This window comes from Labeo rohita, chromosome 2, assembly GCF_022985175.1.
Source record: "Labeo rohita strain BAU-BD-2019 chromosome 2, IGBB_LRoh.1.0, whole genome shotgun sequence".
NCBI lineage: Eukaryota > Metazoa > Chordata > Actinopteri > Cypriniformes > Cyprinidae > Labeo > Labeo rohita.
Window position 1 is genome coordinate 23,868,473 of NC_066870.1, and position 288,358 is coordinate 24,156,830.

General features: G+C 35.8%; 3 protein-coding genes across 6 annotated transcripts; 2 read left to right on the top strand and 1 right to left on the bottom strand.

Moving 5' to 3' along the window:
• The first annotated feature begins 39,820 nt into the window (after window positions 1-39,820).
• tnr (tenascin R (restrictin, janusin)) lies at window positions 39,821-218,478 on the top strand. The gene is given in 25 exon segments (XM_051134409.1): window positions 39,821-40,175; window positions 87,784-87,816; window positions 128,231-128,287; window positions 157,465-158,002; window positions 162,356-162,829; window positions 167,273-167,536; window positions 170,554-170,669; window positions 172,326-172,476; window positions 179,548-179,817; window positions 180,034-180,219; window positions 181,936-182,025; window positions 182,258-182,521; window positions 185,554-185,820; window positions 191,594-191,713; window positions 191,795-191,938; window positions 195,374-195,441; window positions 195,443-195,494; window positions 197,757-197,900; window positions 204,236-204,366; window positions 205,850-205,982; window positions 206,284-206,435; window positions 208,918-209,014; window positions 213,515-213,676; window positions 213,795-213,958; window positions 216,930-218,478. Coding segments are annotated over 22 exon segments (4,047 nt in total). The 5' UTR covers window positions 39,821-40,175; window positions 87,784-87,816; window positions 128,231-128,287; window positions 157,465-157,521; the 3' UTR covers window positions 217,047-218,478.
• A 13,625-nt stretch (window positions 218,479-232,103) lies between these two features.
• LOC127180813 (uncharacterized protein KIAA0040) lies at window positions 232,104-241,826 on the top strand. The gene is made up of 2 exons (XM_051135120.1): window positions 232,104-232,343; window positions 237,025-241,826. Exon 2 carries the CDS (start codon window positions 237,570-237,572, stop codon window positions 237,900-237,902), a length of 333 nt encoding a protein of 110 aa, XP_050991077.1. The 5' UTR covers window positions 232,104-232,343; window positions 237,025-237,569; the 3' UTR covers window positions 237,903-241,826.
• Window positions 241,827-244,417: 2,591 nt separating this feature from the next.
• On the bottom strand, window positions 244,418-283,150 carry tnn (tenascin N). Of its 4 annotated transcripts, XM_051096265.1 has the most exons (16): window positions 283,014-283,150; window positions 274,845-275,234; window positions 273,297-273,671; window positions 267,927-268,190; window positions 266,538-266,720; window positions 266,341-266,430; window positions 256,777-257,040; window positions 252,714-252,977; window positions 250,323-250,586; window positions 249,857-249,987; window positions 248,435-248,573; window positions 248,166-248,317; window positions 247,964-248,060; window positions 247,674-247,838; window positions 247,430-247,593; window positions 244,419-245,457 (listed from the first exon to the last, which is right to left on the bottom strand). In XM_051096265.1, the coding sequence occupies exons 2-16, from the start codon at window positions 275,227-275,229 to the stop codon at window positions 245,332-245,334; spliced, it is 3,063 nt and encodes a 1,020-aa protein (XP_050952222.1). In that variant the 5' UTR covers window positions 275,230-275,234; window positions 283,014-283,150; the 3' UTR covers window positions 244,419-245,331. The 4 variants fall into 4 exon arrangements, with proteins under 4 accessions (XP_050952240.1, XP_050952222.1, XP_050952249.1 ...); XM_051096283.1 differs by lacking the exon at window positions 252,714-252,977 and having other exon boundaries at window positions 244,418-245,457; XM_051096275.1 differs by lacking the exon at window positions 250,323-250,586 and having other exon boundaries at window positions 244,420-245,457.
• Window positions 283,151-288,358: the final 5,208 nt, after the last annotated feature.

A 288,358-nucleotide genomic window follows, 5' to 3' on the forward strand; every position in this document is an offset into this window, starting at 1 on the left:
AAATAATGTCAAAGGTACACTACAGTGGCTTTCTCATTTAGTTCTTTATCAGAAATGATTTACTGAGCCAGTATATAAAAGATATGTATCTTACATAATGTTTAAAAGTACATTTTTGTATGGATATATGTTTGTTTGGATATACTGTACACTTAATCATAAAACATATATTGACAACATCTAAACATAAGAGTTTAACAAAAAAGAAAAAGCTTTATAAATGTAACTAATACTTTATAAATGTAGTTTGATAACTACATTTTATTCTTTATTAATGTATATAATATATATAGTTGCATTAAATATAAAATTAATAATAAAATGTATATCTGTCCTGTACATGTACATTTTAGATTCATGATTTTTTTCTTTATAAATGCTTTTTTAAATGTAAAAATCTTATTAATACTCCATAGGTAGACAGGCAGACATAGATTTTATTAATTTATGTATTATTGTATTATATTTAACTCTCTGTCTTTATTATATAGATTTTATTATTAAAAAACTATTATATTAAATATGTATAGATTATGTGTAGATTACATGTAAGAAGTTTTATTAATTTACTGAATTATTTTTCATAAAATCTTGAATTTTGCTTTAAAAAGCTCAATTATTTTCCATCAAGTCATACAGCCTTTGTTTTCGGTACCATTAAGAACATCTTAAGATTCCTAAGTGGATAAAAAAGGGGAGAAAAATAGAAGTCTTCGGTACAAATCAAAGTCATGGGTCTGCATGCTTGCTGGCCAGGTGTGTTGGGAATCGGTAAGCCTTTCATTTGCTGATGAACCTAGTGGCACTAGATCCATCAAGCTAGAAGAAAAAAGAAAGAAAAAAAAACACTGTCTCATCCACTTTGATCACTGGGGGCCAGATGATAGATGACTGTGAGTGTGGTGAGAGTGGTAAGACCAAAGTAATATAATGGAGGGAAAAAGCCTCGAGCCTCATTCCACTCAATACTGGAAGCACAAGTTCTTCTGAACACTGCACATTTCGGTAAAAATGCATCACCAGTATTGCTAAACCATTCACTTGCTTTGTGTTGTTTAACATTACATGTGTAGCTTGACATTGTAACATTTTTCCTTCAAAAACACTGTTTAACAATGAGGTTTTGGGGCAGTGCTGCACTTGTCACCCACCCTATAGAGAATAAATGATGACCTTACTTACGGATCACAGCAATCATGGCACTGCTGTCTCCCAGCAGGGTGTGTCATGGTGGCAATGTTCCTCAAGGGCAAAAACCCAGAACAGCACACTGACACCACCACATCGTCCCAGTGGCCACATTAATTACCATCCATGTGATTCAAATGAGATGAGCGACCATGTGGCCTCCCTTACTCTGCCCTTACAGAACCCAGCTCACCATCTCTCTCACTTTGAGCCTTTATCTATTATAGACTGTGATTAATGTTGTCATCGTCTCTGAACACCAACTTTATCAGCCTCGCTTCTGTTAGACTGCTGCTATTATTTTCAAGGGTGCAATCAAATCCTTTCTGAAAATCCTTTTTAGTAGGCTACAGGACTAAATATGAACTGAAATATGTATTAATAATGTATTATACGTTGAAATTGCTTTTGGATGTGCGCTGGCTTTTTACTTTCACTTTCAAGATTTGCGATCACACTTACTCTGTGTATACTAGGAGAGGCAGTACTTACCACACATTTTACGAGATTAGATGTTTGTCAATGATGCACAGCATCTGCAAATCATTCACCACCATCCTATCAGTCAACTCCCCTTACTCTGTTTATGCGGTAAATGAAATCTTATGCACTGTAATGTATAGAGCTGCCCCCTAATAGTCAATGAGAAGAGGCTTGGTCAACCAAAATTTTATAAGTCGCAGGAAAAAAACCCCAACAGGAAGTGGTGAAGTCACGCAGTCCATGACGGACAGATTGTTACAGCTGGTCTATGTGGTACACATCTGGCAGGACTTCCAAACGGACTTCACTTATCACTCCTATCACTCCACGTTTATTTGTGTGCATTCACAATAACAACAAAACACGCTTTCTGCTGTGTCAAACAGCTAACATTGTCCCTTTAGTGGCTCATGTTGACATAGAACACATTATTTGTTTACTGTGCCTTTCCGAAATTCACACAAATTCACACTTCGGCCACACCCCTTGTGCCAGATTCATGATGACTGCATCCGAAAACATAGGCAGCTGACTTGTTGCCTCACTGCCTTATCCTGCAATGACTTATAACTGATAACTAAGCGAATATTTAATTACTATAATATACTGATTCCTTGCTAGAAATAACAGAAAGTGCAAAAAGTTGGTCAGAAATACACACAAACTGACCACCAAACGCAACTTTCAGATGCCATCTTTATTTTTTGCTTAACCGTCACGGTATGGAATGCACAAGATTAAGGGATATCAAAGGCAGCAAAGTATACATCTGTGTTGCCTTCAGAAATCACCCATTTTAATGCAAGTTCATATTTAGTTCTGTAGTCTACTAAACAGGATTTTCAATGGAGGCTTACTGTTGTAATTTAGTGGAGAATGGGTTTAATCTGTTTCTGAAAAGGGCTCTGAATAATTACGCATTCACAACTGATGTGGCATTACAAATTAAATGACAATTACGCTTAAACGTGTTATACATATAATTATGCAGCCTTCATTCTTTAAACATTCTTAAATTCTCGTCCTTGTAGACCTGATTTGGATGAGTAGGCTGTTCTAATTTACATCATTAGCCATTCCACTTTAAATATACCAAGTATAGTGAGTAACTTTGGGGCTATCTTAAGAAAAAGTTGTTCAGCTAGACTGCGAAAGTGCCCTGAATCAGCATCAGCGCTTTTCAGGAACAGGCAGTGAGGGAAATGGTGAAGCAATCTCATTGAAATAATTTTTTCCTCCCTTATTGGTCATTTAAGCCTACTTAAAGATGATACAAATTACATTTTAGCAGTGAGGAAACAATTTTACATCACAGTTGGGATAATGAACAAATCATTGTCAGTGTACTATGACTATCTTGAACCCTTGATGTAAGGAGAATGTCTAAGAATTCAAAATTAGGTCTGGACTGTCTATAGCTATAGTAAAGTGCTGTATTATTTCTCTATTTCAGACATTTCTGCAGAATCAGATTAGCTTCCAAACAAAAAAGAAATCCAATATTTAAACAGACGCTGGAGGCAGGTTTTGCATGTCATAAGACTAAACTTAGAAGCCCATATAGTAATTTATTCTCAGTCTGGGCAAGGATGATGTTTTCTCACCACAGGCAGGCAGCTAATTCCACTTAAGCTCTATTAACCAGACATTTCTGCCACAGACATCAATAATAACCACATGTGAAAGTAGATCTGTTCAGCTTTCATTGCTCCTGATGCACACCATATCAAAAAAACGAATTTTCATATGGTTATTGTATATATATATATATATATATATACATACATATATACACACACATAGTCAGTGTCTTGCAAAAGTATTCATACCCCTTCATTTTTTTTCACGTTTTATGTTGCAGCCTCATGATAAATTGCTTTACTTTTTTTTCCCCTCATCCATTTACACTCTATACATCATAATGACAAAGCAAAAAACTGATTTGTTAGGTGCTTTTTTTTGCAAATTCCAAGTGTGTTTTCATGTGTCTTCACTGAGGAGAGGATTGAGTTTGGCCACACCGCCATAAAGACTGGATCGGTGGAGTGTTGCAGTGATGTTTGTCCTTCTGTAAGTTTCTTCCATTTGTATATATGATTATGGAGCTCAACTAGAGTGACCATCAGCTTCTTGGTCACCAGTATAACCAAGCCCTTTCTCCATCAATTGCTTAGTTTGGCCACGAGGCAGCTCTAGGAAGAGTCCTAGATGTCTTCCATTATGGATAATGGAGGCTACATGCTTCTGTGAATCTTCAATGCGGCAGAATTTTTTTCGGAATTCTTCCCCAGATCTGTGCCTTCACGCAAGTTTCTGAGCACTACAGGCAATTATTTTGACCTCAGGGCTTGGTTTTTGCTCTCATATGCATTTTCAGCTGTTAGACCTTTTCTAAGAGGTGAGTGCCTTTCCAAATCATACTCATTCATATGAATTTGCCACAGTTTAACTCCATTCGAAGTGTAGTAACATCTACAAGTGATATAAGTGCTCCTGAGCTAAATTTGAAGTGTCCCAGAAAAGGGTATGAATACTTATGCAATGGAATCATTTCAGTTTATTTATTCCTAATAAATTTGCAAACTTTTTACAAAACTGTTTTATGCTTTGTCATTATGGTGTATGGAATGTAGATTGTGTAACGAAGCGGAGATGAGACGAGGATCTATGTGCAAGAGTTTATTGTACATCCAAAGAAAACAACAAATTATCCAGAACGGGGAACCCTTAGAATCCAGGCAAGAACAGGGAGCAACCATCACAGACATTAAACAACTGACAAAATACAGGGGAAAGACAAGGACTATTTATACACAGGGTGAGGTAATGATCTAATTGGTAACCGGGGTAACTGATGAGGGAGTGGGTGTGGTTCAATGAAGATCCATGGCAACAAACAAGGGAACAGAGGTACAGGGAAGCAGGGAACAATAAGACACAAAAACTACAAAATAAAAGTCCTTAAACACGAATACAGAAGACAAAGACCAAGCACATGACATAACCCCCCCTCAAAAGAGTGGCTTCCAGACGCTCCAAACAGAAATACCAGTCCAGGAAGGGGGAGGAGCTCAGGCAGAACTGGGGAAGGGATGGAGGGCCAGGTCCATGTAAGGGGAGATAAACAAGGGACTGAAGCAGAGCAAGAGGCCAGGGTGGAGTCGGCCAGATGGGAGGAGCTGAGGACCACCAGATCATGAGAGAAGACCTCCACGGCGGAGCAGGCGGTACCCAGCAGGGCGGAGCAGGAGGCTCAGGAGCCCTCCAGGGCGGAGCCGGAGGCAGAGCAGGTGGCACTAGAGCCCTCCAGGGTGGAGCCGGAGGCAGAGCAGGCGGCGCTAGAGCCCTCCAGGGCGGAGCCGGAGGCAGAACAGGTGGCACTAGAGCCCTCCAGGGCGGAGCCGGAGGCAGAACAGACGGCGCTACAGCCCTCCAGGTCGGAGCCGGAGGCAGAGCCAGCGACACTAGAGCCCCCAAGGGCAGAGCCGGAGGCACAACAGCCCTCCCAGGCGGAACAGGAGGCGGAACAGGAGGCGGAGCAGGAGGCGGAGCAGCCCTGCGGGCGGAACAGGAATCTGCATCACGCTCTGGGACCTGGGGAGAGCAGGGACAGAGGAGGCAGACAGAATAGAGGGAGAAGGCGCAGCAGCCCTCCAGGGCGGAACAGGAGGCGGAGCAACCCTCCGGGCGGAACAGGAGGCGGAGCAGCCCTCCGGGCGGAACAGGAGGCGGAGCAGCCCTCCGGGCGGAACAGGAGGCGGAGCAGCCCTCCGGGGCGGAACAGGAGGCTGCGTCATCGACTGGGACCTGGGGAGAACAGTGACAGAGGATGTAGACAGGGAAAGGGAGAAGCAGAGAGTTTGGTGGTTAACGCCCCCTCCGTAAGAGGTTCTACGGCTGGCGCCGACACCTCTGGAGGCATTGGCGCAGCTTCTCCGACGGGGAAGGCCTCTGGAGCAGACTTGAGACCAGACGAGAGCTCTGGTGCAGGCTTGTGATCAAACGAGAGCCCAGAGGCTGACCTGTGAACAGGCGTGACCTCAGGAGCACAGTGTGTAGCCCACACACACCACATGGCCACTGCCATTAAGGGAAGAGCAGCAGCGATAACGTCACTTGGCTTGTGAAGATCTGCTGTAACGTGGCTTGACTCGGGAACAACATGGCTTGACTCGGGAACAACATGGCTTGACTCGGGAACAACCGCTGTAGCTTGACTCGGCCCTGTAGCTTGACTTGAATCAGGGGTAGCTGCCGCAACAAGAGGGAGCGCCATCTTAGCTGTCCGTACAGCCATTAGGGGTGAGTCCAACACGTGGGTCATCATGTGGCGTGACTTGGAGACAGCGACCATCTTGTGGACTGGCTTTGGCGTGGCGGCCATCTTTGCGACAGGCTCTGGCGTGGCGGCCATCTTTGCGACAGGCTCTGGCGTGGCGGCCATCTTTGCGACAGGCTCTGGCGTGGCGGCCATCTTTGCGACAGGCTCTGGCGTGGCGGCCATCTTTGCGACAGGCTCTGGCGTGGCGGCCATCTTTGCGACTGGCTCTGGCGTGGCGGCCATCTTTGCGACTGGCTCTGGCGTGGCGGCCATCTTTGCGACTGGCTCTGGCGTGGCGGCCATCTTTGCGACTGGCTCTGGCGTGGCGGCCATCTTTGCGACTGGCTCTGGCGTGGCGGCCGTCTTGTGCAGTGGGTCTGGGCTGGCGGCCATCTTGCAAGGAGACTCAGGAGTGGCGACCATGCTGTGAATTACCCTTTCTACTTCCTTAACAGAAAAAGGGGATTCACAGAACAGCAAAACAAAGTCTATATACTGTGACAGGGTCCAGCTGGGGTCCTCATCCGGTAAGTTTAAACTAACCTCTGGATCGAGTCCACTCCAAAAACAGTCCTTTATTTTGGTGTCATCTCCAGGCACTAGCTGGCTGTAATAAAGGAACTCCTCCACATAATATTCGATCGGTCGGCCGTTTTGAAAAATTGAGCAAAGAGTGCTCAGAGGGTCGCGATAAACTCCTGCTAGATCCATAGTTGGTCAGTTGTTCTGTAACGAAGCGGAGATGAGACGAGGATCTATGTGCAAGAGTTTATTGTACATCCAAAGAAAACAACAAATTATCCAGAACGGGGAACCCTTAGAATCCAGGCAAGAACAGGGAGCAACCATCACAGACATTAAACAACTGACAAAATACAGGGGAAAGACAAGGACTATTTATACACAGGGTGAGGTAATGATCTAATTGGTAACCGGGGTAACTGATGAGGGAGTGGGTGTGGTTCAATGAAGATCCATGGCAACAAACAAGGGAACAGAGGTACAGGGAAGCAGGGAACAATAAGACACAAAAACTACAAAATAAAAGTCCTTAAACACGAATACAGAAGACAAAGACCAAGCACATGACAGATTGATGTGGGAAAAAAGTAATTTAAAGCAGTTTAACATAAGGCTACAACATAAAACGTGAAAAGAATGAAGGGGTATGAATACTTTTGCAAAGTACTGTATATATAGGCCTATATATATGTAGATTGATGTGGGGAAAAAGTAATTTAAAGCAGTTTAACATAAGGCTACAACATAAAACGTGAAAAGAATGAAGGGGTATGAATACTTTTGCAAAGTACTGTATATATAGGCCTATATATATATATATATATATATATATATATATATATATATATATATAGACAGAGAGTGAGAGAGAGATTTGTACAATTAATGTATTAAATAATTAATAGAATTTTGCATAACTTATTTAAATTTAAATAAAGGGTTAAGCTTTTTGAATTTAATTTTTTCCCAAATACTGTTATATTCAGGCACATTTGACAAGTAAAGATTTTACTTCTGACGTCAAAACAACTTATGTGATCAAACAAAAGATGTAAAGCAAAAGGAACAGCTGAAGAGAAAATGTGAGCAAATAAAGAGGAACAACACCTCTGTATAAACAAGTGTCAAAACACAAATAAAAGGAATATGATCTGTATGCAAATGATCTAAATACATCAGAATAAACTGACGATATCAGGACATCGCTGAGTTAAACATTTCCCCAAGCAACTATTGCATCCTCTTACAAACCATTAGAGTGGATGAGCAATGCTGCACTGGTTAGATCCAGAGGGAATATTTAAAACCATTTATTATTCAAAGGCTAAAAGACTTAAATGTAAATAAAAATATATATATATATATATATATATATATATATCTCCACAGAGCTGACAATGAGAAGCTTTGATTAAGAATGTCCATGTACATAAACACTGGGATTTTAACTTGACCTCTTGACCATCTTGATTCATCACAGCATATACCCCTAGACCCTTGTCTTTGTGTAACCATAGAAACCTACATGCTGACAACACTGCCTGAGGTAGGCCTACATGCTTAAGTGAACCACAAAAACTAAATTTTCATGACAGCTTTCGATTGCTTTCATCTCTGTGTGTTTATGTGGCATGTGATTCTCTCTGGCGACCATGAAGAACGATCTAAAAGCCTGAACCGCTCCATCCTTTTGTCTCTTCATATGTATAGCCTCAATAGAATTCCCCACAGGAGGCTGAGAGCACCACTGCAGCCACGCTGAGATGATGCATCCCTTATTCTTATGCCAAAACAATTTCCAATTAGTTTACCTTTTTTCCTTTAAGCCAATGAGCTCCTACTGCTCTGAAATTATATTGCTTTTTTTCCTCATGGGTATGAAAGACAAGTACAAGGTTATAAAGAGGGGAGCTGTGAACCTATGAACCAGTGGCATTTGTGGCTCACTGAGTGATTTAGGAGAGATATCCCTGCTGAAAAACGTAATAGAAACCATCACAGAAATTTGAATGGTTTCCACTACAAATGCCATTACAAACATTACGAACCATCAGCCAGTACAATTCCCATTATAACCAGTAAAACCACAAATTATATGACAGTTTCCACTGATTTTTTCAGCAGGAAAGACATGACAGTTTAGTGGTTCTCTGTATACTGTATATATAAGATGTGTTTGACTAGAAACTTATTCTCATTTAGCTCATTTAGGGTCTTGGTTAAAATCTAATGCATTTTATAAATGAAACCTAAAAAATGTCGACCTGAACTTGACAGCTAGTGATAAACATACATTTACATGGACAGGCACTGCTTGTTATAAATACACAGTATGGATATACTACAAACATTTGTGTCAGTAAGATTTCCCACCATTTGATGGCGACAACAGACTGTTTTTACGAGTGAGTAAAGACTTTTATATTAAAAGAGAATGAAATAGGGTCGTAAACAAGGATGTTATTTTTTTTTCAACACAACACTTTGTACGATACAGCCAACAAATGCACTGAGCAGCGCTGTCATCAGAAAGGATAATAGGACAAAGATATCGCTTTCCTCAGCAGACAGTCAAACTAATGTTTTATTGTGAATATGAAACTGACCTGAAGAGTGAATGCTGTATCAGATACAAGTAAACACACTCGCTCAGTCAATCTCTTTCTCATAATACTCTAAATAATACAGTGAGCTTTAATACAGTACAATAAGCTTTCAATAAAGCAACTCAACATTCCTTCGTTACTAGTTCTAAACTGGAAGTTTTTTAATTAGTAACGGAGGCTTGGGCTCAGCTGTTAAACTGTCAAGATGAGATTTTAATCTGTGGTGAAAGCAAGTAGTTCTGCACAAAAAAGGGTTTTTAAAGACACTCAATTGTTGTTTCTTATGTATTTACACTCGTGCTGTTTAACTGTTGTATAAACACAACATCACACTCGTAGCCGTGAGATATGGCTGTATATCGATACTCTGTTATTACCTACGGCACTCGGGTATAGAGGGTTTGCACTTAGGTCACGATTTGGTCTCGGATGTAAACAACAGCGTGGACTGCATGGTTAATGTACTATTGAATATGCTTCTCTATCATATAGAGAAGGACTTTGTAAGCAGGAAAGAGAGCATAATGATAAGAACAAACATGAATGTTGTCAAGATTCTTGCCCTGGAAAACCTGGTTCAGTTTGGTCAATCACAAATGCCGCATTTCCTCAGACAGTTTTTTGCATTCTTCTCCTTAATTGGTTATAACTTTTGGCAGTCTATAGTACACCAAATGTTTTTTTTCTGGTCCAACCAATTAGTACAGCCCAAAACATGACAAAAACGGATCATTTTCAGCAGCAATAATCAGCAAAATATGCAAGTTTCATTCGGTTCAGTAGCATTTACGTTCAGTGCCACCAATATGGCCAATTGATGATGCGTTGTGAATGCACAAAACTGCATTTATAGGGTGTACTTACAATAATAACAATATGGAAATTATAACTAAAAAGAACATTCTAACAATATGAATCACGTTTTTAAAATAAAACTCTTTCAGCGAGTCTATCTGTGTCTCTTTTAGTGCACCACAAATTCCTGCAAGACTCAATTATACAAGAAATACATTTCTATAGCATGATAGAATGATGCTGAGTGACATTGAGATTAATTCAATAGAGCCACAACACATTACGGCGTAACCACTTCCCCTGAGCCGCGGATCTCTTCAAGCCCAGAAACATTTGTAATGAAACGGTTTGTATTGATCGAAGGACATTTAGTGGGACAAAGGTGCCTAGTATCGATCCACCTCTTTTGGGGCATCCAGTCAACGTGACTATAACGTGGCTGGCTATTTAGTGAGCATGCAGAGAGGCAGGAGGAAGCTTCTCAGATGTCTGCTGGGACAGTGCCAGTTATAGAGGGCTGAAGAGATAATGAACTTAATGCTGCCGGGCATCATGGGGAGTTTAAGTGAGGTTTTCTGCAGCACAGCCAGCTGGACTATGGTGACTGTGGCATGGAACATTAATCAGTGGTGCCATTCAATTCAAAAGGGTTCATTTATGTCCTGGTTTCTGGTGGGATAATAATAAAATAAGGATACAATGATTTTAGGTGGAGTGAAATTTGTGACAGTTTAATTAGTTCAGCCAGCAGTCTGGCAAGAGATGGTGGATATTTTAACAGCAGGTGGTACTTTCTACCCATTGGCATCCCTGACATGAATGTTTTCTAACTGGTATGGTGTTCTGATTTAGCTAGTAGGCCAAACCTTGTAGTCACACCACCATCCCATGACTGGCATCCAAAATGGTAACTAGTTGGTCTTTCAACAGGGATAAATACTCTCTACAAGCAGTGACACTCTTCACATGTTTGATCCAGTTGCCTTAACTTATTTTTTAATGCATTTGCTACAGATAAATGACAGAATTTGTAATCTGATGACGGTAAAAACATTTGCTTTTCAATGACTTTCAATAGTTAGCAATTTTGTGTTATGTATGGGTAATGTATGAATACAGAAGCAATCTACATCAAGCCGAAAATACATATTATTTTCACTATTTTCAGAGTCTTTAACCTTGATGCAATGGCATAAGCAAAGCAAACAAAACATTAACGCAGCAAAAGCATAAATCGTTTCTCACATTCAACTCCCAGTAGTTCAGAGCACTTCTGTTGTTAGCAACTTTAAATGCAGTGTTTTGTTGTCATATAATGTGGTGAGGTGTGATAAGTGTTTGATTGTTTCTCCAAGAAATGTGTCATTTCATGATTATTCATGCTGTTGATGTTGAACATTTATGGAATTTTGCTAGAACGAACAATGTTTTGCTCCCTAGGGCCAGTAGACTGAACCCTGCAATTCACCTAAAAGCATGTTTTATGCACTTTTGATTTTAAAGCTGACTGTTGAAACCTTTTTTTAGAACTTTTCTTTGGTTGCCAGTGCTTTTAATCCTTTGGACTTCAAATCTTTTTATATGATGATTTTGGTAAGCTTTAGGTCCATAAGATGGGCTGGTAATTAAAATGATTAACAGTTAAAGGCCACAGACATCATCCATGTTGAGCTGTTCTAAGTAACTACACTACAAGTGTTTCTTTTTTCTTTCTTTTCTTTCTTTAAATGACATGACTTCAAAACACACCAACTACAAAGAGGTTCACACAAGACTGTTGCCAAGAACTGAACGGCAAAGCAAACGGCTTTCTATAGGGAATTTCTTATGAAAGTCTTAATCAAAATAAAGAACAGCTCTTTTCCCCATATAACCCAGAGGCCAACACAAAGTTGCTGTCAGGTTTTTGTACTGACACTGGGGAATGTTTGAAGAATGTTCAAGTAAGCCTTTTGGCATGTTAGCTCAAACAAACTGACTTCAAAGGTCTTTAGACAACCCAATCTTTTATATGAGTGGTCCTGATGGCCTAAAGCTCTTGAGCGATTTGTGAGCTTAATATTGCATCATGAAGGATCACTTTCTCCTAATGTAATTGAATGCAATTACCAGACATCAAGTTGGAGTAATGTTTATTTAACCACCAACCATTTTAAAATGACCACAAAGTGCCTACAGTATATTTGCTTTTACTGAATGACCAGTGGAAATAAAATCAATAACTAGCACTTACGACTTAACCCATTCACTGTTAATTTTTTGGTAAATAGGGCTGGCTATCAATATGGATTTCCCAATTCGACTTGGGTACTTTGATATGGATTCTCTCTATGTTAATATATAGGCAGAACAAAATACAATTGTCATTTTGACTTTATTTTGCAATTCCAAGTTAACATATCGCAATTCTGCCTCTTTTTTTTTCTGCCCTTTTCTGGCTTTTTCTGCCAATTCTGCCTCAATTTCTTCTCTTCTGTGTCAATCTTTGCCACCCATTCATGAGAGTGCCATGACGCATGGGTGTGGTGCTGCTGAAGAAAGAGAAGAAATTGTTAGACAAAGTCATTAGGTCCCAAGCATCAATGGTTGCTTTGATTCTTCTTCTTTTCCAAAATGAATTGCATTTTTGAGGGCATAAACATGCTCGAAAACTCACAAAACTTTGCACACATGCCAAAAGTGGTGAAAATTTACATCTGATATGTGTTTAAGAAGTGGGCGTGACAAAATGGCTTGATAGCGCCACCTATAAAATTTCAACGAAGCGCCCCTCAAGCTATGTTTCACATACATGTACGAAATTCAGTAGACACATATAACAAACCAATACATACAAAAATGTCCCTGGTACGAAGTCTGAAACCCAACAGGAAGTCTGTTAATTTAAAGTTCCTCCGCAAATTTTGCGCCATTTTTGCAATTTTTTTGGCGTTGTATTTAAACAAACTCCTACTAGAAATTTAAATAGATCAGCACCAAATTTGGTCAGTATTATCTAAAGCTCTTTGTGACATTAAATTGCGAAGATCTTGAGTTTTTGTTGAAGGGCGTGTCCGTGATAAACTGTCCGTGACATGGCCTGACAAACTTCGATGTTTCACCATGAAAAAGGGATACAATGTCCGATCTGCACTAAAATTTACATGTTTGATAAGAGCCCTGTCCTGAATACATGCCCATGACCATATTCAGTTATAGCCATAGCGCCACTTGCTGGCAACAGGAAGTGGCATAGTTTACACTATAACACCTCATACTATAACTCCTCATACAGATTTAATGTCATCAACATTATATTTGGTCAGTCTACTCTACAGGCTTTTGCGATGTTAAACTGTGAAGATGTTGAGTTTTTGTTTTCTATGTCCGATCCTCCCCAAACTTCACCCGTTTGATAAGAGTCTTGGCATAAACACATCTAAAGCCCAACATCCTGTTATAATCATAGCGCCACCTGCTGGCAACACGAAATGACTTGTTTTACACTAACTTCATCGGATGCCCATTTTGCACAAAGTTCATAATATACTTCGGTCAAAAATTCTCAATGGTAGTATAAAACAACACCCTTTTTACCTTGTCAAAATGAACTTGCCCCGCCCCTCTCTTCTCTCTGTGGAGTGATGAGCCTGCTTACATTAACCCCATTTAGCCGCGTTTAGTCGCTAAACTTGCTAACTAGCACATTATTAGGAAAGGTGAATGCAGAGATTCATTATATATAATAATAAACCTCTTATACTCACTTCTGCTGTAGGTGAAGCTGGATCACGAATAATTTGTGCAAACATAGATACGTTTATGTAGATCGAAAGGTGCATTCCCTTCACAAAAAAACCTAATTCACTGCATCTTCAGTGGTTCAGATGTCGGGAGTAAGTGACGATCACTTTGTTCATTATTACATCCAGCAACACAACATCTCAATCGATTAATGTGAGATATTCTTGTCTAACTTACATCCCTGCTCTGGCAACAGCTGATGTAGGGCGGTCTGATGTAAGATTCACATGTTGGTAAGAGTCATGGCCTGAAGACATCTAAAGGCCAATATTCAGTTATAATCATAGCGCCACCTGTTGGCAACAGGATATGTCATGTTTTACACTAACTGAAACATATGTTCAATCTGCACCAAACGTCATATGTTTGATCAAAATCCTGGCTTGAAGACATCTTCATGCCAATATTTAGTTATAGTCATAGAGCCACCAGCTGGCAGCAGGAAGTTTGGCACATATAAATGACTTTGACATATTCTTCTTATGTTTACCACTTAAATGCACGTTGCTCACCGTTCACTGTTTTCCTAAAGCCACAGGGTGGTGGTGAGCCCAGGTGCGACTGGGCCCTTTCAACACTGCTTGCAGCTTTAATTATTTTTGTTTTCTTTGTGGACAAAAAGTATTCTCGTAGCTTGATAATATTATGATTGATCCACTGATGTCACGTTGGCTATTTTTTGATGTCCTCACTGCCTTTCTGGGCCTTCATCGTGTCAGTTGCATTGCAGTCTATGCAGGGTCAGAAAGCTCTCGGATTTCATCAGAAATGTCTTAATTTGTGTTCTGAAGATGAACAAAGGTCTTACAGGTTTGAAACGACATGAGGGTTTTAATTAATAAAGTAATTAATAAAAGATCATAAAATATCAATGCTGGGATTTTAAGAATCAATCAGTCCAAAGAAGATTGTGATTAATTAATAATTTACTCAGCGCTTTAGGGTTAAATATAATTTTCAACTATTAAAGAGAATAAGCTACTAAAACAGAACATATTCTCAATTGAATTTATGTGTGTCATGTTTAAACCAGGAGAAAAACACCTGATCGTCAAAAGAAGTATGATGAACATCCAGTGCAGAGAAACGCTTGGCAGCTGGACAGCCTGAGGGAAGATGTTACATCAGGCAAAGGTTTTGCTTTTTTTGTAAATGGCAAGCAACAGTAACGATACAAAAACAGTATTTGTTTATATTGTTTATTTGTTCAGGTGAAAAGTGCATTCTGCTATTATGTCTATTATTTCCGTGTTCAGCAAACAGAGTCATATTGTTGAGGCAAAATTTATACAGTAACTTAATAAGAAAAATGCTTTTAGTAGATTGCAGCAAGGAAACACTCAAATAAATTAGCTGGCATCAGCGAACAATAGTTATCCTCAGAATAGCAGGGATAATTGTAATGTATGGTAATAACTTAATGCACAATGCGCTCACCATAGTCCTATCAGGCATGTGAAGGTAAATGTGTATTACTTCCTTGTGTATTTTTCCCTCATGCATTTTTTGGTTTGGAATAAATTAAATCATACATCATTCGATTTTTTTCCCCCAATCTGTTAATAATACAATATGGATGATGCCACAATTTTAAATTGCTAATATATTTTACATTTAAAAAGTGCTTTTTATATGTCGTTTATCAGCTTGTCTGTATAACTTGCTCTAAGTAACCACAGCCTGATAATATGACTAAGGCCTGTGCATTGTAACCTGTGGATATTTGATTTGAAATTTTAGTGTCATAAAATTACCGGTAGGCTGAACGTTTTCTGAAAAGATCAGCAAAAATCAAAGTGTTACTTTTCATGCTTTTCCTAACCAATTTATATAAATATATACCTGAATGCATTTTCCACTTCAAGAGAGTAATATACAAAAGCAAGTGAATCAGCACTGGTATTTTGCTACATTAACAATCCACTTGCACATTGCGGGAGATGCATTTGCATATCCATATGCGGGTAATTATAAGTGGGTAGTGAGTAGCAATTTTCAGTTGTAGGTCAGAGAGATTGACTGCAACAAGAACAGCACAGTAAGTTCATGAATATGGGCGTCTTGGGTTAATTGTACACTTTGAATTGTGTAATATTTCTAAGTATAAGATTCATGTGCAATATCTTGCATAAAGGACAATGAGCTAGGTGCAATCTATGCGGTACGTGTCTATACATGTAGACTCTGCGTGAAGCATGTACTCTGACTCAAAGACCTACCCTTTCTCATTTAAATTTTTTTTCTAGTGGGTGTTCCTGGAAAGAAGTGCAGTGTTGACAGTAATCTTGTGCAGAACCAAAGAGCTTTCAAGTTTGAATGGCACTTGGTGACGTAAGAGCCATGCAGCATTCACAAATGGCCTCTGGAAGACAACAGATAGCAAAATGTATAACAACAGCCATGTGATTTCATCAGCTTGAGCACACTTTTGTACCGCAATATGGGTGGTTTTATGGAAAGGCTCATAATATTACCTGGGCTGTGCACATTGCCTTTCTCTCTGAAAAATTGCAGGCTCTCAATCAAATGTTCCGTCTGTTGAGTAGCGACACCCACACTGCCAGTCTGTAGCTCATTTACCTGATCGCCTCTTTGTGCAGAACTCTCCTACTCAGCAAGAATTTTCCCAGGAATGCTGTTGACTACAGTGTTGGAGTAGGGTAAACCTAAAGAAATACTCCTCTAAGTATACTTTGAAAATGTGTAACGGACAAAGAAAAACCTGCCTAGCGATCAAATACTTTGTAGGTGTAAGCAATGTTGAATTTAAGCAACTTTTGACTTGTGAAAGATTATGCATAAAACATGGTCTAGAATAAGAAAATAACGAATGTACCCATTTTTCATTGATTGAAATGCGGCCGTAAATTTGTAATGTAATGTAATGTTCAAATAACTGTTTTTTGTTAATATATTTTAAAAAAGTACCTTATTCTTTTCATAAAAAGCTGAATTTTCTGCAGCTAGTAAGTCCTCAGTTTCACATGGTCCTTCAGAAATCATTCTAATATGCTGATTTTATGAAACATTATAGAAACATTTATTATTATCGATGTTGAAAACAGTTTAATATTTTTGTGGAAACTGTGATTTTTTTATTTTTGGGGGGGATTCTTTGATGAATAATAAATATTTTGTAACATTATAAATGTCTACTGTCACTTTTAATCAATTTAATGCATCCTTGCTGAATAAAAGTACAAATTTATTTTTATTTAAAAAGTTATTGACTCCCAAACTTTTGAAAAGTATCTAGTTTTTAATGTTATAAAAAGTCTCTTCTGCCCACCAATCCTGTATTTATTTGATCCAAAGTATAACAAAAATAGTACAATTTTGAAATATTTTTACTATTCAAATGAACCGTTTTCTAATTGAATATATTTTAAATTGTAATTTATTCCTGTGATTTCAAAACTTCTAATATTCTGATTTGCTGCTCAAAAAACATTTATTATCATTATGTTGAAAACAGCTCAGTAGAATTTTTTTAGGTTTCTTTGATGAATAGAAAGTTCAGAAGAGCCACTTTTGATTTAAAGCATCCTTGCTAAATAAAAGTATTAATCTCTATAATCTCTATCCCCAAAATAAATTATACTGACTCCAGGCTTTTGAATGATACAGTGTATAATGTTACAAAAGCTTTTTCTTTCAGATAAATGCTGATCTTTGGATCTTTCTATTCATCAAAAAATCCTGAAAAAAATATATTCAACTGTTTTAAATATTAATAATAATAAAATGTTTCTTGAACAGCAAATCAGCATATTAGAATGATTTCTGAAGGATCATATATATCTATATCTATATCTATCTATATATATATATATATATATATATATATATATTTTTTTTTTTTTTTTTTTTTTTTTTTTTTACTACTGACATTCAGGGCAGAAGAAAAGGTCAAAGGTCTGGATAGCAAATTTATATTCCCTCAGCATCCAGCTCTGGGTTCTCTGTCGACCTTAAAGAAATTACCGGCTGTTTGCTGTCATGATTTAATTGAGAGACTGTAAGAATAGCATCTGAGCTGCATTACAATCACCTTTATATTAACTGGCGAAGAATCTCTTTGCATGTTCTGCAAAGAACATTGTGTTAAAGGTAATACTTTAATGAGTGTCCAACTATACCAGACATGCCAAAAATCCTGCTGCTGGAGATCGACCATCCTGCAGAGTTTAATTCCAGCTCTAATCAAACACACCTGAAGCAGCTAATCAAAACCTGTGGGTTCACATGAAAATCACACCCAGGTGTGTAGAGCAGGGTTGAGACTGAAATCTGCAAGAAGGTAGATATCCAAGAGTGTGACTGCACACCTTTACTTTACAACACATTCTATGTGTGTGTGCTCCAGTTGTCCAAACTGTGGACTTCACAGGCTGTTTGACTCTCATGAGATTTTAAATCACATGGAGCATATGATGAGTCTGAAGGGCACTGCAAACAGCATAGGGAATTTAAAAATATCACTTCAGAACAAGTGGTAAAATTTATGCATGCTGCCATGCTATGGCTCATTACTTTTGCTAAACCGTATGTGCAATACACAGCCAGGTATTGCACACCATAACATTTGGTTAAAATACACTCTGTAAAAAGCAGCCAAACCTCTGGTATTTATATTTGCAATGCATTGTTGTTTCTAGCAGTTGTCTGCTATAAAGCAGAAAAGTTACGTGGTGTATTTATCATCTTCATGCGTTAAGTAATGGTTAAGAAGGCACAGTTGTTTTATGTATACAATTCATTTTTTTTTTCATAAACATCACAACAGTCATTTATCACTGATTATAGGAGTTTTAAGTACGAGTTTAACCATTCATACATTTTCCAAACAGTTCATCCTATGTAGGGTTGCAGGAATGATGGATTCACTGAAGTATCCCAGATGCATGAATGAAAATTAAAGTGCCCCATTATGCCATTTTTAAGGTTGTTATTATTTTGGGAGTCTCCTACAGGTTTACATGTATGTTCTCTCAAAATATGCACTGAACATCAACTAATTTTCCAGCGATTCTTAAACGATTCGTTCAAAGCAGTTAAAAGATTCAGTCTCTCTAAACCCTTCCTTTCCGTCTGGTCCAGTCTGTTGTGATTGGTCTACCACGTACAACTCATGTCATAAACGATATGCCCATTGTCATAATTGTTTTAGGCTTCTGCTTATTTTAATATTTTAGACATCCACCAGCTATGATGATGAAAAAACATCTGTGCCAGTGGAAACAACACAGGACTTCACTTTCGCTTTCACTTTCGAGGCCGGCTCGGAAGGCATTTAGTGTCTCAGTCAGCAGCTAGCGCTCCTTTAGCGCAGCTGGAACAGTTCCACGTTCAAGTGCACGCAATAGGCTAAAGCTTGCCCCAAAGCACAGGCACAAAATGTGTTGTGGGAAATAGCAAGGAGATTTTTTAATTATTTATTAATAAACTAGTGGTTTCTGAGTCAGTGTCGCAAGGATGAAGCTGCCGAAAGCGCATCATGTTTGTTTTCTTTATTTTATAAAAGCACCGTTTACAACGTTTTGTTGATATTGTGAGTGCACACAAATATAAGTAGACACTTGACAGTTCTGAATGATGTATTACTCTTACCTTTATGGGGAAAAATGACGGAATATTTAAAATTGTTTCCAACGAAATAATGAAAGTGATTGCGCTCCGCACAAATGAATGGAGATGCTCCTAATAGCGCACATTTATCTAGGTTTTAAACCTGAACTGTTTTATATATATTGATTTTATTTTAGGCAAGTTGTGATGATTCGAGAATGCAAAATTGATCTAACAGATTATTATCAGTCTTCCGCTGGCCATTTGGTCCTTATTTTAAAAAAACAAAAACTTATGTTTAACGAACAAAAAACATTTTTCTAAATTAACTTAATTAAAAAAACGAAACAAAATATAATCACTTTGCCATTACATACAAAACTGAACTATTTTAATAACTGAAACAGTAGCATAAGCTGTTTTGGGAGAAGGGGGGAAAAAGACAGGCTCGGGTCGGACTCGGGCCAAGAATTCTGATAAGCTATCAGACAAGGGCCGGGCTAGGGCCTAAATTTGAGGCCCGTGCACGGCTCTAGTATTTTTATCGCTCGATAGAAAATATAAATATCTATTATTTATCATACTTACAGACTGTGATTCAGTGGAGTCAGATGGTCCAAATAAACTGGATATTGAGCCATCTTTCAAGAGCAAGCATTTTGTGAACTCCCCGAGATAGAAGTTGGTAAAATTACGTGTTTGAGAGCGGGTTGTTTGTGGCCGGCCAACGTAGAACATAGGCAAGAATTATGCCAATGTGTTACACCGTGACATATAGACGTCACGGAAGTGGGATTCAAATTACTAACGACTCGTTTAGTCTGTACAGAACCGATTTTTTATTTTGGGAGACAATAACTTTATTTATCAAGCATTTTCGGCTTTATAACTTTGCAGATCGTTTATAATACACACTGCATGAAAAACAATATTGGAAATGGCATAATAGGGGCACTTTAAACATATTTTTATGTAAATACACACTATGTTGCCATAACTCTCAAAAGCTTTAATCTGAGTGTTATCTCATAAGGCTGCTTATGTCTGGATTTTCATAAAAGAAAAAATAGATCTATCTATCTGTGAACTCAATAGTATAGTCTTTTGTCATCCATTGCAAAACTTCAGCACAGTCCTCTTGAACATTAGATGGCAGTAATTGCATTTTTTTCACTGTACAATTGCCATAATGAATTTTTTACCATAAGCAAGGGCATTTCTTCATTGATGGCCATTTAAAATATTATATAATAGTATGTTTTACTAATACTCAGTTTTTTTGAATGTGTTGAATGAATTTTCTTTTCTCCTGTCTGCCTTTAATATCACAGCTCAGTAACAAGTGCCATTGAGATGAATGGGAATACTAATTGATTGCTTCTTCCATGTATTCTAGACCTCTTTGAGGGAGATCAGTTCCAACCTGGCACAGACAGAATGAGTAATTGACTTTTTATTAATGTTTTTTAAAGATCTTATAGTCTTTTGTCTCTGTTGAATGTAATAGCATCTTCGCTCAAGTCGCTTTCACATGATTGGAGTCGATGATTGGTGGCTGGCCTCTATTCGGCACTCTCTCTCAAAACACTGAATTACAGATTTTTATCAACTCTGTTGACTTACAAAGGATTAGAATTCTTGCCCTATCAAGACACGGATTTCCCTGGGACTTTAAAGATGCTTCCTAGGCATTTTGCATGTTTTCTTTAAAGAAACGGTCATTCAGCCATTGTTGAATCTTTAAAGACATTTTGAGTTTCAGTTCGGAAGGACGTATTGATTCTACATTACCAGACCTGTGATGAAACCGAGGTGTTAATTAATCGGACTCTGTCAAAGCCCATATGCGAGTTAAGTTAGTGTGACACTCTCTCCCACTCAGTTTCTCTCTGGCTATTTTCCTTTGTCAAAGTGTATCTGTGACTGCAGCCTGTAATTGGATTATTGGCATTGGCAGAACTGCATGTGAAACAATGAGAAAAGTGTATTGATCACGGTCTGCCTGTACCTTCAGTCAGCATGACATTGGCTAATTTAAAACTCTTCTCTGAAACGAGGCTTGTTGAGATCCATGCATTTTCCCAAGAATTGCCGCAGGACTTACAGATTAGATTCAGTATCTAGTTTGGTGGGATTGCAAGCTTAAAGGTTAAAATGTGCTTTATTTTATTTTGTACTGCTGTGTGAGCCTGCAGGATGTTTTTAGATTTTTTAGAAGCTCAGTTTGTGATCTGAATATATTTAAAATATTTAAAAACTTAATATGCAGAGACAAGTATAAGCAGGCCATTCACGGACTGATTTCCACAAAAATGTAAACACTGTGGCTCTGTGGTTTGGTTTGTTTGAATAAAGACTGGAATTCACTACATGAAATTTGCCCAGATTTTTGTCCCAGTTTGCAGTCTGGATGTGTTGACGATGTTAGTTGTCAAAAGACTGAGACGGTCTGCAGGCTTTGAGCAGTCAGTTTCATAGAAAATTCACATAGCTTCAGACTATGATTTGATTCTTTACAAGTACAAGGGAAATCCTGTCTTAAAGTAGAAGTTCACTTCCAGAACATTTACTCACCCCCTTGTCATTCAAGATGTTCATGTCTTTCTTTCTTCAGTCGTAAAGAAATTATGTTTTTTTTGAGGAACACATTTCAGGATTTCTCTAAATATATAGGGGCTTCTATGGTGCCCATGAGTTTGAACTTCCAAAATGCAGTTTAAATGCAGCTTCAAAGGGCTATAAACGATACCAGCCGAGGAAAAAGGGTCTTACCTAGCAAAAGACCCTGTAAATTTTTATTCTGGAAGTGAACTTCTCGTTTAACATGTCACTTTTTATGCATTCAGATTTTAAAAGTCTTGTAGTTTATTTCAGTTGTAACTCTGGCTCAACCAGTCATATGAGTTTGGGGGCGGGACTAACTGTTTGTGTAATCAATGGCAGATGCATGGCTCTATCCATCCAATTTTTACCAAATTATGTTAATATCAAAGGCATCTCTAATTAAATGATTTTATACAAAATTAATTGATTATTATTACTATTAGTATTTTCACAAATGTATTGTGTATTTTTTTTTCTGATAAATATTTTTTTCTGGAAAATATTCCTTTTAAAAAAAAACAATGTTTTAATAACAATTTTATAATTAATAGTAGTACTATCATTACATTAAGTAATATATTTCTGTCACAGGTTCTTCAAATTAAACCAAACTTTTATTTTGATGGGTTGCTGTGAAGATGGGTTGCTGTTTCATTTTATATATGATATGACAAATTTTCCCAAAATAAAGGATAAAATGCTCATGAATTGACTCTCAGTGCAGTTATAGAGATAATGTTTATGTGTTCATGTACTCATATATTGAGGGCGCAGAGGCTAAAAAAAAACTGCAAGCATTACGTGCACTTCAGTATGTGTGTAGTAAATGAATCAGCGCATCTGCGCCATTCATTCACACAGAAACACACAGAACATGCAGAATTCATATTTAAATAGTATTTTGCAGCTTAATATTCACAGACACTAGTCCTTATTGCATTTTGATTTAAGTGTACTGACCAACTTTTGATTTGTTCATCCAAAATTTGCCAATTTCCATGACATTCCGCGTTATACAGTAAATTCCATTTTTATGACTGGATTCTGTGATTTTGTCTGTGTTTTCCGCATCGCGGAAATCATAGAGCCCAATAGATAGGGTAATCTTCAGGAAACCTATTTAAAAACAGTCATTATCTTTGCAGTTCCATTTGGTGACAGCCTTAAGGTGGAATTTTAATAAGAATCCCCAAGATGCATTGGAAGTGATGTCATTCAGTGTAAGCTGTGCCATAGCATTTCCATAAAGAATTACTTTATTGCTTAATAAAATCATTACTACTGACCTTGAGCACAGTATAACTGCACATATTCTGCTGGAGAAGTGCTATAGTATCCACGTAGCTGCATTTTTCAAAGCAGTGTCATAAATGTGCTCTTGACCTAATGCTACCATTTAGGTTGGGGTCAGCATTCTTTAAAAACTGCTGTTTTTCTTCTTAATCACTGTGGAGAGCAAAAATGCATCACTGTTGTGAGTGGCAATGGTAGCTAGCAGGATAGTAACGAATAGTTTCATCCATGCCGAGTAGTTCAGCTGACCTATAGGTAAGCCCCGCCCCCTTTAGTTGCTCACTCAGACAAACAAACAAACAAAGTTGCTAACTGTCAATGTAAGTGGGAGAAGCCTCATGTTGCAGTTGTCACAATCCCAGAATACAACATCTAACATCAACACTGTTCATGTAACACAGAGTAAGATTAAATTACACCTAACCAGTTTAATATTGAGAGCTAGTTAGCTAGTTTTACCCAGAGGTACCTAGCTGAAGCACAAGATGACATTAACGTTCTGCTTGAGCAGATAAAAACTGTAACTTAATGAAAGTAGTACAACAAGAAAATCAATTTTGAATAATTAAATACATTTCAAATTCCATTCCTCTCAGGATACCTAGAATCAGTGTTACAAGTAGCCCAGGCATATCATTTTACCATTTTTACAGCATAAACACTATCAAACCCATGAGAGCTTTGGATTTCAAGTGTATCTCTATGGTGCTGAAACCTAAAGATATCAGATTTCCGGTCCCATTGCAACTGATACTCAACTGCCATTGGCTCATATGCATTCGAGGGGAGGGGCTTACCGATAGGTCAATAGGTATAACAAATAACTCCTAATATTAATCGCCCTCATTCTTATTGTCCAAGGTGATTTAGGTTACGTGGAGGGCAGGAGACTCGCTGGTGAAGGGTGCTTACTCAGAGTCTTCTGTCTCTAAGCAAGGCCACACAAGGACTTAAGCAAGGACAACCACCCATCCCCACCTGCTGCCAATGAATGCGATGCTCTCAGTGACTGTGGGTTGCTTGGAAATTAGTGTCAACACTGAAAAGGAACAGTGTGGAAAGAAATAAGAGGACACACAGGAGAGATTACAAAGGCTTTTTGCCAACAATTTGTAGTTAGAGGAAAGTTTTCTAAAAAAAAAAAAAAAAAAAAAAAGTACTGCAATTTCGTCTGAATGTGCAATGGATTTTAAAACAGTGCATTTTAATGCATGCTAGTGTTTGGTGTTCGCTGAGGCCAATGGAAAATTGGTGTTATTAGTCAAAGCAATATTATTAAACAGTTTTCACTTAAATTCTCTTGCCAGTGATGTGAAAATTTTATATTAAAGCACTACTATTATATGAATCACTGACAATTGCAACCCAGGCTGAGTGGGAAAATGTACCTGTGGTGACATTTCAGCAAAATTACATTACATTGCATTTGCATGTTTTGCATTTTCAAAGTGAAATATCCAGTGAGTGGCCCTAAAAGTTTTATCCAAAACTAGGGATGGGACAATACATAGATTTGTGGATAAGTTCTGAGATCTTCCGAATGCATCGCCATTCTCTTTGTAATCGATTCTGAGCTTAGATTTTTAACAGTTGATGGCGCTCTAATCTAGTTTTTATCTGCACACTCAAATGCTCATGAAGAAAAAGTGCTGAAGAGAACTTGTGCATTCCACTGAGTCATGTAATTTCACCTCGGCTCAGAATGCTTTTATGACGCAAGATTATTGTAAACACAGCCCACTGTGAACACCCTTGTAATTTGCTTCAAACTTTTCAAATTGTATAAATGATTATTTTAGGTTCAAGTGCGTGTAAGGATTTGGAAACAAGCAGAGCATGGCTGTTTCTAAAGCAAGCAGTGCCATCTGCTGTTCAAAACTAAGCTCAGAATCGATTTGAGAAAGCATCGCGATGTGTTTGGAAAATCTCGAATCGATGCCGAATCATTTCTCGATTCGTGTTGCAACGATTTATCGTCCCATCCCATAGTGAAATGATCTGTCATTTTCCAAAAAATAACAATTTATGTACTTTTTATCCACAAATGTTCATCTTGCACCAGCTCTGCAACATCACGCATTATATAATTATGTTGGAAAGGTCACGTGTGGTTAGTTCTTTGTCTGTGTACTTCGGTTCAAAAAAGTAGGGTAGGGCAAAAAACTCCATCACATTTTCTCCTCCAACTTCAAAATCATCTGACATAATTATTATACCTGTAAAGCGTGTTTGAGTTTCTTTGCATTTTCACTTTGTAAACACTGGGTTGGTACTTCCACCTCCATCACACGTGTCCTTTCCAACGTGACTACATATTGTGTGAAGTTGAGCTAGTGCAAAACGAGCATTTGCAGTTAAAAAGTATATCAATTTTATTTATGTATTTTTTTTTTAGAAATCGCAGATCGTTTTAGTAGATAAGGGAGCCAGCGGTGTGTCAACTGCAGGAAAAAGTGACCCAAAGATGTTTTGAACAGCATAAGCACCACTGCTCCAAATGTACCAGCAGATGGAGGCGTAAAAATGAGGTGACGTGACAATGGAGTCAAAAGTTCAGAATGTTTATTCCCAGGAGTGCCAAAATGAAGGTTACCCACTGCTGTGTTAAAGGTATTTACAATGAAAGTTCAAAAACACACACACAAAAAAAAAAACTGTTGACCCAAAAGACAGCAATTCTGCTGTAAAGCCATCCCACAACTCACTCTACAAGTCCTCCAACAAATCTGAAAGGCCATCTTAAAAAGACTAAGCCCCTCCCACTTGGACTAAACCATTTGGTAACTAAAGGTAATAAAGGAAACTTAAGAAAGTCAAATAAATGAGCTTTAACAGTAACAAAAAGGTAAAGTGTTATAACAATATCTAAAAACATCTAAAAATTGGGAAGGTTTTCCTCAAAAACCTTTTATTTATTTATTTATTTATTTTTTCGACTGAAGAAAGAAAGACATGAACATCTTGGATGACATGGTGGTAAATTATTAGGAAATTTTTATTCTGGAAGTGAGCTAATCCTTTAATGCTTTATCGCATTTTAATTTATTGCACTAAATCTAACTGACAGAGTTAACTAAAGCAAGTGTGAGATAAAAACAGAGCTGCTAACGCAACCATGCCATTTTAGCTTGCTTTTACAAGTCTTTGGACTGTTTTATCATGAATAATGATTCACAGCGCTCTGCATTACAAGTGATGCGCTGTACCGGGTGAGCTACTGAGCAAGTTTACTACATAAGAAAAGCTATACACATGGAGCTGATTATGTATTGGCAATGTCAAATTGTATTTGTTTGCAAATCATGCAGTATGGTTAAGTGTTTTAATGTCATAACATATTGTGCAAGGAACTGCATGAGAATTTATTAATGGATAATCTGTCCCGTAATCATAACTTGCTTGAAAAGGAATATAAGTTCATACATTAAAGTATGCACATAGAAGTATGTTTTGCAATGAACCTAGATTGGACAATTACATAAAAGACTGTCAGGAACTTGGCCTTATCCTGTTGGAATGGACAGTTGCTACTTAGAATAGGCTTTGCAAAGTGAAGGGAGCTTACAAAACTTTAACATAAATGTCATCTTATGACGTTAAAATGCATGAATTTTTGTGACTTTAAATTCATTCACCATGTAGGAATATAGAAAGCTTTGTTGTTTTGCCCTTCATGAACCAATGCACAGCTTACAAAACAAAAGACTCTCTTGAGGGTGCTTTTTATGAGCACTTGTTTATGAAAACCATTAAGAATACTGGTTTACTTAGAAAAAAAAATTGAGATACAATCACAGTAACCGTTATCCTCTTGTAGCATTGTAGCTATGTTTCTTTCAACTCATTAATACTAAGTCACACAATAGAAAGGCTGTTTCCAGCACCAGCCAATAGTTTTGCAAGCATCTTTGCAGTGTGAAGAGCTTAGCTAAATGTTACGTGAGTGGGAGTGATTGTGTCCTTAGCGCTTATGCATGATTAATTGCATTTACACAGTACTCTTGCTAACCCTTGACACGCTTAGAGCAGCCCAAGGGATCTTTATCCTAAAGAAAAGCACTTGCATTTATTTTAACAACACTGCAGATGGAAGCTGTTTATTTGTAGCATTCGAACATCTGCTGTTCTCTCAGGGTGTTAATATTCTGTCGATAAAAAATGCTAATTATGATTAGATTAAAAGAAAGTTCTCAGGAACGCAAGTGATGCTTTACTTAAAATGTTTTCGTTTCACTTCATATGGTTTGCAATATATTCAGTAAGTGCTTGACTAAACACTGCCGTTTCAATGAGAAGTGCATAGAATTAGAATGAGAAGATCAGGCCACTGTACCATGGCAATTTGGAGTGGTAGATCAAAGATGGCTGCTACAGAATTGCTATGATACCAGATATATCTCTATGGTGACTGTGCAAGCGCCTACTGTGCCACTGTAAATCGTACAAATGGTAAGCAGACTAAGCTTCGGGGGAAGTACTGCTTTCAGCTAAAAACAGTGAGACTGAATGAATAAAAAATGATTTTGCCTTGTTTCTAGATGTTTTTGAAAGCAAAATAACATCACTGACAAGACCTGCTGCAGTTGTTTTGAACTGCTGGGTCATTATCCAAAAATGGGTAACAGCTGTTTTGATCACTCAGTGTCTAAGCAAACTCTGTATACTATAGTATATACTATAGTATTTTGCCACATTTTTTGAGCTGTGAATCAGATCTGCATCCTTACTGTGCATCCTTTTTTTACATTTAGAAAACATAGCATCTATTTACAATAAGTGCAAATAGCCTGCCTTGTTGGCAGAGGCTATTTACACTAACTCCGCCCACAAATGTGTGGTTGAGCTAGTCAACATTACAAAAGACGCTTACTAAACAGCAGCTGCAATAGTGTAAGTGGTAAAGCTCACAACAGTGGCCTTTTGACGCAACTGACTAGAGTTTGAATCTGCCAAACTCGTTCTTCTCCCTTTTCACATCACATATCAAATTGGAAAGGCATTTATTTTCAATAAAATGAAGGAAATAATCGAAAAGTGTAATATTGTAACATTTGGAGTAAAGGCGACTGCGATGTGGATCCAAGTGCAGAACTTTATTAAAAGCGTAGTCAAAACAGGCAGGGTCAACAACAGCAAACAGAAACATCCAAGGTAATCAAAAAGGGTGATCCGAAGGACAAGCTGAGGTCAGGGCCGGTGGCGAAGAATCACAAAAAACAGAAAACAATCTGAGTCAAAGCAAATAGGCAGGGCAAGAAAACTAGGAACAAAGGAAAACAAAGGAAAACAAAGGAAAACAAAGGCTAACACAGAACACGTTACAGGCTAACAACAATCAGCAAACTTGAAGAGAGAGAGAGCAACTTATATACTAAACAGGGAAACCACATGACAAAACAAACCAATGAGCGCAGACACAAGTAACCAAGGAACCAATCAGGAGATGACACAAGCAACTGAGGAACCAATCAGAATATAACACACAGACAAGGGCGACACATGACCAGATAACATGAGAGGCAACATAGTCCTGACAAATATAAAGTGACTCACGGGTGTTTATCGGTTAGGGTTAGGTGTAAGGAGGGCTTTATTTTGCCAATAAGGCAGCATCCATTTAATAATTGTTAATAAAAATGACAATTTACACTCAGTATGTTATTATAGAATACAGTTTTATGATGTACTACAATACTGAGGTGCAAACATCTGCCACTTGCACTAAATAGCATATCACTAAGAAAATATGCAATTTTCTCTTATTGTAAATAGCATCTGTTGCTATTGCTATCTATTGCTATCTAAATAGCCACTGTCATAATATAATTATGTATGTTATATAATTTCTATGTCCGACTGAAAAAAAATTATTTTTATTTTATAGAGCAGGTGTTCTTTCTAAATATTGTATTTGTTATGCATTTAAATAACTTCTAAAGTTGTCTTGTGATTTTTCTAAATTCATCTTTAATTTCTATCTACTGTATATGTAGATTTATATGCAATGATAACTATACAACACTTAAAGCTTAGGTGTTGGTAAAATTTTTTAAAATGCTCATTAAGTCTGGATTTGTTTAATAAAAAAAGCAGAATATTCTTAAATATTATTACAATTACAATAACTGTCTTCTTTTTAAATATATTATAAAATGTAATTTTTTATGACAAAGCTAAATTTTCAGCATCCATTACTTCAGTCTTCAGTGTCACATGATCCTTCAGAAATTATTCTAATATGCTGATTTGGTCAACCTGATCTAATGACGAAAACGTAATTTTATGTTGGGCACAACACCGGTACAAAATATGTACCGGTGTTGTGCCCAATTCTGACCCCCGCCAGATTACTAATCATTACTGTTTTTCCGGGAACAGATGAACGTACATATAGCACGTTTTATATGACGTTGGTTTTGTATGTGTCACTGCAGTTCTGACTTGAAATATCCATTGAGTGGTGCTATAGCAAGCTCCGTGACGTTTTAAAATAATGTATGGTTCATCATGAGTCATGTTTTTCACAGGATTCATATAGACTAGCGTTTCTCAACGGGGGCGTTCGGACAGCATCGGGGGGCGCTGAAAGCAATATTTTTGAAAGGGGGGCATTGAGCTGTTCCTGGGGGGGCGTTTGGTCAAGACGAGTTTACACCAAAGATGTATGAGCTGAAACTTGTAAAAGAAAATGGTCTGCCACATCCTTACGCTGTCTTTACTGGATACGTAAAAACGCACTTTCTATCTATTTTTCAACTTGTCGGTAGCGCAGGCGCGTGGAATCCCGCAGCAGAAATAGAACGCGGGATCCGCGGGAACTTTTTATTTGAATATATTTTAAAATATGTTCTCTTGTCATGCTAAGCTACAGTATATTACTACAGCTTTCAGTGTCACATGATCTTTCAGAAATTATGCTGACTGTTGCTTAAGAAACGTTTCTTATTATTATTATAGCTGGCACAACACACTGACAAAAAAGCAAGATTTGAAATTTAATTGACTATAACAAATCCAACGTTTTCACTGGCCAAATTAGTTTTATTTTGTTAATATAAACAAATTTTGAGCCATGATCCAGCTTTGCTTGCGAAGACTGAGAAGCTCCATTTATAGCCAAACATGATTCCCTCAGCTATTACCAATTTACCTGCTTGCTGTGTTTCAAAGCAGTTTATTTGGTTATTCTATAACCTTTTCACTTTTATTTTGCCTCTGTCCCAACTTTTTTGGAGTGGGATGCATACTTCAAATAAATAAATAAATAAACATTTTATAAATAAATATGTTTATATTTACAAAATACATTTAAGTTGGTCAGTGAAAACTTTGGAAATCTTTTCTTTGTACTCTTGTCAATTAAATAAAAGTTAAATAGAATGAACAAATTACAGATTTTATCATTTTACAAAATGTCCCAACTTTTCTAGAATTAGGGTTGTACTTAGTATTTTTAAAGTAAACTTTGAAATATTCTCACAAAATCTATGAAATATAGTAAAGTAGTAAATATAAAGTAAAGTAAAGTAAAGCTTGAGTAAATGTGGTATTTACTCACCAAAATAACAATGTCCACTGTGTCATTTTTATTTAGTCTTTTTAAATTTGGGGCAACAAGATAGATCCACATCTCAACAACACTGAAGCTGTAGCAATGAAAACCACCAACATGCTTAAAAACTCTGTAAATGAATGTTATTACACTTATTTTAAAATAATTTACTCTAAAAAAAGTACTTCACTGTCTCTTTTGATCAATTCTATGCATTCTTGAAATAAAGTAATTTCCTAAAAATCATAATGACCCCATACATTTGAATTACTGTAAATATAATAATAGTCCTTATTATAAACACAAAATAATAATAATCAACTTTAATATTCAGTGAGGACAGTTAGACTACGATTTATTTGATGGGGGGCGGTGAGGGACCTGGATAATGGGTAGGGGGGCACTGACCCAAAAAAGGTTGAGAACCACTGATATAGACCATTTCGCTAGATGTAAACAACACTGGTCCAGAAGCACTTCCTGTTTTTTTTTTTTTTTCACATATACAAATACATCTTAAAGGTGCTAATGTAACATTTTCATCCAGTCAAATGTTATGTTGGTTGTATTTTTTTGTGATGTTAGTGTAAAGAAAAAAAAAAGAAAGAAAAAAAGAAACAGGAAGTGTATCGGGACCAGTATGTTTACATCTAGTGAAATGGTCTATAGGATTTTACATCCTAAGTCCAATTCCATACAGGTTGAACTACAGAGCAAGCTTGTTAGCTCCGGAAAGTTAAAGATATGGAGCTGTAATCATAACTGTGTACAAATGGTTACATTTACAAGTGTTCACTGTTTAACAAATGTCTATTTCTGTTGGAAACTAAAGTGATATTTACTTACTGGTATGCATTTCACGTCTTGTGAAAATATTTCCCACAGGTACATTTTCGTCATGAGATCAGGTAGGATTTGGTGCTCAAGAAACACTTACTAATTTTGTGGAAACTGGATTTTTAAAAATATAAATAGAAAAGCATTTACTTTGAAAAAAGAATAAAAAACTTTAGTCATGTAAATGTCTACTGTTACCTTTGATCAACATTAGTATTCTATTTTTCATAGCCATACAAGCTATACCGACAGTAAAGGCCCGTTCACGCCAAGAGCGATAACGATATAAATAAAAACTATAAATAAAACGATAACTATATTTGCGTCCACATCCATAACTGTCTGTTTTTGTTGCATTATACAACTTTAACCAGTAGATGTCCTCAGCATGCTCGTTTCGAGCGCATCTAAACAGCGAATCTAGCGTAAACTATCTGATCTCTTACGTTGTCAACGTAGTGGAATCAAAACAATATGTACTCTTTTCTACTGCAACTTCAAAGGAGGCAAGGCAATGTTGTCGAAACTAGCGCTGAATTTCTGAGGTAATTTTATGTTTCTCTGTTTGCTGTGTAATGTTTGCTTCTCCACAATGTCGCCTGCTATTTCAAATGTGCAAGCCCTTTTAATTTGAATGAAGTCTGATTAGCTGTCAGTGTTTTAACACTCCTCAGGTGTAAAAAAAAATCGTTCTGAAAGTGATCCCAACGATATCGTTCCTCTGTATGCTTATCGTTATAGTCGTGGTGTGAACTCTGTTATTCTCTTAAATTTGAAATGATTTTTAGAACGTTATTAAGTTGGCTTGAGAAAGCCAACTTACTGAAATGCTATTTAAACTTAAAGTTATTATTCTTCTTAGACTAAAATTTCTGACTGCTACTCCTCCTAGAGCTTTAACTTTACAAACTCCAAACTCAGCGCAGATCTTCAGACTGGTCTGACTTGAGTTGCCATATCTTTTCAGACTGATCGGACTTACGATTTTCCTAAAAATGAGATTAAATTTGGGGAAAATCCCATAGACTTACATTGACGGAATGTTCAAATGAGCCAGCACTTTTTAAACTCCAACTGTCAAAACTCCCAGAATCCTTTGAGACTCAATCAAACTTCCCTTCTATGTACTGTATTTCTAATCCATTTAAACTCATTCAAACTCATCTATCTATCTATCTATGGCTAACAACTGGAATCATGCTAGTAACTTGTTAATCATGCTAGAAATATGCTAACAACTTGCTAATTATGTTAGAAACATGCTAGCAACATGCTAATCATGCTAGAAACATGCTAGCAACCTGCTAATCATGGTAAATACATGCTAGCACCTACTAATCATGCTTAAAACATGCTAGTAACTTGCTAATTATGTTAGAAACATGGTAGCAACATGCTAATCATGCTAGAAACATGATAGCAACCTGTTAATCATGGTAAATACATGCTAGCACCTACTAATCATGCTTAAAACATGCTAGTAACTTGCTAATCATGCTAGCAACATGCTATTAACATGTTAATAATGCTAGAATCATGCTAGTAACTTGCTAATCCTGCTAGAGACATGTTAGCAACATCCTAATCATACTAGAATCACGCTAGACACATGCTAGCACCTGCTAATCATGCTAGAAACATGCTAGCAACCTGATAATCATGCTAGAAACATGCTAGCAACTTACTAATCATGTTAAAAACATGCTAGCAACTTGCTAATCATACTATAATCATGCTAATAACATGTTAGCACCTGCTAATCATGCTAGAAACATGCTAGCAACTTGCTAATCATGCTAGAAACATGCTAACAACTTAAAAACATGTTAACAACTTGCTAATCATGTTAAAACATGCTAGCAACTTTCTAATTATGTTAGAAACATGGTAGCAACTTGCTAATCATGCTAGAAACGTGCTAGCAACCTGCTAATAATGGTAAAAACATGCTAGCACCTGCTAATCATGCTAGAAACATGCTAGTAACTTGCTAATCATGCTAGAAACATGCTATTAACATGTTAATAATGCTAGAATCATGCTAGTAACTTGCTAATCCTGCTAGAGACATGTTAGCAACATGCTAATCATGCTAGAAACATGCTAGCAGCCTGATAATCATGCTAGAAACATGCTAGCAACATGCTAATCATGCTAGAAACATGCTAGCAACTTACTAATCATGTTAAAAACATGCTAGCAACTTGCTAATCATACTATAATCATGCTAAAAACATGTTAGCATCTGCTAATCATGCTAGAAACATGCTAGCAACTTGCTAATCATGCTAGAAACGTGCTAGCATCCTGGTAATCATGCTAGAAACATGCTAGCAACATGCTAACATCTTGTTAATCAGGCTAAAAACATGATAACAACTTGCTAATCATGCTAGAAACATGCTAGTAACTATCTGAGACTATCTATCTATCTAAGACTGTATTGCTTTCAAAACATGCAAACTTTAACCTTTTGAAACTATTTTAAACTTCAACCTATTTCAGACTGAAAACCATCGAACTTAAAACTGTTTTTCTTCTTTACACTTTAATTTTTTTTTTTTTTTTACTTTTTCAATCTTTCTGGTCCGGCTTTCTCAAGCCAACTTAAAGTTTGTCCTGACAAACTTTTTTATCTAGTTTTTATAGTTATCGTTATCGTACTTGATGTGCACGGGCCTTAGCAGTGTAAGAAAATGTTGAGAACAAAACTTTCTGGGCTAATAAACTTGCTCCATACGAGTGTGAAAGTGGGAACACTGTATCCAGCAAAAGATTAGAGGCATAACACCATTTAAACAGTTTTATTAACCAAGTTTTCAAGCTTTAAGTTACCTTGGTTACTTAGATTGCCAGCTTGTACACACTTGCACTTGTAACTGAAAATGAGTTTCAGCTGACCCACAGAAGGGTGCTGATTAGTCTATGATTTCCGCCCACGAATTTCAGTGTTTAGGTGCCGAAAATTGCAGGTTTTATTTTTGTAATCACCGCAATTTCCTGACTTGGGTATGCAGCAGGATAGTTGATGGCCCTGCCCATTCATAACATGAAGAGTATGAATGAGGGTATATGACAAAACCAGCTAATCATATCTTTATACAAGACAGGCACGAACAATGCCAGGTAATCATGAAACTCTCGTGAATACATCAAAAGATGATTTCGAGGACATATAATGTCCTGCTCTTTTCATGATTGTATTAATGAATGGATGGATGATGGAAAACAGAGTACATTTGAGATCAGCAAAAAGAAAAAAAATATATATCAGAAGCAACACAGATAAACTAAAGAGGACTAATGATTTAGCGTTACATGAAAGTTAGAAATATAATGCTTGTTTTTCCAGATCAAACTTGACACACCCTTATCTTGAACAGTATGTTCAAGGTTGAATAATCATTATTTAGTGTATGATTCATTGAATAATGATGCATTCATTCTTAATTATAATAATTATAATCAACACTGTGCTGTGATTTCTGATTGATACTCTCAGGAATCAGAAATAATACAAGCGCATAATTATTATTTAGGTGAAAATAATCCACAGTCATTGACTGAGTAACACTAAGAGCCTTTTGGAAACACAGAAGATATTATGAAGAACCATTGTAGCCGTAAAATGAAATTAAATGGGGTCCAAAACAGCACTGACCACTGACAAAAAAAAAAAAAAAAAAAAAAAAAAGAGAGAGAGACTGAGACTCTTTGGAAAAGAAGAAAATCAAAGTGTTTAATGCTGTGTTCCAGACAGCTCGGATGTGGGATATTTCCCACAACAAACCCGGAAGTAACATCTGGATTTAGTAACATTAAAAGTGTTTGGTAACATTAAAATATTAATGCTACTAATGATTTAGTAGCATTAAAAGGTTACAAGTATCTGTTAACATTAAAAAAAGAGCCGTTCCATAAATTATTTCCTGGGTTGAAGTGGGAAATATCCTATATCCGAGTTGTCTGGAACACAGCATAAGACTGACATGAGGGTCAGTAAATTATGATTTTTGGGTGAATTACTCAAATGAGGCAGGGAGTTTAGTATTTTTTAAGACAAAACTGTGTATTTAGGGCCCTATGAAATTGGTTTTATTTTTTTCCCAAATTCCATTTTATTTTCCCAATTCTTTTTTTTTTTTTCTGTTTTATTTTTTCTGGATTTTTTTTTTTTTTTTCAAGACTCTGTTTTAGTGGTTAAATTAAATATATACATATTATTCGAAAAGCACATCTAAAATTAATTGAAATCATGAAACATACACAATTTAACAGCATTTTTTATTTTATGATTTTATTATTTGTTTTTTTTTTTTTTTTTTTTTTTTTTTTTTCCAGAAATCCTGTGTTGTGTATTTACATTTTTCTGGTATATAAATTTCTGCATGTTAAACCAAACTTTTATTTTGATGGATTGCTGTGAACACCTTTAAGTTTCAGTTTGTATATGATAAGACACTAGTTTTTCTAAAAAGAAATGGTAAAATACTCATGAAGTGACTCGCAGAGCAGTTCTAGATAGTCATACATACAGTTCATGTACTCATATATTGAGGCGGTAGAGGCTGAGAACACTGTGCACTGCAGTATGTGTGTAGTGAACAAAACCGCACATCTGCGCCATTCATTCACACAGAGAAACACGGAACATGCAGTATTCATATTTAAATAGTATTTTCCAGCTTAATATTCACAGATACTAGTCTGTATTGCGTTTTGAGTCAAGTGTATTGACCTACTTTTGATTTATTCATCCAAAATTTAGCAAATTCCGTGACATTCTGCGTTATACAGTAAATTCCAATTTTATGACTGGATTCCACCCTCATTTGTCACATCACAGAAATCATAGGGCCCTAGGTACCTCACATAACACTTACAGTGCCTCTAAAGTACCACGCTCACTTTCAGCATAGTCTTGAAGTGTTCTAAGGAGCTGAGTCGGTGCTGTGAAAGCTGTCAACTCTCCTAACCTTTGACTCTAGCAGAGCAACGACCAATACATGAAGCACAATCACTATTCCATTGCTGTCTTTAAGCTTTGCCCTCTATTTGTGCTGACAACCCATTTAACACTCTTAATGTAGCTGGTGGTCTACTGTACAGGAACCGCAGGCTCTGGGAATTCCGAAAAACTATGAGCGCTCTCAATTATTCATCATGGTAGTGCAGGTTTTTCCAGACGCCTGTTATTGTTAGAAACAACCCACTCTTTAACACAGCGAAGACTTTCTCACAGCTTAAATTGATAGTTCACACTAAAATGAAAATTATGTCATCATTTACTCATTGGTCCAACTCTGCAGGGGTTTGTTTTTTTCTGTGACTTTTATTGTTTATATAATGATAGTCCTTACAGTAAAAGACTTTTAATAGACAAAAAAACACTATTTTTTTATTTGTATTATTATTATTATGTTTCACAGATGAAAGAAATGGTTTAAAATGACATAAGGATGAGTGAATGCTGAAAGAATTTTTATATAGTGTACAATACAAGTATGTTTTACAAGAAAATACCTATTTTTTTCAGTGTAACTAGTCACTAGTCTGTGGAAAAGCCCCAGATAATAGCTGACTTCCAGAGGAATTAAAGGAATTTCCCAACTAATAATAATGACTATGAGAATGAGGTTTCTTTTTCTGTGTTGTGGGAAAACCGTGGCTCGGAAGAAAACTGCATTGTTTAATCTCGGTGTAATTTACCTTGCGTGTCAAGCCACAGGCGTGTTGATTTATTGACAGATTGTTACATCACAGCCGCTCAGCTGCAAGCACTAATGCTGATTGTGCAAAATTTTCCCTGAAAGGCAAGTTGAACACTGTCGCCATGACAATATGACAAAATCTTATCAACTAATAATAGTCTAACATCCTCCTGGGAGGTGCTATAAAGGTTCTTTTCCAATTTTGATTTGTAAAGACCAGCGCAGCAGGGATATGACTTCACCTTCTCTGTTTGTATTCATTTGCTTCAGACTGCCTGCTGAAACATTAATGCCTGTCTCAGTTTCACTGTTTCTCACTGAGGCAGGGGTCCGGCTGCCCAGCTGACAGCACAGATTGCACTTTGCCTGAGAGAAGGAGAGACAAGTGAGACTGAAAGAGTGAAAAATATTTGAAATATTTGGAACAAAACATGCAAATCAAAATTGTAAAACTGCAAAATTGTATGCAAATTACTATTATTTTGGATGGTTGAATTATCAACTTGAAAATCTACAGTATATGCTGTAGTCAACAAGACAATGCATATAAACAAAGTTTTGTTTTTATGTGGTTTTCTATTTTACCGATTTTTGGCGATTATGAGCAGAGTAAGATATACTATAGTTTAATTTTCCTCTAACACTCTTTTCTCTAACATTGAATGCTTATGCTTTTATTAATCTGGGGGTAGGGGATTTGTGGACATAGTAATTTATTTTGACTTGTAGGGTAACAAATACTTTATTACTTTTTAAAATTAGTTTTATTATATTTAGAAGTGAAATTGATCGATCGATCAATCTATATATATATATATATATATATATATATATATATATATATATATACACACACATACATTTATTACAACAAAACAAAAAAATCACCAAAAAAGACATAAGATGTCATTTATATATTCAGGGGGAAAAAAATCTGATGACAGATGAGATAAATGTACCCCAAATAATAATAAATGCAATAATAAAAATTTTAATAAAAATAAACAACCAAATTACTAAATGTTTTCTTTTATTACCTTATAAAAGAATATTGAATATGTGGAATAATGTATCATCATCATGTAAATGCTAAAGTCATAGTGTAAAAAAACCCTGTAAAATAGGGCATAATGTACTTTTTTTAACAGGTGTTTTACCTGTATTTTGAATTTTGCACATTATTGTGTTGTGTTTTAGGGTTAATGTAAATTTTTGTAAAATTAATGGATAATGTCCTGGTAAAAAATGACCAGTAGTTTTTAAATTATTTTTAAACAGTGTAACAAAGCTAATTTTATTTTATTTTATTTTATTTTATTTTATTTTATTTTATTTTATTTTATTTTATTTTATTTTATTTTATTTTATTTTATTTTATTTTTCTTTATTTTTTGCATGCAGGTATACAGTGTTGGAAAGGTTACTTTGGCAATGTAATAGGTTACAGATTACAAACTACCATTTAAAATGTAATAAGCAGTGTAACTATTTCAGTTACTTTATTTAAGTAACTGATTACTTTTTTTTTTTTTTTGGAAAATTTTCTAATCTGTTAATCATTCTGAAACATTTAAAACAGGCAGGGTTAAACCTTACAGAAGTACTCAACACTGATTACTGTCAGACTTTCAAAATCCTTCAATTACGATCCACTTGAATTAAGATTATAATAATTTATAATCACCACAGAATCAGACTTTAGCGCCTCTTTTTTTGAGATGAGGTTGAAAACAGATTTAAAATCATAAGATGTAATATAATAGCTGTGATACTGTTTTTGAAATCAAATCTTTGCATGGACAGGAAGCTGCCTTAGAAAAAACATTTAATAAAAAAAAACATATAGATACACCCAAATAAAACGGTTGTCAAATAAACATGTCCAATGCTGTGTTTTTAACTCCTGTAACATTGGTGTTTCATATTTTACAGCAGTCAATGCAATTTTGGAAGAAATCAACCAAATCTGTATGTGTGTGAAAATATTCAGATGTAACCTACTTTGTAATTGTTAACATTTTCATAAGTAACTGTAATTTAGCAACACATTTTTCTCTTAGTAACAATTACAGTTACATTTATTTTGTAATTAAATTACATAACTCTTACATGTAACTAGTTACTCCCCAACACTGCTGGTGTATTAATATCCTATCAGATATATACTGTAATGAACTGTAACATACAGGCACCAAAATGCCTCCCATAATGCCTGAAATGTTGTCACTGTATTTTCCCAGTGAACTTGTGCCAACAAAAGCTGCCAGCTTTTACTGTAAATTTACCAGGCTTTTTATCTAGTGTGTGAGAGAGAATCCACACCTCATCCTTTTGTTTCTCTCTCTCGCTCTCCTTTCTCTCCAGCTTTCTCTTTCAGAGCGAAGCTGAACTGAAGCTAGTGGGATTAGTTCTGGACCGGCTACTGTCGGCTATTGGAACACCCTCTAGAGGCTGCAGAAGGAGAACGCCAGCGCTGGCAGATCAATACAATGGGAGAGAGAGAGAGCAAGACAGGGGGGTAGAGAGGCATAGGGAGGGTAGGAGAAGGAAAGAGAACGAGAACAAGAACGGGGGGTGTCGCCGGGTGAGGGAGGGAGACACAGAGATAGCGTGCATGTGCGTGTGCGAGAGGGAGAGAGGAGGGTGCGAAAGACGGATAGACAGAGAGAGACCGAGTTAGAGCGAGAGCAAGGTGCACACGTTGCTCAGCCTCCTCATTGCAGCCGCGACAGGCAGCCAGAGAGGAGCTCCAATCTAACCGGTGGCAACAATAGACTACTAAAAACACAGCTTGACCGATCAATAGACCTTTGCCAGAAACATTGTGAGAGGGAGAAAGCTGCTCAAGGACCAGGGAGGGACAGATAAGGTGAACATCTCAAGGCAATTACAGCACCGGCTTCCAAAACTAGGTAAGTTGAGCAGCTGCTGTTTAATAAGTCTTCTCTTCTCATAGCGGCTGTGCTGTACTTGAGGGGTCTGACTGGGGAATGGGAGGGGGCTCAGGTAATGAATTGGTTTGTGGGTTGTGCATCAATCAAAACATTATCATTCAGAGCTTCAGAACGATTGTCAGGTTACCCGAGTCACATCAGGGAGCAGACCGGGTCTGGTGTAACCAAACCTGTATTCTTCTTCGGTTACATCATTTACATGCATTTGAATATGCACTGAGTAGCTTTCATTAAAACAGTACTCCAGAAGTAGGATCAGTTTAATGCCTTCACATTGTTCTTTTTAATAATTCACAAGTGCAAGTGCAGAGAGGAAAAACATTGCATGGATGGTTTTATAGAAGTTGCTTTTTTGATGCTATGTTATGATTGCAGAACTTTACTTTCAGTAATATTTGCCAATATTTGCTAATATTTTTGAATAATATAGAATATGGTTATGAGTATAATACTTAACACTGTAGAAAGAGGTGATATAAATAAAATATTTGATGCTTTAGAAATTATATGGAACTGTAGTAACTATACAGAAAAATAAATATAAAAATGGCATAACTTTGTTACTGAAATCTGATTATCACAATAATTTGTCATAACATATCGCTGTGGTATATATTGGTATATTTTTTTTATTTATTGAAAATTGTATTTTTTAAAATGTATTATTTTTAAATATTATATATCATGGTTGATATTACTGTACATACAGTATGTACAATATATTTATTCCACAAAATTTCTCTGAATTTTGAATATCAAACAAAAATGGAACATGTATGCAAAAGTAACTTAAAGTACAGTAAAATATGTAAAATAAGTTTAAAAAATGGTATGTGTGTGCAGAATTTTACATTTTACGATTTATTTGCCATTTTGATAATAATACAGAATATGGTTATGAGTATAATACTTTAAATATTAAAAAGAGGTGATATATGTAGATATAAAATGTTCTATATGATGCTTCAGAAATGATATGGAACTATATTCACTATACAAAAATTATATGTAATAACATTGTAACTAATCTGAATATTACAATAATTTTTCATAAATGACTTCAGTATAAATCTTTATATATATGCAAATAAATGTATAAAATCAATTTTATACATTTATTTGCATATATATAAAGATTTATACTGAAGTCATTTATGAAAAATTATTGTAATATTCAGATTAGTTACAATGTATTATATATATTATATATATCATATATATTATATATATATAATTGATTTTATACATTTATTTGTATTTTTCGATTTATTGACATTTATTTGTATTTTTTAAATGTATTATTTTAGGTATTATAAGTATTATATATATATATATAGAGAGAGAGAGAGAGAGAGAGATAGATATATAGATATAGATATAGATAGATTGATACATAGATTTATTTAATGCATTTTTAGATGTTATATATCATGGTCGATAATAATGTCCAATATTTATTACCATTTTTTTATTATTATTATTAATAGAAAAATGTCACAACGTCTGAAATTTGAATATCAGAAAAATATTTACATACATAATTGTATACAGTAAAATAGACATAAACATAGACATAGACATAAACATAAACATATTTTTCAAAACTTTTGTGCTGTTCAGAAATAGAATTTATAGATTATAATTTGAAATATATATTCAGTAGATTTTGGGTCAGCTCTATTACTTCAAAGTTTGACATACAGCAGCAATTTCCTTCAAATCTAGATGTTGTTTGTTTTAGGAATCGATCAAGAATGCTCTGATTGCTCTGTGCAGTTGTTTTACATATATGTTTTCTGAAAGCCAGCCTCACTGTACCCCAGAGTGAGCAATTATTCTGTGCAGTGGGTAAACTTTCCATCCAAATAGTTGGGGATGCTGTTATGGGCAGATAATGATGTCACCATCCATCCTGTGGATAAACTGTCTGTTTATTTCTTCCACTCCATCCTGTGGCACCTTTTTCAGAGAAATATTCTCACACTTGCTGTCGTGCATCCATTCCTCCTCCCTGCCGGGCTGCACGGCGAGGGATATTGTCGTATTTCTTAAGTGTTTGATTTGTCAAAGTCAGTTGAACATATTGTCCATGGGCAGAGAGTGTCGGTATCGGCATGATATTAAAAATCTGGTGTGGGGGATCCTTTCTACAGATTTATAGCTGGAGTATAAATCTTAACACCTCAGCGACGAGACCTTTTCTTCACCGCGCTGCCATGTGAACGAACGATACCGCACGCCTCCCCACACAGTGTAAGATGAGAGCCCAGGGGTACATGGTAATCTCTCCGTAGGTAGATCACACCTCTCCGCGGCTCATTCCTTCCTTCCTCCTGCTCCTCTTTCATTAGTCTTAGGCATGATTTCAAAGCTTTCCCTGAGTCTGAGAATTCAGATAACGCACTCTGCTCCCACTAGCACGCAGGCCTATCTATTAAACATGCAGCCATCAGAAGGCTCATTCTCTCAACCAACAGGCAAATTTATGGAAATGTAAATCAATAATGTGGATAAACAAACATTCAACTTTAAAATGTTTGCTTCTGCTCAAATGATGGCAAGTGGCACGCTCACTGCCAGGACAAAGGTACTGTGGGAATAGCGTGTGATTGTATATTTAGGCAAATTCAAATGATGTAACCACACAATAAGAAGATATATTGAAAAATGATTTTTTTCTATACAGTGGAAGTCAGTGTCCTTTGGAACCACAATGACTTTCGTTCAGTGGGTAAAACTGTTGAAACATTCCTTAAAATATCTTCATTTGTGCTTCACAGAAGAAATTAAGTCATTCAGACATGAGGCTGAGTAGATTATCCATCTTTTAAAGATTATGTAACACAAGAATGTAATGATAAATCATGACTTTCTTTCTGTGCTAATTATTGGTCTGAAGAGCTGTTGTCTTTCCAACTTAAAATTCGGAAATTTGCCATGTGACGAATGTTCTGACCAATGAGGGGACGATTTGTTGTAAAATGTTGCCATGTAAAAGCGAAAATAAACCAGACAGAAAATATCCCATTAGTATATGTTTTAGAACTATGGAAGGTCGTTTCTGCCACTGAATAATAATAATAAAAAAGGTCATTTTTATCTCACAATTTGATAAGACATTTTTTCTGACTTTTTTTGGAATTGTGAGATATAAAGTCGCAGTTGTGAGTAATAAAGCCAGAATTGCAAAATATAAACTAGCAATGCAGAGAAATTACGTCAGAATTGCGAGACATAAACTGTGAGTTATGAAGTCCAGTTCTGAGGGTTTATATTTCACAATTCTGACTTATTAACTCACAACTCAGATTTTTTTTCTCAGAATTGCATGACATAAAGTCAGAATTGCATGATATAAACTCGAAATTGCGACAAATATTTAGAATTATGAAATATTCTCAATTATGACTTCTTTTCTTAGTGAGTTTATATCTTGCAATTCTGACTTTATAACTCACAATTCTGTGAAAAAAGTCAGAATTATGAGTTTGTTACCTTTTTTATTTTTTATTCAGTGGCGGAAATGGCAGAACAAAGCAAACAGATTCCAAATCTGAAAGTAATCTAAAAGTAATTGTTTCAATAAAACCGTCATAACATGCATGTCATTTTATTGTATAGTAATATTAAAAAAATGGGGGAAAAGATGGCATATACCATATGTGAACCTGGACTACAAAACCAGTCATAAGGGTCAAATTTTCAAAATTGAGATTTATACATCATCTGAAAGCTGAAAAAATAATCTTTTTATTGATGTATGGTTTGTTAGAATAGGACAATATTTGGCCGAGATACAACTATTTGATTATGTGACCCTGGACCACAAAACCAGTCTTAAGTCGCTGGGGTATATTTGTAGAAATAGCCAAAAATACATTGTACGGGTCAAAATTATAAATTTTTCTTTTATGGCAAAAATCATTAGGAAATTACATAAAGATCATGTTCCATGAAGATATTTTGTAAAATTCCTACTGTAAATATATAAAAACTTAATTTTTGATTAGTAATATACATTGTTAAGAACTTTATTTGGATGACTTTAAAGGTGCAAACACCAGAACCACACACCAAATCTGCAAAACCATACACTAAACTAAAAAAATCTAGCAGGAATTAATATTATGGCACAGGTGTATGCAGATGTTTGCTTTTGAGATTTGTTTGAAATTTTGAATACAGTGCTTCATTTTGTGTGTAAAGTTTTGAAAAAAAAGAGGCAAAGTTGAAAATATGTAGAAACCATTCATGCTAGCATTGCTAGTAAATTTCACAAAACAAAAGAAATGGCACTGAATTAAATCAAATGTTTTTGAAGTAGAAAAACTGATATGGTATTTTTTTACAGTGCGCTTTTACAGTAAAATATTAGTAAAATGTGTTTTTTTTTTTTTGGAAGTACAAAACATGAGTCACGTCATAATTTAATATAAGATAAACGCACCTGAGCACCAATATCTTGCGTTAATCATGATTGCATAATAAAATTAGATTTTTCTGATACTTTCCCCTCTCAGTGAGATTAATTAACATGTAGTGGCACGCCTGTGGGTAACCACATAGCACAACTGTGTTAGTCTATGAGGAAATTAATAATTTACATAATATTTCAGTCCAGGGGCTTTGCCTCTGCACAATGCCCAACAGTGACTGTGTTGCAGAAGTTTCCTCTACTCTTGCTATTAGACTGCTAAATGGTAATTAAGCCAGGGCCCCATTTGCATGCACTCCGCGGAAGAACATGAGCGTTTAAAAAAGAAATCGGGCCGCATATATTGGACCACCCGAGGATCATTGTCCAAAATGAAAGCAGGTTGAGGTGGCTGCTCTGTTTGGACTCCTGTTCAACAGCCCATAAATGGCTTTCAAGTGACTATTCTTTTTTGTCATTGACTTAAATACAGCTTAGCTGATGGATCCGTTTACCATAACGCTATGTTATTGCAGTTTGTGTGCGTTTTTAATGCGCTCCTGCTGTTGAAATGACCCTTTTGAGCACTATTGTTCTCAATTTAATTACCAACCTTCAATGTTCAGCATAAGCCAAGGACACGTTAGTCGACAAAAAACGTTGTCGCTGAAGAAAATGATACCATACAAAGGAGGGATTTCTCGCTCACCCCCCTCAAACATGAAACCGTGGTCCGTTCTGTCATAGGTTCAATCTGTTTGATAAATGCTTCACCGGCTCTGAGCCGTTCACCTTCTGAAAGCTAGCTTTAAATAATACCAGGGTATGAAGAAAGCAAGTGATGGAGAAAGAAAATTACTTGAACCCTTGCCCAATGCACATGCACCTGGGTTTTACCTCTCCCGCCACCCTTTTCTGCCTACAAACGGGTTCGAATCTTCCTGCATATGATTCCCAGGCTTAAAAGCAGTCAGTAGGGGGAGCCAGTGAGCTCTTGCTTTGATTTGAAAATGTGCTCATGGCTTGATGACACATCAGACAATGACTGAACTGCAGTGTGATGCTTTAAATTAATGGGATTAATGTTTATTTGGCTAATCTGATTAGTGAGTTAATCGGATTGAACTGCTTCAGAGTGTGCAAGAAATCCTGTGAGTAAAAAACACATTCATCAACAATATTTAAAGACGCAGTGTGCCATTCCCACCCAGAATTTTTAACATTATGAATGTATTCAAACATGTTTTAAGCACTTACTTCGTCAAACGTTGTTCAGAGAACATGTACCCCCACATCCCCAATTTATGTTGTTGACTAAGAAAATAGCATGTTTGTCTCAGTCGGTACGCTCAAACAAACATATTGCACTTTTGTTTAGTGCTGTGAAATTGCACTTTCCTTTAAATGTGCTGTGAAAAAAACTTCGGCCACAATTAGCTAATGAATTAGATTGCATACTGTCATAAAAACCCCACCAACCACAGACATGTTAGCAAGCTGAAAGCACAGAATGATTTACGTTTTTTGCTGCCAGGTAGGAAGTTGGAACATTTTGTGGTTGGTATTCAAGAAAAAAAAAATTGCAACAAGTCAGCATTTTGGGATTTTGTATGTTTTTATATGTATTTACATGTAGCCTGACAGTTTTAGATAAATTTCCAACTACTGGCATATTGAAAGGCTTTGCTGAGCCAAAGAAAATCAGCAATCAATATAGGCCCAAAAAAGCACTGTTATATAGTGCTCAGTGACAAAAAACATTTGACTTATCAGCTCACATTCGATCAGGGCCAGCTAACAGGGCGATTGATTGCTCTGTAAAGCTCTGGAGGAAATGGAAGAAATGAATAAATCAGGAGTGATTTACAAACACACAGATAAGAGCCAGGTATTTCTTAAGTCCTATCAGGAGCGGACAAGTGCATGGATCTATTGTGTGTGTATTGTAAAAGGAGAAGCATCTAAGGCCCTTTCCACATGAACGTGTATTTTCAAAACCGCAGCTCTTTCTATGCGCTTTAAGCCGTTCATCCACACGCGAGCGCAGTATCAGGTCACTGAAACCGAAACTCCTGCTACGCTGAAGATTTTCTGAAACTCTGGTTGCAGCTGGTGTTGTGTTTGCTGGTGAGACCGGAAATTTTGGCTTTTTGACATTGCAAGTGTGGCCTGCTAAACAAAAACAATAGAAAACATCACAGAATTTGTAATGGTTTTACTGGTCATAATGTGGATCGTACTGGTTTTAATGGAAACTGTAATGGTGCCTGTTGGTCTCTACTGGTAATTGGTTGCCTTTTATTGGTAGCTTGTTAAAATATGTCCCAAATCTCACTACAGGAAACCATTGTTAATGGTTTTAATGGTTAAAAGTTGATTTATAATGTTTGTGGTATTTTTTCTCTGACTGTTATTTCTGTGACGGTTTCTACTGTTTTTTTCAGCAGGGTGGTAAGGGTCATATTGCCACCTGTTGGTTTGGCATCATCTTGACAGCGCTTCATAACATGTTTTTGCGTTTTCATGTTGACATGTTTTTTTAATTTATTCCTCCAAAGGAGGAAAAACTCCTTTATTAAAATACCAGAGTATGTGTGGACTAGGCCTAAAAGAGGACAGAAAGTGAGAAGACAGGCAGTCGACACCCAGTTCATCAATACTCAGTAACAAATAAGACACATTTAATTTGTCATGTGTTTGTTGATCAAGCTGAATTGGAATTAATTATTGTGAGTTTACATTATGGCTGGTAATTTAACATGCTAATTTAAGGCAATTCATCATTTTAAATAATAAATAAATAATTCAATTAAAAAGTCAGTGTGGACTTTCTCTGTAGGACTCATCAGGTCATCAGGTAGAGAAGAAAAATATATTTGTTGGGTAGTTACCTTGCTAAGATAGGTACGCAATTAAAGAACACTACAGTTTCTGAATAAAATGCATAATTACTAAACAGATTAAATTAAATCAACCTGATCTCATGACGAAAACGTACCTCTGGCAACTTTTCCGCAAAAAAATGTATGTTTCGTGACATATTCGATGAGAAATGTCCACTGAGTGGCACTAAAAGTGTGTTAGGTTTTTTTTCCCCAGAACAGATGAACGTACATATGGTATGTTTTATGTGGCGTTGGTTTTGTACGTGTCACCGCAGTTCTGACTTGAAATGTCTGCTGAATGGTGCTATAACTCTAAAGCTCTGTGACGTTTTAAAATAACGTACCATCTGCACTGTACCTAAACCTATCCGATAGTATGGACAAAAGTGAATGTAACATAAAAACGCAATCGCAAGCATGTCGTTTTAGCTTGTTTTTCAATCTCTCATCAGCTCTTTCATCGTGAGTCATGTTTTTCACAGGATTCGTACCCAAGGTCCAAGGATTCAATTATTATAAGTGCTCGCTGTTTTAAAGCCTCTATTGTTCATTTCTGTTGGTAACTGCAGTGATATGTACTTATTGGTATGTAATTTGCATCTCGCAAAAAGTTCCCACAGGTACGTTTTTATCATGAGATCAGGTAGAATTAAATGCATGTCAAATTCCCAAATTAAAATAAATAAATTAAAAAATAATAATAATTATTATTAATGTAAATTTTCTTCCAGTTCTCAAATAAATATTATTTTGGCACCTCCTTTGAAATTGCGCCTTTATTGCACGAACTACATGTTATGCCCCTTTATGTGATTATTTGCCATTATTTAACTTAAATATCACGCAGTTACTTTAAAATGTCTTAGTTATTTTCTTAGTCTCTCACATTAATTTTGACGGCCAGACAGGGTTGCCAGGTTTTCACAACAAAACCTGCCCAACTGCTACTCAAAACTAGCCCAAATGCGTTTCGAGGGAGGTCTCCCCGGGTAAAATCGCATTCCTGAGGGTAAAATTTTGTTGGGGTCACTTCAACCCACGTGAAAAACAACTCACGTAATACAACAACTGTGTTAAAGAAGCCCAATTCCCCAGGAAAACCGTGGACTTGGCAACACAGTGGCCAGACTGCTTGGTAGACCTTATTTTAAAATGTTTATTTCTGTACAGTTTTGGTATCTTAAACAGCTGCAATTTGCTTGTTTAAAGACCACGGTCCATGTGGTTTCTGCACTGAAACTGTGATTAAAAGTCCACGCTTTGATCTGATCTGTGGCAGAGTTCAAGGGAAAAAAATGTTTTCTCATTTTTAAATTGTTTGTTTGTTTATCTCACACTAAAGATACTGATAAACAGAACGTCTTGCAGAAATCTGCCAAAACTGGCTAATTTGTCTTTTTGCTAAGCACCCAGTTCACACCTTTCTCTTTTTCCTTTTTAAATGCATTACCTCTCCAGTCAGAGCATTTTTTGATTTGCAGTGTGGGTGAGGTCACATTTATTTCAGCCAATCAGGTTTCCTCCAGATCTTGCACTTGTTAATTGACATGTGATTAAGGAGTAAAACAATTATTTGCTCCAGTGAAGATTCCATCTGTCTTCAATTAGTTCGAATTGTATCATTAACTTAATATGTTATCTGCTCGCAAATTTCCTCTGCTAAACGTTGGGAATGGAAATGTTTCCACCCGTGCTCGCATTTTATTTGCAGCTCTCTAAACGCACACCCTCGGAGACACAGATGTGAACAAAAGTGCAATGTAATATTAATCTCTTTGATACAATGTCATTTTCAATTATTCCTGGTATTCCGACGCTTCGGCTGGATTCGGGAAGCGACATGGTCAATGACTGCTGTCACAAGAAATCATTGACAAAGTGTCAAATCTATATCGCTAAAGGACACAGGGAACAGCAGCTGTGCAAACTAAAGCTTGCCATGGGAGAGAGAAAAAACCTTTTTAAATAAACATTTATCGTCTTTTATTCAGTAACATTCCTTGCCAAAATTGCTTGTATTCATTATTTCAGCCCGAGATGACATAAAACAAATGATTTTATAATGACTTCTAGGCAGTGCTAGTAATTACAGCAGTGGAACTGATTAAGTTCATCCAATAATTAAACAAATATCATTGATTTCCCGCAGAGAGACAGCCCAGCTCCCAGCCACCCATCATCCGCCATCCGCGCCTGCTTCCTGTTCTCCCTGAAGCAATAGGCCAATCAAATGACTGCGATTTGAGAAGTGCAATAAAAGTCAGACACATTGATATTCTGCGCAACAGTCTTTCCTGTCCCTTTGTCAATAGAAAAAGATTGAAAAGAGGTGGTTTGTTGAAAAATAGATATATATCGCAGACAGCCCCTTCTGTTGTACAGGCATCAGCAGATCTGTTATGTGGATATTTGCTCTGACCTACTGTTTGTAGTTGTGTGGCTGGCTCATGTTGGTCTTTCACTCGCTAGTTCTCCCCATCTGTGCGGGCAGATGGATGAACACTCCCACATAAAGTTTTCTTTGCCAATTGCCATCCTTCCTGCTTTGTAGTTAAAAGAGAAAATTGAAGCATTTTTGGATCCATTGTATTTTCGCTAAGCGCTTCAGCTATCATTTCATTGCCTCTTTCATGGATGTTTCCGGCTAACTAATAAAGTCTTGATTTGTCAGCTGAATGCATGCGGAATGATATCAGCCTGTGTCTTATTTGAATGGACAAGTGCATTCAAGTGATCGTCTGGGAGACTTGATCTTTAAACAAAAGCCCACACAATTGCTGACGAGTGTAATATTTAAATAGATTGTGCCTGCTGAGACAGGGAAGAATTGCGAGCAGACTCAGAGATTTACATTCAAATACGCCGCAGCAGGGCTATGTTGTCATTTGATGTAAATTCCTTTGGTCAACATTGTGTTCGTCGTAGAAAGAGCCGTTTGGAGATGCCTCTAGGCATTTCAAAGAAACTTTCAGGATGGTCTTTAAATTGATTAAAGGGATAGTTCAGACAAATATGAATATTCTGTCATCATTTACTCACCCTCATGTTGTTGCAAACTGGTTTGACTTTTTCTTTTGGAGACTATAAAAGGAATTGGATATTCATGCTGCTTTTTCAATACAGTGAAAGTGAATGGTAACTAGGGGCTGGAAAAAAAAATACATTTCAATATATCAAGTTTGACATGTTGTGATTGATTAAGAGAACCACATTTAACATCACTAACGTCAAACACGTTGGAAAGATGACAAAAAGAGTTAAATAATGTAATAGGGCTGCACAATTCCTCGATTCAATTTGAGTATTCGACTTTAAAAAATCAGTGTTGAGTAACAGGCAAAATACCGGAAGTGGCGCATTTCACTGACGAGAATCCATAAAACTATTGGACTGTTTTCCACAGCTGCATGATATGTTAAACCCATTTAAAAATCATAATAAAGCATAATGCTACTGTGAATTTACAAACACTATGATTCAGTTAAATAAATATATGCGATGCAGGTTTAATATATGCGCTTTCATTATTTACATGTGTGAGGGTTACGTACCTTACGGAACAGCTCCATTCACAGTATATGCTGCTCCACATAAATAATCATTATTTACATGTGTGGAGCGTCTCGAACTTCATCTCTGCATATTGCTTTAAGTCTGGTTTTATTATAACGTTTATCTGGGAATGCAACATGCGCCATTTCATCAGATTTGTATGGTGAATCATTTATAAACCTACACAAACACAGGAGAATACATCAGTCCCTGGTGAAAAAAACAGCATATGCTGGTAGGTATGTTTTGATGCTGGTTAGGTAGGTTTTGATGCTGGTTTAAGCTGGTCCTTTGCTGGTTTATGCTGGTCCTGGTTTATGCTGGTCCTTTGCTGGTTCATGCTGGTCCTTGACCAGCAACATGAGCAGCAAGAACCAGCAAAGGACCAACTTAAACCAGCTAAGGACCATCAAAACCTAGGCATCAAAAAGGCATCAAAACCTACCTAACCAGCATTCCAGCATCAAAACATACCTACCAGCATATGCTGGTTTTTTCACCAGGGGTATCTTTCTCAAAGCTAACTGTTCATTGCGAACAGTTAGCATTGCGAAAAATAAAAGCTCAAATCCACACTCGTGGAGTTTACACGTTTTGGTGTCCACATATTCAAGAAAGTACAATGGCTGTAGCATTTCTGTAGTAAAGAAATGGCCAAATGTTAGAGATTAAGTGAACATTTGAATTAAATGACGTTTAGTCAATATTAAACAAGCCAAGGATTAAAGTGCGCAGTAAAGTGTAAAAACAATGCCCAGGTCGTGGCGTCCTCTGCAGGCATTTTTTATAATACATAACGTACATTAGTTCTAATGTTTATAATACATTATGTATTTTAACAGTTTTGTTCAATAAAACCATATAATTATTTGCTTTTGATACTTCATTTAAAGTAATTATTATTGCCTCATTACTATTATATACATACTTTAAGTTATTTTATGGCTATTGTTTACATAGGTCTATTTGAATTACCACCACCCCCCCCCCACCCCCCCAAAAAAAAAATCAGAATTATCCGATTACTCGATAAATTGTCAGAATAATCGAACGATTGCTAAAATAACTGTTAGTGACAGTCCTGTAATGTAATGTTTCAATATTTCACTCACACAAAGATTAAATAAATACACTTTTATTATGTTTATTTAACAAATAAATACAATTTTTGGTGCCTTTTTGCATTTTTGGTTTTTGGTTTACTTTCATTGTATGGAAAGGTGCTGCTTAAAATCTTCTGTTTAACCTGTCATCTTGCCATTCACTGAAGAAAGAAAATCTTACTGGTTTGGACAACATGTACAGATTTTTTTATTTTTTTTTTTTCTGGGGAGGTGAACTATCTTCATTCTCTAAAAAAAAATTAAAAAATAAATGTAGTACTAGAATTTCTGGTACAGTATAATTGCTCAAGTGTTCAACCAGCACACAGTGGGTTCTTAATTCACCCCAGTACTTCCAATATCTAAAAGTATAATGTGATTTTTTTTTTTTTCTTTGCACATCACAAGTGTCATCGTACTATTCACAGGTTTTTTTTCCTGTCAGGTTTTTATCTCATAAACAAGCTAGACACGTTTCCTTCTCCCAACTGCCATGAAGCCGAAATGGGTTGTGCATGATTTTAAGCGGTGTTAATGTGTGCTGGCCTATGGAACACACATCCTTGGAGAAAACATCTCCAGTCTGATTAGTGTTTATAAAATCCAGCCACGGTCTGCACAGTCTGACTTCATATTTCACATTACATTAACCCACCGGCCCAGCAAGACAGTACAATGAGGCTTTTCTGGGCAAGCAGTGTATGTGTGTGTGTGTTACAGAGCTGTTATAAAGGAAAGGACACTAGAATTGGCAACAGGTCTTTGTTCTAATCAGGCTGTCCTGAATAGGCTGTTTCGTTTTCATTTCAAGGGAGAGTTCACCCAAAAATGAACAATTTTGTCAGTATTTACTCACCCTATATGCTGTTCCAAAACTGTATTACCACGGAACAAACAAGGTGAATTTGTTCACTTTATGTACCCTAGCTCTCCTTGGCACTTCTGTGATAGTTCATGAGATAATTAAACTTGATTCTTTTGAGTCATTAATAAATGAATCAATCTTTTGAGTCAGATCGTTCAAATGAATCAGTTCAAAAGTTGCAAAACTGATATGAATAATTTTGTTCATGAATCAGGCTAATCTGATTCATGATCTGAACTCAGTAGCTCAGTAAATTAATAGCTCAGTAAATAATGACAATAGTTAATAACTAGTTAATAACTAAAAAGTAAATGCATTTTCCATCTGTTCATCACAAAAAGTTAACATAATGCTTCATAAGGTATGGGCTGTTTTTATGTTGTTTTATTAATCAATTAATTCATTTAATTTTAACCTCAGCATTCCCTACACTCAACGCAACTTGGGTTATTTGGAAACCCAGCATTGGGTAAATACTGGACAGAACACATGCTGGGTTATTTTGACCCAGCTGGTTGGGTTAAATGTTTTTACCAAACATGCTGGGTTGTTTCATTTAAGTCAACTATTGTTTAAAAAATATTATATTGCTGGTTTAAAATGGACTGGAACTTATAAAAACACACACAGAATTACTAGAGGTAACAGCAATAATCAAAAGATGAACATTTATTATTAATCAAGAACACATAGACAAAATACAAGAAAAATTGAATTTATCAGAATCAGAAAGAGCTTTATTGCCAAGTGTGCTTACACGCACAAGGAATTTGTCTTGGTGACAGAAGCTTCCAGTTGACAGGATCACAAGTGACAAGACACAGATAACAAAAATAAACAAGCGATTAGAATAAATATATGAAAAGACACAAACAATAGACAAATAAACAAGTGATTAGAATAAATATGTGAAAGGCAATACACAATAGACAATATAATGTAAGTACAGATGTGGTATATACAATTATACAAGGGAATTGAATGTATGGAAGATATGTTAAAGCGATAGCATATCTATTATAAATATAGATATGGATAGCAGTATTGCACGTTTTATTGCACAGTGGTGGGGAAATGTAACTGTTCATGAGGTAGATGGCCTGAGGGAAGAAGTTATTTCTATGTCTGACTGTTTTGGTACTCTGTGCTCTATAGCGCCGACCAGATGGCAACAGTTCGAAAAGGAAGTGGGCTGGGTGTGAGGGGTCCAGAATGATTTTGCCAGGCCTTTTACTCGCTCTGGATGAGTACAGATCTTGGAGGGTAGGGAGGGTTGTACCAATGATTCGCTCAGCATTTGGGTGAATACAGCATAGTTTACAATATTACATTTAAACTCATTTAACAAGAATTTTAGACATCAAAAAATTTAGCATTTAAAAGTAGAATTTTAATGTGTATTCAATCAGTCTCTGTAATCATTTTTACCGAAATAGCGCTAATTCTCATGTCAGCGTGTCGCCGAAATCTGAACCGGTGAAGGGCTGCTGTTCTCCAAGGTAACTGCGAACTTCAGACTGCAGCCTGAACAAACTGAAAAAACAAACAAACAGTACTGACATTAGAGAACATATTTTAACATCAAATTAAATTAAATTCAGTATTATAACGAATAAAATCCGTTTATGTTATGCGAGGCAAAAGACGTTTCCATCCTGCAAAACAATTTATTTCATTTATAAATGAAATAAAATGTATACAAACCTTTATTTTGCTAAAGAAATGCAAAAAGAACCAGCAGCTGCTGGGTTGTTTCGTCAGAGACAGGCTTAACCCAGCATTTGGGTAGAAACAAATAACCCAGCATTAAAAATGACCCAGCAACTTAGTTACAGAAAAAACTACCCACCACCTGGGTAAAAATTATAAAAATAACCCAATAAACTGGAATTATTATGTAATTCAGCTTTGCAGTATTACTGTAATATCTTTTTCTACAATTTCAGCAACTGATAGCAATTGAAATAAATTATTACTCACCCTTACATCATCCCAAAACCGTATGACTTTATTCTAGAACAAAAAAGACTTTTTTTTAAAGAATATGTAACTTTTTTTTTCTTTTCTTTTCAAACAAACAAATGTCTGTTTCTCAGTGCTACTGTACAATTACATTGTAATATTTTTAGCAACGCATTGAAAAGGGTCTAGTTTATCTCTAAAGGCTTTGTTCCAAGTGTTTCTACCCAAATCTACACTTATCTGGACATGGGTGAGTCAGCGTACCAGATACAGCCTATGAAGTTTCCCTCAGTACAGGGGCAATATCAAAGACATTTTGTGAGAGGCATCACAATCTTCTTCACAAAGAATAATTCTAACCCTCTGACATATCTTGTTGTGAGGTGAAGCTCTCTCTGTAGGACATCTGTTTGCTCTTGTGGCATATTTGTTTTGCGCAAATGATTCATATGCTGAAATCCCAAAGACAGAAACCAAATGGCATTTCCATGCGTTACGCTCGATATTCACTTGACCTCAATGTGTATTGACTTTGTGCATTGGAGCGAGACAGAACTGACCAAACAAAATGCACAAAAAATGCTTTGACCTTTTACTGTCCATGTCCATATCTGGGACAAAACGATTGAACTCTATATCTAAAAACAGAAAAGCATGCATAATATATTTTGATACTATAAATACGGTATTTAAAATAAAGAACACAAGATTTCCATAAAAACAAAAAAATTGCTCCAGTTTGAGGGGAAAAAAATCATCTGTTCTCACAGTCCAATCCTCAGAGCAGACAGTAAAGAAACTACTTCTTTGTATTCTGTGAACATTCAGCTTTGCCTCTGAGTTGAAATAAGAAGTTATTCATGTGTTCTATTTGTTTATTCATCTATTCATTATAAACTCGATTCTGTCCTTTATTTTTTTTTAAATCAAATCCAGTTTTCACACACTTTGTGTTATTCATCAGCAAGCTTGGAGAATGACAAAATAGTTTATTTTTGTAAACTTAAGACATTTAAATGTCACAAACGATGTTTAAATGCCCAAAAAATGTTTTTATTATATTTAAATGTTGCCCCTTTATCTCTCTATTTTACGTGCATGATGGCTGATATTTCAAAAACATTTAAATGTGTCAAATAATAAATGTTTAAACCCTTTTTTGTTAATTATTTATGTGTTGCCTCTTTTTCTCTCCATTTTACTGTTAAGATTACTGATATTTTAGACATTTACCCACCCAGGTTAAAAAAAGTGCACAAAAATGATTATTATTACTCAATACTTAATATATTACTCAATATATAATTACACTGTAGCAAGGACACCTTATAAAATGTAACCAATTAATCTTTAGTACTTCTTAAGATACTTTTTTAACATACTATTTAGTTAGTCACGTGTAAGACACTTGAACCCGAACCCATCTTTTATACTCTTTTAAATATACTCATCATAGAAAATAGATTTGAGAATGATTTAAAATAGAATAATAATATATAATAAATATATACAATATGTATTTATAGTGTATTGCCTACAAGCTTTTTACACATTAAATAATTCATTTCAAATATATTGTAAATATGGTAATATTCCCTTTATATGGTACTTAATTACATGTTAATGGTGTGTTTAAATAGCACAATCAAGTACACTAATGGTATGTCATTAGCAGCTTTATTTTTACACATGTGCAGCGTTTAGTGATTTATTTTTTATTCCTGACATAAGTGAAATGAGTCAATATTTTAAATATATTTTTTTTATTTCAATAAATGTGAAATATATATACAACAGGGCTAAAGGTACACCTTAAGAAAAAATGTGCTGTTCACTGCACCTAAATGTTTAATTGCGAAAAAACAACAACAAAAAAACATGCATATATATATATATATATATATATATATATACATGTTTGTATTGAAAATTTATGGAGCAACAAATTTTGTGTGATAAATCATACAAGTCATTTATTTTGTTTTAAAATCTTATAAATGTATGAGCTGGCAAGGGGCAAAAGCATAGGGCAAAAGGTGGGGTATACTGTAACATGTGAGGGGCGTGTTGTAACATGACCATATGTCAGCTTAAAATGTTGTCTGATCGAATGAAAAAAATATACACAACAACCTAAAATATTTTGTCAATAATTTAAAATGATGAATTTTTTCAAATAAAATAATGGCGTATTTTAAGAATCAAAAAATGTCTAATTTTTGAGGTTCACAATGCACACATTGCAACCACACGTGGGACGGCTATGATCGCAAAACACAGCTATACAGTATAGTTCAAAACAATGTGGGCAAATAGATGAAACACATTCAGAAAAACACTTCCCTCCCTCCAAACACAGCTCTCATAGAACACGAGGCATAAACTAGTCAAAAATGCTTTACATTTCTTGAAATAATAATAAGTCTTTATTCACCTGTTTCTTGTGATTTCTTTTAAAATCCATAAAAGTAAATAGTGAAAATTACATTGCTAATGTCATAGAAAAGCATAGTTTAATAATAGCGGGGCAGATTGTAACGCAGCGTTACAACGATCCCCATCAGTGCGACTGGAATATAAAAGTGGTTTGTGTCTTCTGATGGTTTGCCAAGCATTAATGAACTATAAAAACTGATAAATAACAGATTGGAGATTAAAATAATAGCAGATTTGTCTCATTTTGAATGAATACTAAAAACTGAGATGAAAAACTTACTTCAGCCAGAAATGTACTTTTACTATGGTCAAATAAATATTCAGCGACTTTTTTCTCTGTATAGTGTTGCTATGGCAACTAGTAAACGCCGTAAATTTGTTTACGCTAGCGTGTGTGGAAATATTTAAACCACGCGTGTTACAACTAACCCCGTGTTAGGTTGTGCCCCGCTCACCCCTACTTTATTTTTACCTGGGTAAGTGTGGTACATAGTAGACAAAAAAGTTTTTTATTGTTTGTAAATGTTGTCCTAGTGTTTTTCTTTCATCATTATTTGCCTATTAAATTAGCATTCTCACGAATTGGATTAGTGTACTCGTACCATTGCCATTGTGCTGCTTTTCTTGCTATTTTACATGGTGCCCCCCTGGGTGAGGTGCTGCCCCCTCCTAGACATGGTGCCCCTGGGCACGTTCCCAAACACCCATTGTTAATCCAGCCTTTGGGACAGGAAGCCCACCAACATTTGGTTCCAGCTTTGTGAATTTTATTAATTAATTATCTGCCGCAGAATAGATTTTTTTGTAGTAGCCCTGTGTTAAACCGGTTTAGAAATACATTGTGCCCCACACTTTACAACCTCCAGCTTGTTGCTGGTCACTGAGCCAGTCAAATTGTTAGACCCACAAGATGCTGAAATCACCATACTGAAGATGAGAAGACATCTGTCTATTGAGATAAGGCACAAACCATTTCAGAGCAGAATGGCAATGTTCAGTGCACAGGCACAGGGTGGTTTAAAAAGCAAGAAGCCTTTGAAGTTTGATTATTCAAATTAAAGCTGGCAGAGTTAAATGTGAGAAAAGTGAACTGGAAACTCAAAAACAAAAAAACTATTGAAGGAAAAGGAAAGCCCAATCCCCTCCTTTATTTTAATTAGCCTTTTTTTATTTAACTGACAGCATTAGCAGTACAAATACAATGCTTGCATGTGCAAAGTTGACGCTTTCTTTTCCCAGTTGTGCGCTATCCAGCCTACGGAGCCAAGAAGCCCTGAAAGGGATTAGATAAATGTTTTCCGGGAATATTTTAAGGAAACGCGTGAGTCGTGCAGGGGCAGTCATGCTTGAAATTGAGTGAAATCACATATTCAGGCAGACATGTTGGATCACATACACACTTATTGTCAGCCTCTAGTGATCGCCCTCCCTCCTGTGTCCTCTAGCCATTCTTATATCACTAGGATGAAGGAGCAACTCATGGGCTGGAATCGTGAAGAGCGACTATCGCGAGGCACTTCAGAGGTCACTGCTTTTCAAATCTGACCATAATTTCCAGTGCACACCTTTATGGTAGAGAGACCTTCGGACTGAAGAATCAATTATGTTGCAAAAGAAACGGTGAAGTGGAGGATAAAAAAAGAGGTTACATTTATATCATTAAAATCCTTTTGAAGAGGAAGAATGAAATCTCAGTGGACTTCCCGGAGGGTGATGTTCTTGAGAGAAAATGAAATTTTTATCCTGGCTAACGTCATTGCGGTGCTAGTTTAGAGCCCAGCCTCCACACAACTCTCAAGTCCTTCACAACATTCTTGCAGTGCATGCATCATATCATATACGCATCATATCGTTGGTAATTCTGGTAACGCTGTATAGTAAGGTCCAGTTTGTTATTGCATTATTTAATGCACTAGGTATGATGAACTTACGATAAACATTTAGACAAAAAGTTATTTATTAAAATGTATTAATACTTTCTTTAATAATATTATTAATAATAATAATTAGTAGTAGTAGTAGTAGTAGTAGGAGTAGTAGTCATTTTTATTATCCCAAAAAATATATATAAGGTAACACTTCAAACTACAAAAAAAGTTTGAATTGTAAAATTTTGATTGAACAACCAAAAAAAAAAAAAAAAACATTTATTAAAATATATTAATATTTTCTTTGGTGTTATTATTATTATTACTATTATTATTATTATCACCACAGTAAAAAAATAAGGTGATGCTACAAAAAAAGGTTGAATTGTAAATTTTTGGATTGAACAAAAAGTATTCATTAAATATATTAATATTGTCTTTAATAATAATAATAATAATAATAATAATAATAATAAATTATTTTTTATTATTATCATCACAGTAAAAAAATAAGGTGACATTACAAAAAAGGTTAAATTGTACATTTTTGGATTGGACAAAAATGATTTATTAAAATATATTATTATTGTCCTTTATTATTATTATCATAATTATCAACATCACAGTAAAAAAAATAAAGTGACACTTTACAAAAAGGTTGAATTGTACATTTTTGGATTGAACAAAAATTATTTATTAAAATATATTAATATTGTCTTTAATTATTATTATTATTATTATTATTATTATTATTATTATTATTATTATTATTATATTTATTATCACCACAGTAAAAAAAAAAAGGTGACACTTCACAAAAAAGGCTGAATTGTACATTTTTGAATTGGACAAAAAGTATTTATTATATTTGTCAATATTGTCTTTAATAATAATAATAATATCATCATCACAGTAAAAAAAAAAGTGACACTTTACAAAAAAGCTGTTTGGACAAAATAATTTTTATTAAAATATATTAATATTGTCTTTAATAATAATAATAACAACAACAACAACAACAGCAATAATAATAATAATAATAATAATAATAATTTTTATTATTATTATTTTTATTATTAATAATAATATTAATATTATTATCATCACAGTAAAAAAATAAGGTGATACTTTACAAAAAAGGTTGAATTGTAAATGTTTGGATTGGACAAAATATTATTTATTAAAATATATGAATATTGTCTTTAATAATACTACTACTAACAACAACAATAATAATAATAATTATAATAATAATAATTATTATTATTATTATTATCACTGTATAAATATTGTGACACTACAAAAAAGCTTGAATTATAAATTTTTGGATTGGACAAAAAAGTAGTTCTTAAAATATATTAATATTTTATTTATTTATTTATTTATTTATTATTATTATTATTATTATTATTATTAGCAGTTGTAGAAGTAAAAATAAAATAATAATAATATCACAGTAAAAAAAAAAGGTGACACTTTACCGAAAATAGTTGAATTGTACATTTTTGGATTGGACAAAAAAGTATTTATTAAAATATGTTTGTATTTTCTTTATTATTATTATTATTATTATTATTAATTATTATTGTCAATGTTGTTGTTATTTTTGTTTGTTGTGTATACCAACAAATGTGAAACAGCAACACTGGCTCAACAAATCTAGTGAGTCTATCTACTTCAACAAAAAACAGCAGAAAATCTGAGTTGATAATTTTTGCCATTGCTGGCACTAATGGCACATAAATGACACACTTTAGCTATAAAGAGATAAAAAGAATAGCTCTAAAGAAATGCAGATGAATACAGTGAACTACATGAATACCATTTCCTGTCATCTAAACCAACATACCTGTCCTTTCATGTGGTGCAGCTGCTCGTTTAAAGACTTAAGCACTATATCTGTCTTCACTGTACAGCTCAAAGTATCCAGCCTGCTCAAATAAAAAAAGGATAATGCTCCGTGAAGAATCTGCAGCCTTATTCGCAGAGACTTCATTATAGACATTCCTTATGGACACGGTTTTAGCATATTTCTAAAGTTGTGTGTGTCGTGATCCAGTTTAAACGAGTCTCAGCAGCCACAGTTCTCCAACTTCCATTTACCTCATTTTTGTTCGGAACACTGCTTCAAAATAATCTAAGCCTGCCATGCTATTAAACAACAATAATAACAACAAGTCCTTGTTCATTCTGCCATATCTGTCAGTTGCAGTGCGCTGTGGGTGCCAGGAGACAAATTGGCGAGCCCAAAAGATCCAGCAGTATCCCTCGCACTTGTTCTACAGAGACAGAACTCAGTATATGGAGTAATGCAGAATGGGTCAATAAACACCTTTAGGCCTTTTAGCTTCTGTTCTGAACATGAGTGTTATCAAGTGCAAAGTCAGAATTTTTGCTCTTTTAATCACATGGCCCTCCAGCGGATTTAGCAGAGGAGTATCCACAGACTTCGAGGTGAATATATCAAACCCGTTCATATCAAATATATCATACATTCAATGTTGCGTAGGATCGTGTAGGTTCACTATAATCCCAGGACAGGGTTTGTGGGACACAGAGTGCTACTAATGAAAACAACATCATGCATTATTCTTCAAAGAATGAAACGAAGGACATTCTTTCTAGACCATATCTTTTCTGCCACTCTGTTATTCAGCTTGACAAGCAATATTTAGGGGGAAGTTTGTCACTCAGTACTTAATATTTAGGAAGTGGCACATTTATTTTCACAGATATTACGATTTTAAACTACTTTAAATTACAAGAAAGCATGTGAGATCTGTGAAATTCACATTAATGCTTAATAAATATTAAATAAACATTTTATAAATATTATGTATGTATACTTAACCTTCTATCCATCAAAGAATGCTGGGAAGAAAAATAAAAGAACACGTTTCCACAAAAATGTTAATGTATTTTAATATTTAAAAATATTAAGCGGTTAAATGGCTGCTAAAAATTTTGCTTTGCTGTCACAGGAAGAAATTACATTTTAAAATATATTAAAATAAAAATATATTATTTTCACTTAATAAATATTACTGTAATACTCTTTGTTAATATTTTCAATCCTTGAAATATGTATAAATTCGTATTTCAATCAGAATTCATATTAAAATATATTACTTTTGGACAATAATAACAGTAATAATAATAATAATAATTATTATTATTATTATTATCATTATTATCCCAGTAAAATAAATATGGTTTACAATAAGTTTAAAATGGAGTTTTGAATAGGACAAGCATTTGTTATTTATTGAAATATATTATTACTTTCTACTTTTGGATAATAATAATAATATTCATAATAAATAATTTATTTAATAATAATAATAATAATAATAATACAATTTAATAATAGTAGTAGTAGCATAGCTAATATTAAAAAATATTATTAGTAGTATTTTTATTAATAATAATTACATGTATTAACATTATTACTTATAATAATGTTCAATATTAACTATAACAACAGCAACAACAATAATAATAATTTATTAGTAATAATAATTTTCAATAATAAATACAATAATATAATAATACAATTTAGTAGTAGTAGTATAGTTAATATTAAAAATTATTACTATTATTATTCATGATTTATTAATATTGTTAATTATAATAATTTTCAATATTAACTATAACAATAATAATAATAATAAGTAGTAGTAGTAGTAGTATAGTTAATATTAATATGAGTACTCATCATTATTAATAACATTAATAAAGCATTATTATTATCTAAAAGTACAATAAATAAGGTAACAAAAAAGGTAGATTTGTAAAATAAAAAAAATTCTGGATTAAAAAAAAGTATTTTTTTAAATATATTAATATTTTCTTTAATGATAATAATTAATTTGAATAACAGTTATTACTAATTATAATAATAATTATTGTTGTTGTTATTACAGTTAATATTAAAAATCATTATTAATAAAATTCACCTTTGTCATCACAGACGCAAATTACATTTTAAAATATATTAAAATAAAAATAGTTGTTTTAAGTTCCAATAGTATTTCACAATATTTTTGATTTTAGTGTATTTTTTATACAATTAATGCAGTCTTGGAGAGCATAGCAGAGACTTGATAAAATGAGGAACAGTCAGTTTGTTCCTCATTAAAAAATGTTCATTGCAACAACTAAAAAGACTTTTCAGAAAATAAATCTAGCTATAATAATGTTTGTTAATATTATAATTTCTTGAAATATGTATAAATTCATATATTTTTTTTTATTTTATATATTGTTGTAACTTTCATACTTTAAGACTGAAAGGCTGAGTCTAACAAGGGTAAAACAATAAAAGCGCATATATTTGAAAAGTGCTAAAAATAAAGTTTAATTGTGACCTTCATATAACAAAATGAAAAAGGAAAAGCTGAAATTTGTTACCTTGTGTGAAGCTGTAGAAAAGCTGCCCTTGCCTCATTGTATTTGCAAACAAGTTACATTCTATATGAGTGCTTTTAAATTTCAGCTTTAATATGAAAATGTAATTTCTTTCTTTATGTCATTTCTTTGAACTCATATAAAAAGTATCAGCAAAACGGTGCTAGGCATTAAAATGAAATAAAACTGGTTTGCATAAATTTCGTTTTCAATTAGGCAGGGAAGTGAGGGAGAATATTGGGGTGAGGTGAGGAGCAGTATTTTTAGACAAAGCCAGCCAGTAGTGTCAGGACCTGCATAAGTAGTTCCCATTTCTTCTGTCTCAGATGTCTCAGAACTTCACGACCCCCACAGCCCCTGTACCGTCGATGCGGTTGCCAAGGAAACGGGTGTCAGGCTTAGATGAAGGGTGGTGGAAATAGACAGGGGCTCTCAGGTCTGCTGCACCCACTGTCCTGTGTTTCCCATGAAACGTGGTCCGTGCTGCAAACCGATGGCGTTGCGCTAAAAGATAAGGATATGCGTTATGAGTTTGTGTGCTGTTTTGCCCAAAAAACAGGGTCTTCTTTACCCCCGAGGAGCCGTTTTATGAATTCGGCGGTGACAGAAGCGGACTGTGAATCAGTCCACTGAGTCGCCAGATCATGTAACCACTCAATAAACTGCCAAAAGTCCAGCTGGCGATATCCCAGGGCTCCCGGGCAACTGCCGTAAATTAGTGCCCAATCCCACTCCCTGCTGACTGAGGAACAGTGTTTAGACTCTGTGTACCCACTGGCAAAAGCAGCCCACCTGCGCACATGAGCCCAGGTCTGTGGCATTTCATCAAAGCTGACGGTAGGAACAGGGCAAATGTTGCTTCGGCGGGGCAACAAAAGCTTCCCGTTTTACTTAAATGGCTTCAGCTGTTGGTTTCAGCCAATGTGTACGTGGAAAAGGAACTGGGAGTTCAGTCCTGCTCATTGACTACATGGCTTGATGCTGAGGGTGATAGAGGCCATCAATACATTAACATGGGTGTAGACGGCCATGTTGTGACGCTCTGCCATCTTCTTTTAATGTTTCTGTGCTGGTTTGTTATCGCTGGATAGACGATTTGATTCAGTGAAAACAAATTACAGTTTAATTTAATTGTAAATTATAGTAGTCAGTCTGTCTGCTTGACTCATCGTCTTAATTGTCTTCAACCTAAACATTTGTTTACTGGATTCTTTCAGCCCTGTCATTTGATGAAATTAAATGATAAGTGTAGTGACTTTTATTGTCTTTTTTCATTTCCTTTCCTCTCTTCCATTTTGTCCTTAGTTTCTGAGTTTTCAGTCCTTTTTAATACATATCGCTTTTCTTTTTCTTTTCTTTTCTTTTCTTTTCTTTTCTTTTCTTTTCTTTTCTTTTCTTTTCTTTTCTTTTCTTTTCTTTTCTTTTCTTTTCAAACCTTAAACCAGCCTGGGCTGATTTGCTGGCCTTAGCTGGTCTCTCTCCTGCATTTTGGAGGTTGTGGATATTTGTCAGCTGGTCAGGCTGGGAGACTACCTTAAACCAGACCAGCACTGTAAGAAACTGGTTCAAGCAGGTTTTTCACTTTTCCTTTCTTTTCTACTCACTCTTTTTTCCTTTTGTCTTCCTTTCTTCTTTACAATTTCTTTCATATTTTGCTGTTTTTTTTTTTACTTTGTATTTTACTTTATTTTAGTTCCCTTTCTTCTTTTTCTGTTTTCATTCTTTAAATTTGTTCTTTCTTTTCTTTTCAGACTTGTCAATCTCTTTGCTTCTTTTTTATTTCATGTATTCTCCATTTCTTTGCTTTTCTCTTTTGTCTTATTTTCTTCTCTTCTTTGATGAAAGCTTAAACCTCCTGTTAAAAATAAAGGTGCTTTAAAAGGTTCTTCACAGCAATGACTTAAAAGAACAATTTTTTGGTTTAACAAAAAACATTCAGTCAAAGGTTCTTTTAAGAACCATCTCTTTCTTACCTTTTTATAATCTGAACAAACTTCTTTCACCACAAAGAAACTTTTGTGAGACAGAAAGGTTTTTCAGATGTTAAAGGTTCTTTATGGAACCATTTAAAACAAAGAAGGTTCTTCTATGGCTTCGTGAAGCACCTTTATTTTTAAGAGTGTAGCTGGTCTCCTAGCCTTGTAACGCTGATCTTTTTGATGGTTTTACTGGCATTGGGTTTTCCGGTCCTTTATTTTCTGGTCATTTTCCTTCAATCCCTTCCTTATTTTTTCCTCTTTCCTTTCCTTTCCTTTCCTTTCCTTTCCTTTCCTTTCCTTTCCTTTCCTTTCCTTTCCTTTCTTTACTTTTCGTCTTTGCTGGAATCGTAAACTAGTCTAAACTGGTTTGCTGGACTTAGCTGGTCTCCAAACCTTATAACGCTGGTCTTTTTCGATGGTTTTACTGGTTTAGGTTTTTCTCAGTTGGGTTTTCCAGTCCTTTATTTTTTTATTTTCTTTTTTCCTGTTTCTTTTTTTTTTCCTTTCCTTTATTTACTTTTCTTCCTTGCTGGAATCATAAACTAGTCTAATCTGGTTTGCTGGACTTAGCTGGTCTCCAAGCCTGGTAACACTGGTCTTTTTGCTGGTTTTACTGGTATTGGGTTTTCTCAGTTGGGTTTTCCAGTCCTTTATTTTCTGTTTGTTTTTCTTTAATTCCTTTCCTTTCCTTTCCTTGCCTGCCTTTGTTTACTTTTCTTCTTTGCTGTTTTCATAAACTAGTCTAAGCTGGTTTGCTGGACTTGGCTAGTCTGCAAGCCTTGTAACGCTGGTCTTTTTGCTTTTACTGGTATTGGGTTTTCTTCGTTGGGTTTTCCAGTCCTTTATTTTTTGCTCATTTGTTTTCAATTCCTTCCTTATTTTTTCCTGTTTCCTTTCCTTTGCTTTCTTTACTTTTCTTCTTTGTTGAAATCATAAACTAGTCTATGCTGGTTTGCTGGACTCAGCTTGTAACACTGGTCTTTTTGCTGGTTTTACTAGCATTGGGCTTTCTCAGTTGGGTTTTCCAGTCCTTTATTTTCTACTCATTCTTCTTCAGTTCCTTTCTTTTTCTTCTCTTTTTTTCCCTGTCCTTTCCTTTCCTTTTATTTACTTTTCTTCTTTGTTGAAATCGTAAACTAGTCTAAGCTGGTTTGCTGGACTTAGCTGGTCTCGTAGCCTTGCCAAACTGGTCTGTTTGCTGGTTTTGGGTATTGGGTACTTTGCAACTGGTCAGGCTGGGAGCCAACCTTAAATCAGCTGGGTTTTTCCTTTCCTTTTCCTTTTTTGAGCTCACTCTTAAACCTTTCTTTTCTATACTGCACTGTTCTTTTTCATTCTTTTCTCTTCTTCCTTACGTTTCTTTTCTGTTCTCCTCTTCTCTTTTTCCCTTTCTATTCTTTTCACGATGATCATAGGGTTGCAGTAATTCTGTACCGACAGGACTCAGCAGAACAACAGGCAACATTGTTTATGCCCTGCTTTTCATGCTGGGTTCTCTAATCATCCTTTTATTTCTCTGGATCTCAGCGTTACTAATTATTCAAAACTCTTTTTGGTATCGACAGGCATAGGACAATTGCTTCTCCAGTCACACGTTTTAAGCAAACACTCTTGTCACGCTTCAAATACAGAGCAGTCAGTAGCCATTTAAGGGGTAATAAAACACTAGATCCCAGAGGAAAAGAGCTTGGTGCTATTGGCAGAGAAAGCCGAATCTCAATACCTCTCTCTCTCTCCACCACCACATCCCCTGTCTCGCTGGCGTCCTGCACCTGCCAAGCAGCTGAAACTTTTGCACCGTCATGGAGATGTCAACAGTGTTACAGGCCAAGTGGCGCAGCCACCTCAGCGACAACCATCAAATCCCTCTGAACTCCTTCCAAGTCCATCCATCTTCCTAAGCTCCCCCACATGGCTGGTAGATAGTCGGCTTGGGATGTGGGTCTTGGCCAGAGAGTTCTTCTCTCATCTCTGTAAGCTTGGAAAGCTCTGAAGGGCACGTAAGGGCCAGCAGGACTGTTTCTGTACCTGCATTTGAACCTGCCATCCTGCTGGGATGCAAACGTCTCCTCTGAGACACTCTTGCCCATTTTGTCTGGCTTTACTGTCTGTCTCACTTCTGCTCTTCTGACTCACAGGTGCTGGGTGTCACTTTCATCTCAGCCTCCTACCTTTTATTAACTCATAACTGGGTAGCTGTGTGCCTCACTGCTGTTCCTACACACTGATAAAATATCATATTCGCTGTGACATCTCACCGACCTCTTGTGACAGATTTGCCCTGTGTGGCTGAAGCAAAGATGCACTGTGACGGATGCACAACCAAAACAACGTGTTATCAAGCTTATTTTAGAGCTTGCATTAACAGGTTACAGTATTCACACTGTTCACCCAACCAACACAGTATTGCCTACCAGGAGTACAGCATAAGCGTAGGTGCGAGTTGTGTCGGCACCAAGCCTATTTTTGTTACATGTAACTTGGTGAACTCAGAAGAAAATATGGTGAAAACGCAGTAACCTATATTTCAACATACAGTGCCCTCCATAAGTATTGGAACAGTAAAGACAAAATTGCTTTGTTTGCTGTGGAGTCAAGACATTTGCAAATATGATTAAAAGACGAATATGAGACAAAACTACAGAATGTCACATTTTATCTTTAGCTGTTTCATGTTTTACCAAATAAAGAGGACAGCACTTTTAGAGTTCATCCCACTATTTGATGCGAGCATATTGGGACAGCTGAACTTAAGGCAGATGTAAAAAGCTAAAAGCTATTATTTTGTTGCAGATCCCTTGCGTGCAATCAGAGCAGTGACTCTTGGTCTCATCTGTCCCAGCCTTTAATGGAGCAATTTCCAACTGTTGCTTGTTTTAGGGAGTTTCTGCCTTTAGTCTCCTCTTCAGCTGTTGAAATTCATGTTCAATCGGATTTAAATCTGGAGATTGATTTTGGTGTTCTAAGACTTAGAGTTTTTTTCCCCCTGATAAACTCCTTGACCGAACTGGGAGGGTGTTTTGGGTCATTGTCCTGATGCTTTCTGATAAGTCTGGTGGCATTTTCTTAAATATTGGTAGCCAAGATGATTTTGTACCCTTCCAGATTCATTCTGCTGCTGCCATCATACATTAAGTCATGATGAAAATTGAGAGAGCCTGTTCCAGAGACAGCCATGCATGCCCATGCCATGACACCACCTCCACTATGCTTTACAGATGAGGTTGCATGCTTAGGATCATTTGCAGTTCCCTTTTTTTCTCACACTTTTGATTTCCTGTCACTTAGATAAAGGTTAATCTTTGTCTCATCTGTCCATAAAACTCTACTGGCTTTTGCAAACTCTAATCTTGCCTTTCTATTTTTTATTGCTGGTCAAAGGTTTGCATCTTGCTGTGTAGCTTCAGTAATATGCCAAAGTCTCCTGTGGACAATAGATTGTCAGAGCATCACCCCAGCTTTCTGAAGGTTGTTGGTGATTTTACACACATGTATTTTAGGGTTCATTTTCACAGCTTTTATGATTTGCCTGTCATCAACTCCTGTTGTTTTTCTCAGCTGATCAGGTCATTTTTGGCTGCTGATGTTTCCGCTGGTATCCAAACTCTTGATTTCTTCATGCCTTTTGTTTTTTCTATAGCTCTAATTGACTTCCTCTTTTCTTTTAGCATCCAAATTGCTTGCTTTTCTTTCAGAGTCAGCTCCCTCATCCTGGTTTGTGTGTGTCGTCATCAAATGTAAGACTCAGAATGCAGAAGCAATGGATATAACTGATACAACACATTCCCTGCTTTTAATATCTGAACAAATAATGCAACAGGACAAAGCTGATCACTCGAAAAGACCTGTGAGGCAATACTTATGCCCACATCAGATAGTGGGATGAACTCTAAAAGTGCTGATCTTCTTAGCTCGTAAAACATTTGTGTTGAAACACCCAATAATAAAATGTGAAATTCTGTAGTTTGTCTCATATTCATCTTTCAGTCATATTTACAGATTTCTTGACTCCACAGCAAACAGAGCAATTTTATCTTTACTGTTCCAATACTTATGGAGGACACTGTATATATTTGCAATAACAAGAAAAACTATTATATATATATATATATATATATATATATATATATATATATATATATATATATATACCCTGTACAGACAGCAACATAAAAAAAAGTAAAAAAACAATTAAAAGTATTCTCGTAGATTCATAAAATTTCAGTTGAACCACTGATGTCACACAGACTATTTTAACAGTGTCCTTACTACCTTTCTGGGTCTTGAACGTGGTAGTTCTGTTGCTGTCTATGTAGGGTCAAAAAGCTTTTGGATTCCATCAGAAATATCTTAATTTGTGTTCAGAAGATGAACAAATATCTTACGGGTTTGGAGCAACATGAGGGTGAGTAATTAATGACAGATTTTTCATTTTTGGGTGAACTAACCCTTTAATAATTTTCATCGGCTTCTGATAACCATTTTATCATTTACATCCATTATTAGTTCAGTAACAGATCAGAAATGCTCTCAGTGTTAAAGCACAACATTAGCTTGTGTGCTGTTGCATGGCATTCTCACTGCTTTTATACACAGCATGAAACAGGCCTCATACTGGCTTCGGATCCAACCCTTTGCGGCTCGGCTTTGTGGGGGCTGGTGGTGCATTTGTGTTCAAGTAACTGTGGTGAATGATTAATTGTATAGAGAGCTGTGAAAATCACTTTGTTAATTGTGTGGGAGGTTGAAGGAATAACACACAGAGATTTTCTTCTTCAAAAACAGCTTCTACCCGACTGCTTCGCTTTACAGTTTTGCAGCTGTCCATATAAATCTACGTTCTGAAAGCGCACTCAGTGTACTCATGAAAAACAATTAGGTATAAGCTACTTGTAATTCCAGGATATTTGCTGGAAAAAGAATAACTCAACATGTGTATCATAAAGCATATTTATCAAGACAGAGAGCATATGAAGAGCACCAACAATTTGTATAGGCACACAATTCATCAAAAGCAATTGTTGCAAAGCAATGCTCATAAATTTCTACACTCTCTTATGTATGCATAGAAATTCTCTCGAGGTAGAGTTATGGCTGGGAAAATATGCCTTAGTGTACCTCTTCAGTTCACACTACTTCAGTCTTTGACATGAAACAAATAGATGTCCTTATATAGCCATTTATAGCCTGTCCTGAATAGAGCTCCTCAGAAAAAAAAAAAAAAAAAAAAAAAAAAAAAAAAAACCTTGTATCTGTGTGCAAATGCAGGTTGGATAGAGGTGGGAGCTCATTTACTGTGCTGTCTGATGAATGATATTGCTTACTGACTGTACAGCTTGAATATCACCTTTTGCGCGAGAGTGCGTGGATGTAAAAACAGGTACTTGAATACCAGCTCTAAAGCAGATTAACCAGCAAATGAAAAAAGAAAAGAAAAAAAACAGGGCTCCAGACTTTCAAATGCAATGAAAAATAAACATTTGCAACAGTAATTGAAAATCTACATCTACAAGTGTATTCATATAAGGATTGTCAAATATGACCTAGTTACTGTAGGTTGCCAGCACCAAAGACACCACAAGCCGTGCTGTTGATTGGCAAATGGAGGACTCTTATAAACCTGTTGATTATAAGGAGTCAGTCAAAAAGATTTGTTAAGCACTATTAAAATCACTCACGTGATTTGAATCAGACTCATACAGTCAGTGAATCATTCAGAGCCGTTAATGAGTTCTGAGTAATTTTTCAATTAGGTCAATTTTTAAATGTCCACCGAACACACCATGAGCCATGCTGTCCGAATGTTGAAAAGATGACTCGTGTGAACCAGTTATAAGAAGTCAGTGAAAAAGATTGGTGAAACACGACTGAAGTCGCCCATGAGAAAGTGGTTTGAATCAGACTCACTCAGGTAGTTAAAGGAGTAGTTCACTTCCAGAACAAAAATTTACAGATAATGTACTCACCCCATTGTCATCCAAGATGTTCATGCCTTTCTTTCTTCAGTCGTTTTTTTAAGGAAAACATTTCAGGAATTATCTCCATATAGTGGACTTCAATGGTGCCCGTGAGTTTGAATGTCCAAAATGCAGTTTAAATGTAGCTTCAAAGAGCTCTAAATGATCCCAGCTGAGGAAGAAGTGTCTTGTCTAGTGAAACGATCTGTCATTTTCTAAAAAAACAAAAAAAAAAAAATACAAATTTATATACTTTTTAACCTCAGATGCTCATCTTGTCTAGCTCTGCCATGCGCAATGTGTAATCCGGGTCAATACAGTTTAGGGTATGTCAAAAAACTCCCATCTCATTTTCTCCTCCAACTTTAAAACCGTCCTACATCACTGCAGAAGTATCAACCCAGTGTTTACAAAGTGAACATGCAAAGAAGGTCAAATGCCCTTTACAAAAGAAGGTAAAACAGTGATGTAGGATGACTTTCCTGGTCTCAGTCAGTGAATCATTCAGAGCCGTTAATAAGTTCACAACCGACTCCCTCATTGAACCCTGAGTCATTTTTCAGTTAGGACAGATCTGAAATGAGGACCAAACACACCACGAGATGTGCTGTCTGATTCACAAATAAATGACTCTTATGAACCAGTTCTATATAATGATTCATACAAAAAGATTTTGCGAAGCACAACTGAAGTCACTCACGAGATAACAGTTTGAATCATAATCACTCAGTGAATTATACTGAGCTTTACAACTGAGTCATTTTTTTTGTTATTGTACGTTCATAAGACTACATTAAAACTGAAGATTGGTAATAATTTCTAAAAAACATTCAAATATTTAACAAATACAGATTATTGTTTTTAATAGGATCATGGATCATGGGAGTGACATCAAACTGGGTGTTTTCCAAAAAGTACACATACTAAATATAACCCCCCAGTTCTGTGTGACCCTTTCTGGCAAAATGAGTTGGAACATGCACATGCCAATTACGAGCTACAGTAAAAAAAAAAAAAGTAAAAAATGTCAATTTTGGTCGAATTTGAGGTTTTCACAAAAATTAGTTAATTAAACCTTCGCCTAATGATCCCAATATTCCACTTAATATTTAAACATTTAAAATTATCTTAATTTTTTTTTTTTTTTACGTTTTCTGAGAAATCTATCATCTTTGTTTTAAACAGTTGTGTTTGTCCATCGGAAGCAAAGCACTTGCGTCTGATGTTTTGGTTTCAATTTTAAAAGGAAAATCCAGGAATGAGAATATAAGAATATAAATGCGAGACTTGACTGATATCTAAAGTTATTTAGAGCGATAAGCCACGATAAGGATCTTACTCGTGCTGACTGACACAACAGACAGTGGCAGCTGAATTATAGTATTTCAAAATATCTCTTTTGCCAAGTATTCACGTAAAACACAATCTGTTGTCTTAAAGGAGAAATTCACTTCCAGAACAAAAATGTACAGAATGTAATTTACTCACCCCCTCAACATCCAAGATGTTCATGTCTTTCTTTCTTCAGTCGATAAGAAATTATGTTTTTTGAGGAAAACATTTCAGGAGTGTTCTCTATATAGTGGACGTCAATGGTGCCCCCAAGTTTGAACTTCCAAAATGTAGTTTAAATGCAGCTTCAAACTGCTCTAAACGACCCCAGCCGAGAACGAAGGGTCTCATCTAGCGAAACAATTGGACATTTTCAAAAAAAATTGACAATTTATATCGTTTTGCTAGATAAGACCCTTCTTCCTCGGTTGGGATCATTTAGAGCAATTTAAAGCTGCATTTAAACTACATTTTGGAAGTTCAAACTTGAGGTCACCATTAAAGTTCATTATATGAAGATAATTCTTGGATTTTTTTCCCTCAAGAAACATAATTTCTTATCGACTGAAGAAAAAAAAAGACACGAACACCTTGGATGTTGAGGGGGTGAGTAAATTACCTGTAAATTTTTGTTCTGGAAGTGAATTTCTCCTTTAAGTGAACTGTTTGTTAACTGTTGGGGAAAAGCATCTGATGTGTAACATCATATTAGATCCGTGCATTACAGTAGTCTTAATATGTAGGTCATCTGTCTCATTAATGTTAATCAAACAATAAAAGATCCAATGATTCTACTGCTTATTTGTATCTTTGTTCTTATTTTTAATAACAAAGATGAAACAACAAAAATAAGTCTTTTGAATAATATAGTAATTGTTATTAATAAAAGAATTTGAGGACAAGATGCATTGAGAATCATTTTATTATCAGATCATTATCCTCTGAATCCAATTGAATTATGAGGCAAGTGAAGATTTACACCTCTAGTCGCAATAACTTCTGTGATTTGTCAAAACATGGTGCATTATGGTATTATAGAAAAGAAAGTTAAACATGCATTATTCCTATAGATATAGGTTTTGACTTGGTGTGCCGAATTTGGTGGTATTACCAGAGATTTTAAAGTATGGTTGCTAGGTGACGTTCAGAAAACTTCGGAAAACTAGATTTTTCTCAGAATTGACTTTGCTCACTCCATCGACTTCAAACAGGTGTAGCTCAGTCATTTTATGTCTGATACCAACATATCATACATCATTTTGAAGGTTTTTTTAAATACAGAATATGAAACAATAACTCATTTTTTGAAAATCTGCTCATTGTGACTCATTTTGCCAGCACAGGTCAGACACACACACACATAATAATTTAAAGCATGGCATTCAATACTAAATTGTCACTGTTAGAAGCTAAAGTAGAAAACTATGCACGTAACAAACAAAGCTTTTCTGAAATAGTATCTTTATTGAGTGATTATGTAATTTAGCAACTTAAATAGTCTTTTGGCTCCGAAATGTTTCGTTTTAAGAGCTATATATCTCTGTAGTAATATTTTTAGTCTGGAGCGCTGAGAAATGCTGACATTTCACTTACATACAACAGTTCAAAAAGCTTGTGTTCATTAGCGAAGTAATGAGCGCTGAGTTATGACGGAGTTTTAGAATTCACTCCATAAACCCCATAAAGCCAATCTTTGCCAAAGAAAAATACCTCCTTGTCAAAACTGGGAGGAAATATCACAGCCATATTTCACATTTTATTAACATAATTTTGAAGTCGCCCAGGGCTAGATTTGTATTTATACTGCGTGAGCGCCCTGGCTGAATCTCAGCTGAATTAAATTCAGTGCCTCAAAGTAACTGTGACATTTTGGCTGCATAAATATTATCCTCACCCTCGTGAACACTGATTAATTACAAGGCTTCCATAAACTAAAAGGCAACAGTTGCTGGTGTGTTTGCTATATTATTGGCTTTCCTTCAGTTTTTCATTTTTCACAGTGTGTTTGTGGTCTCTGAGAACTGCCCAATTAATGTAATGCACTCAAGGCTTTAATGCCCACTCTATTATAAAGCAGTTAAAGATTCCTTTCCATTCATATTTTCCCTGCATAACTTCACCTGATCTTTTTGGAGGCTTTTCTTCCATGTATATTTAAGTGCACTGGTCTGCACAGTACAGTGAGTGAGAGAGAGAGAGAGAGAGAGAGAGAGAAAGAGAGAGAGAGAGAGTCGGCTTCTTTCTTTAGTGCATTGAATGCCAATCAGTTTGTTCAAAATCAAACGGATGGAACAGAAACTTCTGCTGTTATTAAACAGAGCCTATAATCATGTCAATCAGGCTGAGGTTAAACTACAGAAATTCACACTCAGATGCACAAGTTTAAGAGCAAAGTGGGGTTTAACAAGTCCAAATCTCTCAAAGCTGCTCTCGTAATTCAACAGTGTAATCTGCTGTCACATTCTGATCATGTCGAGTTACTTCTGCTTCAAAGGCTCAGTACAACTGGTGTATATAAAAAGTCCAAGTTGTTTTTTGGTAATTTCTTTCCTACATTCTCTCAAGAGAATATAAAACTTTGCAGAATGTCAGAATTGAAATTAAATAAATAGTAGAGCCGTCAACTGAACATGTTAAATTAATGTGAGAAAAAAAAAACACACACAATGATTCATACTTTAACTGCATGCAATGCCACAGAACACTACAACATACAGTAATTACTTATTATTCTCTGAAATATTGCAAAAGCCCTGTTTTCTTTGAAATATGTGATTAATTTGACATTTTAATTGGCATATCATGTACTTAATTTGCTTAACATTTTTAATGGAATGACGGCCGTAAAAATAGTGCACAAAAATACATGCAAATTAAGAAATGGCAGCATTGTTTAATCATCTTATGGAAGGATTGATAGCCTGGTTAGTTCTAGAAATAGAAAACCTGAGAGGTAAATATGTGTGTGTGTATGAAGAAACTAGACATGGTCAGGTGATGAAGGACCTTTATAACAGTGCTTCTGCAGGTCAGAATGACTTTCTCCACAAACCCATAGATCTGGATTATTCTGAGCCTTTGCCATTGTACAGACGTGGCATTTGCTAGACGCTATTTAGACAGGCTTCTTTTATCTCATCTGCCCTAAAATCTGCTATTAAGCTGTCAGCCCCCCTTAAAAATGTATGATTATGTGATCTCTCTGCATATTTGCTAAAACAGCACTGTGGTTAGCCATCTGAATACTCCTTTTAATAGGTAATAATAAACTTTAACTCTATAAACTCCATTTGCTGCATTAAGTATATGTCACTCTAGTATATAGGAACACAGTGGTACAATATGCAATATCAGTGGCAACACTCTTAAGCATGTAATTTCATTAACCTGTTATCTGAGTGGGCATTTTGGTATAAACATAAATTTTAAACCTTTTTTATGCACATTATGCCTACATTCATATATTTAAATGTGGAGGAAAACCTTGTGTGTAAAATATAGAATATACAGTGCCTTGCAAAAGTATTCATACTCCTTTTCATACTCTTTTTCACATTTTGTTGCTGCCTTATGTTAAACTGCTTTAAATTACTTTGTTTTCCACATCAGTCTAAACTCCATGCAACATTTTTGCAAATTTATAAAAAAAAAAAAAAAAAAAACTTAAATGATTCCATTGCATAAGTATTCGTACCCTTGCAATATGAATGCTCAGGAGCTCAGCTGGAAATGCATATCAGAGCACTCAGAAAACCTGAGTTAAAAACAAACAAACAAACAAAAACCTGCCTGTAGAGCTCACAGACAGAATTGCATCAAGCCACACATCTGGGGAAGAGTTCTGAAAAAACTTGGCTAGGGTGGTGACCAAGAACCTGGTGGTCACTCTAGCTGAGCTCCATCATCAAATATGCAGATGGGAGAAACTGACAGAAGGACAAACATCACTGCAACACTCCACCGATTTGGGGTTTATGGTGGTGTGGCAAGACTCAATCCTCTCCTCAGTGAAGACACATGAAAATACACTTGGAATTTGCAAAGAAGCATCTAAAGGCCCCTTAGACTGTGAGAAACAAGATTCTGTGGTCTGATGAACCTCAATTCTAAGCATCATGCTTGAAGAAAACCAGGCACTGCTCATCACCCGCAGAGTACCATCCCAAAAGTAAAGCGTGCTGGTAGTAGCCTCATGCTGTGGGGCTGTTTTTCAGTGGCAGGAACTGAGGGACTCATCAGAGTACAAGAAAAGCTCAGTGCACCAAAATATTGAGATAGCCTTAATGAAAACCCAGAACCTCAGACTGGGCAGAAGGTTCACCTTCCAACAGGATAATGACGCTAAGCATACAGCAAGAGTGGCTGATAGACAACTCTGAATGTCACTGAGTGTCCCAGCCAGAGCCTGTGCATGAACCAAATCAACCATTTCTGGAGAAACCTGAAAATGTCTGCCAGAACCCATCTAAGCTGACAGAGCTTGAGAGGTGAAGAAGTGAGGCGAAGAATGGCAGATAATTGCCAAATGTTGATGTCCAAATCTTGTTGCATCATACCCAAAAAGACTTGAGGCTGTAAATTTGCTTGAGCTAAGTTCTGAGTTAAGGGTATGAATACTTATGCAATGTACTTATCTCAGTTTTTTTATTTTTAATAAATTTAAGAAGTTGTGACAATACTGTTTTTGCTTTTTCATTATGCTGCATGGAGTATAGATTGATGTGGGAAGAAAGGTCATTTAAAACAGTAAAACGTGAAAACAACTAAGAGGTATGAATACTTTCGCAAGGCACTGTGTATGCATATATATTGCTCTCATTTCCATCTCAAGTTAAAGCTCATATCTTAGGTCTGTTTTTACATGTCACTCAAAAGCAGTCTGTAAAGTCTCATGGCTGGTGCTTTATCTGCATACAGAGAGTTTGCCAATTAGTGTCAGTGATATGATAGTGTTAAACGCTGAACTCAGCGAGTGTTCTAACATCAGTCTTTTTATTGTGCAGCCGGGTAATAACTAAGTGGGAGGTAGATGTTATGGTATGCACAGTAGACTGGTTCTGACTGTAAGCAATCTAGTGTGGGTGGGATGGAGGCCTTAATTTGGGTCATGACCAGTCGTTTAAAACACTTCATTACGACGAGTGTGAGTTCAAGGCAACAGTCATCATTAAGAGATGTTAACACTGACTTCTTTGGCACAAAGATGATTGTAGTTTTGAAATGTAAGCACAGTAGCCAGTGTTTGCGGGGTGTTGAATATATCTGAGAGGACATCAAACAGCTTACTAAGGTATTCTCTCAGCACCCTGCCAGGGATTCCATCTGGGCCAATACATTTTCATAGGGTGACTTTTTGCAATGTCTTGCTAATCTCAGCCACAGACAGCACCTGATCATCATTTGGAGAAGTTGTATTCTTGGCTGCAGCGTTGTTGGCAGAGAAGTGGCTTTACATCAGGTTAGGAGGGATCCAAGGTTGTGCAAAATTCAGAATTGAAGACGCGACTCACTTTCACTTTGCCAATTGGAATTTGAATTGGCCAAACCACTTGGGAAGTTAAATTGGAATGACAGTTCTGAATGCAGTTCAAATAAATTCAACACAGGTAATGCATTCCATCCATCCATCCATCCAGCCGTCATTCTAAATTCTGAAAATTCTGAATGGTGGGCAACCCCGGAGGGTTCACAGCCGTCAGGGATCATAAGAATGATTGAAAAGTTGAGGACACATTTCATAGCTTGTCAGCCTGGCTCATGAATATTAACTAGGTGACATAGCAGGTAATTGGGTGACAGCCATATTAAAATAATCACTTACCGACCGCACGTTCGTTCAGTTGACAGCTGACGCATGCTCAGTATAAAGCACTGATTTTACATGGGCCAACTATTTTTTCACATTTTAGATGTCTCACTAATCTGACGCACCCAATTCAGGTCATGAAATACATTGCTAATGAGCTGATGTGTTAAATCTGGTGTGTTAGATAAGAGAGACATCCAAAATCTGCTTTGCTGGAGGGTCTAACACTGCTTTAGCCTCTGCCGTGTATACAAGAAATCAATGTTTTTCATTTAGGCTTGGATTTTCTGTGTGTATGCAGCTTTTGGTCTGTTTTGCTGAGATGTTTCTGTGAATCTGAGCTGGTCATCAAATGCCACCCTCAAGATTCCTTGCTGACCTTGCTAGCATGAGATCTAACAGTTAATCAATAGATCTGTCTGGTGATTTATTCACATCATTTTTGAACAGTTTTACCTGTACGCATAACCCAGATACTCTCATTTTAAGGTGTGAAAGAGTTAAAAGAAAGCTCCCTCTAGGAAAGAACGTGTTCATTTGGAACAAGGTTACAAAGGTGACCAGTGAGCACACTTTTCTCTCAGGCTTGGAAATAAAGACTGTGCTCACTGATACTGGTTCGTACACAAGGTCAGCCACATCCGCCGATGACAAAGAGGCCTGGGAAATAAATATACACAGTCCAGCCATCACTAAATCACATTATTGTAGCAGGACCCATTGTTCCTTCCCGGAGTGAACGTCCTAGCCCAAATCTGAATTCAAACCAAGGCTCTCACTGCTAGAATCCTTTACCAGGGTTGTGCAAAATTCACAACTGCAGAACTGGCTCCCTTTCAATTCAGTAAGTTGAATGTGAACTGAATTAGTTACACCCGGCTATGTAGCATGTAGAGTATACATGTATGAATCTGAGACAGAACATCCTCAAAATTTTGGAGGAAAAAAAAATTGCAGTTCAAAAATAAAACAACACCAATAGCACAAATTTTAACCTTAAAGGCACAATATGTAAGTTTTTGCCACTAGAGGATGCATATTCAAAACAAACAAAGAACCAAAGGCGTAGTTTGATGACGCTGTGATTGAGTGTGGAATCATGGGAGTTGTTGATTCCCTTCAGCCGATGCAATCCGCCAGGACTGTAATTAAGAATGAATGAGGGAAAGACACGTGAGAGAAGGCAATGCCTCCACTGCGATATGACTGGATATGAATGGGTTTGATCAGCTGTGATTGGTTCTTGAGGCCCTCATGTTTGTGTGCGTTCGCGAATCAGTCTGAATGAACAATATAATGGCACTAAATGGAAGATTAATTTTAAAAAGTAAGTAAAGAACTCATACACTTAGATATAACCGCTTTGTTACTTAGAATGGCATGAAACACAATCAATGGGAGTTTTTAGTGAGTAGTCAGCTTGGTGAAATTTTAAGTAAATCTCTGACCAATATTTACTGAGTTTTGATGACTGATGATCCAAAAAAAATTCTAAAATAGCTAAAAGTTAACTATTTAAAAAGAATAGCTGAACAGAAGAATATATTGTTTAAATTGTTACTGCCTTGAGTTGTTATTTTGGAATAAATGTAAAATTTAAAAACATACTTAAATTCATACTTAAATAGAATAAATAGAATATTGATTACATTGTTAATGTAAAAATATCAATTCTGTCTATCCAAGAAAAAAACAAGTGTAAACACACTATAGAAATGCTATCATATTTCGTTTTGGCAAACTTTGCCTGTCTAGTTTCATTTGAACTTTTCCAATACCATTAGCTATCTATCAAACTTCAAAGGCTTTTAGACATGGCTTTTTCAAGCCAGCATTCAAAGATTGTCTTGAAAAGTACAGTTACGGTATAAAAACTACATTTGAATTTGAATTAACTTCAATTCCATTCACGTACAAATCTGAACTGGATCCTGTTTGCTATGAAGGCATTCCATTCAAACTGTTTTACACAACCCTGCCAGGGAAAAAGAAAGAATCTGAAAGAAAATCTTCAGTCAGAATGTTAAGCTTGCCTAATGAGGTAAGTGTAGATCTACTAAAATGAGTTTTGTTGACCAATTTGCTGACTGTGATAACAGCTGACACTTTTTGTTGCTTGTTTTTGAATGAGAAAATCGTTTAAAAAGTTTTAAGATGAATTTTACTTTGTCGAGCGAAAGCCTTTCATCTGAAAAAAGAGTGTAACATGGTCGTTTTGAGGTACTCATGGGATTCACGCTGTCTGAGGAGTGTAGCAGACGCCTCGCCTCCGACTTTCAAAGGAGAACTGATGCATGTCTCACCCATGATGGAGTACCTTGGGATTATCCTATCAAACGTGAATTTGGCGTTTTTGCTATATCCTCTTTGAGCAGAAGAGGTTTTTTAATAAAACTCAGAGTACAAATTCCCTGCTTGGTCTTCTGAGATGCAGGAACTATGAAAGCGCACTCCTACTTCTCAGCCATCACTAATCAGCAACACACACTATGGGGATCCGAGGAACTGTGGGTCAATGTGTCCGCAAACACATTTGTATAAAACCTTCCTCTTCTTATCTAGCCCAGTTTTCAGCTTTGCAATAAATCATAGCTCTTCTGAAGCAAAACACAACATCCTTCTCCTTGCAAAAAAAATGATAAAATTTCTAAGCTTACTTTGGTGAAGTGGGGATTTAATTTCTTAAGATTGGTTCAGCAGAAAACTCATAATATTAATATGGATCAAAGACCAAGGCTTTGTTTTTCAAGTTGACTGAGATTAATGAAGGATGCGGATTTTCTCATTAATTATTTGCGGAAGAGTGGTTTTACTTATTAAATATGTGTTACTGTCAAATTACGGTTTGGGAATTCAGCCATGTCGCTATTACTGATATGACTGTAACTGTGTTTAGAAGCTGAATGTAACTAAACCTTCCTGAGGCGGATGCAACTATAGAGAAAGAGTGTTTTGAATCACAGAGGATAAGGAACAAACGAAAGCTAAAGATAAGCAAAAACACCAGGGAGACATCAGGCAGCAACAGCTGAGAGAGATGGTTTGCCTACTTGTTGTTCATCTTTTGTTGAAGAACCATTGTTTTTAGGGCAGAGATGACAGCTCAGCCGTGGGCATTTCTGGTGGGTCTGTACCAAGAAATGTATGTATTCAGTAGGGCTGCACGATTAATCGCACGATGTCGTGAGGCGCGTTTAGTCAATGAAGCCGGTACGTTGATTAGTAGTAAAGCTCCATCACGTGCGTTCAGCTGGAGCGGCAAGTAATACACAGAGCCGTAAAGCACTGACAAGCTACGCCAAATCGCGCGCAAAATTGAATTCAATCCTGAGAAATGAAGTCAAAATTGTGTGCTATAAATTTGAGAATTTATATCTTGCAATTGTGACTTAATTTCACAGAATTTTGAATTTATATCTCACAATTGTAATTTTTTCCCTCAAAATTGTTTTTATCTTGCAATTCTGACTTTATAACATGCAACTGTGAGTTATTAAGTCAGAATTGTGAGATATACTGTAAACACGCACATCTGAGAACATGTCGTTTTTTCCCTTAAAATTGGACTTTATAACTTTATTTCACTAAATTGTTTGTATCAGTTTATATTACAGAATTCTTAGAACAATGTTTATATCTTGAAATACTGACTTTATAACTTACAATTGCAGGTTTATATCTCACAATTTTGAGAAAAAAAGTCATAATTGCAAGTTTATATCCAACAATACTGACTTTTTTTCTCAGAATTGAGATAAAAACTTTTTTTGTTTTTATCTCGAAATTGTGCGTTTTTATCTTGAAATGTTGACCTTATTTCTCACAGTTGTTTATATCAGTTTATATTATGCAAATTCTGAGAAAATAAAGTCAGAATTACGAGTCTCACAATTCTGACTTTATAACTCACAATTGCAAGTTTATATCTCACAATTCTTAGAAAAAAGTCAGAATTGTGAGATAAACAGTAACAATAACCTTTTTTATTCAGTGGCAGAAATGGGCTTTCACAGCATGAAACATTAAGTTTCTTTAATTTAAAAAAAAATGTTTAAATGACACTTTGAGATATATACTGCTCAAAAGTTTACACTCTTAAAAATAAAGGTGCTTCAAATGGTTCCACAAAGAACCATTCAGTCAAAGGTTCTTTAAGAACCAGTTCTTGCTTACCTTTTTTATAATCTGAAGAACCTTCTTTCACCACAAAGAACCTTTTGTGAGACAGAAAAGTTCTTCAGATGTCAAAGGTTCTTTATTGAAGCATTTAGACAAAAAGGTTCTTCTATGGCATTGTGAAGCACCTTTATTTTTAAGAGTGTATGGTATTTTTATTTGATTTGATTTTTTTGAATGAATGAAATGTCTCATGCTTATTAAGGCTGGGGTAATTTGATTAAATGTACAGTAAAACAGTAATATTGTTATTAAAAATATTATTATTTTAGCATATTTTAAAATAAATTGCTTCAGTTCAGTGCTTTCATAGTGGTTGTAATAATAATATTTATTTTAATGCTAAATGATACAGGTCTATATAAAGGATATAAATATGAAGAAACACTTTTTTTGTCTACGAAGGTGCAGTTTAGCTTTACTGAAGACAAAACACAAGATGGGTTAAACGCTCATTTTACTCTTGTGTGAAATCTTTCCTATATCCTGTATCCATATACAGCAGGGCTGTTTAGCTTGAAATCAATTATACATATGGATGTTTGAGAGAAACAGAAAAGGCCCATTAGATTCCCATAAGGGTCTTCTCTGAATCTGCCTGGCTTATTATACAACATGCACAGTGGGCAGAAGGAGATCTAGAGGACAAAGGCATTAGATAAATGATTAAATGAAGTATAAGTGCCATTTCAGACACCGCTTACATGACCTTTAAACAGTTCTGACATTTCCTGCTTTTCCTTTACGTTAAATAGTCTGCATAGAAAAACATGTATAGAGAGAGACAGAGAACATATTTTGTTTATATTACCACTTAAGTGGATCATCAGTATCTCACCAAGAAAAAAAAAAAAAACACCATGTAGAGCTATTCAAAAAATCCTAGGACCCCCGAGCGTTTGGGTCCTTGAGCTGTAGCGGGGCGGACAGTGGCAGAGAGTTAGATAAATGTGGTAGGAGCATCCCGATCAATACTAACCTAGACTGCCCACACAGAAGAGAGAGAGGAATTGGGACAGAGTGGTAAATATGAGCTTAACAGATGGAAGCATCTGTGTTTGTTTGAATGAGCTTCTCTTGAGAGTCTTACAACATGATATACACGCCTGTGCCATAATGACACATTAAATCTGTGGTAAGACAGCGTATGCTGTCAGTGTAAGCATTTTCACTGATGAGGCAAAAGGTAGATACTGTTACTCATTAAAATTCCATCAGCAAAAATCATAGTATTTCGTTTTCTAGAATAGCTGTTAGTATGCAGTGTATGGAGTCATTATCTGAACTATTAAGATGACTAATTAGCAATCTTTTTAAAATTCATCACTTAGATTAAGTACTCATATGAAACCTATACATGATTATGAAAATAAACTGAGACCTTGAAATGAAGTTAAAAGGCTTAGTTATAATTAAATGATCAGATCTAGAATGTGCGCAGTATATTATCAATTCCTTGGAGTGCACAGTGTTATATTAAGACATTTATGTGAGATCTATTTAAGGAGACTGGAGCTAATTGTCAGATTAAAGTTCACAAGGACTGTATTTTACAACTGTAAGGTTTGAAGTCAAACCTTACACAAAGTAGTGTTTTCTGTAGCAGTGGTTTTGCATTATAGTTACAGTAAAAATGCATGTTGCTATTTTGTATTGGGGCAAGTTGTCACTTACTTTTTTTTTCTCTTACAATTTATTAATTGCTGTGTTTGTTTCACAATTCAGTTGTTTTTCTGTACAGGAAAAATGTGAAAATTTTAAACAAATAACCACACACAGTTGTGAGTCAAATATATTTTCTGTCAGTTTTTTTTTTCCTGAACGATAACGGTGACAATTTATCTGCTTCTTTATAGTCAAGATTATATAGTATGTCTATAAAAAAAATAATAAATATTCACTGAAGTGAAAAAAGTGACTATTCTCACTCTCCCTTTATATTTAATTATTTCTTTAATTATTAGATCTAGATTTTTCTCATTTAACTTTACGTTCCAAAATTAATATAAACACGTTAATTAAAGGGTAACAATTCTGTCATTAATTACTCACCCTCATGTTGTTCCAAACCCGTAAGACCTTTGTTCATCTTCGGAGCACAAATTAAGATATTTTTGATTAAATCCGAGAGCTTTCTGACCCTGGAAAGATAGCAACGCAACTACCAAGTTCAAGGTCCAGAAAGGTAGTAACGACATTGTTAAAATAGTTTTCTTTTTGCACAAAAAGCATTCTTGTTACTTCATAACATTACGGTTGAACCACTGATGTCACATGGACTACCTTTCTGGCCCTCGAAGGTGGTAATTACATTATGCAGGGTCAGAAAGCTTTTGGATTTTATCAAAAATATCTTAAATTATGTTCTGAAGATGAACAAAGTTCTTACGGGTTTGGAACGACATGACGGTGAGTAATTAATAATAGAATTTTATTTTTGGGTAAACTACCCCTTTAAAACACTGTTTCACTCTCTGAATAATATTCAGAGATATTTCTACATGTACATGACATCTGTGCCATAATTCTACACTATTCTATTCTCCCGGCAAGGACAATGATGGTATGGAAAAAGAAGCCCAGCTGATTCCTGCATTCAAAGGTCACATCAATAAGTCTTTATTTCATCCACATGCACCATTAATCATTCAAACTCACGTCTGTCATCACAGAGGACTAATGTGCTGTCTATAGATCTGTCCTGCCTTGAGGGTCACCCTTCACTTAAAAAAGTGTCATTGATTTCCTCTGCTTTCACACCAAAGATCTGTGAATATGTGACATTCTGCCTCAGTCTGCTTTTTCTAGTTCAAGGTGACAGATTATTCAAATACAATTAAGTGTAATAAAATGATTTACGATTAAACAGTACTAGACAATCGACTGAGAATTATTAGCAATATTCACATGAGCATGGTCATTTGCAGCCTTGATAATCATAAAAACTAGAGGTCGACCGATGTATCGGTTTAGCCGATTAATCGGCACCGATGGTTGATTGGCGGAACTATCGGTTATCAGCAAAAATCCATGCCGATAGTTTTTTACCGGGTTGAGTCCACAATAGAGACAGTTAATTGTGAAAGTACAGAATATCCATATGTATGCAATTTCAATACTGTGGTATTGTGCAGATATTTAAAGATGGCCATCTTTGATTGTTGATGTAATAGTAACACTTTACAATATAAGTCCATTTGTAACATTAAGATTGATAAAAGCTGTAGAGTAGAGATATTTTTCCTTGTTAGAGTGTGTTAATTTCAACATTTACTGATATATTGTAAAACTTTTAGTTGCTTTTTGTTACCATTAACTGTAATGATCAATATATAATTAATATTAATATTTTTATTCATTTACAAAGTATGGTTCAGTAGGCTACTTTTAAAAAAAATAGTAGAGCACTATTAATTTTCCATTCAGTATCCATTTTTAAAACTATCGGTCGATTAATTGGTATCGGCCAGTGTGGTCCAACCTAGTTATTGGTATCGGTAAAATCCAATATCGGTCGACCTATAATAAAAACAACACAACTGTGAGTGTAATATTGCTCAAGTTTTAATAAACAACAGGTTAATACTGAGTCACTTATATTTAGTCTGTTTTTGATCCAAATAGTTCATCAACACACAGTAGTGTTGTTTTATTCCTGAATAAATCAGCACTTTTGAATGAATTGGTTGAATGAATGATTCAATGACTCACTCATAAAGACAAACGTGTTTCATTCCTGAATGAATCGGCTTGTTTGAACGAACCAGCTAAATGAATGACTCAAAAATTCACTCATAAAGACAATCACTTGTCACCGCCTACTGGCATAACATGTAACCTACAGAACAAACCTGTGAAAACTCCCCACCACTAATGGATTGCTCAAATGATAACATTGTTATCTGTATAAAAAAATAATTATTCATACTGTCAGTTAATCAATACATAAAAAATTACAATCTTTGGCTAATGAGTAGATTACACAGGTCATGGAGTGATTTATTGTAGAATAAGCATTTCCTATTAATCATCAGCACTGCATGTATATGCATTCTCCTTAGTTGTAGACTGTCTCCAAACAAACTAATTGGGCTGCACAACTCTGCATATGGTATCCAAATTATCATTGTTTTATGTCTTTTGTAATCTTTACTTTATTTTGCACTAATCCATGGTGTTTACCAATAATATATTCCGTAGAAAAGAGAAGTTTTTGAGCAGCTGTTCAGTGAAGGATGGTTTTGCACTCTGCTTGTGAAATGAAAGACATTGCTTATTAGATACAAAACAACCTCTGGTAATTTCTTCCTCAAAAGAAGCATTTATAAGCAGAACAAAAATAGTGCCTAATTATGTGTTCTTCAGCAAACTACAGAGACTTTGTCTAACTATGAAAGCCTTCTCTAAGACTGCAAGCACAGAAGGGATTTGTGACTAGATGTAATGCTTTTCTATTCTATTCATTTCTGTTTTTAACATGCCCACATTTACATAACCAACGTGCAAGTGTTGTTATGCTTTTATGACCCTTTAAACCAAAGGACCTGCCTCTTTAAACCAAACGACACTGAGCATCAAAAGGTGGTTTGGGGGCGTCTGCCAGAGCTTAACGTTTATCTCCAACCATTCAGATATTTGTGTTACAGTACAGCTCATGCTGCGCTTGTTATGAACTATGAAAAAGACTGAATTATTATGCAATTGCTTGCTTTTAAAAGGTTGAGTTTCCACCTTTGAGAATTTGAAAAAAGGTTCAATTGTTACATAGAAGAAAAATGTTTGAAGAAAATAATTTTGCTATAATTTGTCTTTCTCCTTTTTCAGACGACCACTGGAGACTGTGCAGTACATCAGAGGGTAAGTGTGATAGATGCTCAATATTTTTTAATTAATGCAAAATTAAATCAATCCCTCAATCGGATATGATTTGCCTATTAAAATAGCAAACTTTCAAACAAACGACAACATAGAAAACCAGATTTGTAACATGCCTGACAGTTTACAATAGTGCTTTATTGTAGTTCTTCTAAAGAAAGAATTGATAAAAATCCAATCCAATTTGATGGTAGGGGGAAAAAGAGAATTTGAAGGTTCAATGCAATAAGCGGCACTTTCTTGTCAGTCTAACAAAAGCATCACACTGCCTTGTGTTAAAAGGTCAGCAAGAAAAAATCTTTAGCATTGTCAAGCCTTCATTGTAAAGCACTGTTTTTGTTTAATCCTCAAACAAAAACAATGTCGGATGTAAATGGCAGCATACAGTGTAACAAAACAGCATTTCAGTCCATTTAATTGCTGATTTTGCTTCACACAGGGAAAATTGTGGTCTCTAAGTACCTACCTAGGAGCTAAATCAATGCAAAGACATCGCTCAATTGTAAAGCTCGCCTCCCCTCCTTCCTAAAAATCATTTGAAATATCTCTGTATATGAGAGATGTATACAAAGAACACACATGGTAAATAAAATACACCATAGTCTGCTAGTCACACTTAAAGGAACACCTCTCACAAACCAAGCGTCATAAGTGGCCCACGCTGGAGAAAACAATAGCAGCCTGTGTCTGATAACAGATAGAGAGGAAGTGTAAATAAACCGCAGTGTGCATGAAATCAATGAAGTCTGCTGCTTCTTCTAAGTCTTGCTAATGCACTCAGCCTCATAAAGGATCTTTATTAGGCCCACACTGGGGCGCTTTGTCAGGTTTTGATAATGTCTCGGCGACACCGATGACTGTTATATCTCTGCTGGTAAAGAGCAGGGCCCGGATGAAAAATGAAATGGAAAAATTAGTGGCTGTCGCAAAGGCAAATTATAGAAGCAGGATATTTCACAGAGACTGTAAGTTCACACAAAGTACACTTACTGTCTCTTGTCTCTTGTCTCTTGTTTATGGAAGCTTGTTTCTATCACGGGATATAAAAAATAAATTCACAGAATTGCAAGAATTTAATTCAGAATTTCAGGATGTAAACTCACAAATCTAAGAGGACAAAAAAATAATTGTAAGATGTAAACTTACAATTTCAAGATCAAAATTCAAAACTGAGAATTCTGAGAAAAAAGTCAGAATTGTGAGGAAGTCAGAATTCTTTAAATCACAATTCTGAATGCAATACTGAAAACAGCTGAAAACATTTTTTTTCAGAAGTCGAAAAGAAATTAAGGTTTTTGAAGAAAACATTCCAGGGTTTTTTGGGGGCGTTTTTTCATTTTTCTTTGATGGGACAGTGGTGATGAGACGGTCCACAAGGCGGGATTTGAACTCCCGAGGTGCAACTGCACCATATATCGGCGCACTGTCCACAAGGCTATTGGCGCCAGCCATTCCAGGATTTTTCTCCATATAGTGGACTTCAATGATGGCCAACGGGTTGAAGGTCCAAATTGCAGTTTCAGTGAAGCTTCAAAGGGCTTTACATGATCCCAGCCAAGCAATAAGGGTCTTATCTAGTGAAACAATCTGTCATTTTCTAAAACAAATTAAAATTGATACACTTTTTAACCACAAATGCTTGACTTGCACTAGCCCTGTGATGCGCGTCTATGACTTCACGCATTAAAGGAATAGTTTTTTACGCAAAAATGAAAATTTGATGTTTATCTGCTTACTCCCAAGGCATCCAAGATGTAGGTGACTTTGTTTTTCAGTAGAACACAAACAAAGATTTTTAAGTCGAACCGTTGCAGTCTGTCAGTCATGTAATGGCAGTCAATGGGATCCATGGCTTTGTGAGTCAAAAAAAAACATACACAGACAAAACCAAATTAAACCCTGTGGCTCATGACGATACACTGAGGTGTTAAGACACAGAAATATTGGTCTGTGCAAGAAACTGAACAGCATTTATATCATTTTTTACCTCTGATCCACCACAATGTCCAACTGTCCTGAGCGCGGCATGTGCATTAACCTGCTCTGACATAGTAGGCGCTTGCGCGGAAGTGATCTGTCATGCGTATACGTCACTCATTGTCTATACAGTTCAGAGATTGTGGGTGCGACGGCTACTCAGAATGGTAGATACTTGTGCTTATCCTGATTGTTGCAACCGATTAAAAACTGAAAGATTATGTTTGCTTGCGCGAACTCATTCAGGGGTGTTGACTTTTCACCGACTCCCAACCTTTGAGCCTGATCGACTGAAGTTATAGTTGCTTGCTCTTGTATATGCCAGACCTTTCCCTTTAAGTTGTCACATTGGAAAGGTCATGCACAGTTAGTTTTTTGTCTGTGTACTTCAGTCCAAAAAGGTAGGGTAGGGTGAAAAACTCCATTTCATTTTCTCTTCCAACTTCATAATCGTCTGACATTGTTGTTTTACCTTTTTTGTAAAGGACATGCGACTTTCTTTGTACGTTCGCTTTGTAAACACCTATGTCACGGGTGACCTTTCCTAACATGACAACTTAAAGATGAGCATTTGTGGTTAAAAAGAATAGAATTTTAAATTTTTTTTTAGAAAATGACAGATCGTTTTGCTAGACAAGACCTTTATTCCTCGGCTGGGATCGTGTAGAGCCCTTTGAAGCTACAGTGAAACTGCCATTCGGACCTTCAAACTGTCAGATCCCATTGAAGTCCTGGAATCCTGGAATGTTTTCATTTCTTTTCGACTGAATTTAAAAAGACATAAACATCTTGGATGACATGAGGCTGAGTAATTTATCAGGAAATTTTTATTCTGAAAGTGAGCTAATCCTTAGAAAAAAAGAGTGTGTAAAGTGTGCATAAACCGTGTTTAGCATTAAGGACGGACACTGTGTTCTGCTTTGGTGTGAATATAGCCACACACACAGCTAGACCTTCTTCCTCCAAAATGAGAATGGATGGATTCAGGGTTCGGAGTTCAATTCACAGAAAAGCTTTTGTAGTTAAAAGGCCAGACTGTATAGTACAGCATGGCCTTTTTCAAAAGCATTTGGCAGAAAGTGGATTAAGTTATTGATTTGTGGAAAATGTCACAGCATAAATATTTGCGTTTTAATGGAGTACAGTGCAATCAGTGTTGACTTTTCTCAATGAGTTTTTCATTTCAGTGCTACAGCTGGAGCAAGCGGAAACTGTTGCCACAATTCATGCGCTTCTCAAATAAGGGCTTATGTGTTTAGCATTGCTGAATGATTAGCATGCAAAACGAAATGAATTGCTTTCATTGATTGAGTTTCACACTGTTATTAACAGCAATGAAGACAGACAAGAGGCCATGGATGACTTGGCTCTTTGTGGCGGGAAGCGCTGACGATAAAACATATATCTCATGGGATCTCACTTAACCTTTTTGTTTCGCAGTTTAAACGTGATAAATGACTGCATTAAATGAAAGTGAAACATTTTATTATCCTTGACAGCTGTGGAGCACCTTGGCTTTCAGGCCTTTTCTTTTATGTGGAATTTGACTGTGAAATGACAATTGTTCATTGTCATTTACTGATATTACGTGTTGCAGATTATTTTACTTATTAATTAATAGCATGAATCTCTGTAACTTACTTCACCTCAAACTTTTATACTAGGTCATCTGTTGGAGATGGCATGAGGTAGTCCGTTTGTTTTGTTTATATATATATATATATATATATATATATATATTTATTTATTTTTTTTTATTTATTTTTTTTTTCCTCGAGGTCAGTCCTTTGAGATTCTTTGTAAGAAGTTTGGAGGCCATTATGTCACCAGGACAAAAGGGGAAAGATGCCATTTTAATTAAAGTTGGCAGATTTACCATCCACATAGGGTTTAAAACATCACCCGTCTGTGCAGATCGAGGCCGAAGTACTAGCGATAAAAATGATTTATGCTAGCCAGGGCAGCGGAGAGATTTCTCTAAGGAATTGGTGGAGGAATTAGCACAGGCATTGGAAGGCTGTACTGTAATGAGGAGGAATGACATTAGATTCATACCCTTAAAAAACGAATGGCACAGCCGGGCCAAACAATCAGTTACTCTGCCTCAACGTGGGCCAAACTCCTGACTTGAGACTTATTTTTAACCTGGGATTAGAAGACAAAAGATAGTAGATCTGGGGGGAAAGAAAAAAAAAAAAGATTTTCATTAGGGTGTGTAATTAGCTTCACACTGTTTTAAACAAGTTACATTTGAAGACTATGAGTGACAATCAATGAGAAAATGAATTAACTGCAGGACATGGTGATTAATAAATCAAATTAATTGTATATATCGTTTTCAGTAATTGAAAGTAAATAATTTTTTTTACTTAAATCATATCTATAATGCTTCAGAAGAAAACACAATGCATTAAAAAAAAACTTTTTGAATTTGAAGAGCAGGGTAAATTTAACTTATTTTGTCTTCTGGGAAACATGGAAGTATCTTCTGTAGCCTCTGAAAGGCAGTACTAAATAAATATATATATATTTAGGCAAAATAAGAAAAATGTACACATCTTCATTCTGTTCAACAGTTTACAGCCCAGCCTCTAAATGCATAATTTTTCCTTCTGAAGCATCAGTGAGCATTTGAACCTTCTGTAATAGTTGCATATGAGTCCTTCAGTTGTTCTCAGTGTGAAAAGATGGATCTTAAAATCATACAGTCATTGTTGGAAAGGGTTCAAATACACAAAAATGCTGGAAAACCAAAGAATTTGTGGGCCCTACAGCTGTGGATCATTCAGGTAACAACATAGTAGTAAGAATCAAGCGTATGTAAACTTTTGAACAGGGTAATTTTTATAAATTCCACTATTATTTTCTCTTATTTTCTCTATATGTAAACATCGTTTATGTGACATATCTTATTCAGGTCAGTACTAAATAAAAAACAGCATTTTGTATGATCCCTCTTATTTTGGTAAAAATAATTAACATTTTGCTGATTCTGCAAGGTGTATGTAAACTTTTGACCTCAACTGTACTAAAACAACAGTGTTATATCCTGAGAAAAAATCCTCTAGCTAATGAAAAGACGAATTTAAGACACAAATACTAAAGTAGACATTCTAAAAGTGGCTGAATGATTCAGCGTTTCTGAATGAATCATTTGTGAATAATGTAATGATTTGTTAAGACAGTCACGTTTTGTTTCTGAATGAGTCATTGTTTTTGAGCATGTTGGTTGAGTAAATGATTCAATGACTCACTCATAAAGAAAGTCAATCGTTTAATTTCTCAATGAATCTACATTTTTAATTGAATTGTTTGAAAACGTGAATCAAATGACTTGCTAAGACAGTCACGTTTTGTTTATGAATGAGTCATTGTTTTTGAGCATGTTGGCTGAGTAAATGATTCAATGATTCACTCAAAAAGAAAGTCAATTGTTTCGTTTCTGAATGAATCTACAGTATATTTTTAAATGAATTGTTTGAAAAAGTGAATCAAATAACTATAAAGACAGTCATTCGGTGTAATGATGTAACCTGCAGAAAAAAATTCTTGAAAATGCCCTGCCAACTTGAATATAATCTTTAATTGCAACGCATTAATTAAACTGACAGCCCTAATTTAGATACTATAGTCAACAATTAGCCATATTTTACATAATCCATTCCACAGTATATTTTCAGCACTAAATAAAATTATATTCCATTTCCAAGATACACTGTTTAAAATTCAATGAAACATTTATAAGTCTTCATCTAGTACAGATCATTATTATTGTGGCTGTAGGATCTGCAGCTCTGTTATAATATAGAGACAGCTTAAATCCCTTAATTATAATCCTGATCTTCCAGTTGCGCCTCCTTAGTTAGTATACTTTCAGCCAAGAAAAATTCTGTGCACAAAGAATCCAGAACACTTGGATTGGTTCCCTTAAACACACATCTTTACATGTTTACAGAGAAAGAGTAGCAAGGAAAATGAGAGCGTGCTTTGTTGATATTACAACTTTGACCTCAGTACAGTTTAGTGTCAATGACTAGCTCTCATAGCGCTCAGCTGTTGGTAATGGTCTCAGAAGCTTGGTTTCTATACTTAGGCAGCCAGTTTTGAGGAAGAAAGGCGAATATTTGAAGCATTTATGTGTGCAAAGGGTCTGCAAAGACTCCAAGCACCAGATGTTGGAGACATGAAAGCAGGACCTTCAAAAACATTACACTCCCTTTGTTTCTCCACCTCAAACAGCTCATTCTGCTGAAAGTCCCTCTTTCCCATGAAACAAAGCTGAATTGATTCGGTGAAAAGATAATCATATTATTCCTCTCCCCCATGGAGAGACAAGGCGATTGCATCTCTGGCGTGGTGTTGTCTGTCAGCATTGGAATTTTTAATTAGCACCTGGAAGCTCATATTTTATGCCTCCCCACGGCACATTTGAGAGGAGGCCATTCGAAAACGGTTCATGTAACCATTTGGAGAATCAAGTCTCCACACGAGCTAGGGAGGGAGGGAAAATTATTGCCGTATTTGTGAATAGAGGTGGGCAGTGGGTTACCAGGTTAACAATAGTAAGCACTTCAGATTTAAATATTCAGCCTAAGCACTGTATTATGAATCATGTGTTTTTTTTTGTTTTTTTTTTTGAGGATTTCCTGGATGCGATTTTTTTTTATAACCTGACAGATGTTATTTTATATGTAATAAACAGGAGTGGTTCTCAGTTCTCTAAGTGTAACAAAAGACACTGTGTCTGAAATGTAGTAATAGTTGTAAATTGTAATAATTCACAAAGCAATATTGTATTTCACAATATAATATTAGGAATATTTCTGTTTTACTGTATTTTCTTATCAAACAAATGCAGCCTTGGTAAGCATGAGAGATGTCTTATAAAAACTTATTTTAAATCTAATGCTGTGCACTGATTAATCACACTTAATTGCATCTAAAATAAAAGTTTTTGTTTATATATGTGTGTGTGTAGCATGTATATTCATGTATATATAAATACACACACAGTATATGTTTTAAAAATATTTACATGTATTAACACGTATATATTTTATTGATATAATTAATATTATATATAAATTTATTCCATGGTCTGTCTGAATACTGGATTCTGATTGGCTGGCAGGTATGCAGTAAAACTGCTTAATGTACAGGTAGTTCCAAGTCAGTTTAATCACTGTTCTGTATTAATGTGCTGCTTTAACTGATGCTCAGTAACAAATACACATCACTTGTACACGAACACACACACACACACACAGAGAGAAAGGTCAGACACACATAAACATGTTGTCATAGCTTCCCTGTGATTTTTATTAATAAAAAAAGCCTACCCTGTAAAAACAATTTGTTGAGTCAACTTAAAATAATTTGTTAGCCCGCTGCTGGGTTCAATCAACTCAAAAAAGCTTAGTCAAATTGAAATGACAACTTAGATATTTGAGTTGATTCAACTTAACATTTTAAAGCAGCTGGGTAACTTACCCATCTTTTAAGTTTAACAAACCAAATTTTTTGTTAAGTCAACTCAAATATCTAAGCTGTCACTTAGCACAACTTAACATTTCAAGTTGACTAAACTTATTTGAGTTAACTGAACTGAAACAGAATTTTAAGTTGTGTTTTTTTGCAGCATGCAGGTAACACACACAACTGTCATCTCTCTCTCTCTCTGGATCGATAATTCATTCAAATAAATGCTATAATTCATTCAAATAAATGTGATCTTACCGCACTACTTCATTTGAAGTATGAACATAGTGGTCATCATTTACTACCAACATCTGAGCCTCTGAAGATGCAGTGGTTTATGTTTGTTTGTGAAGGGAATGCGGCTTCCGATCTACATATATCCGTCTATGTTTGCGCAAATCATTCATGATCCAGCTTCACTTACAGCAGAAGTGAGTATAAGGGTTTTTTATGAATCTTTGCAATCACCTTTCCTAATAACGTGCTAGTTAGCAAGTTTAGTGGCTATACGTGGCTAAATGCAGCTAAAGTAAACAAGCTCGTCACTCCACAGAGAGAAGAGAGGGTTGGGGCAAGCAGAGCTCATTTGCATTTAAAGGAACAGTCCCTCAGAATGGGATGATTTTTGCAGAGCTCATTTTGACAAGGTAAAAAGGGTGTTGTTTTACAAAACCACTGAGAATTTTTAACCAAAGTATATTATAGACTTTTCATTAAGACCCTAAAGAATTATATCAACTTGTGGAAAATGGGCATCCAACATATTTTTCTTAAATATATTCATGCATGTCTGTGTATTTATTATGTGAACAAAAACGTTTATTTTGGATGTGATTAATCATTGCACAGCACTATTTAAAGGGGTCCTATTATACTCCTTTTGTCTTAAGTCTTGATTTTGTTTTGGGGGTGTACTAGAACATGCTCTTATGCTTGGTGGTTCGAAAATGCATTATTTTTTACACAGTTTACATTATTACAATACCTTTCTCCCCAGCCTGGCACAAATGGCTCGATTAGTTCTGGGTTTGATGAAGGCTGCCTTCCAAAAAACGAAATGTGTTGTGATTAGTTAGCTGTCCCAGTGCGTTGTGATTGGCGAACAACAAAACAAAAGTCAAAGCAACATACAAAACATGGCAAAATCCCCCCGAGAACCATGGACTGTGGCTGCTGTGATGTGTTCATACAGTATAGCATACATCTTTACAGCCTTAGTTAACACACTCCACCCTGCATGTTTATTAGTGCTCAGGAATGCACAACAGCGGATGTTGAAGTTATTCACCCCGAGAGTGATGGGAGCTTCCGCCACTCCGCGCAGCGTGGACAGCTGGGGTCAGTTTAATTGCGAGCGGGTCAAGCAATAATGAAAGCCTTTCCCCCCGCGAACAACCACAGGGCAGCGGCACAGACAGGTCCACACAAAATACCGCGTAAAGCTGGTCCGGCTAAATCACTATTGGTTATTTTTCAGCCTGTCACGGAAGTGCACGGATATTAACGACAAATGGGTCTAGCAAAGCGCTATCTAAACAACTCTCCGATTCAAGCGTGCTTGTGAGTCTCTTTTGTTAATTACTAATTGCCAGGATTAGATCTGAGATCCATTGCCTCATGCATTTTAAATGAGGTGAGTCTCAATGATTTCTTATTAGTGCCTCTGCACAAACACTGCATTCAAGGCGTATCGAGCTCCTCTAAGTACACAGCAAAAATAGCAGGATGCTCTTCCTAGGATTTTTTAATGTATATAATAAAATACATTCTTTCTTATAGAGCTGGACTCTGAGATGTTAAGTCACCTTGTTTGTGAGGCTTTGTTGTATGAATACAGTATATTGAGGCTTTGTTGGCCTCATTTACGGATAAATAAATTTTTTTATTCAAGCAGAGGAGTGACCTTGTAAAATAGCCGGCACAGATATACATCATCACGCTTGCCGAACACTAAATACAACCTGGTTGAACGTAATGCATTCTGTTCAGCACACTGTCATGCTTACAGGGAATCGAGAGGGAAAGTAGACCTAAATATTTAAACAGAACGAGGTCAAAAGATACAGCGAAAGCATCGGTTTGTTTAAAAAAAAGTGATGGGGACAGAGGGGTGCACAGATGTGCTGAATGCATCATCACAGTGGAAAAGTCTTAGCTTTTGAATAGTAATTAGGCTAGGCACTGAAAATCTAAAATATTTTGATAAATATACGATGTATTAATCAAAGTCCGCAGCACAGTATTTGCTCATTTCCAAGTCAAAAAATGTCCAAATCAATAGCAAATTGAGTTGCTATTTCTCAACGTGCCACAAAGTTTTCATTTCTCAGGGATTTGAGGGAATCATTTTTCTTGTTGATCAAATCAAATGCTCAAATCTTCATTCGTCTGCCACTGTTGGTCCCAGGATTTTGTAGCTCAGTGGATAAATGGATCAGTCTGAATGTTAAGTAGCATTTTTGATTTGAGTACACGGGGTTCTGGGCTCTAATGTGCCCTAATCTAACGTTATATTTTAATAAATCAAAAATGCAGTTCTGCAGCAGCATAAGTGGGGCACATTTCTTACCATTTTATTTTGTGGCTTCATTAGAATGGACAGTGAGGTGCCATAGGGATGACAAAAAATGCTTTCTATAATGACCACAGACCAACTGTTTACTCCTCTCATACTAAACTTCGCCAAAATGTTGTCACTCCTCATCTGATGTGTTTATTTTAATCACATATGCAGTAATGTAACTCTGGTCCAGTGCTAATACTGTAGAGTTCTGCTTTCTGTTTTCATTACAGTACAAAAAGCTTCTATCATTCAGGCTTGCTTTAGCCTCTTTGAAGATAAATGAAGAAGAAATTTTAACACATTCCTCTTCGGCAAAGAACCCTCACATCCTCCACATTATACTCCCACCCACCTGGAAATTAATTGGTAGTCTTTGAGATGGAAAGAGAGTGAAATTCAGGCTCCATCTGCTTGTTCCCGCTGCCATACGTGCACATTAATTCTACACATCTCTTGCTGTGCTAAAATAATATCCTGATTCTTTCATTTCTAAATAAGCACAGAAGAAAAGCATTTTGGCTAATTTGAAGGCGGTGACTTATCACTGACAGTGCAGAGAGGGGAGAATGAGGGGTTTTGCTTTGAAATCGTACTTGCTTTAGATATGAACCACACTCTCTAAAAGGGTTGGGAACTAACAATACTTTTTAAATACCAAAACCAACTAATGTTAATTTTCATTAACTGTTCTAGCATGTGCATTCTTCCGCTGAAGTGTAAAGAATATTGAAAAATAAGGAAAAATTTTAACACAATACTTATTCAACAGTGCTACTGAATCTACAAACAGTGGACACCGTGTAGTCAACTTCCCAAACAAATAACTCTTGAGCCGTTTCACTGAATCAAAAACAGACCGTACGAGCAGTATAGTCTGATTATGGAACAAATTATTCTTGAGTTGTTGCTTTTTTTCATTTTGTGAAGTTTTCTAAATGACTGACACCTTTGAGGTGGTTTTAGTGAATAAAAAAAAGAGTCATTTTTGTCAAACACATATAGTTGTATGAGACCTAAATTGGAAGTGAATTAAATTATATTGAAACGTGCTTTGAAACGCATAGTGTTACTCTGTGTGTTAATGTAATTTCAACTGAAACCGGAAGAGAGGATGGGACATATCCAGCACTCCTGCCCCCTTTTTAAAATAGACAATAGCGTTATATCACTGCTTGGGCTAGAGCCGTTGAGCTCAGTAAGGCTGCATTTGACTGCATATGACAACCACAATCTCATTCATACTGCTATAAAATATACCATTCTGTGTAGAATTCAAATAGGTCTGATATGTTTTATGGTCTGCGTCGTCTTGCGCATATGATCCGCTCTGTGTTATTGCATCTCTGGACTGGAGCAGTGTGTGCGCACTGTGGCAATTTGTGTGATAGAGCGCAAAACCAGGCTTCTTTTACACCTATGAAAACCATATTAACACTGTCTGAATCATTTCCTATCCCCTATATATCCCCCATTCACTGTTAAAAAAAAAAAAAAAAAAATATATATATATATACTAATTCTAAAACGGATAGTTCCGGTCTTTGATTCTGATTGGTTGAGCCGCATTTGAAGCTGTTGTAAATTACTCTACAAATATACACCTTTGTTACATCTGTGTGTTGCTCGGAACTTTGTCGCAACGACAATCGTTTCTGAGGAACTGCATAAACTACACTTTATTTGCTCTCTTTTATTTCGTGAAACCTTACTACGTATATGGAAAACTGGTTTATAAAAGCAATAAGGCCTGTGAAGCTGTGGTTTACAGTGAATTTATAACAGTTAAGGGGGTTTTAGGCACTCCGTTCAAAAAAAAATGTCTCTCCCACTTTTGGGAAACAAAAAGAAAAAAAATGCAGATGACCATGTAAAACAACGCCTTTTGCAAAAGCTTTTGCCAAGTGGTAACCCTAATATGACTAGCATACTTACTCGCCTTCAGCAAATCATTTATGTCTGCTGGGCGAATGTTTAGTTACCTAATAAATATTTCAGATCTTGCATCCTGGGTAGACAGCATATCGAAAACATGGGTTGGCTTTGATAGGAAAGAGTCAGTCTGTGCATAGAAATGCACTAATGACCGTTTTCTTTGGGCTACATTTTCCAAAAAAAAGTACATATAAATTTATGCAAAACTATTGCATTGATGCGGAAATCCTATTTACACCCAACAAAAAGATGAAGTTTCACCTATCCCTTGCACATTCATTTTATTTTAGATTCAGTGCTTCACAAGATAGAAAGGATGCATCTGAGATGTTTAACAGAACCTTCATTTATTACATAACTATGCATTTATATGCCGCATTACCCCAGGGATGACTTTTAAGAAGAATTGGCTGTTCCTTACAGACAGTATATTGGGCGCGCATTGCATGTTGTGTCTGAAAAAGAAGCAGAGCTTGGGTGCAGGGTACATTACATCAATCATGCTAATCCTCCTGTTCCGAATCAGAGAGCCAGCTAAGCCAGAGGGAAGCAGTTGAAGTTCTAGAATCGTTCTTTGGAAGACAAGCCTGTAATTTGATAAAAAGTGCAGGAAGGGTGAAAAGGGATCTGAGAATGAGCTGTGCGCCGTATCATTTCTGTGATGAAAATTGTGATGTTAACGCCGCCTGTAAATACCGTCCGCAGATGGCTACTCCTTTGGTGTTTGCACAGAGGTTGTGGCACAATTCTCAGTGGTAGGTGGAGAGAATACTGATTTTAAAAGGGGTGGAATATGATCAAAATTCATTTATTCTCAGAACTGGGCCATTGGCTATACCTGTCCTTACACAAATAGATGATTTCATCTCTATAGCACAGAAGCACAAACTATTAATGAAACCACCTTGTGTGTGTTCCAAACAATGAGAAATACCACAATAAGTTCAAATTATCCCAAGGCAAGGTTTCTTTATTACTGCATTGTCCTCAAAACAATGCTAATAAAAACCGGTAAACAGAACAAAAATGTTGAAATGTGTACAGCTCTGCAGTGTTTCCCTTCACTAGTTTATTAGATTCAGTCAGTACACATTTTCCGAATCATTCTTCAGTGAGACTTAACCTAAGTTGAAAAATAAGAAACCCTTAAGGAACCGTATTAACGGATTCCCCTTTAAATCACCTAGAACGTTATTACATGACCATAGGTAGATGTGCTGGGCAGAACTAAGTTTGGCTTTCTAATTACTCCTAATAGGAGGCCCCTATCGATTCTGGGAGCGTGCATTGATTGGGTGGATTTTAAAAAGGCATGTGTCTAGACTCCCCCTCCGAATGCCTCAGAGGCTGAAGCGAACACCCCCTGCTGCGTACTCTCACCCTCTAAAGCAAAGAGAGGGAGTCATCGATTTGCCAGGAGACAATGTGCGTACGTGCACATCCAGATGGCAGCCAATATTGGCTAAGTGTTTGTTTTTATCTGGTGCAATCACAGGAACTTCCACCTTACAGAAAGAGGTGACTAAAGACCAGTAGGTTGAGTTGTTTGACTTATTGGTTTAAGCATGAGACTTTAAAATTCAATTCCTTTGTTACTTTTAAACAGTCAGCTGTTTAATTTTTACGAGCAACTTAAAAATTCGATAATATGAAATTTGCTTATGAGGGCATGATTAATTTCTTAATGGGGTTTACCCAAAAATGAAAATTCTGTCATTAATTACTCACTCTCACGTCGTTCCAAACCCGTAAGACCTTCATTCATCTCCAGAACACCAAGTTAAGATATTTGTGATGAAATCTGAGAGCTTTCTGACCCTGCAGACAACCACCACGTTCAATGGTCAGGGCATCATTAAAGGGGTCATCTGATGCAAACTTCACTTTTTCATGTTGTTTGAACATTAATGGCATTGTATGTACAAATCTACCCTACAATGATAAAAATCCATGCAGTGGTTTTTAATTAATCTGTAAAAATAATATCCCCTTTTTCAAATCGAGCTATTCTCAGATGCCTGTGCCACACCGACAGAGGCCGCTCCCATGATAGTTGATTGACATGAGCTCTTACCTCAGATCAGCTGTAACAGTCCAGTAACCTCCATTGTTTCAATGCCAGAGCAAGGATGTAAGTTAGATTGAGCGATTGAGGTTTTGTGTTGCTGGATGTAATAATGAACATAGTGGTCGTCATTTACTCCCGACATCTGAGCCGCTGAAGATGCAGTGGATTAGGGTTATGTGAAGGGAATGCGGCTCCCGATCTACATATATCTGTCTATGTTTGCGCAAATCATTCTTGATCCAGTTTCACTTACAGCAGAAGTGAGTATAAGGTGTTTTTTTATGAATCTTTGCAATCGCCTTTCCTTATAACGTGGTAGTTAGGAAGTTTAGCGACTAAACGCAGCTAAATGCCGCTAAAGTAAACAAGCTCGTCACTCCACAGAGAGAAGAGAGGGGCAGGACGAGCAGAGCTCATTTGCATTTAAAGGAACAATCCCTCAGAATGGGATGATTTTTGCAGAGCTCATTTTGACAAGGTGAAAAGGGTGTTGTTTTACACAACCATTGAGAATTTTTAACTAAGTATATTATAGACTTTTCATTAAGACCCTAAAAAATCATATCAGCTTGTGGAAAATGGGCATCTGATGACCCCTTTAAAATAGTCCATGTGATATCAGTGGTTCAACCATAATGTTATGAAGCTATGAGAATACTTTTTGTGTTTTTACAATGGCTTTGTTTTATGTATAGCGTGCATATTCTTCTGCTTGTAAACAAAGCACTACTCTTGTGAATGGCGAAAGAGACTGACACGGAAGAGAAATTGTTGATTAAAGTTGTTATTTTTGTTTTCTTTAAGCACAAAAAGCATTCTCGTAGATGTATAACATTACGTTTGAACCACTGATGTCACGGTTGAACCACTGTTTGAACAATATCCTTACTACCAGGCAGATTTCATCAAAATATCTTAATTTGTGACGCTCAGGGATCTAAGAATGGCTCGATTTGAAAAAGGGGATATTATTTTTACAGATTAATTAAAAACCACTGCATGGATTCTTATCATTATAGGGTAGATTTGTACATACACTGCCAACACACATTTATGTTCAAACAACATGTAAAAGTGAACTTTGCATCAGATGACTCCGGTTATATTTGTAGCAATAGCCGAAAGCAAAAAAGCCAAATAGCAAAAAAAGCAATAGCCAATAGCAAAAAATGTTCTTTTATGCCAAAAATGCTTAGAATATTATGTAAAGATCATGTTCCATGAAGATATTTTGTGAATTTCCTACTGTAAATATATCAAAACTTAATTTTTGATTTGTAATGTGCATTGCTGCATTACTTCATGTGGATAACTTTAAAGGCGATTTTCTCAGTATTTTGATTTTTTTTGCACCCTCAGATTCCAGATTTTCAAATAGTTGGATCTCAGCCAAATATTGTCCTATCCTAACAATGGATCAATGGAAAGCTTATTTATTCAGATTTCATATGATGCATAAATCTCAAAAAAAAAAAAAAAAACAATTACCCTTATGACTGGTTTTGTGGTGAAGCATCACAAATAATGATTTTCATTTTTGGGTGGACTGTCCCTTTATATTTTTTATTTTTATTAAAGGGGTCATGAACTGCCTGTTGTTATTATTTTGTACAGTTCTCTGAGGTCCACTTACAATGTTATCGAGATTTTTACATCAAAAACGTAGCCCACTGTTACGATTGGCTAATAGTTGTATATGTTTGACAGCCTACATCCTTCACAGATGGACACTGCTGTGATTCAGGTTAAAAATAAATACTCAGTACATATCAAACAATCTGTGATAACAAACAGTCCATAAACAATCTGTAACAGAAAAAGCAATAGAGTAATAAAAAAAAGTAATAAGAAAGGTTATTCACACTTGTGTGGTGCGACATTACTGTCGGATCCAATATAGTCGGCACAGTGCTCTTTTAGTTTCAGTCTTCCCAAAAATCCTGTGTCGAATTGTGCCGTGTTTGCAAACAAATCCACTGTAAGATGAAGTAAACAAAAGGCCAAGTTCTTACCGATGTGGTCTGGAATGTCATTAAAAATAAAGTTCATCCACTCTTTCCTAACGTTGGGATAAGAAGAAAAGCAATACAAAGACTTTTTTCCACAATATAGCACTACTCAGCATCTTGTTCTATTTAGAACAATGTTTATCATTTGATAGATCTGCGTTTGCCTCTCGTTATTGATACTACATGCGTGAGTCGGTGGGCGGGGTTAAACAGACAGCGATGTAGAAGCAAGTGTTGATTTTCTTCTGCGGAGGCGGTATTATCCACATTATTACGTCATAAAGTGGCACATTCCACAACCTGTCGTTTTGGCAGATTGGCTTTAATATAAGCTGTTTTCAGACTAACAAGAAAGATTTGAGTTCTAAAACTTACTGGATGTTTTTATAGTACAAAGACCTTTTATATGTCAAAAGATCAAGGCAATTTTGATTTCTCCATTCATGACTACTTTAAATGTTCTTTTACAATTAAGTACACTAAATGAATACATCAAAATGACAGCTCTATTTTTTCTCCACCCGGATTGAAGTTTACTACCACTGTACTTTAAGCTCTGACTCTTGAGACAGAACAGGTACAATGACAATCTACTGCTAACAATGCAATAAGTATTCACCGCCAGTTCTAGCTCTTGTAGCCTAGGGAGAAGAAGGTGATGTGCAAAGCGATGATGGCATGATGTAATACAGGATCAGTCCCATTGCAATCGAGGTGGATTTAAACCATGGCAAACTGAAAGGCTGAGGGGCAATACTCAGAGTCACTAAGCATCAATGAACTGAGAGAACAAAAAGAGAGAGAGAGAGAGAGAAAGAGAGAGAGAGAGAGATGTGGAACGATAGAGGGGAAATCAATATAGGAGTTCTGAATACCTGGCTGAGATGTTCAACAAATTTAACAAGCAAACTCATTATTTTGACATTTCGTTTTCCATCATTTTAAGACTATATTCCAGGGATATTTCACCCAAAATATGAGCACTTTGTCATCAGCTACTTAACCTCATGTTGTCTGTATGACAGTTTTGAAGTATGTTCATGGCATGGCTGCTCTTATCCATACAATAAAAATGTGTGTGTTGACCAGGAGCAGCTTGGACATTATATATAATAAAAACGTTTTACAGGATTCAAACGAGCATCTGGTTTTTAGAAATACAATTATGTTTTTTATTAATAATTTAAATTAGATTTTATTGTTCATGTTTTCCATTTTTAATTAAATGTTAGTTAAACTTGTGGTGTTTTGTCATTTTTATTAGTTTATTCTGTTTTTTTTTATATGTATATATAGATTTGAACCCTGAAAGACAGGCGAGTCGTTTCTTTTTTGGATGAACTTTTCTGTTTAAATGTCAAATGCAATATTACATTAAATTATGTTTACATTTCCTCAGCTCAATATTCAACTGCAACACTTTCTCTGCTACTGAAGTCATTCTCATACTGACTGGTTCTGTATTGGCTAAAGGAAAATGCAATACAGCAATTAATTAGATTCATGCAAAAATGACAAAAGCCTCTTTTTTGATGCACAAAAACACTCACAGTTACTACCACAATTACCAGCATGGCAGTAAACTGATACCAAATCTCACTTTGATGTGCTTAAAATGTCAAATGGCTGCTTTACATTCAATTCCATCCAATTTCAGGCACTGACAAGCGTTAGACACAAGATGGATAAGTGGGTGGAATCTGGATTCAAATGAAAGTTCAATCATTCGCTCCACTAATGAGACATGAAGCCATTTGGATGCTTTCACTAGAGTCGGGTGCATGTAATGCTTTGGTGCATTGCGTACCTGCAACCCGCTTGATTGCATTTTATTTTTAGGATATGGAGACTGTGGGGGCAAAATGAACGAACCTTTTTCTTGTGTGACAGAGGAGAAAACAGCTGCAGAGTTGGCAGCAATCTCTCATAGACATTCCTTTGTCCTTGGAGACACCGGTACCGTCCAGCATACAAATAATAAACTGGAATCAACCCAATAGATTGTTTTATATATTCTATTTATAATTAAAGTATGAAGATCTGAAGATCAAAGGTGTCCAAACAGCATTTTGAGTCTATTACATGAGACCAGTCGCACTATTCAGTTGAAAACTCTGACAAAAATGTTGACCCATGCAGTAAATTAGATGTCACAGAAAGGTCTTGGAGCCTGTGCTGGTGTGATGATCATAAAAAGATCATAAAATTCAGTGATGGATAAAATAGAAATATGGTTCATGGATGATGATATAAATAACCATGAGCAGATTGACAGTTATGCCTCCTCCTATACCAGTAAAAGCCCAGCTTGCTCAGATGGAGGAAATTTGTTATGACATCTCTCAAACAGAAGTTATATCTAGTGCACTAATTGAAAATGTGTGCCTTAACACAAAGTTTTTAAGTTGATCTTTACTCAACAGGTGTTTGACAAAAAGATTTTGGCCTTCGATATTATTTGGCATTTGTTCATAACTGCACCATCTTGAACTGAGAAATTATTAAGTGAATTACAGTACAGAGTGTGCAAGCCAAATTATGGACTGCCAGGGGCCTCCAAAGCCTGAGGCCATGTGGTCTGAGATTGCCATCGCTGAAAACCAGGACCCTAAGCACACATAGTACAAATTCATAACTCTAATAGGGCGAATATAGCGTGAGCCGGCCACTAGGACCCCTGAGGTACCCTCAGCATATGAAATGTATACAGTCAACATATTACATGGCTCAAAAAGTCCTAGCTAGGGCTGAGAATTTAAACTTATTTGAGAAGGAATGCAAAACATATCAGTATTGTTTTTTTTAGATTTGCAGTATCCTATATTAGATATTTAACTGTACATTCTCATTTACTCCATTTAAACACTCAGATTACACTATTGTTCAAAAACATTTTGGGTCAGTACGAATTTTTAATGTTTTTGATAGAACCAAGGCTGCATTTATTTGACCAAAAACGGTTCTTTAAAAAAAAAGTGATAATTTGAAATAATATTACAATTTTCAGCAGCAGTGTCAAATGATCCTTTAGAAATCAATTTAATATACTGATTTGGTGCACAAGAATATTATATTTTATATTTTTCAGGATTCTTTTTTTTCTAATAATGTAAAGGTCTTTACTGTCACTTACGATCAACTTAATGCATTCTTGCTAAATTAGTGTTTCTTTGGAAAAAAAAAAAAAATCTAAATATTACTAACTGACTTTACTACTAATGAGTATTCTCAGTTTCCAAAGCACTAAACATTGTAAATTTGAGGGGAACGTTGATGTGACACATGCCCCATTTTTTTTTAGAGAGTATTGCAGCCATTAAAATCAAAATTTGTTTATATTTACAAAATAAAATAAAGCTGGCCAGTGAAAACTAGACATCTTTTCTTTCTACTATAGTCAGTATAATAAAGGTTAAATAAAATAAAAAAATAACATATTTTTATGGCATTTCACAAAACTTTTCTGGAACTGGTGTTGTAAAAAAACTCTCCTGTGTTCCTTGGGAAAAAAAAATCATACAGGTTTCAAATGACAGCAGTGTTATTTTAGATCTGTTGAGATGTTCTTATAGTTTTTATTAATATTTTTAAATTAGATTTTATTTTTATATTTCCCATTTTTAATTAAATCTTAGTTAAAGTTGTGTTTTTGTCATTTTTATTAGTTTTTATTTATTATTATTTATTTTGAATCTGTCTGTGTAGTTTTTAACCCATTTTTTTGGATGAACTTTTCTGTTTAAATGTCAAACGCAATATTATATTAAGTTATATTTACATTTCCTCAGCTCAATATTAAAAATAATAATAAGGATGATATTACAATTTTCAGCAGCCATTACTCCAGACTTCAGTGATCCTTCAGATGATGATCCTTCAGAAATCAGTTTAATATACTGATTTGGTGCACGAGTTGTCAAAAGGGACCGGGTTCGGTACTTTTGGTACTGAAATTTTAAGAACGTCCATTTCCCGCTCACATTTGAACTCTAGTGAGCCGATTTTTAAGCACTGCTGATTGGCCATAGTGTTCACGCGCTCAACAGACATGACTGTGATTGGCTACAATGATAAGCACCTCACGCTCCTCACCGAGCGCTCACACATAAGCACAACGGGAGCGTTTGAAAGCCGTGTGTGTCAGCGGATCCCTAATACTCTAATACTAATACTCATCTGCACATAGATGGATCTGCTGACAGATGCTCCCGCTGTGCTTATGTGTGAGCGCTCGGTGAGGAGCGTCAACAGCGCTCAAATGTGAGCGGGAAATGGACGTTTTTAAAATTTCACTACCGAAAGTACCGAACCTGGTACCTTTTGACAACTCTTTGTACATTATAATGATCTGATGCTCAATTTCAGTCGTAGTCTTATAACATGACAGAACCTAACTTTCTAAACACTGGCACTCTTCATTCTATGCTTATCAAAAAAGTAATCCGCCCAGACTGCTGAATTTCCATGAAGACGACAAAGTTTTTCCATAGCACTGGTAAGAAGCCCACCTCATCAGGTGCAATTTCACAGTAACTGTCACAGTATTTAATTTCCCATTTCCACTCACTGCCTCCGACCAAAACTCACTGGTTTAAGACAGAGCAGAATAGGCCAATAGCATTTAATTGCTTGGTTTTATGGCAACTGCAGAGAAGTAATAGCTAGTCAGCAATTCTGTCCACATGATAGATTCTGCTGATGGCCATGGGCTCCACAGCAGTGTAAGGAGGCGTTAAGGCAGTGATGCTGGGCTAAGGAGGAGCAGGTGAGGTCAGAAGACAAACTTACCATCAATCCACATGCTCTCATCAGTCTCTCACCAGAGCTCACATAACTGCTGATATGTACCAGGATGATGCAGGCCTGCTGGGGTAGGATAAGAGGAAAATAATAAACACTTCTTAAAGGGACAGTTGACCCCCAAATAAATTCATTCGTCATTACACCAATAATATTAATTTCTATTGTGGAAAAAATCGTATTGTCCCCAAACTATGCTTTTTATAGTGCGTTTGTCAGTTTGTAACTATCCAAAAACAGTATGGCGATTCTGTCTGATATAACTTTTGACGTTCCATGGAAATAATACAACATGAGGGTGAATAAACGATGACAGAACTTTTATTACTGGCTGAACTATCCCTTTTATTCTCTAAATCAGGCTGCAAACACACACACAAAGCACTTTTTTGCATTATAGACAAATTTCAAATGGGATTGAATTGATCGACTTTCTGTCAGATGGCACACAAATATCTATAATGAAAAATGACTGTACGCATATATCTTACCGGAGATACGGCTGAAAAGCATCATTCAAAAGGAGGTGGGAGGGGCGCAGGCTGTGTGAATAAACCGTCTCCTCTACTCTTGACCTGAGTGGCAAAGCACAACAGCAAACACAAGGTATCTATTATTGTCATTGCAGTGTTTGCCAACAACAGAGAACTGCTGATACTGATGTATACTAGAAAAGTGCTATCAGTTCAAAAAGAACTCAATCTCACTGACACAGCACGGGGAGTCACAGCATTCCCGCATGGACCAAATCAACACTGTATTTTGAGGCAGACAACATATTTTCTTTGTTCGTTCTCTTCCTTTTGTTGATGCATTAAGTTTGCCAGAAGTTTAAGTGAGCTCTGTGATGGAAAGGGTTGGAAAGAAGTGGATTAGTTAGTACATTTTTATTAGTAAGTCAGTACATATAGAGGGATAGATCACCCAAAAATGAAAATTCTGTCATTAATTACTCACCCTCATATCATTCATAAACTGTTAGATATTTCCGAGAGCTTTCTGACCCTGCATAGACAGCAACGCAGCTGACACATTCAAGGCCCAGAAAGGTTAAAGGTTGCGCACAAAAAGTAAACTCGTAGCTTCATAAAATTACGGTTGAACCAATGTCACATGGACTATTTTAACAATATCCTTACTACGTTTCTGGGATTTTTTAACGTGGAAGGCAGGGTCAGAAAGCTCTCAGATTTCATAAAAAATATCTCGATTTGTGTTCCATAAATAAACAAAGGTCTTACAGGTTTGGAACAAAATGAGGGTGAGTAATTAATGACAGAGATTTTTGGGTGAACTATTCCTTTGAAGGCCCCATATCACAGGGCCTGTGTATAAAGCACAGAAGTCAGAAGTCCTGAAAGTTGACAAAGAGAACCCAATCAAACAAATGCGATGAAAATATATAGTTTGTAATTTATTTATTGAGAAAAATAGCCCAGTGTTAAGTATTTGTGAGTTGCAAAAGTATGTGAATCTCTAGGATTAGCAGGTATTTTTAAGATGAATTAGAGTCCATTTGTTCAGATGTGTTATTAATCAATAGGATGACTATCAGGTGCCAGTGTATGCCCTGTTTTAATTAAAGAACAGGAATCTATCAAAGTCTGATCATGTTTGTAGAAGTAAATCATGGCATGAACAAAGTAGATCTCTGAGAACCTCAGAAAAAGAGTTGTTGTTGCTCATCCGGCAAAAAATTTTACAAAACCATTTCTAAAGAGTTTGGCCTCCACAAATCCACAGTCAGACAGATTGTTTACAAATGAAGGAAATTCAAGACTAGTAGTGGCCGACCAACAAAGATTACTCCAAAGCAAGTCTTGTAACAGTCTGCAAGGTTGCAAATGACCTCAGGGTAACTTTAAAGCACATAAAGGCCTTTCTCACATTGGTTAATATTAATGTTCATGAGTCCATCATCAAAAGAACACTGAACAACCACGGTATAAATGGCAGAGTTGCAACAAATTCTGAATTATACCAGCAAATTCTAAAGGAAAATGTCAGGACATTTGTCCAAGAAACTGAATCTTAAAAAAAAGTGGGTCATGCAGCAAGACAACGACCACAACCACACAAGTGGATCAGTGGATACAAAATCCATTACCTGCGGTTATTGCTTCAAAAAGGGGTCACACCAGATACTGAAAGCAAAGATTCACATACTTTTGCAACTTGCAAATATTTAACACTGGTTAATGTTTCTCAGTAAATAAATGAGAAAGTATATTTTTGTCTCATTTGTTTGACTGGGTTCTCTCTGTCAACTTTCAGGACTTGTGTGAAAATCTGATGTTTTGTGTTATATTTATGCAAAAATGTAGAAAATTCTAAAGGGTTCACAAACTTTAAAAGAGCGGAAAAGGTTTCTAAACACTGTAAATGATGGTATATTTTGCTGTTTATCTTAAAAATGTGTATTCTGGAAAACAGGCCAAAGTGTTGGAATAGCATTAGGTGAATATGAATATTTCATGACAAAACAATCTCTGACCAGCCACTGGGGCATTTGCTGCTGCTTATTAGCAAAGTCATTAAAACTCACAGAAGACATAAAAACAATGCTAATTAACTCTTATCATTGTCCTTCTGGTGCACGTCCTTAAAAAAAACAAACAAATTTTGAGCCAGTCTTTCATCACCGGCTTCATTAATAATGGATATATTAAAAAATATATAAAAATGGTGCAGTTGCTCAGTCTTCATTTAATATTCTTACGATGCAATCGTTGAAGTAATAACATTCTTGTTGAAATAGAAAATCATCGATCTCAGTGTTTTTTTGTGCTTAAACAACCCAACATGATGATGCCATTTAGATGTCTTTTAATAAGCCAATATAAAAACAGGCCACATACAAAAATAAACTCTACTTCTCTTTGACACTGAACGGCTAGTGTCTGTTTACAAATGCAAATAGCCAGTCTTGATGGCAAGGTTATTTTCTCTCTTCCTCTGGTACATTACTTCTATAACACTTAGTGCAAAAAGCATCTGCCCTTCTTTCAGAGAAAATAGCTGCTGCCTAAATAAATATGACTAATTTGTTGTGGCCAAACAGCATCCACGTCTGGCTTTTCGCATATCAGCTTTTAATATAGCAAATGAGACAATCATTTTAAAGTTGGCTCAGTAATCATAAACTAAATAATGGCTTTACATTAAAGCGATCAAACCTGGCAAAAAACGAAAGGTTCACGGTAATATGCTATCAGTCTCAGTCGGCTTGTTACTATGCATTGAGAGAGTGCAACTTTTCAGCAGTTCAATCTTACGAATGGCTTCCTAATGTCAAAAGTAATGGACCTTTACAGCTGAGCATGCTTACATATTTGTCTCAGGTCTGCCAAGTAGCCTTACGATAACAGATTGAACAGGTACCTGCTTTTAGCGTTCTGCGGAGCGTTCTGTGCCTCAAGGCACTGACTTATATCCATGTCCTTGATAGAGCTTGATAGGCATTGACAGGTGAGTGTAAACCCAGCGCTGCCCTGCCTACCTGTGACTGATGTTGAGCATTTAATGTGCATCAGCGCTTTCAGATCTTATTACGGGGCCTAAACTGGTATGTGCCTGTTCGGGAAAAGCCTTGAGTCTGCTCACACTTCCTCTACTTTTTCCTCATAATCTCATTGAGACCTGTCAACTAAATGGCCATTATGTTTTCAGCCCTCAGTGAGCATGATGCATAGGCAGCGGTGGAAAATCTGACTCGGGTTCACTTTAAATCGGGTTGAGCTAATGCCGTTAGTGTAGATGGGAAAGGGGCTTATCCTTGAGAGCTTTTATGCAATGGCATTTTGTGGGGATGTTTATATAGCATCAGCGGTAAGCGGCGATATGCATCATCTCTTTACTTCAGGTTGTCTGGTTACGGTGAAAATTGACAATTTGTAGTTCTCCCGAGTCATTTTATTTGGTTTAACATGAGCTCAACCAAGGCGAAAGGGTGAAAATTTCTGAATGCATGGTGCTCTGCAAATTTCAGGTATCTGCAAGAACTCAGTTTTTATCAGTTTTCTATGGTGGATTCTGGCTGTCGCAATGCAAAACTTGCCATGACACCACAGTGGCACTGACAAATTTTGTAATATTTTAACTGTTACGCTTACCAAGACTGTTCTAAACAGTCTTTTTCCATTACCTTAACTACCCTATTAATCAGCTAGAGGAAAATGAATCATTCGGAAGTCAGTCGGTAGCACCGTGTTTAAGCATTCAAGAGAATGAGAGTGAGAATGTGCTTAAAATAGGGAGTAAATGTCCTTGAATATTTAGAGGCCGAGATCCGTACGAGCCCCCATTGTATTTGTGTTTATTTCAGGAGGGCCTGTTTTACTAGTAGCTTGAAAATCATGCAGGTCTGGTCTCTAAGCACAAGCGTACATATTAAAACACATCCACCACAGGAGGTTAATAGAGTGAGAATTTCTGCTTATTTGCCTTTCCTTTGTCCAGTGTGAATTTCCTGTTTGGATGCTTGAAAATCACTTTTGCTGAGAAGGCCAATGACCAAGCCATTATGGCCCAATTACATTGGAAAGGACTCAATCACTCAGACATTGCGCTAAAATGCTCGCCATTACGTTCCAGCAACAGACCTGCAGAAAAGGAACAGGACAAACTCGAAATGTCATTGTGAAATGATCGAAATTCACCGCAGGGGAACTAAGAAAAGTTTTCTTTCTCCGTCAGGCTCTTCGGCTTAGAGATTCTGAATAATGAAAAGTGTTTCTGTGACTAATAAGGGATTTTCTGAGACATTATTATAGCAGAAAACCATTGTTAAAGGCTTTCTCTTATAATTTCGACTCCTGCTGCAAATCTCAACCTCTTTATGAGTGTATTTATGGCAGGTAATAATATTCCTGAAATGTGCTTTGAGATCAGTTCCTTTATTTGCATTTTTTATTGCTGTGATAGTCTTATATTTTGGTGAGTTTGGTGGGTGGCGGTTTCATGGGGATTTGGGTGAATGGCCAACCCTCATCCTCGAATTGAGCATGCAGTATTTCACACATGGAAAACAGCCCCCAGTAAAAATGACTTTCGATTACTTTTGACCTTAGCTGCAAATGACTTCCAGCTGGAGTAATCCATTGCTTTAAACATCAACTGTGCCCACGGATTTAGTTGGGCATGACAAAGTATCCTCCTCATTTAAATTTCTAAAAATAGATTAATGCGCTCCTCATACTTTCACGCCAAACCAAGCATGATGGATGATATACCAAAGTAGCAGGCCGTGATACCAGCGATCGCAGTGTGCAATGCACACACGAACACAGGGGTCTTGTAATTTCTTTTTTTTTTAGGGTCTGCCTTTGTTGCTGCTACTAAGCTGTTGCACCCTCTTGTTCTGGCTGGAACAAAGGAGCTGACTAGAATTAATGTGGAGATGCAAATAAAGTCTCATCAGCAGTTCGACATTATTCAGTCTTTAATGAAGAGCTGATGGGAGAGGAGAGCATATTTATGTGACCCACCCCTGTAGGAGAACAGACAATGTTATCTCACTGAGCTACTCTCCTGTGTTTCAATATCAGATGGTGGTCTGCAATTAAAAACGCCCCTAAGAAATTACTGCATGCCGAGATAGGTGACCTTGCACGTTTTCTGATGCTTTCTAAAAGATAGTGTAGATTTAAACACTAAAAAAAAATCTTTGAGCTTGTGATTTGTGTTTAGGGACTGATGTTGAAATTATCTCTTACTGAGATGATTGATAGTCTTGCTAGTGGGTTGCAACAAAAGAGCTTGCTTGGTTCTGATATGGTGAATGCAATAATAAAATCCAACAAACGACATGACTATTTAATACGTTTAATGGGAAGTGAAAACGCTTTCCCTATCTTTTACTTTTAACATCAAAAGCCACGCACCCATCAAATGCGGTATTCAGATGCACAAAATTAATCTGTCATTTTGTAAATGAAGATGCATTTGGGTCACCAATTGATGTACACATTGTAAATCTGAAGTAGAAATGTTTGGTTTAAAGAACTGTTTTAAAACATGTCGGAAAACCGACATCAAATTGAATTTAATGCACAACTAAACCACTAACTATTTTATGCTGTAATAATTTGTGTCAACAAGAAGAGCACCTTCGGTTACAAAGCAGTGTTGATATTCACACCAAAAGTACGATTTCGAGCAAGTGTAAGTAGCCTGATTTTACTTTTATAAAACAATTCACTAAATGGAAAATATGATATTGAGTTACTTACATTTTAAACACAATACTGTCATTTACCTTGTGTATTTTTGCCTCGCCAACAAAAATATTTCCAACTGAGATCAAAGATGAATCAACCGTGGCCAGTGCCAGAACCACATGGTATTGGTGTTTTGTTGCAGAATGACGCTGTGTTGTATAGAGTGAATGATTCACAAAATCACTCATAATCAGTGGTGTATAAAGAAACAAATATATGTCTACATGTAAATTAAAAACGCCAGTAGGTAGCAGAAGTGAGTGTCATTGAGATTAAACCGATTCATTCAAACAGCTGATTCATTCAGAACAAAGCATTTGAATGTGTTAATAAGTGAATCACTGAATCATTTTTGTCAACCAATTTGTTCAAAAAGCTGATTCATTCAGTAAGTAAACACCGTCCTTTGCTCAGAGACGCAAGATTCAGTCTGTTTGAACAAATCAATTAAATGAGTGATTCAGTGATTCAGTCATAAAAACAATCACTTGTAGCCTCCTGCTGGCTAAACTGTGTAACCTGTGCCACTACTAATGCAAAGCCAAATTCAAGAACTACTGTTGTATATAATTTAAGGCTGGCAGTCGATTAAAACTTTAAATGTAATTATTACATGATGTGTCGATTAATTAATTTAATTAATCGCAAAATAAATTTTATTTAAAGCTATTTTTGTGTTAAATGAGAATGTATCAAGTACACATTACAAATTGTATCTTTAGAAAGAAATATTTTATTGGATTCAACATAAAATGTATTGCACATAAACCTTTAGGCTGCAATGGCCTAACGTAAACTATGGAACATAAAAGAAGATCATTTGAGAAACATCTCAGTATTTTTTGTTCTTATAATGAAAGTCATGGTAACCAAAACAGCTTTGTTACCAGCAGTCAAAATACTTTCTTTTATGTTCCACAAAAGAAAGGTTTGAAATGTTTTTGGGTGACCTATCCCTTTAATGTTTTGTATTATTATTATTAATATTATTATTTTGTTTGTTTTAATGAAATGATATTCTAAATAAGAAACTAAATCTGCCAGCAGCCAGCGGTAAATGTCTTTATGAGTCATTCACACATATTCAATTCGTTCACACAGCTAGTTCATTTAGAAATGAAGTAAATGGCTCTCTTTATAAGTGGGCCTTTGAATCATTGATTTACATGATTCGTTCAAAACGTGGATTCATTCAGAAACTAAACACTGTTGGTTTGGTCAGAGACACGCAACAATTCTGCTATGGCTTCAAAGGTAATATGTTCTCTGCAAAATTGAGCAAAAACACATAATATAATGTTTAAAAAAGAACACAACATCAGATTCGTATTTACTGAACTGTTGTATAAAATCACATTTACGCTCGTGATAGATTGGGACAAAATCAACACTGGTGTCATATTGCTCTTGCTGCCCGTGTGATATCGTGTGATAAGTGATATACATTTAAAAATATGAGACAAAACACATACACTCATTCTTTGCACCAACATCTTGAATTTTAGGGCATAACTGAATTTATGAAGTTGTTGCCCTGCATCATATTTGTCAGCAGTCAACTTTATGAAATCTGGGGTCTGGAGGCGGGGTCAGCGCGTTAACTGTTATGTTTTCATAACTAATTAAGTTAACGCGTTAAACTGACAGTCATAATATAATCATAATACAGCATATAAGGCTTATGCACTTATACCAGTTTGTACTGTTCACTGAAAAGAAGCTCATGCAAGCAGGAAGAGATTGGTCTCTGTCCAGTTGAACTGGGCAGCTTTCCCTTATGAACAACCTCCTGTGATCCACTTTCCAGCACAAAAGTGGGCCAATAGATCCCCCATCACAGACCAGAGTGTGAATGTCTTGAGGCCAGCAGGGACCCTGCCTGTCTGATTTTCTCAAACCAGCCCAACTCCCTGCTGACCAACTAAAGTCATGTGAAATATTGAGGACCGGCTTTATGAACTACACTTGTCCATGATGGACACTTCAAACCAGCATGCCACTCTTTTGATGATTTTCTCATCGAGGATGAGATGGTAATTGGTGTGATTGGCTCAGTCTTGCTTGAGCTATATTTGTTCATCCGCATATGGCAATATCTATATTTTATCAAAGAGGACAACAGCAAATGGAGAAGCTGATAACATTATTAATCACCTTATGCAACATTCAGTCTTGCATGATAGAGTATTTGATATAGGCACTGTTTAATGCACTCCCATTGCGAAAAAAACAGAAAGATGTGTGCTGCAAATGACCATGATCCAGGGTTGTTTTTTGGGTTGAATTTTGTCTGTCAGTTTGACTTTGAGTCTGTGTAAAAATCAATTGAGCTATGCCTATCTATCCGTCTTTCTCCAAGGAGACAACCTTGTATAAGTACTAAGTCCGAAGACAGCTTGTGACAGTTGTGACAGTTTTTCAAGCCCATTGAGTAACTAGATGTGTGTGTGTGTATGTGTGTGTGCTTGTGAAAGTGATGACTGCTGTCAGAAAACTGAATTTTTATTAGGTTTCTCAGAGGCGATAGGCAGCTACTACCGTAACTACATGCTGAGAAAGTATGAATTAACACAGGTCTCAAATTCACACATTCGCTATCATTTATCACATATAGTCAAACCAAGAATAATTTTGACACCCGATATAATTTTTAATATTTTTTTTAGTAGTGGGTGCAGGACACTATAGTTCATTTATGTAAGAAAGGATAGCAAAATAAAGCAAACTGTGACACATTATACCCAAAAATTCTTCATACAGTGGACAACCAGTAAAACTGATAAAAATTTGAGCCCAAAAGTTATTCAGACACTTTGAACTCACCAGTGTTTTTTCTTTAATTGCTAATGTGATCTTTTTACAAAATTAAGCATTGCTTGGTAATTGGTCAACAAAGTATTGATAGTTGTGTAAATATTGCCATAACAGTTGACTGTAATCCATTACATACCTAATCATTAATACCTCTATCAAAGTTATCTGACATTATCAAGATAAATTTATTCTGACACAGTTTATGTCTGAGTTCTTATCATATTTTATTACCATTTTCTAAACTATAGCGAATAAACTGTGATAATGTGAGAAATGTTGAAGGTGTCTGAATAAATTTTGGTTTGACTGTATATCAGAAGACCTGTAACCTATTATTACAAATACACAACCAATATTGTTTATATTTTTAGCATTTGGAGGAACAAAAAACAAAGCCCATCACCTTTAGACAACTGGTCATAGCTTTAAAAATATAGTTAAACTGCAATCAAGAAACCTTTTTGAAAAAGTAATTACACTGAAAGTTACTAACAACTGAAGCTGACTAAATTCGAGCTACCTATAAGAGGAAAATATCCTTTTAAAATAAACAATTAAACAAATGATTCATATTTCCAACGCTGGATATGAAAAAAATAACTTTCAATTTACAAAAATAAACTAGGAAGAATCATTTAGTGTGAACTGATTCATAGAGCGCATATGAGTGAATAAAAAGAACCGATTAGAGCGAACTGATTCATTTGAATGAATCAGAACCATTTGAGTGAACTGTTTCATTTGAATCAATCAGACGTTTATGTTTACATTTAGGAGAAAGAACCATAGAATGAACTCATTCAATTGAAGTTTATTTCACAGTATCCACCTTATTCTTCAGCGCGGATGGGTGAAACCGGTTCATTAGCCGCTGCTGGGAAATAACGAGAAGAATATCAATGCAGTAAGCGGTAAAACTGTTTGCACTACAAATCACTGTGTTTATAATTAAGATAATACATTAAAATAATTTGGTAAGATACACCAATTTGCAATATCAAGCAGCAAAACGAGCTGTTTGTTCAGCTAAAAGTAGCTGGATGTGGATAAGACTGGAAGCCAGATCCATAAAATGTAAAAAAACAAGGCTGATATTGTTTCATAGCAGCTTCACAGAAAATGCATAGAATCAGAAAGTATTCTGTTACCCTTAAGTACATATGGTAGGCTTGTAAACACAATGTAGCCTATTCATTCACTCAATCAATCAGATGATTATTTAGGAGATTCCTTGAGCTTGCTGAATTGTGAAGCTGCATATGTGACAGAATACATTTAAATGCTTTACTGTTACTAATGGAAATAGTGGTTTGTCATTATAGTATGCTGTTTTGAAAACTACTGTCACAGTTGTCTACTGAAAAGTGTAAAGTGTCACTACCTTTAGTTAGTAATTCCCCAGTACTTTGAAGTGCACATTGTGTAACTACTGAGCTTGTCCTTGCTCTTAGAAGAGAAGTTAGACGCTCTTCTCCTCATGTATGACCCTTTGAAGTAGAACTGCAGGGGACTTACAAAACTCCTGCCAGAACCTCACAGTCCATCCAAAGAACACTGAGTTGCTATCCCTCATTTTCCGGGCTCTTATAAAACCCAGCTCCGAAATCTGTTGTCCTGCAGTCAGACCCCAGAGAGCTCTGGGGAGTCGCTTTCCAAAGGCTCCATCACAAAATGCTATAAAAAAAACGCTTTGCACAACCAGAAACCAAAGGCAAGGGAGAGTGAAGGGAGAAAGACATGAAGACAGAAAGGAGAGCTGTGAAAGGCAGAGGTTGTGAAGAAGCGATCGAGAGAAAGAGAAGAGTGCGATGAGGGCAAAAAGATGGAGAGAGGAGAGGTTGCTGTGTCAGTACAAATCTGGCATCCCATTGCTTCTCTATGCACTTTACAAGAGCACCGAGCAGTTCAATTGATCGTTTCATAGTTTTTAATTAGCATTCACCAAAGCGCCTGGTAGTCCTGAGGCCATGTGCATTCAATGTTCTAAGGCAGAGCTGGACGATTTACGCAACTATCTGAACACTTCATGGTAAACAAGATTATTTGTGCTTGCTTTTCCTCTTTGCTGCCCACATTGATAGTATCTGTGTGCATCGATGGTTTCCTCAGGCTATGTTTACAGCAAATGTTGCTCTGTTTTTTGTTAAACAGCCTGTCTATATTAATGAGCAGAATATATGCAATAGACCCTCTTAAAAATGCACCTGATTCCCAGCTCTTTTTCAGCATAAAATATATCATCTCACGTTACAGCAGGCAAAATAAAACTGATCCTGTATAAACTTGACTTTTTAATATTAAAATGTAAAACTGAAGTTATAGTTCACCTCTCTAAAGATCATCCAAATGCAATAACAGCTCTATGGAGATTGACTGAAGATTATAGGTTTCCGTTTTCTTACATTTTCTCTCGCTTTGTGCCGAGCTGATGGAAATCTGTGGCTGACTTTTTGCTCACATTTTCCTTACTCTGTACATTTCTGTGGGCATCTTACTAACTACGAGTAGCTCTCCTTGCATATTTTGTTGGTCAAACATTTCAGGTCAAGCATCACTGACATTTCTTTGAATAGAAATTAAGTACTGTTTGAGCGACATAATGCTGTGTTTTGATTAATAACAATATGCTTGAAATTGAGATTTTAATCAACTGAGTCAAAAGTAGACCGCTAAATATAAGAGCAAACTCACATATACTTTGAGAGCAAACAGAATAAAGTCTATACTTTGTTGGTTTTAGACTGAGAAACAACTTACCCATATCATATCCGTGTCCCACTCAGTCAAATAAAATATTGGATTTACTGTCTGAATCCAAAATTAAGCTGAATGAACTAAAGAATTAATTTGGAAAAAGCTCTTTCATTAAATGCAAACTTTTTGGAAATTGTTTGTGAACAATATAAATAATGTTTTTGTGCTAACATTTTGAGAACATTATAAAGTCAAGATTACTTTGAATAAACGTTCTATTAATGTTGATGGAAGAACTTTTGTTCATAACTTGCCAGAGCGCAGCAAACATTTTCTATTAGCTGGGTTAGTGGTTAGCAGGTATTTATACTGACCAAGAAAGTAACTGTTGATATAAACTAGTGGTTTGACGATCATTTTTCTATTTTTAGCTGTATGTTATCTTAAAACGTCTGCTAAGACACAAATAATCCATTACGATACATAAAAATAATCTGCCTAGCAGTAAGTGCAATAAGATATGAAGCAAAGTCCTCCCTTTTTTAAAAAAAAAATGTAAATTCAAGTACCAGTCACATTTTCTTGGTTAAATAAATATGACATACACTACCAGAATAAAAATCTGTACTGTATTTTTACATTAACAATGTAATTAATAGACTATTCTATTTATTAAAACCAAGTATAAATCTCATTTAGTGTTTTTAAGCATTTTAGCCTATTTATTCCAAAATAATAACTCAAGTCAGTTTAAACGATACATTTTATTAAACATATATTTTATGAATATATTTTATGAAAATACTTTATTTTCAGATCATTAGTCATCAGAGATTGGTAAACACTGGTCACAGATAGAGATGTACCTTTAATTTCAACAAGTCCATTGCTCTCTAAAACAAAAAACACAGAGATCATGTTCTCAGTAATGATGGGAAGTTCGGATCATTTTATCGACTCTGACCTTTGAGTCTTGTTCAGCAAAATGAACGAATCTTTTTTCGAGTCATTTCGTTCATTTTAGCAAAATATAATTAAAATGTTACGTGTCACTTCCCTAACACATCTACTGCTTACACAAACATTGATCACACTACAACCAAGGCAAAACTATAATGCTAGAAACAGAAAATATTAATTCATTGTTTACCTGGGTCTTTAGTCTATGATTAGCTCACCTCACCTCTTATCTGACAAGTTTTCGGGTTCGAGTCGTTCGTTCATCACGTGACAGCCCCATAAGCTTAACCAATGCAGGCTGAGTCGGAAAGAGAATTGATTAGTTCATCTCTCGAGTCTTCAGGTTTGAGTCGTTTGTTCATCAGGTAACATAAGATGAACGAACGACTCCAAAAACCCGAAGACTTGAAACAGGTGAACTAATTCCAGTACAGAACCTAGTAAGATGTTACGCATACGCGACTGAACGAATCACTCCCCGAGATGACTCGTTCGTACTGAGTCACATTAAAGATTCGTTCAAAATGAACGAATCGTTCAAAAATGACCCATCACTAGTTTTCAGGCCATTTTGACAAAGTGGTGTTATATAAGTGTGTAAGTTGTGTACCTTTTTTAAGTAGTCTTCCCATTAACGCCAGTATATTGTTCATTCAGACTGATTCACGAACTTGAAATGCAGAAAGTGCACGAACACAAGAGGGAGGATTTCTTGCATGAACCAATCATAACCAGTCATATCCAATCTTATCGCGATGGAAGCATCGCCTTTTTTATGACTTTTTTATGTCATATTTTGTAGTAATATATTTGCATTGGGGGTTTGAATTTTTCTCATCCACTTTTTTGTCTCCTCAGAGAAAGCGCCCCTGATATGCATTATTTGGGGGCATTTTACGTAGCACTGCTCTACATTATTAATTATCTGCATAATAAATCCTACGCTAGGAGTTAAACTATTACATTATTATCTTCATTAGCATAAAGGAATGAGTATCAGATTTGGTGTCTGCTGAGTTCTGAGAGATAAAACCGCACTTGTGGTTTTCTGTATTCAGATTCTGTGATGCGTGATGGAAAAGGGTTTCTGACCTCCTTAGACAATAAAGCCGATGCTGGTTAAGCCAAGAGGCATAAAAGTGCTTTTAATAAGATACTGCAAACCCCCTGCACATTATTTTCAGAATCCCAGGCCATTTTTATACTCTTTTGATGGAAGCTTTTCCGATGAATGCAATGGAAGAACAGAATAAGCCTGTGTACTCGTGAGGTTTACGCTGTTCTTATGTGTTACTCTGAATAGTGCACTCTCATCAGAATGCAAAGAGCAGGTCAAAACTTTTTACTTTCTACTTTTCAGGTTTTAAGTTTAAAACCATTTTGGCTTTCTTTGATGTCATATAGCTTCACCAGGTGAAGGCTGACACTTTGCCTAGTGAAGGGTGCAGTCACACAATTCAGAAAAATGTTATAGATAAAAGCCCTCCAAAAAGATCCTGAGGCCTTAGCAAAAAGGAAAAAAAATAATCCAGCTTCCTAGGATGAAAGCTCTTTTTTAACATTGTATGCTTTTCTTCCTGGCTAAAGATAGCAAGTGAATTTTTTTATTGCAAATGTGTATTTACTACTGTATGTGCACATTTACTCCTCACATAAAAAGTCTTTGACTCCAACAGAAGGATGAATGTATGCGTAGTTTATACATTTACTAAAGCACTGGTTTCGGATTCGGTGGCATGTGGGAAGGTTTCTATGAATGTAGGTAAGCCAATTCTTTCTCATTTGATAAACAACACCTTCTTAACAAGAAACTGCCAATTAACAAGAAAGGAAAATCCTGTGATTTGTTGTGTTTGACTAAAGAGTGAAGAACATAAAACATACAAATTAACCGGTCTCTTACACAGGAAACATTCCTTATTCACAGTCTGTAACTGGTGAATGAAATTCATTATAAGAAGTATCGTTCATAAAAACCCAAGCCATGAAACTAATATTAATTAAAATTTGACAGGTTTTATATCAAAGCTCTGAGGTGTGGCAATGGTTGCAGACAGACCGCTGATTCTGGCATTTTTGCAGGAGACCTTTCTAAACGGGAGGGTGTGGCGATAGATTAATCAGATACCCGAATGCAACAAAAGACATTGTTCGACCTGTTGAATTTGCTGCTCCGATAATTCAATTTCATTCTTATAACTTCATTATTATTTAATCATCTATATGAAGGCACAGAGGACACTTCCATTAATCATTTCTAACCATTAGACATACTGACCGAAGTAAGGTAAGTTTGCTGTCCAAACAGAATAAGGCTAAGGGCACAATTATGTGACGTGGCATAGCTTTGCTGAAAGATGACTTCTAAAATCTAACATTTAAATAAATAAGGATTCATAAATCAGTGAGCAATGGGGCACTGAGACTTTGTTAACTCAGTGGGCAAAACAGCGTTTTCACTTTTAATTCCAAGACAAGCAATTAATCCTAATCAGATTTAATTGAACATCACCATTCCATATGCGAATCATTTTTCATTTCTGAAAACACAATTAGAGCAATATGAACAACATGTGCCATTTTCATTATCTTTTTTTTTTACTGTGCAACATTTAAGCAATGACACTTAAGCAAGAGTCAATACTCAATTAATCACTGTAAAACCTAACAGATGTCTTAATTATAATTTTTGACTTAATTTAATGAGCACCAATTTGTTGAATTTACAGGGAACCCTGGGTATTAAGACTTGTATGGCTTAAGTAAGGAATAATTGACAACGAGCCGTTGAATTCTTAGAAAATAATGCACAGTATGGTTCTTTTAGAACTGTTCACTCAAAGGTTCTTTGGGGAATCAAAAATGGTTCTTCTATGGCATCACTGCAAAAACACCCCTTTGGAGCCTTTATTTTTAATAGTGTACCTGTTGCTATATTTACCGCAAGACAACTCAGAAACAAAATACTGATACGATTGCACATTGTGTGGCTTTGGTTGTAATTTTCAGTCGATGGGCAACAAGAGAAGCTATTTAAGTCTTCACTGCTTTCCTAGTGATAAGAAGAGGAGAAAAGACAGGGAAGATGCCTGTGGATGAATAAAACTTCCTAAAGACCACTTTGATGCCTTTAAGAATGTTAAAGCCACTGAGAAAGCTTGCAAACGCCAGAGACAAGAAACGCTAGATGCCATCCTGGCAGGATATAAACAGCCGCCGCTTGTCAAGATGCCACAGCCACTGAAGGAGTTTCTCAGTGTGGATTTCACTCAATATCCAGGGGCATTTGGACTCCTTGTGGGGAAAATTAATAGTACGACATTTTAAGACTATGCTTATGTCCATCGCCACTTGTAAGCTCTTTCAGTAGCTGTAGTCATCGTATCAGTATTTTATTTTCCGAGTTGTGCTGAGGTAAAAATAGCAACAGGAAGCGCCAGTAGCGCACCGATTGTAACCATTTCACGTTAACGAAATAAACAATGTGGATTTTCTACTATATATTTTAGTAAGAGGCATAATTTATGTTATATTAAGCAATACAAGTCTTAATACCCAGGGTTCCCTTTAATTGTATAAAAAAAACTTGCATTCCCATGAAACTGTGACATTATATTGCAAGTGAACTTTTTAGTTATTGTGTAGACATAGACATCTAAATTCAGCAGGCAAAACATTACTTTAATAAATTAATAATAAAATGAGAACAAAACCAATTGCTAATTATGATACTAAGGAATAGAACGAAAGAAAGACTACAAAGAGAAAAAGTAAAGAATAACAATTTAAATCTCTAAACTGACTTCCAGACTGAATTACCAATACTAACATTTTCTGGTTGAACTTAAAATACTCTGACATGAGGACACTTGTGGGATTACTCATTTTATAATCTGTCAAGGAGTTATCAGGAACTGTTATGCTTTTAAAACGGCTAATTATCTGTGTTCATTGTGCATGACTAACTGAGCTCAAACCATCATGGACGTTGTGCTGCAAACATTAGATAATATACAATACTACAGTGTTTACATTTATTCTGAGATTAATAAATGTTAATGGTGTGTTTATCTTGTTTGTATTTTCATACTGTATGTTGTCAGAGTTTTTTATTCTTGGCTTCTGCAAAGCGCATGTCTCAAAGCTGATTTTTTACCTGCAGAAAGATAAAAAAAAGTGTGACAACAGTTTCCAGTGACAGGTGATAAATGGTTACGGTATGGGAATCTATCTGCTGCATCAACACATCGGAAATGGGATCTCCGAAAGATAACAAATTACACCAAGTCTGCTGTGATTCACACAGAACTGGTGCCATGGTGATCCTTCTCACTGATGCTTCACTGACAGAACTTCCAGCGCAGGGACTGGATGTGGGGGACTGGACTTCTGTCATGTTTAGGCTGCAGCAAACAGTGAAGCCCATGAATCATTTGGGGAAACAACAGAAATTGCACACTGTTTGTCCTGTTCAAACAGTGGAAGAAAAGTGTGAGTTGGAAAACAAAAGCTCAAGTTTCATATTGGTCCTTCATGAATTTTTTACATTTCCTTTTAGGAACAAAACAACTGGCCGCACTGTTGATTGTAGCACTTCACAGGTTGTGATGGAAGGTGAGCCAGAAAATGAGCAATGACGTGTTGGAGCTGGAACGGTTTTGGTTCACATAGATTTTTGGCGTACCGTTGAATGGATAGAGCAGATTTGTTTCGAGCATGCTCTATTTTATTCATGTATTCATTTTGTGGATCCATTTTTTGTGCCTACGCAGCACTATTTTTGTTCGGCCTGCCTCCTGCATTCTCTGCTCTCTGGGAAATTATTTACATTTATAAAGTTTGCTTACTTGCTCTTCCGAAAACGCCTCAGTAGTTTTGCCTCTGAGGAAAGAGACACAGCATTATTTGTATTTTATATATTTATTTATTTATTTATACATATTGTTTCATTATTAATTTTTTTTTTTCATTACACAAATCCTGAATTGTTTGCGTAGAGGTCTAAATATTCAAATCAGTTCCGACATGCTGTGTGTCCTTAGGGGAAATATGCACGGTGGCTTCTCATTCGGAAAACTTGATCAATATCCATATGCATATTGGCAGAATTGTGTTATAGGAAGTATGCGCTTAATTTACATCTCTCCAGAACAGCATTAAGCCCCAGTCTACCCTAAAGCCATCCCTGTAATGACATCGTGCTACAGTCAGAAAGAAAATTAAATACCATAATCTTTCACATTTGTTCAACCTCACTGCTGACAAGCGAAGCCAGGAATAAATTGGCTTTATTTTGGTGAACAACATCCCTCCCTAAGGAAGAAATACAAAGATTATGGCCACACTGATGAGAAAATAGCTTTTGATCAAAACAGAAATGCTCCTGGCCTATACAACAGTCCAATAAACAAGTTGTTAGCATTGAGTAGGTTACATTTTACACATGTTACTTTCTGTATATTAAGAAGTTTAAGGATAATATAGGAAGGTAACACTTTTTAAGGACTTATTCTCACTATTAACTACTTGCTTATTAGCATGCATACTACTAGCATATTGGCTGTTTATTAGTATTTATAAACCACATATTAATGCCTTATTCTGCATGACCATATTTTAGATTCCTTATACCTACCCCATAAACTTAACCTAAGCTACTACCTTACTGACTAATAATAAGCATCAAAAAAAAGGGAAAGAAAAACAGTAAAATTAATCCACTTTATGTGCAAATAAAATGTCTTTATATATGCACACATTCACTTGATCTTACATCAAGAACGGCTCTAAAGGGTTACTCCACCCCAAAATGAAAATTTTGTCTTTAATCACTTACCTCCATGTCGTTCCAAACCCGTAAAAGCTTTGTTCGTCTTCAGAAGACAATTTAAGACATTTTTGTTTAAAACCGGGAGGCTTGTTAACTGTCCCATTGACTTCCAGGTAAATACCACTGTCAGTACCCAGAAAAGTATTAAAGACATCGTCAAAATAGTCCATCTGCCATTAGTGGTTAAATATGAATTTTATGAAGCGACGAAAATACTTTTTGTACGCAAAGAAAAAAAAAATAGCGGTTTTGCTAACTTTTACAACTTTTTGCCATCCTAACAATAAACTGTATGGTAGCGCTGAACCGCAACATGAAAAAAAAGGTGGAAAAAACATATTGCCTAAGTCCTAGGATTTTCTCTCCAAAACCTTTTTTCTTTCACCAAAAAAACTTTTTTCAAAAAAAAAAAGGACAGAGAAAGCAAAAAAAATTTAAGATGAAGTGAAATGAAGTGAAAAAGAGAGGGAAAAAAACAGTGTGTAAGAAAAAAAAAATCTTATTTTTGGACTTGGGGATCTAAGACACTACTTTTTCCCACCTTGAAACTCTACACTTTGGGGTTCAGGGCTTAAATAATAAAGCAGCAAAAAATATCAAATACTCCAGGGGAAAATTTAGCCTGATTCTTGGATGGGACTTGTCCCACATTAATGTCTATGGTGGTTAAGCCCTGCACAGTTGTGGTGTTTCATTATCTGAATGAAATTGTTTTTAACAAATTGGTTGACTGAATTATTCAATGACTCGTTTAAAAATGCAGACGCTTGTTTCATTCTTAAATGAATCACTGTATTTGAACAAATTGGTTCTCATAATATTATATAATATAATATTTATTGTTTATTGATATTTGTGTTACAATTCAAGGGTTTTAAGATTTGAAATTCTGGGACTGCAGAACCCAACAGGGGAAAAAAAACATTACCGTAGTATGCGATTGTTTCATGCATGTGTTTTATGTGCACAAGTAAATTTATGAATGCCTGCTGGGAGTGTGCATGAATGCATATATATGGCTCAATTCAGTGATGTGCTTCCACTTTCTTCCAGGTGCAGATTATCCTTCTGTGTGGTGAGACAGGAAAAGCATCAGCACTGGCACTTAAGGTAAGATAAGACTCAGTATGTGGGAGCAGTTCTAATATATCTTTCCCAGCTGTATTTCTTCCACACACACACGTTGGGTTTCCATGTTTTATGGGGACATTTCATAGACATGATTTTTATACCTGATCTCATGACAAAAAAGTACCTGTGGGAACTTTTCCGCAAGACGTGAAATGCGTACCAATAAGTACAGTACATATCACTGCAGTTTCCAAAAGAAATGAACACTAAAGGCGGTAAAACAGCGAGCACTTGTAATCACTTTCGAACACTTCATTACAGCTTCATATGTTTTGCTTTCCGGTGTTGACCCCCACCAGATTACTAGTATCTGGCCCCCTAGCTTTGGTAGGTTTAGGGTAAGATGTGGGGGAGGGGCTAGGATTAAGCAATCATGTAGCGATTTTAAGGAGAGGGGGTAATAATTTGTCAGGGGGTCGAAAATGGACACAACACCGGACGTAACAAGATGGCTGGGTAGCTCAGCCAGCACAGAATTAGACCAAGGTTGTCAAACACCAGTCCTGCAGTGTTTAGATGCAACCCTAATTAAACACACCTGATCCAACTAATCAAGTCCTTCAGGCTTAACTGAAAACTGCATAGTATGTGTGTTGGAGCAGGGTTGGAACAAGAGTTTGACATCGCTGAATTAGACTTAGGATGCAGAATCCTTGGGTACAGATCCTGTGAAAAACATGACTCATGATGAAAGAGCTGAAAGATGATCGATGCATGCAATTGCGTTTTTGCATCACATTCGCTTTTGTTCATACCATCGGGTAGATTTAGGTGTAGTGCAGATGGGACATTATTTTTAAACGTCTCAGAGCATTATAGAGTTATTGCACCTGCGTTAACATGTACAGAACGAACGTCACATAAAACGTACCATATGTGACCATGTCATAAGGGTCACATTTTTGAAATTGAGATTTATACAACATCCACTGATGTATGGTTTGTTAGGGTAGGACAGTATTTGTTTTAGATACAACTATTTGAAAATCTGGAATCTGAGGGTGCAAAAAAAAATCTAAATATTGAGAAAATCGCCAAAGTTGTCCAAATGAAGTTCTTAGCAATGCATATTACTAATCAAAAATTAAGTTTTGATATATTTATGTTAGGAAATTTCCTACATATATTCATGGAACATGATCTTTACTTAATATCCTAATGAAATTTTGGCATAAAAGAAAATTGATAATTTTGACCCATACAGTGTGTTGTTGGCTATTGCTACAAATATAACCATGCGACTTATGACTGGTTTTGTGGTCCAGGGTCACATATGTACTTTCATCTCTTCCGGGAAAAAAAACAAACACTCTTTGCAGTCATATGTACTTATTGGTATGTATTTCTCATTTCGCCACACAAGTACGTTTTCGTCATGAGATCAGGTTGTTATTTTTATACTGTACAAACCTACCCCTAACACAAAACTTTCTGCTATTTAAAATTTCCAAAAAAGATCATTCCCTATGATTTATAAGCTTGCTTTCTCATGGGGACCAAAAATATGTCTCCTTAAGGTCAGAAATTACTGGAATTACTATCCCCATAACATAGCGAACACAAGTACACACACACACACACACACACACACACACACAAACACAATATGACAGTATCCTTTAACTGATATTTATAAAAAGTGACAGAAAATAAATGAGGCAGTGTTTTTTAACATGCCAATTTAAATATAATTCCCTATAATTTTTTTATCTCATCTGTGTCAAAAGTGTATTTTTAAAAATGTCCTTTAACACTTTTCACTCACACATCAAGGGATGCCCTGTGAATTTCCACTCCTTACTTAAAGCCTGTAATTATTAGTGCTAAGCCCACTTTTTTGTTTTTTTTTTTTTTTTCCTGTAGTCTATGTGTTTTCTCAAGAAGAAGAAAAAAACAGCCTTTCTCTTGCTAATTAAATGTACTTTTTTATCCCTGGTGGACGATGAGCTCATTATCACATATTGTATGCGCAGTAGAGTCCAGGGTTACTGAGGACTCAGCATTTGCTTCTGTGAATTGCAGGCATGAGTGGGGCTTACCACCTGATTGAAATGTTCAGGGAGATGCCACGGTTTGTTTCTCACAATGGTAAATGAGGATTTCGGTATGTGTCTCAGTGACTAGGTCCCTTGGGGGGAGGCGACTTGGTATTTTTAACATCTTAATGAAACGCTGAGAGGGCTCCTAATTGCGTTGCGAGTGGGTAGGGGAGAATAGAGGTGAAGTGACAGCGTTGGAAGCCTTTGATCTGGGAACTCTAATCAATGGGGATTAGTGTCCTTTAGCTCTATGCTGCGCCATGCCTTTGACAGCCCCATGACTCTCATATTAATGAGCCATTAGCATGGCTTGAATTAAGAGAGATACCAGTTCACAGATCTCTGTGGATAAGAGCGCACTTTAGGGTGACACTGATAACTCGTGCTCATGCTGCCTGCGGTTGTCGATCAGTTAGTCAGTTCAAGTCGTCTAAGAATAGCGTCTTTAATCTGTAAGGAGAGCAAAATGAAGGATGGCAGGCGCATGTTTATTTAATTACGCTGATTGCAACACAAAGATATATAATCAACTCCTATCGCACCTCTCAAATGATGCCCTCAGCCTAAACTTGTGTGCGAATGTTCAGAGAACAATCAAAAGTGACGTTCCCATAATGTTTGGGAAATTATATGTTCCCTTAAAGGAGAACTCCACTTCCAGATCAACGTAAAGAAATTGTGTTTTTTGAGGAAAACATTTCAGGATTTTTCTCCATATAATGAACTGATATGGTGCCCCGAGTTTGAACTTCCAAAATGCAGTTTAGATGCGGCTTCAAACGATCCCAAATGCAGCTGTAAACGATCCTAGCCGAGAAAGAAGGGTCTTATCTAGGGAAACGATCGGATATTTTTATTAAAAAAATACAATTTAAATACTTTTTAATCTCAAACGCTCGTCTTGTCTTGCTCTCCCTGAACTCTGTGTATTCTGGCTCAAGACAATTAGGGTATGTCAAAAACTCCAATCGTATTTTCTCCCTCAACTTTAAAAATCATTTTAAAATCATCCTACATCGCTGCAGAAGTTCCAACCTAGTCTATGCAAGGTGAACATGCAAAGAAGATCAAACACCCTTAACAAAAAAGGTAAAACAGCGATATAGGACGATTTTGAAGTTGAGGGAGAAAATACGATCAGAGTTTTTCGACATAACTGTCTTGAGCCAGAATACACAGAGTTCAGGGAGAGCAAGACAAGATAAGCATTTGACATTAAAAAGTATATAAATTGTATTATTTTTAGGAAAATAACCAATCGTTTCGCTAGATAAGACCCTTCTTCCTCAGCTGGGATCATTTACAACCACATTTGGGATCGTTTAAAGCCGCATTTAAACTGCATTTTGGAAGTTCAAACTCGGGACACCATATCAGTCCATTATATGGGGAAAAATCCTAAAATGTTTTCCTCAAAAAACAATTTCTTTACGACTGAAGAAAGAAAGACATGAACATCTTGGATGACAATGGGGTGAGTACATTATCTGTAAATTGTTGTTCTGGAAGTGGATTTCTCCTTTAAAGGGATAGTTCACCCAAAAATTTAAATTCTGTCATTAATTACTCATCCTCATGTCGTTCCAAACCCGTGAGACCTTCATTCATCTTCAGAACACAAATGAACATATTTTTGATGAAATCATCAGAAAGCTCTCAGATTTTATCAAAAATATCTCAATTTGTGTTCCAAAGATAAACAAAGGTCTTATTGGTTTGGAATGACAAACTATACCTTTAATGTTTGCATAACCAAAAAAAAAAAAAAAAATTCAGAGAACATTCAGAAAACATTCTTAAAACATATTTTTGTCAGCTGAGTCACTCATAATCAAAGGCAACACAAGTTATTCAGAGATTTCAGTATTTCTTATGGGGTTCGACATTTTACCTGGATAGGCTATTTCTTGATATTTGAATCTTTTTATATGAATTTGAATCTTTTTGATTTGGTTCAAAAACTCTTCAAAAAAAAAAAAAAAACAAGTGTTTCGCTTAATTCTGAAGCATAAACCTGCTATACTCTCACTATTTACCATACCTTTTTGTGGAAGAAGTGAAGAAAAAAACAAGAAAGAAGAGAGATCAAACACCAAAATTTTCTAGATTTTTTCCCAGGCATCTTTTATAGGAGCTCACATGAAAGACAAGGAAGCTAAAGCCCCCTAAATAGGATCTAGCAGAACCAATGCCATCCACATCAAGTGTGCAACTTGCAACAGAGCATCTCACTGCCATCCTATATTTACCTTAATGTAATTAATCAGGTCCCGGAGGAGATATTTTCAAGTGTTTACCGTGTCTCTCTCACATTATATAAACGTGATATAATATATCAGTTTTCATATTGATGGTTTAGAATGTGAGAACTGACAGCGGAGGCCCGAGGGCTTTGTAATGTTATTCAGACAGGTATGTTTCGAGTTCAGGGGAAGATCGAAATCCAGTGACCTGAGAAAGACAGCAGCGAGATCCCTGATCAATCTGAACCCAAGCTACTCAATAATGAATGTGTGGGAGTCATATAATCTGAAATGCATGTCCGATTTCAGCCTCTAATCCATCAGCGTCTCGATATCTGTCAGTATCAGGTACACCACTCGGGACAGTCCTGTCTTTTTCCTTATGCTTCATGTGATGTCTACAGCTTTATCTTTTCTGACAGTTTACACAACCACAGCTACATACAAAGATGTTTATATGTTAGAGAGATCAAAGACTTAACTTTGTTTGGCAGTGCTGAAAACAAAAGGTTTGTGAATCTTTGGACCATCACTGAGACATTACATTTTTCAGATGGATCTGTATGTCCCAAATGTGCACTCTCTCAATAGGATCTACCTTAAATAAGTGTGTCTCATATGCAATGTGCACAAATGCTCTATTTATTTGTCCAAAAATATAATAAAAACATAAATATTGTGAAATATAATGGCAATTATATTTATAAGTATTTTATATAAGTAATATAAGTAAACATATTTTTTCTAGCACAACACAGTTAAAATGCATTTATTTGTCTAATATACTGTATACACTACTAGTCAAAAGTTTTTGAACAGCAAAATTTGTAATGTTTTCAAAATAAGTCTCTTCTGCTCACCAAGCCTGCATTGATTTGATCCAAAGTACAGCAAAAACACTAAAATTCTGAAATATTTTTACTACTTAAAATAACTGGTTTCTATATGAATATAGTTTAACATGTAATTTATTCCTGTGGTTTTAAAGCTGAATTTTTAGCATTACTCCAGTCACATGATACTTCAGAAATCATTCTAATATTCTGATTTGCTGCTTAAAAAACATTTTATTATTATTATTATTATTATTATTATTATTATTATTATTACTATTACTATTATAAGAATATTTTCAGGTTTCTTTGATGAATAAAAAGTTGAAAAGAGCAGCATTTATCTGAAATAGAAATCTTGTGTAACATAAATATCTTAATCATCACTTTTGATCAATTTAAAGCATCCTTGCTTAATAAAGGTATTAATTTCTATAATTAATGTCTATCATTAATAAAACAAAAAATACACTACCGTTCAAAAGTTTGGGGTCAGTAAGACTTGTAATAGTCTTTAAAGAAGTCTCTTATGCTCATCAAGGCTGCATTTATTTGATTAAAAATATAGAAAAAAAACAAAACAGTAATATTGCAAAATGTTTTTACAATATAAAATAATGTTTTTTATTTTAACATACTTTAAAATAGAATTTATTCCTGTGATGAAAAGCTGAATTTTTATCAGCTGTTACTCCAGTCTTAAGTGTCACATGATCCTTCAGAAATCATTCTAATATGCGGATTTATTATTAGAATGATCAATGTTGGATAATATCAACAGTTGTGCTGCCAAATATTTTTTGGAACCTGTGATTTTTTTTTTTTTTTTTCAGGATTATTTCATGAATAACAAGTTTAAAAAGTACAGTGTTTATTCAAAATATAAATATTTTATAACAATGTAAATTATTTATTATTAACTTTTAATAAACTTTTAATTATTAACTTAATACATCCTTGGTGAATAAAAGTATGAATTTCTTAAAAAAAAGAAAAAAAAAAGAAAAAAGAAACGATAAAAATGTACTGACCCCAAACTTTTGAACGGTAGTGTATATACTGACTCCAAGCTTTGGAATGTTACAAAATCTTTTTATTTCAGATAAATGCTGGTCGTTGGATTTTTCTATTAATCAAGGAGCCCTGAAAAAAAAAGTAATTAACTGTTTTAAATATTGATAATAATAATAATAATAATAATAATAATAAAAAAATGTTTCTTGAACAGTAACTCAGCACATTAGAATGATTTCTGAAGGATCATGTGACACTGAAGACTGGAGTAATGACGCTAAAAAATCAGCTTTAAAATCACAGGAATACATTACATTTTAAAATATATTCAAATAGAAAAAACAGTTATTTTAAATAGTAAAAATATTTAACAATATTACTGCTTTTGTTGTATTTTGGATCAAATAAATGCAGGCTTGGTGAACAGAAGAAAAAAACATTAAAAATCTTACTGTTCAAAAACTTTAGACTGGTAGTGTAATATTAAGAAAAATATATAATTACACAAAATAACCTCTGTAGTCTTACTTTTGAGTTGTGGATACCTCAATCCACCACACTATGTTTACTTAAAAACCTCAAGATTTATATCATAAATCAGATAAATTCTGCTGGATATGGTTTCTTCACTGAAACTGTATGAAGTTCATCCTATCAGATCTTATGTAGCAGGGCTGTAAATGTGCTATATTGGTTGAAATCTGATATAAAGGGCAAAAAAACAAAAAACGAAAGGAAAAAAAACATCCCTAAACAAGGACGCAATAAAACCGCAATACTTAATGTAATAATATAAAAACATGACACAGCAGTGCTACATACACGGAAAATATACTTATTATTTAGATTTGACAGAGTGTACTGTCAGTGTTCAAAAGGAAATATATAATCAAAATACCCAAGTTTACTTTGACCTCTAGGTAATTTGTTCTCTTTGTGATACTCCCTGAAATTAGCTTGTATTTTGTTGCCTATCTTAGAACAGAGTCATTTCTGTCTTTTATGAAAGCCCAACAATAACTGTCAGTTTGGGGAGTAAAAGAAATAGAGGGCTGTGAGAGAAAAAGATGAAAGGTAAATATTCTTCAGAGAGGGATGGCAGAGAATAGCTCTTTCAGAGGGGGTTGCACTTAAAGGGAAGAAGGTATTATACTTCCTGTCAAACATATCCCCTGATGAATTATTTGATTCACTGATATATTGGAGAGAGAAACATTATAGGGAATGATAGCACCATAAATACTCTGCCTGAGAGGTAGTAGACGCGTCGGATATATCAGAAAAGTTATGAAAGATTTATTAATACATATCTTGCAAAACTCGCTATGCACAATAACTACATACGTAGCAAGACTTTCATTGTACTCTGCAATAATTCAAGGTGTGACTTAGAAAAAAGCAGAAAACTCTTGTGAAGAAATGTCATTTTATTTTTTATTGTTAATAGCTATCGTTTTATGGTTGTGCAATTGACCATGCACAGAATACTTCCTTGTTTTAGACAAGCCAGCTCAGTCATTTCCGGTCAAATGTAATTGCTCATTTTCTCTACATAATCCATTGTTTGTCTAAGAGGACCAAACCTCCATGTATACCATTTCGAGAATGACAAACGTGAGCGTAAAAAATTCCGCGAGTAAATCCTCTAAACATTCATAACCGATATGTAATAACCGAACAAAACATCTGACAAGCCGATGTCAGAAATAGAGAAATAGACTAAATTTAGAGTAACAAAAACTACAGCAGTAACAAGTTTGTGCTATTTAATAGCTTTTACAGTTCAAGATAAAACTGTTATTAAATGTATGTAAAAATATGTAGTTATTCAATTAAATCTAAAATATTTCAAATTCATATTGATTTATTTCGAATGCATTATTTAGTTTGTATACCACTGATATTTAACTTATTTAATTTGTAGTGAACTATATATAAGTATTTAAATAATTCACCATTAGAGGCTGTCTAAGCTTAGTTAATTATTTATTTTAATGACTTTCTGCACTTGCTATACTATATACTTCAGTGCAGTAAAAGTACTCAAATTTGTTACACTAGTCATTTTTTAATAGATCGAAAAGCAAGACGTGAAAAAAAAAAAATATGGGAGTTGGAGTTGGAAATGGCAGCTGCAGCCAATGAGTGATCTTCTATTATGCCCCTTTTCACAAGATGTAATATGTCTCAGGTGTCCCCAGAATGTGTTTGTGAAGTTTCAGCTCAAAATACCCTACAGATCATTTATTATATCATTTTGAAAATGCCTATTTTGAGTCGAAGCAGAAACACGCTGTTTTCACGCATGTCTCTTTAAATACAAATGAGCTGCTGCTCCCCGCCCCCTTTTCCAGAATAGGGCTGTGCCTTTACAGCTCCTACCTCAGATACTCTGACAAAAAACCTCTGTTTGGTTTTGATTATCATGTCTATTATGATAAAATCATACGTTTTAAACCATATGAGTTTAAACGTCTGATATAGGGTTTTCTAAGCGCACACATCCGAAGCACGTGCACTGAAAGCGGATGTCACACGGCATGTGAGTACTAAACTAAATTTTCTTTTATGTCGTATTGCGCTTAAACCGTCAAATACACACAAGTTTATGTTAAAAACACACATAAGTTGTCTGTGAAGGCAAACGGTTGTTTATATTAGATCTGTGAATTAAGGTGTGGCCAATTCTGTTTCACTTTTACCCTATGAATTGAAATCAAGCCAGTTCTTCCATTTAAAATTTTGTCTGACTCTGAATGGTGGTTGTCTTGAACTAGCAGCACTGCATGCTGAGAATAGTGGAGCACTTTATGAGCAATTATTCTGAGGCCTGAGTGGATTGAGGGACTGGATTGACATTTTTGTGCACAGGAAGCTTCTAGAATGTAAATGAAGTCTTTGAACATCTCTCTCTCCCTTTACTTGAAGGATTTGGTCTGATGACATGCATTTTTTACCTCCCGGTTTCTCATAAGGGTGGCTGAAAACACCCTTTAGTCTTCCCTTTTACATTCAGAATTGTACCAGCATGACAGTATACACACCTTTTGAATAATTTTTTTCTATTATGAATCACTAAACCCAAGCCACGTCTGAACTCAACAGTTTCCCACTTTGTTCTGAAATGAAAATGAAAACTCAAGCATAAAATTAAGTCAAACACATTTCTCTATTCACAATTCAGCCAAGCAAGAAATTGGCAGGCGCAAACAGAGCAAGGACAAAATGGACAGCTGAAAAAAAAACAAAAAAAACAAAACTGCCATAAACAAAAGCACAGCTGTTTCTTCTAAGTTTGGTATATTCGTTCTTTAGAACAATATATTATATTATATTATATTATATTATATTATATTATATTATATTATATTATATTATATTATATTATATTATATTATATTATATTATTTATATTATATATGATTCCTTATTAAAATAAACAAACAAGTTAAAGAAACAATATTGCCTTTTAATTAATCACTTTTAGTTAGTTATTAGTTATACTAAAACTAAACTATTACTAAAATACTTTAGTTATATTACTTATATCAAATCTTAAATATATCTATATTTAAGCATTCATGTTTTTTAAATGTATATTTTATTTAACTATTTTATTTAAGTTTTACCAAAACTTAAATAACTATATTTTACTTAAGTTGTAAGTTCAATCAATTAGAAATTACTAGGTTTTCTAAAACCTTCCTTTCCCTTCCCTCATGTTTTCTACATTTTTGAATATATCAGCTATTTTACTTATCCCAAAACTTAAATATAACTATATTTAAATATAAATTGTCATAAATATAATTAAAATAAAACCTTACCTTTTTCATTCATGTTTTTTAAAAGTATATTTCATTTAGCTATATTTTAGTTATACCAAAACTAAAAAATAACTATATTTCACTTAAGTTGCAAGTTAAATAAATGTTTTACTTCCCTCATTTTTTCTGTATTTTTAAATATATTTCAGTTATTTTTCTTATACCAGAACTTAAAGCAGTATTTTATTAAATTATAAATATAATGTGCCAAGTTATAAATATAACTAGTTTTTTTCCCTAAAACCTTCCCTTTTTAATTTTTATGTATTTATTTTAGTGAGCTATATTTTAGTTGTTTTAGTTATACCAAACCTTAAATACAACTATATTTTAATAAAAATAAGTTATAAGTACAGCTAAAAAATAGTCTTCTGTTTGCCTGTACTCTCTTAAAATGGACAGACTTTTAAAAAGCATTTTAAACATTTAGTGTGTGATGTTGCATGCAAACATCACGTTTGACCTTTGACCCTTATTTATTTAGTACCTATAACTAAATTTATTAATGACTATATAAATTCAGCATGGCCGATGTACAGGAAAAATGGAATAAAAAGATGTTATGAATAAATATATTCTTATTTTGAAGCAAAATGAAACTTTTTTACCTTTAAGTTTCAATAAATCATGCATTAGACTGTTCAGTAATTACATTAAATAATAGATTTCTAATAATACAAAATCAAATGCTTTTTTCTTTTAATAATGGAATTTTAAAAAACGCTTATTTCTTGGAGACAGTCTAAAAATAGTAGAGACGTTTAACACCTCCTTTGGTGAAAAGGAGTGTGGCCTTCACATTGTGTCTTTCTTTAAACACGGTTTCCTTGTGTCCCAACATGCTTAAATCCACGTTGCCTTGGGAACTCTAAGAGTGCGAGCTAGAAGGAGACTGAGAAGTAAAACCCGCTGGGTCGCAGGTGCTGGAAATGAACAGTGTCCAATGATCCTGAAAGACAAGGCAATTTGGCAGGCACTGTCGGAATAATGAGAATAGAATGGTAATGTTGCGGGGCTGAGCTCTGTTGCGGGGGCATTTGCCGAGGCCAGCGTGTGGGGCGGTCTCCACGTTGAGGTGTTCGCACATTAACCTACATAAATAGGGGTTACAGAACCCCCAATCATCTGCCTGCGTCTGTGTTTCACTGAAGGTAACACTCACTCTGCAAAGTCATAGTACGGCTGCTAGTAAAAGCAACACAGACATCTCTTCATGTCAATCTAGCCAGTGCAAGCGGAAGATACCACAGGAAGCAAACATGCCGAAGTAAGAGAGACTGAGAAAGACAGAGAGAGAAAGAAGACTCTCCAGAGAGGGATAAAGAGATGGATGAGGCGTAGCTGTCTCTTAGGGGAACTGCTCCTCATGTTCTCTCAGACATGACAAAGTGATACTAGATTAGACGAACTTGAAATAAAGGAAGAACTCTACTAACCTGCTGCCAGACACGCTAACCAGCTGGAAACACCTTGTCAAATGAGGGAAGAGGTAGACTTAAGACCAGGAAACTGCATTCAAACTGTAGCTTGTAAAGTTAGAAATTAGTCATGATTGAAAGAAATTACTGCTTAGAACTACTGTTGAAGAATTACTTCACTTCCAGAATAAAAATGTCCTGATAATTTACTCACCCCCATGTCATCCAAGATGTTCGTGTCTTTCTTTCTTCAGTCGAAAAGAAATGAGGGTTTCTGAGGAAAACGTTCCATAGTGGGATGAAGGTCCAAATTGCAGTTTAAATTGCAGTGGTTAAAAGTTTAAAATTTAGTATTTTTTTTTTTTAATGACTGATTGTGTCACTAAATCAGACCCTTATTCTTTGGCTGGGATTGTGTAGAGCCATTTGAAGCTGCACTGAAACTGCAAATTCGGACTTTCAACACGTTGGCTCCCATTGAAGTCCACTATATGGAGAAAAATCCTGGAATGTTTTCCTCAGAAACCTTAATTTTTTTGAGGAAATTTTTATTCTGGAAGTGAACTAATCCTTTAATTTCACTGTAGACATTCTATTAACCATAAGTAACTTTGCTATTACTTTATTTTGATGGTCCCACAGTAGACATTCTACTAATACTTCTACTAATACTAATAGTAGGGATGTGACAAGATCTCATGGCACGAGATCTCGTGAGATCCAATGTGCCTCGCGAGATCTCATGACAATATCCTTGCAAAACATTTTGCAGTGTTTACATTAGAGCTGCACGATTAATCCATAAAATTTCCAGATCTCGATTCAAACACCCACGCGATCTTATTCTTGAGTGACAACGATTTAGCTATGTCTGCTGTTTCACATTGTGAGTGTCAGTAGAGCGTAAGAAGCACGTTCTGTAGCTGGCCATGTTAATGAATCAGAGGGTCGGGGTAAATGTGAACGCAGAAAGAGCAACACAAACAGTCTTTTCAACCACATTATAATCATTATTTCTGTGTTACAGGCATTTAAATAATAGAAGTACTGGGATAAAAGTTTATAGTTTGGGTATAAACACTTATTGTCTACAGTAGCAATCAAAACGAAAGTATCTTAACACTTGTATGTACTGTAACGCTTATCCTCTTCCGCCAGGAAGTGGCAATAACTGCCCGTTTAAAAAAAAGTGTCTGTAACGTAGGACGCTGAAGCAGGGTTTGAATCCAAATGCAGTTGTTTATTAAAGACAAACACAGTAACATACAGCAAGCAACGGGTCGATAGCCAGGTAATCAGTCCAGAAAGGCAAACTGAGTAAAGGGGTAATCCAGTAATCGACAACGTGACACAGGCTTGGGTTCAGAGCCGTGATAATAGTCCAGAGAGACAAACAAACAGAGAGGGCTAACCGGTGATCGTGGTCGAGAGGCAGGCGTGAGGTCCAAACGTGATAACAGTCCAAACAAGCAACCAAATCCAAACAAGGGTAATCCGAAAACTCGTAAATCCAGAGACAGGCAAAACAGCAACAGGTCATCCAACAGAGTAAACACAACGCTCGGTAAGGCAGACAAACTGGCAATACTTCGCAAAGTATAGAGCACATGGTCAGTCTTTAAATAGTGTCAAACAGGAAGTGACAGTAGAAGCAGCAGAGGGAGCATGCAGGCAGTACTGGGGTGAGGGCTCCCTCTGCTGGCTTGGCGTTACAGAATCCCCCTAGGAGCGACTCCTGGCGCTCAAAACAACAACAGTCCAGGTGGGTGGGGGAACAGAGGCAAAACAGGGGGTGGGACGGAGGGCCAGGTCCATGTAGAGCAGGTGGGCCTGGATCGTGGAGCAGGGACAGACAGTGAAGCACTGGAGGACCTGGATCGTTGGGCAGGGACAGACAGTGAAGCACTGGAGGACCTGGACCATGGAGTAGTGGCAGACAGTGGAACCTTGGAGGACCAGGGCCATGGAGCTGTGACAGACAGTGGAACCTTGGAGGACCTGGGCCGTGGAGCAGTAGCAGGCCATGAAGTACTGGAGGGCCTGGGCCGTGGAGCAATGGCAGAGTAGGGGACCATGGTGGGGCAGGCAGAGCAGGCAGAACAGGAAGCCATGGCGAGGCAGGCAGAGCAGGCATAACAGGGAGCCATGGCGAGGCAGGCAGAGCAGGCATAACAGGGAGCCATTGCAGGGCAGGCAGAACAGGCAGAGCAAACAGGAGCAGAGATATCCACAGTGGGACTAAAGACATGCATAGCAGAGCGGTGTGTTCCTGCATGATTTTCTTGGCCGTGGCATGACAGGCAGAGAGTTTCATATGGGTCTTCTTGATTGCGACCTGGCGGGCAGAGAGTTCATCCTGGGACGCCGCCCCCATGGGAGGATCTACAGCATGCGCTGACACCTCTGGGGGCATGGGCGCAGATGCTTGGGCAGGTGAGGCAGGGAAGTCATGAATGGCCTTCATGGCCGTGACAGGACGGGCAGAGAGTCCTTGGGGAAACGCCGCCCCTTTAGGAGGTTCTGCAGCCGGAGCTGCTGCTCCTGGGGGCATTGGCGCAGACTCTTTGACAGAAGAGGCCTCTGGCGTGGACTCGTGGACAGGCGAGGCCTCGGGAGCAGACTCGTGGACAGGCGAGGCCTCGGGAGCAGACTCGTGGACAGGCGAGGCCTCGGGAGCAGACTCGTGGACAGGCGAGGCCTCGGGAGCAGACTCGTGGACACACGAGGCCTCTGGAGCAGACTTGTGGACCGATAAGGCCTCTGGAGTAGACTCATGGACAGACGAGGCCTCTGAACCAGATTCGTTGATAGACGAGGTCTCTGGAGCAGACTTGTGGACAGATGAGGCCTCTAGAGCACAGCGTGCTGCCCACACACTGAAAATGGCGATGGCCATTACAGGCAGCACAGTAGATAGTGGGGTGTCTGTTGACCTTGAGGGTGCTGATGCTATGGACTTATGGCTTGTGAATGTGGGCTCTGTGTGGCTTGGGAGCGTGGGCTCTGCGTGGCTTGGGAGCGTGGGCTCTGCGTGGCTTGGGAGCGTGAGCTCTGCGTGGCTTGGGAGCGTGGGCTCTGCGTGGCTTGGGAGCGTGGGCTCTGCGTGGCTTGGGAGCGTGGGCTCTGCGTGGTCAGCTGATATGGGAGGTGGTTTGAGAAGGTCAGAGGGGACCTGGTGAGATTCTGGTAGAACAACAGTTTTTTGACTTGACTCAGGGAGGCCTGCCGTGGCCGCACTTGACTCAGGGAGGCCTGCCGTGGCCGCACTTGACTCATGAAGATCAACTGTGGCTTGGCTTGGCTCCTGGACAACAGCTGCAACTTGACTTGGTTCATGAAGAACAACCGCGGCTTGGCTTGGCTCATGGACGACAGCCGCAACTTGACTTGGCTCAGGGAAGACAGCAGCAATTTGACTTGACTCGTGAAGATCTGCTGCAACTTGGCTTGACTCAGGAACAACATGGCTAGACTCAGGAGCAACATGGCTTGACTCGTGGGGAACAGCTGTGACTTGGCTTGACTCGTGGGGCACAGCTGTGACTTGGCTTGACTCGTGGGAAACAGCTGTGACTTGGCTTGACTCGTGGGGAACAGCTGTGACTTGGCTTGACTCGTAGGGAACAGCTGTGACTTGGCTTGACTCGTGGGGAACAGCTGTGACTTGGCTTGACTTGTGGGGCACAGCTGTGACTTGGCTTGACTCGTGGGGCACAGCTGTGACTTGGCTTGACTCACGGAGAACCACAGCTGTGTCTTGGCTTGACTCGTGGAGAACAGCTGTAACCTGGCTTGGTTCGTGGAGAACAACAGCTGTATCTTGACTTGACTCGTGGAGAACAACAGCTGCATCTTGGCTTGACTCGTGGAGAATAACAGCTGTATATTGGCTTGATTCATGGGGAACAGCTGTGTCCTTGCTTGACTCATGGAGAACAGCTGTAACTTGGCTTGATTCATGGAGAACAGTAGCTTTGGCTTGACTTGACTCTGTTGCTTGACTTGACTCTGTTTCTGTTGCTTGACTTGACTCTGTTTCTGTTGCTTGACTTGACTCTGTTTCTGTTGCTTGACTTGACTCTGTTTCTGTTGCTTGACTTGACTCTGTTTCTGTTGCTTGACTTGACTCCGTTTCTGTTGCTTGACTTGACTCCGTTTCTGTTGCTTGACTTGACACAGGAACAGCAGCTGTAATCTTGCTTGGCTCGGGGGTGGCAGCTGTGACTTTACTTGACTCAGGAAACGCAGCTGCGACTTGACTGGAACCAGGGGTAGCTACCATTTTAGCTGCCCATACAGCCATGAGGGGTGAGTCCAGTACGTGAGCCATCAGGTGGCGTGGCTTGGAGACAGCAACCATCTTGTCGAGTGGCTCTGGGATGGCGGCCATCTTGTGAACAGGTTTGGGGATGGCGGCCATCTTGTGGACTGGCTCTGGGATGGCGGCCATCTTGTGGACAGGCTCTGGGATGGCGGCCATTTTGTGAGCAGACTCTGGCGTGGCGGCAGCCATCTTGCGTGCAGACTCTGGCGTGGCGGCAGCCATCTTGCGTGCAGACTCTGGCGTGGCGGCAGCCATCTTGCGTGCAGACTCTGGCGTGGCGGCAGGCGTGGCGTGCGCAGGCCCTGGAGCGGCAGGCGTGGCGTGAGCAGGCCCTGGAGCGGCAGGCGTGGCGTGAGCAGGCCCTGGAGCGGCAGGCGTGGCGTGAGCAGGCTTTGGCTTGGTGGATGTGGCTTGAACCGGCTTTGGCTTGACAGGCATGGCGTGAACAGGCTTTGGCTTGGTGGATGTGGCTTGAACTGGCTGTGATATGGGGGCTACTGTGGGATTGCAGGGTCCCTCATCCGCAATCCCAACAGTAAAAGGTGATCCACTTAATAGCAGAGCATAATCCATATATTTTTCCAGTGACCAATGAATTTTCCCTCCAGGTAGGCGGGAACGAACCGGGTCGTTTAATCCGTGGTGGAAAATGTCCTTAAGAGCCACATCATTAAAAGCCACCAGATAGCACAGCTCACAAAACTCCATTACATAATTCTCAACAGACCGGTTACCTTGGCGAAGGCAGAGGAGACGAGAAGTTGGGTCCATGGTGTGTTGTGAATATAAGCTTCCGCTGGATTCAGGGGAGGCGAAGTATTCTGTAACGTAGGACGCTGAAGCAGGGTTTGAATCCAAATGCAGTTGTTTATTAAAGACAAACACAGTAACATACAGCAAGCAACGGGTCGATAGCCAGGTAATCAGTCCAGAAAGGCAAACTGAGTAAAGGGGTAATCCAGTAATCGACAACGTGACACAGGCTTGGGTTCAGAGCCGTGATAATAGTCCAGAGAGACAAACAAACAGAGAGGGCTAACCGGTGATCGTGGTCGAGAGGCAGGCGTGAGGTCCAAACGTGATAACAGTCCAAACAAGCAACCAAATCCAAACAAGGGTAATCCGAAAACTCGTAAATCCAGAGACAGGCAAAACAGCAACAGGTCATCCAACAGAGTAAACACAACGCTCGGTAAGGCAGACAAACTGGCAATACTTCGCAAAGTATAAGACGCAGAGGATTAACGTTACTTTTGTTTTTGAAGGAAATGCACCCAGCGATCTACATAAATGCATCTATGTTCGCGTAAATCATTTGTGATCCAGCTTCACCTACAGCAGAAGTGAGTATAAGGGATTTTTAATGCATCTTTGCAAATCACCTTTCCTAATAATGTGTTAGTTAGCAAGTTTCGCGGCTAAAGTATACAGTACCCCACAGAAGAGAGGGGCGGGGTGAGCAGAGCTCATTAGCATTTAAAGGCAAATGCACCAAAACAGCTCACTCTGAAAAGGGCTGATCTTGACAAGGTAAAAAAGGTGTAGTTTTACACTACCACTGAGAAATTTTAACCAAAGTATGTTATAAACTTCTCATTAAAATCCTGACAAATCATATCAACTTGTGGAATATGGGCATCCGATGACCCCTTTAATGTAAAGAACATTCTAATTATCTAAAGAAAGTTTTTTTCCCATTATAAAGGGTCTTTTGTGCAATGGAAAGGTTCCATAGATGTTCTTTATGGGAAAATCAATGCCAATAAAGAACCTTTATTTTTAAGAGTCTACAGTTAAATAATACAGTTAATCTATTTAAAAATGTCTGTGACAGCACAGCTCATTGGTACAACAGTGAGATGTTGCTATAATGTGCGATAAAGGTCTTGGGTTCAAATCTTGGAGGTTCGTACATTTTAACAAACCAAGTGAAACTGCAACAGCATAAAATGTATCTGTGGCACATTTTATTTAACTAACTTGACCTATACTGACTTTTAGCAAATAAGGAGTCGTTTTTTTAAACGTGCAGACTACTGAAGCATGTGCCAACAGCCGTTAAATAAATAAATAAATGTACTGGCTTGTACACAGGTAATTTAAGCACCAAGCAGAACAGAGAGAAATTTGATAAGGGATAGAGAAGTGAATGTTGATCTGAAAACTGTGTCTGCCAGGATCTGCCACTGAATACACTTAAAATGAATGATAAAACACTGACTCATGCTTTGATGCAGAGACACTCGTGTTTAGGTCGTGAAACCTTGTTCTCATTTTAATGTGAACTAGAAAACAGACTTGAAAGTTATGAAAAGCTGAGAAAAAGGAAGGCAAAAAGGCAAAGGGTTTCACTGAAGCCTTGTGTCTGATATTTTTCTCGGAAAATCAGCAGTTTTCACTCTTGACTAAAACTGTGCCAGGCAGACATTGTCACTCTTTCAAAGTTATCTTATCCAGTTTCATCTATTATGGCTTTTTCACTCTTTAAGGCCAGTTAGAGACCGTTTACATCACGTTGGCGCTGTAGCTTTTAAAGCGACGTTGCACAGTAATGTTCCTTGCTATCTTTCCATTATCAACAAGGCGTTTCCAAATTCAATGCGAAGCCAACAAACATTCCCATCTGTTATCTTGGCGAGAGGTTAATGCTTTTGTTGACCTTCTGATGCCCTAACATCATGTGGGCTACATGTCTTTATCACAACTCGGCTGTGCACGCTCTGTTTTTTAAGTCCCCTGCTTTTCTCTCTAAACAAATCATGGCTTAAGAACACAACAAGCATTTACTGAACCATAGGAGAGTTGTCCTCCAGGACACATGAGAATTACCAGCACTCCTTGAAGACATGCAGGCATCCGTCAGGTTGCTGCTTGAAAATTGCAAATACGCCACATCGCTGGAGTCATATCACCAGAACATCTGGAAGAGCCGTAATTATCTGATATCATGAAATGCATTCATTCACATTTCAGTCCTGACATTTCAATCAGTGGTGTGTTTGTGTTCTCTGAAGAATGGATGATGAATGGATGATGTGTCTTGCAGGTGAAAATGAGCTCATCACAAGGTTTCAATAGATTCAGACATGTGCACTGCTGGAAAATCCAGCTTAGGCTGGTATTTGAAGGTTTTTTTTTTTTTGGTCCTGGCCATTGGCTGATTGACTGACAAAAAACAGCCTAAACACCTGAAGCAGGTTATACACCAAGTTAGTTGCTTGGTCCTGTTTCCACCACTGAATAAAAAAGGTTATTGCGAGTTTTTATCTCACAATTCTGACTTTTTTCCTCATAATTATGTGATACAAACTCGCATTTCTGACTTTTTTTGTTAGAATTGTGAGATTTAAACTCGCAGTTGACCCTTCGTAGAAACCCACCCTTCATAGTTACTGTTGCGCTGTCCAAAACGCAATGCCACGCTATCACACTACACATCATGTTCTCACACAGTGAAAAATACATTGTGGAGCAAAGAGAAAACTGACAACACACCGACAGACAAGACAGAGCATGTTACTTCTGGTATAACACAAGGTCTCTTTAAAATGTTGTTGTTTTTTTAGAAATTCAAATAATAAATATCATTTTGTGGCTCTTTAATGTGTTGTGACAGATCACTGTATTGCCTTATTAGATCGATCGACATGTGAACCGATCGTTTTTTCTTCTTTACTTAAAGCACAAAAAAAACATGAATGAACATCAGAACAATTTTATATCAACTGCGGAAAGACGTCAATTCACACAGTTTTTCAAGTATGATTTGTTTGTCGGACAGGATGGAAGATTTGGCATTATGATTGGTCAGATCGCCTGTTAATTGAGAATAATAAAGTCAGAATTGTAAGAGAAGTCAAAAATTAAATCAGTATTTAAGTCAGAAACTATTCAGACTTTTTTTCTCAGAATTGTGTGAAACCTGCGGTTGAGAGTTATAAAGTCAGAATTGCATAATATAAACTCACAATTCTGAACTTTTTTCAAAAAATTTTCACAAAAATTTGCGATTCCTATTTTCTCATTTTTGCGAGTTTGTATTTCGCAATTCTGAGTTTTTTCTCACAATTCTGACTTTTAATAAACTAATAGACTTTTAATAAAATCGTGACAATTCGGACTTATTTTCTTGCAATTGTGAGTTTGTCTTTTGCAATTCTGACTTTTTTTACTTGTGAGATATAAACTCACAATTGCGAGTTATAAAGTCAGAATTGTGTGATATAAACTTACAGTTCTGACTTTTTTCCTCAAAATTGTGTGATTATAAACTCACAATTGCAAAAAATAAAAATTGTGAGATAAAAACATGCAGTTCTGACTGAGTTTATATCTCGCAATTCTGACTTTTTTCTCACAATTCTAAAAAAAATATAAACTCGCAATTGTGAGCTATAAAGAACAATTTTGATGGGGACAAAAAGAGAATTGAGAGTTTATATCTCATGTTCTGACTTAAAAACTCACAACTGAAAGAAAGTCATAATTGGAAAATACAAACTCGCAATTCAGACACGCAAAATAAACTCGCAAATCTCAAAAAAAAGTCAGATTTGTCAGTTTATATCTCGCAATTCTGATTTTATTTCTCACAATTGTGAGTTTGTCTCAAAATTTTGATGTTATAACTTTATATCATGCAATTCTGAGAAAAAAAGTCAGATTTGCGAGTTTATATCACAGTTATGACTTCATATATAAACTCACATATATAAACTCACAATTCTGAGAATAAAAGTCAGAATTGCAAAATGTAAACTCGCAGTTGCGAGAAAAAAAGTCAGAATTGTGAGATAAAAAGTCACAATTAACTTTTTAAAAATTTTTATTCAGTGGCAGAAACGGACTTCCATCCAGTAGGTAAATGATCTTATACTAGTACAGTATATATACAGTATATGTTTCAAAACACTACAAACTTAAAAGGGGTTTTACATTTTCTGAGTAAAATAATTTTACCTCACTATTTAGTTTTGTTTTTGAGTGTACTCTTTACTTGTCATGTCTCAGTTTACTGAGTCAAAGGTAACTCTCAATGAAGAGAAAGATAAAGATTTGAAATACTAAAATTATGTTGTCATCATCTCAATGGTGGTGCAAATGGTTTTGTTTTTAAAGAACCAGAATAAGCCATATCTCCGAATGAAGCTAAAGCTCTTTTCAGCAATGAGAAGATATTGATTTGCTTTCTAAATATCTTTTCTATCTCTTCAAATAATAGAAAATGATACCATTATGTTTAGCAGCCACAACTCTTTGTATAACTTACCATAGTTCTAAAGGAGGTCAATGCTCAACATCAGCAACAACAACTCCAGAGCCTTCAACACAAAGCAGATAATGCTGTTTAAATACCTAGGAACAGGGGTTATACAATACAGGATGTTACATCAGCTCTTTTAATGTGAAATTCAGGCAATAATGATGCAATTGTTCTTAGTTATAACCCATCTCTTTCCACCATGTATTCTTCCTTTATATAATTGCAGGATCATTTGCATTCATTTGAAACAGACCAATCTTTGAAAAAATCTTTAATTTATTTGCTTGGCTCTGTAATATTTCATTTAGTTTCCAGGGAGAATTTCAGTGTTATGTTAGAATGAATTGTATACTTTTATAGTATTTATTAATAATTTAAATTAGCTTATATTTAATACTTGTAGCATTTTAAGTTTCAGTAATTTTATGCACTTTTGACATTGACTTCCGTGGTGCGTAAAATGCGGACGGAATCATGGAATCTAGTCATAAAAACAGAATTTACTGAATAATGCGGAATGTCATGGAATTTGTCAAAGTTGGAATGAATTAATCAAAAGTAGGTTGTTACACTTAAATCAAACCGCAATATGGACCAGTATCTGTAAATATTACGCCGAAAAACTAGCATTATATCATATACACACAGAAATGTAAAGGTAGACACAGCAACCCGTCAGAATAAAAGTCTGATTGAAGACATTGTGCCAGATATATATTACTAGTACTACTAATACTAAAATGAAACAAACATTATTTTTTAGGGTATAATCACACAGCATTTCTTCCGTTTTAATTTTAATAGTAAATTCCCCTTTGTTTGCCAAAAAAAAACAAAAAACGTTTGCTTTATTTGATAACCAGAACATGTTAAATACACAACACAGAATTGTAAAAAAACCTTTCATAAGGCTATTTTAAGAATAAATTAAGAATAAATGTATTATTTTTGAATAAATTAAGTATGCATTCAATTAATTAGACATGCTTTTTTATTAATAAAATTTAATTTAACCATTAAAAAAAGGGTTGAGAAAAATTAAAACGTGAAAAAAAGGAATTTGGAAAAAAATGAAACAGAATTTGGGAAAAAATATAGATTTCATAGGGCCCTAATAGTTTTATTTAGCTTTTTTATTTTTTATTTCAGTATTAGTAATTTTGGTGCTTACTAAGTTTTTAAGTTTAAGTTTCTCATCTGATATTTTTAATAGTTTTAGTTATAAATATTAACAGTGATCGTTTTTAATATTTTTATCATGATTCATCTAATAATTTGTATAATTTTTTGTTAACTTAACACATACATTTCAATTATAGTTATTGGGATCCAGAAAGGTTGCCAGAGTTGGCATGTTAAAATAAATTTTCAATTCAAGTAATCTTATGACTCCTTTCACAAATCTACAATTCAAAAGTTTGGGGTTGGTATAGATGTTTTTTTATGTTTTTACAAGACATTTCTTCTTCTCCCCAATTCTGCATTCAAACTAACTGTTTTCTATTTTCATATATTTTAAAATGTAATTTATTCCTGTGATGGCAGTGGTAAATTTTCATCACCCATTACTCCAATCTTCAGTGTCACATACTATAATCCAGGAAACATTTTTTATTATTACTAATGAAAACAGTTGTGCTCCTTTCACTTCTTTCATTCACTGCACTGTCAGTTCTGATTGCGGTTCTACCATGTGGACAGCCATTAAGTGACTAAAAGAAAAATCCCAGCATGAAACATGTGCTGTTCAAAAGTAAATTAGGAAATTGGGGAAAGTGCACAGTCAAAGGGCCCTGTGGTCTTCCCTGTCGTATTTAATTGAGAGCTCTCCTAATTGAGCGTCGTCGTTATTCAGTGTGATGGCACTCATTCTCTTCAAAGGCTACGGGCTGCTTAGCATTGCCAAGATCTCCAGTCAAAGAAAAGTTTCCCATCAGCCCATTATAACAGGAGAAATACAGAGTTGTCTGCGTGACCTGGTCTGACTTTTCCTTTGAAGGCGGTGTGGGTAAAAAAAAAAAAAAAAAACTGAGAGAGAGAGATAGCGACAGTCTTTTTAGTGGTCTGTAGTCTCCCTATAGTTCTGCAGTCTCTTTAATCTTCTCCATTAGAGAAAACGCTAGAGCACAGGAAACACAACTAAAGGAATAGTCCATCCAAAAATCTAAATTTGCTAAGTAATTTACTTTTTAGGCCATCCGAGATGTAGATGAGTTTATTTGTTCATCAGAACAGATTTGGAGAAATTTAAAATTACACGACTTTCTGCTCACAAATGGATCCTTTGCAGTGAATGGGTGCCATCAGAAGAGTTCAAACAGCTGATAAGTAATCCATACATTCTAAAAAATGCTGGGTTCAGCCTGTTGGGTCATTTTATTGGGTTGTTTTTAATATTTTTACCCAGGTGCTGGGTTATTTTCTTAACCCAAATGCTGAGTTCAGCTTGTTGGGTCATTTTATTGAGTTATGTTTAATATTTTTTTACCCAGGTGCTGGGTAGTTTTTCTGCAAGTAAGTTGCTGGCTCATTTTTAACGCTGAGTTACTTTTTTCTACCCAGTCACTGAGCTGAGCCTGTCTCTGACAAACAGGGTTGCCAAGTCTGCGGTTTTTCTGCGGAATTAGACTACTTTAACACTGTTGCCGCAGGTTGTTTTTCATGTCTGCAGGTTGAAGCGACCCCAATAATGTGATATTTAGCCCCTGGAATGCTAATTTTACCAGGGGAACGCCACCAAAAAACGTGTATTTTACTCCCCAGAATGCGATTTTAATGAGACTTGGCTACTTTTGGGCTAGTTTTGATTAGCAATTGGCGGGTTTTGTTGTGAAAACCTGGCAACCCTGCTGACGAAACAACCCAGCTGCTGAGTTAGTCAGAGCGTGGGCTTTTTGAGTCCTCTACAGGAGAGAGCGGTTCTCAGCCCCACCGATTTGCATTTCTTCAGCGAAATAAAGGTTTGTATACCTTTTATTTCATTTATAAAGTCTTTACTGTGCTGGAAATTGTATTATTTAATGCAACGCAACATAAGGACGAGATGTCAGTCAGCTGCGTTAGCAGCAGTTGTTTCACATTGCCTTGCATAAAATAAATGGATTATTTTATGTTTAATCTTAAAATATGTTGTCTAATGTCAGTACTGTTTGTTTATGGGCAGTTTTTGGAGTCAGTCACGGCATCTTTCGGCTACGAGTGAAACACGAGGCTGCGGTCTGAAGTTCGCAGTTAACCCAGTGACCAGCAGCCCTTCACCGGCTCAGATTTCAGCGACACACTGGCACGAGACTTTGTGCTATTTCTGTAAAAAGCGATTACAGAGAACAGTTAAATACACTAAAATGAAAATTCTACTTTTAAATGTTATATTTTTATGTCTAAAATGCTTGTTAAACGAGTTTAAATGTATGTAATATTGTAAACTATGCTGTATTTACCCAGTAAATTCAATTTGTCTTGTGTTTTGTCTATGTGTTCTTACTTAATAATAAATGTTCATCTTTTGATTTATTGCTGTTGCCTCCAGTAATTTTGTGTGTGTGTTTTTTAATAAGTTCCAGTTTATTTTATGCCAGCAATGTAATAATTTTTAAACAATAGTTGCCTTAAAAACATTTAACCTAACCAGCTGGGTCAAAATAACCCAGCATGTGTTCTGTCCAATATTTACCCAGTGCTGGGATGCCAAATAACCCAAGTTGGGATGTTTTTAACCCAGCATTTTTTTAGAATGTATGACTCCAGTCTTATTTATGGATTTGTTTCTTACAACCATACATCTTTGCACTTCGCAAGACAATTGATTGACTGTAGTTGTGTGGATTATTGTGATGCTTTTATCAGCTGTCTGACGGCACTCATTCACTGCAGATGATCCATTGGTGAGCAAGTAATACTAATACTTAGTTTCTCTAATTTTGGTCTGATGAGGAAACTCATCTACATCTTGTATGGCCTTGAGGGTGAGAAAAAATTCAGCAAATTTTATTTTTTGGGTGAACTACTTTTTTAAAAGCTTTGTGATTTCAAAACTGCCATTGTTTTGGCTGATATTTGTGAAGTAGACTTTGGTACTATGCAGATTTAGATTTTGTGTTTCATCAGAATAGATAGATGTGGAAGATGTGAGGGCAAAATTGGTTTTGTAATGTCAGACCACTTCTGTGCGAAGTTTGCCACTCATAATGTAAGAGGCAGGATGGAGACGGAATTAACGAGCCAGCTGCTCCAGGGTCCAGTGCCACAAATAAAACGAGAGCAACCCGCTTAGACACACCTCCAGGCTCTGACAGATAGAAATAAGATGTCACAATGTGACAGGAATATATGATTACACAATCCTATAGTTAACTGTTCATTCTTCTGTAACATATATTCAGTAGATTTTAGTAATTAATCAAAAAAGGTACATTTACATTGCTAGTTTAAAGTGATTAGGATTGATTTGGATGGATTGATGCTTTGTTCTCTACATATAAATTCTTCTCCTATAAGAAATTATAGAGCACTATACATTTACTTTAAAGTCTCCTACTTTTATCCAGGTGATTGAGCAGCAACACAAAAGTGTTTCTTGGGTAGGGAAGTAGTCTATGTCTGCCAGTCCATTAAAAATAGAAAATGTCAGAGGAGATTATCACTCTGACCATAGCCCCAAAGCCCAGGTGTCAGTCTGACTCAGTGATTCATTTTACAGTTTGCTCTTGTCCTGAGTTCTGTTGCTGATAAGGGATTAAGGAAGATTTAAAGGAAATTCCATACCTGGGTCTTTGAACTGTATCAACAAAATTCCCAGTCGAATTACTTAAATGTTTCTCATGCTGTAGGGAACACTTCTGGGATTAATGTCTGCAATTATCCGAAAATAATGAAGTATGAAATATTGATTCAATATAAATTCTGCTTTACTAGGTGTGGCTTTGTGTTGACTGTATTTCAGAACCCAGCTGTAAAAGGATCTGATGGATCCAGTCCAATAAAATTCACAATAAAATTTAATGAGATTCGATTAACGATTCGATTCTGCATTCTTAACTTGTATTCACAGGATTATTTAAATGCTTCCCCTAAATTTTTTATATGGTTAGTCAGGGGGCAAATTACACTGCAGCCTTTACCATATAGTGAAAAGTAATACAATATATTTAAAATACATTTATGTCAAATCATTAGTTCAAATCTATTAACATATTTACAAATATATCCCTAGAGTACTGATTTAAAAATTATAATTAAACTTCATTTGGAGTACTACATGCACAATTCACATTTCTTAATATTAAGCCTAAAATGGGTTTTAATGTCACAATTGCTGAGGATTGTATGATCGCTGAATAAAAAAGGTCTTTAAATGCAAGACATTTAAAGTGTATCAGAAATCTACTTGCAATAGTTCTACTTTAGCACAATCAAATATACTTAAGTTCATCTTTAGTTGGACTTAAGCACTATACTTCCAATTTAGCACACTTTATACTGGTTTAGTATAGGCTACTAAAAGTACAATTGCAAGGTATTTTTTCTTAAGAACATAAATATGTAAATGTATTTGTATACTTAGCGTTAAATACATTTATTTCAAAAACATTTTAGGATGTTTATTTATCAATAGAGTAGCACATGTAAGCCAAGATTTTTAAAAGAAAGGCTTTAAAAGTAGGCTATCATGTTGTGTAGCATACTGTGGTATAGGGTAACATTTTATGTCACACCTTTGCATAATGTGAGCTTATTTTTCCAAAATAAAATGCTACAGCATTTAAACTTTTCCTTTCTATCGACAAATGATGATTCTGATGATGTAGTAACAAAAGCAACTTTCATGCACCTGATTGACAGATAAACCTCATCCTCTTATTTTAATGGTTGTTGTTAATGCTGTGGTTATTTTAACAGTTTCCTTTGTACTTTCGGTTTAACGACATTAAGTTAAAAGTCATTTATGGAATTGTGCATATGCTTTTAGACACTTACATTGTTTTTGCTCCGCAAAGCCTTCAACTGCTCAGGTAATGTCAATGGTATGAATGAGAGCTAATGAAAAACTACAGAAAAGTAAAACTACTTTACTCTAGGAATAAAAAAGGAGAAGTCCACTTCCAGAACAACAATTTACAAATAATTTACTCACCCCCTTGTCATCCAAGATGTTCATGTCTTTCTGTCTTCAGTCGTAAAGAAATTATGGTTTTTGAGGAAAACATTTCAGGATTTTTCTTTGTATAATGGACTTCATTGGTGCCCTGATTTTGAACTTCCAAAATGCAGTTTAAATGCAGCTTCAAAAGGCTCTAAACGATCCCAGCCGAGGAAGAGGGGTCTTATCTAGCAAAACGATTGGTCATTTTTTTTCAAAAAATACATTTTTTTTATACTTTTTAAGCACAAAAGCTTGTGTAGCACAGGCTCTGGGATGCGCATTCTTGAATGATTCGTTCATTTTGAATGATTCTTTAATGTGACTCGGGAAGAACGAGTCGTCTCGGGGTGTGATTCATTCAGTCACGCATTCGCAACATCCTATTAGGTTCTGTACTGGAATTAGTTCACCTGTTTCGAGTCTTCGGGTTTTTCGAGTCATTTGTTCATCTTATGGGGCTGTCCCGTGATGAACGAACGATTTGAAACCGAAAACTTGTTAAATAAGAGGTGAGGTGAGCTAATCATAGACTAAAGACCCAGTTAAACAATGAATTAATCTTTTCTGTTTCTTATAGCATTACAGTTTTGTATTGTTTGTAGTGTGATCAACGTTTGTGTAAGCAGTAGATGTGTTAGGGAAGTACCACATAACATTTTAATTATATTTTACTAAAATGAATTAAATGACTCGAAAAAAGATTTGTTTATTTTGCTGAACGAGACTCAAAGGTCCGAGTCAGTAAAATGATCCGAACATCCCATCACTACTACGAATCACGTCTAAGTTCATTGTCTGTGTACTCCGGCTCAAAAAGTTAGAGAATGGCAAAAAACATCTTATTTTCTCCTACAACTTCAGAATCGTCCGACATCGTTGTAGCTTTTTGTTTGTAAACAGTGTTTGACTTACTTGCACTTTGTTAGTCTTTGCGCGTTCGCTTTGTAAACACTGGGTCAGTAGTTCCGCGTGACCTTTCAACGTGATTCAATAGTATGTAGTGTCGTGAACACGCATCTCAGAGCTTGTGCTACACAAGCTTTTGTGCTTAAAAAGTATACAAATGTTTGCTTTTCGGAAAAAAATGACCGATCGTTTCGCTAGATAAAACCCTTCTTCCTTGGCTGGGATCGTTTAGAGCCTTTTGAAGCTGCATTTAAACTACATTTTGGAAGTTCAAATTCAGGGGCACAATTGAAGTCCATTATATATAGAAAAATCCTGAAACGTTTTCCTCAAAAACCATAATTTCTTTATGACTGAAGGCAGAAAGACATGAACATCTTGGATGACAAGGGGGTGAGTAAATTATCTGTAAATTGTTGTTCTGGAAGTGGACTTCTCCTATAAGTTTAGGTATTGGGTAGGATTGGGGATGTAGAATATGGTCATGCAAGAATATGTGCTGTATAAGTACTAATAAACAGCCAATATGCTAGTAATATGCATGCTTGTAAGTAGCTAGTTAACAGTGTGAATTGGTCTCTATACTAAAGTGTTACCTAAAGCTTTTACCTAAAGTCTAAAGAATTCTATAAGTGTGTCCCATTGGGTAATAAAACATTCTATTTGAACACTTGGGCCAAATACAGGAAATACATTATGTAAGTAGACAAGTGGACAAGTGCAAAGAATGCAAGTATGAGTATTTGGACAAGCCCTCATGCTGGCAATAATTATGGAAAATAGTTTCCAATGCATCAGATTGATAGAAACAGGTGGACTAATTACAATTTAAACAACATACCCATTCAGACATCACTACTATCAGTCACTTTTAAAACAAAGTCAACTTGAAATCACTTGAATCTCCTCACTTGAAGCATTACTTGTACATCTCCATGCCCATCTCTATCATTACACTGCTCTGGAATATCTGATTGGTCAATTAGCAGTCAGATATTTCATAATATTCACAATCCTCAGAGTGTATGTGTGTGTGTACTATTGTATTTGTGTGGAGATTGAGGCCTGTAAAAATATTGCTATTGTTGAACACTGCTATTTTCTTTCCTGTTCCCTAGTAATAAAAAATGTCTTTTCTTGTTCACAGTGCCAATCAGAGGTCTATTTGTGGAGTTGATGATCTCGCCCTAGTGCCCGAGTTGTGATGTGGGGGTGCACCATGGCAATGCAAGGTTCATTGGTGAGCCTGGCTTTACTGTTCTTTGGGATTCAAGCTGTTCCTAACCCCACCAGCAAACTAGTGAGGACCACAAGGGTGAGGCGACAGGTTCCCGAAGGCGGGGGGTCCTCTAACAACCAGACGCAGGCCATGATCTTCAATCATGTATACAACATCAACGTACCATGGGAGTCACTCTGTTCAGTGGACCTAGACACGGTACCAGGGACAAACAAAGGTACAGCTGGGAGTGACAAGATGCCGACAGAGTACACAGAAGAGACGGTGGACTCGGACAGCCAGGTGACCTTCACCCATCGCATCAATATCCCAAAGCAGGCCTGCGCTTGTCCTGCGGCTACCGCCATGGAACAGCTGGCGAGCCGCATAGAGATGCTGGAGAGGGAGGTGTCCTTGCTTCGAGCGCAGTGTAGCTCCAGCTGCTGTGGAGAGAGCTCCGTTATGGGTAAGTTTTAGATTTTGGTGTGGATAAACTTTGATTGCACACCCTGTAGTATTATAAAAAAGTATGGTATTTTCAATATAAAACTAATAATAATCGATATAAATGTTTATTAAAAATATTCAAAGAGTTTAAATCAAGTATTTCCAACTTATTTCAGGTCAAGGATGAGAGGAGACAAAATAGGGATTAATTTTAATTATATTTTTTAATTTTATTATTTGCTCTTTATTGTACCTACGGAGAGTGTATGCACAACACATTCTTTACTAAAGCTAATAAAGCCTTATAGTTTTATGCTTTATTAAAAATAATTGAAAAATGACACTGAGGACTGCAGTAATGACTTTTTGCAGCTTTTTTCGTCACAGGAATAAATTACATTTTATAATATATTTTAAAAAAGAAAATTTGTATTTTTCTTTTTTAAATGTATTTATTTATTTATTTTATTTTTTCTATCTTCTTTATTTTTCTTTGATTTTCTATTTTTTATTTATTTATTTATTTTTATACCACCCACAAAACTTTGAAGAGTATTGTATTAATTTGACTTATCATATGACTTTGGATTACATTTATGTACAAAATAGGTAAACAGAGGTTATTAATCAGCAATTTTGACAATAAAAAGAGAAAATCACTGGTGGCTCTTTGCTGATAACTTTCTCTTTAAAAATCTAAAACTTTAAATTAAGGTTAAAAAATGTAATTTACTCATTTTAATTAAAAACTTTCTTCTCAGTCAGACTCAAATAGCACTGAATTAATAAAGTAACATCTAAGAATAATTCACTGAAACTCAGAAACTATTTTTAACCAGTTTCTACCCCTAATATTTTTCGTGTACCTATTCATGTTGCCATTAAACAGGCAACTGAACTGGGTTATCCGGGGATAGTTGTGTCACCCATAGATCCATTTTCATTTTAGAAATCTCAAGTTGTAGCTAGATGTAGCTAAAATGCAAGCTATAACATGCATAACAAATGAAAAATTAAACTGTCTTTCTGTTGATAAATATTTATAATAGAATATCATGGATATATTATATGCAGGCTGTGTCTCGACCACCTCTGGATGTTTTATAATGGATTAATCAAACTCATCTTCTTTAATCTTGAATCCGTTTCAAGTGGCTTTTGGCTCATTGTAGCTGGTAGATAAAACAAAGTGCATCCTGGTCCTTCTGTCGGTTATGATGTGACTGCAGTGCTAAGTGAAGTAGAGGCTATATTGTGCATTGACCCATAGGGACAACAGAACTGTGGACGGTGGTAGTGTTGTGCTTGTTTAACGTCTCAAAGGGGCACTCGAGTGGATTCACACCTGCAAACCTTGGCTGTGGAGCCCCTCCAGGGCAGCTAAAAACAGCTGAAACACTGCAGTAGTAAAGGGAAAGTCATATTAAGCTATACAAATGAGGTTAGATTGTGAACTAGATTAATTACAGCACTGCTGCTGGAGAGGTCTTCCCCTCAAGCCTTTGATAAGTCCTGTGTTTGCTGAATCAAACCAGGCTGCATGTGCTGGAGCTAATAAGATTGCAAGATATTGCCTCAGAATTATTATTTTTTTATTTTTTACTTAAGTTTAATTTTAGACCAACCTGATGGAAATTAAAGAAATAGCTCACCCAGTGTGAATTCTGTTATTATTTACTCACCTTCATTTTGTTTCAAACCTGTTAGACTTGGTTTCCTCTGAGGTAAATTCTCAGTCATTTTTTAAGGATATTTTTAAAAGACTGTTAAAAAAGTGAGGTGAATGAAGACCAAAATAACAAAAAAGAGCACTATAAAATTATGATAAAAGTTGTGTGACTTTTTTCAGAACACATAATGATAGGCTTGTGTGAGGAACAGGCTGTAATTTAGGTTGTTGTTCACCCAAAAACGAAAATTCTATCATTTACTCACCTTCAAGTTGTTCCGAACCATTCAGAAATTTCTTTTTTCTAAACACAAAAGAAGATATTTTTAAGAATGGGTGAGTAACATTTTCTGGTCCCCATTGATTTACATAGTTTTTTGTTTTTTTTTATACTGTGAAAGTCAATTTTTGAACTGAACTGAGCTGGATTGTGGCATCACTGAATTCAATGATGAACTGCCTTTAACTGAAAATTGAGTGTTTACTGTTGTCTTTTTGCATTATTGATGCACTATTTCCTATTTAATACTGTAAAGCTGCTTTGTCACAATCTGTATTGTTAAAAGTGCTATATAAATAAAGATGACTTGACTTGAATGGGGACCAACAACTGTTTGGTTCCACACATTTATCAAAATGTCTTCTTTTATGTTTAGCGGGTGGAAAAAAAATCATACAGTTTTGGAACAACATAAGGGTGAGTAAATGATGACAGAATTTTAATTTTTGGGTGAACTATCCCCTTAAAATAGTAGAGTGGATTTGCACTTTTTTTCTCAGAACTGTGTTTATCTTACAGCAGTGAATAGTTTATATCTCACAATTGTGATATTTTTCTCGCAATTGCGAGTATACATCTCACAATTCTGACTTTTTTCTCGCAATTCTGACTTTTCCCCCCAGAATTACGCAATACAGACTCGCAATTGCAAGGTTTTTCTCACAATTCTGAGTTTATATCTCACAATTCTGAGAAAAAAAAGTAAGAATTGTGAGATATAAACTGAGAATTGTGAGAAAAAGCTTGCAGTTGCAAGTTTGTATTGTGTAATTCTGGGGAAAAAAGTCAGAATTGCGAGATAACTCAGAATTGCGAGATATAAACTCGCAACTAAAAAAAGTCAGAATTGTGAGATCAAAAGTCAGAATTGTGAGATAACTCAGAATTGCAAGAAAAAAAGTCAGAATTGTAAGATGTATACTCACAAATACAAGAAAAAAAGTCAGAATTGCAAGACAACTCAGAATTGCAAGATAACAGAATTGCAAGAAAGTCAGAATTGTGAGATGTATACTTACAAATGCAAGAAAAAAGTCAGAATTGCAAAACAACTCAGAATTGCGAGAAAAAAGTCAGAATTGCAAAACAACTCAGAATTGCGAGAAAAAAGTCAGAATTGCAAGACAACTCAGAATTGCAAGAAAGTCAGAATTGTAAGACAACTCAGAATTGCGAGAAAAAAATTCAGAATTGCAAGACAACTCAGAATTGCAAGAAAGTCAGAATTGTAAGACAACTCAGAATTGCGAGAAAAAAATTCAGAATTGCAAGATAACTCAGGATTCCGAGATATAAACTCAGAATTGCGAGAAAAAAAGTCAGAATTGAGATGTATACTCACAAATGCGAGAAAAAAGTCAGAATTGCAAGACAACTCAGAATTGCGAGAAAAAAGTCAGAATTGCAAGATAACTCAGAATTGCAAGAAAGTCAGAATTGTGAGATAGCTTAGAATTGTGAGAAAAAAAAGTCAGAATTGAGATGTATACTCACAAACTTAAGAAAAAAGTCAGAATTGCAAGGCAACTCAGAATTGTGAGAAAAAAAGTCAGAATTGCGAAATAACTCAGAATTGCAAGAAAGTCAGAATTGCTAGACAACTCAGAAATGCGAGAAAAAAGTCAGAATTGCAAGATAACTCAGGATTCTGAGATATAAACTCAGAATTGCGAGAAAAAAACTCAGAATTGTGAGATGTATACTCGCAATTGCGAGAAAAAAGTCAGAATTCAGATTTGTGAGATAACTCAGAATTGCGAGAAAAAATGTCAGAATTGCGAGATAACTCAGGTTTCCGAGATATAAACTCAGAATTGTGAGAAAAAAAGTCAGAATTGTAAGATGTGTACTTGCAATTGCGAGAAAAAAGTCAGAATTGCAAGATAACTCAGGATTCTGAGATATAAACTCAGAATTGCGAGAAAAAAATTCAGAATTGTGAGATGTATACTCGCAATTGCGAGAAAAAAGTCAGAATTCAGATTTGTGAGATAACTCAGAATTGCAAGAAAAAAGTAAGAATTGCAAGATAACTCAGGATTCCGAGATATAAACTCAGAATTGTGAGAAAAAAAGTCAGAATTGTAAGATGTGTACTTGCAATTGCGAGAAAAAAGTTAGATTTGCAAGATGTGTACACGCAATTGTGACAAAAAGTCAGAATTGAGAGATAATTCAGAATTGTGAAAAAAAAAGTCAGAATTGTGAGATACAAACTTGCATTTTCAAGAAAAAAACCACAATATATAGGTATATATCTCACAAATTTTGAGAAAAAGCGTCACAATTGTGAGATAAAAACTCACAAATACCATTTTTATTTTTTATTCAGTGGTGTAAACGAGCATCTGTATTAGGGTGAGTAAATGCTGACAGAAATGTTAATTTCTTTAAATAACTTTAACATATTTGTTCAATCTTAGGTCGCTTGGACTTCGTCCCTCAGTGTGGCCACGGCACGTTCAGCATGGAGATTTGTGGGTGTGTTTGTGAAGAAGGATGGATTGGCAAGAACTGCTCTGAACCCCGCTGCCCAGATGACTGCTCCGGCCAGGGCATTTGCATCGAAGGCGAGTGTGTATGCGACCGTAACTTTGGCGGTGAGAACTGCTCAGAGCCTCGATGTCCAGGTGATTGCTCTGACAGGGGGTTGTGCATTGATGGGGAGTGCGTCTGCGAGGAAGCCTATGCAGGGGAGGACTGCTCGCTGGGCAGATGTCTGAATGACTGCTCAGATCAAGGAACCTGTGTGAACGGAACCTGCCAGTGCCGACCCGGCTTCCTGGGGGAAGACTGCTCTCTCATCTTCTGTGCTAATAACTGCAGCCAGAAAGGGGTGTGTAAGGATGGTTTCTGCGCCTGTCAAGAAGGATATACAGGAGATGACTGCACTTCAGGTCAGTGTTCAATGTGTAAAAACACCCTTGTAGTTCTTGTGGCCAGAAAATTTGTAGACTTAAGGGTTTCAGACATTTATTCCCTGTATATTTTAGAGTTATTTCTAGGGCTGTCAAGTTATCATTTTTACTCTGACAAATTAATCTGCACATGTAATTAATTAAAGTAATCACATTTTAATTGCACATCAATTTTGGCTGAGAAATTTATGTGCCTCCAAAAGATAAAGTCATTATTATGTTAAATGAGAAATTCATTGAATAGACAGTACAAAAAAGTAGCTTTAGAAAGAAATATGCTGATTCAACATTGCATAAATAATGATAAATAAATGGGTATTGATTTTTTATTTAATACAGAAATATAAAATGATTTTTTAAAAGCGACACTCTATGAAACTAAAACCACCATTCATTTACTCATTCATTTGTTTATTTATTCAACTGATTTGTTCAAACGGCTACAACATAAAGCCTATTAACGTAAATTATAATAAATAAGAAACAATGACTAAAATATAATCATATGTGATTTGTTAAACAGACATTTCTGTGACATTAAGGCAACTGTTTTTATATCCGTACTATAACCATATTTTTTTTCCTGTAAGGAGACAGTACATCTATTGTCTTGTTAAATATGAAACACATTATCATGGTCTTTATATGATAATTCGTACTATTACAGTTTGCAGCCAAATTACATCTGTTGTTCTGTTAAATGTAAAATATTTGTAATATATTTTAAATCTATTTATAGTATATACGTTAAATGTAGTTAGCATTTAAAAACAGCCTTTTTTATTGTTTTAACATTATAAACACTTATTACAGCTTGCTATATTGACACAGTAGATGTAGTTAAGCAGAGTAGTTAACCGTTCCCCAGGAAAATGAGTTTGTGCTGGATAATTCCCACATTCAACCTTATATATTGCAAGTGAATATTTAATGTCTGACTCGCTTGGTGTTCTATAAGCATTTAAAATCCATCAAAGAAGAAATTAAGCTACAGCGAAAGCTTGTTTGAGAAAATACGAACATCATTTTCATAGTATATATTCTCTCTCAAAGTGGTTTAAGCCAATTGTAGATAAACAAGCCACTTTATTAAGCGATGTGCAACTGGTACATTTTCTTTCTTCCAATATAAATCCTCTCTGGAAAGAGTGTAACCATTCCCCCAGTTACCGGCACACACAACAGATGCTAAACCCCACGGTAGGCCCCCCGCTCCTCCAGTCATAGCTGTAAAACTGGTGACAACTCACAGTGTAACACCATTCATTTGTCAAAAGTCACATTCACTGGGGAAGATGTGTCATATTAACCAGGCCAAAGCAATTTCTCCATCACGCTTACCCAGGTTCACAGCCAGTTCGTGCAAAAGGCTGGCGAAGCCCTACATCGCTGAAGACAGCTGTCATCTCACGAGTGGGAGAGGGAAGGGCAAATCATATTACCAGCCCAGTTTTCTCCCTCTCATTTTCTGCAAGACTGAGTGGAGGCAAAATTGCTTATTTCATTGCAATTAGGAGAAAATAGTGGGGTGTTGTGTGCGAGAGGTGGTGGAATACAGCGAGTGGCTGCTCAATTATTACTCTCCACACAGCTTCTGAAGATTCTCTGCTCTCTTAGGTCTTCATATTATCAAGGGAATGAATTAGGATATGGCTTTCTTTCAGTTACTCTATCCAATTTTCTCGTTTCATTAGGCCCATGAAAACATAAGCAAAAAGTATTTTGCACGCAGGTAGCGATGGGGGGGGAGAAGTAATGAAGGAAATAAGAGGTGATGAGAAGTTCCTTTCTGAAATCTTCAGATAGCTTAAAATGAAATGATATTTGAAAATCATAAATTTTCAGCATTCAGCAGATTTTGCATTCATGAAGGAATTGAATGGTAAACTCTTACATACTGTAGCACCTGCTCTTAACAAGTCTTTCAACTATAATTCAGCAGAAGTAATCATGAAATTAGGAATAGCAAATTATACTCTACACACTTTGCCAAAACATAGTCTTTAAGTTATTCTGAAAGACTGTTCGTTGACATATTGTTGCTTCGGTACATGGCAATCGATAATCTAGACAAGCAGCGCTGCCAATACTAATGCACGTACAAAGCTGAGAATGAATCCAGAAATAACTGTTAGAATTTGATGCTGTGGTAAACAATATTTTATATAAGTATATATGTATTGCATGCTTTTCCAGATTATGCTTAGTATATATTCTGATTATACAGTACATAATATGCTGAATATTTTTTCTTGTAACAGAAAGATTTTTCAAATAATTGATGTCAGCTTTCAAGTTGCAAGTGATGAGACTTTTTTGAGAGACGTGGAAACTGAGAAGCATCCAGTTGGAAAGACCGTTGCTCCCTTTTTTTGTCTAAGACTGTATCTGCTCTGCTTCCTGGTTTCTTGTTCCTCCTTGAAAATAAAAAGAGGAGCTTGGCAGCTAGATTTGGGTGAAAAGCACAGATGCTGGAGTGATAAATTTTGCTAAGTATGCACCCTGGGACTTTTTTTCTTTATTTTGAGGGGTCTGTTGTAGAGGAGGACCAGAAGGAATGCCAGTCTGTCCTGTTCGTGTGGAAGGAGCTGAATTGCTTTCTCAAGTCCTTAGTAATTCCCTAGGGGCCACTTATAGCTACTCCTGTGAGCCCAGTATCAGGAAGAAGTCTCATGTGTTTCGGAGACCCGGGTTGTTTCTTAGTCTCATGGGCAGCCCAAATGGGATTCTCCAAACTCTTTTTATAAGTAGCTACATTTTCTAACTTTTTCAAGTTCACTGCATACCAGCACATCAATGTCAGATAATACTCTGTGCTTTGCAGCACTATCTACCTACAGTTGAGGTCAAAGGTTTACATACACTTTGCAAAATCTGCAAAATGTTAATTATTTTACCTAGAAAAAGAGGGATCATACAAAATGCATGTTCTTTTTTTATTTAGTACTGACCTGAATAAGATATTTCACATAAAAGACTGTTACATATAGTCCACAAGAGAAGATAATAGTTGATACACTTGATTCTTAATACTGTTGTTACCTGAATGATCAACAGCTTTTTTTTTTTTTTTTTGGTGATAGTTGTTCATGAGCCCCTTGTTTGTCCTCAACAGTTAAACTGCCTGCTGTTAGAAAACTCTTTCAGGTCCTACAAATTCTTTGGTTTTTCAGAATTTTTGTGTATTTGAATCCTTTCCAACAATGATTTTGAGATCAATCTTGTCACATCCATCTTTGAGGACAACTGAGGGACTCATATGCAACTATTGCAGAAGGTTCAAGCGCTCACTGATGCTCCCGAAGGAAACGCAATGCATTAAGAGCGGGGGGGGTGAAAACTTTTGGAATTTGAAGATCAGGGTAAATTTAATTTATTTTGTCTTCTGGAAAACATGTAAAACATGTAATCTTCTGTACCTTCTGAAGGGCAGTACTAAATGAAAAAATATGAAATTTAGGCAAAATAAGAAAAATGTACACATCTGCATTCTGTTCAAAAGTTAATACCCCTGGCTCTTAATGCATCGTTTTTCCTTCTGAAGCTTCAGTGAGCATTTAAACCATCTGTAATAGTTGCATATGAACAAACTTCCATTTGGGTGCTCACATGTTCTGGTTTACATTTCAATTTGTGTACAAACGGGGTAAAAAAAGTTTGACTTAATTAATTAAACTGAAACTTTTTTAATATAACTAAATATAAATATGTGCTCAGGGTTAAACTGTGCTGTTGGTGGCTGCCACAGTAACACCAATTAGGCTAAGGAAATTCCTGTACTTGTTTTGTGTACCAGCAAATCTGTCCGTGTCTGGCAGTGTATGCATCGCATTAACGATGACAAAAGAAAACGAGCGTGGCTTGCAGCGCAAAAGTTAAAATACGGTATGTGAAATAATATAATGTGTTCTCTTACCATTTTGTGGACAAAATCCCGCAAACTTTGCCCAGTTTGGGAGCTGTATATGTGCGCTCATCTGTTTTCAATGCCGCTAACCTCACGTCACTTCATGTCATTTACCCACTCGTTAAACAATGACAGGTGAGTTACTGCAAAAAGCTGGTTATTGCGACACTGTGAAGCAATGAAACTATGGCACCATGTGCTTTTAACACCATTTTCATAGGTTTAACGTTATATTATTGGCTCAGAAAACATTTTTATTTGACTCCAAACACCAGAGATCGAAAATGTAAAGCATCGTTCTAGTCAGACAAGACTTCTGCATTCAGAAAAAAGGTGGAGAGAGAGAGAGAGAAAGATTTTAAAAACTTATCTGTGAACAAAAGTAGTAAAATGCTTGCAGTGTGATTTGCCTCAGATCACATCAGTGAATTTTCCATACCACTTTCCTCAGAATGATTGCTTTTTGATCAGAATGATTCATATTCATGTGATATCGTCGCTCTTTTTATACACAGTGTCACCTCCTATGAATCTGCAAGTTCGGGGAGTGTCAGAGAACACCATTGATCTTGAATGGGAGGGGCCTGTGATCCTGACAGACTATCTCATCACTTACGCCCCCACAACCCCTGGTGGAGTCCAGCTAGAGATCAGAGTCCCAGGAAATGTTACCAACACCACCATCAAAGGGCTGGAGCCGGGTTTGGAATACAACATCAATGTGTACGCGGTGATCGACAACATCATAAGTGCCCCAATGAACACCTTAGTCTCTACCTGTGAGTGCATTTCTCTCCTGAGAGCTCTTTTATTCAAATAACATCAGTGTCTTGGTCTGATAAGGCTATTTTTCCATTGAAATGTCTGAGGTGTTTTGCATAGATCTTGAATGTGACATTTTCATTGTAAGTGCATCATTGTTACCCAAGCATGACCCGGGTTTAATAGACCTGGATGAGAGATTACACGCTCCTTCACAGTCCCATTTGCACACACACACATACCTCATGTTAGTTCTTCAGAGAAACAACTGGCTGTCTTTGCCAACAGGATATGATTAGACACCCACCACCTGGTGAGTAGCAGTGCCAGATTGGCAAAATGCTAGAGGGCCTTTCGTATACAGTCACTGCCTGTCAGCCTTGAGCAAAATGCCTCAGCCTAGAATAGAACACATCATAACAAACATTCCATTATTTGTGAAAAGCCAGTTGGGCATTCTATAGACAATCACAAAGCACCACTGCCTGGCCTTCTGTTTCTTACATTTTTGCAGGTAATTCAGAGATAATAACGATAATTGGAACTTAATGAATTTGAAAGAAATTGTTATTTGCATGCGGCATCTGGCAGGCATCGCGGGCTTGCTCAGACTTCGGAGATATTCAACTAGTGGGGCCATAATTTCTGTAATCTAACAAAGATGAGACTAATGTCGAACATTATTGCCCATTTTCTGCAACTGAACGATATGCTTGCAATAGCTAAAATCTAGTTCAGTTATCAAAAGGAAACATATTGCAAGGAAGAAATGAACAGAGAGAGAAAGCAAGCAAGAGAAGAAAAGCTTGTTATAATTTTATTACAGTTTACAATAACCCTATTTTTACATATTTTATAATGTATTTTTTTCCTAAAATGACAGCACTCCAGTCTCCAGTGTCACATGATCCTGCAGAAATGACTCAAATCTGATTTGGTGCTCAAGAAACATTTCTTATTATTATCAATTTTGAAAATGGTTAAGAGTTAAAAAACAGCGTTTATTTGAATAGAAATATTTTGTAACATTTTAAATGTTTTTATTGTCATTTTGTTCAAATAAATGCATCTTTGGTGATAATTTACTCACCCCCATGTCATCCAAGATGTTCATGTCTTTGTTTCTTCAGTCAAAATGAAATCAAGAAAGAAAACATTCCAAGATTTTTCTCCATATAGTGGACTTCAATGGTGGTCAGTGGGTTGAAGGTCCAAATTGCAGTTTCAATGCAGCTTCAAAGAGCTCTACACGATCTCCAAGGAATAAGGGTCTTATTGAAAGACCTTTTCTTAAAAAAAATTACGTTTATATAATTCTTAACCACAAATGCTCCTCTTGCACTATCTCGACCTCGTGTATTACGTAATCATGCACGCATGAAGTAGGTGGAAGTACCGACCTGTTTACAAAGCGAACGTGCAAAGAAAGTCAAACACCCTTTACAAAAAAAGGTAACGATGTTGGAAGATTTTGGAGGAGAAAATGAGATGGAGTTTTACACCCTATCTTTTTAAACCGGAGTACACAGATGAAGAACTAACCGCATGTCCAGTGTGATTACACAATGCATAAAGATGCGCATCGCAGAGCTAGTGCAAGATGAGCATTTGTGGTTAAATATATTACATTTTCTTTTTTTTTAGAAAATAACTCATTGCTTTGCTACATGAGACCCTTATTCCTCGGCTGGTATCGTGTAGAACTCTTTGAAGGTGCATTGAACCTGCAGTTTGGACCTGCAACCCGTTGGCCACCATTGAAGTCCACTATATGGAGGAAAATCCTGGAATATTTTCATCAAAAATCTTGATTTCTGACAACTGTCAGAGTTTATTAAAGGAGAAGTCCAGTTCCAGAACAACAATTTACAGATAATGTACTCACATTATTACAATGCAGTTTAAATACAGCAAAACGATCCCAAATGCAGTTTTAAACGGTCCCAGCCGAGGAAGAAGGGTCTTATCTAGCGAAATGATTGGTTATTTTCATTTTAAAAAATACAATTTAAATACTTTTTAATCTCAAACGTTTGTCTTGTCTTGCTCTCCCTGAACTCTGTGTATTCTGGCTCAAGACAGTTAGGGTATGTCGAAAAACTCCAATCGCATTATTTCCCATCAGCTTTATTTCAAAATCATCCTACATCGCTGCAGAAGTTCAGAGTTCAAAATGAACGTGCAAAGAAGATCAAATACCCTTAACAAAAAAGGTAAAACTGCAATATAGTACAATTTTCGACATACCCTAAATGTCTTGAGCCAGAATACACAGAGTTCAGGGGGAGCAAGACAAGACGAGCGTTTGACATTAAAAAGTATATAAATTGTATTGTTTTTCTGAAAATATCCAGTCATTTCGCTAGATAAGACATTTCTTCGGGGATCGTTTACAACTGCATTTGGGATCGTTAAACTGTATTTTGGAAGTTCAAACTCGGGGCACCATATCAGTCCATTATATGGAGAAAAATCCTGAAATGTTTTCCTCAAAAAACACAGTTTCTTTATGAATGAACAAAGAAAGACATGAACATCTTTAATGACAAGGGGGTGAGTACATTATATGTAAATTGTTGTTCTGGAATGTATGACTGTACAATATCACTTACTTACAGACCTTTATATGTCATCATATACATGGCAGAAGCAGACCACTCCCAGCAGAGATAGTGTTTTATTACAGTTTCCATGTTATTATTTTCAAATCCTCTGGAGGCTCTTACAATTGTTGACACTGAAAAGGCTGGAGGTTTACTTGTGTGTACTGTGAAATGACTGTAATGCTATTTCCTGACTTCTATTCTTTGGGTTTCCCGACTGCATTCTTTATACAATAAATGTAAACTGATTTAAGAAGCATTGCATGTTTAAAAATATCTGGGAAAAAGTGAAGTGAACCTCTCTGTATCCACTGCTCTCTTTTTACGGAGTTAAAAGCAGAGAGTAAAGATCCACCTTGGCTGAGAAAAATGTTGATTTATTGAACACACACAGGACGGAGGCCAATAATGCATCAATCTGTACCTTTTAGATCTCTCGAATCCAGACGGTTTACTCTTCAAATCCATCATGGAGACATCGGTGGAGGTTCAGTGGCAACCCTTAGACTACTTGTTTGATGGTTGGGAAATAAGCTTCATTCCCAAGGTAAGGCTTTTCTGAGAAGGTCACACTTCATTTGATTCTGCCCCTGCTGTAGCTTCTGGCGTAACAACACTGAGGTTTTGGAATCTTGTGGATGGCTTCCGCCGCATTGTATTTCCACAAGAGTAAACAAGAAAACTGCAATGTAAGGTTTTGACAGACATCTGCGCACAGCTGATAAATGAATGCTTTTTGAAGCCAAAGATGATTCGGTTTCTGACAGGTGCCTCTCAGCGTGATAAATGTCAATCTGTCCTTGTTTGAAAGAGAATTATTTTGCATCATGGCAGAAACACAATGCATCCAGGCAGAGATGTTCTCACTAATCCCCTTTCAAATGTTCCATCTGGAGAAAGGACAAAACATTTTCAGCATGTGCATTCTGCACCCTCACAGGAAGAAGAAAAACGTCCAGCTCCTGCATGCCAACAAAATGTGGAGCTTGCACTCGGTGCCTCATTATGAAATAGCAGTGGGAGACATCGCCGTATGCAAAACAGCATGTCTCCTGTGCAGCATACCTGTCATTTCACATTGAGGTGAAACATCTCTCCCTATGTATAATAACAAATACGCATCAGAGCCCCTGAGGCGTTGTTTATTCCGTTACTATTAAGACCCAGCCATTGAATCTGTAAACATATTGTTCCCGTCCAACAAAAGACATACCAGAAGAGTGCTTGTGTGTAATGGAAACCGGTAAAGTGAGGATTATGGTTTACTTAAATGCTTCACACAAAGGATTTCCTTCACCCGGGAGATGATTTGGCCAATCTGTTTGAAGATGGTTTTCAGAGCTCAGCTGGGTAATAGCTGCACTTTTTGGGACCCCTTCGAAGAATACAGTTTTCTGTCCTGTGCTGGGAAGTCTGGGTCTCATCCCGCTGTCTTTGCTTTTAGCAAAATCCATAGCTTACGCCCTGACAAAGTGAGCTTCATGAGTTTCATAAATCCTTCATTTTTTCGACTAAAAGAAGAAAATACCTTGGAAACAAAGTCAATAGCCTCTTGCGAGAGAATAGGAAGCGAATACAAAGAAGCAGACAGTTGAGGGCGGGGGATCATGGTGCACTTCAATCTTCCGTCAGTGAGAGGGTCTGCTAAGAGTACCGTGCATGAGAGCCAACTCTGCTACGCCACTAGGGAAATCATATTAGAAGTGGAAGTCATATCCTCTGTGGATTTAATCCTACAAAGCGTAAGAGCCATACTGATTTCCCACAATATCGTAATGGATGCGAGGGCAGGGACAAGTGTGCGTTCACCGAGTCAATGGCAAAGAACAAAAGGAAAGAGGCTTTTTAGAACAGTCGCATCTTCGGAAACCCTGCGCACTTTGATATTGCTTGATTTCATAAGCGTTCCAGGGGAGGTTAGCTGATGTCTTGCGGGGTGCGATGCATCAAGCTCACAAAGTGCTCTGCTAAGCGAGTTGGGGAAAAAACAAGGCTCAATTCAATACATCAAACATCTGGTGAAATGCATCTACGCTGAAATTCCAGCAGCTTCTTCTTTTTACACAGCCGACTGCCTCCTGAAAACAATCTCTGTTGATTCGAGCGGTGTACTGTTTGTTCCTGCATGCCCGCCTGCGCTCTGATGCCAGAATTGTGAAATGTGATATTTTTCTATGTTTTTTGTGTCTTGTGCACGTCAAAGGACAATGATGGAGGTATGACAGCACAGCTACCCAGTACCATCACGTCGTTTCTCCAAACGGGGCTGCGGCCTGGGGAAGAATACACTGTCAACCTGGTGGCCTTGAAAGACCAAGGAAGGAGCCAGCCTGTTACCGCAACCGTCATCACATGTACGCCTCTCACTCATTTACATTACATTTATGTATTTGGCAGACTTTTGCTCCAAGCGTTTTACAGTGCATTCAAGTAATAGCCTTAGTGTATTTGTGTTTCCTGGGAATCAAATTCATGACCTTGGCATTGTTAGCACCATGCTGTACCAGCCGATCTATAGGGACACCCACGCCTCGCTGTTTCATTCTCCGATAACTCAATCGTGTTTTTCTTGAACTTGCTGTATATATCTTTGATTTTTAATGACCTACCTAGAGTGGTTTGTGCGTCCCTATACATGCATTTTCTCATTACCAGTACAATGTCAGTTTATTGCACTTTTAGTCAATAAGTTCTTTGAAAGATTCTATAGTGCAGCTTAAGCCTTTTGTTCAGTAATTGTTTCTGAGGAACTTGAATGCGTTATTATGGTAATTATTTAGAAATGGGGTCTGTCATCTGTCACTGTGTTCCAACGTGACATTGAAAAAGCAATACTAGACAACTCTTGGCCATTAGGGATGTAACGATATTATCAGTATCGTGATATCACAATAGCAAAACTGTGTTGCTATTGTCCCGCGGGATTGAACTATTTTAAAGGGGTCATCAGATGCTAAGTTCACTTTTTCATGTTGTTTGAACATTAATATGTGTTGGCAGTGTATGTACAAATCTACCCTATAATGATAAAAATCCATGCAGTGGTTTTAATTAATCTGTAAAAATAATATCCCCTTTTTCAAATCGAGCCGTTCTCAGATGCCGCTCCCACGATAGTTGATTGACATGAGCGTCTTACCTCAGACCAGCTGTCACAGTTCAGTAACTTTCCTTGTTTCGATGCCGAAGCAAGGATGTAATGTAGACAAGAATATCTCAGATTGAGCGATTGAGGTGCTGTGTTGCTGGATGTAATAATGAACATAGTGGTCGTCATTTACTCTCGACATCTGAGCAGCTGAAGATGCAGTAGATTACATTTGTTTGTGAATAGAATGCGGCTCCCGATCTACATATATCCGTCTATGTTCGCGCAAATCATTCATGATCCAGCTTCACTTACAGCAGAAGTGTGTAAGCGTTTTTTTTAATGAATCTTTGCGATCGCCTTTCCTTATAATGTGGTAGTTAGGAAGTTTAGCGGCTAAATGCGGCTAAAGTAAACAAGATCATCTTTCCACAGAGAGAAGAGAGGGGCGGGGTGAGCAGAGCTCATTTGCATTTAAAGGAACAACCCCTTAGAATGAGATGATTTTTGCTGAGCTCATTTTGACAAGGTAAAAAGGGTGTTGTTTTACAAAACCATTGAGAATTTTTAATCAAAGTATAATAGAGACTTTTCATTAAGACCCTAAAGAATCATATTAACTTGTGGAAAAGTTAGGGGCATCCGATGACCCCTTTAAAACAAGAGTTAAAATAGTCAAGACGAGATGTAATAAAGGCATGGGTAGCTGTTTTGAAGTTTTTCCGAGAAAGAAAAGGTTTAACTTTACTGAGAAGATGAAGTTGGTAAAAACTTGATTTGACTACAGCTGAAATCTGTTCATCAAACTTTAAACTAGAGTCAAATAGAACACCCGAGTTCCTGGCACACTGAGTATTACACGGAGTGAGGAAGTAGAGACACTGTTGAGAGATGAACAGACTAAGGTAATTCACACACGCTTAATCTCTTTCCCTCAGTAATAACTTCATTATTAACTGCATTAGCCTGCTATTCACGGCTCTAGCTTCACTTACTAGGTCTAATAAAGCAATAAGCCCCAAGAATCCATGGTTTACAGTGAATTTACAACAGTGTTGTTAGGTACTACGCCTTAGCTGTTATAAATTCACTGCAAACCACGGCTTCACGGGGCTTGTTGCTTTTATAAAATGGTTAATCCATATACGTAGTTAGTTTTCACAAAATAAAACAGCAAAGAAAGTGTAATGATATTAATTATTCTTCGACCAAACAATGTAGTTCCTCAGAAACAGTTGTGGTTGCAACAAAGTGGTTGCCGAGGTAAACAAAGGTGTATGTTTGTAGAGTCATTTACAACAGCTTCGAACACAGCTCAAGCAATCAGAATCAAGGACCGAAACTATCTGTTTTATAAAATTACGTTTTGGAATTAGCAATGAAGGTGTTGGATGAGATGAGTAAGAATTTAATCCTACACACAAGAACCTGACAAATATCTTCAAATACAACATCTGAACAACGTCTTGAGATGTGGTAACCATAGTGCAAATGGAATAATTGAATCGATTCATGTCGTGGCTGTGTCACCACCTCCCTAGATAGCAAATTAGTTTTGGGCCAGATCTGGCTGAGTTTTGGCTGTGAGTTTGGCCCACATACCACATGGAATTACGGCCCAAGGTTGGCCCAAATGTGGTTTGCCGAAAGTCACCCAGACCAATGAAGGAAGCAGATGAAAGCTCATTCACAACTTCACCGTGTTTCCATAAATCATCCGTATCTGGCCTACAACAGTGCCGGAATCCCCAGATGTCAGTCGGACAAGAGCCAAACCTGATCAGGTGTGCATTATTTGATAATAATTATATTATGTCTTATTTAGTATCAGCCATCCCTAGTATACTGAATTAACTATGCTCACCAAGCAAGTTTTGTGATAGACAGTGTAGATGCTCTTAGTGTGGAATGGCAAAACAGGATGTTTCATCATTGATGGAGACATAAAAGTTTGGAAAGCAAACAAATGTTCCTCGGGCGGAAGCAGAGTGCAGGGAGATCTAGTTTACCGCTGCTTTCTGTGTGCAGAGAAGATGAAAGAGAGAACAATGAGAAGTGTTTTTCCCTTCAGGTTACTCAGCCAGCTGAGTCACTAGTGTCTCTTTTGTAGATGGAGCTGACAAGTTGGAAGTGGCTTGAGCAGTGATTTCCTCCACCCATCTGCCATGTCCTGTTGTTTTTCCCCTGTCCTTGGTGCTGAAATCAGTAGTGCAGCAGTGAGGCTGAACAGAGGGCTCACCTTCAAACTATACTACGAATACAGTCATTTTACTGTTAGTCTGCTGACAGTGTGTTGTCAGAACGAGACGCTATTGCAAATGTGTCTGACAAGACATGCAGAAAAACATACAGCCAGTGATATAGTGCACTCACAATGGAAGGTATGTAAACAGACCTTTCAAATGGCATGCAAGGGGCCGGGCTGGGCTGGGAAGGCATAAACTGCGAGGAGGTGTCACATTGCTTCAGCTAATGGAAAATGTCACTATGATGAATGCCTGAGTCTGCCAGCAATTATGCACTTAATGTAAACTTCACCCAAGAATTCTTCTTCTGTCACTTACAGACAGGAGGATTAGATTCAATTGAACTTTTCCTGGACAATTGAAATTGCATGTCGGCTGTGAAAACGCCATTAATTTCTACGGGCCTCACTGTTGAGCATAATTAAAGAGGCATTAATTATGCATGCGAGTCCATTAATATTTCACGCGTCCACTGCGGATACCTTATTGGATAAAGAAAGACAAATTTGATGTCAGTTAATTATTTATGCGTGCAAAGATTTATCTATCCCCAGAGAAAACCCGGGAAGACGAGCTTTCGCTAAGCGTGTGTGAGTGCGCCTCCTGAGTTTGCTTCACAGTAATTATGCTTAAGCGTTAAAATACAACATTTTCAGGAAAAAAATAAACAGTAATCTACTGCCTAGTCTCTGGTGTGACTAGACTTAAAAATGAGACTGTGCTGGTGTGCCTTGAATAAAACCAAGAAATCACCCTTGTGGATTGAATAGGCTGTGCAGAGAACTTAAAGTAAATATTCCCATGAACCTGAGGCGACATAATTTCCTCATTTACTCGGGGTTCCTCTTAAACCCTCGTGTTTGATTAACGGGTCACGTTATGTAGTTGTAATGGTCTTTAGGGAGTCACAATGGCATCATGCGTAGTATATGTTGTAGGCTCATCTTTAGAAAGGTAAATGTTGGATTCACTGCAGTCTCAACTGGTCCAATTAGTTGTGTTTTGCATATCACAGCAGAATGAGGTCAAGGTTGGGGATGAGCTGAACTCTTCAGGTCAAAAGTACTAGAGATGTTCATCTACCTTCATAATGCCTACCTGTTTCTAAAGCAGATGGTCATGTTGCCCTATATAAAGAAGCAGGTTAATTATTCAAACAACCAGTTAGCGTCTTATTAAAAGAGCCTGTTGGAAACTCAGCATGTCCTCCTGATTCAGTCGCTTGAGTGTAGGTTTGCTATGAGACTGCCTGCTGTCAATATCTGGCGAATATTACTGATACTTTCTCATGTACTTGAAACCAGGGATAACTTAAAGGTGAAGTGTGTAATTTTCAATATTAACATACAGTGCCTTGCGAAAGTATTCATACCCCTTTATTTTTTTCAGATTTTGTTATGGTACTGCCATATGTTAAACTGCTTTCGATTACTTTTTTCCACATTAATCTACACTCCATACATCATAATGGGAAAGCAAAAAAACAGGTTTTTAACATCTTTGCAAATGTATTAAAAATAAAAAACTAAATAAATAATAAATAATAATAAATTCCATTGCATACAGTAAGTATTCATACCCTTATCTGGGACATTTGAAATTTAGTTCCGGAGCATTCATTGTGTTTGTAGATGTTACTACACTTCAAGAGAAGTTAACATGTGGCAAATTTAATTGAATGGGTGTGATTTTGAATGGCACACGTCTCTTAATAAAAGGTGCAAGAGCTGAAAATGCATATCAGAGCAAAAACCAAGCCCTGAGGTTTAAAAAAAAAAACTAAACTGCCTTTAGAGCTCAGAGACAGGATTGCATCAGTCCACACATCTGGGGAAGAGTTCAGAAAAATTCTGCTGCATTGAAAGTTCACAGAAGCAAGTAGTTTCTGTTACCCTAAATGGAAGAAGTTTTAAACCTGTACTCTTCCTTGAGCTGGCCTCCTGGCCAAACTGAACAATTTATGGAGAAGGGCCTTGGCCATTGTGATGTTTCTTCTTACAGAAGAACAAACATCACTGCAACATTTCACTGATCTGGGCTTTATGGTGGTGTGGGAAGACTCAATCCTCTCCTCAGTGAAGACCCATAAAAACACACCTGGAATTTGCAAAAAAAACAAAAACATCTAAAACACCCTCAGACTGTGAGAAACAAGATTCTCTGGTCTGATGAACCTCAATTCCAAGCATCATGTTTGAAGGAAACCAAGCACTACTCATCACCTACAGAGTACAATCCCAAAAGTAAAGTGTGGTGGTATCAGCCTTATGCTGCGGGGCTGTTTTTCAGTGGCAGGGACTGAGGGACAAAAGAAAAGCTCAATGCACCAAAATATTGAGATGAAAATGAAAACCCAGTCCAGAGCATTCAGAACCTCAGACTGGGCAGAAGTTTCACCTTCCAACAGGACAATGACACTAAGCACACAGCATGAGTGGCTTATAGACAACTCTGTGAATGTCCTTGAGTGGCCCAGCCAGAGCCTGGGCTTGAACCCAATCAAACATTTCTGGAGAAACCTGAAAATGTCTGCCAGACCCCATCCAAGCTGACAGAGTTTGAGAGGTGAAGAGGTGAGGAGAAGAATGGCAGATAATTGCCAAATGTTGATGTGCAAATCTTGTTGCATTAAAACCAAAAAGACTTGAGGTTGTAAAGGTGCTTCAGCTAAGTACTGAGTTAAGGGTATGAATACTTATGCAATGGAATTGTTAAAGTTTTTAATTTTAACACATTTGCAAAGACGTTAAAAACTAGTTTTTGCTTTGTCATTATGGTGCATGGAGTGTAGATTGATGTGGAAAAAAAGTAATTTAAAACAGTTTAACATAAGGCAGCAACATAAAATGTGAAAAACAATGTGAAAAAACAAACAAAATGGTATGAATACTTTCAGAAGGCACTGTATATTTCCAGTTTAAGCTACATACTGTGGCTCTAAGTTTTCAAACATTGTTTGGTTTGAGTGGTTCAACTTCTTGCTTAACCAGTGGCATTTGTCCCAAGATTCAGTGTTTGACTGCATGATCTAGTTAGCTGTAACTATACCATAAAAACATTTTGCTTAACTGATGTTGCCAATTTTCTGACAGAGTGGCTTTTTTATTTGCAAGAAACATATACATCATCATATTTTTAGTAGGTTATAGTACGTTCTGCCAAGCTGAACTGAGCAGCTGTTATAGATGGAGGAAGGCATTACAATGAGTTCCTGTTTGAGAAAAAAAAAGTTATTTTTGCAATTTCCTCTGGTACTTTTTGTGCCACATAAATTACACACCTCACCTTTTAAAATCTCAGACACAGTCACAGTTCACTATATTTAAAGTTCAAGCTTAACTTGCAAGTTCAGCGTTATCAGGTTCTGCACACTCCCACAACATTGTGCTTCCTTATTTTTAAATAAGTTTTGCCACCACTTTTTGACCCTGCACTGTTACCTTGGTGATATTTTCATGATACAACCGATACAAAATAAAGAAAAACAACTCAATTTTTTGTATTTTTGACACAGAATCCTCTAAGACATGTTAGTTCTATAGCTCAGGGCTATGGTTTTCTGTGGAAAAATATGCTTCAAGCTAATTCACATAGTTGCTAATCTGAATATCTTCATTTGTATTTAATGGTACAAAAAGGGATGTTTTTTATGTCCATCATTAATCAGAGAATTTATTAATCAAAACTGTCATGTTTGTTTCAGATATTAAACTCAGATCGTTGAATAAACAGCTTAAGGCACAAATAACTCAAAACAAAACTTCTTATGCAGTTGATATCATATTTGAGAAACTTCTATATTATTTGATTCTATATATTTAAACCTTTATAGAGCCAAGGATCTTTACCCTTTGCTAGATTTTTTCAGTATCACTTTATATTTTAGATTATATAATCAGATTTTTATTATTACTTTTCAAATTCTGACATTTTGAACGAAAATTTAGTTTGTTTTCTATATCTTCTCCTTGGACCACCTAGCGTGCTTTTATGGACACCTGGGGTCTGCAGACTCTGGTTGAAAACCCTTCTAGCATTTTGCAAAGCTCTGACTTTTCTCATATCAGTGATGGTCTCTTATGTTTTTTCAGTGATCGATGGGCCAACACAGCTTATTGTACGAGACGTCTCAGACACGGTTGCCTTTGTGGAGTGGAGCCCACCAAAGGCTAAAGTGGACCAAATTATATTGCGGTACGGGATGGTAGGGGTGGATGGACCAAAGACCACTTTTCGCCTGCAGCCCACTCTAAGCCAGTACTCCCTCCAAGTCCTGAGGCCTGGATCTATGTATGAAGTGTCAGTCAGTGGAGTCTGGAACGGCACTGAGAGTGGAGCCATTACAACAGAGTTTACCACAGGTAAAAGAAAGCAGTTCTTCCCCATTTGCTTTTGATTTTAGTTGTCACACTGTTTATTTTAGCTATACTAACATCTTTATTTCAATTGGAGGTCTGCTTCTGAAATAAACATTTCTATTTGATTCTAGAAATGCAACTTGATAATCCAGCTTTCTGTGATTCATCTAAGTGACTAGTACATAATCGATTGTACCATGTTTTTTTTTTTTTTTTTAGAAATCGATGCACCAAAGAACCTGAGAGTGCTGTCGAAAACTTCCACTAGCCTGGAGCTGGAATGGGACAATAGTGAGGCAGATGTAGAAGGCTACAGGGTGGTTTACAGCACACTGGCTGGTGATCAGTATGACAAAGTCATTGTCCCACGCAATGATGGTGCCACCACCAAAACAACTCTCACTGGTAAACTCAGACTTTTTCCTGTATTTCATAGTACTGCAATATTCTATACAATTCCTATATACAATATATTATAATATCTGACATATACACTGCTGTTCAAAAGTTTGGGATTTTTAATGTTTTTAAAGGTCTCTCTTTTGCTCATCAAGGCTGCATTTATTTGTTTAAAAATACAGAAAAAACAGTAATATTGTGAAATATTATTACAATTTAAAATGACAGTTTTGTATTTTAATATACTTTAAAATAAAATTTTATTTCTGTGATGCAAAGGTGAATTTTCAGCATCATTAATACACTCTTCAGTGTCACATGATTCTTCAGAAATCATTCTGATATGCTGATTTATTATCAGTGTTGGAAAGTAAATCTTTTTTGGAAACTGATACTTTTTTGGGATTCTTTGATGAATAAATGTTTAAAAGTATGGCATTAATTTTAAATCTTTTCATCTTTTCTAACAATATAAGTATTTCCTATCACTTTTTATCAATTTAACCAATCTTTACTAAATAAAAGTATTATTTTTATTAAAAAAAAGGAAAGAAAAATTACTGACCCCAAACTTTTGAACAGTAGTGTATTTTGTTTTTTCTATTTTAAATAAATGCTGTTCTTTTTAACATTTTATTCATAAAAGAATCCTGAAAAAAAGTTTCACAGGTTCCAGAAAAAGCAGCACAACTGTTTCCAACATTGATAAAAAATTTGCATATTAGAGTGATTTCTAAAGGATCATGTGACACTGAAGACTGGAATAATCACTGAAGAAAATGTATCTTTGCATCACTGAAATAAACTATATTTTAAAGTATATTAAAATAGATAACCATTATTTTAATTACAAAAAGATTTCACAACATTACTGGTTTTTTTTCTATTTTTGATCAAATAAACGCAGCCTTGACAAGCATAGGAAACTTGTTTTAAAACATTAAAATCTGACTAATTCCAAATTTTGAACGACAGTTTATATAATATAATATTAATATTTTATTCTTAATAAAATTGTTTCTTGTAAATTCCATTTACAATTCTTAACATTTTCAAAAATGCTTTAAAATACAATTCTTGCTTCAAAAATGACATTTAAGATTGAAAATTATTTTATTTATAATAAAAGTACATAATCACACATTCACATTAATCATAACATTTTTAAATACATTAATATATCATTAGTTTACATTGCTTTGTCACTATAATGGGTTAAGGTCTTCATTTGTTATTTTTATTGCTTTGTCACAGTGTTTGTACAATGAGTTGAGGTCTATGTGAAGCACATCATAAGGCATTTATTTTCTCCAAAAAACAAGATTTGTGATTTGTAAGCATAATCTATTTTATATTCTTAGGTATTCATACATAAAGTTTGTATATGCACTGATACAGACAGTTTTTACTTTACAGCCAACTTTAAGACTCTAAATCCTCAGTCTAGGTTCACTGTCTACAACTACACTTTCAAATTTGCTGGCATACAGACTTTTTTTTAATAGCTTTTATGCAAGTAAGCAACAAGACAGTGCAAGTCAAATCAAGATGTTTGACTCAGTCTCTCACTATGTTTTTAATGTACTCATTATGTACTAATTGTGAGTGCCCACACATCTATATTTACCAAAAACTTATACTTGTATGAATGACAGCAAAATATATTGCTCATTTTTTAAATCACTCTCTTTGTTTTGCTATTTTACTTTCTCTCCTCTTTAGATTTACTGCCTGGCACAGAGTATGGCATAGGAATTTCAGCAGTTCTAGGTGCCAACCAAAGCACCCCAGCAACGATGAATGCCAGAACGGGTAAGGGATAAGATTATAGGCCTGCCATTGCCAGTTCGCAGTGAAATAAATTTGTTTTCAATTGCATGGAGTTTGTATTCCTGTCGCCGACTCGTGCAAATCTGTTTTTGCCAGTAGAACTGATATATGATGTTTGTGATGGCATAAAAATATGCTGAAGGTTTACTGAACCCCACAGCTTAATATTCCCATTACAAGCCTAGAAACATCCACAGTGTACTCTGATCTTTAGGTTTGGATGTCCCCCTGGATTTGACTGTCACAGCCTCCACAGACAACACTATCACCCTGTTGTGGGGCATAGTGCAGGGGCCTATTGATCACTATAGGGTGACCTACACTTCCTCCACTGGAGTCACAACTGAGCTAACAGTGCCCAAGGACGTCAACACCACCACACTGACAGATCTAGAGCCGGGCACCGAGTACACCATTACAGTTGCAGCACAGAGAGGCAGGCAGCAGAGCACTGCAGCTACTATTGATGCCTTCACAGGTAATTTGATCTTTTGGGAAATCAAGTACAGGATTCACTGTTGAGTATCCAAAGCATTGCCTCATCTCCGCCTCGTGACATATCATGTCAGTTTTGGCCAGAAATCTCGTTAATCTCTCTGATAATTGCATGAGGATTCAACATGGTGTGGATGTAAGACTTTTAATTCATTGTTATGTGCAAAGAAGATACAAAGGCTCCTGTAGCTCTTTTTCCAGCAGGTTCATTTGTAGTTGTTTCTAATCATCTTTCATTAAAATTCAGCCATCCATCTGTCTTTTACTCCAGGGGTTCCCAACCTTTTTTATCAGCAAAATAAATGCATTTAATCATTTTGCTTTTCTTCTTTATGCAATTTGCCTTTATCGCTCTGTTGCTTTTGCATCTACAGGATCAAGATTTTATCATATTTCATCACTAATATCCACTTAATCCAGTTTCATTTGTTTGATAACTAGTAGTAAGATAATGTAATTGATTTATAGCCCTAAAAAGTGACCCTGGACCACAAAACCAGTCTTAAGCAGCACAGGTATATTTGTAGCAGTAGCTAACAATACATTGTATCGGTCAAAATGATCGATTTTTCTTTTACGTCAAAAATCATTAGGATATTAAGTAAAGATAATGTTCCATGAAGATATTTTGTAAATTTCCTACCATAAATATATCAAAACTTAATTTTGGATCAGTAACTTTTTTTTTTTTTTTTTTGAACCTTCAGATTCCAGATTTTCAAATAGTTGTATCTCGGCCAAATATTGTCCTATCCTAACAAACCATACATCAATAGAAAGCTTATTTATTCAGCTTGAACCTTATGATTTGGGGTCCAGGGTCACAAATGTAGCAAATTAAAATGATCAAATAGGACATCTTTATAGGGCTGTCAATCAATGAATTATCATTTTTCATTTTTTTAATTGAACACAATTAAATTGCATATAATGAAATGATATACAGTCATATCGTACGGCTATGGCTGTGATATTGCAACAACACAACGGCACGAGTGACAGTTGCTAATTAGTTCCATTACTAATTCGAAAACATCACCTTAGAACTACAGTTGTAATGAAGGAACGTTGAGTTGCTTTATTGAAAAACTCACTGTATTATGTAGAGTATTATGAGAACGAGATGGACTAAGCGAGTGTGATCTACAATCTCAGATCTACGAAAAGCAAATTTTCAAATAGACGTTATCTTTATTACCAAACCGCATATTTGAAGTCTAAACAAGTACATTCTTGCCTAAAAACTCTTAAAACAACATTCCGTGACACAAAAACATTCCGTGACACAAAAACACAAAAACAAAATTGTGGTGGATTTGGGCATCCACCGTAACTCGTTGTGAGAATACTGCAAGTGTAGTGATACAATTGGTGAAATGGTTGGAGTTCTGATATCACTAGAATATCACACTCCTCTCAGCCAATCAGATTTGAGGACCAGAACTGTTGTAAAATGTATATACAGTTGAGGTCAAAAGTTTGCATGCCCCTTTCAGAATCATTAAAAATGTCAATTATTTTACCGGGGGTGAAAACTTTTTGAATGTGAAAATCAGGGTAAATTTCACTTATTTCGTCTTCTGGGAAACATGTAACTATCGTCTGTAGCCTCTGAAGGGCAGTACTAAATGAAAAAATATGATATTTAGGCAAAAAAACAAAAAACCACACCTCCATTCTGTTCAAAAGTTTTCACCCCTGGCACTTAATGCATGGTTTTTTCCTTCTGGAGCATCAGTGAGCATTCAAACCTTCTGTAATAGTTGCATATGAGTCCCTCGGTTGTCCTCAGTGCGAAAAGATGAATCTCAAAATCATACAGTCATCATTGGAAAGGGTTCAAATACACAAAAATGCTGAAAAACCAAAGAATTTGTGGGACCTGAAGGATTTCTCTGAAGAACAACAGGCAGTTTAACTGTTCAGGACAAACAAGGGGATCATGAACAACTATCACTAAATAAAAAAACACAGCTGTGGATCATTCAGTTAACAACACTGTGTTAAGAATCAAGGGGATGTAAACTTTTGTACTACTATTTTCTCTTGTGGACTATATGTAAACATCTTTTATGTGAAATATCTTATTCAGGTCAGTACTAAATAAACAATAATATGTATTTTGTATGATCCCTCTTATTTTGATAAAATAGTTAATGATCCTGAAAGGGAGATTCAAACTTTTGACCTCAACTGTATATTTCTGTGCTCTTATGTAAACATGCAAATTAACATCTTTGGCTGTCGCATCATGTCTTGATCGCCACATTTTTATGACTTTTATGACAGAATTTGTTGTGCGACCTCTGCTTTCTGTCTCATTTACTTTCTGGTTTCACTCTGCACTCTGTCCAGCTGTTTTTGAATCCAAGTGTGCATCCTGTGAGAATGGCACTGTCTGCTCTCACTAGTGTGGTTTGGCGAGGCATGTTGGCACTAGTAGTGGTGTGAAAATGGTACTTCAATGCTTGAGTTGCTCCAGTAGCAAAAAAGAAAAAGAAAAAATCCCTTTAAAGTCAGAGTGCGATTAGTTCTGTATTTTTTTATTCCATTATTAATGCTCTAAATTAACACATTAATGTGATTGAATGTAACATTTCTTTCACAAACTTTCTAGAACCCCCCTGCAGTTATGAGCCTCTAGGGGTTTGAGAATGCTTGAATGGGAAACTGCTTCAATTCATAGTTCTATCAAAGTGATAACTCTTCACACTTCATCTTCCTTGCGCATTTCATCTTTGTTTTTATCACTCACTTGTTTTGGCATGCCGCATCAACACATTTATATCTACATTATCAAGATTTTATCATATTTCATCACCATTTCCCACTTTTCTTCATTCAGTTTCCATCATTCTGGTTGCATCTCTTCTGCAAACTTCATCCAATCACCTCATTGTTCTTCATTCTTGCATTCTTCTTTCTTCCTCCCTGTGAGGATGTGCCAATCAACTAAGAGATCTTTAATCACGGGAGCCTGCATTTCGTAATATAGTTGTTGTCATTCAATTTCAGGGTTCCGCCCTATCACACAGCTCTTCTTCTCCGATGTCACTTCTGATTCATTGACTGTGGCATGGAGTGCACCGGCACCGCCTGCTGACGCATTCATCTTGAACTACAACGCTCAGGACTCCAGTGATGATTCTGAGATTGCTCTAGACGGCTCCAAAACCAGAATCACCCTCACTGGTCTCCTGCCCACCAGGCGGTACACCGTTACCTTGGTTACCATGCACGGCAATGTGACCTCAAAGCCAGTTATAGGCTCAATCGCAACAGGTATTAATACTAATGAATGTGATGTTCAAGGATATTATAAACGTGGTTATTTAATGTATAAAATAGGGTTTTCTAAATTGATTTTACACTTTTTTTCCAAACTGAGGCCAGTGTACTCAAAATGGTTAATGCTTTTATTAAACAGATACATTTAGTACATTTTTCTTGAGCTAATGCATATTGCATGCATCATGAATAATTTCAGTTAGCTAAAAAAAAAAAAAAAAAAAAAAAACAGTTAGCATGGAGAAACTAAAGTAATGCCATATTCATGGCATGCTGTCAAATAGCATCATGTTGATACCTGCTGGGTTTGTAATGCACACAGCACAGGAAGTGCAATTTATGAAATTGCACACACAACTATCATGACTTTGCCATTTATATAGAGTCATCTGTGAAAACCTATTTTGTGTTGGTGGCCTATCTATTCTCCATTCGCCTGTTCGCCATTTCTTTCAAGATATGAAAAGTGTTCAACCGCAGCCTTGTGACAAAGTAACTTTTCTCCAAGCAATAAAAGAGACCTGCAGAGATATTAAACTACATTTGTGCCATTCATGGATTCAGCATTCACACTGCTCTTTCCTTAAGTCCACCACTTGAGAAAGCCTATATTGTTTGATGTGAATGGAATTTTCTGGCTTAACAGAAATGAGAGGCTTAATAAATATGCATATTTATAGAAATTTAAAGAGAACGATCTTCATTAAAAAGAAAAATGAAAATCATACTTCACACTGAAGTGCTGTACTGAAAATAGTGCAAATATTATTGAAAATTAACCATTTTACTAAATTAAGAATCTGTTTGAGTGTTTGTTTTGATTCATTTGAGAGCACTGGCTTTAGTTTGGGGAAATCATAAAACAAGTTAACATGCATTTTTGCTAGGGTACAATTTAAAGGAAAAGTTTACCCAAAAATGAAAATCATTTACTCACCCTCAAGTTGTTCACTGTTGGACACAAAAGAATAGTGTTAATTTTCTCAGCCATTTCTTAATTTAGCCTTAGTCTTGTGTCAAATGTACATTTTAGTTATCATATTTAGTTAACTTTGTCCTGCTTTTGTTTGTCAAGTTTTAGTCGACTAAATGAGCGTTTTAGTGTAGTTTTAGTCAATGAACACTTTTCACATTTTTGTCATGCTGTATAATGGTTAAACTGATAAAAAATATATTTTTGCTCAAAATTGTATTACATTTGAAAAATGTATTTTTACATTTCAAGTAAGCCTATTGCACTTTTACAAATAATACTCATACACACGGTTTAATTCATCTCGTCAAGTGTACTGATTTGTGACCCTGGGCCACAAAACCAGTCATAAGGGTCAATTTTTTTAAATTGCTGCAAAAAAAAGATATTTTAAAGAATGTTGGTAGCCAACGAGTTTACTGTAGGCTAATAGTAATTCCAATAATTCCAAATTGCAATAATATGTCTCGATTAAAACAACAGCGGCTGAGTAAGAGTATTTATTCTGAAACCATATTCGTAAAAAATACAGTCGAAATCTCCTGACAGAACACAGACCGGATGAATGACACTTTTATTTAAAACGAACATCTCACACAGAGATCGCTAAACTTTAGCATACTTGTTTATCAGTGTTTTCAAATCACTGAAGAGCAAGCATGTGCGCATGGTTGCCAGATTGCAAATATTAAGCAAAAACAGTGGGCAGAAAATTTCTGTTTAACAGAGCATCTCTGATTTGGGGATTTGAACTCTTGAAATCTGGCAACCGCACACATGAAAGGTAATAATATTATACAATAATATTTTGTCTCCTTTTTGGTAACGTTTTTATTGTTTGAAATACATTTTTGTCTTTTATTGTCAAAAATAATGCAGTTAGCATTTATTGATTTTAGTGCCATTTCGCCATTGTATAATTTTAGTCATGGAAAAAAAAATGCTGATGAACATTTTTCATCATAGTTTTCATTAACGTAATTAACACTGCAAAAAAAGCCAATATCCAAAAAGTTTACTGTAGCATAATAGTAATTCCAGTAATTACAAATTGCAATAATGTGATTCGATTAAAACAACAGCGGGTGAATATGTGTATATATTCTGCTAATATAATCGCAAAAAATATAGTCAAGATCTCATGACAGAACACAGACAGGATGATTGACACTTTCATTTAAGCCAAACATCTCACATGGAGATCGCTAACCTTTAGCGTACTTGTTTATCAGTGTTTTCAAATCACTGGAGAGCAAGCGTGTGCGCATGGTTGCCAGATTGCAAAAATACAGCAAAAACACTGGGCAGAAAAATTATCTGTTTAACAGAGAAGCTTTGATTTAGGGATTTACTCTTGATACCTGGCAACCACATACTAAAGCCCACATAGTAGAGGCATGCACAGCAGTCCGCAGTAATATTTTGTCTCTTTTTGGTTGTTTTTATTGTTTGAAATACACTTTCATCTATTATCGCCAACAATACCGTATGTTTATATGGTCACAGTTATCGTTTATTGACTGTAGTGTCAACTTACCATTGTCTCGTTTTAGTCATAGGAAAAAAGCTCCTGATGAGCATTTTTCTTCATAGTTTTCATTAATGTTAATGAAATTAACACTACAAAAGGAGATGTTTTGATGAATGTTGGTAGCCAGAGAGTTTACTGTAGCCACTGACTTCTATAGTATGAAAAAAACACAAAGGAAGTCAGTGGCTGCCGTCAACAGTAGTGGAGGATGAGTAAACAATGACTCTTCCCTTAAAGGTTTTTGCATTTGTGTCAGTCATTTACCAATTATTTGTGAACATGCGCAGAACAAGATTTCATCTATACCTGCTGGATTTTCTCATTATGATTCCTGCACACAGCTGCACAGCGGATTTTTCACCCTTTTGTGTCTTAATTAATTCAACAGTGTGTAATCCTCCCCTAATTACCTCTCTCTCAATGTGGAGGTGTCAAGAATTATTCAGCTGTTCTGTCAGTGAACTGATATTTGCAGTTGCCAAAGGAGATATTGTCTCGGAGCTATTTCTAAACATAGAAATTAACTCTGCAGCAGGCCACCTGCACAGCAGCTTGATTAGTTAAATAAAAAAAGTTCCAACTTTTACTTCGCTTCATATTATTATTATTCTAATGACGTGATTTGTGCTTGAGCACTTCAAGTACTTGCACCTGTTGTCGTCTGATGTTTTATAAAGCCTGTTAGCTTAGAAATGTGTTTAGTACATTTTCAGCGTCTTCTCGCTTTAGTTAGAAACCATGTTTTCACACATTAACGCTCCTTTACATTAACATAAGTGAAAAAGAGGTCACCATATGCTCTACAATAAGAAACGGAATAAATGCAGATGGAACGGGCTAAAAAAAGTTGTTCTTGGTGCCCTTTATACAAAGTCTGAAAATGTATTTATTGACTGCTCTGCTGAGTGGAAAATAAATTAAGATATGCATACATGAATAATCACAACTCATTTACTGAGGAATATTTTACCCTGAAAGCATTTAAATGAGGTTGACAACCTGTTTATGAATTGCCACCCATAGTTTATGAATTGAATGCATTAGTCTAATGAATGTGGGGAGGTGTGAATGGCTTTCCGCTCATTTTAAGGACTGGCCACTTCAATAATGGCTAAAGTAAATCAGTTTATTTCCCTCTTGATTGTCAGAATGCTCCAGAACCACTGTTAGTCTGTTTAACTGTTTTCAGAGGCAGTGTAACCTTTGCTTTTGCAATGCTAAGAGCTATTGGGACAGATAAACAAATCATGAAAGAGTCCCTCCTGAACAGCAGCAGACAATAACAATGCAAATGTCCTTGTGAAGAGTGTCATGTGTCCAGCATACTCATACTCTTCCTCTCTTGGGCCTGTTTGCAAACACAAATAGGAAATAATTTACATGAGAGTACAAAAGAATTACAATGACTATTCCACTAAAATGAATGACAGTAAGGGTCCTATGAAATCTGATTTTTTTTTTTTTTCCCATTTCCATTGTAATTTTTCTAGATTCTGCTTTAGTAGTAGTACTATCATTACATTAGGTAATGTATTTCTGTCACAGTTTCTTCAAGTTAAACCAAACTTTTGTTTTGATGGGTCGCTGTGAAGACCTTTAAGTTACTGTTTGTATTTGCCAAGTCTGCGGTTTTCCCACGGAATTGGGCTACTTTTACAATGTTGCCTCAGGTTGTTTTTGATGTCTGCGGGTTGACCCCAATAAAGTCATAATTAGCCCCTGAAATGCAAATTTAACAATGGAACCCGACAAAAAAAGTGTATTTTATCCTCCTGAATACGATTTTTAATGGGGGATCCCCCTCCAAATGCGATTAGGCTAGTTTTGGGCTAGTTTAAAGTAGCAATTGGGCAGGTTTTGTTGTGAAAACCTGGCAACCCTGGGTAAAATGCTCATGAAGTGACTCTCAGAGCAGTTCAAGAGATTGTTTATGTGTTCATGTACTCATATATTGAGGTGGCAAAGGCTGAAAAGGCCACGAGCAACAGGGCGTCTGCACCATTTATTCACACAGAGACACGCAGAACATGCAGGAATATTTAAATAGTATTTTTGTGGCTTAATAGTCATAGACACTATTTCATATTGTATTTTGATTTAAGTGTGCTGACCTACTTTTGATTTATTCATCCAAAATTTGGCAAATTACATGACATTTAACATAAATTCAGTAAATTCTGTTTTTGTGACTGGATTCTGTGATTCTGTCCATGTTTTCTGCATTGCAGCCCTAAACAATATAATGGAGACAGTAGGCGTAGGGGACAGGAGGGACAGGACCCAATCTGAGGGTTGTCCTGCCTAAAAATGGCATTATTATATTGTAAATAATATAATGGAAATATACTTAAAATAATTGTGTAAGTAGTAAAACAATATAAACGGAAAAAAGCGTTTTAGGAACAGAAATGTTTCGAGTCCCCTCTCCCTTGCCTCACAGTGGTTTGGTCCACTGCCTGCTTTCCCCCTTCACCGACACAGACACACAGAAGTCCGGTGGGAGAGAGCAAAGTTTCTCAGTGGTTATGTGTAAGTAACTTAGGCTGTCAAGGCTATTTTATTCACTTTAAACATCGGGTGAAGTGATTATTTCTCTTTAATACAAATAATGCTGGATAATTAATAAATTAGTCATGACAAAAAAATGATGATATCCAATGTATTTTTTGTGAGTGATTATAATTTGTTACCAAGCTTAGCTTTTTAAATACCGTGGCTTGTCACCCATAATAACTAGCACGGCTAAGCCTGTGTGTTAGGCTAATATTGTAGACCTACCGATGTGTTGGGTTTTTCTCAATATGATGTTAAGTGGCAGATCAGTGGGCTTGCTACAGTTTAATATCTAAAAAAGAGACGTCCTCAGTTCCGGACGAAACCTAAACTATTTGGAGGACACAAAATAATTCAATAATTATAATATGACCTCTTGGTGAACCTATGAACCGAACTCATATTTAAACACGGTCTCCATGCTATGTACACATACTGCGTACACATATCTATCCTTACAAGTACAATTTTGACTGTTTTATTTGTGTCCTCTTCAAAAATTGCTACTTAGAATTTTATGTTTATTGTCCCCTCCTGCTGTTAGATAAAATTTACGCCCTTGATGGAGACTTTGTAATATTAATATAAATGATCCTTCAGAAATCATTCTAATATGCTAGTTTGGTGCTCAAGAAACATTATCAGCATTGAAAATAGTTTTGCTGTTCAATATTTTGTGAAAACTGAGATACATTGTTTTCATAATACAGGAATGGACCCTCCCAGAGATATGACTGTACTGTACGTCACAGAGGAATCTGTAACCATATCATGGATTCAGCCGCTCGCGTCATTCGATTACTACAAAATGTCTTACCAATCACCAAAAGGTACTTTCTTTGACTTATATTTAAAGCATGTCTAATTTGAACAAATAGGTCAGCATTACTATTCGTCATTTGTCATCACAGGTAGGATGGACAACGTGGTGATTGACAACGACGTCACCAACCACACCCTAACCAGCCTCCATCCAGCAACGGAGTACGAGATCAAGCTGAACGCAGTGAGAGGAAGCCAAGAGAGCAAGGTCATCACCTCTACTGTCTTCACAGGTATTTCCGTTCTCTTCTGTTACTAATCAGACACTACTGTATATTCTGCAGACTGGTGTTCTAATTTACCCTAGGAAATGTCTTTTGGTATTTGGTGAAGGATGCACTCTCATAGCCTCGTTCGTCACAGAACTTTGATTTGATAGAAATATGGATGACAGTCTGAGGAATGATGCACATCATTTACCATGTGATGAGTACCATCTCTCACCCTGTGCGTTCCGCCCGTCCTCTGGGAGGCTGCCAGCCATCTCGCAGAAGTGAAATGAAATTTTACTAATGGAATCAAAGACCAGCAGAGACACTCACCTGCCATCTTACTTGAACAGCACCACACGGTGGTGACAGGCAGCTAGAACTATAGGTTGTGTCTCATTCACTAATTGTGAACGAGTGTTTGTAAATGCACGAACAAGGTGCTGACAGAAAATTTCTATCAGATGTACAAAATGCTGTGCATAAAGACTCTACCTTGATGATTAAAGGAGATGTTCACTTCCAGAACAAATTTACAGATAATTCATCCACCCCCTTGTCATCCAAGATGTTCATGTCTTTCTTTCTTCAGTCATAACAGAGCTAAACAAGAGAGACAAGCATTTGAGGTTAAAAAGTATCTAAACTGTACAGTTTTTTAAATAACTGATCATTTCACTAGATAAGACCCTACTTCCTTGGCTGGGATCATTTAGAGCCCTTTGAAGCTGCATTTAAACTGCATTTTGGAAGTTCAAACTCACTGGCACCATAGTCCACTATATGGAGAACATTCCTGAATTTTTTTCCTCGAAAAACATAATTTCTTTACGACTGAAGAAAGAAAGACATGAACATCTTGGATGACAAGGGGGTGAGTACATTTTCTGTACATTTTTGATCTGGAAGTGAACTTCTCCTTTAATGCTGTTTATTATTCTAATGAGGTTTATTCTAAGTTGTGTACAAGTTTTAATGTATTTTAGTGTACTGTAGTGTAAAAATTTTTGTCAATATGTAGAATGTTTTTATTATTCTTAAAATATATTTGTGTCTCTAAGAAATATATTTTAGTATATAAGTATAATCGTCTGTATTAAGTTACATAACTACATATATTAACTACATATATAATTAACTGAATAATAACAATTATCAATGTATTTCATAATGAATTAATAATATATCAAATGTTTATTATTATAATTTGAATAATTATAAAAATTAATTAATAAATATGATAAAATACACTGTAAAAAAAAAAAAATCCTATGTAAAAAATATACTGTAAAAGAAAAGGGTTTTTTTTTTTTTTTTTTTTTTTTTTTTAATAAAAAGCTGTGGTTGCCAGAATAATTTTGTAAAAAAATATATATATATATATATATATATATAGTAAAACTGTCTATAAAATTTACAATACAAAACAAGATAAAAAAATAAATAAAAATAAACCAGCAGATTCAACAATGCACACTCCTACTAAAATCTGTTTTCCACCTTTAACATATGCTGATAGCCACCATAATAACGCAGGTGGCAAATAAGAAATCCATGTGAAGAATCATGACGAAAGTGATCGTAAGCAGCTTTTCCACAAGCTGAAGTATAATATACAGATGGTGCACAGAGTCATTTATGCAAATGCAAAACATCATCATGGTAACACACATAACACTTAAATTATGCAATAAACATTCATTAAACAACAGAAGTTGTAAAATAAAACCCAAATGTGCAGAACAAAACAAAAACTAGTAAGAAACCTTTAAATGTCAAGTGTCACACAGGGAATTTACAGTTTTGGCTGCAAATTATACGTTGATTTTTTTTTTTACTTCTAAAAAACTGTACAATTGACAGCATTTTACTGTGAAGTTACATGAAATGTCTGATTGGATCATTTACAGATTTTGCCTGTATATAGTACAGGAACTTACTGTTAACCTATAACCAGTAATATTTCTTTGGAGCTTTTTAGACTATTGTACAGTTAAAATTAAACTCATTTTCTACAGCATAAATAAGATATAAATAAACACACAATATACATTTTAAAAAACAAAGGCAGTTAGAGAATGAAACCCAGTATTACTAAAGCCAAGTGATCCTTTTCTCAGTGTAATGGCTTATTGTTAAAAGCTTATTTTCAGAATTACATTAAATATAGGTATATTTAACTTTGCGTCTCAATATACAAATTTCCCGGAACAGTCTTTGTTCCAGCTGTGCATTATATCACTGAAATGAATTAATTATTCTGTCTCGAGTCTAGGAAGTTAACTAATTAGTCATATCATTTGATGTAGTACAATAGAATAAACAGATGCTGGCCTTTGCTTAAACACTGCTGACTTGCTTAATAACTAGGTAGGAAGTGTTTGCCTATACATCAAAGCAGAGCTACACTCCCCATCGCAGCTTAAAGCCTGACAGTTTTGTTCAAAGCTAATAAAAATATGACAGGCAAACAATCTCAAGCTCCCCGTGTTGACAGCATTCTTGCCAATGCTGTAACAATGCAAAGCGACAAGCGGCTCTTTTAAAAATGCATCTTTTGGAAACGGCTTATTATTAATGGGATATAGAAAACATTGTGGCTCATTTCAGCTGTTATGTAAAGGGTGACAAGAGGGGTTGATGAAACATGATGGATCTGGTTCAGCGCTGTGTTCTGGTTCACAGCTCTGCCTAATGACCTGCTGAGGATCATCAAGTTCACGTTCACTGCATAAGGGAAAACTGATATTCTCCTCCTAGTCTGTCAGCGTAGGGCATGTCAAGACTTGGTAAAGCAGAGAGAAGGGAAGGTGCGATGGGGAATTGGGGGATTTGCTTCTGAACTGCTGTCAGACAGTGGAGATCAGCTTCTCTGGAAGGTTGTGAGTGGGCCTAGAATTTCTTGGAACAAAGTCAATGGCGCCTAATGGGAGGGTCAGCTCTCTACAGCTGTAGAATTGATATGGCTATTGCCAAAGAGCCTGGCAGAACAAAAATACACATGGGACAGGATGGGAAGATGGTAATGTGCGATTACGGTCCGCTGACCTCATCTAAGAGGACATACGCCATAGTGCGAATAGGAGAGTGAGAGTTTTCCTGTTTGAAAACAGAAAGACCATCTGTGAAAGTCACAGCATGGATAGAGGATTACGGAGAACAACATTTCTCATTACTCACTTGCATAGAAATGCTGTTGAGAATGAGCTCTGCACACATTTGACTGTCTAATTTCCCCCTCGATGTCGGCTAATTAAGGAAATTGTGATCTTCTCCAGCCAGATAATCACAACAAATTAGTTCCAAGCTGCTGAGGTGCTCTATTTTTAAATTGCCGGTGAATATCGCTTGGAAAAAAAAAAAAAAGGGGGCGAGGATGAGACTGCTGCCAATTACCTTGGCTGAGCCTATCTTAGACTGTCTGTCTGTAACTTGCACATAATCCTCTGTTCCACGCAGCTATGGACATGCCTATGGAGCTCACTGCGTTGAATGTTACACCTCAGGGGGCTCTGCTACGTTGGAACCCCCCCTGTTTCCAGTGTTGATAACTACGTGCTCACCCTCACCCGGAACCAAGGTATGTGGAGACCTGATGAAGAGAAACAACTCTCTTCAGTCTTTTATCAGCATCATTTACTCTATAAATCACATCCTGAAAGCAGCAGCCATAAATACTAAATGAAATGTAACATTTTCGCACTGGACAAAGATATGCTGCTTTGCAATTTCAGGTCTGTGTGCGGCAGGGGCATAGCAATGCAGATATGCAAATGGGTCTTGCTAAATGGCAATAATAAAATGCAATTAACCATATTATCATGCGTAGTTGGGATAGCAAAATGAATTGGTTTATAGACTTTTAAAACGGGTGAAGAGAATGCTTCTCATGTAGTTTGTCTTTTGACATCAAAGATGCACATCCAGTCAAACTTTTCCCATGAATGCATCTGTAACTTAGTAGATGCTAGCCAAGATGGACTTTTTTGGCGTCCTCACATATCATTAGCAAATCTGTACAAGGTAAAAAAAAATAAAAATGCAACCTAGACTAGTTTCTACAGTGAGGGTAAACATGCATTAGTGAATTTTTCTGAGAACATCCAAAAAGTACATTTAAGGGTCGTTCACACAAAGGGCCTCATTCATTAAACATGTAAATATATAAGTAAATTCGGAGTAATTTGCACGTGAAACAGACCTTCCCGAAAACTCTCCTCCAGATTCACAAATGCTTCGTAAATGTCCAATTTGAGCGTTAAACGTGTATGTTAATGAATTCCAATCATTCGTAAATAAACCCACCTATGAATTACAGCTATGCAAACTCAGTGAAATATTTGTAAATATTTATAAATGCAAAAAAACGAATCTAATATGCTTGAAAATAAATATTCAATAATATGTGTCCACCAAAGAGTTTTTAGCCAGCTGAAAAAATGTCAGGTGCTCTTCCTAAAACGACCAGCTGGTGACGCTTGAAAACAGCGTTTTTCCAGCTGTGAAGCTTTGGTTGCTATGATTTTGAATATCCACGGTGGCAACGTATTACTTAGTATTTAATTTTATGAATGTTACTAAATATAAAAAAAGCTCTATTGACTTCTCCATTGTTGTAGGATGGTTGGTCCATATTTGTCCCGCCCTTCGTCTGTTTATGGCTGGGTAAATAGTGACAGTGACCAGTGCTGTGTTTTACAGTTATTAACTTAGCTATTAAAAAATAAATAAATAAAAAAGAGGGCAGGGGGAAATGAACTTGTATTTATTATGGCAGTGCATCAAAATTCAGCACCATTTACACGTGGTAGGGGGGAACAGGTGTACATTTCTTTCGTACCAACTAACATTTTTTATTAGATAGGACAGTAGAGAGCAGACAGGAAAGTATTGGGTGGAGAGAGGGGGGTGGGATCGGCAAAGGACCTCAAGACTGGATTCGAACTCGGGTCGCCGCTGGCACAGTTGTGCAACATGTCAGTGCACTAACAACAAGGCTATCGGTACCGACACCAACTAACATTTTTGAAAATACGAACATTTCATGAATTCGAAAGTTTACGTCAGAACGGCTTTACAAACAATTAACACAAAAAAAAATTCTGCTCGCGTTTCATGAATGAATGAGCCCCAAAAAATGCCAGGTTCTCTTGTGAAACTCTAGACGGTGCAGACTGATGGGTCGTTAATGCAAACGGATGATATTCACAGCGTTAAACTACTTTAGTTTATGTTCCATAGGCAGCCAGTGAACTTGCTGCATTCCTCTGAAACCCTCCACCTCCCCAGCTCCACCTGTATAGATCTGCTACAGGTTATTATATATGCCATTTGTGCAGAAGTAGTATGTCGTCAATACTCACAGCACCATCTCTGCATGTGTATTGGCGAGTGTTTCTGTACTTGCTTTGCAGCAGCAACAGCAAAAATCTACAGCAACAGAAATAACCAATATGTTAATGTTCTGTTTATTACAAGCATATGCATAGTTATGTTTTAAATGCACAAGCTCTTTACACCAGGGTGGATTCTGGTTCATCAGGAAAAAATGTTCTTAAAGTGCTGTAGTGTGGACATCCCCAATCTTGCATAATTAGAATGATTATTAACTGTTTATAGTTAAAGCTATCATTACACTTGATATATCTGGTGTGAACCAGAATTGTCATTAATGGTAACAGTTGTTAATTTTGGTGGTCCACATATTTTTGTACATTGAATTTCAAAATTATAATATTATTTTGAAATGCTATTTTAAAATAAATAGGTCTCCAAAAATATTTGCAAATAAACTCTGGACGTTTTTCACTTGCTTCTGCACTAATGGGTGTTATCTTTCCAGTTACAGCAGACACCTTCTTAGTGGAGGGTAACAAGCAGGAGTACCAGCTGAGTCAGCTCATCCCCAGCACCACCTACTCAGTGGCTCTTTATGCCACTAAAGGTCCTCTCACCAGTGGCACCGTCATCGCCAACTTTGTCACACGTAAGTGCTCCATCTCTGTTCCATGTGTAATTACAAGGGGGCTCGAGGAGGTCAAACCCCCCTAGTTCCAGTAGTACTCCGCTTGTTATCACAAAAACAAGCCTAATGGCCTTTACCCCAGTTTCCAAGGAAGGTAGTGCTCAGGAAAAGAAGAGGAGAATCCACAAACAGATTCCAAACAAAAGAAAATGAGTATCCTCTTTTATCACCGCATTAGCCATGTGACTAAACCAAACCTGGGATATTTAAACTGGTTTTAGGAGTGTGTGAACACAACCACCCTACAATGATATAAATCCATTCACTTTTTTAATCCCTGAAAATCTAAACAGTTTCAATTATTAAGTCGTTTTGATTTTCTGGGCAATATGACATCATACTGCTCAGGCCCCACCCATGACCATTGACAGACTGTCCCATATTAGCATATTTCTGCCCTCAGCCAGTTATATGCTGTCCGCCATTTTCTTCGCCATTTTGTTTTTAAAGGTAACACACCACCGAATACAAAAATGAAAGAGAGGGGCGGGGTGAGCAATAGCTCATTATCATTTAAAGAGACATTCACCAAAATGGGTCACTGTGAACAGAACTGTTTTTGACAAGGTAAAAAGGGTGTTGTTTTACATGACAGTTGAGGAATTTTAACTAGGGCTGCAAGATAAACCGCGATAATATTCCAATCAATATTAGGCAAAGCTGCGATATTCATGTGCACATCTTTTCAGTGAAGTACAGTTCTGTGATCAATAGTAAATCTCTGTCTGAAGTCATTGGAGTTTCTCACGTGGAAACTCCAAATACGCCCCACAGAATAAAATCCAGGAAATCCCCATCGCTGCAGCTGAATAAACAGAAAATGTAACTGCTTTTATTGATTCAACGTGATTAATAAACGCACGTCTATAGCAATATATGATTTTTCTGAGTTCATTCTAATAAAGAATGTAATAATGCAATGCTAATCGACATTTATCACTGCTTAGAATACTATGAAATATGTTGCATGCCTTATTCTGTGTAAGAAGCCACATCATCTCACAGAAGGATACATTTTAAACACTTGACTGATGTAACAAAGTGAGTTTGGATTAAAAACGTTATTAAATGTGGTATTTTCATGTGCTTTCTGATGGAGCAGCATTTACTACACAGAGCCGCGATTCACTGAGAAGCTACGCGAACAGCTTTATTATCGCAGCACGATTTCATGATATCGATGATATCGTCTGCAATTATGAACATGGTTTTGCGTAGCTTGTCAGTGAACTACGGCTCTGTACAGTAAATGCTGCTCCATCTGAAAGCACACATGTGATGGAGATTTACTACTGATTACAGAACCAGTTTTACTGACAAATGCACATGGCTATCGTATATGATGTATCGTGCAGCCCTAATTTTAACCAAAGTATGTTGCAGACATTTGCTTTTTTGAACGTGGTAGTTCCGTTGCTGTCTATGCAGGGTCAGAAAGCTCTCGGATTTCATCAAAAATGTCTTCATTTATTTTCCAAAGATGAACAATGGTCTTATAGGGTTGGTATTACATGAGACTGAGTAATTAATGACAGAATTTTAATTTTTTTGTGAGAACTAATTTCTATACTGGGAAAGAGTGAACTAGTTTTAATAACAATCAAATCATAGTATTTTCCACTTCAGTACTGTGTTTCTTATTCGTGCTGCTAATGGCCTACAATATAGACGTTTCACTAACCTGATGGACCGTCACAATGTCTCCAGGCCATGGAGCTCTGTACTAATGAGCTGATGAGTGAAATCAGACGTCCAAAATGTGCTGAGATAAGCAGGATTGAGGAACACTGGTTTATTGGCAGTTAAAGTTGCTGATTTCAACACAATGATCTAGTATTTAAATTTGATTGGACAACCAGCATCCCAGGAGTGCTGATATTTAACCTATGGTTACGCATTCCCTGCAGCCGTGAAGACATTCGCTAAAACAGCACTCATGCTTAAATATCCAGTAGACAGATAAGCAATTCTCTAATTATACTATCATCCTCTTCTAGTTTAGCAGAGATGAGATGCAGATGTGAAGCAGAAACAAGGCCGTGACTTTATTTTTGTTGTTTGTAAAACAAAATTCTGAAGTCAGCAATGTTCCAATTCCCACGTGAGAACAGAGAAAAGATCAGCATCACTACCCATCTTTCCTCACAGTGAGGCTGCCCGCCAAAAAAGGCGAACTGCCTTTCCCACACAGAAGACTGAACTAGAACAAGCACCGGTTTCATTTCAAGCTGCTTTATTCTGCAATGAAACTTTCAGCTCATCTATTAAAGGGGAGGTGGTGCGGCAGACCGCTTTCAGATGCATTAGACCTCAACTTTAATCAAACGGCCCTCCCAGAATACTTCATTAGTTTGGATTGTTTAGAGGGAATTAATTTGCACATAAAAGTGTCACAGGCCATTGGCTTCGCAACCTCGGTGCCAGCTCAGTGACGTGCAGAATCTTGACACATAATCACTTGATGAGGTTTGTTGTGTTCATTTGCCTTCAAACTTTTCTCTTTTTTTCAGCTACTTAATGACAATTTAATTCGGAAACAGTTCTGCTCTGATAACAGTGGATTTAGATCCTGCCATGCTCTGATAAAAATGTTTCATTGCCTGCAATGCCTGAAAAAACTTCCCTGAAATTACCATCCTGCGGTGTTTAAGAATCTGCCAGCTCCCACCCTGAGGGAGGTGAAGTGTCATAGATGCATCATTTTGGCATTTATGAGGAGGCTTATGGAAGCTTAAGGGGATAATTAAGATGACAACAACTAACAAATTTCATGCCTATTTCAGGATTAGTGCTGTCTGTCATTTTGATTTAGATTACAGTTCTAACTTCATTGTTAAAGAGATTAAGGTGAGGACAAGAATATGAATGTGCTCCTCGGATATGCGCAGGAGCATCTCTCTCCATTTCTCCACGGCTGCATTTCATTCTCGATAGGTGCACTTTGTTGGTTTTGCCTGCTCAGTCAGTTTAAAGTAATGAGAAATCGAGGGCAGAATCTTTAGCTGAGTCTGTTTAAAACGTTTTGCACGTTTTATATATATAAATAGCATTCAACACTTTGGATTGGTACAATTTGATGTTTTTTGAAAGAAATATGCTTGCCAAGAATGCATTTGTGTGTATTTATTTTAATGAATTTTCTAATGTAATTTATTTATTTTTTTATTTTCATCAGCCATTAATTCAATCTTCAGTATCACTTGAATTTTTGCAAATCTTGGTGCTGAAGAATCATCCTTATTATCAGTGTTGAAAACCGATTTGCTGCTTAATCCATTTTCCAGTTTTTTGATGATTATTTAGAAAAAAGGATTTATTTGAAATAGAAATCTTTTGTAGCATTTTTGGACAATTATAAATGTCTCCTTTTGATTAATTTATTGTGCATGTGAGCAGAAATGAACAATGAAATTTTTAATAACAGTCGCTCTACTTAAAAGGATATTTTCATATTTTATTATACACACAGTCAGCCACCAAGAAAAATGCACAAAAATCTATTTGTAAATTTTATGGTTCTGGCTTCCGGTCTCCTCCGCGTCCAGCTATTTTTAGCTGTACAAAACAGCTCATTTTGCTGCTTGATATTGCAAATTGGTATGTTTTACCGTATTATTTTTATGTATTATCTTAATTATGAACACACTGGTTTGTAGTTCAAACAGTTTTACTGTTTACTGCACGCTGTTGTTCTTCTCATTATTTCCCTATAGCGGCTAATGAACCGAAAGTCTCACCCATAGGCTTACTTCCAAGTATAGATAGTCAGTAATATATAGACAATATATGAAGAGTTCAGATGCAAAACCAGCTAAATCCATCTGACGTATTTCTTTAAAATGAGCATTTCTTTCTGGCTACTTTGTATAGGTTTCTATGTAAGTACTGGTGCTTCTGATTGGGCTGAGGCTGGAATTTAGCGAGTTTGAAGTAAAAGTATTTGATGGACGTATAATATGTGTCAGGAGCATTCACTCAGTATCATTATCTCATTTTTGACCGAGATGGCTTTTAGCTGGTTTTCCATCTGAACTCTTCATATTTAATATAATACTAGGTCTCACTGCATATGTATGTTTAATATGTTCTAATATGACTTTCCACACCGCCATAACTAGATAGTTTTGCATTTTTCTTATTAAAATGTTGTCTCGTCTGCCAGTGCAACAAAGCATTTCATATCTAAGACATTTCATACTTTCGGCTCCAGAGAATGAGAGGTAGATCTGAGAATGAGAGCTGTGTTTTTTAACACACTGGAAGAAAAAAAAAATCTAGTTTTCTGCACATAGACAGCAGATGATGGCTTTTGAAGACATGGAAAAGAAGCATCAGCATTTGTAGAATGAAAGGAAAGCGTGTGTGTGTGTGTTAAGGTTGTGTGCTGAATCTCTACTGGAGGGAGAGTGGCATGTTGACTGATAAGAGATCACATTGAGAGACAGGACACCGGTGAACGCACACTAATTGTCTTCCCTCTGAAGTGGATCTGTCACTGTGGCTGAAACATACACTACATGCAACCATGTGATTTATTTTGTCCTCAGGCTAGCGAGCAGTTAACATGCCTCCAGCGGGTGTGCTGACACAGCTCCAAACATACACAGTACACACAGACAATAGCATCTGATAAAGAAAAAAACACACAGGTGAATGTCAGGTGGGGGATGGTCAGTGTAAACATGCTCTGTTAGTGTATCTGGTTGGTTTAAACCAAGCAAGTCTAAAATACTTGTAGATTACAAATAGCTATTATTAGTTAGCACTCCATTCATATCGGTGTAATTTTTGCCATTTTTGCTCATGATTGCTGAAGCCAGGATGTTTAGAGCCAGTCAACTCTGCCATAAATGCCATGTGATTAAATACTAAAAATTGGAAAGAAATTCATACTTTCGTCCAGCATGAACACACTAAATTGATCATAGTCACAGTAAAAGCATTTATAATGTTACAAGGGATATTATTTAAAATAAATGCTGTTCTTCTGAACTTTCTATTCATAAGTTCCTAAAAAAAGTCTCATAGTTTCCTCAAAAATATTAAGCAGCACAACTGTCTTGAACATTGATAAATATAAGAAATGTTTATTGAGAACCAAATGAACATATTAGAATGACTTCTGAAGGATTGTGTGACACTGAAGACTAATGGCTGCTGAAAGTTCAGCTTTGCCATAAAACTAATTACATTTTGAAATAATAAAATAAACAGCTCTTTTAAATTGTGTATTTTCAGTATTACTGTTTTTACTGTGTTGTGATCAAATAAATAATGCAGCTTTGCTGAGCATAATGTATATACATATTTGACAGAAATAAGCTTAAAGTAAGCTTAAAGGATTAGTTCACTTCCAGAATTAAAATTTACTGATAATTTACTCACCCCCATGTCATTCAAGATGTTTATGTCTTTCTTTCTTTCTTCAGTCAAAAAAATTAAAGTAGAAAGAAATTAGGGTTTTTGAGGAAAACATTTCAGGATTTTTCTCCATATAGTGGATTTCAGTGGGAGCCAATTGGTTGAAGTTTCAAATAGTCAGTTTCAAAGCAGCTTCTACATGATCCCATCTGAGGAATAACACTCTTATCTAGAGAAACGATCAGTCATTTTCTAAAAAAATAAAAATGTATATACGTTTTAACCACAAATGCTCATCTTGCACTAGCTCTGCGATGCACATGCGCATCTTCACACGTTGCGTAATCATCTTGGAAAAGTCTCACGTGTGGTTAGTTCTTCGCCTGTGTGTTTTGGTTCAAAAAGGTAGGGTAGAGCGAAAAACTCCATCTCATTTTCTTCTCCAACTTCAAAATCGTCCGACATTGTTGATCTACCATTTTTGTAAAGGGTGTTTGCATGTTCGCTTTTTAAACACTGGGTCAGTACTTCCTCCTACACCATGTGTGTGTGATTACGTAATGCCAAGACAAGCATTTGTGGTTAAAAAGTATATAAATTTAATTTTTTTTTTTTTTTTTAGAAAATGATTATTTTGCTAGATTTTGCTAGATTGTGTGGAGCCCTTTGAAGCTGCACTGAAACTGCAGTTTGGACTTTCAACCCATTGGCCACCACTGAAGAATATAGAGAAAATCCAGAAATCCTGAAAGAAAGATATGAACATCTTGGATGACATAGGGGTGACATTTACAGTCTTAAGACAGATAAGTCTATGTAATTTAATGTTGCTTGAAAACCTGTCAATGGGATATTAGCCTAACAGATGCTTTGCCAATAATTGAAGGTAGATAATCACCACACTTGTTTTGGCTCTTTGCTCTTTGTTTAAACAGCCATGGATGCGCCCCAGAACCTGACAGCTAGCGAGATTAACCATCGAAGCGCCCTCATATCCTGGCAGCCGCCCATCGCAGACATCGACAACTACATGCTGACCTACAAAGCAGCGGACGGCAGTCGAAAGGCAAGCATAATGTGATTTTTACCTTGAGCAATAAATACAGAAGTGTTATAAATAAAAACACATTTTATTGGTGTTCGCATTTCTATGCTCACTGCATTTCAGAGTTAAACTGTAGTTGATGTACAGCTTAATCTTATAAAAACTTTACGATCTAACATAAACCACATCCCACGGAGATCTAAAGGAGCTGCTAGATCTTCCTGTCAGAATAGCTCGATTTAATTAAATTCTTTGATGTTGCTCATTAATATTAATGAGATCATTTAACAAAGTCATTCCAGACACAATATGTCTATTAAAGACTTCCCTGAAATCATTTCTCAGTAGATACAGTATCTGGTTCAAATAATCGCATTACTTGTAATGCATGATCACCATCCTGTAATCTGTTCTGCGCATCTTTATTTAACCAGCCTGACGGGAAATGTTGGAAATACAAAAGGTTATGGATTATAATCTTTAGATTTATGTTGTCAGACACTCACACAATCAATGCAACACAGAATGCTCTGACCTAGTAGCCCACTGTTAGTGTTTGTATCCGTCCAGTGGGTGTCAGTGGTGCACAGATGATATAAACCCTGCTGGTGCATCTTAGACATAAAAGCCTTCTCTTTCCATTAGAGCCAGGTTGACATCTAATGCTGAGAGTTTTGATATTTTTTTTTTGCAGACTTCGAATGCTGAAAATAATAATACACTGTCTGGATCCACTACGTGTTGCCTCAACCCATATCTCAGATTCAGGATTGTGAAAGCAATAGACATCAGCTTCTCTATTACAATTACCTGCTCAATATCCTCTGCATACCGAGCAGCCTTGATGCGACTTCATTAAAACACTGCTGTGCTGCATAATTCACAGACACGTTATTTAAAATGTGTGACTTTACCTGGAAAAGGAGGGATGTTGAATCAAATGTTTCATATTTCATACACCTCAAGGCTGGGTCACGTGTGCCAACGTCCATTCAGCTCCCTGGTGAATCCTCAGAGTAAAAAGTCTGAAAAATGCACAAAAATGTGAAGCAGATTAGGTCGATAAAAGTGATTTCTTCCAAAAAACAAAAAAGGGGAAGTGAACTGTCATGAGCCGAGACCAAAATAGAAACGCCGTCTCTCCCCAGCAGCACCAGGGCCTGATAAGACTCTTCCTCCCCCATCACAGGCTTTAGAGCTGCCAATCATATTGTAGAAAAACACAGGGAGGAAAGGCAGCATTGTGTGAATGCAGCTTGGGATCACAATAATTTGTCAGACAGTTCCTAAAGTGATTGTGATCTGTTTTCTGTTTGTTTTTGAGGGATATCTTTCCTACCCACACTGCTGTTCTTTGTACTATCTCTTGGTATGTTTTCCACAAAACCGCTCTGCCGCTGAGCAGTTCTTTGTTTAGTTTTGGTCTACGGTATTTGAACAGAGGTAATGTACTAATGCCTCTGCGTGCCTGCGGATCAGTAGACTGTGTTTGATTGTGTTTTAGGAGCTGATCTTAGATGCCGAAGACACATGGATCCGTCTCGAGGGGCTGGCGGAGACCACCGAATATACTGTGAGACTGCAAGCCGCCAGAGGATTAGAAACCAGCGCCATTGTTTCTACATCTTTCACAACAGGTGCGAATGTAGACTTCATATCGGGTTCACTCACCTCATTAGGTATCGCCCCATCAGCATCATCAAGTACAAATCAGTAGCGACACCTTCAAGGCATCTGTGCACATCCCTCATTTATTGCCTTGCGTTTCTCTGACTTTACAAGCACTCTGCTTCCAAATATAGAGTTTCGTAGCATCAACAAATTTGCACTTCATTGTCATGGCAGTGATGCAAATCACCGCTCATTAACCTCCAAGCGGCCTCACGCTTTCTTTTGGCTCTGTTGTTTTGGATGTTTCTCAACCCTTTTCCTCCTCAGGAAACCGATTGTTTCCCACGCCACAGAACTGCGTGCAACACCTTCTGAACGAAGAGACGCTAAGCGGAATCTACACCATCTACATCAATAGAGACCTCAGCCAGGGTGTGCAGGTTTACTGCGACATGACCACTGATGGAGGCGGCTGGATAGTGAGTGAAATATCTGACTGTCACATCTGAATCTGTCTGTATTGTACTGTATGTCTGTCATATTATAGACTCGGCCCCTGTTGAAAAGACTTGCATTCATTTAGAGTGCTAGTATAACTTGATGATCAATGCTCTTTCTGGTGATTCAGGTTAAACAAACAAATCTTAATGGTTAAAGGGTTTGTTCACCTAAAAATGAAAATTCCCTTATTAATAACTCACTCTCATGTTCGTCCAAACACATAAGGTTCATCTTCGGAACAAAAATTAAGATTTTGTTGATTAAAATCAGATAGCTTTTTGACCCTGCATAGACAGCAACGCAACTGACATGTTCAAGGCCCAGAAAGGTAGTAAAGATATCAATAAAATAGTCCATGTGACATCAGTGGTTCAACCTTAATTTTATGAAGCTACAAGAAAACATTTGAGCAGAAAGAAAGCAAAAATAACTTTTTTAACAATTTCTTCTATAATGTGCTACCTTTCTGGGCACTGGGCTCTCGGATTTCATCAAAAATGTCTTAATTTGTGTTCTGAAGATAAACAGGTCTTACGGGTTTGGAACGACACAAGGGTGAGTAATTAATGACAGAATTTTCTTTTGTGGCTAAACTAACATTTTAAGCTAGTTAAGCACTTAGAGCCAACACCAGGGCATCTACATCCATCCATCCAAATCAACTTGTTGCTAGGATCTGACTGGCAGGTGAATTGAGAACATTTACTGAGCATAAAAACATCATACTGGCCAAAAAAACTGTGGTAATATGAGACATTGAAGTTAAATTAATTATATTAATAAACTAAATTAGTAAATATGCCTCTTTTTTTTAGATTTTTATAACTATGGATTATTATTGATAATAATTATTATTTAGGCATTTTATTAATTGTTATTATTTTTTATTATTTTATTATATTATATAATATATAAATATATTTTATTATACAAAAATTATATAAAAATATATAAAATATATATATTTTTAGTAGTGGGTGCAGGACACTATAGTTTATGTAAGTGAGGATAGCAAAATAAAGTAAACTGTGACATATTATATATATAAAAAAATCTTCATACAGTGTACTATCAGTAAAACTGATAAAATTTGGGACCAAAAATTATTTAGACACTTCGACCTGACCATGTTTAGCTTTTTTCTTGAATTGCTAATGCGACCTTTTTACACCACAGACTTAACAAAATTAAGCATCGCTTGGTAATTTATCAACAACATATTGACAGTTGTATAAATATTGCCATACTGTTGTCTGAATTTTTGGTTGATTGTAATCCATTACATTAGGAATGCATGATATCGGATTTTTGCCGTTATCCAATATGCCAATATTTTAACTCATTTTGGCCGATAGCCAATATTTTTCCTTTTGTTTAGAAACAACAGCAAGTCTCTCCTGTGCAGAAATTATAAGCAAATTATTTTTCTTTTTGGTTAGTAAAGGTAACCTTAACATTTTATTTTAAGATAAAACATTTGTAGATGGTCTAAAGCAAAAGAGGGAGGCTGCCGCTGCACGTGCTATCACACACCGAACGCGTCATTCTCAAATTAAATGCAGCTATGCAAAACAGTGAATCTAATCATCATTCAGGCAAAACTTTGCTTCAAGATTGAGCCACACTGCTGACATGATGTTATCGCTAGCACACCCTAAGCACATGTGAGTTATTCCTCTTTTCTGCAAAACATATCAGCATAATTTTTCATATCGAGCCGATGCGGATATTTACATTTAAATTCCGCTATAATTCCAATAATATTGTGCATCCCTACATTACATACATTTCTACAAAAGTTATCTGACATTATCAAGATGAATTTGTTCTGACACAGTTTAACTCTTGAGCTCTTCTCATATTTTATTATCATTTTCTAAACTACAGCGAATAAATTGTTAAAATGCCAGAAATGTTAAAGGTGTCTGAATACATTTTGGTTTGACAGTAATTATTTAGTTACATATATTTATTGATTGATTGGAAAGCATATGGAGGTCTGGAAGAAAAAAAAAACTTTCTGATGATTAATGTTTCCACTGAGGAAACATTTATTGAGTTTCTTTAGTAGACATACACTACTTACATCAGCAAAAATCAGACTATCGATTTTACTATTCAACTTAAACCTAATAAAGTTAGTGTCCAATTGGCATAAAGCTACAATCGCCTTTGGCACACAACAAGTGTAAATTTTGGACCCTGCTTGCATCTCACACCAGAGACCAGTATTTGAAACACAACATAGTCTGGCGATTGCCCATTCTGGTCTTTTCAATGGCCTCTTTACTGGTCATGACCATCAACACAGCTGTCTCTTCTGCAGATGTCATCATCTCAAAGTAAATTGACACCATTGGGATAAATTGCCATTACGTGCTCCATATTGGCCTAAATGCATTACATTTAATTGGGATAGAGTACTGTGCGGGAGCTGTACCTCTGCTGATTGCGTTTCAGGTGTTCCAGAGACGGCAGAACGGCCTGACTGATTTCTCCAGGAAGTGGAGTGACTACAAGATCGGCTTCGGCAACCTGGAGGATGAATTCTGGCTCGGTGAGAAGATGTGAAATACGCTTGAATTATAGACAGAGCAGTTAGAGCTGCCTGAGAAAAAAAGCTGCTACGTGATGACCCATTAAAAATATAGTCGTTTAAAGCCCCATTAATCTCCTCAGGCTGATCTAAATTTGGTCAGCACTTTCTTGCAAATGTCTGAGTTTTATTTAAGCTTCAGTCCTGGAAATGAGTGCTTTTGACTAGCAATGAGACGATTGCTTCATTTAAATATTAGATAGGCATTTTGGGAAGCCGTCTAGCTTTATCCAAATACTTAACCCTAACTTGCTCCAGGGACATTGTATAACTCGCCTATTTACTTGCATTATACGGATCACACTTTCAAATGAGAGACAGCTTGGTGCTGCTCTGAATAAAGATGAAAATAACACAAAGTCTTCTAGCGCTGTGAGAGCTGCATCGAATCACCATCCTTTGAAATTCTCTATGTGCCATCCTGCATATGGTATCTTGTGTTTGTATGTGCTCTGTGCTTCCCGGACCCCTCAGTCTGTCATGGTGACTCTGAGCTTTCATATTCTATTTAAATGATCCGGTAATTATTTTCATCAAAATCCAATTTGATGGAAAACAATAGAGCGCCTTTTCCTTTTTGTCCCTGATGCATAAATCTTATTAGAAAGCTATAATTATATTCATTAAAAATCAGACGGAAAAAAAACAGCATTTGTGTTCAGCACGCATTTCAAAGCATTGTCTCAGTTACAGATAAAAAGTAAACACTACAAATTATGCCTTTGCAGACATGTACGCCTGGATAATATGTATAACTATATTTAGTGTGGAAGGAGCTAATTTGAAAAATTTCAGCTCATGAGCAGAAAGTAAATACTGTGTCTGCAGCTTTTCTGCATTGGTACGTTTGAAGAGCGTCTTCTTCACCTACTATATACTCAAACATACTGTAACTACAATAATGAAACCATTTTATGTCTGTTATGTTGGAGTAGATCCTACAGTAATCACCAGGGTTGGGGTCAATTCAGGAATGAACTCAACAATTCCAATTCAAAGAAGGAAATGGAACTGGAATTGGAATTCAACAACAATTACAGGAAACAGAGTTGGAATTGAATTGGAATTACAGGAAGTGGAATTTAATTCAGGGAAATTCCACTTAATTCCGTTTATTGCTGTTTCTGAGCATTTATTTGTGATTGCATTTAGAGACATAGATTTGAACTTTATTTATGATGCTTTACAAATACCAAGTAATGTATGAAATAGAGTTGATCAAATGCAAGTAAATAAAAATGAGAACTGTTCATTATGAATTAATAATTGAATGACAGTGGTGATAAGTTTCTGGATGTACTATACATTCAATATATGATTACTACATAATATATGTCTCAACTCGCAAAAAAAATGAATCATGATCATTCATGTATTTCATTCACTTTTTTTGCATCGAATTATCATCATTTCCTGAAAATTGTCATCGCTAAGATTGCATCTCTCAGGCCTAAATATCTCAAGTGGAATTTAGTGGAATTTATTTGATTTCAATTCTGTTTCCTGACATTCCAATTCAATTCCAATTCCATTTCCTGTCAGCTGCATGCAATTCCAATTCCAATTCCATTCCAGGAAGTGAATTGGAATTTACCATTCATTCTCAATTCAATTCATGAATGGCCCCAACCCTGGTAATCACTAGTATGCCTTCTTACCCTAGTAATAATTAGCAGGGGTGTGTGATATATTCTGTGTGGCCGGTAAAAATTCTGCTGTAACTGTGTATTACCACAGTGTGATTTTAAAAAACCAGAGCTGGAAATAGTCTATTCTGCATAGACTATGTCACACATGAGTGCTTTTGTTATATATTTAGTTAGTTTTACCACAGTGTGACACTCTGCTTGTGTTTGGTGGAAACATGGTTGAACCGTAGGTTGTTTATGGCCGTTTCACAGCTTGTTGGCTTTTCAACTGAGCTGTTATGGAATGTGAAGCTATTTTTGTAATGCTGCCAAAATTGTCATTAATTTCTGAAAAAAATCTTAATTTTGTTTGTGCCCATCAAGTTCTATATACAATTAAAATAGGCTATTTTATTTTTCTGTTATTTGTGAGTTGAATTTCCTGCAAAATAGCTATATTTTGATGTATACTACTATTCAAAAGATTGGGGTCATTCATTTGATTTATTTATTTATTTATGGAAAGAAATTAATACTTTTATTCAGCAGGGATGAATTTAATTAATCAAACGTGACAGTGAAGACACTTATAATGTTACAAAAGATTTACACTTTAAAATTTTCTTTTGAACTTTCTATTAATAAAATAAAATAAATCAAAAATATTAAGCAGTGCAACCATTTTCAACACTGACAATAATAAGAAATATCTCTTGAGCACTAAATCAGCATTTTAGAATGATTACTGAAGGATCATGGAAGACTGATCATGTAAAACACTGAAGGCTGTATATTCAATCAAATAATTCAGCCTTGGTGCACTGTAAAAAACAATTTGTTGACTCGACTTAAAATAATTTGTTCAGTCAACTTAAAAAAGTGTAGTCAACTTGAAATAAGTTGTACTAAGTGACAACTTATATATTTGAGTTGATTCAACTTAAAATTTTAAGGTAGCTGGGTAACAAGCCCAGCTTTTAAGTTTAACAAACCTAATTTTTAGTTTAGTCAACTCAAATATCTAAGTTGTTACTTAGTACAACTTAACATTTCAAGTTGACTAAACTTATGTGAGTTGACTGAACTTAAAATTTTAAGGCAGCAGGGTAACAAATTATTTTAAGTTGACTCAACAAATTGTGTGTTATTCACAACTCTAAAGAAATCTGTCTTTGTGGCCCTAAACTTTCAAATGTAAGTCACCCCTGGTATACTGAAGTATGGAGAATATTTTTTACATAGTAGTAGTATGTACAACACACATTTCTTTTTTAGCTGCTTTTTTATTGACCTACATCCCCCACAAACTCTGTCTTTTCGTCAGCCAAACAACTTGGCAGACATGAACTTTGCTGCTCTGATTCATTCAAGCATTCAAAGCAGAGAGCACATCTGCTTTCCCATGGTGCTTCTCACTTCTGCATGGTCCCTGAGCTCTTCTTATAATTCCTCACCTGGTCATGACACTCAGTTACTCCTGAATGCTGTATTTAGGTAATGGGGCTGGAGTTCAACCATGCAGATAGGACAGTACTATAGAGATACGGTTTTATGGAAGAAGGCACAAAGTCATTCTGAATAGTAATAGACTCCACTAGGCTGTTCCATTTCATTGCAACCTTCCTGAACTGATAAAAAAACCCTGCAATTTTCTTTGCAACACATTTGAAAATCAGAGTGTTTTTCCTCAGAGGACACAGAACTAATTTTTTTGTATATTCTCAGTTCCTGCTTGGAAATTATGCTTTAAAAAGAAATGTACAACCTGTTCTTCATTAAGTGTGATAAAATGGTGATTTTTTTTTTTTTCTCCCCATTGTGCTGCAAATATATATATATGTATAGAAGTAAATAAATTTAACCACTGGTGCAGTATATTTATCTGAGAAGTAAAACTGTGTAAGAAAATGAAAGAAATTTTTATTTATTTATTCATTCATTCATTCAGTGTTGATTATCCGCATTATTTATTTATTTTAATTATGTTGATTATGACTTTGGAAAATAGTTTATCACTGTTTTAAGCATAAATCTAACCAAATTGTGTTAGTTTAATGCCTGAAACATTGACAGTGGGATAAAAAAATGTGCAGTGTGCTGTTAAAGTGCAGTACTTAGCCCAAAATGGTGATAAAAGTGATATGATTTTGAAATATTTTAGATATCATGCAGTGTCATGCCTGGCTGATTTTAATCAAGTAAAAACACAGTCTCTTGCTGAGATTCTACTGATTAGGTCAGTAAAAAAATGGTGTGCATGCAGCTATTTAATGAGTTTTTCTTTTTCTTTTCCTTTTTTTTTTAACTAATCAAATTGCAACAATGGCCGCCTTTAAAGATGCTCTTTGGCCATGTCTGGTAATTCGGTCCGTTACAGTTCATCACCCTTCTGCTTCCTAGGTTCATTCTGTGGCATTAAATCCTGAGGAGAGTTTAAGGGCTTAGTTACAGTCTAGAGTTACAGCACATCCTTATAGATACTCACAAAATAGATGGAGTTCTATTATCAGGAGGCATCTACGCTATCAAAAAGTGATTGTGTCTTTAGCCAGACAGGACGTTTCTCCACTGCACTGTCAGAAAATTTGATTATCTTCAATAAACAGACTGTTTATCTGGTCTTTTGCTCCTTATCTTCACAACATAGAAAGTGAGATGGACCACCAAACAGGAGCACTGCTTTTATATTAAATTATGGGCTCTTATCAGTGTGGACCATATTTGAAGACAACATTTTCACATGTTAAGGGGCTGGAACACAGGGATGAGATGGTATGGATGGTAGATAGTATTCTAGGCGTGTTCCTCAGAACATTTTTTTTTTTCCATGCAGGCTTGGATAACATACAGAAGATTGCAGCTCAAGGTCGTTACGAGCTCCGCATTGACATGAAAGACGGCCAGGAGTCCGTATATGCCAACTATGACAGGTTTTCCATTGGAGATTCCAAGAGTCTCTACAAACTGCGGATAGGAGAGTATAATGGCACCGCAGGTGCGGCTGGAGGACATTTGGGCATTCATTTTACATACATTGAAAGGAAATAACTTGTTTAGAGTAGTTTTAGATATTTAACCCTATAAGTTAATTAAATGATCTCTTCTTATTTTAGGTGACTCGCTAAGCTACCACCAGAGCAGACCTTTCTCCACCAAGGACAAGGACAATGATATCGCCGTCACCAACTGTGCATTGTCTTACAAAGGAGCCTGGTGGTACAAAAACTGTCATCGGGCCAACCTTAACGGCAAATATGGAGAGTCTAGACATAGTCAGGTAAGCCAGGTAGTTTTAAGCAATGGATTGAAATTGTCTGGTATAGCTACATAACTGTCTAACAATTTTGGTAATCAAGTAACTGGTTGATTATTCTGTCGATTAATCGAGTAATCTGATCATTATAATACAAAACTGTAATATACATACAATATGTATGCATTATATCAAAGGCCTGCAGAGAGTGCCAACAGCCGTGCGATTTTATCCTAAAATTTACAGATAATGTACTCACCCCCTTGTCATCCAAGATGTTCATGGCTTTCTTTCTTCAACTGTAAGGAAATTATGTTTTTTGAGGAAAACATTTCAGGATTTCTCTCCATTTAATGAACTTCTATGGTGCCCCCAAATTTGAACATCCAAAATGCAGTTTAAATGCAGCTTCAAAGGGCTCTAAACGATCCCAGCAGAGGAAAAAGGGTCTTATCTAGTGAAACGATTGTTTTTTGTTTGTTTTGTTTTGTTTTTTCCGGTCATGACAGTTAGGGTACGTCTAAAAACTCCCATCTCGTTTTCTCCTCCAACTTCAAAATCATCTACATCGTGGCAAAAGTACCAGCCCAGACTTTGCAAAGTGAACATGCGAAGAAGATAAAACACCCTTTACAAAAAAAAAAAAAATAGCCTAAGTCAACTTCACCATATTACAAATAAATCCTAATCTAATCATGACAAACTATACATCGTTGGAAAGGTCTAAGACTCCTAAATAGATATTTTACCATATTTTTGTGTTACAAATTATGTAGGAAAAGTAATAGATTAATATATGTCAGGAGTACAACTTTAAAAGGTCTACATCATAACATGAGTTCTGACCTTTGTCACAAAAGACTTTCTTCGTTACTTTTTCCCTATCACGTTTTAGAAATCATAAGAAATTATATATCAGCTCAAAACTCATCCTTTGAAAGGCATTTTAAAATCAAACATTGCATTACCATGGAAAATGCACATTAAAATCATATTCATAATCATGAATTATAAAGATTTAAGTCTGGACAGTGCATTTTTATGTCTGTGTTCAAAAATGGAAGTGACAGTTAAAGGGTTAAGCTTTGATTTTGAAATCGTGATGAACAGTTAGTACAGTATTTTGATGATGGGTTATAAACGATTTACCTTACAAATCTGATGAAATGGCGCACATTGCGGTCCCAGATGAACATTATAAAAACTCAAACTCACAGCAATATGCAGAGATGGAGCTTAAGATGCTTCACATATGTTTGTGTGGAGCAGCATTTACTGTGAACAGAGCCGCTCTAAGATGCACGTAACCTACACACATGTAAATAATGAAAGCTCATATATTAAAACTGCATCACATATATTTATTTAATTAAATCATAGCGTTTGTGAATTCACAATAGCATTATGTTTTAATGTAATTTTTAAAATGGGTTCTATATATCATGCAGCCTTAGAAAATGGTCTGTTGCATTTCATGTATTCTCATGAATGTGACACTTTTGGTATTTTGCCAGTTACTTGACACGCACAAAATGCAATCAAGGATTTTTCATAATCAAGTACTTGAATTGAATCAAGGAATCAAAGTTACATTTATCATCTCAGAGGTTGAGAATATTGAGTAAGGGCGAAAGATTACCGATTTTGCAACAAGTTCAAGTTGGTCATGCAGTTTGGCAATGTAGACCAACACAAAGCTGCTTGGTTTGAAAGTGACTTCTGTGTGAGCTGTGCTTCAGAGATCACTACGCTATTGATAAGACACCACTGACCTTTTTTTGCACCCGAACCCACCTTAATGTGAGGGTTGTTTCCACCGTCTATACAGTATATGGAATTTCAAGAAGGCCTAAACTGCTTACACGTGAAGAATGTCATAGGAACTTATTACCGTCATTATTATCTTAATTCAGCGAATTGATCTTACACCTACACGGCCTTTGTGCTTTGTGACTCATTGTTTGTGGTTTTGTTTGCAAGGGCAGGCGTTGAAAAGACAGGAAACATGCAGAAGCATTTTGAAGTTAAGTGAAAGCAAATAAAGCTCAGTATGTGAGATTCACAGGCCAATGGTAAAAATATTCTAGATCCGTTCTTGCTCAATTGCATTGTGTCATGTCCTGTTGTCTCACTGTCTGCTTTCATTTCAGGTTTCTCACAAGCGTTAGGGGTTTGGTGTAGCTTATTATAACCGATAAGGTCATATTTCCCATCGGTATTTGTGATTTGGTTTTTCATAGAAACTAATAAAGGTTTTTACAAGGAAAATATTCTTTGGAAAGGTGTTCTTTGTGAGCCTTTTCAGTAGCAATAACATTGAATTGCTCAGAAGTTTTGTACATAAATACTACACGTAACTTTTTATGCATTTTGATGTACTAAGATGTACATTATCAACTTACTGACAGCTTTTTACATATGTATAGTTTAACTACTAATTATACAGATCTTTAAAACTTTTCCGGCAAAACTGAAATTGACAAAATGGTTGTATTTTAGCATATAAAAGGACTTTAATTTAATTTATTAAAAATGTATAAAATTAACCTATAGATTCAGTAAGCTTGCACAACACTATATATAATTTATTAGATTTTAGAGAATTTTTTTAATGTTTTACAACTCTCACTGAAAGTTAATCTTTAACACTAATAATTTAATAACATTGTCAAATCAAAATTATTTTAGTGTTTAGAACAAGTAATTTTAGTTTTTAATGTTGAATGTTTATGAGTTATTGCCTATAAAATGTAAATAATTATTGGCTTATCAATAGTGGCTAGGATTTTAATATCTCTCAAATGTCATATTCTTTGAAACACATAGGATTTGTAACATTTGTGTGCTTCTTAAGTTGTATGAACATAAAAGGCTTTCCATTTAAAATGCTAATACAATTTAATGCTGTCTCTGTTTCTATCTATACTAGAACCAGACTTCATGTATGAATACCTGAACTGTTTGTGTATTGACATTATGTGTTTGACTTTGACAGGGTATAAACTGGTATCACTGGAAAGGCCATGAGTTTTCCATCCCTTTTGTGGAGATGAAGATGAGACCTTTCAACTACCGCAGCATCAGTGGCAAGCGGAGGAGGTCCACCCATTAATCTACCGTCCTACTAGCTGTTTCTATTTTTAAACAGGGCGAGGAGGACAGAAGGAGCGGTGTAACTTATTTAAATCTTCGAATGACAAAATCCCTTTGACAAATGTCTGATGTAAATTGTAAACCTTGAGGTTCGGTGACTTTCTATATGTGTAATGCTATTTGTTCAGTTCCGGGAGATTGAAGACTAGGTAGGGTTTGGTATTTTCAGCACGTTTACAGTATGAGGCCTGTGGAAAGAACCTCATTATTAAGCGAAGAAAAGAGATCATTTCTCCCTTTGATATAAAAGATTTTAGAAGAAAATGAATGCCCGTTAAAATGAGATGCTTCTATTTTTATAAATGATGTGAAATACCTTTAAAAAAAAAAAAAAAAAAGGTAACTGAATGATTTTTGGTCAGATTTGATTCATGTGACCCATTACAGTGTTATATTTTGCATTTACTGCACCCTGAAGCCAACAATGTTTGTTTTCTTGTAAATGCATTTTCATCTCATATTTAAACTTACATTAACAGTTGGCCATTGTACTGTTGAAGCGTTGCAATCGATGAAGTTGCGAATGCAGGGTTTTCTGGAAAAGATGAGATGCAAACACAAAATATTATTATTAAAACCTCAGAAACCAAAGAATTTTTCAGTATCTGAGGTCAAAACTATGGAAGCCCATTTTTTGCCACAAAATTAAAAAAAAAGTTATTGCAATTGCAATATTCAGACTTTTTTCTCAGAATTGTGTGACATAAATTCACAGTTGCGAGAAATAAAGTCAAAATTGCAAGGTAAAAACTCGCAATTCTGACATTTTTGTCACAAATGCAAGGTTGTATCTCGCAATTCTAACTTTTTTCTCAGAATTATGTGAAATAAACTCACAATTTCAAGAAATAAAGTTGTAATTGCAAAATAAAAACTTTTTTCTGTGCAATTGTGAGTTTATATCTTGTATGAACTTATATAAACCAGCAGATGCAAGTTAATTTTGAAAGGAAAAAACAGGACTGTTCTAGAATTGCAAGTTTATATTTCACAATTCAGACTTAATAACTCCCAGTTGCATGTTGCAAAGTCACAACTGTGAGATATAAACTCAAAATTATGAGAAAAAGTCATTTGTGAGTTTTTATCTCCCAATTCTGACTTTAAGTTTATATCGTGCAATTATATCATGCAATTCTGATTTCATTTCTCAAAATTGAGGGTGTGTATCACAATTCAGAGGAAAGAAATCAGAATTGCAAGTTTGTATCGCACAATTCTCAGAAGAAAAAAATTGTGAGATGTAAACTTGCAATTGCAAGAAAAAAGTCAGAATTATGAGAGATGTAAGAGTTATAAGAGTTGCAGTTACCTTTTTTTTTAAAATTCAGTGGTAGAAACGGGCTTCCATACAAAACAAATTGATCTGGGGAAAAAAAAAAAAAAAAGAATGATCACATGCTTTTCAGTCATATAATTTGCCCCACATTTCATATTATTTGTATTTTATTTCAGTTTAAATTTTACAATTTTGTTCAAGGCTGATACTTCCTAAAGAGTTTTTCTTTTTTTGTAAGGTATTGATTGGCCTGAAAGCACTGATATGTACATATGAAAAACTCATATGGAGAATTTTTACATAATTGTGTCTCACACTCCATGCTTTTGAGTGTTTTTGTTCCTGTAGACTTGAAAGAATAATGTCCATCTGTGTCTTGGTAAATCCTCTAGATTAATAGCAATTCATTGGTGAGTGCAGGAGAATTGCAGTCTGTGTTTTGCACTGCAATAGCACATGCAGAGTGAAGACCATCTGAAGGGTTCTTTTCATAGATCTTCTGTTCCTTTCATGCATAGTCATTGTGAAATGGAGTTGGACAGGCACCTGCTGACAAGCAGTCAGGCTTGAGCTTTCAAGACTTGACATACACACAATAGATCACAAAAGCAATGCGACTCCAAGTGCAACTTAGAACATAGTCTTTCTTCTTTTAACTTTTTATACCTGACAAGAATATATTATTTTATTCTGTAGTTTAACATGGCCTTAGTGTATTTTGTACAGTGATTGAAAAGGTGAAGGAGTACGACCATGTCATATTTTTCGAAACCTTCCACAAGCAGTGTTACTTTTACCTTAAAGAGATAATATTTCTTTTTCTACTAGCATATTACTCTCTTTCATTTGCGAATTAGAGAGGGTTAATTGTCTTAACTCCTGGCATCACTGAAGTTGAAATTTGTTACTTTCTGTGTATTCATTTGTTGAAAATACTGAAACAAACAGTAAAATATTACTGTAAATATTGATTTATTTTCAACAATTTCTTTTTTTTTAAGATTTATTTTTGGGCTTTTTTATGCCTTTATTTGGACAGAACAGTGTAGATCAGACAGGAAAGCATTGGGTGAAAAGAGAGGGGAGTGGGATCGGCAAAGGACCACAAGCCGGGATTCGAACTCGGGTCACCGTGAGCGCAATTGCACTGTATGTCGGCGCACTAACTGGCAGGGTATTGGCGCCGACTATTTTCAACAATTTCATGCATAATACAAATATTCTGAAGATGAAAAACACTTTAAAGATCTATATTTTATTCTGCGTTTCAGCTTACGGTAAAACTATGGAAGCCTGTTTCCACCACTGAATAAAAAATAAAATGTTACTGCGACTTTTTATCTAACAATTCTGACTTTATTTCTCAGAATTGCGAGATACAAAGTCATAATTCTGACTTTTTGTCTCAGAATTGCATGATATATACTCACAATTGCAAGAAATAAAGTCAGAATTGCAATAAAAACTCGCAATTGACTTTTTTTCTCGCAATTGCGAATTTGTATCTTGCAATTCTGACTTTTTTCCTCAGAATTGTGAGATATAAATTTTCAATTCTGACTTAATTTGCAATTGCATGATATAAAGTCAGAATTGTGAGATTTAAACTCTCACAATTGCCAGATATAATTTATATCTCACAAGTCTGACTTTATTTCTCAGAATTACGAGTTTATGTCTCATATTTCTGGCTTTACACCTCGCAATTGCAAGTTTATATCATGCAATTCTGAGAAAAAAGTAAGAATTGATTTCAGTCTGACTTTATTTCTCAAAATTGCAAACTTATATCTCACAATTTTGACATTATGACCTGGTTTCACAGACAGGGCTTAGACTAAACCAGGATTAGGCCTTAGTTCAATTAGGACATTTAAGTAATTTTTAAAAGCATGCCTTAGAAAAAAAACATTAATGGTGTTCATCTTAAGACAAAACAAAGGCACTGATATATTTTAAGATCAGTCAGTACAAGTTTCTTTCAGACTTACATTTTAGTCTGGGACTAGGCTTGAGCCTTGTCTGTGAAACCGAGGGTAAAACTCGCAATTGCGTTTATATCTCACAATTCTGAGAAAAAAATTCAATTGCGAGAAAAAGTTGCAATTACCTTTTTTTATTTATTTATTTTTTGTTATTAGGAAAATTCTGAAGAATCTTTTTGGGTGTCAGTAACATTAAATGTTATGTTAACCACAGAAAATATTAGTAAGTGGTCTCAAATACCAAAATCTTTGAAAAGTCATATTAAAATTAAGATTCTGTATGCTCTACCCATTTCTGTAAGGCTGTAGATAAATATTCTTCAGTTCTCCGGTGTTCTGCTTCTCTCAACACCTGTTTCCCACAGTCGCAAATCTCCTAATGAGCCTCTTCTGAGAGATGGCACTATGATGTCTTCAAAGAGTTTCTACCCTTTTCCTTCACTTCTTTTTTTTTCTGTTCTGTTTTGAGGGGTAAGATTAGAGAGTGTAGCAACAGCTGGGATGGGAACTAAAAACCAAGTAAATTCTTAATCAGCTCAAGCTAATTGCATTTAACACTGAAAAATACTTACATTTTGCTAGCACCAGAAGGCGTAATTTTCTCCAGTTACTGTTCTGCAGAGAACATGGGAGAAAATATGTGTTCCTTCTTATGTTTTCTAACCATTTCCGTCAGAAAACTAATTGTTTGTGGGTTCAGCAACCCTTCTGTAGTCATTTCTGAAAGAGGAATAGAGACTTCAGTGTTGTGTTGACTGATTGAGACAGCTTCTCAACAGAGAGAGACAGCAGATTTTCCTTCATTATTCATTGACTCAGCATATGGTGGGGACACTTCAAGTCCCCTTCATTCTGACATGTCTCCCATCCACCAAACAACTTATGGCTAAACATTCACCATGGTAACACATTTAAAAACATGTACATTTATTTAATTTCATTCATTATGATATTGTAAAAATCCCCTACTTTTTGTACCTAAGAGGATGTTGTAAAGCAGTAAAAATGTTAGACTGCTTGTCCTTTACCTTTATGGCTCTTGGAAAATGTGTTTAGCATGAACACTAATGAAGCAGGTAATGTGTGCAAAAGAACGGTCTTTGAGACATTTGTCCTAACTCGCTAACCACATTGTCAGATAACCTTGGATATTATTGTAACAGATCAACTTAGCTCTAGTTTAACTTAAAATGTGCTGTATAGTTCCTTTTTTAATACATTTTCTACACATTAATAAAATATTCAAAATAAAAAAAATGAGTTTGATTGTGCAGTGATTTTTTTAAGCACCATTGCTGGCTGTATAGCCAAATAAAAGCATAAATGATTAACAGTTTTGTGAACACACTCAACTCTCAGACATACTGACAAACATATATAATATTAACAGAGATATATATTACAATTAACTCCGCACCTCAATTTTTTTAATGACTGACCTCGTCCTATCCGTACTGTTTGTATCGTTTCGCTTGCCCATGTTTGTATTTATGGCGTGGACATTTCAGGATTTTCTCTTTCTGCATGTTACATCAATATACCAGTTGCTAGCGACAAGTATATGGGTGAGTCATTGACTGTCCTTAGCTCAAACAATTCCTTGAAAACACTGTGATTCATTCACGAACAACTTTGCTTCTGGCAGACCCGTAATAATTTCTGCTTCGACTTCGTTTGGAAATATTTTTGTTGGCAGAGCAAAAATACACAAGGTACCTGCCAATATTGCATCTAAAACGTAAGTTACTCAGTATTTACTTCTTGTTTAATGAATATTAAATGAAGGCTTTGAGAAGGAGCACAGAGGTTTACCTCCCAAATCTATCGTAGGTTCGTTACCTGAAGTTTAACAACATGCGTACGTTGTGGCCATATGGCGGTGAACGTGGCTATTTTTCCTGTAAGAGTGGGCACGGCCATTTGTAAAGTTTATGGGAGTGACTTCCGGTCTCATCCGCGTCAAGCTGTGTCCTAACACAATCGGTTCTCGTGTTGATTGATTTAATAAGGCACACAAAACAGTATGTGTTCTAATTTCTTAAAAAATTAAAACATGTTAAAGCTGAGACCTTGTTTTTATACCAGCAGCAAGCTGCTTTGTTTTGTCTGTTGGCGTGCTGTCAGTTTCCTCTTTGTTTTGCAATGTATTTTTGACTGTGTGAGAACATGACGTGTAGTGTGAGAGCAGCATTATTTGCTGGACATAGCAACAGTAACTAAGGATCATAAATAAGATAATACATTAAAATAATATGGCAAGACACACCAGTTTGCAATATCAAGCAGCAAAATTATCTGTTTTGTACAGCTAAAAAATAGTTGGATACGTGGATGAGACCGGAAGCCAGACACATTAAATTTACAAATGGGCCCACTCTTATGGAAAAAAATAAGGTGGATAGCGGCTAATGAACCGGAAGTCTCCCCCTTAGGCTTACATCCGTGCTGAAGAATAAGGTGGATATCGGAAATTATGTTATTGTTAAAAAAAGGTATTATAGTAGGGAACTGCACTGAGGTTAACTCCTTTTGAACCAGTTTTTTTTTTTTGGCGGTGAGCAAAATGCTATTTAGCAAAAACGAATCAAGCTTAGATATCCACTTATTTTTAACTGAAAACAATGCCTACAGATGCCCATGTAAATAAAGTATCAGATGCTATTTTATCACTGTATTGTGCAACATTTGTATTTTTTTAAAGCAGCAATTAAAGCAGCATAACTATACAAAATATATATATATATATATATATATATATATATATTAGAACAGGTGCAACCATTTGTAAAATGAATGTGGAAGGCCACCGGTGTCATTTGCTTCCAGTTATTTCACCTTTTAACTTGTTATTCCTACCTAGAGTGGCTAATAAAATGGAAGTCTGACACATTTATAGAAAATAGCTTAATTCTGCATAGAAAAATAAGGTGAATAATCCTTGAATATTTAATATTTTGGTGAATATTTTTGGGATAGTTCACCCAAAAATAGATTCCGTAAATAATTACTCTCCTCATGTCATTCCAAACTCGTAAGGCCTTTGTTCATCTTTGGAATACAAGTTTAAATATTATGAAATGATGAAATCTGTGAGCTCTCTGACCCTCTATAGACTTACCACATTCAAGGAAAGACTACGAACCAGAGAAGTACCAAGAACATTGACACAATAGTCCATGTGACATGAGTCACATGTGCACAAAAAAAACTCAAATAACAACTTCGTTGCATCGTTGTACTCTCCAAAATGGCACTAGGGTGAAGAAGAATTGTTAAAAACTGTTATTTTAGATTTTTGGACAATAAAAAGTCTTCTAATAACTTCATAAAATTACAGTTGAACCACTGATGTCACATGGATGTCATTTTGTTGATGTTCTTGGTACCTTTCTGGACCTTGAACGTGGTACAACCCTTGCTGTCTAGCTCGCAGATTTCATCAAAAATATCTTAATTTGTGTTCCGAAGATAAATGAAGGTCTTACAGGTTTGGAACGACATGAGTGTAAGTAATTAATTACATGACTTTTTTACAAGCTTTGGAGTTGAACGTTAACTACTTGCAATCAAGCTGTTGGTCTTAATATGCATAACCTCTGAATAAAAAATGACGTATGCAACCCTGTAGGAAATGTTCAGATGAGTAGAAAAAGGAAATGAACTCAGTGGTGGCTGCTTCATGACAGAATTTTCTATACCGTTTATTTGTGCTACTCTCCCGTTCGTGCGTCATACATTTCACAGCCATAGACAAAGTCTTGCTAGGTGTTAATTTATAATCTAAAAATACATAAGAAATCTTCTTTGTACTTGATTCTATTCAGCATTACAGCTGTAATAACCCCTTTTATCTACTTGAGGCGGGTGGACAGCAGTCTTGAACTGACTTGCTAGGGCTTGTATTAAAGTAACATTAACGTTCGTCTTTTCAATGCTTTCTAGGCGGTATGAAGTAGAGATTAGAGCCGTGCCGCAGGTATTTACAGAGCACACTTAAAGTAGCACGATAATGCACTTTATGGCCCGATGACCGACTGAAAGGGCTCTCGAAATGGTTGAACCCCCTGGCCTCAGAACCTCTTTGCTCTATTATCAGAGCTGTAGGTCCCTGTATGCACCGTGCCCAGGGTGAGGCTGATGTAAGTAGGCAGAACACACCACCCCCCCAAATCTTCACAAGTCACTGAACGCTGTGAACTAATCACTCCTGACACCAGAATAAGAGGCTGGGCGGCTGCCTGTAGGAGGACTCACTAATGGCAGCACACACACGGGGGTTAAATCAGAAACCAAGTTCAAACCTCTGGAACAGCTTCAACAGAACCAGTGGAGGTACGTTCGGTGGCACATGCACATGTTGTGGAGGAACGCCGGCAATCAATGTACATCTGAAGGTAAGCGACATGCATTTGCATGTGATTTCTATTTACAGTAGAAGAAAGAAAGAAAGAAGTGATATGTCTTTATTTGTAGTTTCTTTTCCTGGTCTTGACAGGTCAATGGAACTGAGAAATTAAACAAATGAGATTATATGCTTTTAAAGCATGCTGTCATTTACACTTCTTTAATTAGCCCGTGAAGTACTTTTTTTTCTTTTTTTATGCTGGTTAATCAATCAGGCAAAGCTTATTACAATACTACCTGTCTTTAAAGATTTATTTCAGAGTAAGATTATTTTCATCCATCTGACTTCACGCCTCATTTAGGCTGCATGGTAAACTAACTGAAAAATATGAGCGTTCTTCATCTTTGCGTGATGAATTAGTCATTGTTTTGATTGTTTGCTTGTAGAAAAGTGTCATACCGGAGGCGAATGTAGTCATTCAAACAGAAAGACAATAAGTTTATATTGCACCTCATTTTGTGACATGCGTGACAATTGTTGAAAAGATATTGCTTGGATTTCTAGGGCACACTTCAGCTTGATGTATGAAATATAGCTTACCAGAAAAGATGCTTTTAGTACAAAAGCAGCCTTTTCTGACTTCCTCAGCCATGTTGATATTTATGCTCTCAGGCAACATCAGCCTTCTTGTAGTAAGTGTGCCCAAGCTTTTGTTCTTTTATCAAGATGTTACAACATACGGTGCAGAAACCACAGAAGTGCCCTTTAGGGCTGGAAACTCAATCATAAGTATAGGCCTGAGGCCTTTTATGGGAGGCATTATTTTGCAACTGTTCTGTCTTTTAGCCTCAATATGGTCCAGGCTGAACCCAATCCTTGTGTTATTTCAGTTCAAATGGATCATTCTATTTTGAGCTTTCTGTTGTCAGCTAAAAGATTCAATACTTTTGACACAGTAATACAAAAGAAATTATGTTTTTTGAGGAAAACATTTTAGGATTTCTCTCCATATAATGGACTTCTATGGTGCCCCCGAGTTTGAACTTCCAAAATGCAGTTTCAATGCAGCTTCAAAGGGCTCTAAACAATCTCAGCTTAGGAAGAAGGGTCTGATCTAGCAAAACGATTGGTTATTTTCTAAAAAAAAAAAAAAGTACAGTTTATATACTTTTAACTTTAAACATTACAAAGTGAACATGCAAAGAAAGTCAAACGCCCTTTACAAACAGTGGTAAAACAGCGATGTAGGGCGGAGATGTGCATTTGAGGTTAAAAAGTATATAAATTGTCATTTTGTTTGTTTCGCTAGATTAGACCCTTCTTCCTTGGCTGGGATCATTTAGAACCGTTTGAAGCTGCGTTTAAACTGCATTTTAAAAGTTCAAACTCAGGGGCACCATAGAGGTCCACTACATGGAGAGCAATCCTGAAATGTTTTCCTCAAAAAACTAAATTTCTTTACGACTGAAGAAAGAAAGACATGAACATCTTGGATGACAAGGGGGTGAGTAAATTATCTGTAAATTTTTGTTCTGGAAATGAACTACTTTAAAAATGATACTGGCCTTCATATGATTGTCTTAAAATGTGTTTTATGGGGGAAAAAATAGGAAGGAAGGAAGTTTAGTCATTTTCGTTTCTTGTTCTCAAAGGCAGACATTCACACATTCAGTCATGATCTCTGTAATCATATTTTTCTTTCTTAGGCTACTTGCCTGCTCATGTATTTTGAATAATTTTGGCTCATGTTCCAAACAATGTCAACAATACTGACATGGCGTCATATGTTTTGACTACTTAACAACATGAGGTATTGTGTTATCATGACTGCTGCCATACTTTGAGATGCATTAGATAATGTTAAAAGGATAGTTCACTCAAAAATGAAAATTCTGTCATCATTTACTCAACCTCAAGTCATTCCAAACCTGTATGCATTTCCTCCTTTTGCTGAACACAAAAGAAAATATCTTGAAGAGTACTGATAACCAAAGAGTTTTGGTTACCGTGGACTTCTATTGTATTTGTGGTCCATACATGGGGAAAGAGTAACCGAAACTGTTTAGTTAGCAACATTCTTCAAAACATTTTCATTTTTTGTTCCACAGAAGACAACTATCCTTACCTTAACATCTTATTAAATAAAAATAGTATACACTGCACTGCATAAACTGTAGTGCTTGAGTGGTTATTTAAGGGGAGAAGTTCACTTCCAGAACAAAAATTTACAGATAATTTACTCACCCCCTTGTCATCCAAGATGATCATGTCTTTCTTTCTTCAGTCGATAAGAAATTATGTTTCTTGAGGAAAACATTTCAGGAGTGTTCTCCATATAGTGGAGTTCAATGGTGCCCCAAAGTTTGAGCTTCCAAAATGCAGTTTAAATGCAGCTTCAAAGTGCTCTAAATGATCCCAGCCAAGGAAGAAGGGTCTTATTATCTAGCAAAACGATCGGTCGTTTACGAAACCAATTGACAATTTTTATACTTTTAATCTCAAATGCTCATCTTGTCTCGTCTCTGTGATGCGCATGCGCAGTCTGTGTAATCCGGGTCAATACAGTTAGGGTATGTCAAAAAACGCCCGTCTTCTTTTCTTCTTCAGCGTCAAAATTGTCCTACATTGCTGTAAAGGGCGTTTGATCTTCTTTGCATGTTCACTTTGTAAACACTGGGTCGGTACTTCTGCAGCGATTTAGGTTTTTGAAGTCAGGGAAGAAAACGAGATGGGAGTTTTTCGACATACCCTAACTATATTGACCGTACTGAACCAGAAAAAAAAACAGAGTTCGCGCAGACTTAGACAAGACGAGCACTTGAGTTTAAAAAGTATAGAAATTGTCAATTTGTTTCGTAAATGACCGATCGTTTCGCTAGATAAGACCCTTCTTCCTTGGCTGGAATCGTTTAGAGCCCTTTGAAGCTGCATTTAAACTACATTTTGGATGTTCAGACTTGGGGGCACCACTGAGGTCCATTACACAGAGATAATTCCTAATTTTTTTCCTCAAGAAACATAATTTATTATCAACTGAAGAAAGAAAGACACGAAAATCTTGGATGACAAGGAGGTGAGTAAATTGTCTGTAAATTTTTGTTCTGGAAGTGAACTCCTCCTTTAAGAAAATGTATGCTTATTTTGTTTGTTTAATTAAGATGATGTTGTTCAGTTATCTTAATTTGTTTTAAAGTTTCAATTCTGTCCTTAATTACTCACACTCATGTTGTTCCAAGCTCATAAAACCTTCGTTCATCTTCAAAACTATTTTTTGTTGAAATCTGAGAGCTTTCTGACCCTCAGACAGCAACGCAACTGAAATGTTCCTCGTATTCTCAAAGCTTCGCAAAATTAGGGTTGAACCACTGATGTCATATGGACTGTTTTACCAAAGTCCTTGCTATGTTTCTGGGCCTGGGAACATTTCAGTTGCGTTGCTGTCTATGGAGGGTCAGAAAGCTCTCGGATTTAATCAGAAGTGGACAGTAGTGAAGTATTTTTACTCTGTTTTAAAAGTACTTTTCAAGTGTCTGTACTTTATCAGAGTGTTTTTTAGCTTATGTTTGCTGTTCATATGAAATTATGCTAAGGTACGGTCTGTGTATTTCTAATTTTAAACTGATAATTCAGTTAAAATTTGAAATCTGTTTACAAAAGCACATATTTTCACACATTACTTTCCAGCTCTCATAGCATACTGATATATATCTAAGTGTGACAGCGGGAGGGAAGGGTGGGGTGAGTGTGAAAACAGGAAGCTCAATTTCAAGGTTCAACACAAATTCATGTTACTGTAACCTTGCATCTTTTCTAAAAATGGGTAGTTCCCTGTTTTGAGAAAAATGTCCCTAATAAGTCTGGTATGAAATTTGCAAATCTTACACACAGAGTTTATCTCAAACTCTGAAACAGTATCCAAAAAAGAAATGGAAAATGTTACATTAAATTACTCTGAGTTACACAATTGTTCAGTCACGGCTGTATTGCGAGTTAGGAGGGAGTAGGTCCATTTATGGCTGAGCTCAGAGCATTCACTGCTCCCTCCTCTTGTTTTCATAGCACTGTTCTGATACATTTCATTAGAGTGACTCATGAGCTACAGTTGTGACTGGTTAGGAACGGCCTGGGCTATATTTGGATTCAGAAGCAGCCTGCTTTATTTTTCATTAGAGGGGCTACACGTAAACCCAACACCCTTATGTTTCCAAAGCACACTCTGTGCCTTTGGGATGTGCAGTTTGCTGCTCCTGAAGGATCCAATCAGAGGACAGAGCGTCAGACAGAAAGATGATGGAAGAGGCTGGTGGAGAGAGATAATTTTTGAGTCTGCCTTCCTTGGATTAGCAGTTTTGCCTCAGCAAAGATCGTTACAGTTGGGTGTGAATAACCACAGTAACAGGAGCTTTAACCTCAAGCTGTGAGACATCAAAAATGATGAGTCCAGGTTTACATCATCAAGTACAACGCAACCCTAGTCTGATAGAGGGTTTTGCAGACTTTACATTGAAACCTGTAAAATCCAGGCGAGGCTTCTTGTGCTTCTGTTTAAGTTTAACAAAGCAGCACGGAGGGTCAAAATTGTGAAAGTAGTGATGGAAATGAGCATCAGAAGGGTTGGAAATCTTCCTGTTTTGCTTGGTTGACCACGAGAAGTGAATGCAAGTTGAACGCACCCAAAATAAATGCACAGTTCCGCTTTTCTTCGTTTTTCTACGCTTGATAGATTAAAGCACGCAGGCTTTGTGCTTCTTCACTGCGTGTATGTGTGTATATACAGAATATGTGTGTTTGTGTACGTGCGTGTGTTAAGTTAAACAATAATATACACAATATATGGGTCTGTGTTTTCAGCAAGGACGCATTATATTGATCAAAGGTTGACAGTAGAGCCATTTACAATTTTACAAAAGATTTCTATGCATTTAATAGGGCTGTGTATTGCCAAGAATCACGATACAGGGGTTGTGATACGATATGTTGCGATACATTGCGATATTGTAAAAAAGGTGATATATTGGGATATTTCTTATTTTATGAATAGTACATAATTTTAGGAAAGCTGTAATTAAGAACACACCACCATATGCAAACCAGTATGAGTAAAGGGGGAAAATAAAGTGCTTGCAAGATTTAGTTATTAAATGTAAAAAATGTAAGCTTTTATAAACAGACCATATGTGACCCTGGACCACAAAACCAGTCTTAAGTAGCACGGGTATATTTGTAGCAATAGCCAAAAATACATTGTGTGGGTCAAAATTATTTCTAATTAGATAAATACATCAAAACTTATTTTTTTAATTAGTAATATGCATTAGTAAGAACTTCATCTGGACAAATTTAAAGGTGATTTTCTCAATATTTAGATATTTTTGCACCCTCAGATTCAAATTCCACATATTCAAATTGTATCTCTGCCAAATAGTGTTCTATCCTAATCCTATCCCATCCTATCCCATACATCAAAGGAAAGCTTATTTAGTCAGCTTTCAGATGATGTATAAAGCTCAATTTCGAAAAATTGACCCTTATGACTGGTTTTGTCGTCCAAGGTCACATATATATTTTTAGACCCTGCTTTACAATTTAAGTTTACAATTGTAACCTTGTCAGATCATTTTGATCTGAACTTAAGAATTACATCTGCTTAATATCAATAAAAAATAAAGTGCTTACAGGATTCCTACTTTGTTCTGAGAATTTTGCAAGTTTTGAATTTTGCAAGTTTTTCAGTTTGTAATTATGCTCCGCGTGGACCGCGACGCGAGCACCGCATTAACTGCACAAAACAGCCCCACCATAAGAGAAAGCGGCAGCCGCGCGGCTACGACGCCGCGCCCGGCGCGAAGGCCCTTTCACGGGACGCTGCAGTCTGCTGCACAGACGGGTGGCGGCCGCGCGTCGGTTGCGCTGCTTGCCGCATCCTGGAGCGAACGTTACCTCAAAAGCCGAAATGACGCCACACTTTACACCGAGGTGGGAGCAGGAACTACTTTCATCCTCCATTAAAGCTTACATTAGCGGCCTGCCCTTATGGTAGTATTTCCTGTCACTCTTTAAGTTCAGAGATAAGAAGACTGCAATCTAGCGGTCAGTAACGTTATATAAGCTCAAAACGAAGCAACTGTCATGAATTTTGTATGATTATTATTTTTTTAAATATCGATATTCCGTTTTTGAGAATCGATACAGTATCGCCAAACAAAATATCGCGATACACACGTGTATCGCTATTTTCTTACACCCCTAGCATTTAGTATTTATGCTTTTGTCTCAAGCAACTTACAAAAGAGGAACAAAAACAAACAGTCAAAAAGGCAACAATATTCGTAATATACAAGTCCAGGTACTACGCAACTACATTAATAAGCAAAATGTTGTCTAAATAATGATTTTTTTTTTTCACATACACTACCAGTCAAAAGTTTTTGAACAGTAAGATTTTTAATGAAGTCTCTTCTGCTCACCAAGCCTGCATTTATTTGAACTAAAGTACACCAAAAAATAAAAAATTTGAACTTTTTTACTATTTAAAATAACTGTTTTTCTTTTAATATATTTAAAAATGTAATTTATTCCTGTGATTTCAAAGCTGAATTTTAGCATAATTTCTCTAGTCACATGATCCTTCAGAAATCATTCTAATATTCAGATTTGTCTAAAAAACCATTTATTGTTATTATTATTATTATTATTATTAATAGCGGAGTGGAATTTTATCAGGTTTCTGTGATAAATAGCATTTATCTGTAATATAAATCTTTTGTAACATTATAAATGTCTTTATCATCTCTTTTGAGCAATTTAAAGCATACTTGATAATAAAAGTATTAATTTCTATAATTTCTCAAAAGGAAAAGGAAAAAAAAAGGAAAAATTATACTGACTCCAAGCTTTTGAATGGTGTAGTGTGTAATGTTACATAATATTTTTTATTTCAGATAAATACTGATCTTTGGATCTTTCTATTCATCAAAGAATCCTGAAAAAAAATTACTTAACTAATTTAAATATTGATAATATATTTCTTCAACAGGAAATCAGAATATTAACATTTTAAGTCAAGGATAACTCTGTTTTTCTAATCTCTATATCTAATTCCTTGTTTTGGCACAGTGGCACATTCATAAGTGTGAGTAACTAAACTATCTGTTGTTAGCCATAAATCACATATTACAAAAGATGTGCTATTACTTTTGCCCTCATTCAGTTTGAAAAAGTATTTTCAGTTTTACTGCACTTTTCAGTTCTCTCACTCAGCTTAACTCTAGCTCCTCAGTGAACTTTCAAAATGATTTTATTACATGCCAAAAACTGTTTGTGGGCACTATGTAAACACAGTGACACATTTTCCCCTCCCTTAGTTTCTGTGACATCACAGAGAAGTTGAGTTTATAAAGTAACCACAAGAATGCAGTGTGTCAGGCAAAAGAGTTGCGAGCAGACAGAGGGCTCTTTCTTATGCTGTACGGCCCAAGAAAGACTGAGAAACAGTGACTCGACTCCTCCTCTCTCACACACAGGCTCCAGGTACAGCAGTGGATATATGCCGTACGTGCCGTCCATTCAGAGCAGCAGACTGTGTTGCTGAAATGAGGGTTATGTGATGCCCGCAGAGACGTCTGGACTGACCCCTCATCAGAGCCGGTAAGGTTTAATGCTTATGGGCTGAGAAATGATGGATGGCTGGCCTGATGAGCATCTGTTTGTCACATGTGGCATAGCTGAGAACAGCTAACTCAATTCAGGCCATATGCCCCTTTAACTTCTGCGCTCCTTCTGTGTCGTGACTGACATTCGGAGTAATGGAGAAGCTTGTGGCCATGCTGAGAAATATGTTTTTCTAATTTTGATATATAGCACATGTGCGTTCTACGATATGACCTTTTTCCCGATTAGTCCTGGCAAAGAAGTGGTAAAACCATTTTGTTTATACTGCGGCCCGGGATTGTGCACTTTGCTTTCAAGTCTGAAAAATACTGCTGTTTGACATCACCAAAGTAGGAAGGCAGGAGATACAAATTATTCTTGTACTGTATATAAACTGGGCACCGTAAATGAAAAGCAGGTGGAGACTCTTTGGTTTTGTAAATATTTCCATAACAGGTCTAAAAGCAAGCAGGCTCTCCAGCTTGTGTTTAATCCAGAGCTTCCAAATGATGAAACTAAGCTTTCTGTTCGCCCTCTTTCTCTCAGACACATTTTGGACCCTGAGGGCCTGTTCTGTATTTAGACATTGTCCTCTCTTGTGTGAGGTTAATCACGTCCATGTAGTTGTTTTTTCGAAATGTGTTAAACTTGCTTGTGAGCTTCTGAAATGATTTGTCTGCCTAGTTTAATCGAATGATCTCTTTCTGAAATTCGGAGGAATTTGGCTTTATGTGCACAACGACATGTCTTTGCATGTAACTGATGTTGTCACTGAATTTCGGAGCTCCATCCTGGCTTTGTGTGAAGCTGAGAGAGTCTTCCTGTTTAACATTCCTCTGCCGATCTAAGAATTACTTAAAGTGATTGTTCTTCTTCAGAAGGGTCGTGCTGAGGAGGTGAAGGATAAGAGTTAGAACGTAGAGCTGAATGCTCTTGAAGTCTTACGCAAGTATATGGCTGAAACTTCAAAACGGGAAACACGATATGATGCCTTTTAGTGCTTAGCTACTTTGAGAGGCTTCAAATTGTCTGTGTTTGAGAAGAGAGTTGCCTTTTCTTGCATAGGTGTTTATCACATCTAAAAATTTTTGCTGCACTAACAGATTTCCTGTTGTGAAACTGTCTGCAGGATGCAGGGGAAACACATTACCCGCACAAACCTTTCACAGCCAAAATAAGAAGCTGAGGCTTCGTGAAGTTTGTGCAACACTACAGTGGGGAACAGTGAAGAAAATAAAATTATGTAACCCCATTACTTTTATAAACTCCAATCGATGTAAAGAAAACATACAAAATATACATTTAAGTTTATTTTATCGCTCTTTGTCGTGTTTGTAGGTTTAAATCTACATACAATACAGTGCAGCGTTCTCAAGAGGAGCTTTTCTCTCTTTCTTTCTTAGTAGCACATGCATGGCAAAAACATGGCAATTTTCTCTTCTGGTTGTTGACAGTATTTTCTGATTTACAGAGTAATAAAAAGAGATATTAAAGAGCCTCTTTGTAGAAACGTTTTATGTCTCAGCACAATGAAACAAGAACTTTAAGCCTGTATTTATCCGATGTTCATGTTTCCGTTCTAGAAATGTATGCATACATAGTGCATATCACTGTTATGTTTAAATATTACATTTTAGAAAACTTGTAATACAAAACAACTTAATCTGTGATTAACCCGTTGCAAAAGTATGATGATATCTAGAAGTTTTACTCTGTTCACCAGTGATTTCTTGTCTTAAAAATAGATACTTAAAGTAAATTTGTTGAATTTAAATCTGTAAATGTCTATATCAGGGGTGGTGAACTCCGGTCCTGGAGAGCCACAGCCCTGCAGAGTTCAGCTCCAACCCTAATTAAAACTCACCTACCTGTAGCTTCCTAGTAATCATGCAGACCTTGATTAGTTTGTTCAGGTTTGATTAGGGTTGAAGCAAAACTCTGCAGGGCTGCAGCTCTCCAGGACCAACGTTCGCCACCCCTGTTCTATATGGATGTGTGTAGTAATGAAAAGAAGCAAAAGATAAACTAATTCAGGGTGAAAATGCATCAGCAAGTAAACAAACGTCATGAATCCACACCATCATTCCTACAGTTTAGTGGATTTTGGACTAGAAAATTGTATTATAATTAAAAATTGTATTATTATTTTAGCCTGAGGGGGAAAGCCTGTCTATCAGAAATAATACTGGTCAAGCTCAGCTTACAAGAACATAGTAAACCTGACCAAAAATTAGTCTAGGAAAATTGTCCACCCTGTTATATGACAATTGTTTTTCATTTTAAGCTAGTGAAGCCCAGTACTAGCTATAAAACAACAACAACATGCTAGCAGATGATTAACATTTAGAAACAATTTTAATATATGCACAAAATCTATTAATATATCCTGTATATACTGACACAATAGACTGGACATTTTATTTTTATGCTATACAGTCTTCTAAAAAATATATAAAAAAGAGAAAAAACTAATGAACTAATGAAGAAAACTTTGAGTAATACTTTGTTCTTGTAGTTGCTTTCCTTCCAAAGAAATTATGTCACGTCTAAGAATTCACGTGATTTAGGGCATGTGGTTTGGCTTTTAAAGGGCCACGTCACTCATGTGACAGGGTGGGAAGGAAAACATGTATTAAAATAAATTGAATTTTTAAGGTCAAAGAGTAAACGAATATACTAATACTCAAAATGGCTTTATATCCTTTATTTCAAAGTGAAGTTGAAAGAAAAACATGATTAGGGACATGTGAATTTGTGATCATGTGAAGTACTAATCCTTATAAATTTGTGTTGATGTAGTGCTTCTATGTATAAAAAATCATGTGGCATAACATTTTATGTAAAATATGCAGTATTGTTTCATGGGGACATAAAGTCAAAATAATAGGAATGTGAACGTGGTATGTTTGAGTTAGTGAAAAGTATGATGTATCCTCTTGCCAACAGGTGGCGCTATGATTATAACTGAATATTGGCCTTTAGATGTCTCAGGCCAAGACTCTTACCAAATGTGAAGTTTGGTGCAGATTGGACATTGCGAGTTTAAGTTAGTGTAAAACAAGTGATTTCCTGTTGCCAGCAGGTGGCGCTATGATTATAACAGAATATTGGCCTTTAGATGTGTTAGGACTCTAATCGAACATGTAAAGTTTGGGGCAGGTCAGACATTGTATGACTGAGTTACAACACCTTCTACTCCCATGGCGAAACATCGAACTTTGTCAGGCCACCACGGACACGCCCTTTAACAAAAACTCAAGATTTTTGCAATTTAACATCACAAAGGCCTTTAGATTAGACTGACCAAATATTAAATTGATGTCATTAAATCTCTATGAGGAGTATGTTAGAGCGTAAAACTTGCCACTTCCTGTTGTCAGCAGGTGGCGCTATGGCTATAACTGAATATTGTCATGGGCATGTGTTCAGGACAGGACTCTTAACAAACATGGGAATTTTGGTGGAGATTGAACAATGTATACCTGAATTATAACAACTTCCTTATTCATGGCGAAACGCCGAAGTTTGTCAGGCCGCCACGGACACGCCCTTCAACAAAAACACAACGTTACAATTTAACGTCACAAAGGGTTTTAGATAACAACTAATATTGGTGTTGATCTGTTTAAATCTCTAGAAGTTTGTTTAAATACAACACCTAAAAATGGCTAAATGTGCCGCTATAATTCAAAATACCACTTCATGTCGGGTTTCGGACTTTGTACCAGGGCACTTTTTTGTAGGTATTGGTTTGTTACATGTGTCTACCAAATTTCGTACATGTATGTGAAACACAGCTCGAGGGGCACTTAATTTAAATTTTATAGGTGGCGCTATTGAGCCATTTTGCTACACCCATTTCTGAAACCCATATCAGATGTAAATGTTCACCACTTTTGGCATGTGTGCAAAATTTCATGAGTTTTCGAGCATGTTTAGGCCCTCAAAAATGCAATTCATTTTGGAGAAGAAGAATCTGAGCAATTCCAATAGGGTCCTTGCACCATCAGTGCTCAGGCCCTAAATAAGTTCACAAGTTCACATGTAATAATCTTCAGTTAATCTTTTCTTACAGTACAAATTTGCTCCATTATTACATTGATAGCAGTATGTTGCTGTGGTCTTTGTTCTAACTGTCAGTTATCTGTCATATGGTGGTTTTGCAGAGCGTATCTGTTTGTCACTGGCATTGTGGTATATGAATTGACGTCAGAGTGTTTCTAGTTGAGTATATTCAGTGGTTCCTCATTTTTTGAAATAATGTATTATCTCTCATTGTTTCAGTAATATATTTGTCAATTTAAGTAGAATATGTTGAAACAACACGATAGAATCACTGAATCAATTAATTGTATCTGAAGTCTGATTTTACTATCTATAATATGGATTTTTTTAAATGTATTTTGAATGCAAGTTGGTTTATTCACAGTGTTCATATTTGACATTAAAAAATAAGTCATATTTAAATGAATTAAAAATATACAAATTAGTTCTGAGACCTAGTTTGGCTCATGTAGCTCTGCACTTATGACTCTTGCGTGCAACATTGATGGGATTCAGAATACATGAGAGACATGGAGTCACTTGAGGATCCACAGCTGACTTAACTTCTGCTCTCTTTCCCTTTCTCTCTTTTTTGATATTCTGTATTTCTCTCTCTCTCCATCTCTCTATCCAGAAATGCCCTCATTCCATCACATCTGTGAGACTCAAGGCAGAAGAGACTAAAATAGAGTTGGAGTCTCCAGAGGGACCGATGCTGAGAGGAATCCACCCAGTATAAACACGACCCACGATCTCCGCAATCCTCACAGCCACAAGATATGAATCGTGAAAAGTCAAAGAGAAACATCTCATAAGCAAAGCTTTGTTGTTAGACCCCAAAGGCAAGGCGTTTTATGAGACGAACAGTGTAGTTTGGGTTTAAAGCAATAACTGTGAGCATCAAGGATTTTGAAAATTGTCCATCCGTCATTTATTACAATTGGCTTGTGTGGTTTTTCCTCAGGATGGGACTTGCTATGACATAAGAACATTTAGCAGGTCTGAACTGAGCTTAAACAGTGTTGGAACTGGATCAAATGAACAATTTCTTGATCTGCAGATAGAAATCCCATGCTGATTACTGGTTTAATCGGATCTACTTTGGCTTTACATCTCGGATCACATTGGATTTGATCTCTATAGGAAGTCCCAAAGGATTTGAAGAACTCTCGTTGAACCATGACGGAGGAAATCCTGAAATTTTTCAATGATATATGGAACCTCGCTTCACTCAAGCACGACCAGAGCGTCTACAATACGGTGTGCCTGGTAGTGCTTCTGACTCTACCGCTGGTTGTCCTCTTCACATCTCTTCTGGTGTGCTGTCATTGTTGCTGCTGTCGTAATGCTGACGGATGCCGGTGTTGTTGCCGTAAAGGTGAGACCTCGGTCACAAATACAAAAACTGAAAAAAAGAAAAAGAAAAACGGCGGGCAGAATAATGAAGACTTGTGGATCTCCGTCAAAACAGATCCTTTGAGTAGTGAAAGACTTGCACTGACGACGGTGTAAAAGGGCACGATGAACAAACAATTTTATATTTATTTATCTTCATGGTACATATAAAGGTACAAAAGAGTTGCAGCAGTGTTTACTAAGATGTGCCTGAATGTAAAAATTTTAAAAGAGAATTTCGAAAGATTTTTATGTATAGAAGTTTAGGAGTGAATGAATGTGCAAGAAAGATGCTGTATGGTGTGTGTGTGTGTGTGTGTGTGTGGTCCTGAAAGGCTTCACAATAACCCATTTTAGGTAAAAAATAAATGCTTATCTTTAAACTATTTTAAATGCCAAAAAGGCCGCATTTACACTGAAGATCTTGATGCCCAGTTTCCAGTTTGTTGACAATGTCCAAGTTTTTTTTGATGGCCCATATCTTATATCTGCATTTACACTATACCCTTGGCGCACCAAACTGACCTGGAAAAACTTAGGCTGAAAAGGAAGTAAAAATGGCGGGTTTGAAAAACGAAACTAGATGAAATGATAACACAAGCTTTTGCCCAAAGCCTCAAAACACATACAACTTCAGCATGACTCCAATGGACAGAGTTTTCATCCACCATTTCGACATTAAAAAGAGTCATGCGATCACAACTGGTGTCCACCTGAGCTGATGTCAATCGCCACCATTGCTTTTGAAAGGAATATCTGATCTGCTCACTTACATGGCAGACACAAATGAACATATGGATTCATATCAGACTTATTTCCACATATGAATGAAGTTTGAAACTGATCTGAGAATATCAGAATTCAAGTGCTTCTTGCCTGCTTACACGTTCGTGGGTCATATCCGATCTGTGCTACATGGGAGAAAATAATCGGAATTGGGTCACTTGAACTGTGTAGTGTAAATGCGGCCTAGCAAACACTTTCCAGTGTTACTAATACTCCGCTTATCTTCATGTGTGGGGTCCAGACAGTATTAAGGGTGGCGATTTTCCAACTGTATTTGGAATTTACAAGGTGGCTAATTCGTACGACCTCACTTTTTGGATGGTTAAGTTCCTTTGTACAAATTCCTATGAATTTGCCACCTCATAAAAACAATTTTTCACAAATCATACAAGTGAGGTTGTACGAATTAGCCATCTCATCAAATATGTACAAATCGCCATGAGATCGGATTGGAATTTTTACGTCAGAGTGGTGGGGATTTGACTCTGCAGGTTACACTGTTACGCCAGTCGGTAGCAACAACTGTCTTTTTGAGTGAATCTTTGATTTATTCATTCAACTGTTGCCATCTATATAAATGAGTAGGGCTGGACGATTAATTGAAAAGTAATCAAAACCGAAATTCAAAACTTCTAACCGATGGAATTTTCATATGCCGGTTATTTTGTTTTTTTTAATCCTGTTAATACTTCCCATTAAATCATACTACCGTGTGTGTAGTCGGCGCTATACTGACGTGCATGACTGTTGCGCTAACATTTTTGCAGTGTCTCACACATGAGTGGTGCGGTTAAAACGCTGTGTCAAGTTGACACGTGCAGTGCTGCTCATTAATGTCAGTTTCCAAAACAGTGGACCAATCAGAAGACCACGGAGGCAGAGCAAGCGTTGCATGCTTTTGTTTACAATAGCAAGTTGACATGACAACTTTGTATTTGACGGCAACATGGCAGAGTAGACATTCTGTGCTGAGCTTATGTGTTGCGTCAAAGTCCCTTTAAGGCAAGTCATTTCACTTGGTCGCCATCTTTGAAATGCCTCTCAGTCATGCAAGTGCAGTTTGAATGGGGAAACATAAGTTCTCCAAAACGGTTCACCAACCTTACAATTCAATTTCATATTTTTAAAATCACCAATGAAATCTGACAACAACTGCCTCATAAATGTTGTTTCTTATTCTCCAGTATCGCTAAAAAAGGCTTATGTTTCAATGCTAGAGCAGCCAATGTGCAAGCGCAGTCATGAGCATGGGTTTGCGAGCGCTGCCACAACCGGAGCTTTTAACGGCAGCTGCAGTGACGCAATGACTTTACTAATCAACGATAGGCTCTTTCATGTATAAGGCGGGGCTTAGTCGCCATATTAGGTGTTGCACTTTCTCCCATTCTTAAGAATAAGAAGAGCACAGTCTTTTTATATATAAAGTCTTTGGCTGCATCTCATGTTTTGAGATGCAAAGACGTGTTTTGTGTGAATGGCCAGTAAGAAGAGTAAATACTTGCGCGTATATAAGTGACAAGACAAGATCTATAAGTGACAAGACCACATCTATAACTTTGAGGGCATAATAATAATAAACTAAAAATAATCGTTCGTTAATCGTAATCGCAGTAAAACATTAAATTAATCGAGATTTTGATTTTAGGTCATGTCGTCCAGCCCTATGAGTGAGTCATTGAATCATTTATGTAACCAGTTAATTCGAAATACATTCTGGAATGGAGTATACCACTGCTAAGAGACATACCAGTTGATCTAAAGTACCTGGTCCCATGACGAAAATGTACCTCTGGGAAATAAAGTAATATCTCTGCAGTTTCCAACAGAACACTAGAGGCGGTAAAACAGCGAGTACTTGTAATCGTTTTTGTACACCGTTATGATTACAGCACCATGTTTTGCTTCCCGTATGTAACAAGCTTGCTCGGTAGCTCAGCCAGCACGGAATTGGACTTAGGATGCGGAAGCCGTGGTGAAAGTACTTAAAGATGAGAGATAAAAAAAACAAGATAAAATAGCATGCTTGCGATTGTGTTTGCGATTATGTCACATGCGCTTTTGTTCATACTATCGGGTAGGTTTAGGATTAGTGCAGATGGTACATTATTTTAAAACGTCACGGATCGTTAGTTATAGCACCACTCAATGGATATTCCAAGCCAGAACTACGGCAACACGTACAAAACCAGCGTCACAAAACATACCATATGTACGTTAATCGGTTCCGGAGGGAAACGAACACTCTTTTAGCGCCACCCAAGTAGACATTTCACCCTGAATAGGTGAAATCTTGCGAAAAAGTTCCTAGAGGTACGTGTTCGTCATGAGACCAGGTTGCAGTTGATTCTGTTTTAGAATTTTTTAGTTGGCGAAGCAAAAAAAAACAACAAAGGAAACCGGCAATATTGTGTCTAAAATGTAAGTTACTCAATATGAATTTCTCATCTATTGAACTGCTGTATAACATAAATATCACACTCGCAGCCATGTTGTTGGTCCTGGATCAATGCCACTGTGATTTCCTGCAGTATTCAGAACAGCGGCACTTGTGTGATATCGCTTTTTTAACATTTCTAATAGGATCAAATGTCAGTAACGTCAGATTTCAAATGCTTCTAAAAGCTGCACTTAAACCAAATCTTGGATAAAATCATTTTCCAAAGATGGTGTAATATACAAATGTCAAAAACTTCTAGTGACGCACTTAGTGGGTCGCAACCACTTGTCCTTCAGTCGCAGGATGCGACGCATTTAAAATGAGTTGCTTTAAATGGCTTCAGAAATTGATAGGTTCCTCGCAAAACAATTTCTCTAGAAATATAACCTGCCTTTCTTTCTGTGATGACTCGACTGAGAAAACCATTATTTACAGACAAATGAGGGGGAAGGCTGTTACTTTGGATCTGTGACGCATGTTTACTAGAGCAAGTTAACAACACCTCTATGACACTGCTCCAATAATCTCCTTCTAAACACTTTCATTCACAATGCAGTGAAAGAAAATGATTATCATGAGCTCAGAAATGAGCTCAAAACACAGGCTGAAAGATACACCATTATCATCACAGTCGTGTGTAATTGAGCTTGCTGATAAACAAACTTTGATCTTCGTGCACTTTTCAGATGCTGGCATGTTTGCAGTGCCATAATTAGATGTTTATGAGGTACTTCAGCACATTCTGATTATGCATTTCAGAAAGTCATGCATTAACATTAACATTATTAAAATCATGCGTCACACTTTTTTTTTTTTCACTGAACTGCTGTGTTTCACTACCGTGTATTTCCATATTTCGGGTAAAGCAAACACTGAATTATTCATTGTGTATTCAGTGAGGCTGGATCATACATGTCCTTCATTGATTTTGGTTTCTGGTACAGCTGGATCAAAGGAGAACAGTTTTCATTTGTTTGAACAACGAAGCTGTCAAGTTCTGTTTCCTGCACTCTCATTCAACAGCTTTGATCAGTCCAGTTCTGCATTAAAATGATTGTCAGTTTGTGTGAATAATGCTGAAGCAGCATTTTTTTACTCAAAGTCTGATGTGATGCAGGTTGATGCATGCAGATTTTTTTTTCAGCCTTGTCTTTTTTTTTTTTTTTTTTTTTTTTTTGAATTGCAAAATTAAATAAAATTATTTTTTTTTTATATATATTTATTGTGGGGATGTCTTTTGTGGACCTGTCCAGGTCAACATGTTATTTAAATGCCATAAAATAAGTTAACACAATAATTTGTTTAATCATGTTTAAAGGATTAGTTCATTTCCACCCTCCTGTCATCCAAGATCTTCATGTCTTTCAGGACTTCAGGATTTCCCTCCATATAGTGGACTTCAATGGTGCCCCAGAGTTTGAACTTCCAAAATGGAGTTTAAATGCGGTTTCAAATGGCTCTAAACGATCCCAGCCGAGGAAGAAGGGTCATATCTATCGAAACGACTGATTATTTTCTACAAATATTTACCATTTATATACTTTTCAACCACAAATGCTCGTCTTGGTCTCTTTGTTATTTCCAGTTCAATACAGGTATGTCGAAAAACTCCAAACTTATTTTTTTTCTCCAACTTCAAAATCGTCCTGCATCACCGCAGAAGTACCGACCCAGTGTTTACAAAGTGAACATGCAAAGAAAATCAAACACCTTTTATAAAAAAAGGTAAAGCAGCGATGTAGGACGATTTTGAATTTGGAGAAGAAAATGAGATGGGAATTTTTTTGACACACCCTAACTGTCATGAATCAGAAAAAACAGGCAGAGCTAGACAAGACGAGCGTTTGAGGTTAAAAAGTCTATAAATTGTACATTTTTGTAGAAAATAACTGATCGTTTCGCTAGATAAGACGCTTCTTTCTCGGCTGGGAGCCCTTGAAGCTGCGTTAAAATGCATTTTGGAAATTCAAACTCCATGGAAGTCCAGTATATGTAGATAATTCCTGAAATGTTTTCCTCAAAAAACAATTTCTTTACGACTGAAGAAAGACATGAACATCCTGACAAGGGGGTGAGTACATTATCTGTAAATTTTTGTTCTGAAAGTGAACTAATCCTTTAACAACTACGAAATCAACAAAAATAAATCAACATACATAAATTATAAGATAATTCTATAAGATTTCCGAAAGATCATGAGACAGAATTAATGGCTGTTGAAAATACAGCTTTGCCATCACAGGAATAAATTACAATTCAAAATAGAATGAATAATTCATCCAAAAATTCAAAGTCTGTCATTAATTACTCACCCTCATGTCGTTCCAAAACCGTAAGACCTTCGTTCATCTTCGGAACACAAATTAAGATATTTTTGATGAGATCTGAGAGCTTATGGCCCTGACAGGAATGAAACTAAAACGTTCCCAGGCCCAAAAACGTAGTACGGATATCGTTAAAATACTCCATGTGACAGCAGTGGTTCAACTGTACTTTTATGAAGCTACGAGAATACATTTCGTGTGCAATGAAAACAAAAATAACGACATATTCAAGAATCTTCTTTTCCACAGTCCACGTCGTGGAACTCTCGTGAATGGCGGCTGACGCAGAAGAGAAGAACTGTTGAAGTCGTTATTTTTGTTTTCTTTGCAAACAAAAAGTATTCTCGTAGCTTCGTAAAATTACGGTTGAACGCAGGGTCATAAAGTTCTTGGATTTCATCAAAAATATCCTAATTTGTGTTCTGAAGATGAATGAAGGTCTTACGGGTTTGGAACGACATGAGGGTGAGTATTTAATGACAGAATATTAATTTTGAGGTGAACTATCCCTTGGTGAAATAAGACACCTTTTTGTAATTATTATATACACCAATATTTTGTCAATCTCCCTATTTTTTGCATATATGTAGTATGTTTCATAGACCTGCACTTAAGATGGTTCATTCAATTAGATTTATAGATCTATAATATGATATAAGCAAGGTGTGATAAATCGTCTGTATTTTTATATGAGAAGAAAAGCACTTGGCTTGGACACACCCTATTGATGCAGTTTTCCATCACATAACGGTTGTGAGCGTCAGAAGGCAAAGCAGAGGGCTGAAAGGAAAATTCTCCCCTGGTTACACACACCCACAGTCCAGATCCCTCCACCCAAACAGACCTTGTTTTGTCTCATGCTCCAGCTCACGCTAACGTAGGAGGAGAAGGCGGGAGAGGAAATATAACAAACCCCATTCAAAACAGTGATTCAGCCATAGCCTGATGAGAGAAAAACGAAGCATGCTAAGCTGCAGGCTGAACACATGGCACTTTTGTCCGGGACTTTTTATGGTACATTTTGGTACCAGAATCCATGGGGCTTTTGAACAAAACATGCTTGTAGCAAGAAAATAAATAAATTAAAATAACATTTCTTTAGCCTGCTATTTGCCCAGTAGATGTGCCAGTTTGGCAGACGTCTGGAGACCTGAAGATGTGCCAATACAGTACTGCTCCTGCTGAGGCTGATATGCCTCCTTCTGATGTCAGTTCCTCTATTATTTTCCCAGTATGATCTAAACATTTCCGGTTACTCTGAGGAGGTGATGTGAAGATTTTCAAGCAGCCGGCCCACTGCAGTGACAATGACGTTGAAATGCTGTGTAATTTTCCTAATTTCCCATCATTTTTACCTGTAGAGCCAGTCGAATCTGATCCTCAAATGTGTGAAAAATACTTCAAATGCTTTTTTTGTTTCAACAAATTTTATTTCGGTGAAAATGTGACACTTGATTTGGTGTCTCTGTCAGGAATTATAGTACAACTACAGTACACATCCAGAAGGAGGACATTATAGCTTAATATCTGTTATAAACGTGTTTTTATACATGACATTTGAATTAAATCATAACTGTCAGCTATTATGATGGGGACAAATCCTGCATATCCATTCAAAACTATCATACAGTACAAAATCTTTTGGTGCAAAACACTGTAATAAAATAAAAAAGAGGTTCTGTGAAGACTACAATGCAATATACCTTCACTTAAATGTATGAAAAACACCCATTGGGTTAGGAATGGCACTGTGGTGTCGGTCATGCTACAATTTTGGTTTGCTTTCGAATTTCTTTCATATACAGTGTGTATATATACTACATCAAAAGAAGTATAGCATGTTCTTTTTAAAATCTGCCTTTTGTAAAATAATACAAAGTACAGTTACACAGTATACAAACTACAGCATAGAGTGGCTTTCCTGATATGAAGAACAATACCATCCTGGTTTGATCCAATTCCCATTATATAACATTTTGTAGTTTTTAACAAGTGATTATTAATACACAGCTACTCTCCTCTTCAATGACCTCTTCTTTCTGCCCGCTGCTCCCACTGGCCGTATCTTAATTTCTGCAAAGTCGAGAGACTGGAGGTGCCCCTTCCATGGCTCCCAGTTTACTCCCTGAAAACACAATCAGGAATGTATTTAAGGTATTTTACTGACATTCAGGACAGGCATTTTTTTCACTATATTATCATGCAGCATCTCTGATAAAAACAATTTCATCTATTATTGAGTGGTAATTTTTCATTCCATGCTTGCCGTATTTCAGAAATGCTGGCAAATGTTCAAAAGTTTGTGGCTTTTGGAATGTTTTTGAAAGAAATCTTTGATGTGCCAAGTTAAAAACAACCCAGTGCTAGGTGAAATATGGACAAACCCAGCGACTGGGTTGTTTTGACCCAGCGTTTGGGTTCAACTCTTCTGGGTAGTTTTATTTAACTTAACTATTACTTAAATACTATACACTACCAGTAAGATTTTTAATGTTTTTAAAGAAGTATCTTCTGCTTACCAAGTCTGCATTTTTTTTATTCAAAATACAGCAAAAACACTAAAATTTTGAAATATTTTTATTATTTAAAATAACTACATGCTATTTGAATGTATTTTAAAACATATTTTTTTCTTGTGATCAAAGCTAAATTTTTAGCATTATTACTCCAGTCTTTAGTGTCACATGATCCTTTAGAAATCATTCTAATATGCTGATTTGCTGTTAAAGAATCATCAATATTGAAAAAAGTTGAGTAGATTTTTTCAGGATTCTTCGATGAATAGAAAGATCAGCATTTATCTGAAAAAAAAAAATATTATACACTATATATATTTTTGTGGCTCTTCTAAGCTTTCTATTCATCAAAGAAACCTGAAAAAAATATATACTCAGCTGTTTTCAACATAATAATAATAATAATAATAATAATAATAATAATAATAAATGTTGTCTGAGCAGCAAATCAGAATATTACAATCATTTCTGAAAGATCATGTGACTGGAGTAATGATGGTAAAAATTCAGCTTCGAAAACACAGGAATAAATTACATTTTAAAATAAATTCAAATAGAAAACAGTTATTTTAAATAGTAAAAAAAACACTGTTTTTGCTGTACTTTTGGTCAAATAAATGCAGGCTTGGTGAGCAGAAGAGTTTAAAAAACATTAAAAATCCTACAAAAAAAACTTTTGATTGTTAAGAGTATTTATTGCTTACAATGAACCCAAATAGGTTGGAAATTAACATTTATATGCTCAATAAATGAAACTGTATTAATAAGCTGAATAAATAATAATTAAATAATAAACACTTTTCAACTGCTTATTAATACATGTTCACCTTTGATTGTTGTTGATGCTTCTAGTAATTATGTGTCTGATTTTTAATTTACAACCTATTTTGGGTTCATTTTAAGCTAGCCATATACTAATTTTTAAAGAACAACTGAGTTAAAACTAAGGTTGGGTTAAGACAAGGTTGGGGTGTAAAAACATTTCTAATATTGAACTTTTCAATACTGCATTCAAAATTGTATTCAATTACATCTTACTGAATAGTAGTGTATGTTTGGGCTATTTACAGTTATATATTTTTTAAAAAATCAGTGTCTAAAATACCAAAGCTAACACTGTAATAAAGCCTAGACAATTTTTCAACAAGTAAGTGAATTTTAAAAGTTAGTAGTCTCTTACACCTAAGTTCAGTTTGATATTTAGAAAAAAAGACAACATTTTCTACACTTTGTGGCCTAAAATGTTGTTTTCCCTCCACCGAGAAAAACATTCAGTATACCTGTTAGCCTCAAAGAAATAAAGGCTCTAATGGGAACATAAATCTCCAACCAACTTGAAAGTATAGTCTTATTTGTGAACTTATGAGATCTGATAGATCCAGGACACTGCTTTCTTTTGAATTATTGGGCTATTTCTTGTAAGTGCTTTGGCTTCCAATCCTCCTGTCAGTGTTGTAATTTGAGAGCTCCCTCTGGTGGTTATTACCTCTCAATACTGCAGAATCTATGGCAAATAACAAACGACACCAAAAACAGCCAAATTTGTTTTAGAATTACACTCATAAAATCGTCATAACTCACCATACTGTGTCTGTTGTCCCCAAACCTGCCATTCAGATTGGCCAGGTGGCAGTTCTTGTACCACCATGCACCTTGGTGAATCAGAGCACAGTTACCAAGTGCAATGTCATTGTCTGAATCCACCGTGGAGAAAGACCCTCCCTGGTGGTAGGTCATGGCATCACCTGTGCACAATGTTTTATTAATCACATGACCTGCTTCATTTAATTTAGTCGGCATAATCAGATTACGGAATTCAACTCACCAGCATCTCCTTTGTAGTTGCCAATGGTAAGTTTAAACTTCTGTTTGGATGGTGCTACTTTGAAGTTATCGTAGACAGCATATTTCCGCTCAGATCCGAAGCCCAGATCGAAACGCACTTCATATTGTGTAGGAGTATTAGTCAGTTCATGGATCTTCTCCAAGCCTGGTCAAAAAAAACAAAAGCATTACAGCAGCTCAAATCAATATCCAGTTCAGTATAAACCAAAGACATGTGGGTAAGTGAAAGGTTTCAATAAACATATAATGTGAAGTCTTTATTAGATATACCGAGCCAAAATTCATCTGCCAGTTCTCCAAAGCCTTTCATATACTCTCTCCAGCGCCTCATGAAATCTAATTTGCCAGTGTTTCGTCTCTGGAACACCTGTGATTGAGACATAAGTTGTTAGACGCAACACTCGTATTGCATACTATAGATACAAAATGAATGAATAAAATCAAAACAGGAAGAATAAATAACGGCACTCACAATCCAGCCGCCGCCATCAGTTGTCATGTCACAGTACACCTGCATGGTTTTGCTACGGTTGTTGTTGACGTAAATGGTGTAGATGCCACTCTCCATGTTTCCATTCCTCATAATCTGAGTGCAGTCCATTGGGAACGGATAGGCCATTCCCACTAAAAAAATAAATGTATAAGGGTTTTTTATTTCTATTAAGCTTATGAAAATAAGCCTTGGTGATGTGTTGAGTCTTATAAAGGTGTGAATGAAGGAATTAGTATTGAATAAGTTACCTGTGCTAAAGCTTGTCTCCACTATTTTACTCCTCTTCGTGCCTCTATAGGCAATAAGGGTGACAATGTACTTTTTCCCCATTGCAAGATTAGAGAGAGCAAATCTATTCTCCTGCGCAGTCAACGTTTTTTCCACAGTCTGAAAAAATAAGGCAGAAAATCAGTGAAACAAAGAAAAACGCAATTGGGACAAACTAGTGACTAGTGTTTTTTAGATAGTAACAAACATAACAGATACAAAGTTAATGCATTGGGTAGCATATCTAACAACTAACAATATTTTAGTACTTTTTAATTCATTGCAGCATTTCACTACCATTCAAAAGTTTCAGATCTGTAAGGTTTTTTGAATGAAATAAATTAATACTTTTATTCAGCAAGGATGCACTGAAATAAAAGTGTAATTTTTTTAATTAATGCTGTTGAACTTTTGAACTTTCTGTCCATAAAAGAATCATGAAAATGCTGTAAAATGTACATGAGAGTCAGTTGGTACTACATTACTATAATAGTGAAGGTTAAATTGTACTGATTTGTATGCAAACGCTTAAATTACACTCTATAATAAATAAAGTTACAATTACATAATTATATTTCTACTCCAATTCATTTTTAGTATAAATATTTAACTAGTGGCTGTCAAAAAAAACATGACAGATGTATTCAAACATTAAATAATGAACATGTTATATGGTGGATATATTTAGCAAAATGCTCCTCTCTAGAGTTCATTTTTCTAGCTGACAAACTAGTTTATTTTTTTTTCTGAGGTAAATATGACATTACATTATGTTTACGTTTACAAGCTGTTATTTACGTCTTTACGCGATTAAAACAGTGATTGAGCGATTACATGAGACAGGATACGGATTTCGGTAAGTTGTACTCTTTCTTTTAACATATTTTAGGATGTTTATTTATGTTTATTTCGTGCTGAAGGTGGTATTGAAACGGGAATTTAAGCCCTTCTCGTGAACTGAGGCACTACAACGATTGTCACGCCACAATAAACAGCGTGAAAACAGCATTTATTGTTTGAATACTGTAATAAAATGGTCAGCATTTGAAATCTGAGACTTTATTTGATATCAAAAGTAACAAAGCACAAAATTTATTGCGATTTACTGAATGGGAGGTTCACTGTTCACTGTTCCCTTCATTTAATGAAAAGAATTGATATCCTTTTGTAAAAATTAATCAATTAAAATCGTGAAATCGATATTTTTTACCCAGCCCAAAATATATAATAGTAATTTATGCAACTTGAAATGTAAAACTATATTAGTAAATAAAGAAATTAAGTAACCTTATTGTTAGTTCATGTTAGCTACTGTATTATTTATATAAAACCTATAAAACCTAAAATAGGCTTTCAGTATTAAATAGAACAGGTTTCAAAAGCTGTTATCGTGTAGAGCAAACCTGTATGCTGCCATCCTCAGCCCTGTAGGTCAGGATGTAGCCATCAATATTAGCCCGAGGAGCTTTCCATGTTACAGTGGATGTTTCAGTCTGAACATCAATGGCTTTGAGATTCTTTGGCGCATCAATCTCTGCGGATCAACAAACAGTGCTCGGTTAAATGAGGCCGACATCAAATGTGGCTGAACTGTGTGTCTGGAAAAGATCATGAGAATACAACTCTTTCTTAATGAGCTCTTAACAGATGAGAAATGTCTCTCCTTATAAGTACGAGTGTTAGCTTTCCAGTTAGGTTTGAAAACTGATGGATTCTTTCTCTTTTAGCTTTCTGTGCAGAATTAATTCACTTATCACTATTGCTGAGACAAGGCCTTAGCAAAGACCTTCGCCATGCTTCATTTGACATTTTTAGACAGAAGAAGAAAGGACGGGCGCAGAGCCATGCTGCCTGCTTGAATCAGATAACCTGTTTCAGCCTCAGTTGAGGCTTTTCTGCTTGAACGAGAGCCTTTCACAGCCCAGACGTAGACTGTGTAGAGAACTCCAGGCTTCAGACCAGTGAAACTGTAGGAGGTGCTGTCAGCTCCTACTCGAACCTCCTGACTGGTGCCATCTATAGAGCTGTAGCTCAGCATATAGCCATCAACGTCAGCCTGCACCTTGTCCCACGTCACCATCGCCGAGTCCTCTGTCACCTCTCGGGTTAAGAGGTTAGTAGGAGCATCTATATCTAGAAAGCCATTTGTATAACAGTGTTAATTCTTCAAGGAAGTACTTCTGTTGAGGTTTAACACAAGATAAAGAGTCGACCAATGAAGTGGTGGAATGAGACATTAAAAGATTTTGTTGTGTGAAGCATCTGAGAAGAAAAGAAAGCTACATTCTAGAGGCATATTTTAAACTGCCATTGACTACAGGACTAGTAAACCTATAGGGGGCGCTGTTGATTTCTTTTCATATGCCCAGAACCAACAACACAACCATAACCATTGATGTCTCTCACTTCTTTGGTCAAGAGGTTAGAAAGACTACGTATTTCTAAATTAACAGTTGACACATTTGATTAAATGTGAAGCATGTCATTTCTTTACCACTACTGGCACGAAACAGAATAGCAAATTTCTCAAACACTTTCCTTGTTGGCCAAACTGGTAGTCTTAAGATTTGATTGGGCTTCATGCCAAACATCCCTTAGACAAATATAAAAAGAAGTCACATCACATCCAACGGTCATCTTCAGAACACAAACTGAGATAAAAGAATCCTTGTAGCTTTATAAAATTTTGGTTGAACCACTGGTGTCATATGGACTATTTTGATACCTTTCTAGGCCGTGGAAGGATTCTTGCAGTCTATGGAGAGTCAGTAAGCTCTCGGATTTCTGAAGATGAACAAAGGTCTTATGGGTTTGGAACAACATTAGGTTGAGCAATTAATGGCAGAATTTTCATTTTCGGGTGAAATATCCCTTTAACCTATAGTTACGCATGAATAATGATTTGATGTTTTAAACGTTCAATTGTGATATTTGAAATGATTTTGGGGAAAAATATTTACATACATGCTTTAATTATATTTCTAAAATTGTTTGCGGCACGTGTGATCATTGAGTCACTCATTCAACAGATTCGTTCAAACAGCTGAGTGATTCAGTCGCGAATTGCTCAGAGACGCAAAACAGTTCTGCCGTGGCTTTGTTTGAAACTAGTTTCATTGACGAAAAACTGGAGCAAAAACTGGAACTTGTGTCTAAAATGTAACTCAATTAATATTAATTTCTTGTTTTTTGGACTTTTATAAAATCAATATCATGTTTGCAATCATACTGATATTTGAAGAAAAAAAACTGTACACTGTAAAAAATAAAAAACACAATTTGTTGAGTCAGCTTAAAATAATTTGTTACCCTGCTACCTTAAAGTTTTAAGTTCAGTGAACTAAAATAAGTTTAGTCAACTTGAAACGTTAAGTTGTACTAAGTAACAATTTAGATATTTGTGTTTGCTAAACTTAACAGATGGGTAAGTAACCCAGCTGCCTTAAATTTTTAAGTTGTCACTTAGTATAATTTAACATTTCAAGTTGAATTAACCTTTTTTGAGTTGACTGAACTTAAAATTTTAACGCAGCCAGGTTACAAATTATATGAAGTTGACTCAACAAATTGTTTTTTACAGTGCACTCTATGTGTGATATTAACTATATCAGATGACATAAGTAAAAAAGAAAACATGTAATACATATTATTATTTGCCCCCTATATCTTTTAGAATTTTGGGGGAATTCTAAATAGTACTTTTAAAAGACTAAATCATGCACATCATAGTGTATGTGTTTTTGTTTGGTTTTTGTGATATACTTGATAATGTCAAATAGCATATTGTTTAAACAACTACTGTATATCACACACCCATATTAGTCAGAAAAAAATACCTTTAGATATCAATCTGAATATGCAATGGACATTGGTTATGTTTATCTTTTTTGCTCCTTTGAGAGCATCTTGAGTAAAACTATATTTAACAAAGCAAAAAAACCTGAAATGGAAGCAACGCAACCTCTACAAAATTTGTTGCACATAACCCACATTAAAGTTTAAATGGATATCAGTCAATCAATCAATGGTGGATATGGTAGACAAACATGGCATCTGGGAAGAAGTATTTTTACATTAAAAAAAGACATGCTTCACTTTTAATTCACATTTCTACATTAAAGCCATGCATGATTGAACAATTTATCTGTAGAAACCTAAGGCTTTTTGCATAAAGCCTTATTTCTGTAGACAGATAAACGGTTTAAAACAGAGAACTCTGTGTTAGTTTGCATAAGCCAACTGGGAAGACAATTCAAAAACCTGTTTCTGCTTCCGTCGAGCTCTTTTTGCTAGAGCGGGGGCCCTTGATGGCCCACACATAGACTGTGTAGAGAACTCCAGGCTTCAGACCATTGAACTTGTAGGAGGTGCTGTCAGCTCCTACTCGAACCTCCTGACCGGAGCCATCTATAGAGCTGTAGCTCAGCATGTAGCCATCAATGTCAGCCTGCACCTTGTCCCACGTCACCATCGCAGAGTCCTCTGTCACCTCCCTGGTCATGAGGTTAGTAGGAGCATCTATATCTAGAAAGCCATTTGTACAACAGGTTAATGCAAAACATTGCTGCATTTCAGCCATGCAGGCATAGAAAGTGCAGCAGAGGAGATGTGAGAAGAGGAATGTATCACTAAACCATGAAGGTAGACAGTTTATCCTTTTCATACTGATACAATTAGCTATAAATTCAGGATGCAGATAGTAAATCCTATTATTTCCCATCATAGTTTGACTTAATTTCCCTCCTGGATCAATAGTCTTTTATCTTATCTGATGTTGTTTGCTTCTTTAAAAAGTTGAGTGAAAATGAATGACTTTAATTAATGTAAATTCGAAAATGTTCCATGCTTATGAAAAATGCAATTTTCTCAAATTAGCGTTCAGCTTGATTAATGCAGCCAGCAGGTTCTGTTACAAAGTAGCAATTCATCACTACACCACAGAGACAGAGGAGGAAACAGCACAACGTGCTGTATAACAGTGTTTTTAAAAACAACGTCTTATATGAATACTTATGGGATTTTAAAAAAAACATTATAGAAAGCAAAACTGATTTTTTGTCTGTGTTGTTTGATGAGCAGAATTAATAACTAGTCAATCAATGCTGGCTTAATGTGAAATACAAAAGCATTTGAATCAATGTGTATATAAAATGTTTTTATCATTTTAATGCTGTTATTGTTTTGTTGTCATTTTATGAACCTCCTATCTGCATTGTTTAAATATGAACTCATCTTGATGATTGCAGGGTCTGCGTAAGGCCACCCTGACCAAAATCAATAGATGGTACTGGTGTTGTGTTGAGTAGATATTTTAAAGTAATCTAAATCCCAGCTAACAGGGAATGTTTTCATAACTTCTAAAAACTTATAAAACTTATAAAAAGTTATATAAATGTTTGGACAAAACATTCTTAAAGTAATGTTTATGGAACGTTCTTATAAAAGCTGGAATACACTACACAACTTTTAAAAAGTGAACAGGTCTTAAATTACTTGGCATCATACACTTTCCGTCTTTGTAATAGTCACAGAGGAAAAACGGGCCGTAATACACTAAACGTTCTAAAATCAGCTCAAAATATGAAACGTTTGATATACTATAGACTTGATGGAATCATAGTCTGAAGCTAAAAAATTGCAGTCTGTGACCATCATTTTCAGTGAAATCTGTCACCTTAAATCTGAAGACCAGCTCTGACTTTTAGCATCTAGTGTTGACTTCTCTAGACAGTAAATCGGCAGAAAATCAGGGCAAAAATCACGTAGTGTATTCCAGCCTTAACATTATTAATGTTTGATGTACATTCTCATAACTTTGAAAGAAAATGTTCTTAGAACAACATTTTTAGAACTTCTTTGTTCTTAGAGCAACATTCTTAGAACTCCTTGATGTTTTAACATTCTTAGAATATTAAAAATAAATAATTCAAAAAACATTTTATTTTCAGTGGAAATAAAGTTAGTAGAACGTTGTAAGAGACGTGTTTGTAACCTTTAAATTATGTTTAAAATCATGACAAGAAAACTGGACATTTTATTGTTCCTAGAATACTTAAAAATAAATGTTCAAATAATATTTTATTTTAGGTGAAAAAAAATTATAACATTGTAAGAAACATATTTGTAACCTTTAAATTACGTTATAATCACAACAATTATAAGAAATGTTGTAAGAAATAATAATTATGAGAAAATTTGACATTTTAACTTTCTTAAAATATGAAAAATAAATGTTCAAACAATGTTTTATTTTGGGTGAAAATAAAGTTACCAGAACATTATAAGAAATGTTTTTGTAACCTTTAAATGAGGTTATAATCACAACAAAATTTTTTGACATTTTAGCATTGTTAGAATATTAAAAATAAATGTTCAAATAATGTTTTATTTTGGGTGAAGTAGAATGTTGTAAAAATGTTTTTGTAACCTTTATATTATGATGTAATCACAAGAAAACTGGACATTTTATTGTTCCTAGAATACTTATACTTAAAAAATAAATGTTCAAATAATATTTTATTTTAGGTGATAAAAAATTAGCAGAACATTGTAAGAATCATTTTTGTAACCTTTAAATTAAGTTATAATCACGACAATTATAAGAAATGTAAGAAACACTTTTTGACATTTTAACATTCTTAGAATACTAAAAATATAATGTTTTATTTAGTTTGAAAATAAAGTTAGTAAAACATTGTGAGAAACATTTGTGTAACCTTTTAATTACGTTATAATCACTACAAGAAAATTGGACATTTTAACATTCTTAGAAAAAAAAATAAATGTTCAAATAATGTTTTGTTTTGGGTGAAAATAAAGTTAGCAGAACATTGTAAGAAACGTTTTAGTAACCTTTAAATTACGTTATAATCACGACAACACAATTTAACATTTTAAAGTTCTTAGAATATTAAAAATAAATGTTTAAATAATGTTTTATTTTGGGGGAAAATAAAGATAGTAAAATGTAAGAAACATTTTTAAAACCTTTAAATAATATATCTATATTTTACTTTATATAAAAAAAAAAAAACAGGTCATTTCAACATTTAAAAAAAAAAAAAATTCAAAATAATATTTCCACAATGTTTTTATAAGCTAAATGTTTTACCTGGGATGACGAAAGTTCATCTGATTGACACTTTAAAACCATTTAGATTAATTTAGATTTACACATTAATTGAAGCAGTAATACAAACACAAAACGGTAAAATAGGGTAAAAAAAAAAACGACTACTGTGCTCAGATATTAAAGATTATCATTTGCACAGATACTGAAGCAAACATGAGTGATGTGTGAATTATCGAGCAATCAACAGAGATGCTAATTCCCTAATATGAAATATTAACATAAAATCCGCATTACTACATTACAGTTTAACATGGCTAATTAAGTCAACTACAGTAGTAAACATTATGAAACACTGTCATTTGTAAGCTTAGGCAGCAGCTATAAGCGACATAATTGGTTTCCCTACATAATTTATCTTTCAGTTCCCTGATTCCAGTAAGCAAACCCTTAAATATTCCTAGGTAGATATTCCAGTCATTCATGCAGTTTGTCAAAGGCTACATCAGTAACTCAATGTTAACAGAAACACACAATGCGTCTCACACTATAGTGCACAGATTTCTTCTAATGCTCTTTAGATGCTGTAATGTGGACAGTGATAAATGGTTATGGAAACCCAACAGAGGATACGCATGGGTACATTTGTTATCTATCCAAGTGCTTCTGTTTGGGTTGTGTTTCCTGACTCTGACTGTCAGCTGGTAATGCACTTAGACCATCTGCTTTACCGTACAGCAGCACCCACTAGAGAAATACCTCTCTCGTTCTCTAAACCTGAATTGCTATGAAGTCTTCTTATTACAGGGTTGGCGTTTTAAAAGAGCTGAAAAAATGTGACTTCTACATTTGTTAATGATGGTTCATCTTATGGAGAATGGAAAATACTACAACATTATGGCTCCATAATACTCTGTTGACAACTGGTGGGTTGCTGGTGCTTGCAACACCAAGGCCATGGTCTGATTCTCAGATAACGCAAAACACATACCATGCGTTTTCTGCAAAGAATGCATGCAAAAGCTCTGTTGCAGAGACAAAATCTCTGTCGAAAGAAATAAAATCAAGCAAGGAAATGACTTCTTAGGTACACAAGAAAGCAATGAACATATGAGAATGCCACTCTTCCATTCACTGAGAAGCTCAAGAGATCAAAGCATAATGGCAAGATCCCTTGAGGGAATGCTTGAGATGAGGAAATAAAAACAGTGAGGGTAAAGCCCCACATCCTCACACAGAAGGTGAACAGCTTACCCGTTTCGGGCTCGGTCATGCTCTTCCTACTGGAACGAGAGCCCTTATAAGCCCAGAGGAAAACTGTGTACAGGACTCCCGGTTTTAGAGAGGTCAGCTGGTAAGACGTAGCGTCTGCGCCCACTTTAATTTCTCGGCTGGCGCCCCCTGAAGAGCTGTAAGTCAGCATATAGCCGTCGATCTCAGCACGAACGCCATCCCACGTCACGGTCGCGGAGTTCTCCGTCACCTTCCTGGTTGCCAGATTGGTTGGGGCATCAATGTCTGTTGGATAAGATGATAATTCAAGACTTTCAGTATATTGCACAAAAAAGAACATTTTCTAAATCAGTCTGGCTTTTTACAAGAATTTATAATTTTATTAAATCCAGTGCCAAGTTCGAGTCCCGGCTCATGGGCATTTCCCAATCCCGTCCCCCTCTCTCTCTCCCAGTTCACTTCCTGTCTAACTACTGTCTTATCAAAGGCATATAACAATATAAGATACATTTATAATTTACTCATAATTGTGTATGCATAGAATATATTTATTTGTATTAAACTTTTATTCGTTATTTGTAAAAAGATAGTATCTTTTTTGTATAAATATAATTTTGTTTCAAATATTTTAAATACAATTGAACATTTAATATCAATATAATTTTTTCATTAATATTTTATTCATCCATTCATATTTTTATTTAATCTTTTTTTTCAAGATTTATTATTTATCTTTTTTTATGAATAATATTTAAACTTGAATTGCTTTTTTTTTGTATTTTTATAGTACTATATCTTACCTATTTAAATATTTTGTGATAAATAACATTCATAGTATTTTAGATGTTTAGATACTTATAAAATAAATATCTAGTACTATTTATGCACAATTGTATACAAAAATCTTCAGATTTCAAATAATATATCTTCTTGTTTTATAAATATTTTATATAAATATTATTTTATTAACAATGTTATACTGTACAAAAAGAACATTTTCTAAATCAGTTTTTGCCTTTTTACCAGAAAAATATATATAAATAATTTAATTGAGATATTTTTAAATAAAATCCATAATATTTAAATATTTATGAGATACATTTACCATTTACCATTTACTCACAATCTTAAGTGATTTCAGAGAATATCTTTTTTGTATTATATCTTCATTCATTATTCATATTTGTAAAAAAAATATATATATATATTAGTATTTTTTTGTATAAATATAATTCCATTTAAACTATTTTAAATATAATTAAACATTTAATATCAATATACACTTTTCAGCAATATTTTATTCATTCATATGTTTTATTTTTGTTAAAAATGTTTTCAAGATTTATTTATTTAGCTTTTTTCGATTAATAATTACAATTTAACATTTTATTTAATATTCTAATACTATATTTTAAAATTCTTCTACAAAACTGCATTTTTGTATGCTTTTATAGTAACATATTTAACATATTTAAATGGATATTTTGTAATAAATAAAATCCATAATATTTTAGATATTTAGATACTTTATGCACAATTGCATATAAAATATTCTAGAGATTTCAGGGAATTGTTATACAAATATTATTTTATTAACAATGGTATACTGCACAAAAAAATAAATTAAAAAATAAATAAATAAATAAATAAATAAAAGGGTTTTTTTTAAATGAAATCCATAATATTTAAATATTTTTTAGATAAATTTACCATTTACTCACAATGTTCAGAGATTTTAGAGAATATCTTTACTCGTTACTTGTATTCGTAAAAAGATATTAGTATCCTTTTTGTATAAATATAATTTTATTTAAATTATTTTAAATATTGAGCATTTAAATTGACATTTGAACTATTGAAACACAATGTTTGATTAAAGAAAATTTTAGATATTTAATTAGGAATATAGCATATACTCTTTATTTACACAAAACTTAATAAGATAAAAATATATATATTTGCATAGACAGAAACATTTTCCCTATTCTTAGCATAAATCTACCAACATATAGTGAGACTTATGCTTAAAACACATTACATCCATAATATTTAAATATTTATAAGATAAATTTATTATGTACTCACAACTGCATGATACAATGACTTCAGAGATTTCAGAGTATATATCTTTTGTCTTTTTTGTTGTAAATATTATTTTATTATAAAATAGTAATAAAATAATAATAAAGAAGACCTTTTCTATTAAGATAAATTACATATTTTACAAACACTTAAGAGATTTCAGAGAACATATCTTTTTGTCTTTTTTGCTATGTAAATATTATTTATTTCAAATAGTTTTTAAATATAATTTAATATTTAAGTATTTATTTAAATCTAAATAAATGTTGTTTAAATAAATACAAATATTTCATATATAAGTACTGATAAAACATGATAAATGTTCTTTTTTTATATACAAAATTGAATGAAATTCAATTTTTTTTAAAAGAGCTTTCCTTTTTTAGCATAAATCTAACAACATTTCATGATATTTATGCTTTAAACATATTGTTCAGGCTCCCTGCTGAGGTTTTTATATTTCATCATGCTTATGGATTTGCAATTATCAGTACCTTAGAGTCTGAGGATGTGCACGGGGTCATATAGGCAGTGCAATATGCGTTTGTGAGCAGTCCCACTGGAACTAAGAAAGTGCCCATGCAACGCAATGGAGGAAGTCAAGAGACAAGGAAAAGCAATCATCATTTAGGCTACTGTTCTGTGACTGCAGCAAGGTTAGCCGAATGTCACCATGCTATCCGCATCATGGAAACTGATTCCCTATGCCTTCCAAGATTGCTAGAATCCACAGCTCTCATTTTATGCTCTCTGATTGCCAATGTGGGCTTATCATTCTTGACTTATCTGAGTTTGAAACATGGACTAGAATATAAAGCACTGGAACAGCTCTTACTGGGACGCACCAACACCAATGCTAAATGCATTTAGAAGAAACTAAAAACTCCATGATTCTGCAATTACCTAGTCAATATCTCAGCACACAAACAACCAGATCATAATGGCACGATTATCGTGCCAAGCAGCTCTTTCCTGTGTTATTGCTTATACAAACACAATACGTGCTTTATCAAACAGCATGACAGATTGATACAAACTGCCAAATGTATCTCTATTCCTGTCTCTGAGCATTGAAGTATGGTCAGATTAGAAAAAAATTCTCCCAAATTTCTCTGGACACATTTCAAGCTTCCAAGCCAAAGGACAGCAGGGGAGATAAAAGCTGGAAGCTCTTTTGAATCATGGAAAACGTTTTATCCATGATGAAAATTAGGGCATAAGTATGGCATTATGTGCTTCATAAGATGTGCATTGTAGATTTGCTGTGAAGAAACACTGCAATGCAAAATAAAGCATAGAATATAGTACCATCTTCATTGCAATTAGAACATCATACGTTTAAATACAGAAAAGAAGCTAATTAAAGATGTTTAAATACAAAAAACGATATTGCACAAATAAAAAAAGAAAATATTTTCTAAATCAATATTTTATTCATTCATTCATACTTTTTGTTTTTATTTAATCATTTTTTCAATATTTATTTATTTACCCCAGAAATAATTTTTAAACAATTTAACATTTTATTTAATATTCTAATACTATAATTTAATGTTTTTACACAAACTTGCATCTTTTGTATGCATTTCAAGCTTTATGTATTTGCTTTCTTTTGTTTGTTTGTTTGTTTGCATTATTTTTTTACATGAATAACATGTAAACGAAATTGCATTTTTGTATGTATTTCAAGATTTGTTTGTATGTTTTATTTTATTTTATTTTTTTTATTTTATTTATTTGTTATATATATATATATATATATATATATTTTTTTTTTTTTTTTTTTTTTTTTTTTTCCCAGAAATAATTTAAACAATTGAACACTTTTTTTCTATGTATTTCAAGATTTATTTCTCTGTTTATTTATTTATTGCTTTATCCAGGAATATTTAAACAATTTAACATTTTATTTAATATTCTAATACTGTAATTTAATGCCGTTACACAAAATTGCATTTTTTGTATGCATTTCAATATTAATTTGTTTGTTTGTTTGTTTGTTTTTTCCAGGAATATTTAAACAAGTTAACGTTTTGGTAAAGTTTTATTTATTATTCTAACACTACAATTTAGTGTTCTTACACAAAATTGCATTTTTTGTATGTATTTCAAGATTTGTTTGTTTGTATTTTTTTCCCAGGAATAATATTTAAACAATTTAACATTTTATTTAATCTTCTAATATTAAAATGTAATATGCTTCCACAAAATTGCATGTTTTTTGCATGTTTTATAGTTAACTTATTTAAATAAACATGTTTTAATAAAAAATATATATATAATATTTTATATATTTAGATACCTATATAAATATCTAGTACTATTTACGTACAATTTTTATATAAAAAAAACTTAATTCAGAGAATTCAGAGAATATATCTTTTTGTTAAATAAATATTATTTTATTATTAAACTACTTAAATATAATTTAATATTCAATTTATTTAAAAGAACATTTTTTAAATAAAATATTTAATAATTATTTAAAAAGTACTTTTTTGCACAAAATTGCAGACTGTGATTAATATATTTTCAGGGTGGGGTAAAAAAGACATGGCGGTACAACTATTTTGCAGGTGCATTTATCAGTGTATTACATATTAGAATAAACAAAATATAATTTCAATAAACAGATAAAGAGTAACTATATACTGTACATAAACTATGCAAATTCATAATGACCTTAAGCAGAAACACTTCTCTGAAGTTAACATAGGCTTTGCTCAAGAGAAAAACAAACACCTTGTCTGTTTTGTTTTGTTTTTTTTCAAGTAAAGCTTTAAAGTAGTACTGATCAAGACGTGAGGTCTTGCTTATTCACTTTCAGGACATTAAGTTCTTTGAAGCAGTCCAATCCAATGACTCTTTCCACCGAACAAACAATGCATTAAACTCCCTTGTGGTAGAAGAACTACACCTGATTGTTATGGAGGAGGTGATGAGGGACAAATTGATTTCAGGGAAGAACAAAAGTATCAAAGTCTGCGGGAGACTGAATGTCTTCAATTGCAAGAGAAACGTCCCCTATTGAGTCATTCTGTTCTTTTTATAGAGCCAGTCTTTCCATCTAATTTAAAGTTGTGTTTTTATGGTTCCCAAGAACTTAAAAAAGCTCAACGGTGCTGTTCAAGTCATCGATGCTAAAAGAAACCAGATTGGGGGGTCCTTGATCACATCTATAAATTTCACTCTTCAGGTCAGTGTTCAGTTATTCAGTCGTAAGACATGAAGAATACAGTCACCCTACATTGCACTGGATAACAAGAAGAACAATATACAGTCTGGTTCCTCTGTGATGCACACGTGCAAAATATGCCATGTCCGTGAGGAAGCATTGAAAAACCATTTCCTGTTCCTACGGTTTGGTGAGACTAAGTGTAGGAGTAACTGGTGCTGTAATTCATAAGTTGCTGAGCGGAGGGAAAATACTGTCTACTGGAGGCCCCTCTAATGGCTGCTGTAGCTGTCAAGAACAGACTCAAAGGATGTAGTACGACCTAAAATTTAAAGGCAGTATCAAGTATTAAATTCTCACTAACCCGAGCACTTTTTGAAATTGAGAATCTCGCTGTGGCTTACATGACGTGTGTGCAACTACAGAAATCAGATGGCTCTTATATAAAATGTGTAATAACGCCCAAACTATTTCTTCTAAAAGCCCCCTAAGACAAATATACTGTCATTTTGAGCCAAAAACGTAGAAGATCCAGTACAGAGCTAAAGTGTCCAGCCACTTTTTGGCAACACCTTGACTGTGCAAAATAAAAATCTCTTTTCTTGGAAGAGATTAGCACTACTGGAACAATATGAGGTCAGATGTTAACTACCTGACAAGGACCACATAAGCAGTATTAGGAGACAAAGTCCTCAAAGGTTTTTTTTTTGTTTTGGTAAATTCATGTCCCAGTCACTTTTCTTCGTTAAGTAAACATTACTTAGACTCAAAAAAAAAAAAAATCTATTTGATACTTTTTTTTTTTTCAAAAATGTTTTTTTTAGCATTTTACATTTATTCCAAAACTAACTCAAAACAGTAACATTTTAAACAATATATTTTATTTGTGAACTTACAGTTGAGGTCAAAAGGTTACATACACCTTGCAGAATCTGCAAAATGTTAATTATTTAACCAAAATCAGAGGGATCATACAAAATGTATGTTATTTTATATTTAGTACTGACCTAAATAATATATTTTACATAAAATAAGTTTACATATAGTCCACAAGAGAAAATAATAGTTTAATTTATAAAAATTACCCTGTTCAAAAGTTTACATTCTTAATGCTGTGTTGTTGTTTTTTTTTTGTTTTTTTTTAAAGTGATGGTCATTCATGAGTCCCTTGTTTGTCCTGAACAGTTAAACTTCAGAAAAAATCCTTCAGGTCCCACAAATTCTTTGGTTTTTCAGGATTTCTGTGTATTTGTACCCTTTCCAACAATGTCTGTATGATTCTTTTCACACTGAGGACAACTGAGAGACTCATATTCTACTATTACAGAAGGTTCAAACACTCACTGATGCTTCAGAAGGAAAAATTATGCATTAAGAGCCGGGGGGTGAAAACTTTTGGACAGAATGAATATGTGCACATTTTCTTATTTTGCCTAAATATCATATTTTTTTAAATTTAGCACTGCCCTTCAGAAGCTACAGAAGATACTTACATGTTTCCCAGAAGACAAAATAAGTTACATTTACCCTGATCTTCAAATTCTAAAAGTTTTCACCCCCCGGCTCTTAAAGGAAAAGTTTACTTCCAGGACAACAATTAACAGATAATTTAATCACCCCATTGTCATCCAAGATGTTCATGTCTTTCTTTCTTCGGTTGTAAAGAAATTATGTTTTTTGAGGAAAACATTTCAGGAATGTTCTCCATATAATGGACTTCTATGGTGCCCGTGAGTTTGAACTTCTATATACTTTATATACTTTTTCTGCGTGAACTCAATACAGTTAGGGTAGATCAAAAAGCTCCCATCACATTTTCTCCTCCAACTTCAAAATTGTCCTACATCGCCGTTCTACCTTTTTTTGTAAAGGGTGTTTTGACCCTCCTTGCGCATTCACTTTGTAAACACTGGGTCGGTACTTCTGCAGCGATGTAGGACAATTTTGAAGTTGGAGGAGAAAATGAGATGGAAGTTTGAGGTTAAAAGTATATAAATTGTATTTTTTTTTTTTTTTTAAATAAGCAATCGTTTTGCTAGATAAGACCCTTCTTCCTTTAAAGCTGCATTTAAACTGCATTTAAGAAGTTCAAACTCACGGGCACCATAGAAGTCCACTATATGGAGAAAAATGAAATGTTTGCCTCAAAAAACATATTTTCTTTACGACTGAAGAAAGAAAGACATGAACATCTTGGATGACAAGAGGGAGTGTAAATTATCTGTAAATTTTTCTTCCGGAAGAAAGCTTCCCCTTTAATGCATTGTGACACACTGCCTCCCTTGCAGGAAGATGATTTGTATTTCTGTTACAATCACATTTGACCACTATTTGATTTCATATTTTGTTTTATTGGTTTACTGATGCTTGTTTTCTCACTAAGACTTGCCTCCTCATACAAAGTATCTTCGGCCAAGAGCTGAATTCCCATAGGTAAATAGCCTGACAAAGTAAACTATATTTATGCTTACAGCAATAATTCAAAGACGCAGATGTTGAATACAAAATCTAACAGTTCCCTGCCCTGTTTGATATATTAAACCCGCCCCCTTAACATAACTGTGGTTACGTATGATAAGTTTTCTTTTGCAACCATAATTGTGCGTTTTAAACCATAATTCTAAAGGGATGATCTTATTATTGGGCCAAATGCACTGACGCATAAATATTAAACAGGGAATATTACAGCCTTTAAATAGATATAAATATTAGTCCAAGCATTAGGCTATGAAATTTAAGGCTAAAACATGACAGATGCCTTTTAATGATTTAAGGGCCGTAGCTAATTGACATTTTAATAGGGGTGATATTATACGTGCAGTCCATCAAAATTATTCTGCAACATTTCCAAAAGGCACATACTGTACATATACAAATCACATATTTAAAGGACTTTTTTTCATTAGGCATCGTTGGGCACTTCTAAGGGAGATTTACTGACCACTTGTAATTTGTTTCCACATTATTTGACAGGTTTAGTTAGTATAAAGATCTCATTGTTGGCAGACTATCAGCATACTGGAGCACTACCTTTAAATATCTGCAGCTCCAACCACTGAGATACCTATAATAATACAGAAACCGATGCCTCTAGGGTTCTTCATGAATATTTGTTGGTTTTGGACATGTGTATTTTTTCAGAGCGAGTAATGTCAGAACTGCCACATTTCAATAGCCCTGGGTAAAATAATAAAACGGATTTGTTGTTTTTTTTCAGTCAAGGAAGCAATTTAATTGATTTACGGTGACAAGGAAAATATCTGTCTTACGCACTGGGTTGTAAAGATTTTAACTACCATTGGACACTGAAGCCTTTCAGAAGAAAATATTTTTTGAGTGTACAGCATGAAAGCATAAAAGAACTCCCTCCATTAAAAGATTGTTGCGGTAAAGATTGTATCTCTAGCATCAACATCAGAACAATAATCTAATTTCTGCAACTATTCGTCTCTTTTATTTCAGCATATTTTAAAGCTGTTTAAAGCTATTTCTAAACAGATATACACCACCAGTCAAAAGTTTTTGAACAGTAAGATTTGTAATGTTTTTTTAAATAAGTCTCTTCTGCAAGCCTGCATTTATTTGATCCAAAGTAGAGCAAAAACAGTCAAAATTTGAAATATTTTTTCTATTTAAAATAACTGTTTTCTATTTAAATATGTTTTAAAATGTAATTTATTCCTGTGATTTCAAAGCTGAATTTTTAGTATCATTACTCCAGTTCCATGATCCTTCAGAAATCATTCTAATATTCTGATATGCTGCTCAAAAAACATTTATTATTATTATTATTATTATGTCGAAAACAGCTGAGTAGAATTTTTCCAGGTTTCTTTTATGAATAGAAAGTTCATAAGAACAGCATTTATCTGAAACAGAAATCTTTTATAACATTATAAATGTCTTTATCATCACTATTGATCAATTTAAAGCATCCTTGATGAATAAAAGTTTTAATTTCTATAATTTCTGGATTAATTTTTGGATTTTGGCTTGGTGAGCAGAAGAGACTTCTTTAAAAAAACATTAAAAATCTTAGTGTTCAAAAACTTTTGACTGATAGTGTAGGTCAGGTTTCACCTACATTGTGAGCACCAAATATGGCACAATGAAGTGGCTTAAAAAAAAACATATTAAAATAATGTCCTCAAGTCGACATAATGTAAAAACGTTTCTGTCTTGGGTTTACAGGATAAAAAATATCATTAGCTCAGTATAAAAACACTACACAAGCCAATGGAACATCCCCACTATAAAAGAAAATCAAAAGCGGCATCTGAAAATTTTATTTCCCACTTTATGCATTGCTACCGAGGCATATTACTGACCTGTGACCCCTGTGGCGTACGACGGCTTGCCTTCCATTTCACCTTTGATCGCTTGCACGCCTATCTGATATTCTGTTCCCGGGCTGAGGCCTGAAAAACACACATTCGTTTTGTTCTCATTGCACAGCCACTGAATTCAATATACTCTGAAGCTCAGGGATTTGTGAATGCAGATGGATGCATAACAGCGGACTGACCTACAATGGTGTGCTTGGTTCTGGCTTCTTGGCTCATTGCCACGTTCTCCTGTCCTTCCTGACCATCGGGGCTGGCATGGGTCAATTTGAAGTAGTCCACGGCAATCGCAGGGTTCTTCCAGTCCACCTGGATAGAGTCCTCTGTCTGGCCCACCACCTTGATTCCCTCAATACCAGAGACGTCTGAAGAGGAAAACAGATTGGGGCAATACCTGTTACGCATAGTAAACAGCTTAAAGGTGCACTAAGAAGTTTTTAACTATTTCGCTGTGCAACGTGACAACTGTGTATATAAAAAACACATAGATACACTGCTGTTCAACAGTTTGAAGTTGGTAAGATTTTTTAATGTCTGCATTTATTTGATCTAAAATATTATGAAATATATTTACTAAATAACTGTTTTCAATTTTAATGTATTTTAAAATGTAATTTATTCCTGGAATGACAAGAATTAATTCTCAGTCTTCAGTGTCACATGGTCCTTCAGAAATCAATATGCTGATTTGATGCTCTTTTAACTTTTTCCCCCCCAGGATTCTTTGATGAATAGAAAATTCAAAGGAACAGCATTCATTTGATATAGAAATCTTTCACAACATTATAAATGTAATTAGGTTTATGAATACTTATTTAAAAAAATACTTAATTTAAAAAATGAGTTCTAAAGCCTCTTTTGTATTGTCTAATCTAAGCTTTACTCATCTGCCACAATAATGACGTTTTAAATAAAAAATATTGATTTTTGTTACCATTTTTCAGTAATTAATTAGCATTAATTCAACAAACAAACAAAAACAAACCCCCAAAAACTTCACAGTGATTCTGCATACACACTTTTGGTTACAAGTACAAATGAATGCAAATCGTTGTCATTTCTTTCATATTTTTGATTGGATGTCTCCGGTACTCCTCTTGTAAGCTGTTCTCAACATTCTGCCACTGGATGACAGAAACGAGTTGCAGCCAAGTATTCTACCACTTCAGACTGAGCTACATTTCTCATGTGAGAAAGAAATATTTTTAGACATTCAAACTCTTTGTTAACTTGTGACTGACAGTGTCTCATGCGGGCCATTCATCTTTGTCATCACATCCAGATGATCAGCAGTTTCTCATGAGAGTCTAATGTGCTGTGAGGAAAGGCTGACCACATCAAAATGCTGAAGTGATCATCCTGTTGCACAACTGTAAACATTCATTTCCGAGAAAATGTGTTTTTGGCTTTTCACTCAACTCTACCAACTTAGTTACATCTGGCCTTATAGTTCACACAAATGCCACTTCTTGTTTGCTGCTATAATAAAGCCATTTTACTGAATTTAACTAAACTGAATTGATTTTCTATGTTAAAGCGTTAGACAAATAATGTTATTAATAATGTCTTACCAGTCGTAGCCACTATTTCATCGGATTCACTGTTAATGCCCCTGATGACAGCGTACACCTGCACTATGTACGTGACTCCGGGTTTGAGGCCTGTGATCAGATAGGAGTTTTTCGTGTTTTCCACCTGGACCTCTTTAATGGCTCCCTCGTCTCCCTTTGGATAGTAGGACAGGATGTAGTACTCGGCTCCTTTCACAGACTCCCACTCCACCAGCAGAGACACATCTGTGACTTTGATCAGACGGAGGCCTTTTGGTCCTAGAACTGAAGTATGAAGAAATGTTGTCAGTGAGCATTCTTTTACATCAGATGTTGTAAATGCATTTGTTGTCCTGTTTATTAATTATTCATTTGTTCAACCAACCAACAAAGAGACCAAAAGATTTCAAAACAGTCGATATTCACTTACAACCTTCATAGTCAGTGTCAGTACAATCAGATCATTTAGATTCATGAATGAATTATTCAGACCATTTTTTTTATTTGATCAACTGATTCATTCAAAAGGCCTGATTTAAAAGAATAACTGATTCACAAATCAAACATTGCAACTCCTTTCATGTCAGCGCCGACATATAGCGCCATTGTGCTAAGAGCGTCCTGAGTTCGAATCCCAGCTTGAGGACCTTTCCTGATACCGCCCTCTTACTTCCATCTCTATACTGTCCTATAATGATAAAGACAAAAACTTAAAAAAAAAAAGTCTTAAAAATTGTTAAAATCTTAAAAATATTTAAAGGGGTCATCGGACGCAAAGTTCACTTTTTCATGTTGTTTGAACATTAATGTGTGTTGGCAGTGTATGTACAAATCTACCCTATAATTATAAAAATCCATGCAGTGTTTTGTAATTAATCTGTAAAAATAATATTTCTTTTCCAATTCGAGCCATTCTCAGATGCCTGTCGTTGTGGCATCACACCGACAGAGGCCGCTCCCACGATAGTTGATTGACATGAGCGTCTTACCTCAGATCAGCTGTAACAGTCAGACCTCTATTGTTTCAATGCCAGGGATGTAAGTTAGACAAGAATATCTCCGACTGAGCAATTGAGGTGTTGTGTTGCTGGATGTAATAATGAACACAGTGGTCGGGATTTACTCCCGACATCTGAGCCAATGAAGATGCAGTGGATTACATTTGTTTGTGAAGGGAATGCGGCTCCCGATCTACATATATCCGTCTATGTTCACGCAAATCATTCGTGATCCAGCTTCACTTACAGCAGAAGTGAGTATAAGGTTTTTTTTAATGAATCTTTGCGCCTTTCCTAATAACGTGCTAGTTGGCAAGTTTAGCGGCTAAACGCAGTTAAATGCGGCTAAAGTAAACATGCTCGTCACTCCACAGAGAGAAGAGAGGGGCGGGGCAAGCAGAGCTCATTTGCATTTAAAGGAACAATCCCTCAAAATAGGATGATTTTTGCAGAGCTGATTTTGACAAGGTAAAAAGGGTGTTGTTTTACACAACCATTAAGAAATTTTAACCAAAGTACATTACAGACTTTTCATTAAGACCCTAAAGAATCGTATCAACTCATGAATAAAGAGGATGTAAATTATGATTTATTTCATTACACAAACTACAAAAGGGTAATGCAGGCTACTTTTATGATAAATTGATGGTGTCTTTTTGTCATTTTACAGCTTGAAAGCCCTTATCCCATTTACTTTCATTATATTTAAAAGAGTGGACAAAATATTCTTCAGAAATTGTCATTTTGTTTACCACAAAAAGATACTTAAAAGTTGAGAAAATAATGAATTTCCATTTTAAAAAATAAAAGTTCCAGAGGGGTGTTTTTGTTGTTAGAATGTTCCCCAAAGAATCTTTCACTGAAAGTTCGTAAAAGAACCATTTTGAAGAACATTTAAAAAAAATCTAAAAAACGTTTTTCCACGATAAAGAACCTTTTCTGCATTTGAAGGTTGCATGGATGTTTAAGGCTCTACATGGAACCATCAATGCCAATAAAGAACCATTAGTTTTAAGAGTGTACCAGGTGATCTTAAAGGGATAGTTTACCCAAAAATGAAAATTCTGAAAATGAATTACTTACCCTCATGTCATTCCAAACTGATAAGACTTTGTTCATCTTCAGAGCACAAATTAAGATATTTTTGATGAAATCTGAGAGTTTTCTGACCCTGCACAGACAGCAGCGCAAATATCACTTTCAAGGCCAGAAAGGTACTAAGAACATTGTTAAAATAGTCCATCTGTGATTCAACCATAATTTTATGATGTTTTTGTTGAATAAAGCTATGTCATAGTTTTCTTTGTGCACAAAAAGTATTCTTGTAGCATCATAAAATTAAGGTTGAACCACTGATGTCACATAGACAATTTTAACAATGTCCTTAATACCTTTCTGGGCCTTGAACGTAGTTGTGTTGCTGCTATGCAGGGACAGAGAGCATTCGGATTTAATCAAAAATATCTTAATTTATTTTCCCAAGAAGAGAGAAGGTCTTACGGGTTTGAAACAACATGAGGGTGAGTAATTAATGACAGAATTTTCATTTTTGGGTGAACTATCCCTTTAAGGTTTACTGGACATCTGAGTTGGATATTTCATTGATATTATACATTTTCACTCTGGTTACTCTGTGGTTTGAGCCTCCATCAATAAGTAGGGATCTTAGCAAAACTGCACATTTGTGTAGTAAAAAAAAAGAGGGGATGCCCCAGTAACAAACCAGGAGCCCCAGAAGCAGACAGACAGTCAGCAGCCCAGGGAGCAAAGTTTCCAATAACACATCACCCACCGACTTACAGGGAAAAACATAAGACGACGGCGGATTAAAGAAAAAAAAAAAAAAAATCAGGGAAATCCATGAGGGGGAGAAAAGGGTGCTGTAGAGACCGCATTACCCAGGAAAGAATGAACAGCAGGTTTGGACATTCTTCCACATGGCGAGGGGGCAGGAAGTCAAATGTTTTCCTTCAGTTCTGCAGGAGGCTTTCCATCCAGTGGCAGTTAATACGGCTATTCTTGCTGTTCTCCCCCCGGGTTTGCCAGTAACAATTTCACCCTTAAATAATATCCCAAAAAGGCCTGCAGAACTAATAAATTATCAACAACCAGCTGGAAAGAATGCAAAAGTGCCGGAAATGCGCGTTTCCACTGATTGATTAGGGCTAACCAAAGCAATTAAATTACAATTACAACACAGTTCTGTTTGGACTTAGACAAACTTGCATAAATCAACAACAGTGGTGGTTCTTCAAGCCAGAGAAGCATGCTTAAAGCAACTTTAAATAACCATTAATACACGTTTAAGTACATTTTATTAATAATCTATGATGATCTTTTTTTTGTACAACTAAAACTGTAGTGACTTTTCATAGAGTGCCTAAGCAGATGGCAGCAGCAGTTGTTTTCATAGTAGGTACAATAAATCTAATCTTCAGCATGTGCACTTTGTTGATCTGCCATTAAGACAACCCACTAGACTCATTGTGGTCAGAACAAAGTTGCAACGCTCATCTTTTGAAGGCTGACCACATTTACGATTAACGTAAAATCGTTTCATGGTGTTTTCTCTGTTTTTCATGCAGGTCTAATCTGCGTGGGTTTGTAATCGCTTCCAAACAATCAAGTCAGTCTACGCTTGCAACACAGATGTCTTTATTTACTACTGTAGAAAAGTTTAGGGTCAATAAGTTTGTTTTTTTGCTTTGAAATAAAATTTCTGAAGGATAATTTGACACTAAGGACTGCAGTAATAACTCCTGAAAATTCAGTGTTGCCATCAATATTAAAAATAGAAAAAAAGTTACTGCAAATGTGACCCTGGACCACAAAACCAGTCGTACATAGCACAGGTATATTTGTAGCAATAGCCAACAATCCATTGTATGGGTTAAAATGAACAATTTTTCTTTTATGCCAAAAATCATTAGGATATTAAGGAAAGATCATGTTCCATGAAGATATTTTGTACATTTCTTACCATAAATATATCAAAACTTAATTTTTTATTAGTAATATGCATCGCTAAGAACTTAATTTGAACAACTTTAAAGGTGATTTTCCCAATATTTACATTTTTTGCACACTCAGATCTTAAAATATTTGTATCTTGACCAAATATTGTCCTATCCTAACAACCATACATTCATGTAAAGCTAATTTATTATAATTTTCAAACAACTGACACTTATGACTGGTTTTGTGGTCCAGGGTCACAAATTGTAATAATATGTCCAAATATTTTTAGAGTATTTTTGATGAAATAAATGCAGTCTTGGTGAGAATAAGAGAATTCTATAAAAAAAATTGAATGCATATAAAATAGTTTTTAAAGGACTGTTTTTGTACTATTTTTATACCACTTTAATACATTACTGATCATTTTTACTCCATTTTGCCAAATGCATGATATATAAATGGCAAAATAGATGCATTAAAATAGTTTGGCCATTGTTTTGGTTATTAAAAGTACTAGAGCATTCAAAACCATAATAAATACCTCCTAATATAATAACCCCATATTTTTTATTGCTTTGGTGTTCATGGTATAACTTTTAAAGCATCATCCTAGAATCCTCGTAAGATTTTACAAGTCAGACATCCCCATATATGCAAGAATGAGTGTGGTTTAATAACGATAGCAGTTCCCTATAGCGTAAGATATGGAAAATCCTTCAGACAAGTTATGGACAGCTGAAACCCTCAAGTGATATTCCAAAGCCAATTAGTGTCAAGATAATGAGAATGTAACACCCAAATTGATCTGTTTGACTAGTTTGCAGTGCTTGCTCTTAACTCCCCACTATTATCATTCTTGGAGTAAATTACACTGTGCCCTAACTCCCCTAAGAAACCATTTCAGAAGTGTTAACACAGATGATATGTCACACCCTAAGGCTCTGGCCATGGCTAATATTTTTTGAAACTCAGCTCATCTATCCATGCATTCCAGCTCTGAGGCACTCCACTTCTATCTGAAGGTCTGAAGGCGAAATGTGTGGAACAGAAAAGGATTGATGAAAAACAATTCCCTTGTGCTAATGAGGCCTATCTTTTACTGTTCTCTTGCAGCAGGAGACTAAAAAACAAGAAAGTTAATACAAGCAAATGAACTACCTCAAAGCATTCAATTAGTGGTTATATAAGTGCTCATTGGAAAAGTATAGGAGTAGCAGTACGTTTAGATTGTAAAGTTTGCACAATGTCGACGCTTGAACTAGAAAAGGTTACAGAATCAGTGTGGAGAGAACTATACTGTACTTTACTTTGTAGTATTTCCGAATGAATTAAAATGATTAAAAGATTCTTTTTACTGAATCAGGCACATACAGCACAATCAAGACATTTAGATTCTGGTCAGAATTTCCTGTAAGCCAGCATAATGTAATCTTACCCATGGAGCAGTCGATTCCAAAGAATCCCTCATCGCAGATGCACTGTCCATCCACGCAGCGTCCGTTACCTATGCAGTCATTCGGACAGGTGGCGTTACTGCAGTCTTCTCCTGAGAATCCACTGAAGCACACACATTTGCCATCCACACAGTGGCCTTTGTCTTTGCAGTCGTTGGGGCACGTGAGCTGGCTGCAGTCATGGCCGGTGTAGCCTTCATAGCAGACGCAGCGTCCGTCAACACAGCGGCCATTATCGTTGCATTCGTCAGGGCAGGATGAGATAGAACAGTCTGGACCCTCCCAGCCTGGGTTACATTTACAACTGCAAGAGTCATGCTGGTACGTGCCATGCCCACTACAGCTAATGTCCACACCTAGAAAAGGAGAACGGTCTTAACATTTTGGAGGTTGGGGAACTCTAAAATCAGTGATTCTGATGCTTAAGGCAAAATATGGGTCAAAGCGATTTGGGTATCAATGGATACTACGGATCAAATAGGTGGGGTAGGGCCTTATTTTCTCCACTTCAAAATCATCTGACGTTGTTTTGCCATTTTTGTAAAGGGTGTTTGACTTTGTAAACACACTTACTAACGTGACCACGTAAAGTGTGAAGTCAAGCTAGTGCAATGCAAGCATTTGTGGTATATACACCACAAAAAGTATATAAAAGTATATGTGGTAAAGTATACAAACTGTATTTATTTTTTTTAAAATGGCAGATCGTTTCACTGGATAAAACCCTTATTCCTCAGCTGGGATTGTGTAGAGCCCCTTGAAGCTGCACTGAAACTGAAATTTGGATCTTCAACCCACTGGCTCCCATTGAAGTCCACTATATGGAGAAAAATCCTTGAATGTTTTCTTCAAAAACCTTAATTTCTTTTACAAGACTGTATGATTTTGAGATCCATCTTTTCACACTGAGGACAACTAAAGGACTCATATGCAACTATTACAGAAGGTTCAAATGCTCACTGATGCGTCAGAAGGAAAGACAATGCATTAAGAGCTGGAGGGTGAAAACTTTTGGAATTTGGAAGATCAGGGTAAACTGAACTTATTTTGTCTTCTGGGAAGCATGTAAGTATCTTTTATAACTTCTGAAGGGCAGTACTAAATGAAAAAAATATGACTATTAGGCAAGATAAGAAAAATGCACACATTTTCATTTTGTTCAAAAGTTTTCACCCCCTGGCTTTTAATGCATCAGTGAGCGTTTGAACCTTCTGTAATAGTTGCATATGAGTCCCTCATTTGTCCTTAGTGTGAAAAGATGGATAAGATGGATTTTTATAAATTCAACTATTATTTTCTCTTGTGGACTATATGTATATGTCTCTTATGGAAATATCTTATTCAGGTCAGGTACTAAATAAAAAAAAAAAAAAAAAAAAAAAAAAAAATCACATGCGTTTTGTATGATGCCTATTATTTTGGTAAAATAATTAACATTTTGCAGATTCTGCAAGGTGTACGTAAACTTTGGACCTCAACTGTATATGGTTCACAAAATCAGGGAATAATCTCAATGTTAGTACAAATACCTGAACCTCCTTTGCAGCAGCCCTGAGCACATTGGCTCTTTAGATAGGTGACTTCCTCCTCCAGGCCATTTATACGGTACAGCAGGGACTTGAAGTCCTCAGAATCTGCACATCCACAACCAGCCGACTGTAAGCGTATGTTGTGCTTGAAGACAATGTCATTCTCTCCATCCACTGTGACTAACTGTCCTTCTGAGGCCTGGTCTTGGGAAAGCTGAGCCACTTGAGAACCCTGCTTACAACCAGAGTCAATCCTGTAGACATGGCTGAACGTGACTTCTTTCTCTGCATTACCCACCTCCTCAGACAGCACAAGACGGGACACCGCAAAGAGCGTCCCTAGAAGGAACAGGCCTCTCTTCAGCCGGTTAAATCTTACAATCATGGTTTCTAAAAGAAAGCAGAAAGACGTGAACCCTTGGAGTATCTTACAATTATTGCGTGGTTACATTTACAAGCATTTCTTTCTCAAAATATCAAACTTTCCTTATGGTTTGCGGTCTCACCTTCCAGTAAGGAGTTTGATTTGCATGCTGCACACACGAAAATCAGTGCGCAAGACATCACATTATGTTTAATGGAGTGCAATCTGTTTTACAAGGGCAGTGTTATAGATGTCTGATCCTACAGTAGGAACTGGGCAGACCGTATGTTTGCCAAGCACATTCAATCCAAACCATTAATTGCACATCCACAACCACAAGGGCTTCTGGGAGCAGAGAACCCTTCTAACTAAATGATGTAATCCCCATGACAATGATGTCATTCAAAGCTTTTAATACATCTCTATTTAAAAGTAGGATGTTTTATAAAAGAGAAAATGCATGCTTAGAAAGAGCCACATGGGGTTTGTTTGCTTTAAAACTAAGATGTGAATTAAAATAACTTTCTTCTCCTGAGCACAAGCGGAAAGCAGAGCCCCAGCATACCAAAGTTAATGTAATTCATTAACAGTAAGTGTCTGATCTTGTGTGGTCTGGGAATCTTGATGTGGGAAAAGAGTTTTCTGTTAAAAGACTGATCATGTAGTTTATACAGTACTAAAGTTAATTATAATTGGTAAATGAATGCAGTAGATCTTTATAAAGCTCTCAGATTTCTTCCAAAATATTTTAATTTGTGTTCTAAAGGTGAACGAAGGTCTTAGAGATTTGAAACAACATGAGGGTGAGTAATTAATGACAGAATTTACTTTTCTTTTCTTTTCTTTTTTTTTTTTTGTTTTTTTTTCTCTTTAATTCAAATTCAGTTAAAATTCCCAAAATGATGTATAACTCTGCTAATATTTTTACTTTTTTTAATCACAAGTGCAGTACGGAGTACCACAAAGCTCGGTACTGGGACCGCTTAACCTTGGCAGATATCATGAGGAAACATGGTGTTACCTTTCACTATATTTCTTTGATGAAGCATACCAATTTGCAAAACTGTCGGAATGCATATTTATAGAAATTATAGCATATAAATTTTAGAACTAATTCATTATAATATATATATTGAAATATTTTAACCATTTAAAATAACTGTTTTCTATTTAAATATATTTTAAAATGTAATTTATTCCTGTGATTAAAGCTACATTTTTAGCATCATTACTCCAATCACATGATCCTTCAGAAATCATTACAATATGCTGACGTGCTCATGTTCAATGTTCAAGAAACATTTATTATTGTTTTATCATTTATTATTATTATCATCAATATTTAAAACTGTTGAGTACATTTTTTTTTTTTTTTTTGAGATTCTTTGATGAATAGAAAGATCTGAAGATCAGCATTTATCTGAAATAAAAAGCTCTCTAACATTATACACTATACCATTCAAAAACTTGGAGTCAATATAATTTTATATTATAGAATTAATTTTTAATTATAGAAATTAATACTTTTATTTAGCAAGGATGCTTTAAATTTATCAAAAGTGATGATAAAGACATTTATAATGTTAGAAAAGTTAAATCAGAATGCTGTTCTTCTGAACTTTTTATTCATCAAAGAAACCTAAAAAAAAAAATCAACTCCGCTCTTTTCATAGATATAGACATAATAATAATAATAATAATAATAATAATAATATATGTTTTTTAGCAGCAAATCAGAATATCACATTTATTTCTGAAGGATCGTGTGACTGGAGTAATGATGCTAAAAATTCAGCTTGGAAATCACAGGAATAAATTACATTTTAAAATATATTCATATAGAAAACAGTTACTTTAAATAGTAAAAATATTTCAAAATTGTACAATTTTTGCTGTACTTTGGATCAAATAAATGCAGGCTTGGTGAGACTTTTTAAAAAACATTTAAAATCTTACTGTTCAAAAACTGTTGACTGGTAATGTATAAATTAAAAATTATAAATATAAATATAAATATCTTAAATTAAATATAAAAGTAAAAATATATAAAGTATAAAAATATAAAAAGTAAATTTAAAAAAAAATCATAAATCTAGCACAGTCCAGTATAACGACCGTATAATGACCGCTCTAATAAATTTTAAAACAAACTTACTATAAAAAAAAATATTTTTTTGTTCATTAATAAATAACAAATATTGAATTTTATTAATTTGAAATTTAAATATTAAATAATAGTTTAAACTGTTTAAATGTCTATTTCTAAAGTGTATGCATCCAGTGGTCCAGTACAAGGATCTAGAATAAGCGCATACCTCTATTAATATAAAATGTAAATATAAAATTTAAACAAAATATAACAATTAAAATAAAAAAAGAAATAAATATCTAACATCAGACTGTCACAGACAGCACTTAGCACTGTATTTAAATAAAAAAAATCCTGAATATATGCAGAAGATGAGACACATATGGGAACGTTCCATTGTGCAATGTAAAGACAAGGGCCCTTGTGAGCCTAAAGGACCTAAAATGACAGTCATCTACTTTGCCTTTAAAGCCAAATAGTTTCACTGACATTGCATAACCTATGAAAACAAGGCATTAATGTCTCAAAGCTCCTTTTACCTTTATGGAATTTTGTTCTTTATCAATCACAAGCTCTGATAATTAACCATGACACTATGATATTGTGCTAGTGACAACCCCATAGTCACACCAAATGGCTCAACATTTCAGCATATGCTTGCACCACAGTACTCAGCGTAATTGAATTCGTCATTTTTGCTCACCATTTATTCATTCCATGCTTTGTTTTTAACATTAAGGAAATCTTTGTAAATGTGGCACTTAAATATAAACAAGGAACAACACACATCAAAGTCCAGAAGCAGATGTGGAATGGCAGAAATTCTGAAATGAGAAGACAGAGCACTCCCTCAGGACCAAGGTAGATATGTGAACAGAAGCACAGAAAAATCTGGAGCTCATGCCACACGGATCAACCGACTGAGCAGAAAACATTGCTGGCGGCTGTTGTTTTTGACAGATTCTCTTTTGCAGATGTGGAGAGCTATTCCACTGCATAAGTCTGAGAAGACGCAAGCTAATAAATTACCGTATAATAACATTAAATAAGCCAATAAAACTAGTTGAATCGTCCAGTCAATGCAACCCAGATTCATATCAATAAACGTGCAATAATCAACCTCCTACAACAAGAACAATAGCAACAGCACAAACAAAAGAGCAAAACAATAATCCTATAAAAAGTACCACACAACAAATCAGCAACACAGTTCATCTGAAATAGTTTATTCAAGTCAGTTAAGCAACTTGTGACTATTTAGGGAAGTAATGTTGGTCTCACATGTGTTTCTATGTAGAGTCAAAGCGATTCACATCTGTGACTGTGCACTGGGACAAAATATTTCCTTCTTCACGATCTTTTCTAATTGATACATCTAAATAAAGATATTCAGCTCACTGGGAAACATTTAAACACTTAACCACTGAACTCAAACAGGCAGGAGAGTCTCTCCATGACCTCATGGACTCCCTGATGCTAATTAGATCGGATGGTGCAGCATTACGGCACGGAGTGGCGAGATCCATGACCGTCCTGTCGACATCACAGGCCCACATCACAGGCCCAGACACCACACACACGCTAGAGCTGCAAGGCCCTTTGAGGGTCTCGTTTATTGCTTTCTGTCAGAGGCTTTTATTTCATGCGCACCGTTTCTTTTTGCTCTTTTATTTGTCTTGGAAAGGACACTTGGAAAAGCCTGCCAACTCTCTTCTTCCAGCACTACTGAAGGGATGTTTGAGCCCGCATGCACATACATAAACACACAAAAAAGATGCTCTGCTTCCACCACAGTAATTGAACAGACAATACAAATTGCCATGCAACAACCACAAAATACTTACTGACCAGATTTGCATGTGACTGGCCAATGTATGACATCAAAATTGCAGAGCACAGTCCATGAATTGCACATGAAAGATGTTTCACTCTCCACATCTTTTTTTTTTTTTTGAATCTCACCCAGTGAACCACACTGTAAACTTACACGCACACAATGCAGATAAAAAACAAAAACAAAAACAAAACAAAACAAAAAAGTTCTTTAAAAAAATAAATCCCTCTACATTTCTTCTAGCAAAATTAGCATAAGATATTAAGAGCGATCAATCAACTACACTGTAAAAAAGAGAGAACAATATTTAATATGCATAATATTAGATAGAAAATTGACAAATACCTTATAAAACAATTTTAAAATAAAACAAAAATTAAAAATAATAATTTGTTTGAAAAAATTAATTACATTAATTAAAACTGATTTTCAACCACTGTAAAAAAAGAGAAAATAATAATACATATGCATTATATTAGATAAATATATTATTTACTATATTATTCCACTGAAATATTCTTCAACAAATAAAGTCCTCTGATTTTCTTCTAGCAAAACTAGCATAAGACATTAATATTTATATTAATATTATTATATTTTTCTCATTTTTTTCTCTTATAGCAGGTAGCAAGGTTTAAAAAAAATGACAAATACCCTATCTATACACAATGCAAAGTAACATAATAAAATAAAATAAAATAAATAATAATAAAAAAATAAAATAAAAAATAAAATAAATTAAAGCATGCTGCCCCAGCAACTGAACTGATTTTCTTCTAGCAAAATTAGCAAAAGAACATTAATAAATTACATTAATAAATATATAACATCTTTTTAAGAATCCTATTCCCAGAAAAAATAATCTTAATTTTTATAATAAATACGCATAATATTAGATAGATAGATAGATAGATAGATAGATAGATAGATAGATAGACAGATAGAATAACTTTTTTGTAATATTATAATAATAAAATTCCTAATATTATTCCACTAAAATGTTCTTTAAAAAATAAACTCCTCTGATTTTCTTCTAGCAAAATTAGCATGATATATTAGTATTGATATTAATATTAATATGATTAATAATAATAATAATAATAAAATTATTATTTTCACTTAGAACAGGTAGGAAGGTGTCAAAAGAAAATTGACAAATACCTTATAAAACCTTTTTAAAATAAAATCTAAAATAATAATTAGTTTGAAAAAAAATGGATTAATTAAAACTAGAATGAAAACAAATCTCATGGTTCTCAGCAAATAAACTACACTGTATAAAAGAGAAAATAATAATAGTAAATATGCATAATATTTTTGTATATACAATTCATACAATATATAACAACGTCTTTTAAAGAATGCTATTCCTAGAAAAAAATAACCTACATTTAACATGTTTTTTTTTTTTTTTTGTAAGTTCTCCAAATTTAGTATAATATATTAAGAACAAATTAATATTAATATTAATAACAGTTAACTGTTTCGTCGTAAATATTTCTAATAATACAACTAGAAAATTATATATTTATAATAATTTTTTGGTTTTGTTTTCTTTTCATTTTCTCACTGAGTTTTACAAGTTTTTGTCAATTTGCACACAGTGATGTTTGAAAATGTCTCTTCCATACCCAATGACCACTTCAGCAAACCGTGCCCAGTGAAATCCCTGCAACAAGATGTTCAACACAGTCTGGTTCAAGACATAAGAGATGCAGGCTGCTAAGTGGCCGTTGGCTGTTTTCTGTTAAAATATAAATAAGTCAAAATATAAGCTTTCAGCACTGTGACTGGGACTCATTCATGGCTTTTAGGAACTACAAGGGCAAAGACCTACAAGCAACACAGAATACAAACAGACTGTGAACAGCATAAATCACATTCTGAGAAGGGAATAAACCAAGCACGGTAGAGGGCGGGAAAACAGAGAGCCAGACTGTGCCGTGCCGTGCCCTCTCCTCTCCTGAGACACATTAGGAAGAAGACAAAGACAGCCTGTTCCTCTGCATCTAAAGCCGAGCCCCAGTTGCACCATTAAGAAAGAGATCCAGGGCTTTCCAATGCAGAAAGAAAAGAGGTGGAAAGGTGAGGAGTGCAGACTGCAAGCCGCAAACATGCAGCGCTAGTGATTTTCCCCTTTGCTCTTCAGCTGATGAGAGCTGAAAGCAATTAAGCTTAGGTTTAGATACAGACTCATTTCCTCTGCTCAGTACACCACTCGGGAATGAAACCACAGCAGACTTAGAGGATCCTTCAGATACCTAAAACTGACTCTATAAAGACTGTAATGTGTAACGTGCAGGCAGCACATAGTAAACCTCCAGCAGGCCATGTGCAACATCTGCTGTTCATCTGATCTGGGCTTCTGATAATACCTGAAGCCAACACAGTAGCGTTTCCTCGTGATCGGCCAGACGAGGAGGAAGTAGCTTAGATCTTGTGTAAAAGCGGGGTCCGGATAGGTTAAGTACTAACCATATGCCTTGGAAAAAAGCAGAGAGAGGAAACTAGCAAGAAATAGAGAGAGTTGATAGCCATAGATGATCACCATATTTTTTTCTCTTGTATTTTTTCTAATTTTTCTTCTCTTATAGCGGGTAGGAAGGTTTCGAACAAAAAAAAAAAAAAAAAAAAAAAAAAAACTATTAACAAATACCCACACTACACACTATGCAAAGTAACACAATAAATAAAAAAAATAAAATAAAATAAAATAAAATAACTGGATTATTTAAAACTATAACACAAAATAATGCTTTGATTTACAAATCATGCTGCCCATCACCTGACTTATGAAACATTTTTCCACTATGCATTGTCCATTGGGACACATATGTTATCTTGTGAAGACTGGGACACCCACTGCTTCGCAAGATTTATGAATCAACTGGTCATTTTAAGGCTTTCATTGGGCAAAAATCCATTGAAATAAAGCTGTATGTCCTTTCAAACCGGAGATTATTGTCTTAAATGACAAATCTAAATCACTATCAATATTTGTTTTAGTGTATTTGCCTAAAAATTATACATTTAGAAATCATTCTTACTGCTGAGCATGAATATTAAGCAGTTACCAAAATAAAAAAAAAAGAAAAGAAAAATGCCAAAGTTAAGATTGCGTTACACTGCCAGTCAAAAGTGTATTTGATTCAAAGTACAGCAAGAACAGTAAAATTTTGAAATATTTTACTATTTAAAATAACTGTTTTCTATTTGAATATATTTGAAAATGTAATTTATTCTTGTGATTTCAAAGCTGAATTTTTAGCATCATTACTCCAGTCACATGATCCTTCATCATTCTAATATTGATTAATAGAAAGCTTAGCTGTTTTAAATATTGATAATAATAATAATAAATGTTTTTTGAAAAGCAAATCAGCATATTAGAATGATTTCTGAAGATTCTGAAAATGTAAAGTTGATCACAGGAATAAATTACATTTTAAAATATATTCAAATAGAAAGCAGTTATTTCAAATAGTACAAATATTTCACAGTATTACTGATTTTGCAGTATTTTGAATCAAATAAATGCAGGCTTGGTGAACAGAAGAGACTTCTTTAAAAAACATTAAAAATCAAAAACTTTGGACTGGTGGTGTATTTTAGTGCACAATTTATACTTGATCTGACCCTAAAAAAATTACTTTAATTTCATTCAGACATTTTTTTTCAGACTTTTTTTTTTTTTTTTTTTTTTGGAATAAAACTAGTTAATTTAGACGTTAGCACAGAAAGTACATCTTCAGATTAAAGTTTGATATCTATCCTCACAAGCATCATAATATAATTTACTTTCAATTAAACAGAACATTTTTACAGCTGCAAAAAAAGTGAAAAGTTCATGCACAGGCAAAAATGAAGCTGTAGATGCCTTACCCCAGACTATTATTAATATCCCAGCTCGCTGACTGACGCCTATTACTGCAAGCACCTGTTTACAAGCTCAGACTGGGCATTCAAGGCCCTCCCGACCAGCAATGTCCCGAGTCCTCCAACTCTCTGCCTTCAAACAGTTTAAATGTCCTCATTGCAGCCCTGAGCCAATGGCCAGCCTGGGTGTGGCTACCCTAAAACTCAAGCACCGAGGACAGAACTGAGGGAGGTAATGAGACACTTCTCTGTTGTACATTGTCTGGAGCTTATTTCATTACTTATTCCATTCAACACTGACTTAACAAGAGCGGTCCACACATACCACCAGCTCTCGCAGGTAGATTTTAATGAATATGTCTTTTATTTCAAGGATTTTCTTACAGTAGCAGCACTAATCAATCCGTTTTCCAGGAATTGTGATATATAGCCACTGACAGGCATGTAGAGCCAAAGTCAACACAGTACTCAGTTCGAATACAGCAGCAAACTACATGGTTACAGGAGCAGTATTTTTATGTGTCCTTTCCACACATTTTCCGCTTGAATCAAAAACTGGAATGACTTGACAAATGGAAACTGATTCCTAATCTAATTTACACCTTTTGGGTTGTGCCGTCTATGAAACATGTTCAATGCAGTGAATTGTTCAGAAAAATTGACACAAATGCCGTTCAAAAGTGGCATTAAAGTTCCATTTATTTGATCAAAAATACAGAAAGAAGTAATATTGTAAAATACTATTGCAATTTAAAATAACATTTTTTTATTTTAACATACTTTAAAATATAATTTATTTCTGCAAAGCAAAGCTGAATTTTCATCAGCCATTACTCCACCCTTCATTGTCACATGATCCTTCAGAAATCATTCTAATATGCTGATTTATTATCAATGTTGGCAGCAGTTGTGCTGCTTAATATTTTTTGTAACTCGTGATACTTTTTTCAGGATTCTTTGATTAATAAAAAATAAAAAGTTAGAAAGAACAGCATTTATTCAAAATAGAAATCTTTTCTAACAACATTAGTTTTTACTATCACTTTTTATCAATTTAACACATCCTTGTTGAATAAAAGTATTAATGTCTTTCAAAGAAAGAAAGAAAGAAAACATTTATTGACCCCAAACTTGGAATAGTAGTATATATTATTACAAACTATTTCTATTTTAAATAATGCTGTTTTTTAATGTTTTATTCATCAAATAATCCTGAAAAAAAACGTATCACAGGTTCCAAAGAAATATCTATATATATTCAGCAGCACAACAACAAAATTTCCAACATTGATAATAAATCAGCATATTAGAATGATTTCTGAAGGATCATGTGGCACTGAAGAATGGAGTAATGATGCTGAAAATTCAGCTTTGCATCACAGGAATATTTTTTAATAAACTTCAGCATAAATGTCATAACAAAAACTTTGTTAAACATTCATTTTCCCTGCTGCACTCAAAAGAACTGAAACATTATTATTATTATTATACTGTAAATAAAAGTGTTAGAGCATGTTTTACGAGAAAATACTATTTCAGTCTTTCTACTTCAAAATTTCATATTTAATTTGATGTTACTTGCTTATTCTTTGTAATTAATAGTGAAATTTACCTTCAGTTTCTGAGCAAAAACAGTTTCTGTGCCTTTTTTATCCAATGTAACAACAAATACACTATAAAACAATTTATTGATTTGTTTTGAGAAGCTCCACATATTTTTCTGTCAGCCTATAATCAAGATTTTAAGTGGAACGGAACAGCAATTATCAGAAGTCATCACTAAGGTTATTTGGCTATAATTTCCCAGGCATCTGTTGATCTCTGGGTGTTGTGTTACAGAGAGGTGAAATACTTGGGCTGAAACTGGAGAGCAGGCCAGGTGTAATGTTTTTTAAAGAGAAGCAGGGGTCCGGCTTTATACATAATGTGGTTGTATATTCTTCCTCAGACAGATAGCAATGATAGCAGTTTCCTCTTGGAATACTTTCAAAGGATGTCGTCACTGAAAAATCACTATTACAGACCCAAAAAGCTTTCCTTCGGTCCTACGGCAGCTACAGTACGACAAACTCAATGTTTCGTTTGTTAACAGCTAAGAGTGGAGCCTGAGAACTATAAAAAAAAATCTTTGGCACACCTGATTGTCTCCATAAATATTTGGATACTTTCACATGTGGTTGGAATATGTAGGGAATAAGAACAGGGAGAAATTGTTCTGTAGTCAGGAAATGTCCGGCTGTATGCTGAAAAAAAGCCATGCTAGTTTACAGGACCATTCACTCAGTCGTGATTCTCTGAGAAAGTGATTGTGTGTATGTCTATGTGGTTAATTACAGCAGAAACACACAGTAACACTGTGACTACTGGTTTAAATACCTGCCATATTGCTTTTTGTTGAATCATTTACGGACTGCTAATACAGTACTACAGGGGGAAAAAAAGGCAGACTTAAAGGGGTAGTTTAACCAAAAATGAAAATTCTGTCATTAAAGGAGAAGTCCACTTCCAACAATTTACATATAATTTAGTCACCCCCTTGTCATCCAAGATGTTCATGTCTCTCTGTCTTCAGTCGTAAAGAAATTATGGTTTTTGAGGAAATCATTTCAGGATTTTCTCCATGTAATGGACTTCTTTGGTGCCCTGATTTTGAACTTCCAAAATGTAGTTTAAATGCAGCTTCAAATGGCTCTAAATGATCCCGGCCAAGGAAGAAGGGTCTTATCTAATGAAACGATCAGTCTTTTTTTTTTAGCACAGGCCCTGGGATGCGTGTTCCCAATGCTACGAATAACTGATGAGTCATTCTTGAATGATTCTTTCATTTTATACGAATCTTTAATGTGACTCGGGAAGAATGAGTCGTCTCAGGGAGTGATTTGTTCAGTTGTGCATGCACAAAATCCCATCAGGTTCTGTACTGGAATTAGTTCACCTGTTTCAAGTCTTTGGGTTTTTCGAGTCGTTCGTTCACCTTATGGGGCTGTCACGTGATGAACGAACGACTCGAACCCGAAGACTCAATAGATGAACTAATCAATTATTTTTCTGGCTGCATTGGTTGAGCTTATGGGGCTGTTACGTTATGAACAAACAACTCAAACCCGAAAACTTGTCAGATAAGAGGTGAGGTGAGCTAATCATAGACTAAAGACCCAGGTAAACAATGAATTAGTCTTTTCTGTTTCTTATAGCATTATAGTTTTGTCTTGTTTGTAGTGTCATCAACGTTTGTGTAAGCAGTAGATGTGTTAGGGAAGTAACACGTAACATTTTAATTATATTTTGCTAAAATGAACAAAATGGATGAAATGGCTCGAAAAAATATTTGTTCATTTTGCTGAACGAGACTCAAAGGTCCAAGTCGGTAAAATAATCCGAACTTCCCATCACTACTACAAATCACATCTAAGTTCATTGTCGTGTACTCTGGCTAAAAAAGGTAGAGTATGGCGAAAAACTCCATCTTATTTTCTTCTACAACTTCAGAATCGTCCGACATCGTTGTACCTTTTTGTTTGTAAACAGCGTTTGATTTACTTGCACATTCTTAGTCTTTGCACGTTCGCTTTGTAAACACTGGGTCTGTAGTTCCGCCTACGCTCCACATGACCTTTCGACGTGATTCAATAGTACGTAGCGTCGTAAATGCACATCCCAGAGCCTGTGCTACACAAGTTTTTGTGCTTAAAAAGTATACAAATTTTTATTTTCCAAAAAAAATAACCGATCGTTTCGCTAGATAAGACCTTTCTTCCTTGGCTGGGATCATTTAGAGCCCTTTGAAGCTGAATTTAAACTACATTTTGGAAGTTCAAAATCGGGGCACCAATGAAATCCTGAAATGTTTTCCTCAAAAACCATAATTCCTTTATGACTGAAGACAGAAAGACATGAACATCTTGGATGAAAAGGGGGTGAGTAAATTATTTGTGAATTGTTGTTCTGGAAGTGGACGTCTCCTTTAATACACATCTCTAATTAACACATGGCTAAATTTAAAGAGATTGTCAAAAAATGAATTTTACTCACCCCCATGTCATTCAAAACTGACTTCATAAAAAAAAGATGAAAAACAGAATCTGTGCTGCTTTTTCCTCATGCAATGAAAGTGAATTGTGAAGGCACACTAAAAGCATCATAAAAGCATTTTTGATTTATTACAAGTCTTCTGAAACCATATGATAGCTGTGTGTGAGGAATATTAAGTAGGGAATTTTAGGGAATGGTCACTGTTCACGGTTCCGTGTATTGAAAAGAGCCTTGCGCACATGTTCCCTAGCACAATCTGCTATAAATAACAGAAGAAAGAAACTTATATGGGTTCTAAAAGACAGGGCAAGTGGATAAAGGGTAAGTAAATGTTCACAGTTTTAATTTTTACTCCCAGTTTCACAGACAAGCCTATAGTCCTAGACTAAAAAGTCTTAGCTGTTTCAACTGAAAGAAATTTGCACTGATTGACTGATCTTGAAATATATCATTGCCTTTGTTTTGTCTTAAGATTCACACCAGTAATGTTTTTTTTTTTTTTTTTTTTTTTTTTCTATGGAATGTTTATAAAAATTACTTAAATGTCCTAATTGAACTACGGCCTAATCCTGGTTTAGGCTAAGCCCTGTCTACGAATCCTGGCCTTAATTTTATAAAACTACTATAACTTTAAATAAGCAACTATCATTATTTATCATTATTATTTGCTACATGATGATGTACATTGTAGATTTTGTTTCCCTAAATGTATTTAATATACAGTACCATTCAAAATTTTGGGGTCGGTAAGATTATGTAATGTTTTGAAATACGTCTCTAATGCTCACCAGGGCTAAATTTATATGATAAAAAATGCAGTAACAACAGTAATATTTGAGAATATTATTACAATGTAAAATAACTACTTTTTTATTTTAATATATTTAAAAATTGTATTTATTCATGTGACAGCAACGCTGAATATTTAGTCTTCAGTGTCATGTGATCATTGCGAAATCATTCTGATATGCTGATTTGGTGCTCAAAAACAATTTCTTTGTAAAAACATTTTTGTAACAAAAAAAAAAACAATGTAAAAGTTTTTACTGTCACTTTTGGTCAATTTAATGCATCCTTGTTAAATAAAAGTATTTATTTCTTTAAAAAAAAATGGAATGGTATACTTGTCAGTATACTATACAAGCTTGTTTCCATTTATTTAAAAAAAGGTAATTGCAACTTTTTATCTCACAATTCAGACTTTTTTCTCTCTAAATTGCAAGTTTACATCTCGCAGTTCTGACCCTTTTTCTCAGATTTGTATGATACAAACTCGCAATTCTGACTTTTTTCTCAGAATTGCTTAATATAAACTTGCA

Excerpts from the sequence above, each read along its gene's own strand:
- LOC127180813 (XM_051135120.1), top strand. The coding sequence starts at position 237,570 with ATGACGGAGGAAATCCTGAAATTTTTCAATGATATATGGAACCTCGCT.
- tnn (XM_051096265.1), bottom strand. The coding sequence starts at position 275,229 with ATGATTGTAAGATTTAACCGGCTGAAGAGAGGCCTGTTCCTTCTAGGG. Across the intron at positions 249,988-250,322 it reads CTCAACTGAGGCTGAAACAG|AGATTGATGCGCCAAAGAAT; the intron begins GTTATCTGATTC and ends GTTGATCCGCAG. Across the intron at positions 248,061-248,165 it reads CTGATGGCGGCGGCTGGATT|GTGTTCCAGAGACGAAACAC; the intron begins GTGAGTGCCGTT and ends TCTCAATCACAG.